A 285,133-nucleotide genomic window follows, 5' to 3' on the forward strand; every position below is an offset into this window, starting at 1 on the left:
TGCCTCACTCTCTGAATCACCTGAATCATATTCAGCTATTTCTCTATTTCCCCTCTGTGGTCTTGCTATCTTGCTGTGAGTCTGCTATCTTGCTGTGAGTCTGGCTATAGATCCTATGCTTCCATTTGGCATATAGAGAGCTAATCATTGGAGCATCACGGGAAGGGGAGGTTCAGATACTGCTCCGTACCTAATGCCACTGGCACTGCTTCATTCGAAGAAGAACCTGTTTGATTATCGAAGATTTCTCCTCTCACCTTCCTTTACAATCCCACTCAGAACTGAAACGCTTTTTTTTTTTAAAAAAAAAGTTATTAAAAGGGGATGCCCTCATTTTCTTTACTTTCTTCTCTGATGAGACACCTGCATTTGAAGCTGGCTTCAGACGCAGACCCGCTTCTTTGCTGGACCTCTTTTCCGTGTCGTTGTCACAAGTTTAGCTGCTCCAGCCTTGGCATTTGCATCAGGTTATGCTGGTTCTTTCTTTGCCCCCCATAATGTTCCAGCAGGTATTGCTACTTCTAGCAAAAATTCTTCATCAGTATCGTCAATGGTCTTTCCTTTCTCATACCCTTAACGTCACCCGATATCTCTGTGAGGGTCTTCATTTGTGCAGCTGTCCGCTTTCTTCCTTCATTCTTTTTAGCTTTTACTATGTCTGATTTGGGTTCCATTGGTACAAAACGAGGAGAAGACTTAGTGTTAACTCGATTGAAATGCAATGAAGTGGAGAAAGAATGAAAGATCACATTAAGATCTGCAATATGTTAAAACTAGGGGATCGATAATGTGGAGTGAGAGTGGAGGGTTGTTTGTAGAGATTAAAATCATACATCGAGTTCCCTTTGAGGGCAGTAAGATATTTCAACCATAAGGATTTTCTATCATTTGATTCCTACTAAGGTCTGGACTCTGGAATAAATATACTTATTGTAAGAGGCAGTTTCTAAAAATAAGAGGCAGTTTCTAAAAATTGAAGAGGAGGTTTAAGAGGCAGCAATAGGCAGTTTCCAAATTGGGATGGTTTCCAATTTTTTGGCTTATAATATATATAAATAGGGGTTGAGTGCTTTGTAATCAACACACCAACACAAGCAACAACAACTCTTCTTTAGAGAGAGCTAAAGAGAGAGAGCAAGAGTGAGAGAAATTTTTCATAGTTTTTGAGCGGTGTTAAATTTCTCGGTCGTCGAAGATTTAGTATAGAAGGTTATTACTATACGGTACCATCTTGGGACGAACTTGCGGGTTGTGTTAGTCGTCTTCATCTATCCTTCAATAAAGATTTCTTGTTCGCCCGAGGACGTAGGCTTTAAAGCCGAACCTCGTTAAATTCTGTTCGCATATTTGATTTTGACTTAGCTTCTCGATTAATCTTCATAATCGGATCAATTTCTAGGATAGGTTCGATAGCTTCCGCGACTTTTTAGGTATAACACTTATGTATCTAACCTTGATGAGAGTTATTCTCGTCTAATGCCTACTTCACTGCCTTCATAAAAAGAAAAAGCAAAGAGGGATAAAAAAGTCATGGCCGCCCCAAACATGAAACCAAGTCAACGATTAACATTTTGAAACCAAATGTAGGTAAGTCGATCAGCTCCCATTTCGACTCTCTACTTCATTCTCGTAATTATCAAACTTATCTTTCAAAAATATTGATAAATGAATAGTGAGCTCATCGAATTTGATCAAACAAGGGTCAAAGTGGAGGTTGATCTAGCAAAATTGATACAATTTTCACCTAAAAAGAGATCATTTCTTAATAGACTTCCCATATGTTTACACCACTTTTACACTCCTCAGTTCAATAACAAAAAAAAAGAAAAAAAATTCAAACAAATGGTTTTCCTGTCAACCCAAATCAGATACTAAGATTCAATCTCAAACATGAACAAGAAATCCAACATTTCTTAGCTTTATTCCTCTTCAATTTTAACTCTACTGGCCACCAAAGCAGCAACAGAAAATCTTCCAGAGTCTTTCCCATCCAACTGCTTCTACTAGTTGTTGTTGTTGTTGTACTTCTACTATTTCATGTTGCTGTTGTTCAATTGGACCCGAATGTTCTCGATTTTCTGCTAGGTCATGTTCAGGGTCTTCTGCTAGTCGTACATTATCAACAATCCGAGCTCCGTTTAATGGAGTCAGAGGAAGAGTAGTGGACCCAAATGCACCTTTTTCCTTGCATCTGATCATCAATTACACATAAAATTAACTTGAAGAAACTTTATGGGTTTGTATGAAAATTGAATCTTTATGTTCAGAAATCAAATGACTTTTACCTTTCAATAAGATCCATATTCTCATATGGGTGATACAAGATAATAACATAAGTGTGCTTTAGATATTGATTTCTCTGCAAAATTGTCAATTTATCAGAGATTTAAATCAGAGATCTAGTTTTGAGATTTTAGTGAATGAGAAGAACAGAGAAATGGTGGAGATTTTTTTATACCTTAATTCTTTTGATAAATTTGTAGTTTGAATTGATAGCCATATCTAAATCAACAAATAGAATGCAAGTTTCCTTTTCCTATATAAAGTAAGTAAGAAGAATTAATGATTGAAAAACAAGAAAACCCATGTTTTGAAATTGTAATTTTGATCAAGAAAAGCAAACCACAAGATCAAGAGGACCTTCTTCAATTGCTCTTTTTCCTCTAACCTCCCATTCTTTAAGATGTTGATCAGATTCTTCTACAGATTCCGCACTTCCAACTGCAATTATCAAAAACCCATATAAGATAAAGATAAGATTAGAGAGAGAGAGAGAGAGAGAGAGAGAGAGAGAGAGAGAGAGAGAGAGAGAGAGAGAGAGAGAGAGAGAGAGAGAGAGAGAGAGAGAGAGAGAGTCTGAAGTCTGAATTTCTCATAGAAGAAGACGTCAGTAGCCATATTGGTTCTATTCCAAGTCTTACTAATAATGAGTCCATGAAGATAGGGAGGTGGAGCCATTCCAGTTTTAGAGAGAGAGAAACAAGATGTTAATCTCTGTATTCAAAACAGGGGAAACAGAGGAGAAAGAAGAGAGAGAGAGTTTGATGAGAAGTGAGTTGTGATTCTGTTTTGGGAGATTAGTTCTTTCTGCCTAAATATCAAGAAACCAATCACACTCTTAAATACTTGATTTTTTTTCTGTTATAAACAGAAATTGTGATTTTCAGTTGATTTGGCCGTTTTCTGTTATTCTAGTTAGTTAGAGGGGGAGAGAGAGAGAGAGAGAGGTGTGCTATTTGTGTTAAGTACTGTTTGGTTAGAGTTTCATGTATTAATTTGGCTCATTTACTTATCTCACACTTTTTTACATTAGATCTAAGTAACTTGAAATAATATTGACATATCATCAACCAGAGTTCTAATCATGGATTCATAGCTCATCTACTAGATAATGTTTGGTCACATTATATATCTCCACCAGAGAAACCAGTATTTTTAACGATGTAAAAAGAGTCTCATTGAGATTCAAAGGTATAATACACATTGAATGTTGAAAACGTATTATAATGTTGGACACGTTTTTCTCTATAAAGCGATCACTATCAATATTATTTAACTCGTTCGCTACTCTTAGTTTTACTGCCAGCACGAAAACTTTGAGCAACAATTACTTTAAAATTCATCGGTGGACTAGCAAGCACCTTCAACATCGTCTTGCAACTTAAGAGAACCATCTCTTTACGATATTTTATAATAACCACCCAGGAAAGAGAGTAACCCCATTATCAAGAATGTGTTCATCGACAATAACTAATGCTTGAATTGACACTATAAATTGTAGTGCAGTTGATATATAATCTTTAATTATAAAAAGAATTCGACTTTAATTCTTACACACTGTACAACTTAACTTAATTTTTCTGGTCAGTATTTACACCCAAGTATATATTTAGAGGTAGGTAATCCAAATAATCGATGGTGACCTATACAGTGACAAAAAGTCACCGTGGTAGTTTTTCGCGGAGTTTCTTCTTTGCAGAGAAAGGGAAGAAATCTTCTTATTCTTTTCTCTCTCTCTCTCTCTCTAACCGTCTCTCTCTCTTACCGTCAGATCTGCGTTTTTCCACCGGCGAAGGGTCCTCCCTTCGCCGGAACACTATTTCCTTTCCATTGTAGTTTTTTTTCCCACCATTAATAATCTCTCGGATCCTTCATATTGTAGTTTTTTGCAGAGTTTCTTCTTTGCAGAGAAAGGGAAGAAATCTTCTTATTCTTTTCTCTCTCTCTTTATCTTTCTATCTCTAAAGTTTTACTGCATTGGGGGTTAGATCATTGGTGGTAAAATCTTTGGAGGAAGTGAAAGAAGATTATTATTAAGACCATCATTTCAAATCAATCACTAAACAACGTTATTGGACAAAAGGTGGAGTTCTTCGAAATGTTCCGATAAGTGGTGGTTGTAGAAAATCAAAGAAATCGAAACAAAAAGTGAATCATGATCTTGTTGATGAAAGGGTAATTTTGAAGATGGGTTATTTCTAGAATCTGAAAGTTTTAGTAGTTTGATGAAGATGAATGGTTAAGAAATTCCAAACAGAATTAATTCAGATTATCAAGGATTATGTGATTTCCAAGGATCAGTAATTGATTCTGATGTTGCCGATTTTGTTATTATTGATTAATTGATCTTCAGAAGAACTCTGATGTTGGTGGTATTATGATATGCTGCTTTACCAAGGATGATTAATCTACTACAACAATGACAGTTGAGAGGAAATGTAAATTAGTATTTTCTTTATTATTTGTATTTTGTTGACTTTTAGGTTCCTTTCATCCGTGATCTTTAGGATCCTTTCATCTTTCGACCTTTAGGGTCATTTTATCGAGTCGGTGTCTAGTCCCATTTCTTTCTCTTCATGAGGCACTTGGCATTTAAAGGTATGTAACTCTCATGAAGTTTTCAGAAGAGAGAAATAATTATGATCATCCATGTAACAATGCGATTTAATCGCTTATGAATGAAATTTGTTTCGCTTGGTTTCAAAAAAAAAAAGACAAAAAGTCACCGTCATAAACAAAAAAATTTGTATCACTAATTCAACATGTGTCCGATATGTTAATAATAAAAATTTGGAAAATTCTAAAACTTTGATATTGCCTCATGTTAGCTTTATGGAAAACTCAAAAACTTGATTTTGTCTCGCTCAGTTTGAAATGCACAGTTCCAACCTCAATGCCTAAGAGTTTCGCAAGCTAACATTAATTTCTATTACAAGTGCTCAAAACGGGAAGGCATGTGTTTTTATTGATCTAAATGAACACAAGATTACAATTCAATCTAAACCATTAACCATCATCTCTCGTTCATTTCTTTTTGCTACATACTCTCTTTCTAAGAAAAGTCCCACATGGGAGAACTTGATCTAGTGACCAAGAATATAATGTCTTGGCCTCTCCGAAAATTTAACGCACACTCTCTCACTTTCTCTTAACCCGTCACTCATCATTAACTAACTATTATTATAGCTAACATGAAAAAAAACATATAAGAACTCAAATGTGAGAATACAAAATATAAGTGCAGCTTGGTCTTGTATAGTTCTCATCATCTCATGGCCTTTTTTCTTCTTCTTGTTCTTCTTTTGTTAGTTGTACTTTCTGTTTTTCACCTTCAACCAAGTATTTTTTGAGCTTTTCAACATCAGATAATTGAACAGGTTTCTTTATGAAATCTAGTGCACCTTCTTCTAGGCAACTGCTTAAGAATCAATCAAATTTATCCATATCAAAAAATGATTAAAATTAAAACTCAAATTGATTAAATGGGTAATCTTAATATATGATTTTGATTATTACCTGGTAATCCTTGAATTTTTAGCTTCAGATGACATGATTACAACTGGTATGTGTTTCAGAGATGGAGATTCCTGTATTCATTTTAATCAGAAATCAAACAAAACCCCAAGAAGACGATGAAGAAAATTATCGAAACAGAATAATTTACTAATAATCTTTTGTACCTTAATCTTTTTAAGAAGATCAAAACCTGTAACTCCAGGCATGGAATAATCTGTAATTATCAAATGAACTTCCTCTTTCTGTCAAAGAAAAATAAGAATTTTAATCAAGAAAAACAAAACCCAGAATCTGAATTTTAATGAATTTTCAAGATTGAAAAATTAAGGGTAAGAGAAAATTAAACCTGATTAGTATTTGATTTAATCGAAGATGAGTTCGAGATCGATGTTTGTTCATTCTGTAACAAACCCAGATATTCAAGAGCCTTAGTTCCAGATTCAAGAACAGTAACTAGAAAAAGAGAGGAGATTGATTAATTGAGGATTAAATGAACAAGATATCAAAGAAAATTTCTTTTTTCTTGGGATCAAGATTATACCTTTATGAAATGAGTATCTGATTAGAAGCTTATGAACAAGAATTCTGTTAATAGGGCAATCATCTACTAGTAAGACATGGTATTTAATTTCTGTAGCCATTTCAGTTTTAGAGAGAGAGAAACGAGATGTTTAATCTCTTCACTCAAGAACAGGGGAAGATGAAATTCAGAAGAAGAAGAAGAAGAGGGGAAGCTTTGGTTTCTGTTGTCTTTACTTTTACAGAGAGAGAGAGAAAATAACCAATTAAGCAATAACTAGATTTTATACTAATAAAAGTTTTGTTTGGCGGTTAATTCGGTTATAGTTCTGGGAAAGACAAATGAAATTTGGGTGGTTCTATAAGCGCCACTAATTGTTACTGGTGGCGCTTCTTCACAGGCAAAATTAAATATCCCGGGAACCTTTAATCTTTATGTGGAACTGGGGCGCCAAAAGCAATTACACAGGGCGTCTTTATAACTTGTTGCTTCCAAATTCCAATGATGAGTTTTTGTCTCATGAATATGTATGGATTTTGGTGGATTAGAATCTAACTTATATGTTGGTCTAATTTTAGCTCCATTGGGCACAAACTTAACAAGTATTTGAAGTTTATTTTCCTCACCAGCTATATCTGTCTGTTCATGAAAACAATCATGTGTTAGAAAAGGGTAACTTAATGACTTTTTTGTTCAATAGTAATGGTAAGAGATGGAGTTTCCCTCAATGAGAATGGTGATCCCATGGGTCGTCATTGTCTCAGATGATAGTGATGATTGCACTTCATTCTCCATGGATAGCTCACCTTTCCTTTTTCAAAGTCTCTGGCACGAGTTGGGAGCTTGGTTGTTGAGGGCCTAACGCCTGAATGAATGAGCCTTGTTGCCTCTTAGCATTTATCTTTTTCTCTTGTTGGGGAGGTCAGAGTTCCATTTTGTGACTTGGCGGTTTACCAATCAACCCTCTCTTCTTTCCCAGTTCGAGATAGATGTTTTCTATTGTTAGTTTTTTTTTCTCTTAGCAATTTTTTCTGTAATAGTATTATTATCAATAAAATTACTTTGGTTTTCGCCTTGTTACATTTTTGTCTATTAGACTCTTCTAGCCCTTGTTACTTTGGTTTTTTTTTTCTCAAACTTTTACTCTCCTGCGAAGGGGATGCCCTTTCGCCGGAACCTCTTCTAACCCTTGTTAGTTTGGTTTTCCAGACGAAGGTTCCGGCGAAGGAACCATTCCCTTCGCCAGAATTTAGAGAGAGAAGAGATCGAGAGAGAGGCAGAAGAGTGAGAGAGAGAGAGAGAGAGAGAGAGAGAGAGAAAATAGAGAGAGAAAGGGGAGAGAGAAGATGATGAAGTGGGCGGCCGGCGACTTCCTGCCGACGACTTATAAGGTCCATTTGATTTGGGTTTTATTTGTTTTCCACCGTATTCTCAGAAATTTTTTTTGCATTTCCTAAAACAGTGGCCTTGGTAAAAGATAGACATGTTCCTTGTTTCTTGTTTGAGGTTTAGACATGCTAGAGAGTAGGCAAAAAGTATTCAAGTCTCCTAAACAGATATCGTGCTAGTGAGTGGATATTCTTCGGCATCACGAGGAGGCTAAGGTTGTGTAGAATTGTTTAAAAAGACTAATATTTTTGTTGTGTAGAAAAATTGACTTATCTTTGAGCTATTGGTCAAACAATTGAGAACTTGCTAGATGGCTTATAAAGAGGTAAGAGGGGACAGGGAACACCTACGACACACTGAATCAAGAAGACTAGAAGAGTCTGTTATTATAACTAACTTCCAGTCTTATGTGATAGAATTTATTCTCTCATAGACAAGTGACTTCTTTCACAGCAATTCCTTTTTGATCCCCTGTTTTATGACTCCTAACCATTTTAATCCCCTATTTTTTGTGTCAATCTCGGGTAACGTGTTCGGGCAAGATTTAAAAAAGGTAAAAAACTTTAGGTGAGAGATTTTGTGAATAGTTAAAATCGAAGTTGGGTGCCATTGTTCATCCTTAGATGAAAAAGTGATATATATGTTTTGTATATTAACCCTAAAATCATGCTAAATTGATCCCAGAAAATATACTTTTTCCAAATCTGAAAGTTAAGTGTGAGAAAATTGATCTAAATCGAAAAAAAAATTACATAGTAAGAAAGAGAAAATTGATTTGGTTTCCAAATCTGTAAATAAGAAAGAGAAAATTGATTTGAAAATATCTGTTATTTTCTATTGAATCCCCCCAATCACGCAACAAAAATTTCGTTTCTATTTTGGTCTGACCCCAATTAAAAAAAACGTGAAATCTGTACGGGGATATGGACGGGATTTGATTTTATATTGTGAGAAGATTGGACCCTAAACCCTTTTTGAACATTACTTTGGCCCTTATACCCATGGATCCATTTAAGTTTAATAGAGTCCATGTTCAATGGAAGTAGTATACAATAGTAAGGATGAAATAATGTGATAAAAAACACTGCAACGCCCAGTAGTCAGTAGTGTACCTCGTTCCTCTAATTATGTTTTCATGCTACTTATTCTTGAGTTTGTTTTCATGCTACTTTTTCTTGAGTTTAATGTCTTGTTACTCTCACAGAACAACTAACTCCTATACACGTTCAAGTTGAACGTGTCTTCTTATTTTAAAGCATAATAATTACTAGAGTTATCCATTAGTAGTTGCTAATTCTATAGTATTACTCGATATTTCATTTTGTTCAGAACACAATATTCGGATTCAACTCACCGATGAAATATTATTTTTATGAATAGATCATTTACATTTTACGTTTATTATTTTTGTGTAAAAAAAATATTTAACATGTAAAAGGCCCCGTTAATATTTTGGCACCGGACCCCCAATTACCTAGCCACGCCACTGATCAACACATCTCAAAATCAACGTCATTTGTTCTTGGTGACTGATATCAGGAGTACAATCAAGTATAACAGAAAAATACTTAGCTTCTTTCACTTTTTTAATGATTGCACCTCTAACTTCAGAAGATAACATTTGTATCAATTCATTTTGAATGATATTACTAAGATAATGATGTCGGATTTCATTGTTTTGGATCCGTAAATGTTCTTTCATCAAAGGGTCATGTTCTGCTAACATCTCAACCAGACCAGCAAAATTACCATTTCCTTCTTGACCAATCTTATGGTTTCTTCCACGAAACGCAAGAGTATACTTGGCAAGATATTTTACAATTGAAATCAACCTTCTTAGCAACAATCTCCAGTGTTCTTTCTCTTTTTGAATACTATCTTGCACAGCTTGATCAATTGTTTGACTTTTTTGTAATCTACGTTGTAATTCCATCCAGTTGGCCATGTTAGCTATGTGGTCACTGCTAAGTTCATGCTCTTTAAGCCTCGCACTAGGATGTCTCCAATCTCCATAACCATCATTTACTAGTTGATTTTTTTACGGCCCTTTCTTGAACAATTTACAACAAAATCAGAACACTTTGTCAGCATTTTTAGAGTACACAAGCCAAACTCTATCATGTTTCTCACCATTCGATAAGTATCTTGTGTAAAATTCTGAAGAAAAACGCCTATTGTATCGATCTTTCGGACCCTTCTTTATAGATAGATCTCTAACTGGACCTTTTTCAGCTAATAGATCTTTCCATTTTCCATCTAAACTATCCTAAGTACTGGGATCGTAGATATTATCAGGAATTGGATCACTCGATTTTTCAATACAGACACGAAGATCATCATTAGGATTATCTTCATCCAACTCTTTGTCAATAGAAGCATTTTCAGAATTCTCACCATTGTCTACGTCACGATGATGATCATTGTTATCAGCTTGTGTATGAAGTTCGAGTGATTCTGCATTCACTTGTTCATGTACCAAATTTTCAATCGATGAATTGGTTGCTCTCTAGTGATGAATCTATCAAGAGCTCCTCTTTGCGATTCAATAAATTGTTCTTCTGTTCTTTTCTTCTGTCTCTTGAAATTTCCAGATTTATATTTTCTTAGTGCCATAAACTGTAACGACGAAAAATTTACAAGAGCAAAAATAATTGTTGAATCTAATTACACTTAATAAAAATATAATATCAAAAGAAAAATTAGACCATGAAGATTAAATTCTAAATACAATAAAAATTTGAAACTAAAAACAAAGAACAATGCGTTATTTCCATATTAAAAAATTGATGAACAATAAACAGTCAAGACCTAATAATAAATTTAGAAATTGACCAATTTTAACAAAAAAAAACTAACAAGTTGTAGTTAAATAATACTTACATTAGCTCCACCACGGTAAGTGAGATTCCTTCCTAGAACAAGATAAGTGGAATTCCTTCCTGATTATTGGCTAGAGAGAAGTCAGGGAAAAACTAATTAAATAAGGGAGAAAATAACCTAAAAAGAGAGAGGGGAGATTTCCGAAAGTAGGGTAATGCAATTTCCGAATTCTCTAACCTTTAACCCTAATTATATTGGAAGTAATGAATCGGTCAATAGTACCTTTATTATATTGGAAGTAATGAGTCGGTCAAACTATTGAGAAAGGGTAAAAGTGGGCCCCTAGCCTATAAGGCTATAACTCTAATTATATTGGGAAGTAATGGCTAATGAGTGAAGGAAGTAGGACCAATTGTAATTGCCGTTATTTGTTAGCATTTTTCTGTCCAAGAAAAATGAAAAAAACTATTAAGGAAGTAGGGTAACAGTGGGCCATCAACCTATAAACCTAATTATATACCTATCAAAGAAGTTTTGCTTGGGGACCCCATGTGGTGGGGGGCCCTGTTGTGACGCCCCGTGTTCCGAATCACGGTTTGCCCGGCAGTTTATAAAAGAAACTCGGTCTAATACTAACTCAAACCAGTTTCAAATATAAACCCAAGCCAAAACTCTCATCACGGGTTACAAATCAAGAACAAACACAGCGGAAAATCAAATATAGTTTAAACCTTTTGAAAATATGCTCGGAAAATATGTAACCCAAAATAGTTTTCATAAAGAGAAAAAAACAACTTGAATTCATGTTTATGAATAGTTCACAGAAGAGACTGAATTTGGACAGAGTCTCCTCTATAAATTAAACATATCAAACCTGAAAAACCTGTCAAACATTCTTACATATCTCACAAACTTCTAAATAACAATAGCATCAAATAAAAAGTGATAATGTGCATACTATTTACATGTGTACAATCGCAAACAAGTGAGAGAACGATCCTAACTATTCTAGATGATACATATATAATATTAACGTTGTGATTATGTTGAAAATATAATAGAAATTATAATCTTACATAATGTGAGCCGTCGAAGTAAACTATGTCACTCCGGGTCACCAATACCTGCAACTGAACAACAACAAATAGGAATGAGATAACCCGAAGATCAGCTCAGTAGGATACCTAGACATCCTACCCGCACCACACACATCAACATTTTAATACATTAATAGTTATAAGAGTTACATATATACAGATATATATACAGAGATATCAATATGCACATGAAGCAAAGCAATATAGCAAGATAATTCTTCTAGCTTACCAAGATCACGACTGAATACGCCCTCAGTCGGGGTCACCTACTATTCGGCTAGGAAGAACCGTTCGGCCTTTGTTAGTGCGTAGGCAGGCGGCGCCTTATCGAACGTTTGACTACTGCAGTGTACACATGGATCCACGTAATACCCCGGTAAGAGCTTCCGTAACTCTCCCTTCGTCATCATCGCCCATCGGGCTGGCTTGTGATCTCAATACGCATCGAATAGTAAATCTCACCCAAACAATGATACGCTTAGAATATGTCATGACTTACCCAGACGACTATAAGAGCATCCTCGTGTAGCAGAACCATATACCCACGGCGATACAATTATCTCATCTTGAGGCGCGTCCTATCTCCGGCCAGATCTGACGCTTCCTCGCAAGGTAACTCATTGACCATTCGAAGAATACCCAAACATATGCATGAACCTATAATAGTATTAAATGATCTGATAGGCTCCCAAAGCTACAAGAACAGAGCCCTCCTAAAGGTCCCATCAACCAAAAGGAGAAGAGCGTTCTCATGTCTCAAGGTAGGGTAAACCCTGTTTAAAGCCAAGCTTTTACAAGTGTCCACTTTCAGGGAATTAGTATTTTCTTATTAAGAAAACTCGGGTAAACACCCTCTTTCATTTCGGTGAAAACATTGTAAGTATCATTCACAACAGAATTCAAACCACACACACCAGTGGTTTAGCAGAATAAATAAACAAGCATGGCATTGGGTCAGTCCCCTAATCACTCCAAGGGTCGGAATACCCCAACTCCCATCCTCTCCGGACCCCATTCCGGGTAAACTAGAATGGTCGTTACCAAACGGCTGGCCACGCACCGAGTGTAACCCTTGACATAATTCATGGCTAATCCATAACATAAAATAAACAAGGGGACCAACCAATGTCCGTGGTAAAACAACCAATACACGTAACACAGATCAAGTGATTCCGCCTCCATGTTATACACGCAGCTCAAGCGATTCCGCCACCACGTGTTTATAATTCACACAAAACGATCACACAGATCAAGCGATTCCGCCTCCATGTGATTATTTTTCAGAAAAAAACCAATTTGTTTTGAAAAGAGAAACATCCATAACATAGAGTACACCACATACAAACATATCATACCATCTCATATCATAAATTGAACTAGAGAATTATAAAAAGAAGAAAAATGACTAACTATATATATATATATAATGGTGAAACGGGGAATACCCGTGCTTCAAGTAAGATTCGTGGGATCCTACCTCTTCTTGCGCTTCCAATGATGCTCCTGACTAAGCTTCACTTCTCCTCGAGCTCCCTATTGCAGTTCATTAGTCCTACTGAAATATGAAAGGACAAAACGGTCATTTGACAGTTACATAACTGTCAAGAGTCCTCTTGCAGAGCAAGAATGCATAAAATGGATGAAACTATGCTAGGAATGCCCTATTGGCGCTATACAATTCACTGAGACGTCTCATCAAATAACTGAAATGAACATAAACCAACCAACCTCCCACAAACTCTATTTTAAATTTCCGAGTCTTTATAAGCTGACAATATATATAATGAACCAAATGCTATGAATCTAGAACCGTCAAATCATAAAATGAACTCAATATTACGAATCCATAACTCAAATTTCATTTATGTGAAATACGACAAAGTTCGGGTAACCATCTCTATTCCAATTCATTCCCAAAATTAACCCAAATACGAAATTCGAACCGTAAAATAATTCGGCAGCAACCCGTCTATATGTAGACACCCCAAAATAGTCCATAATATTCTAGACATGATCCTGAACATAAATCATTCGAAGAAACTAAAGAATAACTGCTCCAAATCATGAACCCAAAAGAAATTAGACCCAACTATACAGCTATCGTAATAACTATCATAAAACCACCAAACACGGACGAAGTTGAAAATTCTAAACGGATAAATATGTAGAACTAATCGAATAGAATTACCTGAAACAAATTTCGTCGAATTCCGATAACCGGGCGCAAAGAAATCAACACAAAGAAATCAACAACTTTTTTTTTTTTTTGTTAAGGTGATTAGATTAAATTAAAAAGACAAAGTGTTATTACAGTACATGGAATTAAGAAAATAAGGAATTCTATGCCAAGATTCTGCTTTATTCTTCTTCCTTGCATGCTTCGCTAGCTTGTCAGCTGGCTTATTAAATTTCCGATTAATGTAATTAAATTTCACGTTGTTGAAATACTTTTTCCTGTCATGAATTCTCTGGAGGTGAACTCTGGATTGCCAGTTAACTTCGTGTTTGGGATTCTGGATGTGGCTAATAAGATTAATGTTGTCACTCTCGATGATGATGTCTTTGTACTCATGTTCCTCTGCCCAGAGAAGACCATTAAGGAGGGCAACAGCTTCCCCCTCCTCGCTATTTCTGCATCTGGCTATAGATGTTTGAGCTGCAATGAATTTTGCTCTCTCATCGTGCATAATTAAGCTGATACCTGTCATTTCGTTCACACTGATAAAAGAAGCGTCTACATTAATTTTCATCCAAGAGTTTTCTGGGGGATTCCATTTATTTTGAACGGGTTTTCTGTTCTTAATAGTGGGTATAGTTTTCTTGGGGAAATTGTTAATTAACTTAATAATTTGAGTGAGATCATTTATTTCATATTGAAAACAATGGTCGCATCTAGTTTTCCATATAATCCACAAGATTGTGGAAAGGAGATTCTGGTAGGATGCATCTTTAAGTTGAGGGGTGTGTTCCCAAGAAAAAATCCATTCTTTAATATTTGAAATATTTTCCGATATAATGTTAAAATGGAACCATATGTTCTTTGCCAAAGGGCAGTGTAAGAGCGCATGCTCTATAGTTTCAATTGCATTACAGTTAGGACAAATAAGGTTATTGTTAATGAACTTGCCAATTCTCTCCCTAACTGGGAGAGCGTTATTACATATTTTCCAAATGAATAATTGGACTCTAGGTACGTTGGGGAGATTCCATATAAATTTCCAATTGGGGATAAAATTTGTGGGGGAATTTATACTCGTACATAAGTAATTATACATAGATTTCACAGTGAATTTGCCCGAATTCGTTAATTTCCATATCCTCTGATCTTCGCCTTCCGTATTGATCGGAATAGCTTTAATACGGTTTTGAATGTGTTGGTCAAAGATATTATTGAGTGTGGTGTCATCCCAGCGATTATTGTTTATCAGTTGTGCCACTTTCGTAATATGAGTATTATTAGTGATATTAACCGGGATAATATTATCAGGAATCCAAAAGTCTGACCAGATGTTAATGTGGTTACCGTTATGCACTTCCCAAGTAGTTAACTCGTCAATAAGGTGCATATGTTTATTAATGGTCTTCCAGAGCCAGGAGTGATGTCCTTTGATGGGACCAGGAGAATCTGTTCTGGTGAAATATTTGGCTTTCAGAAATCTGACCCACATAGCATTAGGCTCAGATTTAAGTCTCCAGGCTAGTTTGCTAAGCATAGCTGTGTTGTCGAGCTCTGTGCGATGAATTCCTAGGCCTCCCATGGCTTTAGGAAGACATATGGACGACCATGATTTCGTACATATGCCTCTAGACTTACCCCACCAAAACGACTTCTGCATCGTCATAATGCCTGTGCTGATGCCTTTCGGTAAGGCAAAGCATTGCATTTGGTATCGGGGTACAGCGGCAGCTATTGTTGAAATAACAATAGTGCGCCCAGCTTGAGAAAGGAATGAATAATTCCATTTCTCCAGTTTATTCTTAATTTGTTGGAGGAGTTCCTGGAAAGCAGCCCGCTTGTTGGCTCCAATGAAAAGGTGAGCTCCCAAGTATTTCTCCGAAGTAGAGGCGTATTTGACTTTCATAGACCGCATAATCATTCGCTTAAACTTCGGGTGGGAGTTTTTAGAGTAGAATATGTTAGACTTTTTGTAGTTAATCATTTGACCAGAAGACTCGCAAAAAGTTTTCAAGATACTCTTGAGAATGTGAATATTGTCTAGGGAGTTCTGACCAAAGATGATGCAGTCGTCTGCAAACAGGAGGTGGGAGATGGATAAGTCTGTATTGTTGGTAGGGAAACCTATAAAAGTACCTGTATCCTGATTTTCTGCCAATAATCTACTCAGACCCTCCATCGCTAGGATAAACAGGAAAGGAGACAAAGGGTCTCCTTGCCGAATACCTCTTGTCGGGTAGAAGGTGCGACCGGGATGGCCATTAATAAGTGCTGCCATAGAAGAGGTTGAGATACAAGTAGAGATCATATTGATCCATTTTTCGGAGTATCCTAGCTTCCTCATAATGTCATATAAGAAAGTCCATTCGATTCTATCGAAAGCATTGGACATATCTAACTTCAATCCAAAGTATCCTGCCTTTCCTTTCAACTTTTTCATGGAATGTATAATTTCCTGTCCTATAATTATATTATCTGAAATTTGCCTACCCGGAAGATACGCTGCTTGAACTGGAGATACAATATCAGTCAGAGTTTCTTTGAACCTATCTGCTAGAATTTTGGTGATAATCTTATACGTAGTGTTCAGGAGACTGATGGGCCTAAAGTCCGCCGGTGTTTGAGGGGTTGATGTTTTAGGAATTAAGCAAATATGTGTGTGGTTGGCTTCTACCGGGAGGGTATCAGAAAGAAAGAAATTCTGAACCAGCTGATGAATGTCTGGGCTGACGGTGTCCCAATTAGATTGGAAGAAGAAAGGTGGGTAGCCATCGGGACCCGGCGCCGCTTCTCTTTTAAGACCCCTTATAGCTTTATTAATCTCATCTTCATCTGGAATGGCCGTAAGCCAATTATTCTGGAGACTGGATATACTTGGGTGGAAGAGGTCTAGAATGGTGGAGGCAGTAACAGTGTGTTCAGATGTATTAATCTCTAAGAGGTGATCAGTAAAAATGTCTTGAATAAGTTCTGTGTTATCCTGCCATTCTCCATTTCTGTCTTTAATGGCTCTAATTCTATTGTGACGATTACGCTGGATAGCTTGGGAATGAAAGAATTTTGTATTTTTATCACCTACCGTTATGAAATTATTTCTAGATTTTTCTTTCCAGATGTTTTCTTGGTAGAGGAACAGTTGCTCAAGCTGTGCATTTAACCTAGTAAGCTCCTCTTTATTGCTACAGTTACTAATTCTATTGGTGAGGTCCTTAATGTTGCGATCTATGTTACCAAATACTGTGCGATTCCAAATAGTTAAGTGCTTGCTGAGTTTTTTAAGCTTAACTTGGATATCCTGATTGGCAATCCATTTCTCCGCTATGAAATCATGACATTCAGGGTGATCCATCCAGGTGCGAATGAACTTAAAAGGTTTCGTTTTACTATAGTGGTTCCTGTTGTCTGCTAAAAGGATAGGGAGATGGTCCGAACCCACTGCATCAAGATGATTAATGCTGGCCAGGGCGTAGGTCTGGAGCCAACTAAAGTTGGAAATAGCTCTATCCAGTCTCTCTTGAATCAATTTGTCTCCAAATTGTTTGTTACTCCATGTATATGGGTTTCCTTTAAAACCCATGTCTAAAAGTTCCAGCTGACTAATAATAGAAAGGATTCTATTGAGATATGAGTTTGTGGCCGGGGAGCCACCAGTTTTCTCCTCTTTGTCTAAGACACTATTAAAGTCCCCTATTACCGTCCAAGGCATATTTTGTTCCACCTGAAGAGTGCTAAGAGTTTTCCACGGCTTCAATTTATTCTTATGGTAAGGACAACCGTAGAAGCCCGTGACAAAGGTATGTAAGCTATTATTCGCATTATTAATCTTGGCGTGTATCATGTTCTGATCCGAGTACATAATAGTAGTGTTTAAATTATGTTTCCAAAACAACACTAGGCCGCCCGCTTTCCTATTTGGCTCTACAAAATGCCCACTATAATATTTTTGAAGCTTTAAGTGTTTATTTATGATGTGTGATCTATTCTTAGTTTCCGCTAGAAAGATGATATCAGGGTTGTATTTGTTGATGAGGTTCAAAAGGTGTTTTTTAGTAAGAAGTTGGGCCAGGCCCCTGACATTCCAGCTAAGGATGGTAGGACAATGATTAGGTGGGTTCTGCATTGTGCCCCAAGCCCACCTATCTAAATTACTAGCGACCCCACCAAAGTCCTACTCGGTTTCTGTCTAGCAAACAAAAGAAGAGGCTGGAGAAGGACAGCCCAGAAAAGCCCAACCAACTACCACCACCCAACTTAATACGTCTATCTAACTATCAATGCCTTAGCAGAAAGAAAATAACCAAAGCCAGCTAGTTACAGGCACTCCTAACACAAACGTGATACAAGCACTGAAAATGAACTAATAAGTAATATAAGCATGTAATTGATAATTAAACCAGCAAGAGTAATCTACTAACCTTAATCAAGAAAAACTAAGGTTACAACCGAGAATGCTAATCAAAATATGTAGTTAACTACCAAATAAAACTATTAAGTAACTGTTAATACACCACCAAGAGCATCTATCTTATATTAGATGCTAAGCCAAAATTCAAAAACTAACAACCAACTAATAAACAAGTAACAAAATCAACACAGAACACAGAACAACTTGATGAAATTTCCAACCGAGTAAACTAGTCTTTCTCCCCTTCTTCTCTGTTATCATTAGCCGGAACAGGAGATGCCATGAGTGTATCAGTAAAGAGATGACGTCGTCTTTCCTCTGGACTTTCTATTGACTCCATGGGAGGAGAGAACCAGCTAGGAGGGATAGAAGTGGAGTGAATAGAGGATGAGGAAGATTGACCGGAATACCACCCTCCTTGATTCTCTCTCAAGTAAACATCATTCATCTTCTCAAACTCAAAAGCTTGTCTAATATTAGACTTCCTCCTGACATCCTCTTCAATTTTTACCTCCATTATCATGTCTAGGTCTTTTCTCTTACCTCTACCCTGAAAGATCTCATGAGGAGGGATGGGCATGCTCATCATTTCATTAACAACATTAGGAGTGACCACTGAGAGGGCCCAAGAGTCATTGGAGAGGGGAACAGAAGGTTGAGTCTTACGAAAAGTACCAAAAGCTTGAGGTTGAGTTGACATACAGGGGGTAATCGAGTGCTCTACTATACGACACTTATGACATATAGCTTTAGGAAATTTATAGTAGCTAAAGTTCACTGGCTTACCTCTGTCGGTGAAGATGGAATTGAGAGTGGATAGTAATGGAGTTCTCACATCGTACATGAATTGTATTCTGATGGTAGAATTAGATCCTGAACTGAAGTTTCTAGGTAATATTTGGATTATGTAGCCCATGCATGAGAAGATAAGGTCGAGATCTTGCCTGTTTTGGATAGCTGATGGTAGTCCTGAAAAGCTACACCACATGGGCTCTAACATAAGTTCTGGGATGATCTCTTTAAGAGGAAACTCCACTTCCTGCATGATGACCAAGTAACCCCTTATGATCCAAGGTCTACCTTGATGAATTTCGTTCAAGACCGTGAGATTACGAGGTTTTATAAGGAAGTGGTTCGGACCAGTGGCTGAAGGTGTAATCTTACATTCCCTAAAGAATCTTGACTGTCCTGAAAGGTGTTTCCTTATGAACCCTATACCATAGTCGTATCTGCAACACAACCTAGCTAAGAAGCCCGATGAGATCTCCATGAGGTCTTTGTTTTCAGAGGGTTTGGGATAGCAAATAGTGAGGTTACCACCCTCTGAAATGCTAAGCTGAACCGCCATCTTTCTAGTCAAGTCTTCTATGTTCGAATCAGAAGAGTGAATCGACATGAACGTGGTTACTAAGAAGAGGAATGAGAGGGTGGAGAATGTTTTCTTTTTACCCAGAACAGACATGCAGAGGTTAGAAGACAAAGAAGAGCTTTAAAGAATATGATGGGTCTCTTCTGTCTTCTCCTTTATGACACCTTTCTATCTTCTTAGACCACGTGTAAGTCCGTGGGTTACACTCGTCTCGATTAGATGCAGATCTTCTAGAGATCTTCACCACTTGTGAAGAAGAACTGATACACTCGTCCTGTTAATGACCTTGGCAGTCATTTAAGTGCGGCGCGTGCGAAGGGTAGTCGAAGAGTTTACTCGGTTGAAGCACTTAATTATTCATGTTATTAAACCTAGCAAAATGACAGATGTTTATTAAGGAGATGGTAATTGAGACATTTTCACGGCCAATACTAATCGCTTCTCACTGCTCACGGTTGAAATTGAATTTGTTTCTCAAACCAGAGAATTGGATTTAAAGGGTTAATAGGAAGTGGGGTCCACACTTAAATTCAAGTAAATCCTACACTTAACACCTTATCCCATACATGCACGGTTCAAAGGAAGGAAGTGGGCGTAAATTCAATTCTTGAAGCAAATGGGGTGCCACTTGTCGCCTTATGAAGTGGCCATTATATTTAATCTATTTTATAAGTCCTCCATTTATACATACTTCACAAGAAAGTTCCACCACACTTATAGCCAACTAATTTAGCACCATTTGTTTCTTTATGACCCCAACTTAGCTTTTTTTTCTTCTTTTCTTTTTCATCCCACAACTAACCATGAAGAAACTACATGACCCAAATTAATTGGGTTACGAAGAAAATTATCGGAAATAGGAGATTGCAAAACTATGTCCGATCTTTACGTGTGACTAGCCAAAATTCATTATTTTTCGAGAACTATCGGATGAGCTGCCCGAATCGACTAAAATAAGTATCCAAAACAAAATCCAACATAAACCACTACCCTGCTTGACGCTCTAACTCGTCCGATTCTCCGACTCAAGGTCAGGGCACTACACCTGTGCAGAGGCACACCCTACACCCCCCACCACACGCTGCTGACGGAGCCGACAATGGACCCCATACATTTTGAAAAGGAGAGAAGAAACTGAGGTACTAGTTGGAAATGGTTAACGACTGTGTTTAGATTGAGGACAAACAACACACGAAATTTCAAGATAATAGAACTGTAGTTCATACAAGGAAACTTATAAATAAATAGTCAAAACAGGAAATAGAATGGTAGCCTAAGCGCCAATCCTATGCATCAAAAGAACTAGTACTTATACTTGAAAAAGAAAAAGACTGAATCCTAAGTTTTGTGTGAAGAAAATAAATTCCTCATGAAAATCACCAAGTCTAATCGTCCTTGCCTTCACTTGGTCGTTGGTCCTGAAGGATACAAAAAGAATATTCAAAAGTTACTTCACATCCGAATGATTTAGAAATTCAGAAATATAGATTAGGTTAAACTTACAAAAAGGAATTTGTATAACATTATTTTGATAGGAGGTTTAAGAAAAAAAATGGATCTGATGTGGAAAACTTTTACACGATTTACATAGGGTAATCTAACAAAATAGTTAGAAGGGGACATACAGTACCTTTTTTTTTTTTTGTTGAACTGGGACATACCGTACCTAGTGAAAAAACAAAGGGTGAGACGGTAACTCACCAATTTTTCATGATTTATACTACAGTAGATAAAACATATATAGGGCAAATAAAAAGTATATAGGGTTAATAAAGGAAAGATATACTGATAAACATTTTTTTTAGTAACAAACCGTCAAACCCACATATAAAAAATAGAAAAAATAGGGCAATCCCATATTTTTAGCAACCCAAACAACAGTGATCAAGTAATGACGTCATGAATGACGTAAGTCAAATTTAGTACCAGTAGAAAACGGGAAGTCGGCGGTGGGTTTCCTGTTAATCTAATCCGAGTAGAAAACGGTTTGAGAATTCCTCGGAAAATAAAAGTATAAAACACCCCCATTCAAGTTCTCCAATTCCCAGATATTGCAGCCTGAATTTGATTACTTTTTCATACAAGTAGTGATTCTCTCTTTCTCTCTCTATCAAACATTATCTCTCTAAAACTCTCTGGAGGGATGAGAGCTGGCGGTGTTTTTGTTGTTTCTAATCCCCCAATCTTCAAAAAAAAGAAATCTACCAACAAGACTTCCATAGGACTAGGTAATACTACTACTACTACTTGTGTAACATCACCACAACACTATCCTCCTTGTGATATTGGTATTACTAATACTAGTACTACTTGTGTAACATCACCACCACCACAATATCTAATTGATAGTATTAATCACTATGATGATGATTGGTTAGAATTTAAGATACTAAACAGACTTCCGGTTAAGTCCCTTGCCCGTTTTAAGAGTGTTTGTAAAAGATGGTGTTACTTAATCCATAAAGATCAACAATTCATCGATTTACACCTCACCCGTTTTAAAACACGCCTTTCCCCTCGTCTCTTTATTGTTGTTCCTCAACCACCCCCACCGGACAAGTCATTAGAAGATGCCAGATACTTCCACTTTTGGCCATATAAGGAGTTCCACATTACAGCTGACGTCTTGTTTGAAGAAGACAGTACACAACTGAAACTAGTTGTTGACACAGTAAGGGAGGTTGACTCGTCATCTTACGATGCCATTTCAAAACCTGTGAACGGCTTAATCTGCCTCATTGACTCATACAGCGAACATCTTGCTCGTATATGCAGTATCAGTACTGGACAAGTATCTCCTTGGTTTCAAGCATCCTCGATAGCCGCGGGAGAAGAACACGTCGGTCTCCCAAACCATTATGCATTTGGTTTTGATCCTGCCACTAATGAACACAAATTAATATGTGTCTTGACTATACGGTCAGATGATCGCATCTTCAAATATTTTCTCTGTGGGATTTTGACCATTGGGCGCCAATCTAATAATAGATGGAGAAGGATCAAAGAGGTCCCACCAATTTCATTGAATGATGATTATGTTTATGTGAATGGTGTTATTTACTGGTCTAATCATTCTCTTGATCTTTGGACGGCGAGAAGTGGTTATCGTCATGTATACTTGGTGGCATTTGATGTAGGAAATGAGAAGTTTAGAACAATCACAATTCCTGATTTCATCCTTGATCAACGGGTTCTCGGAAACCATTTACTTTTCGAAGAGATCTCTCAGTTATTTGAAGTGGATGGGAATTTAGCTATGATAGTTAAACTGGACAATTGTATGTTCAACATGTATATATACGAAGATGGTGATTACAAGGACAAGAACGAGAAGATCAATGGAACGCCTACTAGTTCTTCTTTTCAGAAAGGAAAATGGAAAGAAGTAAGTTGTATCGCCTTGCCTTTTGATATGAGGAACAATCGTACCGTCAAGTTTCATACTTTCATAGGGTCAGATGATAAGATTCTCGTAACATCATCTATTTGGGGTCCGAATAGTCAGAATTGGGAGAAGAATGAACGTTTGTCTATTTATTGTTACAATTGGAAGAAGGATACTTGGACAGAGGTTGATGTAAGTGGAATCCCATCCTTAGTTCCAAAACTATGCCCTAGTAGCTTTTCTACTACTTTCTCTGAGAGTCTTTTGTCCCTTAACAATCATAGGGCTCTTTGACTGCCACCCTGTTAGAAGAATCAACTTCACTATTATCTTTATTTGTTTTCTTTTTAATTTCTGTCTGCATTCCTTCTCATATAACTTAGGTACTTATAAGAAAAGAATTTGAATAAATGGGATATGTTTTTATACTCGTGCAGTAGGTTTACCACATTGTTAGTAAGTATGGTCTTCAGTGTTCATCAAAATGATGTGGAAGTTGATTTAGCACCATAGATGTCAAAATTCTCTAAGTTTATGTTAAGATTATATAATAATTCGTTTGCAAAATAAAACATGTTTGTAGCCAACTTTTATAGTCATTCTGCAATATACTACGTTAGAGAAAGCAATTCATGACATGTGAATGGTGTGATTTACTGTTCCAATAGTTCTCTTGATATTTGGGCGTGGAGAAGTGGTTACCGTCCTGTATACTTGGTGGCATTTGATGTAGGAAATGAGAAGTTTAGAAAAATCACAATTCCTGATTTCATCCTTGATCACCCTCGGGTTCTCCGCGCCCATTAAACTTTCAAAGATATTGCTCAGTTAGTTGATGTAGATGGAAATTTAGCTATGATAGTTAAACTGAACAATTGTATGTTCAACATGTATAATATACGAAGATGGTGATTACAAGGACATAGATGAGAAAATCAATGGAACGCCTACTAGTTCTTCTCTTCAGAAAGGAAGATGGAATAAAGTAAGTTGTATCACCTTGCCTTTCTATATGAGGAATAGTCATACGGTCAAGTTTCGTACTTTCATAGAGTCTAAAGACAAGATTCTTGTAACGTCATCTATTTGGGATCTAGAAAGCACACCATTTGTTTGGGATCTGGAGAGTTTGGAGAGTCGGGAGAAGAAGAAATGGTTATCTATTTATTGTTATAATTGGAAGAAGGGTACTTGGACTGAGGTTGATGTAAGTGGAATCCCGTCCTTTGTTCCACAACTATGCCCCAGTAGCTTTTCTACTACTTTCTCAAAAAGCCTTTTGTCCCTTAACAATCTCAGGGCTCTCTAACGCCACTCTGGCAGAGGAGTCAACTTCACTTTACTTAGAAACTTTATTTGTTTGCATATAGTTTCCTGTAACTTGGTACTTTATTTGCCTTATTTTTTAACTTATGTTTGCATTCCTTCTCATGTAACTTTTTTTTTGATGAAAGACCTTCTCATGTAACTTGGTTCTTATAATTGAATAAATGGGATCTGTTTTCATACTCTTGGAAGTGGTCTTTTGCTTTATTGACTTAATTTCGTACTCATGTCAGGCAGTCATGCTATTAAGCTATACCATGATGTTTTATTGACTAAATTTGAGAATCAAAACAAGGATTACGCAATATTTTGGTCAGTTGTCTCTTCATCTTTATAGCGGAAGCTAAAAGTTGTAAGAATCAAATTTTCCACCTTGCACAATCAAGCAACAAATAGTTACGACAAATCAACCGGAGAAAAACTGCTTGATCCTAAAAGAAATCAAGTATTTGAAGTTTATTTTCCTCACCAGCTATATCTGTCTGTTCATGAAAACAATCATGTGTTAGGAAAGGGTAACTTAATGACTTTTTCGTTCAATAGTAATGGTAAAAGGAGTTTCCCTCAATGAGAATGGTGATCCCCTGGGCCTTCATTGTCTGAGATGATAGTGATGATTGCACTTCATTCTCCACGGATGGGTCACCGTTCCTTTTCCAAAGTCTCTCGCAGGAGTTGGGAGCTTGGTTGTTGACGGCCTAACGCCTGAATGAATGAGCCCTGTAGCCTCCTAGCATTTATCTTTTTCTCTTGTTGGGGAGGTCGGAGTTCCATTTTGTGACTTGGCGGTTTACCAATCAACCCTCTCTTGTTTCCCGGTTCGAGATAGATGTTTTCTATTGTTAGTTTTTTTTCTCTTAGCAATTTTTTCTGTAATAGATATATTTATCAATAAAATTACTTTGGTTCTTCGCCTTGTTACATTTTTGTCTATTAGACTCTTCTAGCCCTTACCCTCTTCGCACTTTGCCTCGAACCGGGCCATTGATAGCTGACCTTCTATCTTTTACGCCCCGTGTCGGTGTTTCACACAATCACGCCTTTTCGCGAATCTCATGTCCCTGCGAATGAGGAATACCAATCCACAGATAAGTAAATAATTGGAGGACAAAATACCAAAATTTACGGTAGTAACTCAAAAGGGGTGCTAAATTAGTGAGGTGAAGCACCCAACATACATATAGAGTCTTTCAGAGACGTGGAGGTTTTAGTGCACTGCTTATGACGAGGTTTAGACATGCTTGAGAAATCTAGATTGGTATTTGGTAAAGGCCGGTGTTTCAGGGAAATAAGAAAGGTTTCCGAGGCAATAAGTTTTGGGTGGAACAAATTTTTCTTGTTTCCTCCAAACATCACCCTTTTTGTTCTTTATCTTCTACAATTCCGGCGACCATCACCGAATCCCACCGACATACACCATTAGTTCCGGCGACCTCCAACTATTCTGGTCGACTCCCTCCCTCTCTCTCTCTCTCCCTCTCCCCCTCTCTCTCTCAAATTTTTATGCTCCGACGAATGGGATGCCCCTTCGCCAGAACCTCATCTGAAAACCAGACGAGGTTGTCTGCTTCTACCAGACGAATCTGGTAGAACCAGACACAACTTTGCCCGGATCAGATTTGAAAAAAGTAAAAAACTTTAGGTGAGAGATTTTGTGAATAGTTAAAATGAACCGAAGTTGGATGCCATTATTTATCCTTAAATGGAAAAGTGTTAAAGCCGCCTTCCTGAAGACAAATTTTGGGGGGTGTATGGAAAAGAAACCTTGTTTGACAAAAACAAAGGTTGGGTTAAATGTCCTTAGCAGGGGGCTCGAATATTACTTTCCTTAACAATTTTGAGTGGTAAGGGGATTTCTTCCTATGGGGCCCCCATCATTTGGCCATTGCTTACTACCTTTTCCTTCTTTCTTTTTGTTGAAACATGGCTTACAACATTTGATTCTCAAATTCTACAATTGCCTCTTTGTTTTGGTATTTCTTCACCAAATCCTTAAATTTTACAAAAAGATAGATGAGTCTTGGTCGGGTCACACTTGTGGTACAGTTTTATGGTGATGTTCTTTTTTCTTTATTAGAGAATTGGGGATATGGGACCAATCAAGCTTGGTCGAACTACAATGTTATGGTACCACAATTTGTAGGTTTTTGTATAGAGCATAGGCAGGTATAGTCTTTTTTTGAATGTTTGTCTACTGATGAATATCAACATAAGAACAATGTTCTTTCTTACTCTCTCTTTGTTGTCAATGTCCGTTGGGGTAACGTGTGTCTTGAGTAAAAGATGAGATTCGTGTCAGACTCACGTATAAACTTACTAGTATCCGCAACTAATTTGTGTAGTGTTTGATACAGAACGAACAAGAACCAAGTTAGCTCAATGGTTCGGTTTCCTCTTTGTGCTATCTTGGTGGTGGGAATGAAATTCTTTGAGCGCACTATTTGTGAGACAAATGTAATACGAGAAATTTTAAAGGCGCTCCCAATAAGTGTTAATTAAAAGTGCTTCCTTCCTCCACAAACTTACCTTCAAATTTCTTTGGCCCTTTCTTGCTGTAACTTACAAGTATGAGGGTTTCTCCTCGCACGGTTCCAGAAAGAATAATTCGAATTTTGTTTCTCACCCCAAAAACTAGCTCAACAATGAGGTTTTTCTGTCACAAGTGCCCAAACCCCTTTCCCACAACCAATGTGAAATAACTCCAATGATCTTTGTGCTCATACATTGCTACCTTGAAGACTATCTAGCCCTAAACCACCTGAGCTTCAGTACCATTTGTGACTATCTTGGGCCTTATTTTCCTTCAAGTTAGACTTGGGTCTTTCTTACTCCAAGTGTGGCCACGAGTACCACCCTATACAACCAACGTGGAATAACTCCGAATAACTCCGATCCCACTACTCGATCCATTAAAATTTTGGTGATAAATATATCACTTGTGGAAAGACTTATAAGTAACTTTTCTACTGAAGTAGAAAAAACAATCAAAAATTGAATTTACTTTGAATTTTGTTTTTATGATTTTAATGTGAATTCACTCTAAGTTCTACACTTAATATAAACAATTATAACCATTTTAATGTGAATTTTTTAACTTGAGGCTAAAATTGATGGTTTATTAGAAAAACATCAACTAAAGAAAGATTTTACAACTTTTGATATGAAAAAAGGGGAAAAACAATAGGAAACAAAAACAGAAACAATGGAGCCACATTATGTGAGCTTCTGATACAAAAAAAAAATGATCAAACAAAGAGAAAAGAAATCATTGGTACTGCAGGTTGATCGATACTGGTTTTTAAGACAAAGGAACGATGGAAGATCATAACGTAGATCTAAGAAATGAACAAATCATTATTTAAATCTTTACATTAACATCTTAATTGTTTTATCAGTTTTAAATAAGTAAATGTCATTTTGTACGATACTATTTTATTAATTGTAATAATAATGAATGACATTATTTAATAACTATAATACTAATTAATAATAATTATAATTACTAAATAAAAATAGTAATTATTAATATTATTAATTAAATATAATACAAGATGGATAGGAAACAAATATAAATCTATAACATATATCAAGAATCTAAATATTATGGTAATAAATAATACTTTTTTATTAGTCTTTTAATTTGTAAATAATATTATTTATTACTATGGTAGTTAATAAATAATATTAATAATTGATATTTTAATTCGTAACATAAAATGTTTAAATTAATACTTTAATTAATATATACAATATTAAATGTTATTTAACTAAATATTATTAATTATTTATTTATTATAATAGTTAATAATAAATAATTATTTATTATAATAATTAATTAATCTAAATATTAATTATTATAATAAATATTAATTAATTAATTAATTATTATAATAATTAATCTAAATACTATTTTAATCATAATAATTATTTATTATAATAGTAATCTAAATATTATTAATTATTTATTATAATAATTAATATTATTTATTATTTATTATAACAATTAATAATAATATTTAAATATTTTATTTACGAATTAGAATATCAATTATTAATATTATTTATTAACTACCATAGTAATAAATAATATTATTTATTTTGCTAAATTTTATAAATGGCATTTACTTTTTATTTGTTTAATTTGGTTCTTCCAGATAGTTGCAGAACTCTCACAAGTACATTTAAAAACTGCATGAACAGGATAAACCCTTTTTATATTTAACTCATACAAAAAGGAAGAAGATTAAATTGAGAGATTGAGAGACCATTAGGGAATATATCCTGGACTAATATGGAAGTAATGGGCACAACTCCATCTTGGCATCCAGTATTATGACATGGAATCTAGGTTCGATTAAAGCCATTCCAGTATTAAGAGAGAGAGAAACAAGATGTTTAATCTCTGTACGTGACTTAAAAACAGGGGAACAAGATGAACAAGAGAGAGAAGGAAAGTCTAGTTAGGAGAAACAAGATGTTTAATCTCTGTACGTGACTTAAAACTGGGAAAATGGTACACCTACCGCACTGAATCAAGATAAGTCTGTTAATATTATAACCAACTTCCAGTCTAATGTGATGGAATTTTGTTCTCACAGGCAAGTGCCCTCTTTCACTGTAATTCTTTTTTGATCCCTTACTTTATGACTCATCGAAACTATTTTAATACCCTACTTTTTTTTGTGGCTTTGGACCCCCTCCATAAGAAAAATGACTCTATGTCTAGCTAGTATATTGGTTGAATCTCGTTCAGGTGACGTGGTAGGACAAAATTTGGAGAGAGAAAATAAAAACTTTATGGCCGAGATTAAATTTACGGATATTTAAAATGAATTGGATGGTATTGTTTATCGTTAGATGAAAGGTGGTGCCTGCAAGTGTTAAAAGGCGCCTCCCTGAACCAAATTTTAGGGAGGGGGTGTATGGAACAAAAAAAACCTTGTTTTACAAAAACAAAGGCAGAGTTAAATTTGGGCGAGGTGTCCTTAGCAGGGGCTCCAATATAACTTTCCCCCAAATTTTGAGTGGTAAGGGAATTTCTTTCTAAAGGCGCCCCATCATTAGGCCATTGCTTGCCACCTTTGATTCTTAAATTCTATAATTGCTTCTTTGTTTTGGCCATTTTCTCCACCACATCCTTAAAATAGATAGATGAGGATGGTACACTTTTGTACTGATGTTCCTTTTTCTTTATTAGAGAATTAAAGATTGGGAATATTAGACCAATCAAGCTTGGTCGAACTACAATGTTATGGTACCACAGTTTGTACGTTTTCGTCCAGAGCATAGGCAGGTATCGTCTTTTTTCTCTTAATGTTTTACTACTGATGAATACCAACATAAGAACAATGTATGTTCTTACTCTCCCTTCGTCGTCAATGTCCATTGGGGTAACGTGTGTGTCTCTAGTAAGATGGGATTAGGGGCAGACCCATGTATAAACTAGTATCCGCAACTAATTTGTGTAGTGTTTGATAGAGAATGAACAAGAACCAAATTAGCTCAATGGTTCGATTTCCTCCCTCTGCTATCTTGGTGGTGGGATTGAAATTTGTCAACGTATTTAGTCTCCAATAGATAGTATGCATAATCCATCCACCAAGATTGATGGTAAAACTCTTACAAAGAAAGAACGTCTACAAAGTTCAAAAAGTAATAGTAAGATCTAAGAGAAAAAATAACTTGCAACTATTTTTCTGCACCAATTCAAACGTGTACACATAAGTTTGTCCAAATGAAATAAATGGAAGATAAAAAAAAATTTACAACTGAAATTTCTAATTTTCCAACATCAGTCTTTAACGGGTCGAAAAACAGACCACATTTTTCAATGGTCATCGGTATAGGAAGAACAATGTGTAGTAAAGGCAATGTATTAGATAAGGAGAGCAAGCCTTTTAGGTTAGGGAGAGAAAAACACTATTCTCTAAAATATCCCAAAATTAAACATTAGTCTCTCCCTAAAATTTTGTCCAATCAAAACTCAAAATAGAAACCCTTGAAACTTGTTCGACCAAAAGAATAGAAACTCTTGAAACCTGTTCAATCAAAAGAGATAGAAACCCCCGAATTTGTTCGTTTGGGTCAAATAGAGATATAGAGATGGAAACTCTAACCCTAGATGACTAACACAACACTCACCTCCATAGAAGGATTAGTAACTCTTGTTATCGTTTGATTTCTTCATAGATTTTTAGGGTTTTAACATTGACTACAATAACTTTAGAAGATTTCAAGAATCAATATTGCATTGAAGAATACAAACTAGGAAAGGTAAGATTTCCTCCTCATCTTCTGAACTGATTAATATGTTTTAGTATGATGAGTTGATTTTGCAATGAAGAATGCAAACAAGAAAACGTAAGCGACATTTACATAAAAGAAGTTTCGCTTAGCATAAACAAAAATTCGTGAATGAAAATAGTGAAAATTTTCATCCAGACCCACTAAAAAGTTCAACAAATTTCGTCCAAAGCGGTTGAAAAAACAGACAAATTTCAGTCGAGTCGGTCGAAATTTGTTGTCCTTTTCATTCGACCCAACTGAAAATCCTTTACTGGAACAAAAACTACCTAAAACCCTAAAAATGTTTGTTCAACCATAGAAGAAGACAAGAAAAAAAAATTTCTTTACCTCAGACGTATTATCTTCTTTAATATATTTCTTCTTCGTTTAAGTCAAAGGACTCTTCGTTCTTGATGTAGGTTGCCTCCTTCATTAATGGTGGTTCCTCATCCGTTGGATCTTGAGGCATCATTAAAAGCTTGTAAACGAAGACAATAAACTTATGTCTTTGCAGGTTTTTTAATACTAATGGTGATGTTGATAGTAGCGACTGATATTAAGGTTGAGTTGTTTATGTGAGACAAAACTATAAGTGAATAGAATATTAGATTTGTTTTTAATTTTTATTCAAGTCCTTATATTTTAACATTATTTATTAAATGATCCTTATAACGCTGTCTTATAACTAATTTAGTAAAAGAAAAACAAATACATAAATTGACCTTTCTAACGCACTGCTTATACAAAGTATCGCTCCATACCAAAGATCTTTTGGCCTTGGTATCACATTATCTAATAATGTAAATCACGAGGTGATGAAATTCAAACTGTACCCGTTGGATATTGAAAGACGAATTATAAAGCTACTTTGACTCTGTGAGACAGGTATGGAGGTCTTTGTCTCTCGAATCCAACGGTTATGAGACGGAAAAAAAAAAAAACACCGAACTAAAGACTTTGGATGAAGAGGACAGAAAGGCACGCTTTCGCGGAGACCGAGATAAAAGAGCAATAACAGTATCGAGACAGGCGCACGTGGTCCACATCAGAATCTTTCACCCTCTCCTTAGATTTGTTTTGAATTTTTGATGATGATGTCTTGCGAGAAAAAGAAGAGGAGGTAGTGGGGCTCGTTTGGAACACCTACAAATATGTAAAACAATTTATATTTACCACACGTGTGCACAGTTTGCATTGTGCAAACTCATTCAAATCTGTATTAACGGTAGGAATAGTCTAAATCAGATAAAGGTTCCTACAACATAAATTACATATCATCATATATTTCGAACCCTAAAACATCCTTCGTCCCAGTTATCGAATTAAGTCATTAACTAGTGTTTAAGGGACATTCACTAAACTTTGTTCCCGAAATATGACATATTTTGAGTTTATCTGGTGTAATTCAAAATTTGACGTTATCTCTCTATTTTGTCACCTTTTCTCTATCTCTTCATTGTATCCTTCATTGCTTTTCCTTATCTTCGCATGGTCAGTTTGAGATGAGCAATAATTTAGTGTCTTCTTTGCGTTTGTGTCAAACGTGTTTTGCTTGTCTTCTCTTTTCTGTTTGTGATAAACAATAATTTGTTAATATCTATTGTTTGTGCACCATAAACTCATTGTAACTCTAGTTACACTCTCTTGTCTCTTATTTTTGTATCGAAACATTGTTGTAGGGGTTGGTAGTGCAATTTTTCTATTTATCCAAAATTTGAATTTTCAAAAACCGCATACTTATATTGTAACAAATTTGAAAACCTTTATCCCGAATAAAAATAAAATGTAAACTCTAACCCTGAATGAAAACAATATGAAATTCATAACGGGCGCTTTTGAAATCTATAACCGAAATTGAAAACCTTAATCACAAATTAAAAGCCATGACCTCCTCCTGATTTAAGTTCTCTGACAAGTCACAGCAAAACACCAACCTCTGATTTTCCAATGTAGAAAAGATTGGTTCTTTTTGTGCGAGAAAAGTGATTTTCACATCTCCAGGCGGACGAAACCAGATAATTAATTTTAATTTAGCTTTGATTTTTGATCAATTGGAATTTTTAGCTTCTATATTTATCCAGCCTTCCACGATAAATCTTTATGACTATCTGCGTAGGATCCGTGATTTTGGAAGTTGCGCCTTCATTTTAGTCTTGGGGCGATTTACAACCGACTACTTAGATTAGCTGCTCTCGCCATTGTTTGACACTTGTTCCTCCCGACGAACACTTTAGTTAGTCAAGCACAACATGTGTTTGATTGGCCCATTTGACTACCTTCTTATATACATCAACTATCTCTGCTATGGTAGGAGGAAAAAGTTCGTTGACAGGGAAGTGGTTGGATTTTGCAAGTTGTATCAAACCACTGCGACTCTGATTTCAAAAGTCGAACCAGATTGAACAGTACAAACAAAGAGTATATGGAGAACTAAAGAAAAAATATATAACATGGAAAGTACATTTTGAAAGTTCAACCAAAAAATAAAAAAAAAGTACATTTTGAAAACAACAAACACTGGGAAGATGTCAATTGATAAAATAGAGAAACCACATAAATCCCAAACCACGGCGCTAATTGAACTGCAAACTGCAGTAGTTGTCATTAACAATAATAGTAATGCCAATAACAAAAAAAGAATAACAATAACAATAGTCGAACCTCTTGAACTAGTAGTATTTATTTATTATAATCATCTCATTTAATGAAAGAAGCTTCCTATTCTGGTTCCTTAAATTAGAAACTTTGAACACATTGCCAACCCTCCAGAAGACTAAGGGAATTGAACACTTCCAGATAAGTCACAAATTGTAAAATATCAACTGAATCTGACATTGTGATGCAAGACTTATAAGAAAAATATTGATTAGAAGATGACAAGAAAAAACAGAAATTTATTTATTAATTAGCATCATTTGGTTTGAATTGAAATTTTGAAATATAGGAGGGAGCAAATCACGGATAAAACCATGTGAATGTGGAACCCATATTACATTATTTATGTATGGGCCATGGGGCTAAAGGAAGAAAGAAGAAACTGACTATCGAGATTTCGGTCGTGGAGTCAGAAAATGACATTATCTGTGATCACATAATTCATGGCTCTTTCAATTTCGTAACTTGATTATTGTTTTCTTTTTTTGGTGTTTGTCTTGTATCATCAGTGTCACCCAATTCCTTATATTAGTGACATATCTAGGCTCAAATCAGGCGTCGTTTATTATAAGTTTTAGTAGAACATTGAGTTTATTATCTCGTGGCAGGTTCTCTTGCGAGAGAAAACTAATTAAACTAGATGTCTTCTTCAAGTAGAAACCTTACGAGTCGACAATACAATTGAGCATGTTAATCGATACTTTTGTCAACAAAAAGTAACAGATGGACTTTGCAACAAAAAAGAAATAGATGGACATGACTTATGGAAAATATGTGAAAAATAGACCCATTTTCTAACCTAACATTCTCAAAGTTTGAGATGAAATCAACAAAATCTAATTATCCATTTATGGAAGTGAATTTTATCTGGACCAATTGTTGAAAACCAAGAAGCATTACTTTTTCGGAACAAGGCTACACTAGTCATTACACGACATTAACGCATCATCAATAAATTGTCTAAATGAAACTTTTACAGGCTAACCAAAAAAAACCTAAAGTCCAACTAATATATATATCTAAGACATCAATAATTTATTTTTATTTATACGTTGAATAATTTAAATTCAATAATTATGAAGAATTGATCTCCAAACCTATAAAATTTTGGATTACGTGGTTTATTGCTGAATTGGAAAGCATCTTATTTTATTACTTGCAGATTAATGAAATGTTAAAAGAGCTACTACTATTATTCTCTAAATTATTGTTTAATTACAAACTTACAAGCCTCCTTCCTGTAAGAGTTTCATTTCCCATTCGTTAAACTGAAATTGTAATCAAGATTTAAAAATGTTGACTCATCATCTCTCAATGAACCGACAAACCTTGAATTAATTAGGTTTAAACAACGGTATAATTGAGCAAATTCTCCACCGTCAGATTAATCAGAAACGATTAATTAGTGGGTTCCCATTCTCCATGATTAATCAACGCAAAGCAAAAATAAATTCCTCGATGTCCACAACGAGCACATTCTTTGTTGCCCCATCTGAAGACATGTTTATGCTGGCTACATTGATTAGCCGTTGAGGTCAAAATAACTTAACACGTGTCAGAATTATGTGGGTGTGTAGCGTTATCCAGTTCCTGGAGTACAAGAATTGCGAGAGAAATTGGTGTTCATTACAAAATTCTACTTAACCCGAGATTTAAGCCGGAATACTGCACGACCGATTACCAAGAAGACAATAAGTATGCCACGTCATTTCTCAGCCAAATAGGTAAGAACAGCATTTGAGATCGTTTCCTGAAGGGTTTGGAATCTGGACTATAGGTGTTCGCTTGTAGCATTTGGGTCAAGAAAAAAGGTTCATATGGGCCTCGATGTCTAAAGTGTAGATAATTTCGATAACTGCTGACAATAGAAATATCACAATTCCATATAATTTTTGTATAAGAGATCTAGCATCAAGGAGTGTCATGAACAAAATAGAAATGAACATACCACATCGTCACTTGGCCTTAAGCCAGACAAAAAGTTCGAGTCACGTAGCATTTTCTATTTCAAAATCATGAGCAAACGACCCGTTTTCTTTTTTGAGAAATCGACTACGATCTACATTAGCCGTTACAAGACATTGATGCATTATTAAGATGTGATAAGCAACATAAACCGTATAAGTTAAACTAATAATTAAGGATTTTTGAGTGAGAGGCCCAAAAAATGGAGGGTAAATAAGTATTACCCCCAGCCTAAAACAAAAATGAGAACCCAGTCCAAATTGTCAGGACAGCTCACACTTTTCTGGTTTTTATTTTATTTATCCCCCTTTTACCCCTTTACGGGAAATTTCCGTGTTTTCTGACAATCTGACGGATGACAGCGAAGCAATTAATTCTCCGTACATGACGTAATGTCAGAGAAACATTCAGATTTTTTGAAAATTCAAAAATGGCGCCATTTTTTGACGAAATTTCAGGCAATTTTTTTGGATCCCGGCCACTGTATTTTCTGTTCTTACTCTCATTATTTTTGAAAACATTCACATTTTATCTTCTTCATCTCTTTCAATCTCCAAGAACATAAATTTTCTGTTCTTTCTCTCTCTAAAAGTTTTATGTTCTTATTTTTGGATGTTCATCATTCTTATTTTGCTTCACATTTTATCTTCTTCATCTCTTTCAATCTCTAAAAACATCAAAGTTTCCTGTGTTTCTCTCTCTAAAAGTTTTATGTTCTTATTTTTCTTCTTCATCATTCTTATTTGTTTCACATTTTATCTTCTTCATCATTCTTATTTGTTTCACATTTTATCTTCTTCATCATTCTTATTTGTTTCACATTTTATCTTCTTCATCTCTAAAAACATCCAAGTACATAACCAAATGGTCAGTGCACAGAACTATTCCCGGTACAGAAGAAAATTCCCAGTTCAAAAGTGTCCAGTATTCAACCAAATGGCCAGTACACGGAACAATTTCCGGTGCACAAGAAAATTTCCAGTACAAAAATGTCTAGTACATAGCCGAATGGCGAGTACACAGAACAATTCCCGGTAGACAAGAAAATTCTCACTACAAAAATGTCTAGTACATAACTAAATGGCCAGCACACAGAACAATTCCCGGTACACAAGAAAATTCCCAGTACAAAAACGTATAGTACATATCCAAAAAATGGCCAGTACACTAAATAATTCTCGGTACACAAGAAAATTTCCTTGTACAAATTCAAGAAAAACTACCAAAAACGAAGAAATTTGTTGAGATTAGAAAGAGATAAGAAATAAATCTAGAAAAAAGAACGAAATTTGTTGAGATTGGAGAGAGAAATTTAAAAAGATTGGAGAGATAAATATGTGCGGGAGAAAATAAAAAAGAAATAAGAAATAAATCTGGGAAAAAAAACGAAAATTGCAAGTTGGTAAATTTTGTAATGGCAATTCTGTAAATTCGTGGACAGTACAAGGTTTAATGTCAGGTGCGTCTGACTATTTTTCAAAAAATTTCGCATTTCCCGGGAATTTTACGGTGGCAATTTTGTAAATTTATGGAAAGTACACTGTATGATGGGAGGCGTGTCAGATTATTTCTCAGAAATTTGAGAGTTTCCCGGAAATTTTTCGATGGTCGTTTCGTAAATTTCGAAAAGAAGAAGGGTGTTTCGGAAATTCCACCCCCACCTCCTGACCATTGGACCTGCCTCTTATTCTTTTCCTGCAGTGGACCTGCTTCTTGTTTTGGGTGAAGGATTGGGCCTTTTGCCCAACCCCTCAATAATTAAAGATCTCTCAAACCCGACAATAAAGAGCCTAAAACTCCACAACAAAGAGTCTAAAGGCCGATAACATCTATTTTATCTAGTGCCCTAAATTGCATGGAAAAATCTTGGTAATAAACTGCTTCTATCGAGACTCGATGTCAGGACCTCATGGGCATAAAAAGACGTCCTACCACTACCCTCAGAATGTGGGACAGCAAACACACCGTTTAATACTTAATAGAATAGGGTTGACTTGCCAGTAGGCAGTGCACACGTGGGGCAAGGAGGGTAAGTGGGTGTAGGGATGGGTGTCCCTAAATGCACCGTTTTCTTTACCCTTACCATACCAAACCTCATCTTCATCATCTTCCCCTGCACCTGCACCTGCACAATATATAAATGTGAGCTCAGAAGTTCATTCTCTCATCTCAAACTCAGTTATTAGGCTCTATCTGATCAACTTTGTGTATCTAAAATGGCAGTTCCACTACTTCTTCTTTTCCTTACTGTCTCCTCCTCTCTCTTAACTTCTCCAGCATTTTCAGCTCAGTATCTTGATGGTATCCATCTCTCTCTCTCTAAATCTAATATTTTTTTCTTCTTCTTATGTTGTCTTTTACTTTGAGATTTAGGTACCTGTTTTTTCCCATTCTTATTGTGTTTGGTTTGTGAAAAATATTGCTTTTTGTTTTGTTTCATTCTACACTTCTTCCTATAAATAGGTTTCATTCATTTAATTTTTGTGTGTTAGAGTAGCTTAGATCTGATAAAATCCCAAGTTCATTACTTTGATCTTCACGCATTTAAACTAATTTACTCATTTTATGGTTTGAATTTCTACAGAGTTTCTCCCAAATGGGAACTTTGAAGAAAGCCCTGACCCAGCAAACCTTAAGAAAACAGTACTATTAGGTTCAAACTCACTACCCAAATGGACAATCAATGGGACAGTGGAGTACATCCATGGTGGACCTCAACCAGGAGGAATGTATTTCGCCGTAGCTCACGGTGTTCACGCCGTTAGGCTCGGAAATGAAGCTTCAATCTCTCAAGTAGTACCTGTTAAAAATGGGTCTCTGTATTCCCTCACATTCGGCGCTTCAAGAACTTGTGCTCAAGATGAGGTTTTAAGAGTATTAGTTCCTCCTGCTCAAGGAGATTTACCTCTTCAAACACTTTATAGTAGTAATGGTGGTGATACTTATGCTTGGGGTTTTAGGGCTACTTCAAATTTTGCCAAGGTAGTTTTCCATAATCCTGGTGTTCAAGAAGATCCTGCTTGTGGTCCTCTTATTGATGCTGTTGCAATTAAGGAGCTATTCCCACCCATGCCACCAAGAGGTATATTATCTATCTACATATATACATGTAGTGTATTTTGATTTAGGCATTTGAGATATTTCTTTAACCTATACATTAGGTTAAAATAGTGAATTTCGAGCCACTTGACGAGCCACTAAAGTAGTTTTTGAGACCCTTTATAGAACAATATGGAAATCCTATATGTTTCATTGTCTTTGGAACAACCACAAACATAGACTTTTGATTAGGTGACATTGATCTTGTAGAGATCTAATGAAAGATTAGACATATATTGAGTTTTTTTGTAAAAGTATTTCTCTTGTGAACTCTATAGATATCCTCTAGCATAGTCTCATGTAACACCACTCTATGAAATCAATACTTGTCCCACTTTATAAAATTTTCATGGTTTTTGGTCTTAGAGTTTTCCGCTTGACTGACTATTTTTCCATAAATTTTTTAGTTCACGTTTCAATGATTTAGCTAACAATCATCTCTACTTTTTAGTTGTGGATGGTGAAGATTCAAAAGAACGGAAACGACAAGATATATATTGAGTCATTTAAGTGTGTACACTAGAGGATATTTATACAGTTTACAAGAGAGATAGTATCACGAAATACTCAATGTGGGACTAATATTTCTTTATATTCATTACATTGCTCTGATGATATACTTAAGCATATTGGATAAGCATACATTGATTTTGTTACATTGCTTTGCCTTAATGAGATAATTAAATGATTGATTTTATTATGACGTTGTCCTCACCATGTAGATCACCTTTACCAAAAATCATTTATATTCAACTTCTAACTTAACATATGGTCTTGAAATCAACAACCAATGTTGATTCCAACCAATGTACAGTAACGAAGTTGTAGTGAGATGGTTTTTTGTGAAGATGATCTACATGGTGAGAAAAACATCATTGCGAATAAGAAAAATATGCATTTTGGGAGTAAAATGTGAGAAATAATGTACTAAAAGTTAGAAATCGTCTTATATTTGGGAGTAAAATGTAAGAAATAATGTAATAAATGTTAGAAATTGCGTCTTTTCCTAATTCGTGGTTATGGCTATAGGTTTATGTTATACAAGGGATGGGTTTAATAACTTGTATATTTATCATTTTATATAGATTCATTAGTGTTCCTTGACTATTGATCGAGAACACACACTAGATTGTCAACCAAACTGTCCAGTGTAAGTTTGGGCCCATTCGTGTTAGGCCAAAATCCCAAATTATTTATGTACAAAGCCCATCTGATGTCCCCCTCAATCAGACCATAAAATATCAAGCTCAAATCTATGCATGAACCCAATAGGTGAGATGGGGAAGGACACCAATCTAACTAGTTACAACTTCAATTCGTCATGAAAGTTCGTCTAGCCTACAATCTGCAAATTGTGCTCACACTAGTTAAATTGTTGTGTAGCTCACTACCCAACACTTATCACTTATGGTTTGATTCTAGAGGACATAGAGAGATGGGATCTAGACATCTAGTACATGCTCAATTTTGAACTTGGGCCTCACATTTACAAGCCCAAACTTACATTAAGGGCAAGCAACTCCTAACTAGGGAGAAACTTTTATTGGAAAGACAACATATCCCATGTGATCCAAGTATTTTGCTTTTGGAGCATGACACTGAATGAGTTGTTAAGAAAACATGGACATTTTGGTTTGATTTACAATTACTGCAAGTAATTTCCTGTTTAAACAGATAATTTTCTAGTACTTTAATTTGTGTTTTAACCTAGTTCTTGAACTCCACGTGATCTTGAAAAGTAACAGAGAGTTAAAACCATATAATGCAGGTAACTTGGTTAAAAATGGAGGTTTCGAAGAAGGTCCCCATCTATTCAAGAATGGTACTAATGGAGTTCTTCTCCCACCCAAACAAGAAGACACCACATCTCCTCTCCCCGGATGGTTGATTGAATCACTAAAAGCTGTAAAATACATTGACTCTGACCACTTTGGAGTTCCTTTCGGTCGTGCTGCAGTTGAGCTAGTTGCTGGTAGAGAAAGTGCCATTGCTCAAATTCTTCGCACAGTTCCTAACAAAATTTACGTACTTAAATTCACAATCGGAGATGCGAAAAATGGGTGCAACGGAGATATGTTGATCGAAGCATTTGCAGGGAAAAGAAAATTGAAAGTTCCTTTCAAGTCTTCTGCAAAGGGTGAATTCAAGACTGTCCGATTTAAATTCCAAGCGACCGATGCAAGAACGAGGATTACATTCTATAGTTCATTTTACCACACTAGTATTACTGATTTTGGATCTCTCTGTGGTCCTATCTTGGATCAAGTTCAGGTTTATCCCTTCCAAAGTCACAAAAATTAGATGTCTAAATGTATTATGAAAACCTAAATATTAAGTCTGGGAGAGCATAAGTTGGATATTGTTCTGAGTTTTCACTAGGGATATTTGATTGTTGCTCAAGAAGACTTTTTTCTAGTTAGCTACATATTTGTATTACTTTACCAGTACTATATGTTTGAGTATAATCTGTGTCACATTTAGGAAGCTTGAAATGAAAATGAATGTTTATTGCCTAATATATATTTATAATATTGTTTTCTTTTTTTTAGTAAAAGATTATTTTTTGATCAACAACTAGACTACTCCAGCTAACCATTGGTTAAATCGCATTAGTGGGTTCAAAGTTCAAACTATGGTACTGAATGTTGATATATTTTTATTTAAATTACAACGTACGCGGTTTACGTCTGAGACACATTTTGGCGTAAATATGTCTGGGCGAGTCCGGTCATGATCTACAGAGAGAAAAGAATAGTGAATTAGACACATATTTCGCTCTGAGTCCAAAGGAATAAGCATCACCCCAGGATGACAATTAAGAGTTAAAGAATGTCTCTGTCTACCAAGTACCAATTAGTGGTGAGTATGAAATGGGATGGCTGATAATAAAGCTCAGTCAAAGTTGGAGAAACTTTTTTTTTTGATGAAGAAAGTTGGAGAAACTTGGCGGCTTCCTTATCTAATGGATGGGTCACGTGCTGGCTTTCACTTTCTGGCAACGCACGTGCTCACGTTCTAGTCGGGCCGAGAACATGTGAGAACACTGTGGCCATGGCCCGCCAAAATTATCTTTGCCAAGATCTAGATATTTATACATGGAGATGAAGTAGATCCATATCCTCCTATATATTTAGAGAGTGATGTTTTACTGGTCCCCTATGTTAACAGCGCCCCTCTTGTTCATTCGTTTGTGTGTGTGTGATTAGCTTAAACCACCACATTTTATTACCCTCCTCTTTCTCTAGTTGAATCGGCCAATCTATTCTGTATTTAAAATCAGTCTGTTTCTATTGATTTCGACTTAGTAAGTTAGAGAAGTTTTTGGAGTTAAAATCAGTGTACCCAAACCTATTTCAGTTAAAAAAATCCAAATCAATTTTGCGCGTGCCTTTAATAGTAGCAACTAGCAAGTAGGATTGAACCAATTTTATGAACTAAAATTAGTTTGAATCCACTGATTTTATTACTAAAAAATTGTCTGATCTAAACTCCAATCTCCCATTCTACAAACACTTCTTTGTAATCATTCAAATAGAACACATACATTATAAGTTCACCATAGATCTTCATTTTTTTTTCGTAAATGCAATTAGAGTACAACTGATATCACACATCAAATGGTTGAATACATCATGGTAACGAAATATGACTATAATAGCAGCGAAACTCTGGTAAATAGAGATTATAAAGGTCATTTTGGGTACATCTACTTTTGTTTTTACCATTTTGCACACATATTACTCGATAATATAAAATAGAAATAAAAATAATCTCTATTCAATCATGTTGTTCACATACTCCCTCCAGGCTTAAGTCAGAAACGAGTGCCTGTCCACATACACCCTCCAGGCTTAAGTAGAAAATGGGCGTCGTTCACGTACACCCTCCGACCTCTAGGCTTAAGTCGGAAATGGGTTCGCCACATACACTCTCCTGCCTTAGGCGAAAATGGGTCAGGTAGAGTATCAGGTTGTAGTAGGGTGGGATTTTGGCCCGAAAACTCGGAACCCGCCCATGACCGTCCGATGTCAGAATTGGTCCGTACCCGCCCGACCAAAAGAGCTTAAGTGGAGTAGTGGACGGACGTAGGTATAGGTCCTTACCCGGTGATCCGACCGAGTTCTCCCGCTTATATAGTCCGCCCGACCTAACCCGTCCATACCCGTTCGTTTATCCAACCCGTTATACCCGCACGCCTATATGATTGATTTTAAGCCTTTACATCTGTAGGGTTAGCTACAACCGTCAGATTTCAAGAGTAAAAATATAGGGAAATGCTAAATGTACAAAGAATCTTTGACAAGATTCTTGACAAAATGCTAAGTGAACGGTCCCGATCAAAGTCAAACTTTGAAAAACTTTGATCAACTTTTGTCTTTTAGTGAAAATGAGTCATTAAGTCAAGAGTTTTGTCAAGGACTTTGTACATGTAGCACTCCCGAAAAATATATAACCTTAGAAATCACTTTTCTTAATTTTGTCTTCGCCTCTCTACTTCTCTAGTCTATCTCTTCTCCAAAATCTCAATATCTCATCAGTAAACTTAGAATCCACAATACACCGATCGTAATCCATGAGAAGAAGAATAAAACCAATCGCAATCGATGAGAAACCTCAATAATTACCTTTTAATTTTGTATTCTTTTACTTTTTGTAATTGTAAAGTAGAAGTTTATAAAGTTGTATTTAACTACTAAATAGTTTTCATTTCGAATAAAAATTTCTTTATTTGTTCATTAGTGACCGGCGCCCGACTGTTCAATACCTGGTTTTTCTAACTGTCAAATGGTCACGGACGGACACTTTGTTGGAGAAAAATCCAAAATGTCAGTCCGTTTTGTCCGGATGTCCGAGTGGACACTTAGGACTTGTGCCCGTTCCGCCAGGACCCGTTAAGTTAGTGCCCGTTTCTCGCCGGTTTCGATCCATTCCCATCCCTAACTCCGTTCAGTCCGTTGTAGTGTTGTACTAACAAATCCCAACCACTTGACCCTGAATTCTCCAATTGGGCTGGGTTATCAAGTACTTAAGAATTTAAAACCGAGATATAGTTCCCACTAATCTTTCCCCCTCGGCGATAATTCCCAGGTTCTCCTGTTTAGGATGTAAGCTCCATTCTTCTTTCTCTCTCTAACTTTTCTGTTCTTGTTTTTGTTTAATTCTCGTAATGACTTCTCTCTGAATCTCTGATTTCAATTTTGATTTCGATCTCGTAAACAGATTTGTATTGCATTTGTGTTGAGAGAGAGAGAAGAAAAAGAGAGATTTTACTGTTGAAATTGAAATGAAGAGATTAAATTAAACATTTTGAAGTGATTTTCAGATCTTTGGTTTTGAAATTGAAAAGATCGAAAGATGTCGAAAGGAGGAGCATTGGATCTAGCATCTGGTGTTGGTGGAAAGATCGAGAAAAAGGAAGTTCTTTCTGCTGTTGATAAGTATACATTTATTCTCTTTCTTTATCTCACTTTTCACTTACTCTTTTTGTTTGCATTTATTGTTTTCTTTACTATTTGCATGTATGTTTTTCGATTTGATTAGGGTTTAAATTCTGTTCTTAGATGAATCAAGCATCTGAATTTTGTTATTCAGGAATCAGGATCAATAAGATCACAGAAATTGATGAAAAATGAGTAATGATAACACAAAATATGAATCTTGATTAGATAGATATGAAAATTTTGGTTCATCATTAGTATAACTCGATTGATTAGACCGACCTTGTCTCGTTGGTGTTTGAAGTAATTTAACTTGATTAGATTCTCGACATTTTGGATTTTGGTAGACCTCAATTGCCCAAGGTAAAGTCTTTTTAGACCAAACTTCCATATTGCTCACGCCTGGGGGGAGCTTTGTGTTCATTCGCCGAATGACCCAAATACTCTCTTCCCCTAAAAAGTGAATTTACTCTTAGTACAAGTACCAATCTCTACCTCGACCAGATTATGAGCATTTCCATATGCGGTAGGAGCTTGGTCTAGGTAGCTGTGTTGTTCACTTGTTTGTGTATTTAGCTATCGATTTTATTCATTTTAGAGGAATTTCTCTTATGGCATTAGTTGTTTTCTAATTATCTTAGGTATGAGAAGTATCATGTCAGCTATGGAGGGGAGGAGTCGGAAAGAAAAGCAAACTACACTGACATGGTGAGAGCCTCTCTATCTCCTTGTCATTTTTAAAAAACACACCTTTTCTTTTTTCTTCTTGCTGTGACAAAGAAACTTCATGACATTTAGAATCAAATATTAAGGAGACGGTCTGACATCCTGGGACGAGTTCCTTTAGAGAATAACTATTCTACTCTTATTGACAACGCCAACTTTCACCTAAATCATGTACAAAGTTCAATATGTAGGCTACAATATAAACCAAAAGTATTTGTGAAATTCAGGTTAACAAGTACTATGATCTTGTAACCAGCTTCTACGAATATGGGTGGGGAGAGTCTTTCCATTTCGCACACAGGTTAGAACTCAGCAGCTTGTAATTGTAAGAATTCAATCTTATATGTGGTCTACTTGCACTGTTGGAATGATCTAAACATGAGCATAATTTTCAATTTCAGATGGAAAGGCGAGTCCCTTAGGGAGAGCATCAAGCGACATGAGCACTTTCTCGCGTTAAATCTAGAATTGAAACCTGGACAGAAGGTTTGTTTTAGTAGCTATACCGTTTATTTATAACATTAAGTTACTAAATCTTTGTTATTGAACTTTTACAATAGGTGTTGGACGTCGGATGTGGAATTGGTGGACCACTTAGAGAAATTGCTAGATTTAGGTAATTATATTTTTGGCTCATGACTTTTCGTTCTTTTTTCTCAGTTACTTTCACCTCTACTCTAAGATCTGATCCAACCTTAGCATTAGCCATCAGATCAGAATCTTCCTTCTGCTCAAAAGTGTTTTCAATGTCTTTCCCTTGTTTTTGAAGATGGATATGAAATTCTTTTAGTTAGGGCTGTAACTTGTGTTACCAGCGATTAGGCCAGGCTCATCGCAGAACCAAGCGGACCTAAGAATAGATGGCCACTGGATCAAAATTGATAAACCCCAACTATCTATATGCTACAATGAAATTGCTCAATGCTGATACTTCTTGGTGATTCGTTTCAGCTCCGCCTCTGTTACAGGGTTGAATAACAATGAATACCAGATAACAAGAGGCAAAGTATGTATTTATTCTTTGATTTATGATTACTTAATTCTTTTAAAACATTTCTTTGGAAGCATGGGTTTAACTATTCATAACGACATGATATCAGTTCAAATTCAACTCGATTCATGAAACCTGAATGGACAGCTTTTTTTGTCCATGTGCTTACAATCACGGGTTTATTGTTTGACAGGAACTTAACCGAATTGCTGGAGTTGACAAGACCTGTGATTTTGTGAAGGTAATTTCTCATTCATTCATGTTTATATAGTTAAGGCCTTCTTATTTTTTCAATGCTTTATGTAATCTAGCTGTTAACAATTTGTTTTTCTTTTTATGTTATATTTGCTAAAAAACAAGTTGTTGTAGTTATTGTTTTTTTCTTTAACTTTTTAATCATCGATGATAGAGTACGTAATGATATTTACCTAATGATGCAGGCTGACTTCATGAAGATGCCATTTTCTGACAACACATTTGACGCAGTATATGCAGTAGAAGCAACTTGTCATGCACCCGACGCTGTACGTGCTCTTAATATACTTACTCTTTTGCAACTTCTTGATATGTTTCGTCGTTTTTTAGGATGAAATTGTCTTCTACTTCTTACATTACGTTTGAGTTTCTTCGGTTTTTATTGAGCAGCTAGGGTGTTACAAAGAGATCTATAGAGTGTTAAAGCCTGGCCAGTGTTTTGCTGCATATGAATGGTGCATGACTGATTCTTTCGACCCCAATAACCAAGATCACCAGAAAATCAAGGTTATGATTTATGCAAACTTATACATACTTTTCCACTTCTTGTTACCTGTGCTTGTGTGTTGAAATATGTCATGGATCTGATACAGGCAGCAATCGAGCTCGGTGATGGTCTTCCAGACATAAGACTCACTACACAATGCCTTGAAGCTCTGAAACAAGCAGGATTTGAAGTAAGCGTTCTTGATTGTTGGGGAATCTCTTGACTTCTTTTTTGTATGTCAAAGTTTCTGTGTTTAATCAACTTGTATATTAAGGGTAAGACAACTTGCTAAAGATTGATATATTTGTTGAACCAGGTAATATGGGAGAAGGATCTTGCTACAGATTCACCTGTACCTTGGTATTTGCCTCTCGATAAAAATCAGATATCACTTACTAGCTTCCGCTTAACCGCTCTGGGACGATTCTTCACTCGAAACTTGGTTAGAATCTCTAAAATAAGCACGTCATACATTTATCAAGCTTCTTTTTCTCGTTATATTTGGTTTTCGATAATAAACTCATTACTGGGTAGTTTTTCAATTAGCTAATCAATTTTTTTATATTTGTAGGTGAAGGGCTTGGAATATGTTGGTCTTGCTCCAGCAGGAAGTCTAAGAGTTCAAATGTTTCTTGAGGAAGCTGCTGAAGGGCTTGTTGGTGGTGGAAAGTAAGAGTCTTATCGAGCAAACCCACACATATGCCTCTACATCTACATCTACTTATATATATAACTATATATGTATACGTAGTTATTTACGCGTTTCTGATGCGTGGGTTATCGCCTTTTACAGGAAAGAGATATTCACGCCAATGTACTTCTTCTTGGCGCGAAAACCAGTTGCTGGCTGAAAAAAGTTTTGCAAGTTTGGCAGTCTAGAGGAGTGGTGAGACGACTTTGGTAGATTCGATTTTTAGCAAGTTTGTGGTTCTTTTCAGTAAAGTTACCAGTGAAAACAGATGTGGTAGAGGACTAGATAGATTAGTTTGAACTTGCATTTTAACATTTACTTATCTGCTTGAATCGTTTTTGGAATTGTCAGAGTTCTTATGACTTTTCTGTTCAATGGTGTCAATGTATTTGAAATTTACAGTTTTTGGTTTAGGGTTAGGATTTAGGGTTGATCCTTAACAACTCATACCTCCAAGACCACATTAGAGCAGAGACGATGTCAAAGAGTTCTGGTTGCTCAGCTTTCAGCTGCTGCTATATGAACAAGGACTTCTTCATCAAAAAAAAAACAAGGACTGTTATACATGGGTTTAACTCGCCTGCCACGACAAATCTGTCTGAGGCCAGCGCTTTGGGAAAAGCTAAATAGTTTCCGGGGTGTGAAATTTTAAAGGGAATATCTAGAATTTTAGAAATTTTCCAGGGAAATAAATTTTAATGGGAAATAAAAAAAAAAACACTCCACCTAGGGGTGGGAATCGGGCGGGCTCGGTCGGGCTCGGTCGGGCTCGGGTTACCAAGTGCCGGGCTCGGGCGGATCGGGCTCGGATAAGCCGAGCCCGAGGTAGTGAGCCGGGCGGATCGGGCCGGGCGTATCAAAGACTTGAAGTGCCCGTAGCCCGTCCGAGCCCGACTACCCGAACGGGTTTCAACGGGCTCGGGTCGGGCGGGCTCGGGTTTTTGAGATTTTTTTTTTTTTTCCTTTCTTTTTTTTTTGGGAAGATTTTTTTTATTAATTAACCTAACTATTTCTGAAACCCTAGATTCCCACCCCTAGAAAAATGTATTATATTATTACCACTATCAAGCCATTTTTGAATACTAGATTGATCATAAGCAACTCCATTACATAGACTAACCGAAGATATCATCAGGTTCAACAAAAAAAAAAAAAACAGAAGATATCATCACGCCTAAAGAGATCAGACATTTCAAGATACTCGGAAAGGTGATGAATAAGTCATTCCCCATCAATATCATCATCAGCTTCATCATCATCATCATCAGACCCATCCCCATCAAGAAGAAAATGAAGAAGAAGAAGATCTAACTCATCAACACCCACATCTTCACCTTCATCAACAAGAACAAGGGTTTCATGGATTTTATCAACTTCATCAACCAACATCACTAAATGGTGTTGAATAGATGAAAAGGGGAGAGAGAGTAGAGAGAGGAGGCGGCTAAGAGAGAGAGGCAGAGAGAGAAAGTTAGGTTGATATTAGGGTTTCTTTGTTGAAGAGAGGAGGGTTTTTATAATAGATTTGGGCGGGTTGACGCGGGCGGGTTGACGCGGGCGGGTTGACGCGGGCGGGTTCTCGCGGGCGGGTTGACGCGGGCGGGTTGATGCGGGCGGGTGGCGGACGGACCTAACGGGCCGGGACTCGGAATTGAGGGTATGTCCGAGTCCCGGCCCAATAAGCCCGAGCCATCGGGCCGGGTATACCCGGCTCAAGTAGGACTCGGGCTGCGGGTCAAAACGGTCCGGGCCGAACGGGCCGGACCCCGGGTTCCCGGACCGTTTTCCCAGCCCTACTCCACCTCACCTCACTCTCTCTCCACCTCTTTGTCTTCTCCGATTAGGTCGCCGACCGGATATTTTTTTTTCACTCTCTCTCTCTAGAAACTCCAACGAAGGAGTTTCCCTTCGCCAGAGTTCCAGTCTGTTCTTCAACAGACCGGATCTGGCCTGTTGATGAACAGACCGGATCGAACACACCGGAACTGGTCTGTTCTTCGACAGGCTAGACCGGTCAGTTGAAGAACAGACCAGTTCCGGTCTGTTGAAGAACAGGCCAGTTCTGGTCTGTTGAGGCTAGATCGGTCTGTTGAAGAACAGACCGGAACTCCGGCGAAGGGAAACCCCTTCGCCGGAGTTTCTAGAGAGAGTGAGAGTGAGTGAATTTTTTTTATTCCATGGTTGACGGCCGGAAAAAAATTGATCAATTTTTGACCAAGTCTTCACACCCCGGAAACTATTTAGCTTTCCTAAAGCGCTAGCCTATATAAAAGGGTTGGGTTGATCTGACAGTCCTTGTAACTGGGCTGGAATGGGTTTAGCTCTTTCTTGGGCGACCCAGTCCATTACTAATCACCATTTTTGGGTGAACCAAAAATATTTTCAAATCTTCACCAGCAAGTCCATCAATGGGAAGCTCTTGAAATGGAAGAGTTCTTCGATAGAGATCCCTGCAAGAGGAAGCTTAAAAAGGATATTACAAGAGTCCAATTGACCGGAAAATGTTAAGACAAAATGTCATCACCTCATACAACATACTTGCAAAAGTTACGTATGTGAGTTGAGAATCCTCGATTACTAGACAAAATTTTTAGTGTCATTTCAAGTTCATTTTTCTCTGGAGAGATACGAAAACTTCTTGATTAACGAGATAACGAAAGCAAAAAATATTACTATCACTTTCAACATACCCCGTCTACATTCGTGCATTCATGATTTCTTATTTTCAGTGCAATGAGAAGAGCCTCCACGGGATATACACGATGCTTTGTTAACTTTATTATGTATTATGATTTTTGACTTTAAAGGAAAATGAAGTTTATTTGTAATTTCTAAGTGGTTGGTAGGATGAAAGTGATGGATGAAAGTGATGGATGAAAGTGATGGATGGAATAAAAGATAGGGAGTATTTAGTTTCTCACTTGGGCACTTGGCCCAGAAGACCTCCTCAATGTTTTGGAGAAATGAGTATACTTTTTATTTTTCTTCAAATTTTATAACAATGACGATAGGGGGACTCCCAGGTGTACACCCCCTCACAATCACAAGATTACTTTGGGCTTTTCACAGTTTTGTCAGACTGAAAAGACCAAAATGACCTTGGTTTGTAAGGGGAGTACACTTGGGAGTATACTTGTGGGAGTCCCCATTCATTTTCGGGCCCGTTATTCTAAGGCCCAAAATATGAGGAATAACAAGAAAGAGGCCCAATCTTAAATATTAATGAGAAAAAAACCCACTATGTACAAGTACCACTATACCCTTTATTACACAAAATCATGCCCATAAAATCCCACCCACTTTCCCATCCAAATTAATTTGGTCAGTCTTCTTATTACAAAAACCAAGATTTTTTACTTTTTATTTCTTCATTCTTTTTTACTTTCCCAGAAGCTAAAGACCATAATCGTTTTCTCTCTACCTTCACCGGAATTGGGTGATCGGACATGAAATTAGTTTCTTCGGAAACGAAGTCCGACCATTGAACTACCGGTATGATTTCATCTTCATCTTCTTTAATGTTTCATCTTCTTCTTCTTCTTTAATCTTCATCATCATACAATCATAAGTTTTATTTAATGATGTTCAATCTTCTTATAAGATTTTTGAGTTTTACTTCTACATTCTCTAATTTCTTTAACAAGGTAAAATCCATTATACATATTTTTGTTCTAAGAAACTAAAAAGTACAAAGTTAGATCTATTTTTCGGTTTCTCTCTCTAGAAATTACGTTTAAGCAGATGTTGATGTTTAACAGACAAATTGTCAGGTGTTTTAAGCATGTTAGAATATGTTGTTCGTTAAGGGGGTCTGTTTCCAACATTGTAGTTGACATTCTTTAAAATGTCCGGAACAAAATCGCAAATGTTTAGATTAGAACCCAACATGTTTGCAACATAACTTTAAATGTTTCAAAAAACCCCCAAAATGTTAAACGAATAAAAAAAGGTTTTTTTTACCAAGTAAAATCCTAAACAATCATCAACATTCCCGTGAATGGCTGAAACATAACCCAAAATGTCTTCAACATATTTGAAAATGTTTCCAAAAACCCCCCAAAATGCTAAACCAAGAACAAATACTTATTTACTCAGTAAAACACTCGAAATTCATCAACAAACCCATGAATGTCTGGGACAAAACCCAAAAAGTACAAAGTTAGATCTATTTTCAGGTGTTTTAAGCATTTTAGAATATGTTGTTCGTTAAGGGGTTTTGTTTCAAACATTTAGGAGTTTGTTGATGATTTTTTGGGGTTTTACTTGGTAAAAAGCTATTGTTCTTCGCTAAGCATTTTAGGAGTTTTTTTGGAGACATTTACAGTTATGTTGAAGACATTTGGGATTCTGTTTCAAACATTTAGGGTTTTGTTGTTGATTTTTGGGTGTTTTACTTGGTAAAAAAGCTTTTGTTCTTCGTTAAGCATTTTAGGGATTTTGGGAAAAATTTAAAGTTAAGTTGAAGACATTTTGGGTTATGTTTCAAACATTTAGGGGTTTGTTGATGATATTTTTTTTTACTTGGTACAAAAGTGATTGTTCTTCGTTAAGCATTTTTTGTTGTTCAAAATACCGACACTTCTTCAATAATGAGAACACTTTCTCTTTTGTTAAAAGCATACTTATCAATTGTTTAATCTATATTTTTGCTCTTCATATTCGGGATTCATTCTGAATGAGAATGTCTTTGACATTTTTCGCTAATGCTAAACATTTTTATAAATGTTGATAACGTTCGTTTTAATGTCTCGAGCATTTTCCAATATTCCTACTGCATATAATCATTTGTTCATTCCGCTTGCAGAATTTTCATCTATGGAACCGGATAGAGTACCTGTTACTTCTCAAAATAATGATAAGAAAAGCTAGTTTGTGAATCATGTCGAACCCAATTGTAATTGTCATTCTTCCGTATGTCTCCAACATGAATTAGATATTTGCAAATATGTTGCTTATTTGTCTTAGAAACTCTTCTTTTTGTCTATGAATTTTATATATTGTTCCAAACATTCTAACTCATGTTGTATAGTGAATGGATCCTTACATGGCTAACTCTTATTTTGTAAATTTCTTATTCATCCAAAAGAGTGTCAAACAATGTAAAAAACGCACCTGAAGAATGTCCATAACATTATTGATTGTTTCTTCATATTTTGTTTAATTCTTGAGACAAACTGTTTATTGTCTCTGCATCTCATATATTTTGAAGAACAAATTTTTTGTTAACTTAATCATAAAATGTTATGAACATGTCCAACATTGTAGGTGACATTCTTGAAAATGTCAAGAATAAAACCGCAAATGTTTAAATCATAACCCAATATGTTTTCAACATAACTTTAAATGTTTCAAAAAAAACCCCAAAATGTTAAACGAATGACAAAAGTTTTTTTACCAAGTAAAACCCTAAACAATCATCAACATTCCCCTGAATGTCTGAAACAAAACCAAAAATGTCTTCAACATATTTTTAAATATTTTCAAAAACTCTCCAAAATGCTAAACTAAGAACAAAGACTTTAAAACACCCAAAATTCATCAACAAATCAATGAATGTCTGGGACAAAACCCAAAATAACTACAACAAACCCGTAAATATTTGAAACAGAACCCAAAATGTCTTTAACATAACTATAAATGTTTTCAAAACCACCCAAAATGCTAAACGAAGACAAAAGTTTTTTTTACCAAGTAAAGCACTTAAAAATCATCAACATTTGCCTGAATGTCTGAAACTGAACACAAAATGTCGTCAACAAAACCATAAATGTTTGAAAAAGAACCCCAAATGTCTTCAACATAACTTGATTGATGTTACCACCAAAATCCAGATTTTGTGCCTTAAAAAAAATTAATAAATGTTTTAAACATTTTAAATTTGTTTTAGAAAAAATGTTCATGCAACGAGCAAACTCGAAAATGTTTGATTTATTTAGTCAGTTTTATCTACATTTCCGATTTTGTTCGAAGATAACATCCATTTTTTTGCAAACAAAAAAAAGAAAATAAAACAGAACACTATTATCGAACAAATCATATTGACAAATACAACACGTCAAAATACTTCTGACACATCTCAGTTTGTTCAAAGCGAAAACAAATTTGCTCTTGTTTTTTCGGTTTTGCAATAAACAAAAGAAGCTTATTGCAAAAGCATCTGCAAATTTCCTCACAACAAAATCCAACCTATATAAACATGTAGTTACAGCGGAAATCTCACTCTAAGAATCCAAAACATTTTGAGTTTTGTTGACACGAAAATAATTATTTTCATTAATTTTCCAATCTTCGTTAAAGTTGTCAATTCTGCCCGTTTTCTTTGTGCAAGTTTCTTCTAGCCCGACTTTAAGGTACATTTAATCTGGACAACTTTTTTATCCCAAGGATGTTTTTCCTCTCTCCTTCAACCACCTCTATTTCCTTCTCATTTCTCCCTTTTCTTTCCGCTTTATGGCAGCAAATGGTTCCTTGCATAGGACAATTATAACATTGTTATCAGCTTCAGAAATTTTCCAAAAACATATAGCATGCAAACTTGGACACAAACATAAATGTTGTCAACATTTCACAATTTGATTATTATTCTGAAAATGTACAGTAACATTTTAAAATATGTCTCAAACAAATAAAAACTATCAGAGAGCAACTTAATAAAAGAAACCAAACCCTTGGTATAACTAAAACATATTTGAAATTGTTTGGAACATTAATGTACTTGCAGAGAGAAGGATGACAAATGAAGTAATTAAATCTTTATTGCTAATAATAGTTTCGTGCTCAAAGCATTATTGCAAAAACATAAACATCTAAGAAGATGTTGATAGCAAGTTAGGAATTGCAAACATCAACCAAGGAACTGCAACCAAAAAATCATCATTGCCGAAAATATTATTAAGTTAAAAAACACAATCACTAAGTGAATATTTGGAGCAAGCATTTTCGAGTTTGGCCCCTGAATCAACATTGTTTCTACAACAAATTTAAAATGCTTAAAACACCAATCAATTTTTGTAAGAAACAAAATCTGGATTTTGATGGTAACAACTATAACAATACAGAAAACATTTTTCAGTTTGCTCGTTATATTAACATTGTGCTAACAACATATTCTAAAATGCTTACAATACTTGTCAATTTGTCTGTTAAACATCAATATCTACTAAAACGTAATTTCTAGAGAGAGAAACCGAAAAATAGATCTAAGTTTGTACTTTTTCAGTTCTTAAAAATGACGAAATATATAAAATATTTTCCAGTTTGCTAGTTGCATCAACATTGTTTCTACAACAAATTTAAATTGCTTAAAACACCAATCAATTTGTGGAAGGGACAAATCTGAGTTCTGGTGGTAACATCTATAAAAATGAATAAAACATTTGTAAATTTGCTCGATGTATTAAAATCGAACTAAAAACATATTTTAAAATGCTTAAATCAACAACCAATTTGGTTGTTAAAAATCAAAATATGTTAAAAACGTAATATCTAGAGAGAGAAACTTAAAAACAGATCTAAAATTGTACTTTTATTTTCTTAGAACAAAAATATCATATTAAAGTTAAAAGAATAGATCTAAAAAGATATCAAACATTGAAGAACAAATCATATGCTTAAGTTTGAAGAACAAATCATATGCTTAAATGAAGATGAACAAAACATGGTGTTGATGATAAAGATGAACAGAAATAGATAGAGATTGTTAGCATGAAATGAAGGTGCAATGAAGATGCTTAAATGAAGATGAACAAAACATGGTGTTGGTGATAAAGATGAACAGAAATAGATAAAAATGGTTAGTATGAAAATAAAGTGAAATGAAGATGAATCTAGAGAGAGAAAAGATGGAAGAAAGATGAAGATCAAGAAATACTTTTCTGTGAAGATGAAGTACCTGTAGATGGAAGGGGAGAGATTTAAGGAGAGAGATTGCCGGCGAAATGATCGGAATGCTCAGTCCGGTTATGATTTGTGTGTGATATTTCGCTGCCAAATATGAGAGAGAGAGAGAGAGGATGGAAGGAAAATAGTTTTGTAGAGAGGGAAACTAAATATATACAGGAAGTTTGAGAGGGAAAAAAATCCTTAATATATAAAGGGCAAAAGAGGTATTATCTGAAAATATGACTACTTAGAGATGAGTAAACGAGCATTGGGATCAGGAAAAGGGTTTGATCTTTGTTTATTTTTAAAAAAAATGGGTTTTTCAACTAATATTAATACATAGTGGGCCTGGTTTTGTATTTGAGCCCATTTTTTGGGTTTTTCAATAAAAAATCCTTCATTTTCCATTTTATAATCCTTTAAAACCTTAAAAATTTGTGGTGTACCTATCTTTTCTTGTATATGTCCTTTTAAAAGAAAATATAAAATTTCTTATGGTTTACCAAAAAATTGATAATAAAAAGATTAGAAAGTCTATGTTATAATTTCTTTTCCTTTTCAAGTTTGTACTATTTCAATAAAAAACGGGTTGATGATTTTCTTGAAATGGTCCAATAAGTTTGGATGTTTGATTGAAGGAGTCATCATGACTTGTCTACATGAGTAGGGCTAGTGTGCCAATTCAAAATGTATCACTACACCAAGAACCCTCAAAATTTATTTATATAAAATTCTTAACATGCTAAGAATGAATCATAAACAATAAAGATGAATATTTCTTACTACTGCCTTATCTAGTTGCAAAGATCTCCAAAATGATACTTTGAATTAATCTAATGAAGTTTACTATAAAAAAAACAATAAAGATGAATTATCAATGATTTCTTACTTAAACAAACCTTTAATATAGCCCAAGTTAAACTAGAAGTAGTTAAATCAGGATCCATATGATAAGTTGAACAAACTGACCAGTTAGAACAAAGATGCAATTTGAGACAAATATATAAGGGTTATTTCCTTAATGGCCCCCAACTTTGTGACCAGCTTCCCGCTTGGCCCCCTACTTTACGAGAAATACCCATATGACCCCCTTCCGTTATAACACGTCACTCTCTCTCCTCTATCATGTTTTCTCTCTCTGCCAAGTCAAGCCACATCATCACCTTCTCCGGCAGAGGTCGCCGGCTGGCCAAATTTCCGGCCGACGACCTTCAAACTTTTTTTTTTTCTCTCTCTCTAAAAAAAAAAAAAAAATTTTAGATTCTCTCCTCTCTCTCTAAACTCCGGCGAAGGGGGTTTCCCTTCGCCAGAGTAGGTCGAAGTCGACCTTGAACAGATCCGTTCAAGGTCTCGAACAGACCTTGAACAGAGCCGTTCAAGGTCACGAAATGACCTTGAACATATCTGTTCAAGGTCGACTTCGACCTACTCCGGCGAAGGGAAACCCCCTTCGCCGGAGTTTAGAGAGAGAGAGGAGAGAATCTAAAAAAAAGTTTTTTTTAGAGAGAGAGAAGAGAGAGAAAAAAAGAAGTTTGAAGGTCGCCGGCCGGAAATTTGGCCGACCGGCGACCTCTGCCGGAGAAGGTGATGAGGTGGCGTAACAGATGATGTGGCGTGACTTGGCAGAAAGAGAAAACATGATGGAGGAGAAAGAGTGACGGTGTTATAACGGAAGGGGGCCATATGGGTATTTCTCGTAAAATAGGGGGCCAGTCGGGAAGCTGGTCACAAAGTTGGGGGCCATTAGGGAAATAACCCAATATATAAGAGTTCTTTCCCCCATATATTAAGACTTATGTACTTCCACAAACTTTTTCAAAGACCTCTACAATTTAAAATCATATGTAAAAATTATTGTGCTCACGCTTAAGTTAAGCTATTGCAGTATCAATCCCCTGTAACGTCTAACGTATATCGTAGTTGATTTTCAAAAAAGAAAACAAAAAAAACTATGCAATTGCAATTGTGGATGGTGACTACTTCTTAAAAAGAAAACGTCCCAATTTTTGAACATCTAAAAAAGGTTCTAAAGAATAAATACTTTTAGTAATTAGATTTGACACGAAACAACTTTGTCTTGAGTAAAAAAATTGCTTTGTTTGTCTTTTACTCTTTAATCTTCATCTTTTATTTTACCTTTGACCACCAACATCGCCGCTTCTTACTACTACCACCATTTCCGATAACCAACACTACTACAACTTTCGATCACTAGCACCAGTACCTTCCACTTCTCCCTCTCTCGCTTTCCTTTTTCCCTCTTTCTCTCTCTGTATCATCCTCTCCTTTGTTTTCTCTCAATTCCGACGAAGTAGAGCCTTCACCGAAACCGATCTAACTTTGGAGATTCCCCCAGACCAAGCATCATATCTGGTATGGGGCTTCTGTCAAAGAGGAGAGGGACACAGAGAGAAAAGTGAGAGATGAGTAGCGGTCCGAATTGGCAGTGGTCGAAGTTGGTGGCGATGGAAGGCCGATGTCCTAGACGATAATATGGAAGCCCACGACCCAAAAGAGCAAAAAGTACGTGCCTCTAAATATTCAACCAGACCACCAAAGTGCGAACGAATTACTATCCACCACTTATTGACGTTGACTCCCAGTCCCTTTCTTCTTTTTCTTTTTTTCTGTTGATAGTCTCTTTCTTCTTCGGGTGTTATAAAAGGTCGTCGTCTTTGGTCGACTTAAAGAGAGAGAAAACAACCAGAAAGAAAAAAAGGAGAAAGAAAGAAAGAAAACAACAATGGTAGTCGAAGTTACAGAAGCAGAGATAATAAAACCTAGAAATGATAAGAGAGAGTACAGAAGAATAGTTCTCAGTAACTCTCTTGAAGTTCTTCTTGTTAGCGATCCTGAAACAGACAAGGTTAAGCTAATTTCACTCTTAATTCATTTCAGTTCAGATGAACTCCTTATTCACTTAGATGTGTTCTTAATTTCTTCTTCTTCTTACGTTTTTGCTTAACTATTTTAGAACTGAACTTGGTTTTGATTGTTGGAATAGTTGAATCTGAGCTGAATTTGTCTTTGATTGGTTCAGGCTGCTGCATCAATGGCTGTTGATGTAGGTTCTTTTAGCGATCCAATAGGTCTTGAAGGACTAGCTCACTTTCTAGGTAAGGACTTGGCTTAACAAATAAGTACTTTAAACTTTGGTAATTTAAATCACTTAAATTCTTCAATTTTGGTTATTGAGTCATGGATGAAGTTTTCCACTGGTTTGAATTGAACGAGAGTCTAATTAGGTTTTATCAGTGGCAGATAAGCTATTCAAACAATTTTGTATATACTAGAGAACTTTGATACTTTTACATAAGATCTTATATGTAAATATTTAGATAGCTATCTACAAATGAGAAAACAAAAACAGGACACAAATCGAGTCATGCCTTTGACCTTTCATAGTATTGAAATCATTATTTGGGATGTTATGACCAACATCTATTTGTGAGAATAGTCGCACATTGGGAATGGGTGCGTACTCTAGTAACCATGAATATATTGTCTATGTCATCTCCACTCATTTCCAATTGGTTTTGAGTTGGATGACCACAAACTTAACACTATTTAGGAGGCATTTGGGCTTGTAGTATAATGATTCTGCACCTCCCTCCTTATCGTAGGAGATCTTGTTCAAACCTCTCATTCTGTTTAGATCAGGATGGGCGTAGCCATTGGGTTAGTGCTTATTAGAAAACATAATTAAGAGCTTTAAGATGGGGAGCGCAAAAGCCTTAAATTTTTGAAATGCTAATGGTGGTAAAAGTAGACCTTGAGAAACTTATGATAGAGTCAGTTGGGACTTCTTGTATCAAACATGGAAAGAATGAGATTTGGTTGGAGATCATGTGTTTATGGCTGATTATCTTCAGCTTCCTTCTCAATATTGGTTAATGGAATCCCTACCAGACCCTTCAGAGCTCAAGGGGAATCAGACAAGGATACCTTATCCCCACCCTTATATTTAATGGTGGCAGAAACCCTAACTCACTGCTTGAGAAAGGCAGAAAGAAGGAATGGATACTAGGCTTCAAAGCTAAAGAACATCACCATGGAAACCTAGTGGATCACCTCCAGTTTGTTGATGAGACCCTCTTTTTCGTAGATGATGATATTAGACAATTCAGGAAACTAAAAGACACTCTGATATGGTTTGAGTCGGCATCGGGGCTAAAGGTAAACTACTCTAAATAAAAAAACAAACCCAGATATAAGTAATTTGGGGTGCAAGATGGAATTTCTTCCAACCACCTACCTGGGGATTCCTTTGGGACAAAGGGTATATATGCAAGTCGTTATGGGATCCAGTGCTAGAGAAAATTAACAGTAAGCTGTCGGCCTAGAAGGCTAAAACACTCTCTCACGGGGGTAAGCTAACACTGATCGAGGCAATTTTATCAACACTATCTCGACACTACCTTTCATTGTATGCTATCCCTATCTTCATCCTAAAGTAGATTCATAAAAAGATGTGTGCTTCCTATGGGATGATAAAAAGAGTTCACTGAGTCGCATGGAATCTGAGCTGTCACGAGATTAAGGCAGGAGGCTTGGGGGTCAAGAATCTGAGGGAAATGAATGATGCTTGGTATCCAAATGGATTTGGAGATTTGCGACAGAAAAACTATGCTTTGGAGAAACATAATAGCTGAAAAGTATGGAGACGAAAAGGGTGGATGGGAGCATAAGATTACTAAATCACCCTACGCATGCGGGGTCTGGAAAGGAATTCAGTGTAGATTGAGAAGCTGCAAGCCTTCAACACAATCACAAGATGGAGCCTCGGAAATGGAAAGACAATTAATTTCTGGCAAAATATTGGTGCTATACCATATGTTGAAAGATAGATTCAAACCATCTTTCATTTATTTACTGTGGAGGAAGCAATGGTACATCAACTGTTCAATTGGATCCATGGGACCTGGGACATCCATTTGAGAAGGAACCTAAATGGTTGGGAAATCCCAATCTTGACACAGCTTCTGGAAACAAATAAAAACTGCCAACCTAAGGAGGGAGAAGACGAAAGAAAAGTTCGGAGATCAGGAGAGAAGAAAGATCTTTCAGTCAAACACTGCTACACAAGAATGGTGGTGATAGACCAGAATGCCTATATTGAAGCCCAAAGGCTTGTATGGACCTCACAGATCCCCTCAAGGAGAAGTTTTATCGTCTGGTCAGCTACAAAGAATAAGGCTCCAACAGTGGACATGCTTAAAGGTCGTGGGGGTGCCTATGCCAAATAGATGTGTAAGGTGTAAGAGATAGGAAGAGACAGCTGAGCATCTATTGCTACATTGTGACAGGGCAAGAATTCTATGGTACTTCTTTACAATTAAATGTTGTTCCCCTAAATCTATAGTACAAACAATTTCCCAATGGAAACACCTCAGAGTTAGGAAGAAAAAAAGGGAGCTATGGACCCTTGTTCCAATAGCAATCATGTGGGCGATCTAGAAGGATAAACACTGCAAAATCTTTAAGGATTCAAATCCTCACAGTGTTCTGGAAATAGAGGATATTCTCGCACTGTTATTCTATTGAAGGAGGAAGATCAATTGGGCAAAAGATAAAACATATTTCGGTTTTGTTTTTAAGTGGGACGAAATGATGATGTAACACAGACTTCTCTGTACATTCTTTTTATCAATATTAATTTGAAGTTTAAAAAAGAAAAAACAATTTCCTCGAGTGGATAAGAATTTTATCGGAGGTGTTAATACCAATTTTGCCTTACCCATGTACACTCTTATTATTTTGCAGAGCATATGCTGTTTTATGCAAGTGAAAAATATCCCGTGGAGGACAGCTACTCCAAATATATTTCAGAGGTATGTATTCCCTTAGATGCGAAACTCTGAGTCGGTATATCAGATGCTTTTGGGAGATATACTGACACCACAGGCGTTGTGGGATAAGTTCTGTCACTGGTTTGTTCTCTAATGATGGGTTCTCTGTAAAGTCCTCTCACGATGCCCAAGTATTCTGTTATTTCAAGTAGGAATCTGCGGAGCTTTCTGTATTAGTTTCGAATATTTTCTGGTAGTTATTTGGTTATGGAACTTCTGTGCACTGCAGTTCAGAGTTCAAACAGGTTATAAAGCTTAAATAATGAATAGAAAACATTTGATGCACTGTTTATGAAAATACTGTGTATCGTGATATATGTACTGATGTGAACATTCTGAGTAAACATTACAAGTGACGCTGTCATGCTAAAGTAGGTTTAATGAACAGAAATATGTGTGAGAAGAAATTATTTCTGCTTCGCATCGCATTTCAGGTTCATAATGCTTTTACAAGACAGATCATCTACATGACCTAATCTTTGTTAGTGTGATCTTTCTCTGATTCTCAGCGTGGAGGCTCTACGAATGCATTTACTGGTTCTGAGCAAACAAACTATTATTTTGATGTTAATACTGACTCTTTTGAAGAAGCTTTGGATAGGTACTTGACTTAATAATCCTGTAAAATATTTGCTATCTTGCATTTCTTTGACTCTTATCAGGCCTTTATAGGGGTTTGTGTGATTCAGGTTTTCTCAGTTCTTCATTAAACCCTTGATGTCTCCTGATGCTACTACGAGGGAAATAAAAGCGGTTGATTCTGGTAAGTTTCCTGTATGTGAATTTGTAAATACCACCATGAATTTCTGCATATTAGAGACTACCATTTTTTCCTATTTTCCTTTTCTCCAGAGAATCAAAATAATCTATTGTCAGATGGTTGGAGAATGGCCCAGGTATAAGTTAATGTAATTTTGATTATTTCAAACCTAAGAGGTTCAGATTCGCTTTCAAGTATCTTGAGTTTTACTCAATATCTGGCAATAGGAGTTGGAGTCTATGGGCTCCATTTCTGATTAGACTATTTATTCTCAACAAAGCACTTGTTTGTGTTAATGGCCAAGTGAAATATGTTATAAAACTAAGCTACATGCTTTTATAGCTATTGGATGTTCAAGTACATTAAATCTTCACTGCTTAAATGGGTGCGATTCTTAATTCTAATGAATGCTTGAATGAGATTACACTTAAAATACTAGGATATATCTGTTATACAAAAACACTTGTTATCACAGGTAAAGCTTCCATAGTGGTCATGAGTCATGACTAAAGAATAATCACGCTTTGTTGCTCACTGCACAAGACTATAGTTAATCTTTTACCCTTTTTCTGTTTTGCCTTTTGTTATCAATTGCTTTATTTATTTATTTGTTATAGTGCTAATGTCACTTCAAACATTCTCTGTTAGTGTTTCTTATAAAGTTGGTCACTGTTTTCAGCTTCAGAAGCATCTATCTGTCGAGGAACACCCATATCATAAGTTTAGTACAGGTAATTAAATGTGACACAATTGCTTAAAAGGCTCTATTTTGTATCTTGAGGCTCCGAAGCTACAATATAATGCCTTCTTGAACAACTATACTAAACTTAGGTGTATGGTCTTTCAGATAAGTGTATTGTATATTAAACTCAATTTTGTAGCATGACCATAGAATGTGGGTTCCCACCTGCAGAACCTCGCCATGAACTACTAATTTAAACTTCTCTAGTTCAACCTGCTTTTCACCCTTGACAACCTGGCCGAACATGCATGCATTAGCATTCATTGGTGGAAACATTTCACATTCTGCTAGAATCTAGATATCTAACTTAGAGATTAGATATCATAAAAATCTTCTCCTCACTGTGCACCTTCTGAAAGCTTTTCTTACACATTCATTGTTGTCATGCTTCCTTCGAAATTCTAACTTCTTAGTGCTAAGAGTCGAAGTTGAATTGGTATTATCTCGATATCATCTCACCTACAGAGTAAACTATTAAAAGAATGAGACCCTTGTTAAGGCGCACAATTTTGTGTAGCAATTATTTTCAATTTTTACTCCCAACAGGTTGGTTATGAATGCTTGACGTTTGTCTTCTTAACACGTAGATCCATGGCATTTTGCTGTATTTTTAGAATAATCTTCATATTATTGTACACCAAAATACATGTTACAATTTTAGGAAATTGGGATACTTTGGAGGTTCGTCCAAAACAAAAAGGGCTGGATACAAGAAATGAACTCGTCAAATTCTACGACAAACACTATTCTGCTAATCTCATGCATTTGGTTATATATGGGAAAAGTAGGTCCTTCCTTTCCACTATCCTTTTGAATCGTTTCGTTATGATTTCCACAAATATCATTTTTTTCGAGGCTCATTGGTTATGGATAACAGGAGGTCTTGATGAACTTCAAAGCCTGGTGGAGGACAAATTCCAGCAAATACGGGATAATCATATAAGTCCTTTCATTTATCCGGGTCTGCCGTGCTCAGATGAACATCTTCAGGTAGTTATGGATGTTAGTGTACTATTCTAGTACAGAAGAAGAGTCGATGCAGCTGTTGCTATTTTGAACACGCTTCTTCTAAATTGCTCCGAATTTGGATGTCCTTTATCTTTGGAAAGAAAGTAGAAACTTATCAAGTACATATAAATTTGTTGTGTGCTGTTGGCTTTCTCTTCAATATAATCTTTTGTTCAGGTTCTCGTAAAAGCTGTCCCAATAAAAGAAGGTCACAAATTGAAAATAATATGGCCAAGCACTCCCAGCATTAGCCATTATAAGGAAGCACCGTCTATGTATCTTAGTCATCTCATTGGCCATGAAGGAGAAGGCTCTTTGTTCTACATCTTGAAAATGTTAGGTGAGTTCTGCATCATACTCTAATTAGCATTTTTTTTGTGGACATCAAATTTCATAATGAATTTTCTAGAGAATATATAGATGATACTGGGTAGGTCACTTTCATATCATTACATAGTTTACTTTTTTTATTAGGTTACTAATTTCCCTTACTCAATATGGTACTCATAGCAAGATATATTTATTAAAATGTGCAGGGTGGGCTACAAGTTTGTGGGCAGGTGAAGATTATTGGAGTAAGGAGTTTGCTTTCTTTCAAGTGGTTATTGCTCTTACTGATGCCGGCCATGGTTAGTTCCTTCTCTACCCTTCAGTTTTTTATGCAGTAACTCCTAATGTAAATGAACGGTGAACCCAGTCCCAAACCAGTGGACCCTTAATCTTTTCATTTTTAATTGATTCCTATTTTATTTATTCCTGTTTAAGGCATGTTTCTACGGATTTACATTATATATACTCTTAGAAATATTAGAGTTTCCTATATTGGGTCGAAGTAATCAATTCAGAAATCAGAAAGGAAATCCTACCATGTCTAAGTAAACTTTATTTTCATTTTGAAGATAGTGTTTTAGTGGAGAGTTTTATAGAGAACTTTTGAACATTATGAATGAAGTATTAATGTTAGTCGAGTATTTCTTTGATTCTAGTCGAAAAATAGAGATATCATCATGTTTAAACTTCACTAAAGCTTCCACCAACGCATTTATATTACCTATGATCTTGTATAGCTGGTCTGCTCAATGTCTCCGTCTATAAGCATTTCCTTAGTTTTGTAAACAACAAAGCCTTTTCAGTTTATTCTTTAATCATGTTTTAGAGTCTAAGGTTTGCTTTTATAAAACTAATGACAGAGCACATGGAAGATATTGTTGGACTACTTTTCAAATACATTCATCTCTTACAACAATCTGGTGTTAATGAATGGATATTTGACGAGGTATGTGACTTTGTATCTTTAGGCGTCTGCCTTTTCTAGCACTCCAAAGTGGGAAACTAACATATTTGTATTAGTTTGTGTTCTTTGATCTAAAATCATGACTACTGATATATCTTTTTAGGTAACATGTCGGTCCATGTATTGATGCTCTACACTGATTGATGTAAACCCATATGCTAAAGCTTCTATAGAGGTCTTCCACTTTGTTAAAACAGTGGATCTTCAAGTACTATAAGCTTATACAGATTTATGCTTTGGTAAATCTGTAGAACTTCAACTAGCGTATTTTACCAAAACTGATAACCTCTACTAAACTAAGTAAAATTCATAAATTTGAAATAAATTTTGAAGCATAATTCCTAGGACTGCCGACTGCCTATACCATTTGGCAAGCCCTCCATATAATTCATTCTTCGGCCTTTTGGCTCTTGCAGTGATATTTTTGCTTTCTCTCAAAAAGCTTCTCTCTTTACTTTCTACTCCTTAACTATAATAGGAAAACCTAAGCATACAAGCAAAAAAAGAAAGAACACTTTTAGTTGTTATACTAAAGCAACATGTAGATAGAAACTAATAAAGTGGACTCTAAACACTAAAGGTGAAAGTATACACAATTAAGGAAGAAATTAGAAACTATCTGCACAATAGCCAACCCAAAGGAAAGCATCTGTAAGGTCTCACATCTCGATTCCAGGAAATGATTTCCTATGCAAGTACTGATTTTCGATATAGCTCTCGCAAACGGAAACCATATCCTAGAATCTTACAAACTACTCTTTACATCACTCTCTGTTGTTTCAGTTTCTGATGAAAAACGATATGGCTCTTATGTAACAGGATTTGGATACTAATGATTTCCATGAAGATTGTATGTTATTTAATTTTGGCAAGTCAGCCTTTTTGTAACATTGTATATCTGTGGTTGCGGCCTCCCTAGTTGTTGCTTTTAAGACTTTTTAAAATGATTTATTTTATTTGCCAAGCTTTCGGCTATTAGTGAAACGGGGTTCCATTTTCAAGACAAAGTTCCTCCTATCAGTTATGTGGTTGGACTTGCATCAAGCATGGAGGTAAAGTCTTGATCTTTTAAATTCTTCAATTGATGAATATGTTCAACTTAGGTTCATAGCTTAGAAGATCTAGCATTTCCTTTGTTTGCTTTCTGGCTTCAGAGTAATTTTTTCTTGACAATGCTCCACGTCCTTCTATCTTGATTCTTGATTATGTCTCTGAGCATACAAATACAATGTGAATTTGCAAAGTTCGTATCAACCCATTGACTCTTTGGAAAACGTTTTTGTTTGTTATCTCCACATTCACATGGCTTATTCTTCTTGCCTTGCCAGCAAATTTTCTTTCCTGATTGTTTGTATTAAAAGTACATGTAAACTTACCAAATTAACTAATTGTTCTGTTTGGTAACATTTTGAAAAATGTATTATCAGATGTATCCCCCAAAAGATTGGCTAGTAGGGTCTTCCTTGCCTTCGAACTTCAACCCAGTTCTTATTCAAGCAGTACTCAATGAGCTCACTCCAGAATATGTTAGGTAAGATAAACTGCTGATGATCTCTGCAACCATCTTTCACTTGTAGCTGAAATTTTGGGGTGAACAAAGGGATCTCTGGATATCTAGTTTGATATAAATTCTATTTTCCTTGTCATCTTTGTGACGTAAGTTTAAGTTGACCTAGACTAGCATGCCCTGCCCAAGTAATTTCGTAATTATCATGTACGTTAGTGGCAGTTTTATTGGCCTAGTGGTGGTTTCATTGATGTTATCCACTTATCCTGAGCTTACTACATCCTGTTGATGTAATCCATGCTTTAGTTGATATGTATAATCGTTCAACATAAATCAAAACAGAGGCGAACATGCTGTGTTTTCATAATTCATATCCGTACGGGTTTATTGATAGGTAGTAATGTACCTCAAAGCTTGATTTTATCTATGTAGCAGTACAACCTGAGTTGCTTGTAGTGTACTACTCTAACTTGACTTCCTATTAAAATCTTGCTCATCATTTAACTCGATAAAGCACCTGGTATCTCACACACTTACGGTAATTAGATCTGAGTCCCAACTATACATTCTCTTGGTCGTAGGCCAGAGCAAGAAGACCAAAAGAGGTACTAGTGGTAGCTTTGAAAACTAGAAATAGTATTGGAATGTAATGGCACACAAGTACAAAAAGAAACCTGTGGTGTAAAAATTATACAATCTACTAAAAGATCCTCGCTCCATTTTATGTCTACATTCTGTAACTTCTAAATCACTACTGAGAAACGAGACACACACAATGACACAAGTATAGATATAGTCTAGTGACTCAATACCTGATACAATTCTTTGTTACTTATGTAATGACCCAAGCCCCAACAATTATTGATATTGTTTCCGCTTTTGCCACCCAGACTCTAGCCCGTCGGGTACAGGGCTTTGTTCATGGTAAAGGCTCCACTAACCCACCCAAACGGCTTCAACACTTGCCAAGCTTGAAGTAGCACCTATAACCCAGGCTCTGACACTACTCTAAGCGATGTGTGTCTATCACATCTTCCCACCCACAGAGACAACCTTGACCCAAGCCCAACGAGTACATAAATTTGATCATTGCAAATGCTCCTCCATGATGGCATGATCCCACCCCAAAGGTCATGTCACTTACTATGCTTGGCTTTGGACCTGTAGCCTAGACTCTGCACGCCCCTCTAAGCGGTTTGAATTATTACAACCAAAATGCAAAAGAACCTGTTGCTCATAATTACTTTTGAGCAAAAGGTGATGGGCTAACACAAACTTATTAAGTTAGGATTTGATATAAATCTCGATCTTCCTCTAAAGAGAAATACTTTGTGGTATTTCCAGCTGAAGGATTAACTTCTAAGGTGCATTGTTCATTCAAACTTCCTTCAAATTTTTTACATAAGAACCTTTTACTGCTTGACAGAATCTTTTGGGAATCAAAGAAATTTGAAGGACAGACGGACATGGTTGAGCCTTGGTACGGAACTGCATACTCCCTACAGAAAATTAATAGTTCTATTATACAGGTTTGTAGTTGGATGTTAGATGGTATACGGTATACCATATGTTACACAGTTACATTATACAATTATTTATATATTTGCTTCTGACTTATTTATGGTTCTGCGACATTTGCATTTATTTTGATTTTCCGAGCTAAGTTGGTCCAGCTTTTGTCTTTCGAATTATACTGGAACTTCATCCAGTAATATTTCTATCTTTGCAGCAATGGACTGAAGCATCTCCTAATGAAAATCTACATTTACCGTCACCAAACATTTTTGTCCCATCTGATTTATCTCTTAAGGATGTTCCAGACAAGGTAAAATAATTGTCAGAACATACCATTTTGTTGTGTTTGCCTTTCTCCTAAAAATGTTGGATTACGTGTACTGAGTTGACTGGGTCATTATTCAGGCTAAGTTTCCATCTATCTTAAGGAAGTCACCATACTCAAGATTATGGTTCAAGCCTGATACATTGTTTTCCAGTCCTAAGGCTTACGTTACGATAGATTTCAACTGTCCACATGCGAGCTACACCCCTGAAGCAGGAGTTCTTACCGATATTTTCACGCGATTGTTAATGGATTACTTGAACGAATATGGTGAGAGCACAAAATTTGTAGTTTCAATAATGAATTTTTCTTGTTTTTGGTCTTTAAAAGAGCTAAAAATATTAGTATTATCAAAATTAAATAAAAGTAAACATAAAATGAAATAAGAGAATAGTAAGTAACCAAGTAAATTAACAGTAATTAGTAGTTACCACTTTGATGCTTCAGATGCAACTTCTAAGTGACTAAGGTTCAAATTTTCTTCTTTGATTTATAACTTATAACCAAATGTTTGAGTTGGTTGATTTTTTTTTGTAGATTGGTCAGGCTATGAGGATATTCTAACTAGACGGTCTGAAATAATAGTAATGACTAATGAATAGTAATATATATTAGTAATGATATAAACCTAGATTGTTTCTTTACAGTACCACCTAATGAGAAATGAAATCCCCTACATAACATGGGGGTTGGACATCTTGTGCTAAATGACCTTTTTTAATTTGCTAATTGATAATATTCTAAAAAAACAAAATGTACGTTATAAAGATGTGAATTATAGTTTTGTTGCTCATTTGAGACATGAGAGAATTATAACAATCAATTTGGTAGTTTAAAGAATATTGTTATTTACTTCTGTTGGTAGTTTAATTAAGAATATTGTCTGAGAAGCATTATTTTCTCTTGTTTTGTCAGTCCATCGATCTTCTGACAATTCCTATCTCATTGATACTTAATGATGCATCATGCATGTATTCTCTGTCACACAATAAAGTATTATGTTTACTGATGTCTAGGTAGCAGGAGCAGAGCACATTGAACCCCATAAAATAATGTGTTAAAAGAAAATATATCCCAGTTCTAAGACTTTCTAACACTGAAGCAATTTCCCCCCTTTCTTTCGTTTAACGAGCCAAAATAGGAAGGGATGATAAACTATTATTGTGCTGTAGCTATTTTACAGACATTAGCAGATTTGGTCCCTAACATTTCTTTTAAGGGAAATGCTACCTCTACTACTCACCCACCATGCCCTGATTATGTCAAAAGGCACGATGCTCTAAGCTGGACTTTATTTTCTCATCTTCTATAATTTACAGCTTACGATGCTCAGATTGCTGGTCTGTATTACGGGATAAGCAATACTGCTACTGGGTTTCGGGTAATTTCTTGTAATTTCTGAATCTTGGTTACGATCTTATACCTACACATACTTTTTGATTTATTTTAGGGGTTGACTTAAATGCAAGTTAGTTCTCTATCATAGTCTTATTTTGAAATGTTTCGGTTGAAGTGACCAAATATTTCAGCTTTAATGTACACATGATTGAAATTCAACACATGGGATTGCTGTGTCACTTGTGATGTCACAGCGGAAACAACTGTTCAGTTTACATTATAATTGGTTTCGGCCGATATCGTAGAAAACAATGAGAACGTAACGTTTCGTTGGAAATCAATGTTCATTTTGCTGAAAAATTTCGCTGTTCAGAAAGGAATTGCTTTGCCTACTTGAATTGATTTTGATTTTCGCCATCACAAACCTCTTACATTCTTATACGAGTGTATAGCAAAGCAACATACCTTTATATCATTCCTACGCATCGAGAATGTTGTTAGACATGTTTGTTGCTTTTTATGCTTTTTCGATTGTTTGCTAACTTTCTAGTTAAACTTCCATAGAACTTCCATCATTTCCAGGAGTTTGTAGTTATTTCTATGTCCACAATACTTGCACGAGATATTTTGGAATCCGAGCTGGCCGAGTTTCCTACACAATAACAGAAATCGAACACCGTGTCATGTGGGGTACAGTTATAAGTTTATATACAAGACATATGTTTATCATAAATCTGACATCTGCATCTTCATCTCATTCCATAAACCAATGGTTCAAAGACAAAATGAGAACTAACTAATCAGTAACTCTCCTCGATCGTCTCCCACTTGATTTGTTTTTCAAATCCAACTCCATCCCACCTCCATAATTATCTCCACCAGAACCTAACAGAGAACTTATGCTTTTGTGAAGCGACGACTTATAAATGTAAAATGTACCAGTCATAACTGATGCCTTAAACCCTTCTATATAGTTTGTGCTCTAATTCTTCACATCTTTTTGTTTGAAAGCCACTTTAGTTTGATATCCACTACTCTGTTCATTTTCATTGTCAGGTGACAGTTACTGGTTATAATCACAAAATGAGGATCTTAGTAGACAAAGTATTTGAGGAGATTCGAGAGTTCAGAGTAAAAGAAGACAGGTTTTCTGTGATTAAGGTAAATTACATATCATGCTTGCATCGAAACTTCTGTTATCATAGTATTACTGTAACTTAGATTCCTTGTTCCGTCACTTACCCTAGACTATAATCAGTTAGGGTAATTCTAATAATATGAAAGATGCAACCTAAACTTTATATAAATTGACTCCAGAACTTATACTAACTCAATATACTTTGTTTATACAGATTTTGCTCAAGAACTTATACTAACTCAATAAACTTCTTGCTCGGTTATTTCCTATATGTCTTCGAAAGTAAACTTCGTGTGACGGATCTTTGCAGTTAGACTAGCCTACTAATGTTCTTGAGACCACCATAGACACCTTTTAGGCAATCGACTATTATCTGTCTAATTATTAATCTCTACAAATTTGTGATAACTCATACCCAGTCATCATTTTGCATGAAGTAATAAGATTTGTTAGCTACAGCCTATCAAGTAATTGAAGTATGTTTTGCAGGAACCACCAGTTCTTGCATTAATCAACATGATCCATGTCTAATAAGCTTGCTTCTTATAGGAAATATGATTTGATTCTTTTTGCTGGAGTTTTTGTTATTTTTACAAGTTTGACTACTTAGAAATCTAGGGTTTGACTACTTAGAAATCGTAGGGTTTGACTACTTAGAAGTCAAAGGGTTCGACTAAGATAGGATTTTTTTAGCCAACTTGATGACTATACATATGGAGATGACTTTTATGCATTGTTGACGTTCTCCTTTCTCTATTTGTTAATCAGGAAAATGCACTAAAGGGATACGAAAATGTCAAATTTCAGCAACCATATCAGCAGGCTATGTACTACAGCTCCTTAATTCTTGAGGATCTTGCTTGGCCTTGGACTGAAGAGCTGGAAGTTCTAACTCATCTTGAAGCTGCTGATCTTACAAACTTTATACCTCGTCTGCTCTCAAAAGCCTTTTTGGAGTGTTACATAGCAGGTTAGCATGCTACGGATCACTTTATAGAATAGTTATTACAAATCTGTTTTCATGTCCTTACTAGTTTTTATTATAACTTGATGATTTAATAATAGGAAACATTGAGCCTAAGGAAGCAGAGTCATTGATCGAGCATGTTGAAGATATTTTCTTCAAGGGTCTCAAACCCATATCAAGACCTCTTTTTCCTTCTGAGTACGTGACAGACAGAATCGTCAATCTTGCAAAGGGGATTAATCACTTTTATCCTATCGAAGCCTTAAATCAGACTGACAAGAATTCTGCCCTAGTCCACTATATTCAGGTACTTCTTAAGACTCACTTTTCTATGTATATCTCTATATGTTGCACGCATATAACTCCATCTGAAATTGTCTAATTGACCATTTATTGGGTATCCTCCAATGACTTGCTCTATATGTGGAATTTCTATAGATTCCTATTATATTCAAGGGCATATATGTTAAAGCATATTCAACAATTTTTATCCCAGATTGCGTCCTTTTGGGCTGATCTAAGGAGGTTTCTTTGGTTTTTTTTGTACTTCCCGTTCTCCTTTTGCACATATACCCTGTTTCTTTATCTTTAGCCAAGCACCCAAATCCCGATTCTGATTTTAAATTTCTTATTCTACATTTATGTGATTCATTATGTACGTGGGGATTCTTATGGGACTCAACCACAATATTCAAGAGTTTCTTTTTCTTGTTTATTTTTCACTTTAATTTGTTTATTTATTGCTTTATTAGATTAGTATTAGTTTCTATTCTTATGAAATTCATAGTTGCTGTTAGGAATGTACTTAGGAGGTCATAAGTCATAACTTGCTCTTTAACCTCATGTCTAGAAAGAGTTCTAAGGCTAATAGATATCCTGGATATCAAGTTAATGATACATTAATTAAGGTTTGAAACAACTCCATTGTTGCATTTGAACTCCAGTTCTCGTCCTCTCGCTGTCCAATGATTTCTACGGTACTTTTCGTAGTTCCCTTGTTTATAATGACTGTAGATGATGCCTAATCTTTTGGTTGTATTTTAGGTTCACCAGTATGAGTTGATGTTAAATGTGAAACTTCAGCTCTTCGCTCTCATTGCAAAGCAACCAGCTTTCCACCAGCTTCGCACAGTTGAGCAACTTGGATACATAACTTGGCTTTCGCGGAGGTATACAAAAATGGTTTTATCTTTTTTACTTCTCCTTCTGCAATACCATCTTTATCTTTGTTTAAGATTTCCATGTTTCTCCACATGTAGGGATGATTATGGGATTCGAGGCTTACAATTTGTCGTCCAATCTACTGCGAAGGTACCTAGAATATTTCTCCAGGGGGCTATTGTTAGGTTTCACTTAACTAACAAGTTGTATGTGTTGATCTTGCCAGGATCCAGGTCACGTTTATTTGAGAGTAGAAGCATTTCTCACGGAGTTTGAGAATAAACTTCGTGAGATGTCACTGGATGAATTCAAGGTAAGACAATCTTGCTTTGTTTGTTCTGTTCAAGGAAAACCCATATTTAGCATGTAGGAAAAGTAATTTTTTTTTTTTTTTTTTTTTTTTTTTTTTGAGAACTAGGAAAAGTAATTGTATCACACTCTTAGACCCTTCAAAGTGTGATCTTGCTCACCCATATTTCTGTGGGTCATGACCACACGATCTTGAGACTGCTGGGTGGGTGGGGGCTTGAAGAGTAAACCCCACCGTTGTTGCAGACAATATAAGATAATTGTAATTCCCTTACAATCAGAATATGGGGCTTTTCAAACAACGTAAAATGGTGGTCAACGAAATTAAACTCAAATACATTAACTTACTATGTATAGCTCTAGAGCTCCAAATGTCTTTTAATACTGGTTATTGTGGAGTTGGTGATTAATACGTGGAGCTTTGTTAAGTTGATATTGTAGACATTTCCGCAAATGTTTTTTGCGATTTTGTTAGCTTACTTTCTCATGAAGGGGGTTTGAAAAGCATACATCTTAAAATGCAAAGAATATAACTATTGTTAATGAATTTTGTAATTTGCCATTGTATTAGACGTGAACTCTTTGCCTAAATTATGTGAATTCAGACATTTTTGTGATTCTTTACAGAGCAATGTAAATGCGCTGGTTGATATGAAGCTTGAGAAGTTCAAAAATTTAATGGAAGAAACTTCATTTTACTGGCAAGAAATTGTTGATGGTACTTTCAAGTTCGATCGAATAGATTCAGAGGTAAGAGCATTCTTTTCTTTTATCTGTTAATACTGTAATCAAGAAACTACGTAGTGTTGGAGGAACTTCCCATCTCTGTGACCACGACCACTATCATCCGTCCATCACCTGCCAGTGAGCCACCGTGCGCTACCACTATATTTTTCACCACCTTTACCACTTAGCTAGAGCTAGAGTGCTAGACTGCTAGAGTAAATTAATACATTTATGATAATTGCGACGATTCTTTGTTAGTTTTATACTTTCGTTGTTAGGCTATTTAGAGGAGCTATTGAAGTGATTGATTTGTTTCTTGCACATTAAGCAGGATGATTCATTATGACCACAAAATGTCATCACCATCACCACCACAGCCACAATTATATGTTATATATATTTTGGATACCCTACCTCATGTAACACCTAGTTGAGTGACCATAATAAAGTTTAGTTTTCGGACACTCAAATAACTATTTTCTGCCATACTATAATATATCATTTATATACTATAGTTTAGTTTCTGACTAGTTTATTACTTTATTATGTATAAAAGTAAATGACCTATTCTATAATATGAGACGTAATATAAACACATGTCCATATAAAATCTGGGTGCTCCTCGTCCTCGTTGTTCATCATCATATAGGAACCACCCGCTTTTCACCCCACATTTACCACCCCCACATGATCCTCGGTCTCCTCCTTACCCTCACTCCCACAACTCATCCATTATCTAAACTCTCTCAATTCTTACTATCAGTAATGCCTTCATTTATATGTACGGTAGAGTACTTGTTTCCCTCTTAACCCGCAAAAATGTTTTGTGAAATTGCTTCTGACCTCTATCCTTTGGATGAAGTAGTTCTGCTTCCAAACTCTCCCTTTATGTTTGTTTATGTATGTCTTGGAAGTCTTTTAGTAGCATCACATGCGTACCGAGTGACTTGTGAAATCAAATAGTTTCATTTCTGCTAATGTAGTTAGTCCATGAAAACTCCATTTTCGAAAATTTTCTAACATTATCTGGATTTAATGTGAACAGATTGAAGCGTTGAAGAATCTAACACAACAAGAACTAATAAATTTCTTCACGGAATATATCAAAGTCGGTGCACCTTCTAAAAGGACGCTAACAGTACAAGTATATGGAGGACTTCATTCTGCTGAATATAATGCGGCTATAAATGAACACCGCCCACCCCAATCTGTTAGAATCCATGACATTTTCGCCTTCAGGAGGTCACAACCTCTATATGGTTCCACCAAGGGAATCATCGCTCAAACCAAACTATAAAACAAGTTGTTGCTGTTGTAGAGCTGCCGATGCTAAGCAGACAAACATGTAACCACGTTTGAGAAAGCAGGTTGCATCTTATTCCTAACGAACTATTTAACAGCTGTTGTGTGTTTGTGATCCCTGCGATCCTATTATACGGTCTGAAGGTGTTGTGTGTATGTGGAATCGAAGAAGAATTTAGGTGCATCTCATATTCGGATGCATCAAAAGTCATTTCGTTCTTTTCGTCGAGTGATCTTTTTATTTTATAAATTGGTGGCTATTTGTGTTCGAAAGAAAAGATTATGTTTCTTATATTGTATGGCTTAATCATTTGTGTTATGTAATTAACATTGTCACGCTTGTGTAATTAACATACACTCTTGAGTGTTATAATCATTAGCCTTGTTTTTTAACACTCTTCTTAAACTTGTTTAACATGTAGAAAGTTTTAAAGGCACCACTAGAATGGCAGCGCCTCGCCATTAAAGGCTCCCTAACTTTATACAACCCTGAAAGGTTGTCTACAAAGGTAGAAGATGAAGATAAAAACTCAGAAGTGGTTTACAGATAACAAAATTCACTTGGCAAGAATGTGACTCAGACCCTAACCTAACTCCTTCAACCCTACCCACTTAAGCGAACCCGCTGGCACAATCGATCTTAACCTGATTAATATATAATAAAATACAGTAAGTTGTGGGTGTGGGCTGTCTGATGGATGAAATAAAAGAATAAAAACTTCTGAATTACTCACATGTTATTCATGTAATAATCAAAATATTCTTTGCCAAAACAAATATAAAATGGTAAAAGGACACGCTTTAGGAGCAAGTGGGTTATTAATTTATTAATCAAATGAACTTTTTGGTTCATGCTATAAATTGAGAATACTTCATGAAGGATTTATCATCCACCCAAGTACCAAAATCAAAGATATCAAAAGAGAAACACAAATACTTGAGTGATAATGGCTAAGAGTTCATCCATCTTCGTTGTTGCTCTTCTTCTGCTGTTGATTATTGGAGCTGCTTCTTCTCGTAAGAATACATTACATATTTCTTCGTTTAGCTAAGGTTAAAGTTTATTTATTTTTCCGACTTTTTACTACGTAATACTTATATTTTGACTTATGAACCATATAGAGAAAACGGGAGGGAGTTCAGATGCATGTCCAAAGAGAGATGGAACTGGATACGGAATAGGCAAGAAGGGTAGAGGAAACAGCTGCACAGATTGTATACTCAAATGCTTCAAGCAACAATGTAAGAGGGGAAACCCTATTAACGATCTTCGATGCGCTCAAGTCACTCAAACTGAATGGATTTGCGGTTGTTGTTGCGATGCTTAGTCATATATTGTCGAACATTCTGAAAGCTGAAATTTCTCGTGTCTTTAAGTAATAAGGTCGTTCAACATTTGGTCATATTTGTCACCGTTTTGGTTAGTGCAACTTATGTTTTTAGGTTGAACAAATTATGTGTACTTCCTATATGTTTGATGTGATTTTGGTTGTATCAAACTGATGAATTGCAGCTCTGGTTCTTTTTCTTCTTCCTTCATCTTTGATTTACTACGGTACTGTTAATTTTTTCTTAAGTCTGAATCTGAAATTTTGACCAATTTAGTTGTACATTACATGTATAATTTGAGTATTTGTATGTGTTCACTTATCTAATAAATTAATATGTTCAAATAACTTTTTTTTAATCAAATTTAAACTTGTTTTATAAGCTGAAAATATATGCATATTGTACAAATATTTGGTTCAAGATCTAAAGATAAAAAATATGCAAACCAACTAAAATTATACATAAAACTAATTCAGATTGGAAAAAAACAAATGACACTTAAGTCCCATATTGTTGATTTGATTCGTATACATATATATGAAATACACATATCGAAATGAGGAATTTCAAACGCGCCTTATGTAATTGTTATAGGCACCTCCCTCAAGGCTAACTTGTGAGATAGTTTGTGAGTGAAGGAGAGGCCTCCAACACTGACAAGATGCGTTTTAAAATTTCCCTACTGACATCTACACCGGGAAATGTTATATACACTTATTGTTTCTAACTGATACGCTCATGGTGATTCACACTTAAACCTATATTTACCCTAATACACTTTTTCGGATACACACATGTTGGTCAAATGTCTTGATCAGTTTCCGTTGTTAAGGTAAAACCAATTCTATACTCAAACAATTGTAAAGATGAACCCCATGCGTAACATAAGCCATCGTTGCAGACTTGCAGTCATACCGACAGATAACAAAGAGGAACATTCGTAGAGAATTTTGATAAATTTTCGTCGAAAAGATGAAACCGTTACTATAGTCAAACTGTCAGAAAGATGAGACAGATGTGTAACATAAGCGACCGGTATAGTCCTACTGCTAAATAACGGAGAACAACAGTTAAAGAGAATTTTGATGAGTTTTACGTCGGTAAGATAAAATCGATATGGTCCATTACATATCAGTAGCTCGTGCGACTTATGGTACCTCCGGTAGATCACCTTTATGAAATTGTTAATTTTCAATAATAATACAACTTTTATTGAAAGAACAATTTAAAACGAAGTTTCATGAGATGTTACTATACTTCTTTTAGTGGATGATTCTCCAGTCTTTATATTTTTATTTGGATCAAAATAAGAAAGTGAAGTTCCTTATTTTTCTATGATTTTCACCACTAAAACATCAATAAAAAGACGTCAATAATTTGAACATGATCTTAGAGAAGAACATTATATGATTTCGGGATGCTGTCACCAATATTAATTTAGTGGTGAATGAAATTTATCTCAATCAAAAAAATTGACCAAGTCAACCCCGAATGTATGTATAGATAAAATATCCCTAATTTTGATCACTGTCAAACTAGGACTTCTAATACATTCAACAAAGTAAATTCCAAATGGTATCTCCCAATATTTTTTTGTCCAATTAATGGATCTGTTTTAGATGGTCAAACTTGTTATATAGGTAAATAGTAGAGAGATTGAAGAAGGTTTATTGATAACGGTTAAGTGTGTTGTCATCCAATTCAAAACCAATAAGCTATTCGATTCAATTGACGGATATGAGACCCTAACCGCCTAACCTAACTCTTTTGATGAGGTAATTACTAGAAAGGTCAAAATAATATTGAAAATGAGTAGAAAAGCACTAAACATTTGAAAATTATTATTCAGGTCAAAAAGTGTGCAAATACTAAAATACCCCTTTTTGTCATTTTGTGTAACTAAATTCTTTTATTTTTCTTTAAACTTTAAATCGATATAATTTTTGTTTGAGATGTCGGATTTCTATAAAAATTATATATTTAGAAATGATTTATCATTAGCTTTCTAACAAGATCCACTTTCAATACTTTTTTTTCAAAAAAAAAAAACCCAGAAAAATGACGTTTTTTTCTTCACGTTTTTCTGCAAACGTGTTTGCAACAATCTGTTATGCAAACGTGTTTGCAACAATCTGTTATGCAAACGTGTTTGCAAAAATCTGTTATGCAAACGTGTTTGCAACAATCTGATCTGCAAATATGTGTTTGCATAATGTAAACTGCAAACTGTGCTTGCAAAATATAAATTGCAAACATGATTTGCAAGCTTTGCAGAATATAATCTTGAGTTGCATATCTTGCAAACTCGATTTGCGAATCGAGAACATAAACTAAGAGTACGTGTCTATAAAATCTTGAGTTTGGAATTGATTTCATCATTCATCGTATAAAACTCATAAAGAAATTGTGTGGTCGACTTTGCTTGAAATACTTCACTCATCTCATGCAAATTCTCACCTTTAAGTCTTTCATTCCGTAGATGTGAATTCAGAAATAAAGATCTAATCTCACCAAGACTAGCAAGGAAAAGAGGTCGAGGAACACCAACCCTAATATAATGCTGGGAAGACATGTTATACACGGAAACTTTCTCTTGGTTCACAACAAGTAAATATCCCTTAATTGCATGAATCTCTAAAGGCCCGTCCATTTCGAATTTCCTTTTAGATCGAACTCTACAATTGAAATTCATCATATCCCCTAGTAGTACTACAAGAACTAGATCACCTTATGCTGTAAATCCATAATCTTTTGATCTTTCTGTCGAGTCAATCACATAATTCTTTACAAGTGATTTGTTAATTCCTTCACATTTAGATTCCCTAATTGTCATGCCCCTTAAATCTAATGATCCTGCACCAGTTTCGGTAAAAAAACAGAAGTGTTTGCTTCATAAATGCAAGGGGTCAGCTTTTTGACGTGGCAGAACCATACACCGTTTCATTTTCACGAAGAACCCGTATTCTCCCACTAACATCAGAAGAAAGAATATACTTCATTCTTCCAACTTGATGAACTTCCAAGATTGTAATTGTTGAACTTTCTTTCCCCTCGTCGATCTTAGGAAATGGACGTAAATGTGCCATTGAAAGTGAATGCCAATCTTCTGCATTTGAAATTTCCCAAACTCGATGAACTAAAACGACTCCATCTTCATGACCAGTAACTAAAATACTCTCATTCTTATGAATTGACATATAAGAAAGCATAGATGTAATGGGTGATTCCGAATACGTATGAAATTCAACTAACACATCTCCATTCAACAATAAACACTTCCAAAATTGGTGAGATTAGATCTTCAAACTATTTGACGCAAAACCATAAGAGCTTTTCTTGGATACCCACAATTAATATAACAACCCAAAATTGAAGTCCATGAAATCACATCTCTGATAGGAAATTCATCAAACACCTTCTGTGCACCTTCAATAAACTCACATTTTCCATACATATTGATGAATGCATTCCCAATGATCATCCACTGAACAGTAGCATAGAACGAATTTGGGGTTTTCATGTCAAAAAGTACATACCATTCATCTAATAGTTTGAGGTGAAAAATTCAAGATGAAGAATTGAAGAATACAAAGGTTAGGATCTGACTAATAAGTCTCATTTCAGCTATCTTGGATAAGTCAAGTGCCCCATTAATTCTGAATCTTATTATTCCAATATTTTCCTTCATCAAAGAAGACAAAGATTAATAACCCATGAAGATCATCAAATAAACACAAGGGGTGAAATAAGCTGCAAGGATCTCTAGAAATAACATGAAGAAATATAGATAAGAAACCAACCTCTTTCTCTCTCTAGATCGCTCAATCATATAGTTTTCTACAGAAAACCCCCATCAACCAAATCGTTCTCTACCGAAAAGCCCACAAACACTCAGAAGATTTACAACGAAAACAGAAGAAAAAAGATAGATTAAAATGGGAGATCACTTAGAAGATATGTGAAGAGTTCCAGTAAATTCTGGAATTCGGGCACCGAGAACAATTGCACTGGGTTGGAGATATTAATTTTCTTGTGAGAAAATATATTTAAATTGGTAAGGGTATTTAGGGAATGAAAAAAAGTTGAAAATGACCTTAATAATAGTTATCCATATTATTTTAAACTTTATGTATCAATATCCATATTATTTTGACAACTTTTAATTAATACAAAATGCTACGTGTCTTTTTAGTTATTATTAATAATATATTGACCTAAACAACCATTTCCTCTTTCAACATTACCCAGTTAAGCTGACCCGCCAATTCGGCATGGTCGACCTAAACCTGATAATAAAAGTCCACTAAAATGTGGGTGTGGGCTTACCTAAAAATGGCTTGCCTTACCTGAAAATGAAGGAGGGCTTGGCTTGCGATATCAAAACCATAAATATTGCTATGAATCTAAGACATGTATGGAAAATCATCAGCGAGAAGAGCACACTTTGGGTGCGATGGGTTAAGAAGTATCTTATCAGGGGAGAAAATAAATTTCTGGGCGATGAATACGCTGACTTAGCAAAGGGCGCTTCTAAAGGCACCAAACCAAAATGCTGTTAACATCCGGAAATATTATTGACTCAGCTCATTGGCCATTGACCCGAATTCTCTATAAGCACCGGTTTTCCCCTCCATTGATGAGTGGCTTTCCATAAAGTGAAAGCTTCGGGTTGATCAGGAGGTACTCTTACCAATTTGTATTTGAAAACACCAACACCTACTTAGTGTTTCTCTGTCCATGACTCTTGTATTTTAATTTTATACAAACCGTCATAGATATATATTTTCCCACTTAGCTCAAAACATCCTTCCCTAACCTCGAATAACTCTAACCTCGTTGCCAGGATGCAAACTTTTCTCTAATGCAAGATTTCCCCTTTCGAGCTTCTGATCAGGTGCTTCTTTGCCATTATCTTTCTTCTTAGATAGGTTACCACCTTGACCACTATAAATCAAAACATCTCCTGCATCTGCATCATCTTCATACCCACCAAAAGAAACAATACTCACAGCCACAAGCTCACCAACTAGGCTAAAGTTTATAACCATATAATCAATTCCGGGCATTATCTGACAATGTAATCCAACCAAGCATAATTGAATCTTGAAAAAGAAAATATCTCCAACCTCAATCCCAAGAACATTCCCAATCCTCTTCCTCAATTTTCAGATTTTGTGAGAGATGGATGCAGGAATTAGGGTTAACTCTCCACTTTGACCGGTGCCTACATAGTTGGACGGTGCTAACAGAGAAAGGAGCAGTTGGGCCTGGTGCTAATAGAGTTGGATACTAACAGCCTTTTGGCGCGGTGCCTTTAGAAGCACCCCTTAGCAAAAGGTATGGTTCAATATCTTATAAAGGATGATGCATATATTCTTTTGGAGTGATCCTTGGAATCCCATGGGGTCCATGATTGACTCTTTCAACTCTAACCGAACTCTTGATTCAAGTATGAGGGAGGATGCACGGGTTTTAGATTTTCTTTTAAATGGACAGTGGTTTTTTTCTCAGAACAGAATAGGTATGCATTCGGTGAAGTATTTAATAACCTAAATTGGATTGAAGTAGAGGGTTTGGATGAGGATACGGTGGTTTGGAAGATTACTACCTCAGGCGACTACACGGTGAAGGATACTTGTAATTTTATTCGGAGGAAAGGGAGGCAAGTAGAGTGGTGGAAACTTATTTAGTGCCTGGAGGGGATTCCCAAACACTCTTTTATTGTCTGGATCGCGCTGAAACGGGGTTTAAAGACAAAAATTAAGCTGAGGGGTTGGGGTCTTAACATCGATGAAATCTGTCCATTATGTCACAGAGAACCGAAAACGGATGAACATATCTTTTCCCAGTGCTCGTATTCATTAAAAATCTAGTCAGATTTGCTAGCCCTACTCGGTATTAGCAGGAATCACACAGGTCGTTGGTTGTGAAACAAATTGGTGTATCACCCCATTTCACGGTAATTCAATACTAGGCAGACTCGGAGGTCTAGTTTTTTGCGGGTTCATATATCATATATGATCTGAGCGAAATAACCGAGTGTTTCGAGGGAAGGTCAGGCCAGTCCAAGAACTGTTCAGGTGGATTGTTAGCGAAATCAAAATCAAATTGCTGACATAGAACCAGAAGCCCAATGGGCTGAATGGGTCTCAACAAATCATGGACCGGTGGAATTTGTCTATCCCACTTCGGTTATAGGCAGCCAAAACGTGTAGATGGTCTGGCTCATTGATAAATCAGGTCCTAATTAATACCGATGGGGCCTATGATGCTGATTCAGGAGGTTTTGGAGCAATCTTAAGAGACCATTGGAGAGATACAATTGTAGCTGCAACATCCAAAACGTCGAGGAAGTCGGTGTTGTTTCATGAAATGCAAGGGATTAAACTAGGTCTACAGTTAGCAACTACTTCGGGTCAGACGAGGGTGAGGATTGCAACTGATTCCTTACTAGCAGTCTCTATATTGACAACGGAGGGTAAGAGTCCATCGTGGCAGATAGTCAGAACTGTTCGTGAAATTCAGGAATTAATGTCGCAATTGGAAAAATGTTTTTTTCTCATGTCTATCGCGAAATAAACCAGACAACAGATTTTCTATCAAAGATGAAACCAATATCAGGCTATAGAGAAATGAGATTGAGCACATTATTAGCTGAGTTAGAGAAGATTGTGCAGGATGATAAAAGTGGTGTCCTTAGAGTGCGACATTCTTAATTTCTTGATTGTTAGAGTTTCTCTTTTATTCTAGTTTCTTAGTTGGGAGAGTTATTTGTTTGATTTAATATTCTTTGTTCGGGTCAGGCCCTTTGCCCTTTCACAAATTCAAATAAAGAAAAAAGTACGCATAGATGTAATATCCCTAATTTTGATCACTGTCAAACTAGGACTTCTAATACATTCAACAAAGTAATTCCAAATGGTATCTACCAATTTCTTTTGTCTAATTAATGGATCTGTTTTAGGTGGTAAAATTTGTTATATAGGAATAGTAGAGAGAATGAAAAAAGTTTATAAATAACAGTTAAGTGTGTGGTCATCTAATTCAGAATTAATAGACTATTCTCACAATAACACGCTTCAATTGACAGATATGCGACCTTAAACGTCGGTGTGGGCTGTCAGATCGGTGGAATAAAATAAATAAAAACCTTTTTTGTTTCTCACATGTTATTCATGTAATAATCAAAATATTCTGCACCGAAACAAATACTATAAAAACTGAAATTACACGCTTTAGGAGAAAGTGGGTTATTAATTTATTAATCAAATGATCTTAGTTTCATGCTATAAATTCAGAATACTCCATGAAGGATTCATCATCCACCCAAGTACTAAACTCAAAGAAATCAAAAGAGAAACATAAATTTTCAGTGATAATGGCTAAAAGTTCATCCATCTTCGTTGTTGCTCTTCTCGTGTTGTTGATTATTGGATCTGCTTCTTCGCGTAAGTGCAAATTACTCAATTTAGCTAGGTTAATATTCATCTAATTTTTCCTATTTTTTCACTAATACTCATTTTATTATATGAAATATGTAGAGAAATCGAAAGTAAGTTCAGATGCATGTCCAAAGAGAGATGGGACTGGATATGGAATAGGCAAGATAGGTAGGGGAAACAGCTGCACAGATTGTATACTCAAATGCTTTAAGCAACAATGTAAGAGGGGAAACCCCGTTAACGATCTCCGATGCACTCAAGTCACTCAAACTGAATGGATGTGCGGTTGTTGTTGTGATGCTTAATAATATATATTGTACAAATTCCTCGTGTCTTTAAATAATAAGGTCGCTCGACATTTCGTCATTTTTGTCATCCGTTTGATCGGGGCAAAATATGTTTTTAATTGAATTGAATAAGACCACGTGTACTTCCTAAATGTTTGATGTAATTGTGGTCGTACCAAATGGATTAAAGTGCGACTTTGGCCCTCAATTTGTTACCAACTCATAGTTTTGGCTTTCATAAATGTCTGTCAGTTCGTTTTGGTCCAGAAGGACAAAAAACTTCATCTCTTTCCGGAATTATCTTTAGGGGCCAAAAAAGAAATTAATTCCTAAAAAATAAAAAATTAAATCCACCTCATTTCTCCCTCTCTCCTCCATTTCATCATCTTTTTCCTCACTTCATCTCTCTCGCCACTTCATTATCTTCTTCGACGAAGGTCACGGACGGGCTAATTTTCTGGCGACCTTCAATCTTTTAAAAAAAAAATAATTCCTTCTTCTTTCTCTATTTTCTTCCTTCTTCCTCTTTCTTTTATCTCCTCAAACCACTACACTAGGTAGTAACTAGTAGGAGTATACTAAAACTCTTATTATTGGAAACAATCCTAGATGAGGTGTTCCTGACACGAGAACACAGATTACATTTTTCATTAAATATGAAAGCTATATAAAACAAATTTATATCTATCGTCCTAAACAACAACAAGAAAATAAGCCCAATAATCTTTTGGATTTTGGTGATGTCCTTTTAATCGGTGTAATTTTAGAGAGATCAGGTTCAGATCAGAATTTAGAGAAAGAAAAAAAATACTTTTTCCATCATTTTTTTAGAAATGATGCACAATTACTGGTCCGCAAAGTTCATACCTTCGTAGTTGTTGCTAATGGGATGAGCTAACATGGTTCACTAAGCAAAAAATGTAACCCTAACCTAAACTCTTTCAACCCTACCCTAATTAAGTTGACCCGCCAATTTCACATGGACTAACGTAACTAACATAGTTAATTCTATTTTAACCCCCTAAAAATAACCAGCTCACCGAAATGACCACCAAAAAAAGACCAACTTCCAAAATAGCCCCCTAAATCATTTTTCTCTCTAATCGTTAGAAACTAATTTTTTTCTTTTTCATTACCAATTTTACCCTTCCGACATATTTCCAATATTTATGGTTTCATGATAATTAATCATAAATCATGTCATTCATTATTAAGTTCCTATTTTCTCTCAACAATTTAATTTTTTTTCTCCCTAATTAATTTTTTCATCTATTCCATTATCTTCAACATCTTCTCACCACCTTCATCATCTTGAACATTTCTTTTTTATTTTCATCATCATCATCATTGTCTCTAGAGATGAACCCATTTGCTTCTCTATACTTTCTCTGAATTAGTTTTTTCTTTTTGCTTCTCTGTACTTTCTCTCTCTACCTTCATCACCATCATCATCTTCAACATTTACTTGTATCTTCATCGTCATTATCATCATTATCATCATCATCATCACACCATCATCATCTCTAAAGATGAACCCATTTGTTTCTCGGCACTTTCTCTTTAGATTAGTTTTTTTGCTTCGTTGTAATCTATCTCTCTACCTTCATGACCATCATCATCTTCTTCATCTTCAACATGTATTTTTATCTTCATCATCATCATCTCTAGAGATGAACCCATTTGCTTCTCTATAGTCTCTCTTGAGTTATTTTTTTTGCTTCTTTGTAATTTCTCTATAGAGATGAACCCATTTGCTTCTCTATACTTTCTCTCTAGATTAATTTTTTTTTTCTTTTGATTCTCTGTACTTTTTTTTTTATAGATTAGAGTTTTGAAGCAATAAATCTTTACCTTTTCTTCACCCAAATCTGATCCATCTTAAAGTAGTGGTTATTTATGAGAAATAAAATAATTTAGAAAAAATGATTTAGTAAAAAAAAACTAAAAAAAATGTCGAAGATGATGATGATAAAGATGAGGTAAATATTGAAGATGTAGTAAGAGATGTTGAAGACTTGATATTGAAGATTTGGAGAAACAAGAAATGAAAGACTTGATAATTGAAAATTTGGAAAATAATTCGTTAGAAATAAAGAAAATTAAGTTAAGAGAAACAACAAAGTTAGTAATAAATTGATAAAATTAATCATTGATGTTTTTGGAACAAAAATATTGGACGTCAGAAGGGTAAAAAAACGAAAAAAGAAACGTTAATATTTGACAGTTAAATGGACGGAAAAATGATTCAGGGGGCTATTTTAGAAGCTGGTCATCTTTTAGGGGCTATTTTGGTGAATTGGTCACCTTTAGGGGGCCAAAATAAAATTAACAGTAGGTTATGGTGTGGGCGTGGGTTGTCAGGTCCATGAAGTTAAAAAAACAAAAAACTCTGAATTTATCACATGTTATTCATGTATCAATCTTTTTTTTTTTGTTAAGGATTCATGTATCAATCTGTTTAAACAAATATAAAAAAGTTAAAATAACACCTATTATGAGAAACAAGTGGGCTATTTATTTATTAATATTATGATCTTTGTTCATGCTATAAATTGAGAATAGTTCTCGAAGAAATCTTCATCCACCAAACTACCAAAGTACCACTCTCAAAGAAATCAAAAGAGATACATAATATTTAGGCGATAATGGCTAAGAGTTCATCAATCTTCGTTGTTGTTCTTCTCTTGGTGTTGATTATTGGATCTGCTTCTTCTCGTAAGTATATATTTCTCAATTTAGCTAGATTTTTTATTTATTTATATTTCCGAATAGTTAATAATACTTATTTTTAACATATGAAACATGTATAGAGAAACCGAAAGTGAGTTCAGATGCGTGTCCAAAGAGAGATGGGACTGGATATGGAATCGGCAAGAAAGGTAGAGGAAACAGCTGCACAGATTGTATACTCAAATGCTTCAAACAACAATGTAAGAGGGGAAACCCTATTAACGATCTTCGATGCGCTCAAGTCACTCAAACTGAATGGATTTGCGGTTGTTGTTGCGATGCTTGATAACATATTGTGGCGAAGATTCCCGAAAGTTGAAGTTACTCGTGTCTTTCATTAATAAGATGGTTAGATATTTGGTCAATTTTGTCCTGCTTTTGGTGTTGAACAAGATGTACTTCCTAAATGTATGATGTAACTGTGGTTGTATCAAATTGATTAAATGAAGCTTTGGTTATTTTCTCTACCTTTATCTTTGATTCACTAAGTTTCCATCACTAATTTTGATTCATACATATATATATATTGAAATCTACACATCAAACACAATCTAAGTAGCTAGAAAGCAATTTTTTGCCAAAAAATTGTCTTCCCCTTCTAATTACTAATCTTAAAATAGTATGAAATGTATAGTCACTATTAAGTTTTATAGAGTAGAATAAATGCATCACTTTCCAACTGATATTTTCTTTCTAGCTCATTAACACTAGCTAGTGACAAAATTATAAACAACAAATAGCTCAAAGAAAAAAATCAAATGAATTGTCTTCAAATGAATACTTGGTTGTCTTTGCATTCTTTATTCACTGAACCGCCTATTTTGACTCAACCAAATGAACTAAATTTGTGCTATAAATTGAGAATAGTTTTTAAAGATATCTTCATACACCAAAGTACCAAACTCAAAGAAATCAAAAGAGAAACATAAATATTTAGGAGATAATGGCTAAGAGTTCATCCATCTTCGTTGTTGTTTTTCTCCTCGCGTTGATTATTGGATCTGCTTCTTCCCGTAAGTATATATTTTCAGTTTAGCTAGGTTTTTATTTATTTATATTTTCTGAATTTTTATTGATATCTTTTTTTTATCATACGAAACATATAGAGAACCCGAAAGAGAGTTCAGATGCATGTCCAAAGAGGGACGGGACTGGATATGGAATAGCCAAGAAAGGCAGAGGAAACAGCTGCACAGACTGTATACAAAAATGCTTTAAGCAACAATGTAAGAGGGGAAATCTCGTTAACGATCTTCGATGTGCTCAAGTCACTCAAACTGAATGGATTTGTGGTTGTTGTTGTGATGCTTGATAATATATTATCGAAGATTCTGGATGTTGGAGTTTCTCGTGTCTTTACATAATAAGATCGTTCGACATTAGGTTATTTTTGTCAATAGTTATTTTCATTGGGGCAACTTATATTTTACTGTTGAACACGATCATGTCTACTTCCTAAAAATGTTTGATGTAATCGTGGTTGTATCAAACTGATTAAAATGTAACTTTGGTTCTTGGTTTTTTTCTTTGCCCAATCAACTAAGCTAGCAAATTTTCTACCTTTGTCTTTGATTAAGTTTTCACTATTAGTTTTGATTCATATACATATATATATATATATATTCTATTATATAAAACAGAAGGGAAAACGATGACTGGGACAAACATCCTTATTTAATTATGCATATTGTCTAGAAGCCCTTCTCAAAATTTAAAATATAGTCCTTCGTAGAAATAAAGTTACCTATTTAAAAAACAATAATCCTTTCCTTTTTAGAAATAAAATAACTTATTTAAGAAAAAAAGAAACAAAATAAATTTCAAGGGTTAAAAAAGGAAATTAAAATCTCTCTCTCTCAATAAAATAATAACTAATTTAAGAGAAAAGAAACAAAAAAGTATTACAAAAAAATAATAACTAATAAAAATCTCTCAATAAAATATAATAATAAATTTCGTAACATTTGATTGATACAAGTGTCGTCCGTGCCTTAGGGCACGGGATATACCCTAGTATATATATATATATATATATATATATATATATATATATCACATTATCACCTATACATTTTGAAATCTACACCAATAACACTATAATTTCGATCATGTTACTAAGGGCGTCTAATACGTCCCACGAAGGAATTCCAATTTGGAGCTCCCATATTTTTAATGATTTTGTTTTAGGCTTCTCTATACACATGGGAGATTAAACATATCCTATTGCAGCAATTAAGTTTTACCACTTTAATTTTTGAGACTCAAAGGAAAGTAAATAGAGCATCTCCAATGCAAGACTCAAATTTGAAAACCTTGAGACCATGATATCGATAATGGGCTCTTATACCGCCACTCCAAGACTAAATTAATTATTTACAACATATGTCCATCACAAATTCAAACTATCAAGCTACCTAAAATCTTCGGCAGAGGCCAATATAGATATACTGGTATACACACTACTACACCAGGGCATTTACAAATTACATATAAAAACTCTGATTATCGTAAACAATCCTAGATGATGAGGTGTTTGTGACACAAGTCTCTTAAATTACTTTCTTCATTAAATATATAAATTACATGAAACAAATTTGAATGTATCATCCCAACAAGAGACAAAAGCCTAATAATCTTTTGGATTTTGGTGAAGGCCTTTTCGTCGGTGTAATATTAGAGACGATGTTCAAATCAGACTTTTCTGAAAAAGATGAAAAATTATTTTAGTCAGCATTAAGCTTTTTAGAGTGATATAAATACATAAGTTTTCAAATGATATTTCTTTCTAACTCAGTTAAAACTTAGAACTAACGAGAAGCTTATAAAAGTGAAAAGACAAAAAGCTCAAAGAAAAAAACATATGTAATGTCATACTACAATTAATACTATTATTTAAAGGGGTTGTCTTTGCATTCTTTATTTAGTAAACCGCCTATTTTGACCAAACTATATAGTATAGTATCATACCCTATCCTCATAATAATGTTTGTTTGTTACATTGGAATGAATACTTCACGTGGTACACACCATATGTATGACAAACAAACAAGTGGGATGTGGTCATATGGAACTATTGAGATAGGCTTCCATTGTGGATGCTATAAATTGAGAACACTTCCTTGAAGAAAAAATACATCAAACTAAGTAGCAAGAAAGAGTATTTTTGTAGTGAGAAATCTAAAGAGAAATGGCAAAGAATTCATCACTTCTCATTGTTGCTTTTCTTTTGGTATTGATTTTCGGATCTGCTTTTTCTCGTGAGTATATATTATTCTTGGTTATTTGAATATTAAGCGTGATAAGATATTTTTCTTTTCTTTTAGTTTGGTACAATCAGTGAAGAATCTTTCAACAAAAAAAATGATCAGTTAAGAAAACTCAATTAGTTAGAGTTTAACAAATTACTTCTAATAGTCTTGTTAAATTGAACACGGAATTACCAGAAGCACCCAAATACTAGCTATTTTAAAACTCATCCCCTTTGTTTACGTCTTCTTCGTTGAGCTACTCATCCCATTTATACCATAACTCAACAAAAATATATATATATATAATATTTTTTTCTTTACTCTGGCATGCTATAAAATTAATTGCGCTTAATATTGATCTTGAACGTATGAAACATGTAGAGAAAGATGCTTGCCCAAAGAGGGATGGGACAGGAAATGGGATAACTAAAACGGATAGAGGCTCAAGCTGTAGAGATTGTTTACTGAAATGCTTCAAGAAATGTAAGAAATACAATGTGGAAAATGACCTTCGATGCAACCAAGCAACTCGAACTGGATGGATGTGTGGTTGTTGTTGCGATGCTTAATGAAATATTACTATTATGTGGAAGATCGTAGATGTCAAAACTCTTGCTAGTAATAAATAAATCTCCTTTTGTTGTACCTTCATGTTATAAGTATCTTATGTGGTCATTGTGTCTGCATGTATATTATGCGGTCTAAAACTATAGTGACAATATAAGTAGGAAATTAATTTAAAATTTACCAATTCATGTTGGGCTATTATGAAATAATCTCAGTTCTTGTACTTGAACCTCAAAAGAAAATAGGATATGAATCATAAATTTGGAGATAACAAACTGACTAGCAATTGGGTCCGACAAAGAAAAGGATCATGCCTATAGGACAAAAAGTTATTGGTTAGTTTATATTTGGACCCAAACGTGACCGATTCGCTTTTTGACTCCTCTCTACCTCTCCTTCTAGTCTTACCAGTACATCGTGTATTCGTGTGGCCCACTCTTTAGTAACTAAAGCAAAAGGCCAAAAACAGTCAATTTTATTTTCCTTCTTTTCATATTTACCCTTCTCTTATCTAGTTATGAGTTTTCTCTATTATCCTTTTTCTCTTTTTTTTTTCCTCCCAATCTCTCATCCGTTAAGGAAAAAGGAAGAAATAAACTAGTCATTCTATTAACGTTGTGCTTAAGAAAAGTCGCATGCCTCCAATAATGGAGAATAAAAAAAGAAACAAAATAGTCATTAATCGATGTTAACAGAATGATAATTATTATTCTTTTCAAAATTGTGGCATCCTGGCAGGCTTAAAATTAAAGAGGAAAAATAAACGAGTTATACCATCTATTAGTCACGGGAGTCAAATAGATGAGTTGGCCAGATGTAGGGACTAAATAGCCATGAATCCAAAATGATATTATCTAAAAGAATTTTTGTACGTGGATTTAGTCTTATAGAAGTGACAAAAATAAATAGGCAATGTATATGGCTTTTCAGTAAGACAAACACCACTAATCTCATCAAAAAAAAAAAAGTAAGACAAACACCACTAATCTATAAAATGTACTCACCCTATTGGTTTTGGTGCTTAATTGTGCTCTTTTTTCAAAAGAAAATGATTTGTCTAATCAAAAACGTGTTTAAGGGATGGATAAGTTATATAATGGATAAAGCAAAAGCTCACACTTTGGGCTATTTAATATTATTGTTAGTGATTGCCAATGAGGTATTATATAGTAACACCCAAGCGCTTATGGTGACCCGATACCCACATGTGTGTCTGCTAATAGAATAATAACATACTCTAAATTTTCACATGCCACAGATAATGATTGTACCAAAATATTCTCCACTAAAATAAAACTTTAAACTATGGAACACGAATGGACATCCACGAGGAGAAACAAGTGGTGTGTCTTTTAACAGAAAAAAACAAGTGGCGTATCAAGGTTAAATCGGCTAACAGGACTACTAGCTCATCGATCTTGTTACTATCGTTCCGTTGTTAATTATCTTTGGCGCTTCTTTGTTTCTCCACGTAAATATTTTTTTTCAAGTTTTCAATTTTTCATATTTTACTATAATGACATTTGACTAGTATAACATGTAGAGAAGCCAAGAGTGAGGGATGCTTCATGTCCAAAGAGGGATGGGACCGACTGATAAATATAGAAGAGATTAAGCTGCACTGATTGTATACTCTGATGTCCGAATGCTTCAAGCAATGTAAGTAGGGTAATCTGGTTAATGACCTTTGTCGCGCCCTGAAACGGAATGGGTCTGTTGATGTTGTTCGTGACGTTTAATATAACTATTCTATTCTTTTTCCACGGAAGGTCTTCGGGTAATATTTTGTAAAAATTCGGTCAAATTTTCCTATCAAATTTCACTCAATTTTTTCTTGTCGTTAACTCCTTTGGTATTTTTCATATTTACAACTAATTGCAAGGAATTTGTAGAAAAATTTGTAATTGATTGCAAGAAATTTGCAACTCTTTGCGAAGAAGAATGCAAAAGTATTACAAAAAATATTAAACTTTTAAACAAAGAGAATACAAATATTTAAGTTTTAAACCAATTAAAATACAAATGTGAGATTTTTAGCCGAACAATATATAACTTGAACTTGTTTTTTTTCACTTACTAAAATTTAAAAGTAGACCATTTGGGACTGTCCTATTTCCTAAAATTTGTGGGTAGTACACATTAGTAAAAACGTATTTTCTAGGACAACAATGTCATTTAATCATCCATTGAACATGAATTCGCAAATTTATCATCTACCTTCACATCTAGTATGATATAGGGATTATAAAATTCAAAATTTAGGAGATAATAGGAAATTAGGCTCAAACCTGAATAATATTGTAAAAAAACTTATTTTGTAAAAATACAATTTACTCCTGAAATAAAATTTCCCTTCCAAATCAACATGAAAAACCTTTTTGAAAATCTCTAAACAAATCTCAATTTGCTCTCAACAATTTTGTAAATTTCTGAACAAATTCGTTTATACTCAAAAATTATTTTGCAAAAATGTTTCGAATTTTGTCTTTTGCATTTGACAGACACAAACAGACACAAACATTTTGGCTAAAACATTTTTCGATTTGTCTTGTGAAGAAAGAAATGGTTTTCGCATTTTTTGTTTTGTTTTTGGCAAAAACATTTAGACTAAAACATTTTTTTTATTTGTCTTTTGCAAAAATTAAAATATTATGCATATTATCCTTCGTATTTGACAACCCCATTAACAGACAAATAAAATTTTGACTAATGCATTATATATGTTGGAGTTAATTCTTATTTGGCCCCGTACTTTGTCACCAGCTTCCTTTACGGCCCCCTATTTTTCATAAATTCGAAATATGACCTTTTTTTTTGTGTAAATGTCATAAGTACCCTTCCTATATATGTTTTTTCAAAATAAAATTATTTCCAAAAAAGAAATTCCACCTCACTTACACCTCACATATCTCTCCACCTCACCTCTCTCTCGCTCTCTCTCTCTCTCTCTCTCGCTCTCTCTCTCTCTCGCTCTCTCTCTCTCGCTCTCTCTCTCTCTCCAACTCACTTTTATCTTCTCCGACGAAGGTCGTCGGTCGAAAATTTTTCCGACTGGCGACCTAAACACTAAAAAAAACCTCTCATCTCTCTCTCTCTAAACACTTCCGTTCGTCGGAGTCGGTCTGTTTTTTAACACACCGATCTGGTCTGTTCATGACTCCGGCGAATGAAAAACCCTTCGTCGGGGTGTTTAGAGAGAGAGAGATGAGATGGTTTTTTTAAGTGTTTAGGTCGCCGGTCGGCGACCTTCGTCGGAGAAGAAAAAATGAGTTGGGGAAAAAGAGGAGTGAGTTGGAGAGAGTGAGTTGGAGAGAGAGAGGTGAAGTGGAGAGATATGTGAGGTGGAATTTCTTTTTTGGGAAATAATTTTATTTTGAAAAAAAAAATGTATATATATATATATATATATGAAGCATACTTATGATATTTACACAAAAAAAATGGGTCATATTTGAATTTATAAAAATTAGGGGGCCATAAAAGAAGCGGGTCACAAAGTAGGGGGAAATATGAATTAACTCTATACGTTGTTAACAACATAATTACATATGTTGTCAACATTTTATAACAAATCAGGGCAACTCTATTGTCAACATTTTATAATAAGTCGGGACATTATTAAACATGTTGTCAACATTTTACAACAACACAATTATATATGTTGTCAACAATTTGTAACAACATATTTATATATGTGGTCGATATATAAGGTAAAAATAGAATTATGAAAAAAATGTACTTGCCTTGTTTGTCATCATTTTGAAAAGTGTTCAAAACATGAGAGTTTCTTTTGCATTATTTTTTTGGGTGGATTTTTTTTTCAATTAGACCTTAGATTTTGGGTTTTTCATGCATTCTTTCTATGATATTTCCATGATAGAAACAAAGCAAAAAGTGCACCTATTTTACAATTTTGGGCTGCCATCAAAATTTGTACTACTTCAAATCAAGGGACCAAATGGAAAATATAAGACATCAAGCAACATCAAAATGAGAAGAGTGAGAAATATTATGATGATTAACAAACAAAGGTATTGCTTCATTTCAATGAAATAGTACTTGAATCTCTTAACAAAATACCCCCAATTAGGAAAAAATCCCTATTAGGAAACAAAATGAACTAAAATTGAGTTAAGAGATGAGACTAAAAATTCAAAATATTAGGAGAGGAATACCTGATGACTAGGGCCTTCAATCAAAATCTCCTTTGATTCTGCACCTAGTGTTTTAGGTTTTTCTCTTTCTCCTTCCCTTTACTTTCTGCCTTTCTAAACAGTAAAAATTTGATGAAAATGAATTCCCTTTTCTGTACCCACCCCCTTCCACCTTCTTCTTCTCTTACCTAATCTCTCTTCCTTTCTCTGATTCATCTTTACCTCCAACTTCCTTACCAAAAAATACATTCTATATGCTCTAAACTTATTATTATTATCACTACCTTCTTCTTCTTCTTCTTCTTCTTGTTTTCGAAACTAATCTAGGTCAGAAAAAAATTGCATCATCAATTAGGAAAGAAATGATTGAGTTGCATCTGTTCAAGCCGAGCTCCCAAAGCAGAGTGATCACTGGATTCAGCTTCAACCAACTTGTCTTTGATTTCAGGTGGAGATTCCTTGACAAGCGACTTAACCCATGATACATCAGGCTCCTCCCCACCATTGTTCCCCGGTTCGATTCTTCTGCTAAACCCACCTCCTAATAGTTCATCACCTTGTAGTCCCCAATCTAATTTACCATTAGGAGATCCCCATTTTGTCCAAGAGTTCATTGGAGATTCTACCAGTTCAGATGTATTAAAACCGATATCAAGTGAGCTGCGACTGTGTAGTTGTTGGTACTTCTCGCGCTGAGACAAAACAGGGAATCGAGCACTTCCTGGTGAGATAGGCTCCATTTTTGGAGACATCCTCCCCGGTGAAGGGATAGCATATGAATTCTGTAACATTGGGTGTTCAATATTATTGGGAGAGAAAGGATTCGTTTTTACTGCGGATAACATGCTCTGTTGCTGCTGGAATTGATTACGAATAGCCAATTTGTGCGATGGAGAAAAAATAGCTTGATCAGCATAATGAGGAGAACGAGTGATTTCGGCACTGAAGAGATCTTCAAGGTTCGATGGTGTTAGGGTTTTCAGGTTCACAGGGGGAGAGTTAAGATGTTGCTGGGACAAAAGCTCATTCATTTCATGATGATTTTGCATTTCCTGAAGCATATTATAATCTTCTGAAGTGATATCTCTGGCGTTACAAGACGATCTCAACCGACTAGCATGAGGTAGATGCAAAGTCGGCACATTAGGCTGAGGCCATGCCATGGATGAGTGAGAAACACCGTTCACTGATGGAGACATGGGTGAAGCAAATGGTGAAGGTGACATGACAGAGACTGAAGAAGGTGAAGGAGGATAGAGATTCATTGCAACAGACATATCCATGACCGAAGCAGCAGTGGATCTTGGAGAAGGGACGGCTGATCCAGTGGACATGTAAAGTGGGCGAAGCTCTTCAGGTGTATGAGCAAAGAAGCAAACACGCCGCATGCAACTTTCGCCATCTTTGCAGAGCCGAGTCCTATACTGTGCAGGATGTAGCCAACACTCAAATACTCCATGAGCATATTCACAAAGATCTCCTCTCCTGCAACCACCCTTTCGAAAATCTGGACAGGGTACACAGCTATAATGGAACTTCCTCGGATCTCTTCTACGGGCATTCTCACCTGGGTGAACAAAAGGGCATTCGGTCCAGTCATGAGAATAAGCTCTAGAACAGGGACGGACCTTAAGTGAGAACATCCTAAACTCATCAGTTGAGTAGATGCCATTTTTAATGTCCGGAAGAGATGGGTCAATTGGATACTCTTTCTTCTCTGAAGTCACAGATAATGAATGATCATTGGGTTTCATTGTAGGAGAGGGAATTGAATCCATTATTGAAGAGGGTGAACCATTTTTTGGAGATGGAGAATCAGAAACCAAACAAGAAGTCGAGATCCGAAGATTTTGTTTGCTACCACTAACAAATGAAAAATCGTTGGCTAGTAATACCTCCAAAGAAGCTTTTAGCTTTGAGAGTTTTGGAGCGACGACAATAACATCAGCAGGACGGCAGCCATTAACATCTAAGGAATTAGGATCAGCACCAGAAAACAAAAGCAATTTCACGACTTCATCAGCATTTACAGATCCACCTGAAGCAGCACAGTGGAGGGCAGTGCTCTTATCCGGGCCACAGGAGCGATTTACATCAGCCTCAGACAATGAGAGAATGAACTTAAGTACATCGACACTACCATAAGTTGCTGCGACCATTAAAGCTGTCCTGTGCTCAAGAACCATCTGTCGGGAACCCCTTTGACGGCCATACCAGAGACCAATTTCATCAACAGCAGATGGATCACGTTCCGTCAACTGTTTAAAGCCACTGATATCGTTATTGGCAGCAAGCTCAAGTAAGATAGACATAGAGTCCTCAGTTTCAACAGTTAGGTTATTCATATCTTTGATATGAGGTTTGTGGTCTTCAGAGGAGGCAGTTGTAGATGATGATGCTGAATTTACTAGGTCTGGAACAGCACACATGCTTTGATCAACTCCAAATCTACCTGATAAGAAAGCAAAAGATCATATTATGCCCCGATCAAACCCCTAAAACAAAACAACGAACCCATATTTACATAACAATCAACAAATTCAGGGCAAAATGCACTCATGTCTGAAAATCTACCGGAACAAATGGAAAATCTATCGGAACAAATGGACAATCTACCGGAACAAATGGAAAATCATCAACATAACCATATCTAGAAACCCTATAATCAAATATACAGAATTACGACTCAATTCAATAATAAAGATAGGAAATTTGCAGAAAAATTCATATGATATTCTTCTCTTTAATCAAAACCATAAAACCAAACAAAGAACCCATACTTACAGAACAATCAAGCAATTCAGGCGAAAATGCACTCGCGTCGCGTCTGAAAAAAACGAGAACGAAAATGGAGAATCGTTGACATAACCATATCGAGAAATCCTAGAATCAAATTTATAAGAATTAAGAATCAACTCAATAACAAAGATACGAAATTGACAAAAAGAAATCCATATGATATTCTTCTCTTTAATAACTATTAATTTTCCAATCTTTTCAGAAATCAGAGAGATGGAGAGTCAATTAATGGAACCTCAAAGATTCTGATAAGTAGCTAGAACAATCTAAAGAAAGTTGGAAGAATAAAGAATGGCTGATTTTGGATACAAAAATCAAGAAGGGAAGGGTGAAGCACTATCCTTTCGGACAAAACTCTAAAAATAAACAAATTTAGGACGAGTGAGCTAGATCTCAGTGAAAAGTAGATTAGGAGAATGAGAGATCATCGGAGAAATTCTTGGAGAAGATAATAAATTTACGAAATGGAGCTTTAAAAACCCTAGATCTTTCGTCTACTCTACAAGACAAACAAGTAATAAAAAAACTAAACGACAGATAACACGAGATAGCAGAATAAGTTCATACAAAACTAATCAAATCAAACAAACAAACAAGAAAGATCAAGAAACCTAAAATAATAAACACTTCAAATCCAAGAAATTTTCTAGAATAGTCATCAAAAAAATTCACAATACGTGCGCTTCTTGCATGTTTAGTTTCTGATTAAAAAAAAGCTAATAACAGAGAAATCTAAACAAAAAAAAGAGAAAATTAAACCAAAATTTCTGAAAATAACCAGATCAACTTCATTAGTCTCAGAAGAACTGATTAGATCGTCGATTTCAAATCACAACTTTCTCGAAACGAATAGAAAATGATCTAACACGGTTTACAGATAAAGCATCAAGTTTTCAAAAGAGGCGAATCAGAATCGTATGAATCAATAATTGAAGATTTAAGTTTGAAGGCGAACTTACCGATGAAGAGAAGAAAAGTAGTAGTAGTAGTACTACTAAGATTGAACTAAAAGAGACGCCATTTAAGGTCCAGAAGAGATCTGTATAGAAGCAAAACCCTCGAATTCTTCTGATTTTAGCTATCTATAATCGAAAGAGATAATAAGTATCTCGAAAAGAAGGCGAGCGTATCGAGATAATCGTGATGAGTCCATAGCCACCGGTTTCAACTTGAAAATTTCACCCAATAGATGATGACTTCGTAAAGAAACTTTGCAGATCCAATAGAGACTAGAGAGAGAGAGAGTATTAGCGCACTTTCTCTCTCTAAACGTTTTGAAATTGAAACGTCCCCAATTCCGGATAAAAATTGCAGTAATTAAATTCTGTCTCGTGCGCTTTTTCTCTATAAATATCCCATCTTTACTCTACGGTCTTTTCTAAACTATTTTCTCATTTTGGGAGGGAGGAGCACAGTCTTTTATTAAATTCACTCTAAATTACTACAAAATGCCACTAACTAAATTTCATTTCAAACCTTCCAAGGCTTCCAAGTCCAACAAAGCTTTTGTGATGAACAAATCTCGATCAAGAAGCTCTTTATGTGTTCATCCAAGGGTTTTTTTTTTTTTTATCAAAAGGAAACATATCCATTCATAAGTGATAAAATCACGATTTACATGGACGATAATTATTATTTCTCTTCTCTGAAAACTTTATGAGAGTTGCATACCTTTAAATACACAAGTGCCTCATGAAGGGAATAGAATGGTTGTTGTTTTGGAGCATCCACTTTTAGTTCGGAATGACATTGACATTGACATTGTAAGTTGGAGTTGAACTTCTTGGACTTAAATTCACTCTGAAAATTAACTTCACACGTTCGTCGTAATTTCCATTTTTTCACTACCACCATGGCACCATCACTTCTTCCGGACTTAAATTCACTCTGAAAATTAACTTCGTCGTAATTTCCAGAAAGCCCTGGAGGTCTCAGGTTCGAATCCCAGAGAAGGTGGAATCTTTGGTTATTTGAATTGGGATTATTAGGGTGTAAATAATGTTGTTGGGCTTTAGGCCATGTTTTGTTGGGCTATAGGCTCGGTTCTGTTAGTGTTTGAGTTGGGCGGTTATCGAGCTTATCACATCTATGATGTATCAAGTGCCAAATGTAACGACATACGTAGATCGTAGTCGACTTCCAAAAAAAAAAAAAATCTAGCAGTACAGTCCAAGTATTTGTAACCATTTTTAATTGAACATATTTTGTTATAGCACGGGTCATAACATTTCGTGAACGACTGAGATACGAATCTCCAACAAATATTATAAACTTCAGTTACTACATTCTTACTCGTCCGGTGCACCATAGGGAGTATGAATTTTGTCGGTGCTACTTCAAAGCTACAACTAATTGCAAGTCACCTTCGAAAAGTGATCACCTAATTCAATGCTAGACGACACATCGGTGGCTTAACTTTAGTGCCAGTAAATTATCTTCTTCGTCTTGTGTCTTAGCTTATTGCGGAATGTCTAACGAAATGATGTTTACCACAATCTTTTTTTAGATTAACACCATCACGAAATCCAAACTAGTAAAACAAACATCAAATTTGTTTGTTTTTTATTCTTTTTTTTTTTTTTTTGTTAAGGTTTGTTTTTTATTCACTTTGAGTGAAAGAGTAAGTTAAAATGTGCCAAGTATAATATGAATTTTTAGTGATTAGCAAACACAAGAAAGAGAGGAAGACACTCCCAACATTAGTTTTTGGGTGATCCACTAGTTAACTATTTTATTACATGCGTGTCTAAAATGCTGTCACCCCCATAAAATAGAGTAATAAATGTACAAAGAGATTATTGAATGATTGATTATCATAAACGACTCATATAATTTGATGTATCCTATAAGAGTAAAAGATTAAATAAGTCTTTAGTTAGAACATTTATTTATCTAAGGTTTTAAAAAAAATCCATGAGATGACACATGACCGAATTAATCGTTTAAAGTTTTTCCTATTTTAACTTGGAAACATTTGATTTACACATTTTTTTGCAAAATTTATATCTTAATTTGTGATTCAAAAATTGAAGTTAGGACAACCTAAAGTAGTATATATTATGATTCCCTACAAAAAAAATTCCCACATATTTTGTCGTGACCCGTACTTTTTTTTTTTTTTTTTTTTTTTTTTTTTTTTTTTTGGAAACCGATTACATTGTCGTACAATTGGCATTGAATACATCAAAGATGTGATAAGCTTGCTACCCGCCCACTCAAACACTAACATGACCTGGCCTATAGCCCACTCAAGCTCTTAAGGCCTATAGCCCAACTAGATAAAGGCCTAAAGCCCAACTACACTACATTATTTGCTCCCCGTACTTTTATCAAGAGATATTATGACATTACATACTCGTCTTTTTTTTTTGTTGAAACACATAGTCGTCTTGATAGCAAGTCCAATTTTCTTTACACACACCCTACTACCGAATCTTAGATTTATAAGAGAATATACTCTTCAAGAAAAAAATTTAATTGTAGTCTCTAGTGAAAGTGTTATAGTATCATGAAGTTTTTTTTGTCACAAATAGTATCATGAAGTTTTTTTTTAAAGAGAGTATCATGAAGTTTAACTACAAAGAAAGAGGGAGAGAAATTGTCTCCTATGTTTTGGCACCCCTTCCATAGGCTAAGCTCCAAAGCCCAAAAGGGGTTTGAGATCTAAGACTCGGGAGTAATGTTTTACCATTGTTTTTTTATCTTTTTGGAAATTGACTACGATGAATGATAGTCACTTCATTGATACATCAAAGATGTGATAAGTTCGATTACCACCTATTCAAACTTTAACAAAACCGGACTTATAACCCAACTAAATTATTTATACCCTAATAATCCAAATTCAAAACTGGACCTCCATGAATTTTTAGAGTTTATGTCAACACGTTGGACCACTTGGGTTACCATGTGTTAGACAATATTTTTACCATCTTAACCATAGCTTAAAAGTTCTTAACCATATACTGTTGTTATCCCATACAAATATTTACTTTTATTATTTATTTTTTTTGTTGAGCAATTTACTTTTATTATTTGAGATAATATTGTTAGATGTAAATGAGGGATTGGGCTGGACGTCCAAAAGGAGGCCCAAAATGGGCTGGGCGTCCACGGTTGCCCATAAATAAACGAGAGGTCCAAAATGTCAGGCCTGGACTTAAAATGACGGAAACAACCCTAAAGTTCGTCGAATTTACGCCCCGTGCCATTGAAAATCAACCGGGATTTGGCCAATTTTTTGGCGCGATTTCTGACTTCTTCGAGGGACGGAAGTGACGTTTCTGCAAACGGTCACTTCCACATTTACTTCTGCCCACGCCGAGTCCCTCTTCCCAGGTAAGTTTGCTCCTTCTCAAGAAAACTCTCTCTCCAAATTTTTCTTCATTCGTCATCTTCTTCCTGCATCTTCCTCCTGCATCTTCCTCTTTCAACTTTTACTTCTAAAGTGATTGAAGTTATTTTGAAGAAAAGGAAGGGATTCAAGTCTGTTTGGAGAAATAATCTACAAGTTTGTGAAGGGATTCAAGTAGGTTTTACTTCTATCTCATCCACCTAAACTTGTTTAATAAAAGTTTCTTTCATAAAAGATTTTTAAAACCCTAAAATTTGTGAAAAACTTTACTTTCTGACACAGAAGGGACGCAATATTTTAGAAACCTTTAAAGTTTATACAAATGATCTCTTATGGTTTGTTTGAAACCCTAGAAGATTTTAGAAACCCTAGAAGTTTTTAGAAACCATAAAATTTGTGTATAATCTTACATTTCTTTGACGCAGATATGGGGAAAAGTAAAGATACGAACAAGAAATCAAAGGGTCTGACTATCATAGAACCAAGTTCCAATAGACAGATATCAGTAAAGGAAAGACCGATAGCAGAAATTCTGGCTAGAAGAACTAGTCCTAGAAAGAAGAAGGTATGAAACTGAACAAAAAATCATTTGTGATAGAAAATGTTTCTGGTAAATGTTTTTTATTCTGGTAAATTTTTTTTTTCTTGAAAATATTTTGTTTTACTGTGATTTAGATTTGTCTAGTTTTCATGGGAATAATATTTTGCACCGTAAGTTGTTTTATTCCTGGTAAATAATTTTGTTTACTGTAAAATGTTTTGTTCCTTGAAAATATTTGATTGTACTGGAATTATGTTGTTCCAAGTGATATGGATTTCTTCATGAGAATAAAAATATGTTCAGTAATATGTTCAGTAAATTGTTTTATTGTAAAGATGAGCATGCATTTCAAGTGTTTGTTGTAATGTGTGACACAACATTCTTTCATGGTTACATTTTTTACAGGTAGAAAGTACTGAGAGCATTGAAGTAAAAGACAATGCAGAGAGAGAAAGGAAAGGCAAGAAAAAAGCTGCACCAGAGAGAGAAGACAATGCAGAGAGAGAAAGGAAAGGCAAGAGAAAAGTTGCACCAGAGAGAGAAGACAATGCAGAGAAAGAAAGGAAAGGCAAGAGAAAAGCTGCACCAGAGAGAGAAGAAAGCAGCCAAAAAAAGAAAGGAAAGAAAACAAAAACAGAAGGTGGAAACTCAACGGGTGAAGGGAAAAATAGACCACCCAACCTGGCAGCACTGGTGCCGAAGGCTTACAAGTATGCCCTTCGAAATACGTGGAGACAATTGAAGAACACATATCCAAAGATGTCGACTACACAGAAAGAGTTGTTAGCCGAGACTCCATTTAAAAATCTGGTGATGGCTTTTGTTGAGGACAAAATAGATTGGGATAACATAAAGAAACCCAACAAGGCTATCTTTGAAATTCTCTGCCTCTATTCTAGTTCGACAGAAAGGTTTACGTTGGCGGGGAAAGAAATGGAACTGAAACCTGAAGATGTGGCCCTAATTCTAGGTATGCCATTGTCAAGAGAGGCGAGAGAAGTCTTCCCTAAAAATCGATCAGTAAAGGAGCCTGAAGTAGATTTTTGTATGAAGTACTTTGGTGAAATCCCTGGAATGATATCATGCATACAAATATCCAAGGCACTGAGAGATGCTGTCAACGGAGAGGTAGATGACATGGATGTCATCAGGCTGATCATCATGTATATTTGTGCGAGTGTTTTATTTGCTCCCCTAACAGGTTACAAGGTTCCAATGCGTATTCTCTTCAACTTGCATACAATGGAATCAATTAAAACTTTGTGTTGGCCAACAGCGGTGCACTCATACCTAATTGATCACATAATTAAGTACCCCAACGACCCACTGAAAGCTTCAGGGTGCCTTGTATTACTTCCTGTGAGTATGTTTTTTATCATTTAAATTCAAACTTAACTTCATGTGTCTCATACTCTATGTTTTTTATAGGTGTGGTTTTGCGAGCATACTACATGTTTTGATCGAGAAGAGAGGTTTAGGGATGAGGTGCCAAGGATCGTGAGGTGGTCTTTGACCAATATAGATGATACATTTGACCAGAAGCTTGCAAATCTTACTGCAGAACAGGTATACATTTGATCAGTGTTAATGTGAAACTGTTTTGTTCTGGTAAATAGAAAAGGAACCATTAAATTGTTTTGTTCTTGGTAAATAAAATTATTTCCTAGTAAATGTTTAGTTCCTGGTAAATAATTTGGTTTATTGTACATTAAACCAGGTCAGTGAATCATTTGTGTACCCCCCAACTGATCAAGAAAAAGAGTTGCTGTCAGCCCCAAAGAACACAGAACTGGTAGATGAATTGCTTCTAAGGATTGAACAGCTACAAAAGGAAAACGCTGAACTTAAAGAAAAACTGCGAGAAGCGTGCGAGGATAGGGATGATTCTTACAAAGCATATGAGGCACTCCTTCAAACCTTTTTAGTTCCTGTAGAAGAACAGGTTAGAGGAGAAGATGGCCTAATCCAGGTTACGGATAGTGTGGAGGAGCTACGCGCACGTTATTGTAAGGGAAAAAGTAAGATGGAAGATCCAAAAGATGGAGAGAAAGAGAAAGAAGAGAAACAGAAGAAACAGGAGAAAGGGAAGACAGAGGAGAAAGAGAAAGACAAGAAAGATGAGGGGGGAAAGGGTGTAGAAAAAGATGATGAAGAGGGAGAAGAAGATGATGAAGGAGAAGAAAGTGAGGATGAGGGTAGAGAAAAAGAGGATGAGGAAGATGATGAGAAAGATGATAATGAGGAAGATGATGATAAAGATGATAATGAGGAAGATGATGAGAAAGATGATAATGAGGAACAAGATGATGACAGTGACGAAGATGAAAAGGAGAAAGATGGAAGCGAGGATGGAAGTGACAAAGATGAGAAAGAGGAGAAAGATGAAAGGAAGGACAAGAAAAATGATCGGAGTAATAAGTATCAACTTAAAGACAGTGACGAAGATGATAGCGATGGCAATGAAGATGGTAATGAAATAGTTTCTATTTTATTTTATATTCTCAGTAAATATTATTGTTTTTCAGTTTTATTCTTTTTATGAGAAAGTATAATAAGCATGCTAAATGATGAAGGCAATGAGGGAGAGGAAAAAAAGAAAGCCAAGCTGGATGAAGAAGGAAATGATGAGATGGATGATGAAGATGAGGTTCATATCAATTTGTCTAGTGAGCATGCAGGGTGGGTGGATGATACTTATCAAAAAGAGATGCCTCCCAAGAGAGGTAATGTTGCCAAATTATGTGGTGAAATAATTAAAGTTTCCTAGTTTGTTAAAAACATTATTTTTCTGAATACATATTATTTGACAGATATTATGAAGGATGACAGCAATGATTTCCCAAGTTTTGATCTTAACTTGGGGACGCAAATTATTGTGTGGACTCCACCACCACAGCAGGGAGATGATGTTTGTCAAACAGCTGAAGAGAATTTCGCCGATATTGCAGAAATGGGGAGAGCATCGGTGGAAGAAGTATCCAAAAAATTGGATCATGTTGGAACAAGTAGAAAAATTAAATCACCACACGTGAGCCCCCCAAAACGAGTAGTATCGAAGACACAGAAAGGGTCAATTGCTAAACCAACATCTCTTATCAAAAGAGTCAAGGATAATCCCAGAACAAGAAAACAAACATCCAGAGCAGCAGCTGCCATTAAATTCCCTCTGATTGATATAGAGTCGATCACAATAAAGAAACAAGTGAAAGAACCAATAAGTAACTGGAGACAGGGAGGGTTATGGCCCTACGTCCAGGAGAAAGAAAAATCACTAATGCTAGAATTCATGACATACGGGTGGACAAGGTAAATAACTCAGTAACTGGTAAATAAATAAATGTCTGGTAAAAAAAAAATGTATGGTAAACAATTTGTATAGTAAATGTATATCTTTCTGGAAAATAATTGTGTGCCTGGATTGGATTCTATGTACAGCCTCGAAGTCTGGAACAAGGATAAAGAACATTGCCTGAAAGCAAAAGATTTGGATGAACTTATGATGGTTCGGGGATGTGACTCGCAAATCATAGACTGGTTTGAGGACCACCTTGCACAGGACGCCCGAGACGTGAACAAAGAAGTTATTTTCCTATCTTCATTGCTTTTTGTAAGTTTCCTTGTCAAACATATAATTCATTTTTAAATGGTGTTGAGTAAATAGTAGTCACTGAATTTAAATCAGCGCAGTATTGAGGCCAATACTGAATTTAAATCAGCGGAGTGTTGAGTAAATAGTAGTCACTGAATTTAAATGGTTTGCAGACCTTGATAAAGCAAGAGCGGAGTCAGGCAAGTATTGAGGCCAATTTAAATCAACAGCTGGAAGCGCAATACATCAAAGATCATACTACAACGTTGTGTGCGCCACTGAATACGCCGTACACTGATGACTCATTCGAGGGTCATCATTGGACTCTGCTGGTCTATGAATTTGAAGAAAATGAATGGAAGCACTACAACTCTTTGCAGCGTGACACTAACCTGGCTAAGCAATGCAACAATAATGCAAAGAAATTTGCATCGCAGCTGGCAGAGACATTGATAAAGATGAAGTGCACGCGCAAACGAAGTGGGCAATACGCTAAAGAAAGGATGACGAAAAAGATATCCTATGTAAAGGAGGTTGACTGCCCTCAGCAAGGGGATAGGTGAGTCTAAATTTTGCTTCCATACTTTAGTAGTTATTGAGTTTCTTTAAACTCACATTTTATTTTTGAATCATATAGTCCAGACTGTGGACTCTACGTAATGCTCCAGTTGGAGGATATCTTCAACATAAGCAACCAGTCCAATTTCCCGAGGTCCTGCACGCAGGTGGAAACTTATGCAGACAAAGCAAGAAGAAAGAGGGTAGAAGTAACTTTCAAAATTTTGGACGAATCAAAGGAGGTATGGAGAAGGGTGATAAATGAAGGGTCATAAATAGTTTATGTGAAAATTATGTTTGTGTTTGTTAACTGTTACTAAGTACTGGAAAAAACTTGGAAGGTTTTGTTATTGTGAAAATTTGTAAGTTTTGTATTGGAAAAAAATATGTTTTCACTCGGAAAAACTTGATAATTTTCCATAAAATATGCCGGGAAAACAAAAAATTTCCGGTAAACAAAATTATGTACTTGACATAACTTAGGAAAAAATATCCAAAAATCCGGGAAAAATTTAACTTCCCGGTAAATAAAAATATGTACTCGACCAAACTTAGAAATTTTTCGGAACAAAATCCCGGGAAAACAAATTATTTCTGGTAAATAAAAAAATTTACTAAACACAACTTCGAACAAATTGTACTGAATATATTTTTGAGTAAAATCCACATGTTCTAGACAAAACTCTATTATTGTACTAGACACAACAACTTAGAAATTTCTCCCAAAAAAGCTTAGAAATTTTACTGAAAATCCACATGTACTGGACAAAACTTAGAAATTTTGTCCCAAAAAAAACCCGGGAAAAAAAATAATTTCCGGTAAATAAAAAAATGTTCTAGACAAAACTTAGAAAAGATCCCTTCGAGAAAATATATTCTCAAAACATAAAAAAATTTCCGGTAAATAAAAATATGTACTCGACTTGACTTAGAAAAAATACATTCTGAACACTGGGAAAAACTTAAACTTTCCGGTAAATAAAAAAATTTACTGGACAAAACTTAAACTTTCTGGTAAATAGAAAAATGTACTGAATAAAACTAAAAGTTTCATATCATGCATTATGTTCAGGCACAATACACACTAACAAAATATAAGATAATACATTGACTTTAAACACAAATACATTAAGTTCGACAAAATATACAAAAAAAAATCAAAGCAGCACAAGGCTAAAATGTGACTCTCTTCAAAAATTTGAAAAGCTCCCAACACTGTAAATGCTTTTCAAAGTTGTAGAGTGCCCCTAGTTTTTGCTGCTGATATAAAAACCATTTCAATCACTAAATCGCTTCGTTGCACGAAGCACGGTTGTGATAAGAGAGCTTCTTACACCTACCGCATATCCGCTGCCTCTTTCTAAAGTTCCCAGAACTTTCAATTCTTACAGAACGTGGTCTGCCCGGACGTTTCTTGGTTAAAGGAGGAAGTATCTTGCTGGCTTCCTCAAACGTTGTTGGTTGATCGAAAGATGGGACAGGATTTATGGAATGACTATAAGTCTTACAGTATGCATCCGTTGTAACAGCGGGATCAAAAAAGGATGATGAATCACCTCCATGCACTTTAATACACAATATGGCATGCTCACAAGGGATACCTTGGACTTGCCACTTACGACATGTGCATGTAAGAGCCCCAAGGTCCACAGAGTGACTCGGCATGGACATTACTTCATACACAAATTTACCTGATTGTATTACCTTCCAGCTACAGGCAACGTTGAATCTAGACTGCATTTTTTCGTTGACCTTAGGGCACAAGAAAGAGTCCCAAGTTGCCGACTCAGTTCTTCTGGCATTCATCATGTTCATAATTTTGATCCTCAACATATCTAGCATTACGGTTATTGGAAGAACTCTCTCATCCCTTATCCACGAATTGAAGGATTCCGAGAGCGAAGAACATATTAAACCGTACCTTCTTCCTGGGAAGAAAACATCAGCCCAATGTTCCGGATTTACAGAGTGAAGAAATGCATCCACAGCATTGCCACCCATGACTACAAGTTCAGAAGTGTACTTCTGAAAATCCGATATAGTAAGGGCTCTAGCCGCCTTAAACATGAGGGATTGGAAATAGTCCGACTTCTTCGCACCATTCTTTACACGTACATTCAAATTGTTTCTTAGATGCCAAACGCAGAATGAATGGTGCGCGGTTGGGAAAATGTTTGAAACTGCATTTATAATACCATTGTGCCTGTCCGACATAAAAGTCAAAGACTCACTATTATCAACCATTTTCGCCAAGTTACAAAAAAACCAGGTCCAGTTTAGATCATTTTCTACGTCAACGACAGCATAGGCGATAACAAAAAAACCTGCAAAGTACATATGGCAGTAGTTAGAACAGGAAATAAAAAAAAAGCCAGTAAATAAAATTGTGTACCGGACGGAAAATATTGGTAAAATACTTACCATCATTGCCATTCTTCGCTACAGCTGCAAGAATGCACCCATTGTATTTCGTTTTCGCAAAAGTACCATCAACAAATATCAATGGGCGACAGTGCTTGAAACCTTGGATGCATGCTCCAAGAGCAATAAATATTCGAACAAAACGGTGGGAATCTTTATCAACTTCAAGATCAATTAAACTATTAGGGTTAGAACGTGATAGGGCATCAACATACCAATTGAGTTTGGCATAAGAATCAGCTTCCTCCCCATAGGCCAAAGAAATACTCCTGTTTCGAGCCTTATATGAATAGTAGTAGCTGAGTTGAATTCCATAGTCTTTCTTGAAAGATCTGACAATGTCTTTAGTACTTTTGGTCGGATTCTCCCTAATGTCATCGACTATTAATAAGCTAACACTTTCGGTTGATAATCTTGGCTTATTATCTGACATTATAAAATCTTGGCATGTGTGCACAGGGTTGTAAGCTTTTAGAACAAACATTGACCTTGACTTCAGAGGAGCCACAGCGTGAATGGTCCAAGAACATTTTGGGGATTTGCATACGCAAGTAATACGATCAAGATCATTCTTCAAATAATTAAAATTGTACCCGTGCTTTATTGAATATCGTCCAAGTGCATTTCGAAAGGCGTTGGCGCCTCCAGGGAATTCCTGCCCCAAATGTGTAAACACCTCAGGCCAGCTAGCAGACCTTAGAGGTTCAGCCCTGACAATGGCAGTACATGCATCCTCAACCAATAGAGAGGAATTTCTTGAAAAATCCAGTGGGAGACTGCACAAAACAAACATATCATTGACATCTGAATTTAATTTAGGTAAGGAAACATTTTTGTTTTCGGTAAACATAAATATTTACTGAACATATTCTTGTTCACGGTAAACATAAATATGTACTAACTAAAATTTGAAGTATTCATGTATACTGAACCATAAAACTATTGGATTTACCGTAAAGTAAGAGCTGGTTATAAGTACACAACAATCAACAATATGTAATGACTTCCACACATACTTATTAGACATTTGTTACTGGTTCATATAAATGGCACGGGTAAATTATTATTAGGTAAGGAAACAGTTTTGTTTCTGGTAAATGAAAATATGTACTGAGCAGAGTTTGGATTTCAGTAAATTAAAATGTGTACTCACCAATTTATTATTTTAAGTAAAACAATAACGAAACAGTAAAGTTCAAGTTAGTTCCAAACTTACTAATTAGATGCTTGATTGTGGTTCATCAATTCTGATGATGTTGCAGCAGAAGTAGATGAAGCATAGCCGAAAAAATCACGATCCAACCTGGATAGAGAGAGAAAATAAAGAAGGTATGAAACGATAATTTAAAGAAAAGAAAAAACAAAATTTAATATCCATTGTATACTGTTAAAACTAAGTTGAAGTTTGTTTCACCAGAGAGGACGTCGTGCAACAATGTCCCCAGAAAGCATTCCTTCAATATCCATTGTATACTGGAGGGAAAAGAAAAATGAAGAAGGTTTGAAGAATAAAGAAGGTATGAAAAATGAAGATGATAATGCCTTTTAAGGTATGAAAATATAATGTACAGAATAGAAAAATATTCCTTTCACTTTGTCTGTCATTTTAGAATGTCAAAGTTTCATTTACAAAAGGCATTATCCTCTTCCTTAAAAGGCATTATCATCTTCCTTAAAAGAACAAATGGAATATTCAGCTTCCTTAAAGTCTATCATTGAAGACAAGAGGAATTACCTGAAAAGGTTGGAAGATAAGAGCAGATTCTGGTTGGAAGATATTAAGACAGTGGATGGTATAAATAGGTTGGAAGATGAAATTTGAAAACTTTTCAAAGATTTTGAAACTGATCAATAGAGAAAGAGCGGGATCCCAAAAATTTCGACCAAAAAATTGACAAAATGGGGGGAAACTCAGGATTAATGGCTTGATAATTTAGAGAGAGAAAGAAAAGGAAAGAAGGGAGAAGCTGTTGGCGCGAAATGAGGGAGGAAGGATGTGATATCCTGTGAGATAGGGACGGGTATTTAATGATCCCTCAAAAAACGTGGGAGAGAGAAGGGCTGGGTCAAGTCGAGGGGCAATAAAGGAAGAAAAAAAAAAAAAAAAAGGTAAACAAATATTTTCCCAGACATTAGGACCTGCACCTCATTTTTAGGCAACTTAGGATTTTTTTTCATTTAGACCCCTCCTTTTTGGACCCCTGACTGAAAAATCCGATGTAAATATCTCTAAAGTTATATAGCCAGAAATGTGGACAAATATGAGTCAGTGGCATGGCAGGTAGGAAGATCAATCAAGTAATTTTCTGAATTTACTGAGTGACCCATATTTAAAGTTGATATAAATTGGGAAAACAGAACATCAGTGAGTAGGTCCCATATTACCATGTCCTCTTCTTCCTCCATTGTTGATTGGTTGGTTGGGCACCTGTAACAATCCCTCTCTCTCTATCTCTTTCTAAAGGACAGAATGCTAATGTTTTAGCTCCCAATCTTGGCAGCCAAAAATGCTGTCTCCTCTTATATAAATCTTTCTTTCCTTTTCTCTCTACAAGGTTCTACTTCCCTCTCATTGGTCCACTAGTTAGGCCATATTCTACTAATCCTGGTAGTGAGGTTCAATCTCAAGTACTCTCATATTCTCAAGTACTCTCATATTCTACTAATCCTGGACACTTTATTGTGGCTACAAAAATGATTATTTTTTGCGACGATTTGTGTTGTGTTGATAAATATCCTTAATATACATCGACAATAAGTTTCCTAGCAATCGAACTCAAATTTTCTGTTGAAAGAACCTTTTCTATGCTTGTATCAAGGATGATACTAACTCATGTCATAAAATTTGAATTGTAGGTGATAGTCATAGACCACGAGTATCCTTATATGTGATGCATTAAGTTGTTTGTGTGTATAAGATAGATTAGAGATACAATTCAACAAAAAAAAGGGAGATGCTAGAGTGCCCAATTTTTTGGGCATTTTAATGCTCAGCTGATGTGGAATCACTAAAAGACAAGGTTTTTTCAAAGTTTGACTACGGTGGAGACCGCTTTTGTTTCTGAATGAGGAAATATGTCACCCTCTAAGTACCAATTTCTAAGTCACTCTATCATTTCTCAAAAAAAAAAAGAAGATTGGAGATACATACTAGATGGGTAACTCACTTTTCAACAAAAAGAAAGAAGGAAAATGAATTGGGGAGTCCCCTATCATCATTATAAAAAGAATGGTAACTCACTAATGGCCATAAGTGGTGGTATTGGAGACACACTATGAATGAGTAAAATGTATAACAAGAAGAACTGAAATTTGTCTTGGGCAAATGAAACTTCAACTCAAATTTCAAATATATTTCATTACAAATTCAAACCCGATCTAGTTGCGATATGATATCTTGGAGCATAGAACTAATACATATACAACTTTGTCTAATGAGACGCCAATAGTTGATGTGGTATCTCATAACAAAACCCTAAATAATGTAGATGCCCACCAATCTTTATTTGTCCTCTATTGTCAATTGTTGTAAAGGAATAATGTCATTGATCACTTTCGGCTAGAAAGTTTTTGGTCTTTTCTATCATAGCTTAGACTTAGATTAGTAAGATGTATGGACTATATGCTGAGTCACAATATGAGTGAGAAAGCTATGAGGTCTTGTCCAAAAATAGTGTTTTCCTCTAATCAAAGAGGGTTGGTACACCTTCAACAAAAAAAAAAAAAGAGGGTTGGTACAAATTATTCTGGTCACATATGGAAGAGAAAACTTATCAATATTGTTGCAAGCTGTTTTATGAATTCTTTACCTTTTTTTTCAAATGAAATTCTTGTTAAGAAGATTGAACTTGACGGTGTCCAATTATTTTGCTTCTTTTTACGATTATATATTGTTTTAGTGAGTTTTGTCTGGTTATCATGAAGAAAATATCAAGATGACATTTTCTTCAATAAAAATCGTCAAAACAAAGAGGAACTGCTCTAAATTAATGAGAAATTTAATCAAAATATAATTTTCAAGTATTAATAATTAGCTTCATAACTACTAGAAAAATTTCGAGCTTTTCTATGGCACCAAGAACGGCCAGGGTATGCGACAAATAAGAACAACCCAAACAAACTTAATATATGTGAAATACACGATACGAAGAAAGTGTTGATCCCTCATATCCTATTTTATTTTTTTACTGGAATCGTCTTGACTTCACAGTCCCTTTTATTATTTTCTTTTCCTTCATTGAATAACAATTTGAAATTTATTAAATAATGCCTAATAAAATAGACATGTGGGAAGAATACATTTGTACCTAGATTTAAAAGACAAACAGTATCTTCCATGGAAAGAATATTTTTCCAATCTATTTCCTCCAACTTAATCATATAATAATATTCCTAAATTATTTATTATATTTTATTGTTAAACTATTATTTTATATATAGTACTGACAAAAAACATTTCTAATGGAACGCCCCATGGAGTCATATTTTGTCTAAATGTTCAAAATATTGATAAAATTGATTATTAAATACCCATCATCCCATTATTTATTATTTAGTTTATCCTAAACAATTAGAATACGATTCTTAATTAATATTGTTTTTTTGATTCTGAATCGATTATGTGTGTGCATGAACACCATTTGCAATCGACTTTAACTTTTTAATTCTCTCACTCAATATTCCTCAAAATTTTTATAAATTCTTAAATAGTTATTTAGTAGAAGTATGACGAGAAAACACATTTGTTATGAAGTGCCACTAATTAATAATTATTATATAGCTAATGCTGCCATTATTGATCTAGAAGGATACGAATAAAATTTCTTCTGGTCGGATCAAGTTTTATTCTTGATTATATGTCTCTATCCAATTGTAGGTTATGTGAATATTAATAGGTAGAGGTGATCGATGATAGATAGTGCCATAGTGGTGTCCTTTTGTATTATAATTTGGATTCATACAATCATACTCATCTCTTGATTAATAATATGAACATAAAAAGATCTATATATCAACCATTGTGTTTTTCTTTTTTTCATTTTTATCTCTTTTTCTAATGGTAAGAGGTAAGAAGTTGCAATATTTAGTCATTCCACATTTATACCCTTACACAAATAGGTCTAAAAGCCTAAGCACTCGCATGGAATCAAATCTGGGACTTGCTTATTGCGGAGTAGATGCACCACCAACAATGCTGCCAGTTGTTGGCATTTTGATCCTATAGATATAACTCGTGTTTTTGTAGTTTTTTGTCAACAAACGCTTCAGAGTGTCCATATCAAATCAGAAGTGTCTGTATAACCACCAGAATGTTATATACACTTACCAATTCTACCTGTGAGTCTGTGACTCTCACATCTCCTTTGATCGTAACAAAAAATAACTCTGATGTGAGTGAGTATAATAAAAATGGTGAGTGCATTTCAAATTTCCCCCAAAGCAATACGTTCGAGTAAATTTAAAGGCGCCTCCTTTAGGCTATTGGCTCAGTAGGTTATATTTTCACCCATTCAAGGCAAAGAGATTTTTTAAATGTACTCACTGTTTTTGTTATATACACTCACATCTAAGGTATTTTTGTCCAAGTCAAGGAGATGTCAGCGTGGGAGTTACAAATGAGTAATGGATGTCAAATTTCCATCTCAAGGCAACTGAGATAGAAAACAAAGAAATTATGGCAACCTCCTCCTGTACTCAAATTTCAATGTTGACCAAACCTCGGAACAAACTTCCGTAGCATATCTTGCTAATAGCTTGCATAAAACTTCGTTCGAGCTGCTTTAACGACCTCGTAAACTTCTTCAACATCTAAATTTAGAACCCAACTTTTCATCTTCATATAGCAATCACAATGGAGTTCCATAATTGCATTGTGACTAGATATGATTCAAACAAACTTTTCGATATTTCAAATGACCTTCGATGCTATAGATCAACGACACTTCACTCATTTAATGATTGATGATATTTTATTGTCTACATTCTTTTGACAATTGATTTGAATGAAAATATGCTTCCCTTCATGGAAAATACCTCGAAATAATTACGTATTTGAATTTTCTATTACCACCTAATTGTATGTTTCTACTTCAATAGGTTGGAAAATTTAGGTATTGCGACTATGACTTTGACCTAAAGAGTGTCTTTTAAGTTTGGCATTGTTGGCACATATCTAGAGGGCCAGATCCACACTCTTCAAATTATGTTTTTCAATTTTGTTCCAACAATTTTGGACCTCAGAAATTTCGTTTGGTGACAACTATTTATTGTACACCCTCCCTCAAGAATATAAACCTACACTTTTTTCTTTCTTTCATTTATACATAGTGATTCCATCTTCTTCAACTTCTGATTCCAAATCTTAATAATCTTCAATTCTGTCAAGTACCCACAATTTCTTTTGTGATTTTGCATCTTGGGTAGTCGGTACTTTTTGAATTAGTGGAAGAAAAAAAAAGATTGGTTACTGATTTTGAAGAATTTCAGGTTTGAGTTTTGAGTGAGTAAAGAGAGGATGGCAGGAGCTTTATTAGTTATGGGTGGAATAATGGACTCACAATCTCGTCCATGTCTCTGTTTTCATACTCTTTCTTCAACTAATATGAACTTTACAGGAGATTTAGGTTTTGATAGAAATTTGTTAGGTAGGAGACAATTAAAGGGTTTAGGGCAGTCTGAATTAAGAAGTTCATTTGTTGATGCTTGGGATGAATGGCGTCTCTCTACTAAAGTTTTTTCAGGATTTTTGAATCAGAATTGTTGGAAGAAGCAAGGCAAGGTTCATAAAGGTGGTCTTGTTATTGTTAATGAATTGGCTGGACAATATGAAGATAGCTTTGAAGATGTTAAGAGGGTAAGTTTTACTGTTTTCAGTTTCCTTTATATTTGTATACATATGTAATATATATACGGATCCCTTGAGAAGCGTCCAGAGTCTGGGCTATATAGATGCAAACTCAAACATGATTAGTGTCAAAGTCAGCTCTCTGATACCTCTACCTGAAACAACCCTAGGGCTTGTATCTGGGTAGAAGAATCGGAGAGAATATCGGCAACTAGTGGAACTTGGGTCGTTATATATAAGGATATATGTCACTGTGAATCGTTGTGTGCGTGTTTTTCTGCTAAAAGTTTCTTACTTTGCAGCAAGTACTAAACTACATTACGTATAAAGCTGTAAGAACAGTTCTTAACCAGCTTTACGAGATGAATCCAACACAATATAGGTGGTTTTACGAGTAAGTATATCCTTTTCTTGCTTATTCCCTTATTGCCGATCTTCATATGTATTGATTTTTAATTTGTCTCATTCTTTTTTTCCTTTCACTCTTTTCACAGTTTTGTAGTAGCTAACAAACCTGGAGACGGGAAGCGGTTTCTTCGTATTCTTGCAAAGGTAGTTCGTAAAAGCTTCTAGCTTCTTAAGGTTACCTTTTTAATACTAAACAACTTTTTCTTTTCACAGGAGAAACAAGAACTCGCCGAAAGAGTGATGGTTACTCGGCTTCACCTTTACGGAAAATGGGTTAAGGTACTTATTTTCAGCTTTTCATGAAAAAGGTCATGTGAATTTCGATTAAAAGTTAAAGTCATAAAGTTTATTTGGTTACGGTTATAATGCTTCAGAAATGTGATCACACGGCAATATATCAAGAGATCTCTGGTGAAAACTTGGAGCTGATGCGCGAAAGGCTAATGGAGACCGTGATATGGCCATCAGACGACACAAACACAGAGAAGATTGGATGAAGATGGTTCACACCTAATAGTTGTGCTCTTATTATTTTTCGGGAAAATATAATTAGTCATAGCTTAAAAGATTCTTGTATATGTATATATATATACTCACATCCAATTTTAGCTATTGTAAAGATGAAATACTATTTTGTTAAATCTTTGGTATTGTGTTCTAAACCTTGAGCCCTCAGTCGACCTTCCGCCTTCGTTAGATTTTAGTATTATTTGGGTCAAGGTATCTAACTCGAGAGAGATACATATTGAAGTTGTCTAAATTAGTCACGACGATTTAAACATCACTTAATAAAACACAATCCGACTGAGTGTCAGTTATCATATCATCAAATCATGACATATCCGAACTCTGAGAGACTGATTTGAAGTTGAAGATTTGGATTATATCTGTATATATGTTCTTATAATGCTGAAATCATTTCTATGAGGAATTGATACCTAAGGGTCAAAGCATTTTAAGCATAACTTGAACAGAAGCCTTAAGGACTATGGTTTCTCTTCTAAATAAATTTATGCCATTTACAACATTAGTACATAAATTAGAAGATTCGGGGATAAAAATTACCCGATTATAAGAGTGAATTTCAACACTGAAATCATATATTAGGATAAATCTGTTTGTCCATTACCCATAAAGGAAAACAAGCTCTCCTCAGTGAGAAATTAAATAGCTCTTTACCTGCACAACCAAAGAATTTTAAACTAATGCATACAATTTTCATTTCTTATACGGGGTTTACAAAAACGGGAAGGAATCGTGGAACAATGGAACAACAATAGGAGCCGACGGCTAGTTTTAGAGTTCAACTGGAGGTCTATTTCCATGTCTATTGACGTAAATGGGCTCGGGTAGACAACCATTTAACATTCTCTTGTTGGTTCGATAACCAGATTTCCTTATGATTCATTTCTCGTTAAGTAGTGTTTTAGAATCATACCATGTTCTTCGGGCTCCATTAAGACTAAGGCGAAACCGAACTGAAGAGTCACCCATATCACAAATGTCTTCAAGTTTCCACCGTCATGGTTCACAAAATAAAATAGAGAAAAATTATCATGCGGAGTTGTTGCCATAAGTCATACATTGTTCTAGAGCTGTTCTTACTCGAAACTGCAAGAAAATAGGTCAACCGTAAGCCAGAAACACTTAAAATCGATTAAGGAAAACGGTATAGAAGGTGAAAGTTAGCCAATAACCTTGGCATCTAAGCAGGGATCGTTAATCATAGTCTTGATTTGAGCAATTACTCCAGCACTGCGTAATCTTGCATACCGATCTGATGCACCCGAACTACCTGGATAAGTGAGATTCACTACGCACCAGATTGAAGCAGTCCGTAGCTGACTATCACTATCCTGCAAGAACTTTATTATAATAGACTGTGTACAACCACCTGATTGAGGTGGAAGAAGAAGTTCCATGACTGCTTCTTTCTGTAATTCATTCCCAGCCGCAACATTGCTGAGCACATACATTCCCTAAACAAGAAGACATTCATATAAGATAAGAAGCAAATATCAGTTCCTACAAAAATATTTTATCTCAGTTACTCATGTAAGAGACTTGAACTTCATCAGGATAACTAGTCAGACATTTGGGGGAATTATTTTGACTTAAGTTCTAACCTGAACACAGACTTCTGATTTCAAAGCACTCCACATTTGTCTTCCGATAGAATTTATAATCGAACCATCTTCTGAGAACACATGCTCAATGGAGTCGACGGAACCATCAACCAGATTACGGACAAGGGCCAAAGCTTGCTCTTGAGTAGAAGTCTCTGAATCTGCAGTATAAATACGATGATAGTAGAATTTTGTTGAATATATTCAGGTATCAGAAGAATTGGACTTTCATCAATAATTGGATTTGATGATTACCGCATATCAGGCTTGCCAATGTGGATACTGTCAACTCTTTAAGAATGTCTTCTTTGCCAGTTCTGTCCAGAAGAAACATTAAGTTCCTTAATGCCCATACAGCATTTAATCTCAGACTTGAATCCATTGATTTTGATAGCCGAACTAGATGTTTGACACCTCCACACTGGATAAAAATTGACTTCCGAACTTTAAAATCGACCACTACATTACTAATAGCACCAAGAGCTGCAACCTGAAAATATAGCATCAAGATAAGACACAAGTTGGTCTTTTTGAGTCATGAGCCTATGTTTCAATTCCTTAAAAGAGTGTGAGTTATATGTGATTTCAATGAAAAGTTTAAATGGTGTGTTTTATAGACACTAAAGAGTCGAGAGGAAATTCATTCTAAACCATTGTCCTCGGTATCATGAAAACCAATACCCATTCAGGAGATGGTGTTGGCCTTAATTATCATTGTCCACCTAAACATATGAATTATTATACACAAAATTTTGTCGCATTTGAGACTCTTTTTACTACGACTACATTTCCATGAACGATAAATAGCTTGGGTTCATATGTTGACGTAGCCATCAAAAGAAAACTGAGAGTTCACAAAAGATAAATCATGGTAGAAATACTTTCAGTAATTTCCACATCTTAGCTTAAGATATTTGGTCTCTGATTCCTTTGAATTGAGATTGTCCAACAGATAACTATATCAATGTTTATGGCTGGAAAATCATGAGATTCAAGACTATCATATGACACAAGGGAACAAGTAACAGCCAAGATATGTTAAATTCATACCTGGACAGAAGTAGACTGGTCATTTAGGAGCTGAACCAGGGGAACCACCGTCATTTCATTAATAGAATGACCTGCACTCAGATTCTGAATAACAACCGATTAGAAAAAGCCCTGTGGCACCAAATCAAATCCTTTAAACGTGCAATTTAGAATGCTTATCCGAACCTTAACCGACCGAGTAACACTTCTTATGCAGATGCAAGCCGCTGTACGCACTTCAGTTAAATCATGCTTTAAGGCATCTGTTACCAAGTTCATCACCTACCGCATTCATAGAAACAAATTGGTTGTATAAGAAGAAATGTAAACCCATTAAAAACACATAATTCTAGTTAAGGGGGGTTCTGGTTACAAGTTATCTTAATCCGGAACCAAGGGAGTCAATTTTGATTTGGATTGGATTTATTGGTACTCTACTTGCTACTGATCACCCAAAAGTTAATATCTTGTGAGGGAGGAGGCAGGGGACATTTGTATGTTTGTTAAGTAAGGGGCTAACCTGCAAAGACAAGAACTGAAACCTGCAGTTTTCCAACTTTGAGCACAGTTCAGATAATGCCAGTAGTATTCCTTCTAAACGCTTTGCCTGTATTGAACCTTTAGACAAGAACTTGCAAAGTTTAATGACACCGTCAACTTCAAATGCAACTTTTTGAAAGTCTTCCTTGTCCGCAATCAAATTTGCCAATACAAATGGGGCTTCGTCCCCAACTCGATCTGGCTCTTCAAGAAGCTCAACTAATATTGATATCAATTTTGTTCTTATTCCTATGTCAAGAAGGTAGCAAGGAGAAGTCTGGCCTATGGCAATAAAAAATATGCAGGCGAGCAGCCTCGTGCGAGGATACCTATCCATCAGTAACTCAGTTATGCCACTCAAAGCTCTTCCATTATCAAGATTTACGAACTTAGAGATTACTTCAGAGTTGTTCTTGACGGTTGCTGCTAGAGACTCTAAACTACCATCTCTTTGGTTCAGAGAACCATCCAGAAGAGTAAAAAGTCTATCTAAAACCCCAGCATCACACAACAACTTCTGCTCTGAACTTGTCTCACAAGAATGAGTTATGATACTTGCACCTAACTCCGTAACGTTCTCATTCTCACTGTTCAGAAGTGAAAGAAGAAACTCCAGTTTCTTCTCTTCAAGAAAATCATATTTTGGAGCCAATTTAGATTGAAAAATCATCCTCAGGGAGCGCGCTCCAGCATCCACAACCTGGAAGATCAAATTAGTCAACGAAAATAGCATTTGAACTTACTTTATACAAATTAGAGGTATATTGATCATACCTAATCATATTAATGTGTAAATAAAATAAGTAGTTAAATCCCAGAGCACTGTGACTTTAACTTAACAAACTTATGTGCAGAAGTTAGCGACCTAGAGATGAGTCCACATGAAAAGGAAAGAAATGCAAAGAAAACTATGAAACACCAACCCAGTGAATGATGCCCCAAATAGATGGAACCTCAGAGCAATCAAAAGGAATAAATCAAAGAAATCTTAACCAAATAGTGCATGGACCACCCTCTCCAAGATTGGAATGAGAATAGACCGTAAACAATGGTCGCACTTGCACATGAAATTCCCCCATCATGTTCACGTTTAGCAACTAAAATCTCGAAGGATATGAAAGATAAGAAATTTTATCGGGTAGGAGCAACTAGAATCGTGAGGGTCGAAGGATATGAAAGATAAGAAAATGTGGACCTTTAACTGATTCAAAGTGTTCTGCATCGAAGCTTCTTTACTTATCCTCCTCAACAGTTTGCATTAACATCCCTTCTAAACAGAGCTTCTTTGATTTTGATACCTCGTCTGACATTAGCCTTGTGACATATACGAGAGGATGTCCCATCATGAACAGGAAAAACTTCCAGCAAGTAATTAACATACAATACCTTCTTCTACACTGTGAAGTCGCATCAAACTTACCGAATTTAACCTCGCCGTTGTTTAAGCTTCAATATTTCATTGGCTAAGGCGAATTAACTTCCTTTTTTCATGGAGCGCTTCCATCTTCTCTTACAAAAGGGTAAAACTTTGGGAAGCTATATATAATAATATAACACACTAAGCACTCTCAAACTCGTAATAGTGCAAACATTGTTCCTCAACAGAATAATTAGGTTAAATTACTATCAATTAGGGATTTTTGTTTAATTGAGAGCTGAAATTTATTCACCATGAACTGTTCTCTTTTGCCCCAGACGTCTCTCTTATAAGGCTAGACCTTAATGTCCCTAACTACTGACTTACAAGATTGATGCACAATTTGTTTATGATAAGCTGAACGAGGGATCATAAACCACATATTTAGAATGCGAAATAAGGAGTATTCAGCAAAAACAATAACAAAAAAAAATTTTTTTTTTTTTTTTTTTTTTGCCATTCACCATTTTCTGTCAACCCTCGAAGATTCATCGCTATTATTTCATCACCAAATCAGATTCATTTCCATCCAATTCAAATCACAAACAGAATTATGAAAGGGCTAAATTTGCTTGTTAAAGAAAAAACTTTAGGGAAACATAATTTGGGACCTAAATTCAGCTTTGAATGTGAAATCCATCCTTTACAATACGCCCAATTGTTTACAGAACGAACAAGGAATGAATTTTGAAGATTAAATGTTCAAGGAACTAGGTCATTTTTGTTCATAAACCCTACATCAAGCAAGAGAAAGAGAATTCCAATTTATGTTACCTTGTCATCAGGATTGGAAAGGATGCGAAATAGATGAGGAAGGACTCCACTATCAAGCACAGCCTTAACGCCGGCATCAACACCACATGCGAAACTACCAATAGCAGCGGCGGATTGAACGAGAAGCGAGGAATCAGAATCACCGGCGGTGACAAGTATATTGGTGATAGTTGGAACAGCGCCGAGCTTGACGTAAGAGAGTTTCTTAGTTTTGTTACCTATGATCTGATTCTTAACTTCTCTCAGAGCTTTGAGCTTCGTTGCGTAATCACTGGAATTCAGACGATCAATCAGGTCGGGATTCCGATTAGTAGAGGATGCTGATGAAGGCATTCTCGCCGGAAAATATGACACGCCCCTGATAAGAGAGAGAGAAAGAGAGAGACGAGCGTCGTTTGGGAGGGATATTGTTTTGGGGGGTTAGGCTTGGACTAGAGGGCTTTTCTGTTTATTTGGTAAATCTTGAGGCCTGCCCCTTTTGGGAAACTTCAAAAAAAAAAAAGTGGATTTGGGGTGGAAAGTTACGTTGTTTCCGTATTTCTACCACCACTTCTTCTCTTCACGCCATCAAACTCCTACCTTCAACGACCCTTCAAACTACCACCTCCTCTCAAGTTTCACCACCATCATTTCTCTCTCCCCTCTCCTCTCTCTCGTGAAGGATAAGGTCTCTTTTGCAGGAACGTCGATCTGATTTGCAGGATTTTCCCCAAAGCAGTGTGTACATGTTCGATGGATTTCTCCCTAACCAGATCGACATTACGGGAAGAGGACTCCCCTCTTTGTCGGAACAGATAAAGAGAGAGAGAAGAAAAAAAGATAAATGAAGGTGATGGTGTTGGGAGGAGAGAATGAAGAAGATTGTCTAAATTTTTATAAAGGGTTGTCGGCATTAGATCGGCACGCCTTGCCAATCTGAACGGAAGTGAGAGTTTGGGGAAAATAAAAGACAAAGTATTTCCATCCAAAATTTTGAAAGCTCCGAAAAACATTTTTTTGCCAAAACAACGACTATCTAAAACTATTATCTTGGTAATTTCAAATGATACAGTCTTTTGATTTTTGTAGTTTACCTCAAAACAATGCCTTTGGTGCAAATCAATAATGTTACTATGTCTGATTGCCATGAATTGGCCGATCAGAATGAACTGAGTAACTTTTCCTCTTTAGATACTCAGACCCATTCTGGCCAGCCAACTCGACATGTTGGCTTGAGTAGGCTTGTGGGATAGCATATCGTAGTGGATTTTGAATTGAAAAGCTATATAATCTAACTGAAGGTCCAAAGTGTGATATTTGAGAGGATGTTATATCATCCTAACATCATTGAGGTTCGACTGTTTTGCTTCATATTTGGACTAGTAGACCTTTTGGTTCGCAATGACCGTAACTAGCATGCAATTTAGTCAGAAATCAGATAGGTGTGGTTCAGACTTAGCTCGACCAAAATCGAAAGCAAAAATCATTTGTCATCTATTCTCTAGATCAAGTCTGAGTGTACTCTACATTCACACCTTCTTATTGAATCTTTATAAAGATGGTCCCATTGCTTATTTGGGTAAGGATGATCTTAACATAAAGATGTCTTAACAAGATTTATAGATTAAAAGTATTTAATCATATGGGAAAAGGAATTATATCATATGCCTTCGTTATTTCATAAAAAATGAAATATGTAAATATCTGTAACGACATCGATATAAATTAATATGATAACCAGAGAGAACCCTAAGATGGGGGTATCAAAAGCCCCTAAACAGGCTAACAAGGTAAAAATTACTCTCAATTATAATAATACATACCCTACAATTATGTCAAAAGTTTAAATCATATATGAGAAGATACTAAGAGAGACAGCTCAATCTTAATCACAATCATCCCATGATAGAGACTAAACCTACCACACAAAAGTAGGTGAGCTTTACCAATTATAAAATTCATTCCGTTTCAAGTATAATTAGTTTATTCTAACCTTGCTTATTAATTAATTAAACTCCCATTACTGTAGAACCCTATCTAATCTCCTATTTCTAATGTCAACTTCATACCAAATCACCAATCAATACAATTTGTAGAATGCATGTTAATGCCTTCTACCAAAGATACTATATTAAGAACAAATTTACTAATGGTTAGTCAATGTTAATTTTTTTTAATTAAGCTAATTCAAGTTAGTGCATTCGAAAAATAATAACCACTCCTGTCCATATCATTTAACCAACAAAATAGAGAAATAAAAAAATCGCAATCGATATAGAATAATTATTGTGCAAACAAACTGTCGTGAACTACATAGACTAGTTAAAATGCACACAAACTGACTTATATTATTACGAAAATGTAGTTTCACCAATTAGTTATTTCCTTTTAATAGAAGTTGTTCTACATTTGCTATTGTAGATTTGTGTTCGATGTATTTTATCATAAGGGCGATGCACTATTAGCATACACTCAAATTGATGGCTAAACTTAGGCTTAATGAGATTTGATATGACATTGAAGTTGGAAGTCAAGCTCATTCTTATGATCAATGGCAATCCTTTCCTCGATTCAAGCAAATCTTGCATGCTTCTTCCTGCTCCATACATCGCTTTGTTCTTTGTTCCAGCATACAATTCAAATCTCGTGGATTTAGTGCTCTCTATCTTTGTTTCTGAACCCTAATATTTATCAACAAGTGGATAGATTAATGACATGAAATCTTATAGAGGAAGAGTGATTGCGACTACTTTTAATCAAATATATGTCAAAAATAGGGTAAAAAATTACTTGAGAAGTAGCAAATATTAGAGGACCAAAGAACATTTGAGTAGTAGAAGGATGAATGTGAAGGGGAAAGAGCTTTGACTTATTGATGACTTGTAAAGCAATGGAAGTGTTGCATGTCAGAATCTTAGTAGTAACACCTGACTCATCCACACCTTCTCCTAGCCCAAACTGTCCAATCCTAGCTATCTGCATTTGATTTACATATTATATCTAATACAATTCATTTAGTTAAAATTAAATAAGAAAAGAAATCAAATATTATGGAATTTAATAAATGCTGGTTTAATCTTAAGATATTGAAACAATATAGATTTATATTCAACTCAATACCATAACTTAAACCGGTTACTGTAATGACGGAATTTGTAAAAGAACACTCAATGTGCTCAATGTCAGGTTCAATATGTTGAAATTGGAGTTGATTTTGGCTTGGTCCGATTTGTCAATTTCAAAAATGTCACTGCGTTCCTCTCGTAAAGCTCTTCAATTTAGAGCTAAGAATCTCACAATTCCGCTCCGGATGAATGAGACAATCAACTTTACATTTGGACAACGTTCGGTTAATTTAGGGACTAAACAACAATGAAAAGTTAATCTGGGGGGTCATTTAGGCAAAACGAGAGTGTCTAGATCCGACGACGTTTGTTCTACCCGCGCCAACCGACAAGATCTGACGATCACACTATGCATCCTTTGGGATCTCGTTGGGATGCCAGCGGGAGTGTCGATCCTAGTAGGAGCGCTGGATCGCGAAGATCTAATATGACTCGCGTTTTTCTTGTGTCAGGTATTCGGATAACGTCAAGTCTTCATCCAACGACCGATTTTCTTACTTTTTCGGGCAAATTCAGGATAGATCCGAGGGACCACGTTTTGTTTGAGTTTTTAAGCTAGATTTGTCGCTCTAGATCGCGACCAACCAAATGTTAAGTGAAAAGCCACATTTTTCAAGGATGTGTCCCTAAGATGTGTCACTAATGCATGTGACTGTTCCATTCTTATAAGTATGACCCAAATCCAACTCCAAAATTCTTTCATTTTCTTTTCTCATCTGAATTCACTAATAATTCCAAGTGAGTCTGACATACAATTCTGATTTTGAAATAGATTTCAGTTTGTCTCGAATTTAGAGAAAGAAGTATCATATCGTGTTTAAAACTTGAAGTCAGAAGCATTGTAGTGTCACGAAGATCAAGTTAAAGCATCCAAGGGGTTTTCAAAACTGTGAAGTACCATCACAACTCCGAAAAGAATAACCTTTGTAACGTGTGTGCATAGACCCCAACTATTGGTATTGTAATGTCTTTAGAAAAGAAGATTAATTTATTCTTACATCGACTCTAAACTCTTTTCTAACTAACTTAGTTAAACCGAAAAAAATAGATTACTCATACTTAATATTCACTTCTTGATTGTGTTGCCAGTGACAAGTAATTTTGTTGTTTTTATATGCATGACAAAAGAAATTGGTTTTGCATCTTGTTTAAGTTGTAAAATTTATGCTAATAATCAGTATCGGATTAATGGTATAGGTGAAAACAAAAAAGAAAAACTATAGTAGATCGAAAAAAAATTGTTTACTATTTTTCCCTTTTGTGAAGTCATGTAATCTATCGAAAGTGAATATAAAACATGTTAGTCCACATATTGATAACGTTTAAAAGTTTAAAATTGTATTGTGTTTTCTATTGGCAATGAATTTAAGATTTATTTTCCCCTTATTTAACATTCTACGTTACACCCAGTTCAGAAGCATATGAGTATAGTGGTATTAATGATAGTGTTATTAGAAAAGTTTGATGTGCATATAGGTAGCTTTACTTTACTTTTACTGCTTTCTACTGCTGATCATAAAGCCAATCAGAACATTTTTTTATATCATAAAGCCAATCACAATATATTTTCTTACTAATTACTTTTTTTTTTTTCTTTTTTTTTTTTGAGCCAAGGGAAAACATATTCCATTAATAAGTGACAAAGTCACAATGATACATGGATGATAATTCTTATTTCTCTCCTCTGAAAACTTCATGAGAGTTACATACCTTTAAATGCAAAGTGCCTCATGAAGGGAAAGAAATTGGACAAGACACAGACACAATGATCCTAAAGATCGAGAATAAAAAGACCCTAAAGGTCGACAAGAAGATCCTATAGATCGTGAAAGGAGACCCTAAAGGTCTGACAAAAAACTGGAAAATTGTTTTCAACAAAAAAAAAGAAAAGGAAAATTGTTTTCAACAAAAAAAAAAGAAAAGGAAAATTATGATGAATTTTTCTTTTTTGAAATTTGAATTATATGACCATTGGACTATATAATGTCTAACATAGTGTATGTTTTATCTTAGTGGTATATCAATTTGATAGGAGGCCGCCTCATTGACTTGGGTCTGATTTCAGAATATTTGTTTTTTATCTAGTTAGTGTTCCATTTAGGTTGATTTTCGTCAAACAATTATGATTGAAAAATTAATGTGATAGGATAAATAAACATACCTTGATAGATATAATTGGTGTGGGAGGTTTAGTGGCTAAATAGAAAACTAGCAATGCAGCTCCAAAACTAACTAAAAGTCTCCAAAATATTTGGATTGAAACCCACAAACAAGAAGAAGATGTATCAAAAGAAAAGAATCTCTCCCACCCTTTTCTAGACATATCCTCATTATAATCATCCTCATAATCTTCATCATCTTCTTCATTTTCTTGTTTTTGTTTCTTCTTGCATAGAACTAAAGATGGATCTTCATCAACTTCTTCCAAGAAATTTTGATCTTGACCACAATTATCATCATCGTTATCGTGAACATCGTAAGTAATCGTTTTTACATCTAGGAAAGAACTATTAGATTCTCGAGAAGACGGATAACGAGAATGAACGAAACGAGAAGGATAATGGGTTGTGTTCGTTCGAATATTGTTCGATATAACAAAGCTCTCAGAAGATGAAGCACGAAAAGGAGAAACGGTAGTCGATGATGGTAATTCGTTGTTTCGAAAATCACTATTTGTATGAGATAATGTTGATGGACTATGAACATAGTAAATCGCACAAGGATCATGATATGTAAGAAGCAAAACTTCTTGATGATCTCCATCAACATTGTTGCTATGATCAGCCATTTTTGAGTTCAAACAAGCTTAGAAAGGTTTCTTTTGAACTTGTTTGAATGATCTGTTTGTGTAAGAGATTAGGTTTTTAAACTCCAAAAAAGCAAAAAAATAAAAAGTAAAATAAAATAGACGTTACTTTTACTCAGGGTGGTGGGCCTTAGGGTTTAGCAGGCTCATTGACTTAATAATAGCTAAAAACCCTTCATCAAGTGCTTAGGTTTGTGGGAATTTTCTTTACTTTTTTCTAGTTAGTGAGTGTAATTGTGCTTATTACATCAATTTTGTTGGCCTATTTTCAAATTGATTCATAAATTGAGGGAAAGTGCTATTTCGTTTTTTTAAGAGGTGGGAAGTGGAGAAAGGCTCTTCTCTAAAAGCATGTTTTTAGACTTGTATAAAAGCAATGGTAAAATGACTAGCAGGATTACTTCTAAGTTGGTATTTGTTGTTAAATAAGAAAAATGTATTACATGGTTACATTTAGGTAACATTAGTATTATATTTGGGAAACTAAGTTGTGTACTCATATTTTGTTCTTTTCTATGCACATCAATGCAAAAATTAACAAAAATCACGTCACGTATATATGACACGAGAATATATCTACTGAAATTAAGACAAAATCACGTGCTGGAAATTATATCGGCTCTACTCTTCTAAGTAAAAATACTACAGAGTGAAGTGGGTGGTAATGGATGAGAATGTACAAAAACCTTCCTTGGTGAAGTGGGTGTAAATAGTAATAGTCTTAAGTTTGCCCCCTCTATTTTCTTGTTGGTACAGGCAAGGTAATATTTTAAGTAGCTAAGTAATAGAGTATGCTTTCAACAAAAAAAAAAAGTAATAGAGTCTGCTTTTCAAAAAAAAAGAACAAGTAACATAGTTTGGTACACTGAAAAAACTATTATGTGGTATAAAATCAAGTGAATGATTGGCTCAAGGTTGGTGGCATGGGGTCATTCATAATCTTGCTCAACAAGGGAATTCTATGTAGTGTTTTACTCTTGCTAATTGAAAAGGTAAACAAAATAGTTTTTGGTTTGTGAGCGCACAAAAAGATGAGGGGATATATTAACGAGTTAGATGATTTTGGAGGAGTATTTTATGATCCATTTTGAATCTAACTTTTCACCTAGTGGAGCCATCTTAATTTTTAATTTTGTTTCAATGATGATGCTACCTTGGTAATTATTTTGCCCTAGTTTGATGACATGAATTGTGTCTAAAGCTAATGAGACTTTAGCAACAAGCTACTTTATAATTTAAATTAATATAAATGTTATTTAAGGATGCAACATTACAATACTCATACAAAAATCTATACTTATAAACATAATTACGATGAGTTTCTTCTTTTGCGACCAGAATTATCGTTATCGTCGTTTTTACATACAGACGTTAGTAGATGTTGAATCCGCTATTATTTGTTTTGTTGTAAACAATTACAAATAACTATTGTGTTTTACAAAAAATTAGTGACCAAATAAATGCCATTAAACAAATAGCTAGCCTAAAGGCTATGAGAAAAAGCCTTAAAAGAGACTATGAACATAAACCCTCAAGGACAATCAAGAACCACCTTCATTAGATACATATACACTAATAAATGCACTAGACAAATCTAGATGGTTACAGTCTTACCTAGGACTTTTATGTCTCTCTGTTTTAAGGTGGATGTTACGGGAAATACGAGTTTGGTCGTGGGAAATACAGAATTCAAATGCAAAAATGTAAATGGTGGGGAAATTTTGTTTAAGTCGGACAATTTAAAGTTGCTTCTAACCCCTCTTCTCCACCAGCACCAGTCCCTTCGACCACCACCACCATCATTGTCACCATCTCTCTCTTTCTCTCAAAAGCTCCTACTTTTCGCTCTCTCTTTTTTTTCTTCTTTTAATACCTTTCATTGAAGCATCAAATCAAAGCATCAGGTGTGAAGCTTCCATCGAAGCTAGAGAGAGGGAGTCTTAGAAAGACAGAAAAATGATGATGATGGTGATAATGGTGGGCGGGGGTGGTGGTAGTGGTGCCCAGAGTGGTTAGAAGCAACCCTTTCAATTTTTGATTCGAACAAAAAAATTCTTAAAAAATTTTCCACTCAAATTCCAATATTCCCTGCAACTAAACGCGCATACCACTCAATTTTACCTATCTATTAGAGACAAATCAATTAAATAAGCAAGCAAGGTCGCACCTTTGAGCATCGTGAATAGAATCTCCGGAATAAAAACTTTTGTCAGTTAGATTGGACCTAGGAGAAAATTTTGTTTTGAGCCCAACCATCGGCTGGTTTATGTTTTACCCCTTCATTTTCATCTCCCACATCTTACCACCACCAACTCCGACCACCACCAACCAACACCGCCATTTTCTATCTCTCCCTTTGTCCCTCTCTCTCTCTATTCATATGAAGGGTAGAGTTCTGTCTCTTTGTCGGGGTTTTGATAGAAAGAAAGGTAGGGAGAGGGAGAGAACGAGAGAAGAAGAGAGAGAGAGAGACATGGGGAGAGAGAGAGAAAAATATGGCGGTGAGTGGTGCCCGAAAATGGTAATAGTGAAGCAGGGCCAATCCTGGGCCTAGACGAACCAGGCGGTCGCCTAAGGCCTCTAAATTTAGATAGCCTCCAATTTATTTAACATTCATATATAGAAAATATTAATATATGTATTGTTTTTATGCACATAAATATTAAATTTAGTTGGGTAGCAGGTCAGCAGAGTAGGTGGTCAGAGAATTTAAGGTCTAAAGTTCGACTCCTTTGAGATACATTATTTTTTTCTTTTTAATTAAAACGGACACCGTACTAATGTGTAGTAGTTGCTTAGTGAAACCAATTAAAGTTAAAGGATTAAACACACCCCAATTCATAAAAGTGTAAAGGACAAAATCATAACAAAGGCGAACCACAATTAAAGACAGAGCTGGTATTGTAGTGAAGTTGAGGTGAAGATGAAAGTTAAAGGGGCAAAATTCAATTAAGAAAATTTTTGGTCTAAAAATCAGGGACACTAAAATTAGGATGCCCCAAAGCCATGGGCTTAAGGCAAACAAACACACTGGGCTATTGTGAAAGATCCGTCACCCAACGCGGATGAGGCAGCAAAACCCGATATCACGCCTCTGAATTAACCCTTCCTTCCTGCCTGTTCGGGGTCGGAGATAACACACATATTTCCGACGACGCAAACGCAGTGAGAACTGAGAAGACGACCAAAACCCTTCTTACCCCTACAAAATTTCACTTCTCTCTGCCGGAGTATAGAAGCAGTAGCAGCAAATCTTTAATCATGGAGAGAGGCAAGAGTAGTATCAGCAAAACCCCTGCAATTTCTCTGCAACAATTTGTTTCTATCATGGCTCCCTTAATCGACATCGAAAAGGTCATCTCACTTTCTGTTTCTTCAGAAGTTAATTTATATAGGCGAGTAGATTATTATCTTTTCTAATCACTTAATTAAGAACAAAATTCTTGGAAATTGAATGCTTTAATCAAATATTGATTAATGTTGCTCAAATGAATGAAATTTTTGATGAAATTCTTAATAGGAAGCTGAGATAGCTGCATCTATAAGTTCAAGCTCTTCACGAAACCTTGAAACTTCTCAAAAGAGAGGATCAGTTCTTCTTAATCTCAAGTGTGTTGATGTTCAGGTCTCTTTCTTTCTCTCTACTTAAGTTTTGTTTCTTATTCTTTTACTCTTAACATTTTGTTTAAATCAATCAAATAACTATATGTTTTTTTTTAATGTTCTGATAGTTTGCTACCTTTTCCCCAATCTTAAATTAGACAGGACTAATGGGGAAGACCCTTATCGAGTTTCAGTCTACTAAAGGAGATGTTCTTCCTGCTCACAAGGTATCTTATCATACCCTTATTGCCTTTGTAATGCTTACCAATTAGTTTTATTAGATAAACTGAACTCTGTATGTTAGTTGAATTAAAAGTGTATATTGCTATGTCCAGTGCATTGCGGCACCACAGTTTCCAATTATATCTATCTTAACGGGCCAACGATTTTGTGTTTTTTCATTAACCCGCTTACTGTGCATATGTTTTTTCCTTAATTTGTTTTGAACCTCGAACAGTGAATGTAGTATTCTCACTATTGCTTTGTTTATTTACTTTGGTTCGTGTAATTTTTCGGATTCACTTTTCTTTCTTCTTGCCTTTTGAGTCCCATTATGTTTCGTAACTGATATCAAATTGGTTCTTGTTTCGCGTTGTTGTAGTTCGGAAATCATGATGTGGTTGTTCTAAAACCTAACAAGGCTGACATAGGGGCCCCCAATCTTGGACAGGGTGTTGTTTACCGTCTAAAGGTAGGAAAACAAGGACAGATTATTGAATCACATTGTTTTTCGTTTGTTTTCAGCATTGAAGAACTTCTCTCATTACTCTCACTCCCCTTTCGACTTTGAACAGGATTCTTCAATTACTGTTGCTTTTGACGACATCCCAGAAGAGGGTTTGAACACTCCTCTTCGTCTGGAAAAAGTTGCAAATGAGGTGCAGTTTTTGTGATCATTTTTTTAATATTTTCGAGTTCCTTACTACCCTGTCATTCTGGCCCCAGGAATGCACTTTAGATTCTAGAATAATGATAATGCTAGTGTCCACCTTTTTTTTTTGAATTGTTAAGCGTGTCTAGAACCCTTGACCTCTAGGATGGAAGACTATACCTCTTACCACTCCAACCAAGAGTTGTTGACAGTGTTCACTTTTTACTTTCCACCATTATCTATTGCTGATGATAATTTGAATTGTCTTCCAACTAATTCAAATAAAGATGGTACCGTTTGTGAATCTTGGGTGGCTGCCGCAAGTTCCTAAATTTGGATATGTATTTGAACCTGTTCCTCGTATACCTAAGTAATTCCTTAATTTGATCTCGAGATACTGCATAGAAGTTAATTAACCTATTATTTGATTTTCTGTTGACTTAAGAGCTCCTAAGGTATCAATTGCTTATGCAGGTAACTTACCGTAGGATGAAGGATGCTTTAATACAACTGAGCAAAGGTGTGTACAAGGGACCTGCTGCTGACCTAGTTCCTGTATTATTTGGAGAGAAACCACCGACAATGTCGAAGAAGGATATTTCATTTACCCCATTTAACTCCAATCTCGACCACTCTCAGGTTTCTAAGAAGTTTACCTTTTTCAGCTGTCTTTATACAGTGGATTTCCTATCTGCTATTTACAGAAAAATTAAGATAATTTTGTATTTCGCTCAAAGTAAATGCAAAATACTCGTGATATTCTATACTTTTCCTTGCTTGTGCTACTGTCCAAGAGTCCGAGTTTGCATTCCCCGAGATCATAATGGTAGATTCTTGACACGGTCTAAGACACTAAGCGTGTGTATTAGCTGCATTAACATCCTAAGGTTATGCTGCCGGGTGTATGTAAGCCGTGTTGTATTAAGCATGGAAAAAAAGAAGAGTGGCCGAGTGGGTAATATGCTACTTCCTTTCTATTATCTAATGTTGCCATCGGATTGGTCTTCTAGTCATTCTAAATGTCCTTACCATACCCAGCATCAGAAGAGGTGATTAGTCGCACAATTTATTTATCCTAGTACAAATAATATACGAATTCGTAGGTAATTTCAATTATTCAACGGCTTTTTCTTTATTTTTTTTCTCTACGGTAATTATTATTTTTTTGTTGTCTAGAAAGATGCCATTTCGAAGGCCCTTTCTTCCAAAAATGTATTTTTGCTTCATGGACCTCCCGGAACCGGAAAAACGACAACTGTGGTGGAAATCATTTTACAAGAAGTGAAGCGTGGATCAAAGATCCTTGCATGTGCTGCTTCTAATATTGCCGTTGACAACATTGTTGAGCGACTTGTTCCTCATAGGTATGGTGGCCTTAATTATTCATAAGTCTATATTGTTTCTTGTTAACTAGTCACAGTTTAACTTAAAAGCTGAGACTTTCATTTTCTTTTGGATAATATTTTTATTTCTCGTTAGTTAGATTATTTTGGTGTTTTTCTTTCTCTTTCATTCTATTAACCTCCATAATAACAAAAATGCGAAATCATATTAGCTATTTTTTTTTTTGAAACTTAGATTGAATATATTAAAGAATAAAACTATTTACAAAGTGGAAAGGGGCTGTGTAAGTGATGTTTCAAGACATCCAAGCCTCCCAATTGACTACTACTTCTAAGTAGGATACATTTTTGAATTTGTCAATTCTCCTAATCCAAGAGTAGATTACACCCTTTATATCCTCAATATCCACATCCGAATTTAGATTCTTGTCCTTGAAGATTTTGTTATTCCTATCATACCATAAGCTCCATATAAAAAATCATATTAGCTATCGAAAATGGAAGCTGGTCTGTTTCTGTCAAAAGAAAGCACACTTACCAAAACTATCCACACGGGGTTCAACCTGCTTCACACATCACCAATTTAGTTGTTTATTGCTTTCTATGTCAGCTGTAGCTAGTTAATCCCTTGGCTTTGGTCTTACGTTCCTGGATAATTTCCATTTTGTGATTAGACCCAGCTACATTCATAGAATTCAAGTACTAGTTTAGTCTTTCTCCATATTATTTTAGTACATATTTATTTGCTTCCAGCCTCTTTATTCAGTTCTAACTTCTGATACAATACCATCAAGGTGTAGGTCTGATATTTTTGTACTTTTGTGTCATTATTTTAGAGTGAAATTGGTGAGAGTTGGCCATCCTGCACGTTTGCTACCCCAAGTATTGGAGAGTGCACTGGACGCGCAGGTACAAGTACCTTCTTCCTTTTTCCATGAATGAGAACATATTTGTAGGAAGGAACGATCTTTTGGAATAAATCATATTACTGTGCTAGAGATATTTGTAGTTGATTTTCTCCCATATGTCTCTCATTTACATGTAATCATGGCTAAAGACATAAAAAGACCAGCTTGCATGATTCTGAGTATGCAGTTTTACTTAAAAAAACATGAGGTTTGCTTTTTTTTTCTTTTTTTTTTCTTTTTCTCTGCATGCTTGAGTAGCAAATTGATACAATCAGTCTCTTTAATCTATTTTTTTTCTTCTTTTTCTGTTCGCGCAACTCGACTTTTGACAGTTTAACTGTGTACATCAGTACATGGTATGACCACTCCGAATTAGTTCTCTCCCAAGAAAATGGATTAAGATGCCTCTTGAATTAGAGGGAAATTGTTTTACTTATTCATTTCCTGTAAGGACTTTCAGGGGCGCTCTCCGTTTCTATCTTGAGTTGTTTCAATAATTCCTGTCTTCTCATTTCCCACATCTAAGCTTTGTTTTTGGATGGTGAATGCTCCTATCGTATTAATTTGGCTCATCCCTTTGGTATGCCTACTTTTAGCTTTCGATCTTCTGTTTATAGTTCTTTTGGTTTCTAATTAGGTTTTGCGGGGAGATAATAGTGGCCTTGCAAATGACATTCGCAAAGAAATGAAGGTAAGGACATGAAAGAACATCCGTAATTGGTTATGCGTGGTATGATCTTCTGAAGCCAAATATTTTGTGCACAAGGAGGCTGATCTGAAAATGTACTTTTCTACGGGTGCAGTATTTGCAGTCACTCAGTCTCATTTAATATTAAAATCTTTCAGTTTGTTGATACTTCTTCCCCTCGTAGAAATGACGCGGAAGAAGTAGTAAGCAGTGAGCCTAGGAAATGTACGTTGACTGGCTCGAGATATAATTGCAAATTGAAATAAATCTGTTGCTGAGTTGATATAGCTTAAGTGATGGTTAATATGATCGATAGTAATTTACGATCAGGTCTTATTCTGAGCGTTAGTTTAATCTAGGTACAATGTGATTTTCAGTAGCGCTTGGTTGTTAGACCATACACAGTTTGATGTAAATTTGTAAACCTAGGAAAGCTTTGAATGGGTAACTAAGAAGAACTAGAATATCTATCTAAAAAGCGACATAGAAAAGTGAAAGGAACTGGTTTTGTAGCTTCTGAAGTCTGAACTACCCTAGACAATCGTAAAGAAGCTGATCTTTGCGGGTTTCATTATCTTTCAGATACAAGGGTCTCTGCCTTTTTCAGTAAGCAGATGTCGTTGTACTGCCTCTCTCGATTAAGTGATGAAATCTGGAATCCCAGAGTTGATAGCTGGTACTTGATTTGAGGAGGCAACTCTCCTACATGATTAATCTTGCTTATCAGCTTACCTATTGTACACAGCCTTCCCGAACTCGTTAAGAATTTCTCTGTGAAAATGCTACGAATTAGAGTGCGATAAACAAAATAATTTTTAGCCTAAGTTAAAAAAATAATCAATAGAGATTTTTTTAGAGTTATCCAAAATAGAGATGTTTCTAGAGTCTGGACAATAGTAAGTCCTAATAAACTCAATCTTTCAGTGTAGCCTACGACACCGAAGTGCAAATTTGAGGGGACATGTGTTCCCCCGAAGACAACAATAATAAGTCAACTTACCAATTGCCATTTTAGCCTTGTAAAGCAGAATGAGGCTAACATGGCTCTGTTATAGGATTTATAGCTCTATAAGTGCTTAGAGCTCATCGAGGGTGTTGCTGGTCTACTTTGCAATAATCAATTTAGTATGTAATAACAATGGAAATGATATCCAATGCCTGGAAAGATAAATATTAATAGGTAAGAGAAGCAAAAGCTGTTAAGACTAAAGAGGACAGGAGCAACTCTGTACATGTTATAGGATGAGGTTAACTGGAAACAAAAATCATGTGAATCTAATCCCCTTTTTCCTTCTCATTTATGTTATTGACACATTTTACAGGTTCTAAATGGAAAGCTATTAAAAACAAAAGATAGAAATACAAGGAGGGACATCAGGAAAGAGCTCAAGACTCTTTCCAAGGAGGAACGTAAACGGCAGCAATTAGCTGTCACGGATGTAATAAAAAATGCCGATGTGGTACTGACAACTTTGACTGGTGCAGTCACTCGCAAGCTTGAGAGCACATCATTTGATTTGGTGATAATTGACGAGGCTGCTCAGGCACTCGAGATAGCGTGCTGGATAGCTTTGCTAAAGGTAAGATCTATCTCTTCTATTGCTCTCGGAAATATGTATTTTGTAAACGGAAAGATAGCCCACCCACTTTTTCCTTTCGAAAGTTTTTTGTTTTCCATTCAGCTTTATGTGAACATTGGAAATGGATAATTCAGACTCATAACTGTAATGAGTCACATTCACGCTATGCATGTCTGAACATTTCAGGGTACAAGATGTTTACTTGCAGGGGACCATCTTCAACTTCCCCCAACCATACAAAGTGTTGAAGCTGAGAGGAAAGGCCTAGGAAGAACTCTTTTTGAACGCCTCGCAAGCCTGTATGGAGATGATGCGATGTCCATGCTCACTGTTCAGTACCGTATGCACCAACTTATCATGGACTGGTCATCAAAAGAATTGTATGAGAGTAAGGCAAGTTCAGCCGCTTACTGACTCATATTTTTTGAAAAGTTTTCTGTTAGAAAGTCTATGGATAGTTGCTGTACTCCGTTTTCTGCTTTATGAGGTAGACCTGTTCCTTACAGATCAAAGCTCATTCCAGTGTTGCTGGACATACACTTTATGATCTCGAAGATGTTAAGAAATCATCTTCAACAGAATCAAGCCTTCTTCTCGTCGACACCGCTGGGTATGTAGTTTGCTTATTGCTATTCAAACATCAATGTCGTAGTGGCCAAGTATTTGAAATTGCATTGTAAGTTGTTGCATTACAATAGTGCTTTTTGTATCACTAGCAGAGATGTGTATTAAAGGGTCAGGAAATAGTTATCGACTTAAATGCTAGATTACTACTTTAATAAATTTATTACACTTTTAGAAGTGTCTGCCTGCTATTTTGCATACAAAACTCTGATCTTCTTTCCTACCTCTGTTGTCACATGACTAACTTTTGATATAATGCGGTATCAACTCACCATGGAGATATACATTTATATGATTGGGGACTACACATTCTTGAATCTAATTAAATCTGAAATCAATTTGAAGGAAATAAGCTATAAGTTCTAATTGTACTCTTGACCCACTTCCAGAAACATCAAATATAGGTGATTTAAATCCCTGGTCGTTAACCCTCCACTCTTTTATGTGGACTTGTAATCCATTATTTAAATCATGTTCCGAACATGAGCTGGAATCGTTCCAATTTATGTACGTCTAAATGGGAAGTTTTATATGATCTCTACCTGAACGACTTCAGGTGTGACATGGAAGAAAAAAAGGATGAAGAAGATAGCACAATGAATGAGGGCGAGGCGGATGTTGCTATAGCCCATGCAAAGAGACTTATCGAGAGTGGGGTCCGCTCATCTGATATTGGAATTATTACCCCTTATGCTGCACAGGTTAATGCCATATCCTTGATTACCAGAATATTAGTAATTGTTCTCCCAGTCATATGAAGAATACTTATTAGGTAATGCAACATGGTGTTTTTAGGTTGTCTTGCTGAAGATGAATAGAAGCAAAGATGATAAACTAAAGGAGTTGGAGATATCTACAGTTGATGGCTTCCAAGGTCGAGAAAAAGAAGCCATTATTATTTCCATGGTCCGATCAAACACAAAGCAAGAGGTACTTTCTCATCAGGATTTTTTTTATCAAATTATTAATTTCTTCACTCTAGAGGCAATTAGGTATTCCTTTATCAGCATAACACAACATAATCATATTCTGTTTCAACTTGAACTTTTAGGTGGGATTTTTGAGTGATAGGAGGAGAATGAATGTGGCCGTGACACGTGCAAGACGACAATGTTGTCTTATCTGTGATACAGAAACTGTTAGTAGTGACAGTTTCTTGAAGAGATTGGTGGAGTATTTTGAGGAGCATGGTGAATATTTGAGTGCTTCCGAGTATGGAGGATAACCAGCCGTGGTCAATAGGCCAAACCCAAATCAAAATTATACTATCAAGAAGGCTAGACGCTTCTCCATTATCCTGTTGTTCGACTGCTTGGCTCCTTGCGGTGTCTCGTTCATCACAGAAGTCGCTTATGTTTGACAGTCAACAATTTGTAAAGGCCTTCCATATGGATCTTTGGTCGATCTCGAAATTTGTAATGGACTAGTAATGTCGGCATTGTTATGAATAGACAAAATACATTAGTAGATTATCTCCTTAGATATGGAGGATGAAGAATTCAGGAAATTGAATTGTGACAATCATTTTGATTCGTGGTATTTATATATCATTAGTTTGACATTGACATTTTCTTGAGAAGATATAATTTGGTGCTCGTTACTTTTCTTTTGTTAATTGTACTCCTGAACTTTTGTGGTAGGTAATAATTTTCATGTTGTTTAATACCAAGTTTAAGACTTTAAGTTTCAATAATTTCTCATTCGTTTGATGACTAATGCGTTGATTTTGTTTTGAGCATCTATATGTAGGTTCTTGATCGAGTGGTTAGGGTTGGCCGTTCAACAGCAAGCCAACAGGTACTCCTTACTCTCGTACTGCCAAAAGTAACTTAACTTAGAACAACTAAACCTCAATAAAAACTACATCTATAACTCATTCTTTCTTGTAACTAAAGCAGAACATATATTTCCTACAAATCTAAACTACCCTCTTACATGATACCTAAAGCTTAATCGACTCACTTTTTCTAAGTTGCAGCTAATCTCTACTCAACTAAAGTAACTTATAAGTAGCTTCTGTTTTTTCCCCCAATCCTACAGAACTCAAGCGGATTCCTGTGATATACCAAAATTAGCCGAAATTTAGAAATCCCATATGTCTGGGAAGGTAAAATTATCATATGTATCATCAACCTGAAAATGAGTTGCTTCTGGTATGTGGTTATACTCGAGTTTTTGCAAATCAATTAGTGTATCCCAGTCAAAATGCTCATGAGAAGTCACTAATTCGTCTTCTATAGAAGGTTTTGAAACTGGAGAACTTTCAAATGTATCATTACAGTTTGATGGATTCTCTTTTAGTATACCCAGTTGCTGAAGAAATTCATGCAGATCAATCTGAGGCTTCTCTTCATAATTCTCTGACATTGTTTTGGTCGTTAACTCCATATCTTCCTCGTTAATTACTGAATTTTTTATTGGAGTTTTATCATCTAATACTGTCAGGGTTTCAGATTTTGGAACATGAGATGATGAAGATGAAGATCGTTTTAGGGTGTTATTTTTCTTGAGTTCCTGAAGTCTTTGATGAATGACATGAACATTAGGTTGAGCATTTAAATTGAGTAAACTGCAAGACGGAAACATCGACATAAAGTTCTTGGACGGAAACCATTTGAACTTTTGAGGTTTATTCAAAATATTGAAGCTTGATTGAAGATGTGGTAAATTAAGATAAGCTTCAGGACCGTATAATCTTTTAGCAGCTTCGTCATAAGCCATTGCAGCTTCTTCAGCAGTAGAGAAAGAACCTAACCAAAGCCTAGTTCTCTTTTTTGGCTCTCTAATTTCAGCAACCCATTTACCCCAAGTTCTTTGTCTAACTCCTCGATATTTGCAGGAAGCATTCAGAGGACCACCTTTTCCTCTGGTTGAACCTTTCTTCCATGGCTTCAATGGAGGTATTCTACAATTATCCATCTTGGGTTTTGCTGGGATAAGAAACTGAAGAATCTTAGGAAGGGATAGTTAGTGAGAGAGTAGAGTTGAGAGATGGTATGGGGAATTTGTAGTGAAAGAGTTACAGCTTGGTTTAAATGAAGTCACGTTTGGAGGAAGTTTTGAAGCTCATGTGACCGTTGGTAAAATTGATGGTTTAATTTTTCAAAGTAGGGATGTAAGTAGTAGTTATTATGGTCTTTCTTGCTTGAAGTCTATTGAGCTCAAATCTAACTTGCCCACAACCCTAAGTTGATGCTGACGTGTGTCATATCTTAACCAATACTTGAGCTTTTTTCACAGAGAGGATTTGATTAGTTAGTGCACAAGAGGCTTCCATTATGGATTCAAGACAATCACTTAGAACTCTACTATGCCTCAGTCACAATGTGGGTTCAATGTCAAACTCTAAATAAGATTCTTGTAAGTCAATTTATGTGTGTAATACTTTATGTTACCTCTATATTGGAACCCGATCATAAAACAACTTACCTCATCATCTTTAGACTTTTCTAAACTAGAAATTTGTAAATTCGAAGAGAAGAATCTAACTGAAAAAAAAAATGTGAAGCAACTAAAATATACATGAATTTCATATTTAAGTTTACTAAGGGGGAAATTTAGCGGAAAGTAGGTTTGTCATTTTTCTAGTAAACTAGGATTTATTGGGATTTAGGTTTGCAAAACTTCATGTATACTACGTAACTCAGTAAGTTGGCTCTGGGTCAACTTGCATGAATTGACATAGTTTTGCATAGAGAACAAAGCCTAAAATGAATATTGTCGTGTCCGTTTTGGGAGAATGGAGAGCCTTTCTTTCCAAAAATAGGAAGTCAAATAAAAGACCTTTGAAAGAACACTCATATTCTTTAATATTGACTCAATCAAGTATGTACCCTTAAATCTGCCTAGTTAAAGAGAGTGTAAAAAAAAAGTTAAAATGGAAACCAACTACTTGGAATGATCTCTATCTCCATCCTCGGATTCTCTACTTTTTGTCCAATTCACATGTGTTTATGTAGAGAGAGAGAGAGAGAGAGAGAAAGATGTAGTAGTAGAAGAGAGTGGAATTCAAAGTGTGTAATAAATTGAGAAAGATGACGAGTACACTACCACCTCACTAACATTTTTAGTTTTCACGAGCTCTTTTTATTCACATGTTATCTTCCCCCATTCACAAGAACTTGTTTAATCTCTATCTATGCTTCTACTTTGTCCCATATCCCAAATTCTCTCCCTCTCTCTCTCTCTCTCTCTCTCTCTCTCTCTCTCTCTCTCTAGATATCTCTTGACATAACTATGTGAATCTTTCACATGATTTTTGACATTAGACAAATACAGTTTTAGAATAATAAAATTCTATGTGAATCCTAAGAAAAAACCGAACAATGCAACCTCAAATAGCCATATGCTATGATACGACATCAAATTTAATCCTATCACTATATAATGTTGGCGTGCCCTGACCCTCTCTTTTGCCCTGATCCGCTTTTGGCCCCAGACAACCTCTATACTACGAAGATCGGATAACAATTTTACAACAAGGAAATAGATCAAACCTAATATTTTCTCATTTACTTAACATGTTTTTGTACATAATGGCACAATTACAACTCAAAATTCACCCTTTAAGAGGTAAGTTAACTACTGATAGTAACGACTTACTCGCACCTGTATTACATTTATGAAAACAATTAACAACTTTCTCTTCTTTTACTCATTGCTTTTGATCATCAAAACTTCCACACTGTTAGCTCATCGGTCTACGCCATCTTGGTTTCAGAACAACCCATAAATTTTCTCTCAGAATGGAAGTTCTTTGTACCTCGTAGACCATGAATGAAGATCATTTGATTTTTTTAACGTCCACCCTAGGTACTCGAGATTGTAGCTTTTCCGTTAATTTCTGTTGCTATCGCCAATTTTCTATCTCGCTGCAATTGAGGTACTAGGTTGTTTGTTACAGCAGCCCTCCCTGGAAATGAAACACGTTTGGTTGTCAAAAGTAGCAAAATAAATCCACCTTCTACTTTTGTTTACAAAATAGTCGCGTAAATACACCCCTAGAACTACTTTGAAGCTCGGGTTCATTTATGATTTCTTGAGAGACAGATGTGTCTAACAAGGCAATATCTGACCACTAAGAATCAGGAGAGTCGACCCTATTCTTCTAATCATGTACTCTTGGTATATTATAGACGAATTATTGTTTAGTTATTTACTTGTTTTTAAGACGACTTCTTTTCCGTTTTGCCTCACCAATAAAGAGAAGTGAAAAGTGTATACTTATGTTATAAGGGGGTTGTGTTGACTGACCTTCTTTTTCCATTTTTCTTCTACTACGCCATAAAAGCCGGATTGGTGTTCCAGAGAACCCTGCATCTGATCGCAGTTGTTTTTCCATGTAACGTCGATACGTCTCTGGGAAAAGCTTTGCATCATTAACAAAGAAAACAAAAGTCGGGGGTCGAATAGCTGCCTGCACGGAGAAATCGTTACTCTCACCATTAAACAGCGAAAGTAAGAAAGATGTGTAGCTCTAGTCCAGCATGAAAAAATGTAATATAGATCTTTTTCCTTTTTCTTAAAATATATAAAAAGTTGCTGATTTCATATATCTATATATATATAAAATTATGTATTTTAGAAGGAAAAAAATAAATAATCTCTACATAGTCATAACCCGCGTTGAGATATTGTATAGTGTTATTTACTGGCCATACCTGAGTAGTGTAGTAAATGCGTCCTCTTTTGCCACCTCTGGTCCTTGGAGGTGATTTAAAAGCTAGAGCTTCTTGAACAACTTGATTCAGAATAGAAGTACCTAGTCTTCTTGACCTCTCTTTCTCCACTGCGCTAGCAGCTACAATGACCCTATATCCAATTTAATAATATGAGCTACAAAATACTGCTGTTTTATCATCCTGTAATGGAGTGTTAGCAAGGCTTAGTTACACCAGATCATTTCAGTGAGAAGTATATTTTACACTTACAAAATTTTAACTATCATATCGAATATCGTAAAACATTTTTCATCGTGCATTGTGCAAACACTAGTTCGCATGCAAACCTTAGCTTATTCTTTTTTCCCATTTCTTCGACAATCTCTTTACCAGTTTTCTCCATAGTATGAGAAATTGCAATATATATGAACATGAGAACTATAATTGGTCAAGTATCTGAAGTTGCGAATTCAGAGAGTGAATAAGTAGTAATTAACATCGAGTAGAACAAATGCAACATATTTACGGGAACAAATAACAATTTCAGCATAAAGCCTTGACGGCATCCTCGTCGTATAGGTAGGAAAAGATACTACTGATAAGAAAACTATTTCTCACCCAAGCAAAAGGAGATAAAAGTTCAATTCAATAAGTACTGCAATTTGAGTGGCTTGCCTATGAGGAACAGTTCAGCTATAGAGTTCTTATAATAATAAGGATTCTCGTGAAGAGATACTCACTAAAACCGTAAACCTTTGTGATGGGACAAAGAAAAGAAAGAATAAGTTTGAACATACTTTTCAACACTATGAGAAATCATTGCAGTTGAATAGACAATTGGTGCCCAATCCAGAATTCGAAGCTTTTCTCTGACATCTTGCTCATAGTATGTTGCTGTCTTCTGATCTTTGTTTGGTATGGTGTCCCATTTGTTTACAACAATTACACATCCTTTTCCTTCCCTCTCAACTCTTTCAGCAATCTTGGCATCCTAAGAAGATGAAGAAAGATAGTATAACATATATTAGAACAAACTTCATAAGAGACAACAAGATAAGTCCTGGTACAACAAAAGTTGAAGACAACCAAAGATTCAAGTTGACTTCTGTGATGATGCATCTTCGACAATAAAGGATACGGGACCACTTAAACTATTGGTCTTCTGAAGGATTTTCAGAGAAAATCTCTAGATTCATTAATCGCTGCATAGCAATAACCAAGGACATACATTGTGGAATAATAAGCGGTATATATCATTCTTGGAAATTTTAGTTTGGGAAGGGTACATGTAAGTTTGGTAGCTTATCAGAGGCTATCTCTCCATGAAAACAACATATAATTCATTTGTGGATAAGTCATGCTTCTACAAAATCTTATAATACATAAAAAATTTCATGTGCACTTTAAGCTTTAGGCATGAAATTTTAGGTTCTCAAGAGTCAAGAGTCAGTATGTATGTTTACCTAAAAACCATAATGACATGCCTAGCATATAAATGGTGTTATGCTACACTTCTATCAGTGAAAATGCAATCTGGACGAGACTTAAGAAATCAATAATACATGAAATAATCGAAGTTCCTGGAAACTAATAAACTTAATTACAAATTACAGAATCATAGAACCTAAGAAATAAACATTGGGAGCATTAAGGACTACTGTATTAAACAATTCATAAGAAACACTCTAGCACTTGAACACTTTAACCTAACTTTTTGGATCCTACTCAAATTATGTTCAGCACTTCTGTCTAAGCAGTAATGATATCATTTGTTCATGCATTCCACTCCAATGGTGTCTCATAACCTCCACCTATATCCCTCTTCGCCACTCCATCCTCTTTTTGAATGATTTCACCAATACAATTTGCACCTGGTCATTGTTTCTTACGAGTAGCCTATGAATGTTCAAAGAATTTCAGTTCAACTTTTCTTTTAGTATTACAAGCTATACGTGGATCCTTAAGATGTTGACTACTGATTTTGAATTGCTAACTCTTGCCAATCATCCCACATTCTATTCATGCACATATTGTTTCTTGGCTATCAACGTTTGACATGGCCAGTCCACTATCACCATTTGACTCATCACTTCTTACGAGTTAGGATGGTAACTAATACCAAAAATGGTCTCCATTTAATTGCCACTACATGCTGATTTATTGTATTATTGGTCTTGTTCTCTACACATATTTCCTTAAACATGACAATCTGCAAGAAAAATAGATTGGAATTTGTGAAAGTACCTGCTCTGTAATACATGCAAGAGCCTCAACAACAAGAGCTACAACATCTGAACGACGAACAGCACGGAACGCCCGATTAACCGACAATGCCTCGGTTGTGCTACCAGTTGAAGCTACCACTGCCCTTCTTCTAATTCCAGCAGTATCAATAAGCCGGAACTCCTGCAAAAACAGCAATTTGAATAAAGATTCTTAACTACAAAAGACAATGAACATCCAAAATTTACCAGTGTGAAGTGTTGTGACAGTCTCCTTTTATTTATTGCACAGCAATTGGAACTGTATTCCTGAACTAATTTAAACGTTTTATTGTTTTACCTGATCCTAACTCTTGATTATAATGTCCTTGAGCATTAATTTAACCACTCATGTCATTTATTTATCTGGCCCATGGTAAGAGCAAACCATTTTGGTTTCCAAAAATATTGCTCATTTATTGTTTCAAATCAACACAGACGTCTTCGTAGTTGTACTACTACTGACTAAAGAGTTGGTAAAAATGAGATCTAACCTTAATTATAATGTCCCTAGGATATTTATTGCATTCCTCTACATCCTTACCATAAATGTATAATTTGTTCAACTCATACATTTCTTAAGCCTTGGCAGGTTAGGTAGCATCTAGTGATCAACGTTTAGCAAATAAAGCACGAGTCACATATACAAATTTTGGAAACACTCGAGATCTTTCACCCCGAGTGTCTTAGCCTCTAACTCTCATGATTGAAGGCTCTTGTGAATGTGCTATACCTACTTTTTTCCTCACAATCTAATCATTAGTACCCGTTAAATCATAAAAATTAAAAGAAATAAAAACAGCAGTGAATATTTTGGATTAAGAGGAGGCAATAGTTTGAAATATGCAAACCTGCCCATCTGGTCCAGTAAATGAAGTATCAATTGCATCACGAGTAGTTCCACTGATGGGGCTCACAACTGTTCTGTCCTCTCCAACTAGTGCATTCAGAATGCTACTTTTACCAACATTTGGTCTACCAACTATAGCAATAGCAGGAACATACTTTTCTGGTACCGTGGTATTCTCTGAACCCTGCACATGAACATATTAAGAGAAATGCTCAACGTGACCAAGAGTCAGTAGTATACTTTGTAGAAACGTCTGAGGAGATTAACCTTGGATTTCATTGCCAAAAAGTGAGAAACTGAGGGAGTAAAGTTCGGTAAAAACTAAAATCATATAATACCAAGAATCTAGTACCTCAACTGTTTTCAGCTCTGAACAAACAAGATCAAGAAGCTCTCCAGTCCCAGTGCCAGTAACAGCAGATATGGGCAGAGGAGAAAATCTGATTGATTTATCAAAGAGGATATCAAGATCACAAATAATGGGGAAACTGAAAAAGTAACAGACAGCTTCTCTGTTTAACCTTAAATCAGATTAACCCGTAGCATTTTATCATTTTCTTCCATGATCAACCTATGAAACTTGTGAAGCAACATCCTCCAATTTTCAGTTACAAGGACTACGTTTAGGAAGTGTTTCAGATTCATTTACTTTACCTCAAGTACTATATTAGGTTTACTATACCTTACAGCTTCGAATTTAAAGTAGTTCTGCTATTCGTTTTTTTTTTTTTGAAAATTTGAATGAATATATTGAAGAAAGAACCAAACTATACACAGAAAAAGAAGAGGCTGAAAACTTGGGGAACTTGTTACACCATCCAACCATCCCAGTTAACAACCGTATCAAGAAAAGAAACATCCTAGATCAGGCGAAAACAGTTTCTGCTATTCATTTGTATATCTGGGACACATAAAGTTGCCAACAAAGTAGACACTGGTTTTAGTCTAACTTAGCAAGGATATGATATGGCTTTGTATGTTACCTTTTTCCAAATTTTAATCAAGTAATGATTCAATATTTCTTTAAATATGAACTTTAAAATAGAAAACTATCACCCCATAAATATTACTAATCTTAATCTGCGACCATATTCATCTTATATGAAAACAAATACGATGCAACTCTAAGTAAATGCTCGTCTGGGAAATATCATTCAGATAGTATATTGAAGCAGTTTGTAAGTAATATCTTACCCGAGGGACCAAAACTCTGATGCTTGCATAACTCCTTTCTTCGGAGACTCACACTTGTTGACAGCGAGAACAATAGTCTTGTTCGAATAGTGTTTACGTAGCCAGTCTGCTATTTCCACATCTGCTGCCGTTAGTCCTGCCTGTTCAGTATTCATCGTATCACTGTACTGGTCAATAATCTTTCAGTAACCATAATAAGAAATGGACCTCGGTAGCCCTACTTAAGCATAAAAGCTTGTAAGACGTGGTTACGACACAATTTTGATACCCATAAGCTCATAAAAGGCAACTAGTTGTTAGCTAAAAAATAAAATAAATAATAGAAACCCGTGCGCACAACTTAATCAGTCAACCAGTACCTGGCCATCAACAAGGAATATCAAAACGGAAGCTTCTTCTACAGCAACAGTAGCTTGCTTCTCTATCATTGAAGGCATCCTAGCAACAGCAGCCTCCCTGGAAGCAAGGGGAATACCATCCATCCCGACAGTTGTTGTAATAGCTAAATCTTCCATAACACTTGCCTGTGATTTGGAAACAGTGATAACACCTCCAGTGTCTACCACCATGAACTCACAATCTCCCCAAAAGGATCGACCATACAAACGGTCTCTAGTAACACCAGGTTCGTCTACCACTATTGCTCTATTTCCCTGCAAATTTAATCATTGTTAGACTACCTATCTGTCGCTGGACAATTTATATTAGAAAAGAAGTTCAACCAGAAGAAAGGGATAAATAAATCTGAAAAGATAAACTATAACTATGATAAAACAACTAAAGAGTACAGAAAATACCCCCACGAGGCGATTGAATAATGCGGATTTACCAACATTTGGCCTTCCAACAATTGTAACTCTTGGGAGAAGACGATCGGGGATCTGCAAAATGGAATACGAAGATGCATTCATTCACTGTCAAACGTCAACCATATTTGTTCAGATTCCTAGGTGAAGTTACAAGAGGACACCATGTTGCATCTCGTAAAGAAATATTTATTTTCGGTGCAGTTTAATATTGTTACAAACTATTCATGGTACATTTAGCAGACACGAAATATATTTCGACCTTATACTATCATCCATCACCACATCAACAGTTGTAATTTCAGATACCCCTTTTTCAAATATATTGTCGAACTTACTGACTAAATATCAGAACAAAAAACATGGATTATGCAATATTTTGGACCAAAAATAGATTCTTACTAGCTCTCTACTTGAAGTTCTTTGCCTCTTCTGCTTTCGACCTATTTTCCTTCGATCAATTGTCTCATCATCTGAAAGCATCAAGAGAGTAAATTCAGCTTAGGAACAGGAACCAGAGGTATGCTATTTTATAGAAGAACTTAAGAAGACGTACCAATGGTTAATTCACGAGTTAAGGAAAAAGAATACTCTCTGGCAGCATCTCTTGCTTCTCTCTCTAGCTCTTCGATATCAAATGAATCGTCACTATCTTCTTCTTCAGTTTCCTCACCGTCGGTGTAAACAGATTCTACTACTTCATCATCATCATCATCAATAAGTGGTTCATCTTCTAGGTCAGAAGTCTCACCATTTAGCGAACGAGAAGCAAATTGGAACCGTAAGTTATGGCGAAAGTTCAAGCTTGATTTTTCGATAGAGAGAAGACGATTAGAGGAAGATTTGGAGGAGGAGAAGAGGTTCTCAGGAGATGGAATTTTGTGGAAGATTGGAAGTGGAAGGAAACATGCGGATGAGTTGACATTAGAAACCCTAGATGAGATGATTGAAGAGAGAGGAGGAAATTTGTGGTAAGAGAATAACTCTAGAGATGATGACATTTTTGTGAGAGGGAAAAAAAAAGAAAAGGAGAGAAGAAATTTGGCCGTTGGCGCTCTTCTTCCTCTTCCTTATTTCGTTATCTTCTTTCAGACTGAAAACAAGACTAATGCTATTTTGCGCCACACGCGTATTGGACACATGTCATTTTTTAGGGGCCATTAGTTTTTAATCTCAGCCGTTAGAAAATGGAGGGTTTAGATTTAAAAATCCCTGAAAATTTGGCCAAAACTCCCTAAAAACTTTGGCCTTTGGTTAAAAAAGATTGGACAATTTTTTATGGGCTTCAGCTCCCTGTGGCATTTTTGTAAATTATCTAATATAGGGAAAAGACAAAACTGACCTTATTGCAAACTAGTTTGCAAACCAGTTTGCAAACCAATTTGCAAAGCAGTGCAAACTAGTTTGCAAGGCAAACCAGATTGCAAACTAGTGCAAACCAGTTTGCAAATCAGTTTGCAAAGCTTTGCAAGGCAAACCAGATTGCAAACCAGATTGCAAACCAGTTTGCAAATCAGTTTGCAAATCAGTTTGCAAAGCTCTGCAAGGCAAACCAGATTGCAAACCAATTTGCAAAGTAGTGCAAACCAGTTTGCAAATCAGTTTGCAAACTAGTTTGCAAAGCTTCGCAAAATCAAACCCTAACAAAATAAGTAACTAAGAAGTAAGATTATATAAAATGTGAGGGTTTTTGGAAAATCTGAGGGTGTTTCTAAAATTTTCCTTTATACAAAGGTCAATTCAGGTATACAAAATTAAGGGATTTTTAGAATTGTCCTTCAAGCCTATTTCCAAACTTTTCATGGTGCCTAGAAGGAAAAAAAGATAACTTGTCTTTTTGACAAAAAAAAACAAAAAATTGGGTCTCCAGCCCAATTTCCTGGCTAGTAAAACCCCTAAATATAGGCTCTCTAAAGTTGTGGTCTTCGGTGGGCAACTCCGGTGGTTGGTTCTAGAAGATGAGTGACTGATGATGATTATGCTATTCCCCTAATTAATCAAATCTAGGGTTTTATAGTTTTACTAAATTTTCTCTCAATACTTATTTAACGTATATATATAATTGAATCAGGTGGTGGTGGTGGTGGTGGTGGTGATGGTGGGGATGATTTCTAGAAGATGGTTCATTACTAGGATGAGAGCTGGTGGTGTTGCTTTTTGTAACGTCCCGTGCTTTCGATTCAGAAAATATAAGACTAAGGTTAGACGAGGGGCCATTTGAAGTTTAGAGAAAGTTAGGACAAGGACTAAATAAACAACTGGTGCAGAATTTAGGATGTTTTCTGCGACCAGGAAATATTTAGGGGCTGCTTTGCAAGTTTATAGAAATTGAGGGACTAAACTGTAAATTCGATTGGATAAGAGAGAAACCAAAAAATCAGATTTTCTTTCTCTCTTTCAAACCGACTGAAATTAGGGCTTAAGCTCAAGGGAAGAAATTGATTAAGATTGAGAGTTTGGGTGAATTTTAAAGAGAAATTTTGAGTTCAATCAAGAAGTAAGTGTTGTTCTTCAGCTTTTTTTGTTTAGGTTTTTGATGGAAACTTAATTTTCTCTCTCTATGATTGATTAATTGAGTTCTAATGGAAGTTTTCTTTACTACTTGAAGAACTTGGTGAATTGAGGAGGAATTGGAAGAGAATAATCAAGAGAAAGCTATTGAAATCGATTTTATTGGAATCAAGGTAAGGAATTTTGATCTCTATGGTTTTATAATGACTCTTTAAGGGTTGTTGTACCTTTATGTGTGATTCTATGATGTTAGTTAACTTAAAGAGTTATGAAGTTATGTATGAAGAATCAAGTGGATGAATAGGTCAAGACTTGATGAAAAACAGTAGGTTTAAGAACAAAACTGCTACTGTTTTTGGGTGTTTAGACAGTCCTAAAGGCTTCGGAAGAATTTCGAGTCTTCATAGATATTATAGCTCGTCTCGTTCCGATTCCAGAAACATATTATAATGATTATTCGGAGTTCGGATGAGGATGATATGATGGTTAGAGTATGCAGCATACGAGCAGTAAAACTGATGCACTGCTGCGTATCTTTTACGTTTTTCCGGTATGTTTTAGTCGTAATTAGGAGAAGACACCTGAGAATGAAACGCTAGGAGTGAAGTTAAATTTCCGAAAACTTAAGAATCAGTTGAATCGGATTAAGGACTAAAGAGTATTGTTTGTTTGAGTGCGCAGTGCGCAATTAAGACTACTTTGTGTGTTTATGCATTTTGGATACGGTTCATTCGGATTTTAGCAAAGAGAACCGATAGAACATGTTAAGGGCATAAATATACTTTAAGCGATATATGATTCAACTTAATTGAGTATGACAACGAAAGTTTTTAAATGGTCGAAAGTACTCGGTATAGTCGATTTCGTTACAAGGAACAACTTCGGAATAGTTTGGTTTATAACGGAACCTAATATAGGTTGGATTTGTATATTAAGGGTGTGAATAAGATATTCGTGTTGTCAGAGTGAAGGTGACTCTTGTGACCTCGGAATCACATAATAGACTTTATGGAATCGTCCAATGGTTTAGGACGCAAGCTAAGTAATGAATGTTATATCGTTTATGGGTTCTTCAGATATATTGTCTTCTTAGTTTGCAAGATCTCCTCAGACAGTTTTCTGACTGTCAATTGACCGTCTTGTTCCTTGTACTTTCAGCAGGAAGCGAATACTACGTAGAAGAGAGACCCGAGGAGTCCGAATCTCAGGTGGACGACAACGAACCGGATGTGTACTACATCTGAGGTAGGATCCTATGAATCTTACTTGGAGCACGGGTATTCCCCGTTTCACCATTATATATATAGTCATTTTCTTCTCTTTATGGTTCTCTAGTTCAATTTATGATATGATATGGTATGATATGAATGTGGTGGTGTGCTACATGTTATGGATGTATTTCTTTTCAAAACAAATTGGTTTTTCTGAAAAATAATCACATGGAGGCGGAATCGCTTGATCTGTGTGATCGTTTTGTGTGAATTGTAAACACGTGGTGGCGGAATCGCTTGAGCTGCGTGTATAACATGGTGGCGGAATCGCCTGGACTGTGTTACGTGTAATGATTGTTTGACGCCGGGCATTGGTTGGTCCCCTTGTTTATTTTTCTGTTATGGATTAGCCATGAATTCATGTCAAGGGTTACACTCGGTGCATGCGCAGCCGTTTGGTAACGACCATTCCAGTTTACCCAGAATGGGGTCCGAGAGAGATTGGGAGTTGGGGTATTCCGACCCTTGGAGTGATTAGGGGACTGACCAGTGCCATGTTTGTTTATTTATTCTGCTAAGCCACTGGTGTTTGTGGTTTGAATTATGTATGATATGTGATTGATACTTACAACATTTTCATCGAAATGAAATAGGGTGCTTACCCGAGTTTTCGTAATAAGAAAATACTTAATCCCTAAAAGTGGAAACTTGTAAAAGCTTGACTTTAAACAGGGTTTACCCTACCTTGAGATGCGAGAACGCTCTTCTCCTTTGGTGGATGTTACCTGTTAGGAGAGCTCTGTTCTTGTAGCTTTGGGAGTCACTCAGATCATTTAATATTATTAAATGTTCATGCATATGTTTGGGTATTCTTCGAATGGTTAATGAGTTACCTTGCGAGGGAGCGTCAGATCTGGCCGGAGGTAGGACGCGCCTCAAGACGAGATAATTGTATCGCCGTGGGTATATGGCTCTACTTCACGACGATACTCTTATAGTCGTCTGGGTAAGTCATGACATATTCTAAGCGTATCATTGTTTGGGTGAGATTTACTATTCGATGCGTATTGAGATCACAAGCCAGCCCGATGGGCGATGATGACGAAGGGAGAGTTACGGAAGCTCTTACCGGGGTATTACGTGGATCCATGTGTACACTGCAGTAGTCAACTGTTCGATAAGGCGCCGCCTGCCTACGTACTAACAAAGGCCTAACGGTTCTTCCTAGCCGAATAGTAGGTGACCCCGACTGAGGGCGTATTCAGTCATGATCTTGGTAAGCTAGAAGAATTATCTTGCTGTATTGCCTTGCTTGATGTGCATAATATCTATTTGTACTATTGTATCACCTAAACTATTGTTTTATTAAAAGGTTGATGTGTGGTGCGGGTAGGATGTCTAGGTATCCTACTGAGCTAACTTTCGAGTTATCTCACTCCTTCATTTGTTTTTGTTCAGGTACTATAGTTCCAGATCGATCTAATCTTGCTTGTGAGCAACTGGTGATGTGAGATCGATTTGTTTTTGTATATTTTGAAGTTATGTATATTATCAGAACAAAGAATATATATGTATCACTGTAGTATATAGTAGGTGCGAGATGTTTGGGGTTTGTAGTTTGTTTTGTCGTGATATGAGTTTATGTGCATGTATATATGTATGGTTTGGCAGGTTTTACAGGTTTTATAGACTCAATTTACAGAGGAAACTCTGCCGAAATTTAGTCTCGTCTTTTTGACTTTTAGTTCGTTTTCAAAAACTATGATTTCTTATTAGATTTCCGCTGCTTCATTTTATTTGTTTGATAACAGAGATAAGTGTGTTGGCTTTGGTTTATTTTAGAAACTCTGTTTAAGCGAGACTGAGACTTAGTTTCTTTTATAAACTGCCGGGCAAACCGTGTCTCGGAACACGGGGCGTCACACTTTTAATCTCCCCATCATTAAAAGAAAGAAATCTAAACATGGGAAGCGGCCAAACAAGAAGACTAAGAAGAAGGTTAGTACTAGTAGTTATAATGGGGATGACGGCCTAAAGAATACTAACAGAGGACAAGGTATTACTACTACTAATACTATAACATCACCACCAAATTATCCTCCTTTTAGTAGTTGTAATGATGATGATGATTGGTTAGTGTTTGAGATACTAAATAGACTTCCAGTGAAGTCCCTTACTCGTTTCAAGAGTGTGTGTAAAAGATGGTGTTACTTAATCCAAAAAGATCAACAATTCATTGATTTGCATCTCACCCGTTCCAGAACACGCCTCCCCTCTCGTCTATTAATCGTCGTTCCTCTACCACGCACACAGGCACAAGAACAAGCCCGAAAAAGGGTACGAGGTACCTTATTCTTCGAGAATTGGCCATTTAAGGAGTTCCACATTACAGCTGACCTCTTGTTTGAAGAAGACAATACAAAACTGAAACTAGTGGTTGACACAGTTTGGGAGGTTGACTCGTCATCTTACAATGTCATTTCAAAACCTGTAAACGGCTTAATCTGCCTCATTCAGTCATACAGAAATAATGTTGTTCGTATACGCAATATCAGTACTGGAGAAGTATCACCTTGGTTTCAATTATCCTCGATACTCGTGGGAGAAGAACGTGTCACTTTTCCAAACCTTTATGCATTTGGTTTTGATCCTGCAACTAATGAACACAAATTGGTATGTGTCTTGACCATATCGTCAAATTGGGTTGATTCTGATTCTTCTCCTGTCTCTTCTCCTGTCTGTGGCGTTTTGACCACTGGGCGCCAGTGTGATAATAGATGGAGAAGGATCAAAGAGGTTCCACCAAATCGATTGAATGATGATTATGTTTATGTGAATGGTGTTATTTACTGGTCCAATCTTTCTCTTGATCTTTGGGCGTCGAGAAGTGGTTACCGTCCTGTATACTTGGTGGCATTTGATGTAGGAAATGAGAAGTTTAGAACAATCACAATTCCTGATTTCATCCTTAATCACCCTCGGGTTCTCGAAAAATATTTGAACTTCAAAGATATTGCTCAGTTATTTGATGTGGATGGGAACTTAGCTATGGTAGTTAAAGTGAACAATTGTATGTTCAACATGTATATATACGAAAATGATGATTACAAGGACAAGGATGATAAGATCAATGGAACGTCTACTACTTCTTCTCTTAAGAGCGGAGGATGGAATGAAGTAAGTTGTTTCAAATTGCCTTTCTATAACGGGAAGTGTCCTAGTGTCAAGTTTCATACTTTCATAGGATCAGAAGACAAGATTCTCGTAACATCATCTATATGGGGTCTGGAGACGGAGAAATGTTTGTCTATTTATTGTTACAATTGGAAGAAGGATACTTGGACAGAGGTTGATGTAGGTGGAATCCCATCCTCAGTTCCACAACTATGCCCTCGTAGCTTTGCTACTACTTTCTCCGAAAGTCTTTCGTCCATTAACAATCTGAGTGCTCTTTGAGGCCGCTATAGCAGAGAAATCAACTTCACTAGGAACTTTTTTTTGCCCTTCCTTTTTAACTTATGTTTGCATTTCGTTTCATGTAATTTGGTACTTTATTTGCCTTCCTTTTTAACTTATGTTTGCGTTCCTTCTCGTGCAACGTAATACTTGTAAGAAAAGAATTTGAATAAAAGTGATCTGTTTTCATAAATTCATACTCCTGGAATAGCTTTACCACATTGTTAGTAAGTAAATTGTTCATTTCTATCAAAATTGATGAGGGAGCCGAAAGTCAAAGCGGACGACAGTCCTAAATAATTTTCTTTATTGACTTAATTTAGTACTCGTGTCAGGTAGTCATGCTACTAAAATTTACAATGATGTCCTATTGACAGAATAAAAACAAAGATTATACAATATTTGGATCAATTGTCCCTTCATCTGAAAGCATCAAGAGTACGCTCAGCTTCGTAGCGGAAGCAAAGGTACGAAAATTGTATTCCACATCATAGGATGTCTTTCTTCGTAGACAATGTCTACGCTCCATATCGTACATTTCAATCATCTCGGGAGCCTATACTCATCTGAAATTTGATCGTGTATCAAAAGTGATTGTATAAGCAGAGCAAGCAAAGATGCAAATCACTTATCCAGCTCAAAGAACAGATAAAATCCATCTCTAACTTGCTGAAGTATCCACCTTACAGAACCAACCTTACCGTAATCCCAAGCTCTTGGATATAATCTGGAGTGAGGCTATCTTGCACCGCATGCGTATTGTATGCTCGTGAATTTAGGGGGCATAAATAGAGTACATATACGATTCGGTACTGTAGGATGATCCAAGAACTTGGGACCTGGTAAGGCCCATGGGTACCCGAGCCCCCAGGATGGGCATATCCATGCGACCCATTGTAAATTATCTAATATAGGGAAAAGACAAAACTGACCTTATTGCAAACTAGTTTGCAAACCAGTTTGCAAACCAATTTGCAAAGCAGTTTGCAAACCAATTTGCAAAGCAGTGCAAACTAGTTTGCAAGGCAAACCAGATTGCAAACTAGTGCAAACCAGTTTTCAAATCAGTTTGCAAAGCTTTGCAAGGCAAACCAGATTGCAAACCAGTTTGCAAATCAGTTTGCAAATCAGTTTGCAAATCAGTTTGCAAAGCTCTGCAAGGCAAACCAGATTGCAAACCAATTTGCAAAGTAGTGCAAACCAGTTTGCAAATCAGTTTGCAAACTAGTTTGCAAAGCTTCGCAAAATCAAACCCTAACAAAATAAGTAACTAAGAAGTAAGATTATATAAAATGTGAGGGTTTTTGGAAAATCTGAGGGTGTTTCTAAAATTTTCCTTTATACAAAGGTCAATTCAGGTATACAAAATTAAGGGATTTTTAGAATTGTCCTTCAAGCCTATTTCCAAACTTTTCATGGTGCCTAGAAGGAAAAAAAGATAACTTGTCTTTTTGACAAAAAAAAAACAAAAAATTGGGTCTCCAGCCCAATTTCCTGGCTAGTAAAACCCCTAAATATAGGCTCTCTAAAGTTGTTGGTCTTCGGTGGGCAACTTCGGTGGTTGGTTCTAGAAGATGAGTGACTGATGATGATTATGCTATTCCCCTAATTAATCAAATCTAGGGTTTTATAGTTTTACTAAATTTTCTCTCAATACTTATTTAACGTATATATATAATTGAATCAGGTGGTGGTGGTGGTGGTGGTGGTGGTGGTGATGGTGGGGATGATTTCTAGAAGATGGTTCATTACTAGGATGAGAGCTGGTGGTGTTGCTTTTAATCTCCCCATCATTAAAAGAAAGAAATCTAAACATGGGAGGCGGCCAAACAAGAAGAAGAAGGTTAGTAGTAGTAGATATAATGGGAATGGCAGCCTAAAGAATACTTCCAGAGGACAAGGTATTACTACTACTACTTCCAGAGGACAAGGTATTACTACTACTACTCATATTAGTAATCCTATTAGTAGTAGATATAATGATGATGATTGGTTAGTATTTGAGATATTAAACAAACTTCCAGTGAAGTCCCTTACTCGTTTCAAGAGTGTGTGTAAAAGATGGTGTTACTTAATCCAAAAAGATCAACAATTCATTGATTTACATCTCACCCGTTCCAGAACACGCCTCCCCTCTCGTCTATTAATCGTCGTTCCTCTACCACGCACACAGGCACAAGAACAAACCCTAGAAAGGTTACGAGGTACCTTATACTTCGAGAATTGGCCATTTAAGGAGTTCCACATTACAGCTGACCTCTTGTTTGAAGAAGACAATACAAAACTGAAACTAGTGGTTGACACAGTAAGGGAGGTTGACTCGTCATCTTACAATGTCATTTCAAAACCTGTAAAAGGCTTAATCTGTCTCATTCAGTCCGACGGAGAAAATGTTGTTCGTATACGCAATATCAGTACTGGAGAAGTATCACCTTGGTTTCAATTATCCTCGATACTCGTGGGAGAAGAATGTGTCACTTTTCCAAACCTTTATGCATTTGGTTTTGATCCTGCAACTAATGAACACAAATTGGTATGTGTCTTGACCATATCGTCAAATTTTCACAACTCGGATTCTTTTCCTGTCTGTGGGGTTTTGACCATTGGGCACCAATGTAATAATAGATGGAGAAGGATCAAAGAGGTTCCACCAAAACGATTGAATTATGATTATGTTTATGTGAATGGTGTTATTTACTGGTCCAATAGTTCTCTTGATATTTGGGCGTCGAGAAGTGGTTACCGTCCTGTATACTTGGTGGCATTTGATGTAGGAAATGAGAAGTTTAGAACAATCACAATTCCTGATTTCATCCTTGATCACCCTCGGATTCTCGACAAACGTTATTTCAAAGATATTGCTTCGTTATTTGAAGTGGATGGGAATTTAGCTATGATAGTTAAACTGAACAATTGTATGTTCAACATGTATGTATACGAAAATGATGATTACAAGGACAAGGATGATAAGATCAATGAAACGTCTTCTAGTTCTTGTCTTAAGAGCGGAAGATGGAATGAAGTAAGTTGTATCAAATTGCCTTTCTGCAACGGGCAGGGTCATAGTGTCAAGTTTCATACTTTCATAGGATCAGAAGACAAGATTCTCGTAACATCATCTATATGGGGTCTGGAGACGGAGAAATGTCTGTTTATTTATTGTTACAATTGGAAGAAGGATACCTGGACAGAGGTTGATGCAAGTGATATCCCCTCCTCAGTTCCACAACTATGCCCTCGTAGCTTTGCTACTACTTTCTCCGAAAGTCTTTATTCCCTTAACAATCTGAATGCTCTTTGACGCCACCCTAGCAGAGAAATCAACTTCACTCTATCTAGAAACTTTTTTTGCCTTCCTTTTTAACTTATGTTTGCATTTCGTTTCATGTAACTCGGTACTTTATTTGCCTTCCCTTTTAACTTATGTTTGAGTTCCTTCTCATGTAACTTAATAATAGTAAGTAAAGATTTTGAATAAAAGTGATCTGTTTTCATACTCCTGGAATAGCTTTACCACATTGTTAGTAAGTAAATTCTTCATTTTTATCAAAATTGATGAGGGAGCCGAAAGTCAAAGCCAACGACGGTCCTAAATAATTTGGTAATTATTTGCCCTAGTTTGATGACATGAATTGTGTCTAAAGCTAATGAAACTTCACCTAAAAGGCTACAAGCCACTTGACAATTTAAATGAAGAGAATTGGGCCAAAGGTGCAAAGGTTTTTCCATTATGTGAATTAGCCCCCGTAGACAAGAAATAAGAAGCACGTGCACAAGTCAGTGTTGTGGCAGAAAGGGTTTAGAAATTACAAATCTCAAGTGCGTAGATGTTCAGGTCTCTTTCTTTCTCTACTTAGTTTTGTTTCTTATTCTTTTACTATTTACATTTTGATTAAATCAATCAAAATAACCATTTTATTTATTTTATCTTCTAATAGTTTGTTACCTTTTCTCCAATCTTAAAATTAGATAGTGCTAATGGGGAAGACCCTTATCGAGTTTCAGCCTATTAAAGAAGATGTTCTTCTTGCTCCAAGGTATCTTATTAAACACTCATCACCTTTATAATGCTTACCAAGTAGTTTTATTAGATATACTGAACTATGTATGTTAGCAGAGTTGGAAGTATATATAGCTATTGTCAGTGCATTGAGGCATCACAAATAGTAATTCCAACTATGTATATCTTAACGGGCCAACGAATTTGTGTCTTCTTAACCCCCTTACAGTATATGTTGTTTCCTTAATTTGTTTTGAATCTCGAACGAATGACTATAGTATTCTCACCATTGCTTTGTTTAATTGGTTCACTATTTTATTTACTTTACTTTTTTATAATTTTTTTTTTAGTAGATTCACTTTTCTTCTCGAGGTCTTGCATTTAGAGTTCCATTCTTTTTCTTAAGTGATATCGAGTGGTTTATGCTATCTCGTTTTTGTAGTTGCGGAATCGTGATTTGGTGGTTTGTAACGTAAAACTTGACATGGCTGGAACAAGGTCCCTTAATCTTGGGCAGGGTGTTGTTTACCGTCTAAAGGTAGGAAAACGGGACAGATTATCAAAGTACATTGTTTTTTTTTCAGCATTGACGAACTTCTCTCATTGCTCTCACTTCACCTTTCCACTTTGAGCAGGATTCTTCAATTACTGTTGCTTTTGTCGACATCCCTGAAGAGGGTTTGCACACTCCTCGTCGTCTGGAAATAGTTGCAAATGAGGTGCATTCTTTGTAATCAAATTTTAATATATTCAAGTTCCTTTTTCTGGCCTCAGGAATTTACTTCAGATTCTAGAAGTTAATTACCTTAGGATGAAGAATGCTTTAAAACAATGGTGCAAAGGTGTGGCACAAGGGACCTGCTGCTGACCTAGTTCCTGCATTATTTGGAATGAAGCCACCAACAATGTCGAAGAAGGATGTCTCGTTCACCCCATTTATCTCCAATCTTGACCACTCTCCGGTTTCTAAAAAGTTCACCTTTCTCATCTTTCTTTATACTGTAGATTTTCTATATGCTTTTAGAGAAAAATTAAGATAGTTCTCTATTTCACTCAAAACAAATGCAGAAGATTATCTATACTTTGCCTAGCTTACTGCGCTACTTCTTGAAGAGTCCGATCTCCCCAGGGTCATAACTCATAACGGTAGATTTTTGACATAGTCTAAGACACTAAGCATGGAAAAAAAAAGAAGAGTGGGTGATATCCTACTTCCTTTCTATTATTTAATGTTTCTATCTCAATGGTCTTCTAGTCATTCTAAATGTCTTACATACCCAGGATCATAAGAGGTGATTAGTCCTACAATTTACTATCCTGGTACAAATTATTTACGTATGCATAGATAATCTCAAGTATTCAAGGGTATGTGCTGCTTCTAATATTGCCGTTGACAACATTGTTGAGCGACTTGTTGCTAATAAGCATGATGGCCTTAATAATTCATGAGTCTATATACCTTAAAGTTAGCTAGTCAGACATTTTAACTTAAAAGCTGTAAATTTTCATTGTCGTTTGGATAGTAGTTTTGATTAGTTTTATTTCTTCATAATAACAAAAATGAGAAATCATACTGTATTACTTATAGAAAAGGGAAGCTGCTCTGCTTTTTGTCAAAAGAAAGTGCACTTGCCAAAACTATCCACACAGGGGCCGAGCCTACTCGATGCATCACCAATTTATGGGTTTAGTTCTTTCTGTATCGACTTAACTACACTCATAGAATTCAATTACATGTTTAGTCTTTCTCGATGTCATTCTTAAGACATATCCACTGGATTCCAGCCTCTTTATTCAGTTCTAACTTCTGATACACTACCGTCAAGGTGTAGGTCTGAAATTGTTTTCTGTGTCGTTATTTTAGAATGATATTGGTGAGAGCAGGCCATCCTGCACGCGTGTCACCTCAAGTATTCGAGAGTGCACCGGACGATCTAGTACAAATACCTTCTTCCTTTTTCCATCAATGAGAACGTATTCGTAGCCTAATATCGGTAAATAGCTTGGGGTCAGTGTCTAAAGAACCCTAGATATATTTGTAGTAATTTTCTCCCATATGTCTTACATTGCATATAATCATGGCTAAGAATGTATAAAGCTAGCTTGCGCGATTCTGTGTTTGTAGCTTTAACTAAAAAAATAAATGAGGTTTTGCTTCTTTTCTTTTTCTCCGCATGCTTGAGTAGCATAATGGTACGACCGGTCTCTTTAATCTATTTTTTGTTACAGTTTTCTTTTTGAATAATTTAACCAATACAATGAGAACAGAAGATACCCCCACGAGCCAATTGAACAATGCTGATTTACCAACATTGGCCTTCCACAATTGTAATTCTTGTAAGAAGTTGATATCTGCGAAATGGAAAATCAAGATGCATTTATTCACTGTCAGCTTAACATTCTTGCAAGAGTGCATCATGTTGCATCTCTTGAGTGATTTATTTTCTAGGTGCAGCTTAATATTCTTGCAAATTATTAATGGTACATTTAGCAAAGACAAAATATATTTCAATCTTATAGACTTATACTATTACCCACCGCTACATCATCAGTTGTAATGTCGGATGACCCTTTTCCGAAAATACTGTTGTACGGTGTCCAATAGTTGGATAATTGTATGTACTAGCATCCAATTCAATAGGTGCATTAGATTTTGTATATTACACGTATAGGCCCATAATGGTTAATTTCATCTTCGCATAATTTATCAATGGTCTATCTACAAAAACGGTAAGTAAAACTAAAGACATGATAACCAGAAGAAGAAAAGATAATTTAGTACCAATGGTTAATTCACGATTTAAGGAAAAAGAATACTCTCTACCAGCATCTCTAGCTTCTCTCTCTAGCTCTTGGATATCAAATGAATCATGGGAAATTTGACCAAAACTCCCACATTTTTGTGAGGGAAAAAGGAGAGAAGAAAGTTGGCAGTTTGGTTGGCGCTCTTCTTTTCCTCTTCCTTATTTCGTCATCCGCTTCAGACTGAAAGCAAGGCATAATGCTAGTTTGCGCCACGCGCCTATTATACACAAGTCATTTTTAGGGGCCATTAGTTTTTAATCTCAGCCGTTAGAAAATATCTCTCTCTAAAGACTAAAGTTGTCGTCTTCGGTGGGCAACTCCGGTGGTTGGTTGGTTCATAGAAGGTGAGTGACTGAATGATGATGATTATGGTATTCTCCTAATTAATTAAAATCAAGGGTTTTATAGTATTACTAAATTTTCTCTTAATACTTACTTAGTGTATATATATATATAATTGAATCAGGTAGTGGTGGTGTGGTGGTGGTGGTGGTGATGGTGGGGATGATTCTCTTGATCTTTGGGCGTCGAGAAGTGGTTACCGTTCTGTATACTTGGTGGCATTTGATGTAGGAAATGAGAAGTTTAGAACAATCACAATTCCTGATTTCATCTTTGATCACCTCGGATTCTCGACAAACATTTAAATTTCAAAAATATTGCTTCGTTATTTGAAGTGGATGGGAATTTAGCTATGATAGTTAAACTGAACAATTGTATGTTCAATATGTATATATACGAAAATGATGATTACAAAGACAAGGATGATAAGATCAATGGAACGTCTTCTAGTTCTTGTAAGTTGTATCAAATTGCCTTTCTGTAACGGGAAGGGTCATAGTGTCAAGTTTCATCCTTTCATAGGATCAGAAGACAAGATTCTCGTAACATCATCTATATGGGGTCTGGAGACGGAGAAATGTCTGTCTATTTATTGTTACAACTGGAAGAAGGATACTTGGACAGAGGTTGATGTAAGTGGAATCCCCTCCTCAGTTCCACAACTATGCCCTCGTAACTTTGCTACTACTTTCTCCGAAAGTCTTTCTTCCCTTAACAATCTAAATGCTCTTTGACGCCACCCTAGTAGAGAAATCTACTTCACTCTATCTACGAACTTTTTTTTGCCCTTCCCTTTTAACTTATGTTTGCATTTCGTTTCATGTAATTTGGTACTTTATTTGCCTTGCTTTTTAACTTATGTTTGCGTTCCTTCTCATGTAACGTAATACTTGTAAGAAAAGAATTTGAATAAAAGTGATGTGTTTTCATAAATTCATACTCCTGGAATAGCTTTACCACATTGTTAGTAAGTAACTTTTTATCAAAATTAATGAGGTAGCCGAAAGTCAAAGTCGACGACAGTCCTAAATAATGTTCTTTAGTGACTTAATTTCGTACTCCTGTCAGGTAATCATGCTACCAAGATTTACAATGATGTCCTATTGACTAAATTTCAGAATAAAAACAAAGATTATACCATATTTGGATCAATTGTCCCTTCATTTGAAAGCATGAAGAGTATGTTCAGCTTCGTAGCGGAAGCAAAGGTACGAAAATTGTATTCCACATTATAGGATGTTTTTCTTCGTTAACAATGTCTACGAGCCATATGGTACATTTCAACATCCCGGGAGCCTATACTCCTCTGAAATTTGATCGTGTATCAACAGTGATTGTATAAGCAAAGATGCAAATCATTTATCCAGTTCAAAGAACAGACAAAATCCATCTCTAACTTGCTGAAGTATCCACCTTACAGAACCAACCTTACCGTAATCCCAAGCTCTTGGATATAATCTGGAGTGAGGCTATCTTGCACCGCATGCGTATTGTATGCTCGTGAATTTAGGGGGCATAAATAGAGTACATATACGATTCGGTACTGTAGGATGATCCAAGAACTTGGGACCTGGTAAGGCCCATGGGTACCCGAGCCCCCAGGATGGGCATATCCGTGCGACCCGTTCTGCTAGGCTAGTGTAATTGTGCATATTATATAAATTTCTTATTTCAAATTGGTTCATAAGTTGAGGGAAAGTAGTGTTACCCTTTTTTTAGAGGTAGGAGGTCGAGAAAGGCTCTCTTCTAAAAGCATCTTTCTGGACTCGTATACAAGCATATCAAACCTAAATACATGGTGTTAACTAGCACGACTACTTCTAAGTTGGTATATGTCCTAGAAAAAATTGTACTACACAAAAGTAGTGTTTCCCCAATCTTAAATTAGATAGTGCTATGGGGAAGACCCTTATCGAATTTTAGTCTACTAAAGGAGACGTTCTTCGTGCTCACAAGGTAACTTATTAAACACTCATCACCTTCATAATGCTTACCTAGTAGTTTCATTAGATATACTGAACTATATATGTTAGCAGAATTGTAAGTATATATTGCTATTGTCAGTGCATTGAGGCATCACAAATAATAATTCCAACTACGAATATCTTAACGGGCCAACGAATTTGTGTCTTCTTAACCCCCCTTACTGTGCATATGTTGTTTCCTTAAGTTGTTTTGAATCTCGAACGAATGACTGTAGTACTCTCAGCATTGCTTTGTTTAATTGGTTCACTATTCTATTTACTTTACTTTTTTATAAAATTTTTTTAGTAGATTCACTTTTCTTCTTGAGGTCTTGCATTTAGAGTTCCATTCTTTTTCTTAAGTGATATCGAATGGTTTATGCTTTCTCGTATTTGCAGTTCTAGGATCATGATTTGGTGGTTGTAAAGTAAAACTTGACAAGGCTGGAACTGTAAAGATTGAAACTCAAGATGCCCTAACTTCTAAGGCAAGGATATATTTATAGAGAATGAAGAGAAATACAACGTACACTAGTACCCTCAAGAAATGAAAACAAATACAAATAAATCAAGTATACATAAATACACTAACATGAACAAGGTCCCTTAATCTTGGGCAGGGTGTTGTTTACCGTCTAAAGGTAGGAAAACAGGACAGATTATCGAAGTACATTGTTTTTTTTTTTCAGCATTGACGAACTTCTCTCATTGCTCTCACTTCACCTTTCCACTTTGAGCAGGATTCTTCAATTACTGTTGCTTTTGTCGACATCCCTGAAGAGGGTTTCAACACTCCTCTTCGTCTGGAAATAGTTGCAAATGAGGTGCATTCTTTGTAATCAAATTTTAATATTTTCAAGTTCCTTGTCACCCTTTTTCTGGCCTCAGGAATTTACTTTAGATTCTAGAATGATGATAATGCTAGTGTTCACTTGTTTTACTTTTCACCATTACCTAATATTGATGCTCAAATGAGGTGGTATTGTTTGTGTATCTTGGCGGCTGCCACAAGCTCCTAAATTTGGGTACCTATTTGAATCTGTTCCTTGGATACCTAAGCAATTTCTTAATTTGATGACGAGATGCTGCATAGAAGTTAATTAACCTATTATTTGATCTTCTCTTGACTTAAGATCTCTTAAGGTATCAATTGCTTATGCAGGTAACTTACCTTAGGATGAAGAATAAATGGAGCAAAGGTGTGGCACAAGGGACCTGCTGCTAACCTAGTTCCTGTATTATTTGAGCCACCAACAATGTCGAAGAAGGATGTCTTGTTCACCCCATTTATCTCCAATCATGACCACTCTAAAGTTTCTAAGAAGTTCCCCTTTCTCATCTTTCTTTATACTGTGGATTTTCTATCTGCTTTTAGAGAAAAATTAAGATAATTTTTTATCTCACTAAAAAAAATGCAGAACATTATCTATACTTTGCCTAGCTTACTGCTATATTTTTTTTTTTTTTTGGAAATTGACTACGATCAACGATAGTCATTACATTTGGCATTGATACATCAAAGATGTGATGAGCTTGATAACCGCCCTTCAAACACTAACAAGACCGAGCCTATAGCCCAACTAAATTATGGCCTAAAGCCTGACTACGTTATTTATACCCTAATAATCCCAATTCAAATAACCAAAGATTCCACCTTCTCTAGGATTCGAACCTGGGACCTCCAGGGCTTTCTGTAGTTTATGTCAACACCTTGGAACCACTTGGGCTACCAACTGTTGACTACTGCTCTGCTTCTTGAAGAGTCTGAGTTTTCATTCCCTCGAGGTCATAACGGTTGATATTTGACATAGTTTAACACCCTAAGCATGTCTAATAAGCATGGAAAAAAAAGTGGGGGTGATTGTTGGAAATTTTCAAACTTTTAAATGTGAATGGGTATAACTGTAAATGAGACTAATATCTGTCATTGGATCATGAAGACATCAACAACATGTGTCGTTAGATGATGAAGACTTAACATGATATTATCTTTCAAATATATTATTTTGTATTGTATTTATGAAAGATATATTGTGATATTGAGAGGATATTTTAATTAGTCTTCTTACCTAATAGAGTGACTGTGAGACTCTATATATAGTTCGGTTGTAACTAACAATAATAATGGAATACGAATTATCTCTTCTCTCTAATTCTATCATAGTATCCAGAGCCTAAAAACTCCAACGAGTATTGAATTAGATCCTAGTGAGCTTCCGCAAAACCGGCGGCGGTAGCCAATATCAATGACTACCGTCCGCCGGAGTATTGTCTATTAATTTATTTTTTTACTGATTTCTAAATTTATGTTCCCTTTTAATCATTTAGTTTAGAAAAAGAATAATAAACTTCTTGATCTAGAATTGTTCCTACTTTTCCATAGTAGAAGAATGTTTAAGATCTAAAAAAGACAAAGAGAGAACGAGTTCTGGATGTCTTACATTACAACATTACTTCTTCCTTGCAAGTATCAACAATTTGATCTCATGTGTCACCTAAGTTCATCAAGATTTATGAACATCAAAACCTTGATTACTCCTAGCTACCTTAATTTTTCCTTTCTTAAATCTCAATCTCTACTTTACCTTCCTACTATCTAGAGGATGCATGAATCCAATTCAAAGATTGATCTTAATCGAGGTAAATTGATTCAAATTCTTCCAAATTTTCCTTTCTCTTCAATCTCATTATAGTAACTGGCTTCTTTTCTACAGTTACAATTTTCTTGGATCTTTATAGTCTCTCTTTTATTAATCCATATAACTCTATCTCTCTCATGGGGTTTTCAATGACCCCACTGCTTTCTAGCTAAAATTCTCTCTCTCATTTTCTCAAAACAAAAAAAAAGAATTTAATTAAGATTTTCTGAACTCAAGGCCTAGCTCTGATTATCTATTTCTTTTCTTCTAATTCTTCTATTTTCTTTCTAACAATGAAGGGTGTAATTGTGCTAAAAAAAAGGGAAGTCGATCTAGCTCTGGTTTTTCACTTCTTTTGTAAGGGGTATATAAAAAAAAATCGCATCCATTGTTACAAAAAAAACAAGACGAAAAAAAAAGGTTTAAAGACAAGAAGAAAGTTTGAAGAAGACTTGACAAATTGGAAGAAGTACAATTTATATGGCAAGCTAAACAAGTCTAACGACCATCTTAGCTTGAGGGGGGATGTAAATGAGACTAATATCTGCCATTGGATCATGAAGACATCAACAACATGTGTCGTTAGATGATGAAGACTTAACATGATATTATCTTTCAAATATATTATTTTGTATTGTATTTATGAAAGATATATTGTGATATTGAGAGGATATTTTAATTAGTCTTCTTACCTAATAGAGTGACTGTGAGACTCTATATATAGTTCAGTTGTAACTAACAATAATAATGGAATAAGAATTATCTCTTCTCTCTAATTCTATCAATAACCCTTTCACCAACAGTAGCATGCATTTGATTTAATCAATGGGCACATCCCATTGTATGGATGAATACATTCAAATGCATCTATTGAATGTTTATAAATAAACAATACCCTCCCCATTTGAAATAGAGAACAACACACGCACCAAATTCCCCATCTCTCTATTTCCTTTTGATTCATAAATGAAGGTGTGTTCTTGGCAAGGAATGAAAAACCGAAATATTTCGGTTTTTCAAACCAGTGCAACGAAACATCACTTACAGAAGTTTCGTTGGTTAGTATTTGAGATACTAAACAGACTTCCAGTGAAGTCCCTTACCCGTTTCAAGACTGTCTGTAAAAGATGGTGTTACTTAATCCAAAAAGATCAACAATTCATTGATTTACATCTCACTCGTTCCAGAACATGCCTCCCCTCTCGTCTATTTATCGTTATTCCTCTACCACGTACACATATACAAGAACAAGCCCGAAAAAGAAGGTTACGAGGTACCTTATTCTTCGAGAATTGGCCATTTAAGGAGTTCCACATTACAACCGACCTCTTGTTTGAAGAAGACAATACAAAACTGAAACTAGTCGTTGACACAGTAAGGGAGATAGACTCGTCATCTTACAATGTCATTTCAAAACCTGTGAACGACTTAATCTGCCTCATTCAGTCATACAGAAATAATGTTGTTCGTATACGCAATATCAGTACTGGAGAAGTATAGCCTTGCTTTCAATTATCCTCCATACTCGTGGGTGAAGAATGTATCCGTTTTCGAAAGTTTTACGCATTTGGTTTTGATCCGGCAACTAATGAACACAAATTGGTATGTGTCTTGGCCGTATCGTCAAATTGGTCTGCTTATGTGAATGATGTTATTTACTGGTCCAATGATTCTCTTGATTTTTGGGCGTCGAGAAGTGGTTACCGTCCTGTATACTTGGTGACATTTGATGTAGGAAACGAGAAGTTTAGAACAATCACAATTCCTGATTTCATCCTTGATCACCCTCGGGTTCTCGAAAAATATTTGAACTTCAAAGATATTGCTCAGTTATTTGAAGTGGATGGGAATTTAGCTGTGGTAGTTAAAGTGAACAATTGTATGTTCAACATGTATATATACGAAAATGATGATTACAAGGACAAGGATGATAAGATCAATGGAACGTCTACTAGTTCTTCTCCTAAGAGCGGAAGATGGAATGAAGTAAGTTGTTTCAAATTGCCTTTCTATAACGGGAAGGGTCCTAGTGTCAAGTTTCATACTTTCATAGGATCAGAAGACAAGATTCTCGTAACATCATCTATACGGGGTCTAGAGACGGAGAAATGCTTGTCTATTTATTGTTACAATTGGAAGAAGGATTCTTGGACAGAGGTTGATGTAGGTGGAATCCCATCCTCAGTTCCACAACTATGCCCTCGTAGCTTTGCTACTACTTTCTCTGAAAGTCTTTCGTCCATTAACAATCTGAATGCTCTTTGAGGCCACCATAGTAGAGAAATCAACTTCACTCTATCTAGGAACTTTTTTTGCCCTTCCTTTTTAACTTATGTTTGCGTTCCTTCTCATGTAACGTAATACTTGTAAGAAAAGTTTTTGAATAAAAGTGATATGTTTTCATAAATTCATACTCCTGGAATAGCTTTACCACATTGTTAGTAAGTAAATTCTTCATTTTTATCAAAATTGATGAGGGATCCGAAAGTCAAAGTCGACGACAGTCCTAAATAATCTTCTTTATTGACTTAATTTCGTACTCCTGTCAGGTAGTCATGCTATTAAGATTTACAATGATGTCCTATTGACTAAATTTCAGAATAAAAACAAAGATTATACAATATTTGGATTTGTCCCTTTATCTGAAAGCATCAAGAGTACGTTCAGCTTCGTAGCGGAAGCAAAGGTACGAAAATTGTATTTTACATTATAGGATGTCTTTCTTAGTTGACAATGTCTACCAGCCATATAGTACATTTCAATCATCTCGGGAGCCTATACTCATCTGAAATTTGACCATGTATCAAAAGTGATTGTATAAGCAAAGCAAGCAAAGATGCAAATCATTTCAATCCTCTAAAAGCATCTTGCTTTTTTTTTTTGCTCGATTTAGACTGATTTCAGTCTGAAATCTTCTCATTTCGTCGCTCTCTAGGGGCTTTTATTGTCGAGATTTAGTCTCCATTCTGTTCGTTACTGCTATTCTTCTCCTCCTTTGTCCAATGGATACTACAAACAGTCAATTCTTACGCCAATTTGAGGCGTTAACTACTGATGAACGTCCTCCATTAACGGTGGATGGTGGCGATGTTGATCACTCGGAAACAGATCTAATTAAGCAAGGCATTGTATGGTTCCAGAGTCCTAAGAAGATCGATTTAGGTCAAGCCATGTATCGTCTCACAAGGGTTATACACGGCCCTAACAAATTTACTATTTCGGAGATTAAGGACAACTTATTTATGATCAAATTCGTCATGGCTACTGAAATGGAAATCGCGATGGAGAGTACACCTTGGGTTATGCAAGATGAATTAATAGTACTTCAAGAATGCAACGCAGATATCCCTCCGGAAGAACAGATAGTGGATCATGTTTGGTTCTGGGTCCAACTTCATGGGATCCCTCCTAGTCATCTGAACTGTACTATAGTTAACCGTTTAGCCAGTACTATGGGAACTATTATTCCGACGACTAAAGAAGATGCTAACAAATGGTGTCTTTTTGGTCGTATTAGGGTCAAACTGTGTATTACTCAGGCTTTCCATCCGAGAGTTAATCTTAAACTCTCGAACAACAAACTTGTTTCTATAGAAATTAGGGTTGAGAAACTCCCAAGATTTTGCATTTATTGTGGATTCATTGGCCATACTATGAAATTTTGTCCCACTATTCTGGCTTTTGGAGACTTGCTTAAACAAAACCTTTCAGAAAATGATAGAAACAGAGTCTTAAAGATCATGACCCCTAAATTCCCAGAAACCTTTAAGGTTCCTTTTTCTAATAAACACCCAATTAAAGAATTGGGATCCTCGGGATCTGACCTTATACCCAAGTTTAATGATCTTAATATCGATAATAGTGAGGATAATCATATTGAAACAGTATGTGCTAATAATCCCCGGATAAGAACTAACTATGGTAATTTATTATCGAGTTTATGTCAGGTTAAACGAAGCAAGGTACAGACGGAACACGGTGTTTCTGCAGTTTACTCTAATGATCTATACAATCATAATCGAGAGACACAGATCCAGGATCACGGTCTTGGTCAAAGTGCTGGAGATCAGATTGATGAAGACATGACTCTTTCCGAAGTTCGGATCAAAAAACAGTACCGCAAGACAACTCGTCAACCAGCAAAGGAAAATAACGATGAATGGGTAACGGCAACCCAAATGCCGTCCCAACGATGAATATCTTGGCGTGGAATTGTCGGGGTCTGGGGAACAACCCGACAAAAGTAACATTGCAGCAGTTCCTTTCTTCCACTAATCCCTCTATTGTTTTTCTCTCGGAAACGAGAATTTCTAACTATATACCTCTGTCTTGTTTTAATAATTATAATCTTACTAATTTCCACACGGTTCCATCTGTCGGCAGAAGTGGAGGTTTGATCTTACATTGGTCTAACGATATAAAGTTAGATATTCATTTCTCCTCGTCCAATCTTATACATGCTACTATTACGAATGTAACTCTTAATAATGTTTCTTGGGATATTTTTTGCATTTATGGTCCCCCTTGTGTCCAAAATAGACTCCCCTTTTGGCGTAATTTGTTACATAGAATTGAGAGTATCAATAACCCCTTTGTGTGTATTGGGGATCTAAATGCCTTGGCTAATAGAGATGATAAATGGGGGGGGGGGGGGGAGTTCTAACATACCGTTTATGAATCATTTTCAGAAATTTATCCAGGATGCGCAACTTCTGGATTTGGGTTTTAATGGACCGGCCTACACTTGGACCAATTCCAAGGCGATGCATCATCTTACGAAGGAAAGACTGAACAGAGTTCTTAGCAACGCTAGTTGGCTCATGCAATTTCCGGAGGCAGGAGTATTTCACTTGCCTAGATACAATAGTGATCACGCTCCCATCCTGTTAAAGTTAATCACGCAAGGAATCCCCACCACAACTCTATCCAAGTTCGAAGTTTATTGGACGCATCACACTGACTACATAAGTGTTTTTCAGGAAAAATGGGCCACAACAAATGGATCGTTTACAAGTAAGACCAACGACATAAAAGACTCCATCAAACACTACAAAACAATCGGGCTTTAGTTACGCCTTTTTTGTAACGGACTACAAATACCGTAGCTATTAGTCAACATTTGCTATGGACATTTTTAAGTCGTAGTAAATGCTAACAAATAGCTACAAACCCTGTGTTAACTTGCTACACATGTGTCCATATCAAGTGCATCACGCACATAAATTTTTGAAAATTAAGAAAATGCCTTTTTGCTACAATACGTTAAGCGTAGCAACTGGTGAGCATTTGCTATGAGCTTTCCGTAGTTAGTGGGTCTAAATGATAGCAAATGGTGATGAAATTACGAGGGAAAAGTTTTGGCTGAAAATAAAAGGTTAAAGCGAAAAAGGGCGCCAAAAATTTTAGGAAGCACGCATTAAAAAGAGCCAATATTTTATACTTTTAGAGTGCCCGCTCTAAAATTGGCCAAAATTTAGGGTTTCCCAATTCAGTCGACTAGGGTAAAAACGAGTTCAAGCAGAATGAGAGAAAGAGAGACAAACAAAGCTAGTTCATCTCCAAATCATTAGCTTGATTCTCACATTAAATCTCTCCAATTCTCGTAGGTTTTTCTCTAAAAAATTGGTCTCCAATATTTTTTTCTTTTTGATTTGTTTCTTTTCCATTTGATATGTTTGAAGATCTTCTTTGCAGTCGAGGAGAAGTCTTTCTTCGGCTATTTCTTGTGTCGGTAAGGTAACTCAGTCTATACCTCAAATCTATTATGTTTGTTCTTTCTGGAAATACCTTTATTTCACTTATTCTGTTAAAAAACCCTAGAATTGATTGATAGATCTTTCAGTTTGGGCTAAGGGTTTGATGATTTTGGTTATTTCGGCTTTGATATTAGATATTATCTTTTCATCTTAATTCATGTAAATTTTTATGTGGTTTAAGTTATGGTTTGATTATTTTTACCCAGTATGATTAGAACAAGAGACAAATAGAAGATTCCTTGAATAGCTGCTCCACCAAGACGAGGAACGGGTGTAGTGATATTTCATCCCATTCTAATTGAGGTGCAAGTGTATCATTATTAGTTGCAGAAAGAACTCTTTCTGAATCTCTACTAGTAGAAATTCTGCCACCAGTTTTCTTCTATTAAAGCATTTGATTAATAAGAAATTCAAGCAAAATCTCATCCTAGAATATGTTTTTTATCTGCATTTAACCTTTTTAATTTTTGGTACTACACATCTATTGATTTATCAAATGCCAATTAGATGCGATTGATTGATATGTAGAAGATAGAGATGAAGATGAAACCCATAAGAAATCTATGATCAAAGAAACTCCTAGAAGACCTGTGTTTATGCCTTCCCATTTCATTGAGAAACCTAATTCTAGACGGAGCGTGATAGATCAAGGAGAATGAAAGCTCTGATGATGATGTAGGAAAAGGGTAGAACTGAAAAGAGAAAAAAGGCGGGCATTAATGGTATTCTTCGTTGATTATTCTGTTTGGTGTCCATTTTCGCGATTGCAATTTGTTATACTAAATTAGGACTACCTGATCTTGGCTTTTGTGGAATCTATTTACTTGGATTTAGGCTATGTCTGTTATTTTAGTAGTGTTCTGAGTAATAGTACCGTGGTACAAATGCTCCTCTTACTGTTGCCCAAATGCTAGGGAAAGTGAGCAAGTTTAGATTCATCACCTGAATAGATGAATAGTAATTAGTAATTGTTTAGGATTTTCAATGAACAATTTCCCTCAAGATTCTCAAAAATATTCTCGTTTTCACTTTCTATTTTCTTTCATTTTCTTTTTGAGACAGAGTTTGTGTTGAAGGATTCAGAGTCTCACTATATTTATGTCTGCGAGAGGATGAAAGAACCAATAGATATCGGCATAACAACGTCTTGGCGAGACAGCACGTGTTGAATTTCAATGACATGATGGGTTCTCTCTTCATACTTCAAATGCATCATGACTTCATGAGTATTATATAACCACTAAATTTATTTTTGTTGTAGTTATAAGACTATTGTTGCAGGATTCCGAGAATGAAGATGTCATTGCACCAGAAATATCGAACCACGGAGCCAGCTGGAATGGTTGCGATTTTGGCACTCTCTCTGGGTAGTATTTTTATGGATTATTTCTATATTTAGTGCTCAAATCTTGTTGAATATTTGGTTGAAGCATAATTTGATTCTAAGATCATACATGACGACGTCGGTTGAATTGAAGTAGTGTGAGTTTGATGAATAACATTACCTTGGCTGAGATCAAAGTTGTTTCATTTGGAATTGACAACCTGCCTCTTATTTCTATGGACCGAAGTCAGATAGTAATGGCACACTATCTAATTTATGATTCTTGTTCACTGTTTCATTTTACATATTGATCTATCCTTGCTATATCGAATAAAGGGCTGAATTTAGATATTAACTATTGAAAAACAGAATATGAACCGATGTTTGCAATTGCAGAAAACAAGATTCAGCTATAGTTTCTTACATTTGGATGATGATTCTTGAACACTAAGGTGGAGTTGATTAATGTGTTGTTAGTTTTTCTTCAAACTCATGATTTTTTTCTTCACTAACACAGGAACCATGTTGAACAACATATGTCAAATTACACAAGCGACAGGAGAGGCTCGGCTTAAGCTATATATGTCAAGTTCTATAAAGATGGTAATTTATACTCTAATGTTAGAGGAGTTCAAGTTGTAAGATCACAAGGATAATTTTTCTAATACTCCATTATATGGATATATGCGATGTAAAGCAATAAAAGTGTTACAATTAATTCAATAAGAAAGTTCTTTTTGTTAGTATTGTGTGTAAATATACATAGATATAGTGATTATTAAGAACAATAGGATTATATATGAATGAATTAACAAATGCTTTATAAATGTAATTGATCTTTTGTTACAACTAATCATGCCTTATATTTGCTACGACCAAAGTCATAATAACTAACTTTCAACGGTCATTTTCTATAAAAATATAATCACATTTTGTTATGGATTGTCTCGTAGCGAAAAGCCAACTTTTTGCTATGGACTAGGGGTCGTAACAAAAAGTTCGTAGCTAATGGTATTTGTGACGGCAATATCTATTACGGTACGTCGTCCATAACAAATGCTCAATTGCTACGAATTTTGAATTATCTGTTACGGTTTTTGTCCATAACAAAAGGACGTTTATTTTGTAGTGAAAGGTTGGAGTAAGAAGGCTTTCGGAACTATAAAGAATCGATTAAATATTCTAAGAAAGAGACTTCTGGATATTCAGGTTCTTAACCCTTCCACAGAAAACCTGGAAATTGAAAGTAAAATTCAGGAAGACATTTTGCATTTGGAAAATCTCCAATGTACAAAGGCTGAACAGAGAGCCAAGTCGAGGTGGGTACATAATGGGGATCGTAATACCAGAGCTTTTCATTTAGCTATGTCGGTGCGTCGGCAGAAAAACAAGGTTCATCAATTAATTTCAGAAGATGGTCAGACTATTAGGGATTTTGATAATATTTCAAATGAGTTCATCAATCATTTTCAGAATTTATTTTCAGCTGAACCAGTGGATCAACCGCCAACCGAATTAATGCATGATTATAAGGTCTTTTCGCCTGATCAGCTGGCCAACATCTCAAGGGTCCCTAATTCGGAAGAAATCAAATCAGTCGTCATGAATATGGGGTCGATAAAGAGTCCTGGTCCTGATGGACTTCCTTGCTTTTTTAATCAACATAACTGGGACACAATAGGGACGAAATTGATCCAATATATTCAAGAGGCTTTCATTTCGGGTTTTATCGACCCTTCTATCAACCAGACGACAATTGCATTAATTCCAAAGTTGAAGAACCCGAGTATGGCCTTGCATTTCAGACCCATAGCCCTTTGCAATACGGTTTATAAATTCATCACTAAATTGATACCAAATCGGATTAGACCATACTTAAATGAATGTATTGCCTGGCCTCAAAATGCCTTTGTCCCCAATAGACAGATTTTGGATAATGTCATCATCACTAAAGAGTTAATGCACTCCATGAAAAAATGTACAGATAAGGAGGGCACTTTCTCTTTAAAGATGGACATGGCTAAAGCGTATGACAGAGTCAATTGGGACTTCCTGTCTCAAGTCCTCAAAGCTACTGGTCTGGAGGGACCTATTTTAAATCTTATTATGTCATGCATCACAACAGCTACCTTCAATATTCAGGTCAATGGGCAAAGAGTGGGTAACTTCTCGGCCTCTAGGGGCCTCAGGCAGGGATGCCCTCTTTCTCCCTACCTGTTTATTCTATCCTCACAATCACTCTCTCTCTTATTTCATTACTATGAATTACAAGGTTTGTTTACAGGGTACAGAATCACTCCGGCCAGTCCAAGCATAACACATTTGCTTTTTGCGGACGACCTAATTGTCTTTGGTAAAGCAAATGAACATAATCTCAATACTATAGTACAGCTCATGAATCAATATTCAGCCTTCTCAGGACAAAAGGTAAACTTCTCTAAGTCTTCTCTTCTATTTAGCAAGAATGTATCTCAGGACATCCAAGATCGGTTTGTTCATCTACTCGAAGCTCCTGTTATGCTTGACCATGAGAAATACCTAGGAGCTTTAATTCTCAAAAAAGGAAACCGTATTCAGAGTTATACTTGGCTTATAGATAAATTCAATAATGCTCTTTCGAATTGGAAAAACAAGTATATTACTCAAGCAGGTAAAACTACACTAATCAAATCTATATTATCAGCTTTTTGTACATATCCTTGCAGTTTTCAGGTATTGCCAAAGAAAGTAGTTGCAGATCTTGAAAAGATTGAGAGAGATTTTTGGTGGGATCATTCACAACAGAGAACTAAGATGCACTTCATTAGATGGGATATCCTTACAAGTCCTAAACACAAGGGTGGTCTAGGTATTAGATCTATTGAAGAGATCAATTTGTCACTAATAGCAAAAATGACATGGAGGTTTGTGACAAACCCTAATTCTATTTGGGTAAAAATCCTAAAGGCCAAGTATCTCAGAGAAGATGATTTTTGGAATGAAAACAATACAACAAGTTCTTCTCATTTTTGGCAAGCTATGGCCAAAACAAAAAATGTCATCAGAAACAATGTTCTCTGGATAATTGGAGATGGTTCAAGTGTCAAGATAAGATCTGATCCATGGATCCCTAGTATTCAACACAATACTCCAACCATTACTGTCACTCTACCTTCTAATATTTATTGGGTTTCGGATTTGATAGATCGACATCAAAATAGATGGAAAGAAGAACTCATTACTAATCACTTTGATGTGGCTACTGTAGGGATTTACACCCTTCTACTAGTGTTTATAGCGGAAATAAGACATCTAATGTCTACACTAGTATTCCCAGGATCACATGCAAAACTAGTAATTAAACTAATGGAGATAGTAGATTACCTTAATCGCTTTTCCCTCGAACTAGTTGAATTGATTGAAGAAGACCAAGAGCTTCAAGTGTAGCTCCTCTACTTGGGACACGAGCAATCAATTTGATCTCCCACCTTGTTGTATAGCTAGCACACCAATGGTGGTTGGATAATAAGAAGACCTTCTTCTTGCTTGACTAGATAGATAGTTAATGGGAATTAGCTCACTTTCTCCTCTCTACTTGATGTGGTAGAGTAAGAAAGCTTAGAGAGAAATTCCACACCTTATTCTCTGCCCTAAGAGTGTTTATATAGAACCCTAATAAGAATCCACCTCCTTTTAGGTTTCCTAAAACACCCTTTAGAATAAGATTTAGGGAAATAGTCGAAAATAGCAACTATTGGTATTTTCTCAATTACCTAAGGAGATGACGTCCAAACCCAGCCAAAATTGGCAGATTTAATGTTCATAATATAAGGAAACGTCCCTCCAAAAATCAGCCCAATCCGAGCCCTAGAAGTGCCCGAATCGGCTAAGGCCCAAAAACCCTGTTTTTGGCCTTTTTGTACTATCTTTGCCTAATTCCTTTTTAGGCCTATGAGATATGTTTATGGGACACTCCCATGATTATATCTCACTCCCACTAGTCATATCCTAGATCAATTTGACACTCTTATGTGTAACCCGTTGTAGGATCCGATCGAAGTTAGCCGCGAATTACTTCGTAATTCGAAGATCGTAGTTGGTCTCTAGCTACAACTCTACGATCCCTAAATCAATCGGACTTGATGATCTTCCACATCAATTGTCCTATCCGACAAATTGTTCGCATTGTCACCTTGGTCAAAGGACATCTCCTTCAACTCCTTCAGCTACAGCAACAGCTATCTTAAATATTCAACTCCCCACATATAATCAGAGAGACAAACTAATCTGGTGTCCGGTGGATAATGGCAAATTCACAACAAAGTCATTTTATACTCAAATAAAGAACTTACCCACTATTTCAGAACAGGCAATCGATTTCCCATGGAAGCTTTTTTGGAAACAGAAAGAAATGGAACCAAAAGTACAGTTATTTATTTGGAAAATGGTGCATGATGGGTTACCCTCTTTAGCTAATATAGGAAAACGAATCAATCATCTGGATCAAACATGCAAGATGTGTAACACTAATCAGACAGAGACACAACATCACCTGTTTGGAGAATGTCCGACTTTCATTGAACTCGCAACAAGGGCTGGAATTAATCGGCACCTACAACCAGATCTAAATCCAATAACTATGTTGTCTAAAATACTAATAGACAAGGAAGTTGATGGAAATGAATGGCTTAAAGTATCTTACCTGTTGTGGGAATGGTGGAAAATGAGAATGAGCTTCGTTTCCAGGCTAAACCTCCTGATACAACAAGATGTGTATGGAAATCGATGGATCAAGTCAGGTATATCACTGAACTTAATATAAATGATAACTCTAACTCGATCTTGCAGGTTAATAAATGGATACCCCCTCCGATTGGGAAGATAAAAATCAACTTCGATGGGTCGTACAGAGACGACCAAGCTTCATGCGCGGCCATTGCAAAAAATTCTAAAGGAGAGATCATTGGATCGAAAGCTAAAATGATAATACCAAAATCGCCAATTTTCAGTGAGTTAGAAGGATTTAGGTGTGGGATGGAACTGGCGACAGATTTAGGGTTGGAGGATTTTATTCTGGAAGGAGATGCTAGGGTTTTAATTGACGCAATCCTGACCGTCGAAGAGGACGTACCGTGGCGCTTGATAAGGGACATAGAAGGGGCGCGTGTACAGGTGGTTGATAAACGCGTGGAACTGAGCTATTGCAATAGAATCTATAATAAGGACGCCCACACTTTAGCTGCTTCTCTGTTAACCCCCTGATGTTAGTTTGTTGTGTTTTAGTCCGTTTTATTAACTAATTGTAATTTGTATGGATTCGGTTAGTTAATAGTATTTGCTTTTACCCTCAAAAAAAAAAAAAAAAAAGCATCTTGCTTGACTCGTATACAAGCATATCAAACCTAAATACATGGTGTTGACTAGCACGACTGCTTCTAAGTTGGTATATGTTCTAGAAAAAATTGTGCTACATAAAGTAGTGTTTCCCCAATCTTAAATTAGATAGTGCTATGGGGAAGACCCTCATGGAGTTTCAGTCTACTAAAGGAGACATTCTTCGTGCTCACAAGGTATCTTATTAAACACTGATCACCTTATAATGCTCACCTAGTAGTTTCATTAGATATACTGAACTATGTACGATAGCAGAATTGTAAGTATATACTGCTATTTTCAGTGCATCGAGGCATCACAAATAATAATATTAATTACGTATATCTTAACGGGCAAACGAGTGTGTCTTCTTAACCCCCTTACTTAGCATATGTTGTTTCCTTAATGAATCTCGAAGGAATGACTAGTATTCTCACCATTGCTTTGTTTAATTGCTTCGCCATTCTATTTACTTTACTTTTTTATAAAAAAAACTTTTCTTCTTGAGGTCTTGCATTTAGAGTTCCATTCTTTTTCTTAAGTTATTTCGAATGGCTTTTGCTTTCTCGTTTTTGCAGTAACAGAATCATGATTTGGTGGTTGCAAAGTAAAACTTGATAAGGCTGGAACAGGGTTCCTTAATGTTGGACAGGGTGTAGTTCTTTACGTCTAAACGTAGGAAAACAAGGACAGATTATCATCGCTCTTTTTTTCAGCATTTAATAACTTCTCTCATTACTCTCACTTCACCTTTCCACTTTGAGCAAGATTCTTCTATTACTGTTGCTTTTGTCAACGCTCCTGAAGAGGGACGTCGACAAAAGTTACGAAAATTTGGGCTCTGGTTAAAAAAAGATACTCCTACGAAAATTTGGATCAATTGTCCCTTTCATCTGAAAGCATCAAGAGTAGGTTCAGATGCAAAGGTCCGAAAATTGTATTCCACATTATATAATGTCTTTCTTCTTTGACGCTTCTTTGACAATGTCGACAAGCCATTAAGTGCAATCCTCGTCTGAAATTTGCTCGTGTGTCGAAAGTGATCGAATAAGCAAAGCAAGCAAAGATGCAAATCATTTATCCAGCTGAAAGAACAGATAAAATCCATCTCTAACTTGTTAAAGCATCACTTTACAAAACCAACTTTACCATAATCCCAAGCTCTTGGATATAATCTAGAGTGATGCTATCTTGCACTGCATGCGTATTGTACGCTCGTGGATAGGAGGCATATATAGACTAAAAGCATCTTTCTGGACTCGTACACAAGCATATCAAACCTAAATACGTTGTTTTGACTAGCACGATGGTGCATGTTGTCCGTACCACATAGTTACATACAGGTAACACGGGCATTACGTGTTCGAGATGATATACTAGTCCACTTGTTCTTTTACATGCAATTTCATGCGAAAGTAAACATAAATAATGCCGCATATATGTAGCATGTAATTTATGATATATCTACTAAAATTAAGACTGTAGAATGTAATTTATGTATATCTACTGAAATTAAGACAATAGGTTAACCTTCATTTGTAGTGGATGTAAATAGTAATATTCGTGAATCTTTTCCCCTTTCTTTTCTGGCTTTCTAACAAGTAACAAGCACGTTAATATTTTAGGTAGTCAAGTACAGAGTTTAGTACATATAAACAAATAGTATGTAGTTTTAAACTTAAAAGTTTTAATATTAAAAGTTTTAATTTTAAAGGTTTTAAGATTAAAAGTTTTAATATTTAAAGTTTTAATTTTAAAAGTTTTAAGATTAAAAGTTTTAATATTTAAAGTTTTACACGATGTAGTTGATCTTCTATCCCTACCTTTGATGTCACAAGGCTAATTTATACGAAGACAGATTACAGATTAAAACAGAAACTTAATGAATATAAAAGTGTATCTGCTCTTGCTTTAAACAAAAACATACTGATTTCAACAATTTTAGAGTACCAGCAGTTGTAATTATCTTTAGACACAAAATATCTAACTCATACTATCAGCAATTGTACTCAACAAAAACATACTGATTGAACCTAATATCAACTAACAAATTCTGTACCGAGGGTTATAACTTTACCTCCGCTCTGCTTCTTCCTCTCAACCCTTGTTTCCAGACGCTGTTTTTTCCTCTCTTCCACATTTCTCAACCCTTCATCTCTTCCTCTTTTCTACATCCAGTCCCCTTGTCTTTTTTGTACAAAGTTTTGCAAGTCCTATAGCATTAACAAATTTTTTTTGTTCACATAAAAAAATCATTACTTTCAAATAGTATACCCGGTTGCTCATCGTTGTCTGAAGCAACAACCAATGCCTTCTTCAGCTTATGGATGTACTCCTTAGATTCGGTTAAAGGATTTGGTTTAAACTTCACTAGTACACCATAGGTAAAGTCCATTCCGGTTCCAAGACATTTGAATAATTTTATCATTATGTGCTTCAATCAAGCCTCCTCCAAGGTTAAAACTTTAAACATTAAAACCTTTAAGATTAAAACTTTAAATATTAAATCTTTTAAGATTAAAACTTTAAATATTAAAACTTTAATGATTAAAACTTTTAAGATTAAAACTTTAAATAATTAAAATGAAAATTTATATTTACTTAAAAACTTTAAATATCAAAAAAAAAAATTATATTACTTTTAAGATTAAAACTGTAAAATTTAAAACTCTTAAGTTTAAAACTTTAAATAATTAAAATGAAAGTTTATATTTACTTAAAAACTTTAAATATCAAAAAGAAAATTATATTACTTTAAGATTAAAATTTTAAATAATTGTGGAGGTAGAGAATACGTAAGTTGTTACTTGTTAGGAAGAAAGAAATGACCCCTTGTGGTGGAGACTAAGTACGAGCGCGTGTGTACACGCAGAGTAAGAATTTCAAAGATCCACCTAAATAGTTGGATCTTTGAATTTGACTAATTTATGAATAAATTTGTCTCGAAAAGTTTCTGGGCAGATCTTTCATTAAAAATTCTTAATTTTCCATAAAAAACGAAATAAAGCGCTCTTTCAAAGTTCTTAAAAAAAGTTGGAAACCAATAACACTAAACTTTGAAGTTCTTAAAAAAGATCTAACGAATAACGCAAAATTTTAAAGTTCTTAAATAAAGGTCTGAACCAATAAAAAAAACTTCGAAGTTATTAAAAAAATGTCGAAACCAATAACGCTAAACTTCAAAGGTCTTAAGAACTTCAAAGATATGATAAAAGTTTTGAGTTAAAAACCCCCACCTCGCATCCCAAAGTTGACCGCCCATTGGTTATCCGAGGCAGACAATTAAGGGCCACAATCTCTTCGCCTACTTTCACTTTTTTCTTCTTCTTTTTTTGTTAAAAGCACATACTCTGTACTAAATCCCAACCACCATGTCTCTCTATTTTTTTTTTAAGTGACACATCTCTCTAATTTACATTTTACAACTTTATACATTTACATTTTACAACTTAACGGTCAAGTTTCATACTTTCATAGGGTCAGATGATAAGATTCTCGTAACATCATCTATTTGGTATCCGTAGAGTCCGAGTTGGGAGAAAAATGAACGTCTGTCTATTTATTGTTACAATTGGAAGAAGGCTACTTGGACAGAGGTTGATGTAAGTGGATTCCCATCCTGAGTTCCAAAACTATGCCCTAGTAGCTTTTCTACTACTTTCTTGGAGAGTCTTTTGTCCCTTAACAATCATAGTGCTCTTGGACTGCCACCCCAGCAGAAGAATCAACTTCACTCTATCTTTATTTGTTTTCTTTTTAATTTATGTTTGCATTCTTTCTCATATAACTTAGGTACTTATAAGAAAAGAATTTGAATAAATGGGATATGTTTTTATACTCCTGCAGTAGGTTTACCACATTGTTAGTAAGTATTGTTCATCAAGAATGATGTGGAAGTTGATTTAGCACCATTGATGTCAAAATTCTCTAAGTTTATGTTAAGATTATATAATAATTTGTTTGCAAAATAAAACATGTCTGTAGCCAACTTTGGTAGTCGTTGTGCAATATAATACTTTTAGAGAAAGCAATTCATGACATGGAATGAATGTGATCCCTTTATATGTCTCACATACCGACGGGTTACTTGCATATATCTCTTCCCTATGGAAGGATATAATCTCAATTACTGAAACACCTGTAGCAAGATTAATCAGGACAAAAGATGTAATAACTGCTAACCTTTAATAGGGCTAATGCTGTTTGGTTAATAACCTTATTGTACTAACTACTAACCTTTAATAGGCCTAATGCTGTCTGGTTACTCAAAAAGTAAAAAATGTAATCTGGTTACCGTAAATTATGTTTTTTTTTCTCGCTGAAACGTCAATTATATATTATATCGTTCTACTAATTAAGAAGTCTTGTTGATCTGGGGTGCCTAGCTGTATTGTTATGATCCCTCGCCAGGCCCGTGGATGGGCTAGTGCGGGCAGGGCGCCCGCACTGGCCCCCCAACCACAGAAGGGCCTACTTTAAATTTGAAAGTTTAGTTCTATATATGTGCGGCTGTTCCAAACTATTACATGTAAGGATCAGCAGTTGATTGGTGTTTGGGTTGGACGATGTGCGGGTTATTAATTCGTTCATTGGCAATGGTTCGAGACCCACTTCCAGTAATTTCAATTTTTTTTATTATATGAGATTTCAAAGTTTAGTTCTACATAACCTCTTTTCTATCTATTTGATTTCAAAATGGTTATTGTTCTTGTTGAAGTTTAAATCAAATCATTATTGTGTTAATCTTGTTTCTTGAACTTGGCACATCTCTAAATAAATTTAGATTTAGCCAACACTAGTTTGTTAATAAAATTTAATTTATAAAGTTTTTTGGATTATATAACCTCTTAAATTCTACTTCTTGATATTATTTTTTGGCCATTGTGTCTAATTTTCATTATGTTTTGTTTCGTAGTTTAAAAGTTTAATAACTTGTTCCGGAAGTAATTTATAAATCTCTGAATTTCGATTTGTTCACGATTCTTTTATATATAATTGAATCAATTAAATTTTTTGTTTATTGACGTAAAAAATATTAACTTTATACTTTAGCATATGGGGCCTCACCTAAAGTTTGACACGGGGTCTCTCAATCCTCAGCCACGACCTTGTCCCTTGGAGCAATTGGTTCATCGAATTGTTTAGACGAAAAGTACTTCGCACCCAGTTTAACATAACGGTGTCTGGGAATGGTATATTTGATTACATTGTCTTGTTTCTCGAAAAACTTAAAGACTGGACGATATATTTTCAATCGATGTGCCAAAGAAGTAGACTTTTATGATTACTTTTCTGTCCTGTTTTTCGGTCACATAGACATCCATTTAGAGAGAGAGAGAGAGAGATAGAAGTAGACTCGGATTCTTTGTCTGTCCTGTTTTTCGGTTGTATCCACATCAATTGAGAGAGAGAGAGTGAGAGTTACTTGTAATCTGGTTTATTTTTACTGTCCTGTTTTGGAGAACTTGTCATATTTTAGTTTTAAATTTGGAGCATGTAATTTTACTTGTCACATTTCAGTGTTCTTTGAAACTTCAATCTGTCTGTATTTGTTCGATCAGGTATATATCTGACTGAATTATCCTTTGCCATGCTCCGATCCCTGGACTAAGTCATTACCCGAAAATCATTGTAATTATTTGTCAAGGAAAAGTTTCAAACTTTATCGGTATGGGGTATGTTTCATAACCCCAAGAACATCACAAAAGCTTATTTGGTTCATCACAATGTCCACCGAAAACATTTCTGAAGTATATACACTACCAATTTCTAAGCCATAAATCGATTTAAATAAGTTGAGTGAAACTGAAGTCCCAACGCATTGTCACTTCAAAAAAATTCAAACATTACCAGTTTAGATATTGTAGCTTCTTTCTTCATTGGATTATATAAAATTAAAATTCTCGAAACCATTCTTTTATCAATATGTCACCGTTATTGAACACATTATTGGACTCATGTGAGTAATGGATTTAATAACATTGTTATCCTCGTTAATTCTGTATGCATTTCATGAACCATAAAAATCAGGTTAATTCTGCTTTCTATTGCTATTTCTTTTTATGACATTTAGAGGACCCAATTCAAATCCTATAGATTGAAGTCAAGAATACAAGGCTTGGAGGCTTTAATCCTTCACGGGTTAATAACATGGTTAGAACTTAACAGGTCATCATGTGATCCATATCCCCTTCTCAAATTAATATATAAAACAAAAATGACATTAGAGTTTTTCGTTTATTAGACGCTAATGAATCATTATCAATGGAGCTTAATCTATTACAATGACCGAGAATGAGATTAAATGTATTTTGTCAAATAGCATGATCATGGTTAATTTTAATGAAAATACGGTTTGAGAATAGTGCGCTCCATGTTTTGGATACTGACCTAAACCGACAGATAGATTTCACTGGTAACAATAGCAAGGATGCTAGTGACAATATGATCACGGAGTGTAGCGCCCCAAATCCCAAATCTCAAGCCGCCTTGAAATCGAAGATTTGAGACCTTCAAACTGGATCCACGAGCGACGCCTACCATGAGTGCACAATCAATACCTGAAAAATGAAATAGCTGGGTTAAAACCCAACTGCAGTAGATTTCCTCAAACCTAAGTCTCGGGTAGGCAAGCTCAATCCCCAATGAAGGAAGTATTTCATTCATATTCATTATTGGCGTTATCTGAAATTTAACGTGACAACTAACATAATACAACGAGATTTACCACACACATGTAGAAATTAGTAATTTATGTTCTTGATTATTAGGCTTTCAACGTCCTTGTATTCTAATCCAATATTAACTCTCGTGATAGTAATCTTTCTCTTTTTCAATAGATATAAAAAAATCACACTATTCACCAAGATAGACCATTACACAACCCTAACTTAACAATTAAGTCGACAAAACATTATGTCAAAACACACAATCATCCAACTCTCGTCGAATGATATGACAAGTTGGTGTCCACGTTGTATGAGAGTGTGGTCCACAAGGTCATCCATTGTGTTAGCGCCGACCCCATACGCTCCATACCTAGATCACATCCGGTAGAGAGGGCCGAACCAACCACATAAAACTCATACAACCTTCCATCAACTCCATCATCACACACATAATAGCATCATACAACAAACATAAGTTGAATGAGAATGTGGTCCACAAGGTCATCCATTGTGTTAGCGCCGACCCCATACGCTCCATACCTACATCGCCTCCGGTAGAGAGGGTCGAACCAACCACATAAACTCATACAACCCTCCATCACATCACACACATAATAGCATCACACAACAAACATAAGTCGAATGAGAGTGTGGTCCACAAGGTCATCCATTGTGTTAGCGCCGACCCCATACGCTCCATACCTACATCACCTCCGGACTCCGGTAGAGAGGGTCGAACCAACCACATAAACTCATTCAACCCTCCATCACATCCATCGCATCACACACATAATAGCATCATACAATCATATTAGCATCACACCACAAACATTGGCTCTAATAAAGAATTACAAACAAGTTCACCAAACCATTCAAGCCAACAACACATGGCAAGTCAAAATGGATGATGCTCATAATAAGATCCTCATAATAAGATCCTCACGTGGATCACAACATCAAACAAACAAATAACAATAATAGTTAACAAATATAGACTCACCAATATAAGGTATCATATACCTAGGAAATACATTGCTTAAAGAATAGAAACCATGTGAATTATCTCAATCAATTCGCTCATTGGAGATTGTATCGACACCTAGTACAAAAACTATTATAACTCCTCACTCGGAACTCCAATTAACTCACTGTTTGAACCACTAGAAAGTAGACAAACATACCATTCCAACCATATAAGATACACACCGAGATTCATTACCAATCAACACCAGATCTAATTTTAATCTACACCGAAATACAGTAGGGACTGCTGTGACACCTCGTACGAAAACTATTATAACTCCTCGCTCGGAACTCCAATTAACTAACAGTTTGAACCACTAGAAAGTAGACAAACAGAACTTTCCAACTATATAAGATACACACCAAGATTCATTACCAATCAATTCTAGATCTAATTTTAATCTAAACCGAAATAAAATAAGGACTGTTGTGACACCTCGTACGAAAACTATTATAACTCCTTGCTCGGAACTCCAATTAACTAACCGTTTGAACCACTAGAAAGTTGACAAACAGACCTTTCCAAACATATAATATACACACCAAGATTCATTACCAATCAATCCAGATCTAATTTTAATCTAAACCGAAATACAATAGGGACTGCTGTGACACCTCGTACGAAAACTATTATATCTCCTTGCTCGGAACTCCAATTAACTAACCGTTTGAACCACTAGAAAGTAGACAAACAGACCTTTCCAACCATATAAGATAGACGCCTAGATTCGTTACCAATAAATCCAGATCTAATTTTGAAGATAGATCAAAACATTGTCCTATATAGATATTTTATGGAATTCAAGATAGAACTAATATCTAAATCATTCAATCATTCTTTATAGAACTTTATGTGATTAACAATACTAAACCTATCATGGAATTAATTAAAAAAACCTACAAAAGAATTAGGAGATAAGAAATCTACCTCTTTTGCCTTAGATGACATCAAGACCACCATCATGCCTCTTTCTCTCTCTAGAGAACTCCATCTCTACCTCTTTTCCTCTTTATCCATTCTTCATTCACTAAGGTTGTGTTTGTTTTTTTGTGGGTGTCTGAATCTGAATTGACTGAATCTGAATTAGCTGAACTGAATTAGTTGAATCTGAATTGGTTGAATTAGTTTGGAAGTAAGATGTTTGTTTTCCAAATTTGAATAGTTAAATCTTAATTAAAAAATTTACATTTATACCCCTATTTATATTATAATGAGAAACTAAAACCCTATCTTCACTTTTTCTTTTTCACTTTCTCCTTCTCTCTCCTGTCCTCTTTCCCAACCGGCTAATCTCAAAACCCTACATCATCCAAAACCTTGTTCATCCAAAACCCTAGTTCGTCCAAAACCCTATTTCGTCCAAAACCCTAGGTCACCCAAAACGGCTGATACCCCCTATTGATTTTTTTTAGGTTTCTACTTTAGATGATGGTGCCATTGATAATGGAGTGGTATTGTTGTTGTTGCTGTTGCTTTCTCTCCCTCTCCCTCTCTTTAGTCGAAGATCAGCGAAAGCTTGATATCGTCGGATCTCACAAGGTTTCGAACAAGAAAACCCTCATCAAACCCAGCCATTTTGGTGGTGATTAAAGCTTCATAAAGCCCATAATCTGGTTGTGATGGTGTGTTGTGGTGGTGGTTAAAGCTTCATAAAGCCCATAATCTGGTTGTGATGGTGTGTTGTTGTGGTGGTTAGGGTTGTTTGAGACTCATCTTGTTTTTTTGTTGTTCACTGTGGTGGTGGTGGTGATGGCGTGGTGGCAGTGTTAGTGGTGTGGTGGTGGTGGTCTAGTGGTGTGGCGATGGTGGTCTAGTGGTGTGGTGGTGGCGACAGTGGTGGTGGTAAAATGAAGAAGATGAAGATAGAGTAATTTTCGATTTTTGTGAGGGTATATACGTCATTTGTTACTTTTCAGCAACTGGGTTTATTTTTCAGACTTGTTTTAAAGTCTGAAATAACTGTGTCTTAATTCAGTCAATTCAGATGTCAAGTTCAGTCAGCCAATATTTCAGATGTTGTCAAATAAAAAAAACAAACATCTGACATCTGAATTGAGATCCAATTCATATTTCAGATCTGAATTTTTTTAAAAACAAACAGCACCTAAGAGTGGCTTGTTGAAGATTAAGAAGATATACTAACCATAACATAAACAATACATAGATTTCTTCAACTTATTCATCACAATCTTCTCCAAAGAATACCATTTCTCTTCTCTCTCCAAGTTTTGTTCTAGATCTACAAAAGGAGCTCTAGACCCCTTTTTATATAATTAACTCAAGCAGCCCTAGTTTTCCTTCTAACTCACTTCTATTTTATGATGCTCAAGCCCACACTAACTTGCTCTTCATATTAGGCCCAACCCCAAATTGACCTTAGAGTTTTGTTATTTCCACCTAATTTGATATATATAGAAAATAGGGGTGTTACACGGAGGCTCTTAGGTTTCAGTGAACATAGGAAGTTGGTGAGGATACGATCATGAAGGCTCTTCGGTTTCAGTGATCACTGCATGTTGGTGACGGTACGAAAACAGAGGCTCTTAGGTGCCAGGGAACTTAGGACGTTGATGATGGTATGACCGGGGAGGCTCTTGCTCTTTGGTCTCAGTGAACACCGTCCTTGTCTTTTAAACATCTTCATCGTGCTGCTGCACACAATATCACAGAGAAAAAAAAAGTATGAGAGAGTTTCACAATAGGACTCTTTTTAGGAAAGCATTTACTAAGCAGAGGTTCAACTCCAAGGTACAAGCCCCAAATTACTCCACACACTAATTTACTCTGTTTAAGCTAACTGTTTGACTTCATGATAATATATATCCAGTCTTAAGTACCACATCCTCTCAATCAACAGTAAACCCCAAACAAAATTTCTGCTTCATTTCTTCTTTCGAATCAAACCAAAACTTCATATTCGACCTCATCATACTTTCTCTTACTTTCTCAGAATAAATTGAAATTAAGGAAAGAGACTTTCTATAAAATTGGATACCATAAGAGACTGTTTATATCAAACAAAAAATGGTAGAACGCCGGAAATGGTCCGGAATCCGTCGTAGCTGGCTCAACGCATAAATAAGATCCCTAAAGATCTCTGAGAGAAAATTCTTACATAAGTCCAAGTCTCATATGAAATATTCACCCCCCAATACATTCCTTGAGAAGTGAATTTTAGAAAAATGGCAAGTAAACAACTCTTTTCAACTAGGGTGTTCTTCATTGTCATTTTGTTTCTTTGTATAGGTATGTATTCTTCTTTACTTTTATGTTCTTTAGGTGTCTGATTGGATTGATTCGAGTAAAAATGAATATCGTAATTCCCTTTTTGATCAAAATTAGTCAGACTAAGACGACTTATATGTTCGTGTGAATGCAGGTGAGACGATGATCAGCAATGTGGAAAGTTGCGAGACTGCTTGGCCGGGGGATTGCCTTCTAGATGATACAGCTTGCAAGAACAATTGCTTTACCAAGTATGGTGTTGCTGCATATTGCCACTACTGTGTTTGTATCTATAAATGTTGACACTGCTTCTGCTTGTCTATGCATTCTCTGTCTCTCTCTCTCTTATCATCTCTTGACTCCATTCCTCTTTTGTCTTAATAAGTGAAAGTTATCGTTTTGGTTTTACTTACATCTCATTATAAATGCTACCTTCTCAAAAAACTTAAAATTGTTGGGTGGAATGCATGTTTGCTCCCATTTGATGTTTGGGCCCACTATTGAAATTAATTGAGTGTGAGCCTCACCCACTTACTATTAGTCAAGATTATCTTGTCTTGTAATTAGCACATGGGAGGGGCCCACCTCACGAGAGAAGATGGCATGCAAAGCTTTCTTTCTCTAGACAATTATCCCACATCTTCCAACTAGTGAAACTAAAGATGCATTATAATGAGTTGCTTGACAACTCATCGTAAAGCACATGGTGGAGTAAAGAAGGTTCCCACACGCGTGCTCACACATGCGAGGCAATTGGGCTTTGGGCACTTTGTGGCTACTTGGGCCTTTGAGCACTTGGGGTACTTGGCCCGTGTGCTCGGGAGCTTAAAGTGAAATTACTCTTTTGCCACGGAGAACAGTTTTACTTTGACTCAAACTCGGATTATGACTGAGTCGGTGGGGTTAACCTAATCAGTCTTTGAGTTAATCTCAAACTGATTTCGTGGGGTTAATCTAATTGGTTTTCGAGTTTATCTTTTTACTTCTTTACCACATTTCCTAGGCGGTTAGGATTTTCTCTAAGGCTATATATACTGGCCGAAACTGAAAGAGCCAACACACAACTCAATTTCGGCTATCTTCCTCTCTCTGTCTGCTTAAGCTTCGAGTTCTGCAATCTCCATTACAATCTCTGTCGGTGTAGTCAGAGGCAATAAGCTGTGGTTAATCCCTGGGGAGTGAACGGAAACAGTAATTTGCACCAAGGTTACTCTGAAATCTCTTTCAAGGCAGTTGCCTCCATACCACGACACAACGAATAAAGTTATTACTCGTTCGACAAATCCATTGATTTACCCTATATTTCCAACAAAAATGAGCTAAATTTGGACACATCTTCATAATACGATGTTCATATTATTGTAACTAACCTTGTTGATAGATCGATACGTAACTGTTTCTTGAGCAGCCTTTTTCAAACTTTTTCGTGTCATTAACAGCCCAAGTCGCTAATATTCATAGTCCAAAATGGTGCAAGGCCCAAACTTTATAATTCTAACATTTTAAGTATAGGCAATGCCTAAACATGTTAAAGACAATGCATTTTGTAATATTTACTTGGTCAATTTCTTATGTCCAAGTTTGGTCAACCAAAAAAAAGTTTAGTCAAAGGCAGCGCCTTCAAAGTTGGTATAAAAACCAAGTTCGAGGATTATTTTCACCCGCTTCTTCTCTTTCTCTCCCACAAAAAGTCGTTGGTCGGAAACTTAACTAAAAAAGAATCTTCTTCTCCTCTCTCTAACCTTGCCGATAATAAGGGAAACCCCTCTTCGTAAGGCGGTTTGGATCTAGGGGTCTTCTGCTTCGCTGACAAGAGTAGATAGAGAAAGAAGAGAAGAGAAGAGGAAGAAACAAAAAAATTAGTTAAGATTCTCGGCGAGAAAAGACCTTAAAACATTAATGGGCAAACATAACTGAGGCCTTGCCCTCGGTAGATCACGTTGTCTATAACTATTTGTGGGCGCACCTGCAGCGAGATTGCTTAATGCTTATGACAATATTCAATGCGAGGTTGTGACATAAGACCGTGAAGTTTCGTCCTAGCTACACTAAAAAATCAATTGGGTTGGTGGACACTGCCTGTCGCGGACAATGAGTGCCCATGGTGCCTTGTGACCTCAGGTTCCTGCATGCAGGTCCGGGCTTGTGGATCTTTTCCCCACCTCTATGTAAGAGCAGGACATGGTTGAATTTATGGGATTGGGTTTGCCAAATATAGAACTAAGAAACAAAATTTCTAAAGAAAAGCACAACCAACCTTTTCTATCAATAGATTTTTTAATGTATAAAGGTGTTGGTAAACTAATAAAACTAATCCTCCATGATCTAGAGGATTGTGAACAAATACTAGTGCCATTAACAAACACTCTAAAAATAAAAAATAAATGTATGAGATCTAATATGCTTTTCTAAGATCCTCTCAAATTTTACCAGCTCCAGCTATAAAATTCCAAATCAGAGATGCAACATTCACCTCACTACATTCCTCCACAAGTCCAGTAAGAAAATGGGTAAAGAGCGACTCCCTCCTCCTACCCTATTCTTCTTTTGTCTTAATGATTTTCGTTATCGATATGTGTGCATATATCATTACAATTTCATGTTTCACTTTTTTGTTTTAGCGATGAGAATTTTTTTATAATTTTTGGGCTTAAGGTCCAAAAATTTACCCTTAAACACACTTTTAATCCTTTCTAATCCTAATATGGGTTTATAAACCAAAATATCAACATAAATGGAAATCTAGTCCATTTGGAACCATCTCTAGAGAAAACACATATCCCTAGATTTCATATTAATTCTTAATACCTAAAATAACCATCTATATAAACAAAACCACATTTTCAATCAAAATCTCCAAATATCTGATTTTCATTTTTATCTCCCATGTTCTCTCTCCAATCTCTATTCTATTAACAAAAATCATTATCCTCTTTCTTCTTCAAAACAGAAACCATTAGTTTTCTCTCTCTAAAATCGAAACCTCTATTCAATCTCCATTTTTGAAGCTCGAAATCTCCTTCCAATCTATTAGGCCAGCTGAAGCCTCCATCGATTATTTCAATTTTCATCATCAAAGATTCAGGTTCGTTTTAGTGTTATCAACAACAATTGCTTCTAAAATTGAAGTAGCAAGTTTTATCTTCTATTTAATGTTTTTCATCATCATCTTAAACTTTATCTATGATTTTCATTATAATCGGTTTCATCTCTGTATCATCTTTTTAAATCTTCAGTGGACTTTCAAGTTTTTCTCTCTCTAAGATTCATTACCGATTTATGATATTAATTTAAATCCGTGTTTACAATTCATTTTCTTTGATTATGTTATGTTTGTCTCCTTGTATTATGTTACTTGTTAGTAGTTTTAGGTTACAGGTTTTGATTCTTAGAACATCTATTGTAATCAAATCAAGGTATCCGTACCATTTTGAAGAATAAATACGTTGACAAATTTTGTCACTGTTTTTCTTGTGAGTTTTTTTTTCTTTATATATGATTACAGCGTAAGTTGAGTTGGATCTTTTCATAGAGAGAGTTGGGGTGGGGGGGGGGGGGGGGGGGGGGGGGGTCGAACTTGTGACCTAGTAAGCGCACATCCAGATAGAGGACCAACTGACCCAAACAACTTTCATTAACAAACACATCCTTCTAACATAGATGTACTAAAAGGAAACCCTGGCTGCAAAATTGTAGTTGCACTTTGTGGACAAAGTAAACTTGGAACTGCAAAATCTAGAGGTAGAAGAGAATTCATAACGCGCCTCTATACGTGTTAAAGGCGCTCACCTCAAAACAAATTTGAAGGTAAGTTTGTGAAGGAAGGAAGCACCTTTAAAACTTATCGTATTACATTTGTCTCACAAATAGTGCGCTCAAAGAATTTCAATCCCACCACCAAGATAGCAAGGGGAGGAAATCGAACCATTGAGCTAACTTGGTTGTTGTTCATTCTCTATCAAACACTACACAAATTAGTTACACATACTAGTTTATACATGAGTCTGCCCTTAATTCCATCTTACTAGAGACACACACGTTACCCAAATGGACTTTGACGACGAAGAGAGAGTAAGAACGGACATTGTTCTTATGTTGGTGTTCATCAGTAGTAAAACATTAAAAAAAAAAAAAAACGATACCTGCCTATGCTCTGGACAAAAACAAACAAATTGTGTTACCATAACATTGTAGTTCGACCAAGCTTGATTGGTCTAATATTCCCAATCTCTAATAAAGAAAAAGGAACCTCAGTACAAAACTGTACCATAAGTGTGGCCCGATAAAGCCTCATCTATCTTTTTTAAGGATGTCGTGGAGAATAATGGCCAAAACAAAGAGGCAATTATAGAATTTAAGAATCAAATGTGACAAGCAATGGCCAAATGATGGGGCGCCTCTAGAAAAAAATTCCCTTACCACTCAAAATTGTGGGGGAAAGTTGTATCGGAGCCCCTGCTAAGGACACATCGCCCAAATTTAACTCTGCCTTTGTTTTTTGTAAAACAAGGTTTCTTTTTCCATACACCCCCCTCCCTAAAATTTGTCTTTAGGGAGGCGCCTTTAACACTTGTTCGGAAACACATTTCATCTAACAATAAACAATACCATCCAACTTCAGTTAGGGTTCATGTTAAATATCCGCAAAATCTCAGTCTTAAAGTTTTTATTTTCTCTTTCCAAATCTTGTCTGACCACGTCACCTGAACGAGAATCAACCAAGATTATAGATAAAGATAGAGTCATTTTTCTTATGGAGGGGGCCCAAAGTCACACAAAAAAAAAAGTAGGGGATTAAAATGGTTCTCATAAAACAGGGGATCAAAAAAGAATTACAGTGAAAGAGGGCACTTGCCTGTGAGAGAAAAATTCCATCACATAAGACTAGAAGTTGGTTATAATATTAACAGACTTATCTTGATTCAGTGCGGTAGGTGTACCGTTTTCCCTGCTCCTCTTACCTCTTTATTGGCCATCTAGCAAGTTCTCAATTGTTTGATCAAAAAAAGGTCAAAGATAAGTCAAATATCTTTGCGTTGACCAACTCAGATGGATTCTAAAGTTGAATCTTAACGGTTTTTGGGTATCACCGATGGGATCAAATAACTAACAGCTACCTTAACTGAATTTCATCACCATTTCTGTTTTAATAACAGACAAAAAAAAACTGCTGGTTCAATTCTATATATTCTATATAAATGTAGTTCAATAGCTTCTCATTTATCTCTCTAAACTAGTTCCAATATAATTTCACATTCTCCTCACTAGACTTTCTCTCTCTCTTTCTTGTTCATCTTTTTCCCCTGTTTCTAAGTCACTTACAGAGATTAAACATCTTGTTTCTCTCTCTCTGGAATGGCTTTAATGGAACCCAGATTCCATGTCATAATACTGGATCCCTATGGGGACTTGATGCCCATTACTTACACATTAGTCCGTCATATATTCCCTAATGGTATCTCTCTCTCTCTCTCTTAATCTCTCTCTCACTCTTAATCTTCTTCTTCTTCTTCTTTTTTGTATGAGTTAAATATAAAAATTATTGTTCATGCAGTTGTTCAGTGTACTTGGGAGAGTTCTGCAACTATGGTTCTTGATAATCTGGAACGCTGGGCTCCTCTACCAGAATTCCCTACCCCCATGGTTCCATATAATAAATCTTGATTTCTTACTTAATTAAATTCAGAATCTGGGTTTTGTTTTTCTTGAATCAGTACAATTCCTCTCTGTTTTACAGGACGAAACTTTTTTGGTGATTACACATTATCAATTGACTGGTGGTATGACTGGTTATGATTTCCTCAGAAGGATCAAGGTAAATTATTATTATTATTACACAAAAGATTTTATCCCAAATCTTGTATTATATTATCATCTTCTTGATTCCCATATAATGATTATGTATAAAAACTTCATGCAGGATAACCCAAATCTGAAACACGTACATGTAGCAGTCGCCGATTCTGTTTTTAATGACTTACTATCTAGAAGGTATAACAAAGATTACCCATTTAATTTAACTCATGAAATATGAAAGAAAACATATGATTTTGTTTTTAATTTGATTTCTAATTAGTACTATAACAAGTTATTTTGTTTAATTTGGTATTGATTAGTATATTTTACGATCAGATGCCTAGACGTAGGAGCAGTAGCATACTTTGAGAAGCCTGTGACAGAATATAAAATGCAACGTCTTAAGCATGACGTACTTCAAGCCGAAGCAGCAGTACAATATGAGAGACACACGAGGTTGATCAGTTCATTTCTTTAGATCTACGTTTCTTTGTCTTACAAACATCTGAAGGAAATCAGTATTCGTTGTTATTCTTTAATTTTTTTTTTTTTTTTGTTGTTAATTAGATGTCATGATAAAAGGGTTCTTTACCTCAGGAAACCTATGGATTCTAGAGGTAATTTCTAGGAAGGTCAATCAAAATAATATTGAAAATGAGTAGAAAAGCACAAAACATTTGAAAATTATTATTCAGGTCAAAAAGTGTGCAAATACTAAAATACCCCCTTTTGTCTTTTTGTGTAACTAAATTCTTTTATTTTTCTTTAAACTTTAAATCGATATAACTTTTGTTTGAGATGTCGGATTTCAATAAAAATTATATATTTAGAAATGATTTTTCATTAGCTTTCTAACAAGATCCACTTTCAATATTTTTTTCAAAAAAAAAAAAACTCAGAAAAAAACGGCGTTTTTTTCCTTTACGTTTTTATGCAAACATGTTTGCAACAATCTGTTGTGCAAACGTGTTTGCAACATTCTGTTGTGCAAACGTGTTTGCAACATTCTGTTGTGCAAACGTGTCTGTTGTGCAAACGTGTTTGCAACAATCTGTTGTGCAAACGTGTTTGCAGTAATCTGTTCTGCAAACGTGTTTGCAGCAATCTGTTCTGCAAACATATGTTTGCATAATGTATACGTTTTCCTGCAAACGTGTTTGCAGTAATCTGTTCTGCAAACGTGTTTGCAACAATCTGTTCTGCAAACATATGTTTGCATAATGTATACGGCAAATTGTGTTTGAACAAGTTTATATCTGCAAATTGGATTTGCAAAATTTGATCTTCGCTTTCTTTTTTTACTTTCTCTTTCAAACTTCGAATCTGTTGAGAAATCATAAAATCAAATATAAAGTTTTTGAAATTGAACAAGGAAGCATCTGGATATATCATTTGAATCTAAATCTTGATAGAGAATCATTTTCGTAACTTTATATCACAAGCTACCACTTATCATTTCCACCTATAACCCCATTGTCACTATAGTCGAATACATCATCTAAATCTATACCTCGGGAAGTGATAAGAACCCGTAAACTTGACCATTATCAGCAAAACTCACGTTTGGCTTTGATCTAAAAATATTCGTTTTTTTCACCCATTCCTCATTTCTAGTTCGATAAAACCCACTTTGATTTGTAAGTCTTCTTTCTTCATAGTGTTAATCATCACAATCCTCACTTCATTGTTATGGACACAGAAAGGTCCTTCTCCCAACTCACCAAGTGGACAGGGCAGGAGAATTCATCAACTCCTTTCCTTTTCATACCTACATCATAAATTCTGATCTTTGGATCAGGGACACCACGACAGTACCACGGTTTTGGGTACGGCTTGTTCTTAATCTGCCTATAACACCTTGCAGGTCCTGTAATTGCAAAAACATCAAAATCAAATAATACCCAACAAGTTACTCCTTGAAAAACATAATAATTTTTACAACTCAAAGCCCATGGATATTCTAGATATTCAGACAAAAATGTCATCTCAAACACCACTTTCAAAAGCTTATAATGTGATGTCTTTGCTAATAGAATAATGTGACTGAATAATGTGATGTATCATATCAGAATAATGTGATGAATGAATAATGTGATGACTTGAAATTCGCCAAGAAGTAACTTCCTTAACTAATAGAATACTTACGCTTGCAATCATAATCAAGCATAACCAAAGAAGAGAGAACACATGATGTATCATATCAGAATTTTATTATTTCACACATAAATCATGATTCCCAAATAAATCTCAAGATCCAACATATATATCATACTGTAATTTCAAGCAGGATGAAAGAAAAATCATAAACTGTACCGTAAAACACTCAAGTATAACAAAATAGAAGGGTAAAGTTTGCAATGAAAGCCTAGAGTATAAACCCTATCATGCCTAAAGACACATCAACCTTTTTACATCTTCAGACTAAACCAACAAAACTATCAAAACCTCATAGGTCAAATACTTGTCAAAGAGGATCAAACAATTTGTTAGTCAACTCCTAAAGGTTTCCAAGGGTTTGAAGATGTTTGCACAGGTTTGCACGATTGAATTCTGCATAATTTTGCAGAAGTTCACAGGGAGCCCAACCCAGAAAAATACATATTTAACATGGATTACAAGCTTAAAACGTATACACGTTTCTTTGTCACCAAGACAAACGCTATATTGGTCTTTTGCAGCTGTTGTTTTTTCAGCTTCACTCTTTATCATCGCTTCTTCTGCTTGTTTCATACATATAGGTTTGACAACAATAGTAGAAGAAGAAGCAATAGTGGTAATAGCACGATCTGCCGTGAATACTAACAAATAGAAGACTATAACTTCAATCTGTAATAAATGTCCTACCTTTACACAACAAAATATATAAAACCCTAAGTATCCATTAAACATCAACAAATTTGCAATCAATGTCCCAAACCAGATGAAAACCCTAAAACACACCAATACCAAAATCGAAACTAAACAATTAATAAGATATTAGAATAGGAACTAAAGGAAACCCTACATTAGATAGGGTTTCTTCTAAAAAAGTATTTCTAGGGTATTTTTATTAGAGAGAGTAGAAACGAACCTTGTATGGTTAGAGAGACACAAAGCCATCAACTTGTTTGGGAGATGACACTTGATCTCCCAAAACCAAACCTTAGATTCAGTCATAGCTGATTGAAACCCCAAAAACGGCTCTTGATCTTTTAGCGACGATATACATTTTTTCAGGTGATGAATAAGAATCTAGGGTTTGTAAAAACCTTAGTTATGAAGAAAAGAAAAGGAAGGAAAGAAACGATTTTCAGTCGACTAAGGGAGAGAGAGCTACAAATAGAACGAAGGGTATTATCGGAATAATTCTAAATTAGTTTTAAAATTTTGACCTGATTGATAATTAACTAAATTATTTTAAACTAAAACTTTAATTAGCCTTAATATTTTGATAGAAAATAACTAATAGTAAAACTTTGAGGCTTTTTTAGTTAGGGCGCCTCTATAGGCGCCTCCCAAAATTGCTGTAGGCACCTCCCTAAAGGGTTTGACCGTGGTCAAACCCCGACAACTGTAGGCGCCCCCAGTTCGGACCGATCAGTCCGAGCCCAAAAGGATGGTCTTCGTTGGTTTTTGATTTCATCCTCATAATCTCATAGAATTCTAGGGTTTCTTCTTCGTTGGTTCCTCCATCTGGGACTATTTCATCTCCAAAATCCAAATCTAAGGTTGGTTTTTTCATCCCCTATTATAAAGTTTCTTCATCCTCTCGAGAAAACCTAAAGATGTTTAAAGTTGAAGATTAAATAACTTTTTATTTCCTAAGCTTGAAAACTTTAAGTTGATCTAGGTTTTTGATTTCCTTCATGATGTTTAATGATGATATTTGTTGATAGATCAGTGGTTTTTGTTGGTTTGATGTTTGATTAATATTGAGATTGGAAAATTGAAAGAGAAAGTAGAGAGAGAGAACAGTAATGAAGAAGAGAAGAAGAAGATGGGGGGTGCTTGGAGGCGCCTAAAGTAATTTTGGGGAGGCGCCTAAGGAAGAGAGGCGCCTAAGCAATTTGGGGAGGCCCCTATAGACGCACCCTTTTAGTTATTATGAAATGTTTTTCTACCTAAATAGTCATTTGGAATACGTTCGTAATGAAGACGAACAGAGAGAGTTGGCTCTATTTATCGAAGAAGAACATAGACATCAAGCTCAAAGACAAGAGGCTCTAAGACATCTAACTCAAAGTCAAGAGGCTATTCCTGAAACACAAACAGGCCAAGAACAAAACCATGTTTCAACTCCAGAAATAAACATCCTAATCATCACGAGGCCTGAAGATCAAATTAAGCCTGAAATGGCAGAGTTTATAAATACGAAATATCTCCGAAGGGATCCTTCTCTCACTCTCTCTCTCTCTCTCTCTCTCTCTCTATATATATATATATATATATATATATATATTCTGCGTAAAATTCTTTCAATCCCCTCTTAATTTTTTTTGGTTTGTAGTACATACCGCTTTTACCGAGGCACGGGCGGGTGAAGTGTTAAGAAGTTGGAGACATGAGAGAAACAACATTCTAAATAGAGGAGAACTGTAACACCCCTATTTTCTTGATATACCAAATTGGGTGGAAATAATAAAAGTCTAGGTCAGTTTTGTTTAGATGAAATACTGGTTGGTTTAAAAACCCTATTTCTCTTCACTTTTGAGGAAACCCTATAGAAAAGAAAGAGGGTGCAGCCGCTCCTTAGTGATGGGAGGAGGAATAAAGAAGAAAAGTGATGGAAATAGAGTTCTCTAGTGAGAGAACAAGCCATGGTTGTGGTCTTAAAGTCATCTAACGCGAAAAGAGGTAGATTTCCTATCTCCTAATTTTTTTGTAGGCTCTTTCAATTTATTCCATGAAAGGTATAGTATTGTTAATCACATGAAAGAACGATTAAATGGCTTAGAGACTAGTTTTATCTAGAATTTCCTAAAACATATAGAGAGGACAGTATTTTAGTCTAAATTCAACTTACATCTGGTATTGATATATGAAGGTCTCAAATCTTGGATTTCAAGGCGGTTAGCTTGAGATTTGGGATTTGGGGCGCTACAAAGTGGTATCAGAGCTCTAGGTTTAGTGGTCCTAGGGTTGTATTGTGGGTTTGATTGTCGTCGTTAGACACGTCATTGTTATGAACACTTTAATTAGTGTCTTGCAGAACTGGTTGAATCTAGAATGTGCTTTTGGAATTGCTTTCTTGTGAAAACTTGAAAGAAGTTGTCTTTATATTTTGGGAATCTAAATTGTGATTGCAAATTTTCCATGGGAAGGATAATGGCTATTGATGTGATGTACTTTTTGTTTGTGATGCGTGCGAGTAAATGTCTTATTTGACCGTGATGTCAAACCTAAGGTATGTGATTGTGATTGTAGCAATACATATATTTATGATATACATGAGGGTACTGAAAATCCCTACTTTTATGGGGTTTTGGGTTGTTTGAATGTGTGTTGTGTGATAGTGTATCAGTTGATTATGAATCAACTTAAAAATTTGTTTCGATGAGAAAATGTTAACTGAGAATGGTTGGCTCGACATGTGGGTCGATGCAAACACGAATTTGTTGTCGTGATAGTGGACAACCTCGTGGACCATGATTTTAAGTTCTACTTATTGGATTGAACCAAGAATGGTTGGCTCGACATGTGGGTCGATTGCAAACACTAGTTACTAATGCGATATTGGATAACTTGGTGGACCATGATCTTGAGTTTCGTTAATGGATTGAACTAAGACTGGTTGGCTCGACATGTGGGTCGATTGCAAACACGGGTTTGTCAATTTGATATTGGACAACCCAGTGGACCAGGGGCTTGAGTTCTAATATGGATTGACGATTATAATCCATAAGTGATCGGTGGTTGGCTCGACAGGATGATCGATGCAAACACAAGTTCATTATTGTGGACCACATACTTCTAGTTTGAGAAGTAATAAATTGAACTAAGACTGGTTGGCTCGACATGTTGGTCGATTGCAAACACGGGTTTGTCAATGTGATATTGGACAACCTAGTGGACCAGGGGCTTGGGTTCTAATATGGATTGACGGTTGTAATCCATAGGTGGTTGGCTCGACAGGATGATCGATGCAAACACAAGTTCATTCTTGTGGACCACATACTTCTAGTTTGAGAAGTAATTTACCAACTAGAGGTTGGCTCGCCTCCTGCTCATATGTAAAGTGCTCGTGTTGCACGGATCCCCTCTTTGGGAGGTATCAATGGTTTATTGAGAGGTTTAAGTCGATGCAAACACGGATGCTAAGTGAAGCTATCTTGTGGACCTCAAAAATTGGATATGCCCCTCCAAAAGGGAAGTTGTATTGTATGAATCTTTTCAACCGTGTAACAGGTTGACTTCAGTTGTGTTGTATTTCTTGTGCTTGTATAACATTTATGTTCTAGCATTTGCTACACTTGATTACATATTGTTTGTGATTGTGGTATGTTTGATTTCGAGGACGAAATCCTCTTTTTAGGGTGGAAGATTGTAACACCCCTATTTTCTTGATATACCAAATTGGGTGGAAATAATAAAAGTCTAGGTCAGTTTTGTTTAGATGAAATACTGGTTGGTTTAAAAACCCTATTTCTCTTCACTTTTGAGGAAACCCTATAGAAAAGAAAGAGGGTGCAGCCGCTCCTTAGTGATGGGAGGAGGAATAAAGAAGAAAAGTGATGGAAATAGAGTTCTCTAGTGAGAGAACAAGCCATGGTTGTGGTCTTAAAGTCATCTAACGCGAAAAGAGGTAGATTTCCTATCTCCTAATTTTTTTGTAGGCTCTTTCAATTTATTCCATGAAAGGTATAGTATTGTTAATCACATGAAAGAACGATTAAATGGCTTAGAGACTAGTTTTATCTAGAATTTCCTAAAACATATAGAGAGGACAGTATTTTAGTCTAAATTCAACTTACATCTGGTATTGATATATGAAGGTCTCAAATCTTGGATTTCAAGGCGGTTAGCTTGAGATTTGGGATTTGGGGCGCTACAAGAACTACCTAAAGTAAATATGTTTAAAGTATGCTCTGTTTTTTTTTTTTCGAAGTTTTTTTTAACCAAAGCTTTTTAAATTTTCCGCAGGCCATTTACGTTTGTTTTTGTCAACTGGATATGCCAATTGTCACTGGACTTGAGTGGCTGAACAGGATCAAACAGGATAGTGTTCTAAACCACACGTACGTGGTATTTTTCTCCAACCTCAAAGACACATGGGTAATGGAAGGGTGCAAACTAAATGGTGTTTTCAACATCTTAAGCTTACCATTGACCATTTCAGAATTTATGAAGATTATGGACCGCATCATCAGAGTCAACCAACCAAGGCAGCAATGCTTTTTGTTGTATAAAAAGTTCAAGATGGAGCATGACCAGAGAAGAGGAGAAGATATAGACTTCGATTCTGTTTAGATTTTCTCATAACACAAGGTTTCCCAATAGAGAGATGATGGATCAGACTTACACAACTATTGTTTTTTCTTATTTTTGTTTTGTAATAGACCCACATTCTACTAGGGATGAGAATCAAATGAAAAGGTGAGAAGTAAAAGCAAACAAAAATCTCCAAGAACCACAAATTAATGATAGTAACTACATCTAAGTTTGATAAGCAAAGTATAATTCCATCTACTCTCAAGTTTCTTCCAAAAGAAGGATAATTGTAGAAACATTACATGTAAATTCAAACAGGTAAAATGCTACCAAACGTTGAGATTTTGAAACTTGAGAAACATCCTTCCTTTCTTGGATCTGTCGTATGATATCGTACCCAATCGATGAATCGCTTAACCCCTGGTTTTGATATGCTCTCTAGATTTGTGTTTCGACCCTCATCCTCCCTTGACTTTCTACGTAAAGAGTTCTGAAACAAACAAAAAAAAAAAGTTGTAAGAGAAACACTTGAGTAGGGAGAAACAAAACACAAATATTAGTCTTTCTAAACAATTCTGCACAACCTTAGCCTCCTCGTGACGCCGAAGAATATCCACTCACTGGCACAATATCTGCTTATGAGACTTGAATACTTTTTTCCTACTCTCTAGCATGTCTAAACCTCAAATAAGAAACAAGGAACATGTCTATCTTTTACCAAATACCAACCAAGATTTCTCAAGCATGTCTAAACCTCGTCATAAGCAGTGCCCTGAAACCTCCACGTCTCTAAAAGACTCTATATGTATGTTGGGTGCTTCACCTCACTAATTTAGCACCCCTTTTGAGTTACTACCGTAAATTTTGGTATTTCTTCCTCCAATTATTTACTTATCTGTGGATTGGTATTCCTCATTTGCAGGGACATGAGATTCGCGAAAAGACGTGATTGTGTGAAACACCGCTACGGGGCGTAAAGACAGAAGGTCAGCTATCAATGGCCCGGGTCGAGGCAAAGTGCGAAGAGGGTAAGGGCTAGAAGAGTCTAATAGACAAAAAATGTAACAAGGCGAAGAACCAAAGTAATTTTATTGAAAAAATTGATAAGAGAAAAAAAATAACAATAGAAACATCTATCTCGAACCGGGAAAGAAGAGAGGGTTGATTGGTAAACCGCCAAGTCACAAAATGGAACTCTGACCTCCCCAACAAGAGAAAATGATAGAGGCTACAAGGCTCATTCATTCAGGCGTTAGGCCGTCAACAACCAAGCTCCCAACTCCTGCCAGAGACATTGGAAAAGGAAAGGTGACCCATCCGTGGAGAATGAAGTGCAATCATCACCATCATCTCAGACAATGAAGACCCATGGGATCACCATTCTCATTGAGGGAAACTCCATGTTTTACCATTACTATTGAACGAAAAAGTCATTAAGTTAACCTTTTCTAACACATGATTGTTTTCATGAATAGACAGATATAGCTGGTGAGGAAAATAAGCTTCAAATACTTGATTTCTTTCAAGATCGAGCAGTTTTTCTCCAGTTGATTTGTCGTTACTAATTGTTGCTTGATTGTGCAAGGTGGAAAAATATTTGATTCTTACAACTTTTAGCTTCCGCTATAAAGCTGAAGAGACAACTGATCAAAACATTTTATAATCCTTGTTTTGATTATAAAATTTAGTCAATAAAACATCATGGTATAACTTAACAACATGACTATCTGACATGAGTACGAAATTAAGTCAATAAAGCAGAAGACCAATTCCGACTGTTGTCGGCTCTGATATTCGGCTCCCGCATCATTTCCGATAAACAATGAAGAATGTACTCACTGAAAATGTGGTAAAACTATTCCAAGAGTATGAAAACAGGTCCCATTTATTCAATTATAAGAACCAAGTTACATGAGAGGGAATGCAAACACAAGTTAAAAAATAAGGCAAATAAAGTACCAAGTTACAGAAAACCATATGCAAACATAATACGAAAAGGAAGACAAATAAAGTTTCTAGGTAAAGTGAAGTTGATTCCTCTGCCAGAGTGGCGTCAGAGAGCCCTATGATTGTTAAGGGACAAAAGACTTTCTGAGAAAGTAGTAGAAACGCTACTGGGGCATAGTTGTGGAACTGAGGATGGGATTCCACTTACATCAACCTCAGTCCAAGTACCCTTCTTCCAATTATAACAATAAATAGATAGCCATTTCTTCTTCTCCCGACTTTCCAAACTCTTCAAACTCTCCTGATCCCAAATAAATGGTGTGCTTTCCAGATCCCAAATAGATGACGTTACGAGAATCTTGTCTTTAGACCCTATGAAAGTACGAAACTTGACCGTATGACTGTTCCTCATATAGAAAGGCAAGGTGATACAACTTACTTTTTTCCATATTCCTTTCTGAAGAGAAGAACTAGTAGGCGTTCCATTGATCTTCTCATCTTTGTCCTTGTAATCACCGTCTTCGTATACATACATGTTGAACATACAATTATTCAGTTTAACTATCATAGCCAAATTCCCATCCACTTCAACTAACTGAGCAATGTTTTTGAATGATAAAGGGCCGCCGAGAACCCGAGGGTGTTCAAGGATGAAATCAGGAATTGTGATTGTTCTAAACTTCTCATTTCCTACATCAAATGCCACCAAGTATACAGGACGGTAACCACTTCTCGACGCCCAAAGATCAAGAGAACTATTGGACCAGTAAATCACACCATTCACATAAACATAATCATCATTCAATGGATTTGGTGGAACCTCTTTGATCCTTCTCCATCTATTATTAGATTGGCGCCCAATGGTCAAAACCCCACAGAGAAAATATTTGAACTTGCGATTATATGACCGTATAGTCAAGACACATACCAATTTGTGTTCATTAGTAGCAGGATCAAAACCAATTGCGAAATAGTTTGGGAAACCGACGTATTCTTCTCCCACGACTATCGAGGATGGTTGAAACCAAGGGGACACTTGTTCAGTACTAATACTGCGTATACAAGCAACATCTTTCCAGTATGAGTCAATGAGGCAGATTAAGCCATTTACGGGGTTTGAAATGGCATTGTAAGATGACGAGTCTACCTCCTTTACCGTGTCAACCACTAGTTTTAGTTTTGTATTGTCTTCTTCAAACAAGAAGTCAGCTGTAATGTGGAACTCCTTATATGGCCAAAAGTTGAAGTAATGGCCATCTTGTAATGACTTGTCCGGTGGGGGTGGTTGAGGAACAACCATAAACAGACGAGGGGAAATGCATGTTTTAAAACGGGTGAGATGTAAATCAATGAATTGTTGATCTTTTTGGATTAAGTAGCACCATCTTTTACAAACACTCTTAAAACGGGAAAGGGACTTAAGTGGAAGTCTGTTTAGTATCTCAAATTCTAAACAATCAACATCAATACTACTACTACTACCAATTTCATAATGTGGTGGTGATATTACAGAAGCACTCCTAGTAGTAGTAATACCAATACGACAAGGAGGATAGTGAGGTGGTGATGTTACACAAGTAGTACTAGTATTAGTAATACCAATACCACAAGGAGGATAGTGTTGTGGTGATGTTACACAAGTAGTACTAGTAATACCAATACCAGAAGGAGGATAGTGTGGTGGTGATGGTACACAAGTAGTAGTAGTAGTAGTAGTAGTAGTAGTAGTAATACTTTGTGCTGTGGAAGTCTTGTTGGTAGATTTCTTTTTTTTGAAGATTGGGGGATTAGAAACAACAAAAACACCACCAGCTCTCTTCCTAGTATTCATCCCTCCACAGAGTTTTAGAGAGAAAGAAAGAGAGAATCACTAGTACTTGTATGAACAAGTAATCAAATTCAGGCTTCATGGTCTGGGTATTGGAGGACTTGGGTGGGGGTCTTATACTTTTATTTGCCGACGAATTTTCAATCTTAAATCTCTGTTTTAGTAACTCGGATTAGGTTTTAGTAACTCGGATTAGGTTTTAGGAAGTCGGATTGTATGATCAAGTAATCAAATTCAGGCTGCAATGTCTGGGAATTGGAGGAGGACTTTGGTGAGGGTTTTATACTTTTATTTGCCCTATATACTTTCAATCCGTTTTCTAGTGGGATTAAAATAGACTTTCTAAAACAGAGATTTAAGATTAGAAACCCATTGCCTACTTGCATCATTACTCTCTAGCTTTGCGCTTTCCTTGGCTAAAAATATGGGATTGTGTTATTTTTTCTACTTTTTTTGCTTGTGGGTCTGTTACTCAAAAAAATGTGCATCTTTGGTGTATTAACACTTTTTATTTGCCCTATATACTTTATCTAGTATAACTCATGAAAAATTGGTGAGTTACTGTTTAACTTTACTGAATTTTTGTTCTTGTTTTAGCCGTGTGCTAGCCCATATATTTAGATGTATCTTGAATACCTTGATATGTTAATGATCTTTGAGGTTTAATATGTTAACATTATGAGACAATTATCAGAATGTTTAATTTACTTCAACTAGTATACTTCACATCACTTTCAACAACAACAACAACAACAAAAAAAAAGTATATTTCACATCATATAATATATGTATAGATGAGAAGTAGCAACATCAAGAGGGCTCCAAGGAATATCACCAATTTAATAGTGTAGTGTTGTATAAAAGTGTTGTATAAAAGTGTTGTAAAGGACAGTGTCACATATAACCCATTGGTTGGTTGTTAGTTAGTTAAAGGTTGTTAGGAGTTTGTTAATTGGTTGTTATGGAGTTAGTTTCTTTTCTAACTTCTATATAAACTCATTTGTAATTCTATATGACGAAACATTCTAAAAGATTCAAGAACATGTTCGAAGGCTCGGAAAGACTCTAGAGTAAACCCCAAAGTTATAGAGAACTCTAGGCATATCTAGTGTGTGGAACGATCTAGAATGTCTTTGTATTCGTAAGTGCCTTCTAAAAGGTGTCCCAAGGTTTATATAAAGAGGAAGGTATAAGTTTATATGACATAAATATATTTCATTTATTTGTTAAAGGGTAGTTTAGTCCTTTGACTTGTAATATCTTGTCTATATAATAGAAGTTGTTGCCCTTCTTTAGGGCATCTTGGCCTTTCCAATTACATGGTATCAAGAGCTACCTAGAATCATTCTAATTATTCTTGTTTTCAGTGTCTTCTCTATTATTTTCTTCCTTTTTTTTTTTTTTTTTTTTCGTTTTTCAATGGCTAAACCTCAGATGCAGTCCCCTCCCGCCACTGTTCAACAAACTTCCTCCTCTCTTTCTTTTCCTTCTCTTACCAACATTTTAAATCTCATTTCTATCAAACTTGATAGAACTAACTACCTTTTCTGGCGTAGCCAAAAGCTACCTATTCTCTACAGTCAAGATCTGTTCAAGTTCGTCAATGGCTCCTGTCTCCCCCCTCCTGAGTTTCTTCCCTCTTCTTCGCCCTCTTCTACTCCTATTCCCAACCTTGATTTCTGTTTTTAGTATCGTATTGATCAAATGTTATTGTCTTGGATCAATGCCACTCTCACAAAACCTGTTCTTTCTCAAGTTCTTGGTCTCACTACCTCTCAAGTTGTTTGGGAAGCTCTTGAGAGAAATTTTTCTTCTGTCAACTCAGCTAGGTTGATGAACCTCAAACTTCAGCTTCAAACCTGCAAGAAAGGTTCACAACCCATCTCTGATTATCTCTTACAAATCAAAAAAAATTCTGATTCTCTAGCCTCTGTTGGTCACTCTGTTTCAGACCAAGAACTGGTTTTCATTGTTCTATCAGGTTTAGGCCCTGATTTTGAAGCATTTGTCACTTCTATCACAACCAGACTCACTCCTCCAACTTATGATGAGTTACACTCTCTCCTTCTAACCCAAGAGTTTCGAATTGAGCTTCTTCACACTCAATCACCACCACCTACTACCTTACATACTCAATCCCCACCTGTCTCTCAACCACTACTAACTTCTTCTCACTCTTACAGAGGTCGTTCAACCAATAGGAGAGGTGGTAGAGGAACTTACAGAAATGGTAGTAGAGGTGGTTCCACTCAAGGTTTTGGCTATGTTTTAGGCCATCCTCCAAACAGATACTCTGTTGTTTGTCAATATTGTGGTCGTCCTGGTTATTTTTTTAACCCTTACAATATATTTTGTTTCTTTTTTTCTTAAATTATTAATTTATTTTTAAGGACATGGTTATTTTATTTTAGTTATTTTATTTCTGAAAAGGATTATATTTGAAATTTTAAGGACTTCTAAACAATATCCTTTATTAAAAAAGGATGTTTGTCCCAGTCAGTGTTTTCCTTTCTGTTTTATATAAGAGCGGTGATTAGATGAGCTTGAGCTCATACACGGAGGTATGAGCTTTAGCCATCTACGGTTGGGATTACCCAAAGAATTCGTGAGATGTTGAAAGTTTAAGAGGGATACAACTCACACCCCTTATGTTTCTCCATATATTTAGGCTAGTAACTATTGTCCTTGAAAATCCAATTATTTACTAAGTTGCCACTAGTGCCCTAATTTTCACACTCACTTACTCAATTCGTGCCCTTTTTTTTATGATGTTTCTAATTAAATGCCATCCACTATAGTCACATTATTGAATGACTAGGGTATATCTCGTGCCTTAGGGCACAGACACTTGTATAAATTACATGTTACGAAATTTATTGTTAAATTTCAAGTATAATTTATTGTTAAATTACACTTGAAATTTATTTTGTTTCTTTTTTGTTAAATTAGAATTTTTATTTCTAAGAAGGAAAGGATTATTGTTTTTTAAATCGGTTTTAACCTTTGAAATTTATTTTGTTTCTTTTTTTTTCTTAAATTAGAGATTTTTTTTCTAAGAAGGAAAAGATTATTGTTTTTTTAATAGGTAACTTTATTTCTACGAAGGACTATATTTGAAACTTTGAGAAGGGCTTCTAGACAATATCCTTTATTAATAAAGGGTGTTTGTCCCAGCCATCGTTTTCTATTCTGTTTTATTATATAAATATTTTATTGAGAGAGAGAGAGTTTTTTATTAGTTATTATTTTTTTGTATTATTCTTTTGTTTATTCTCTCTTAAATTAGTTATTATTTTATTGAGTGAGAGAGATTTTGATTTCTTTTTTGAACCCTTGAAATTTATTTTGTCTCTCTTTTTCTTAAATTAGTTAGTATTTTTAAACAATTATTGTTTTTTAAATAGGTAACTTTATTTCTACGAAGGACTATATTATAAATTTTAAGAAGGGCTTCTAGACAATATCTTTTATTAAAATTTATTAAAAAAGGATGTTTGTCCCAGTCATCGTTTTCCCTTTTGTTACAACTAGGTATCTCCCGCGCCTTACGGGCTTACGCCAGTCGTGGTCGAAAACTTTCATAATACAAGCACGGTGGGTTCAAGCATTCGCTCGGATGCACATACTACGTTGTCTATGTATATCGTCGTCTGATGTCACACGGACCGAGCGAAAACCTAGACGTGCTAGCATTTTTTTGCATATTTTAATGTGGTGCTAGCACGTCTAGGTTTCCGCCCCGTCCGTGTGACATCAGACGACGATATACATAGACAACGTAGTACGTGCATCCGAGCGAATGCTTGAACCGACCGTGCTTGTATTATGAAAGTTTTCGACCACGACTGGCGTAAGCCCGACGGGATTGACCGCGTCCGTAGGGCGCGGGAGATACCTTGTCTAAGATTAATCAATTGTTTAGGATATGATTATGTAAAATTCTTTTTTTACTTAACCAAAACACCAATTTTCTTTTATAGATAATAGATTATAATAACTCATAATTTTTCCATTAATGTGTTCGAGACAGTATTGACTCAAAACAAATACCATAAAATACATTATATAAAATACATTTTTGCCGCCCAATTGACTTGTTCCTGATTGAGGCTGCGGTATACACAGCTCAAACATGGGGAGTGGGGAAAACAGTGACCAGGATTGGCTCTGAACGGACAAATGAATTTGTCAAACGAAAATGAAATTAGTTTAAATACATGCTACAATTATTGTTCTACTGAGAAAAATTACAAATGAAGTTTAATCATATGATCATATGCTCCATTTTTCTCTAGATTCAATTTCTCTCTTGTTGGAGATGACATTAATAATGAAATAATGATAAAATCTTACCTCTAGCAGACAAACCGAAACGTTGAAAGCTTGTCAAACAAAAATGAAAAAAAAATATTTTATTTTGATGCACTAGTCGCAACTTGAATCTGCTCATAATGACATAATGTATCACATGCAATTATATTTTGTTGTGCTTGTTCATAAAATTTTATTTATGGTCATAACGTACTATGACGAGATTAGGTTAGGACAAAAACAATTTTGTTTTCGAGTTGAAGAGCAAAACAGGGTTTTGTCATACTGGATTATGATCGTTTATAATACATATTGAACAATCATAATGCATTATTGGAATTAACCAGATTTCACCACACTTCACAAATATAGCAGTAGTTTGGTCAGAAAAATGTTGATTTTGAACCTCCCATCAATTATTGTTTTTTCACCAATTAGTAATTTTGCCTAGAGCTAAAATTAGTTTAAAAGAATTTGGATAATAGCCTATTTTTGGTCGAGTAACTAATTGTTTGTTTGGTGGCACATAATGAATTTTATGACCATTTATCACTATAATTACATCATACTCATTGATTACAGAGGCGAGAGAAAGAAAAAAAACAGAGCAAAATATTGAATACCGAAAATGATAATAGTTGTGGATGGAGTGGGATTTTATTAGGCCTCCACTATGGGAACAAGAATATCTTCCGGCGTACAAAATTTTGAAGGGAAGTTATGGATTTTGTGAAATCTTACTGTGGAATTCGTCGATTTTCCCGAGGCAACACAACTTATTTCTTCTTCCTCATATCCCATTGATCTGAGATTATGCAGAGCTTCAAGGGTGTTGGAGCTTAAAGGTTGAATATAGTCGTTTGAGATGATCGATTAGAATATAGTAAGTGCGAGAGAGGATATTAGATCAGTAGAGTGGTTGAGAGGATATTCGAGTAGTCAACTTCTAGTTGACATTCGATGTTGTTATAACTGAAAGTCGCGGAAGCTATCGAACCTATCCTAGAAATTGATCCGATTATGAAGATTAATCGAAAAGCTAAGTCAAAATCAAATATGCGAACAGAATTTAACGAGGTTCGGCTTTAAAGCCTACGTCCTCGGGCGAACAAGAAATCTTTATTGAAGGATAGATGAAGACGACTAACACAATCCGCAAGTTCGTCCCAAGATGGTACCGTATAGTAATAACCTTCTATACTAAATCTTCGACGACCGAGAAATTTAACACCGCTCAAAACTATGAAAAATTTCTCTCACTCTTGCTCTCTCTCTCTAGCTCTCTAAAGAAGAGTTGTTGTTTGTGTTGATGGTGATTAGAAGCACTCTAAGACCCCCTATTTATATAAAATATAAGCCGACTAGTTTAGTGCCAATTTTGAGCAACTTCCAAAATTGGAAATCCAATTTGGTTAAGGATTCACCAAACCGACTCCAATTGGATGCATCACCACCGACTCAAATTGGATGCATCACCACCGACCTCCAATTTGTATTTGAAAAACTGCCTCTCACAATTCTCCACCTCGTACACAATTTGATATACTTCAAATTTTGGACGAACACCAGGATACTCCTTGTAAGATATATCTGCTTCTTGTAGCTTCATCCGACTGCACCATATGACCATGGCTGCCTACGTACCCTTTTATTGGATCAAGCCTATCGTAGTTCTACCAACCCTTCACATAAAGATTACCTTGTCGCCATTACACCCTTTCGGGCAACTTAACACGAGCCGATTTGTAGCAATTTCAGACAATGCTGAAACTTGCTACACGTCACCACTTTAGTCAACATGTCCGCGGGATTCTCATCTGTGTGTACCTTCATGAGAGAAACATCACCTTCCTCTATGACATCTCGTACAAAGTGATACCTGACATCGATATGCTTAGTGCGAGCATGGTGTACCTGATTCTTCGCCAAGTGGATCGCACTTTGACTATCACACCATACATCCACGCACTCCTGCTTAATCCCTAGATCATCCAGAAGACCCCACAACCACAATGCTTCCTTCACACCCTCGGCCATAGCCATATACTCGGCCTCCGTAGTAGATAACGCAACTGTAGATTGTAACATCGATCGCCAACTAACTGGAGCACCATGTACCCTAAATACATAACCAGTAGTAGATCGTTTTCTATCTAGATCGCCAGCATAATCCGAGTCAACATAACCGCTTACCTGACATGTGTCTCCACCAAAGCACAAACCCGTATCAACGGTACCCTTCAAGTACCTCAAGACCCACTTCACAGCTTCCCAATGTGTCTTCCCCGGGTTTGCCATAAACCTACTAACCACACTGACCGCCTGTGAAATGTCCGGACGAGTACACACCATAGCGTACATCAAACTGCCAACTGCACTAGCATACGGTATACGATCCATATGATCCTTCTCCACCGTAGTAGTGGGAGATTGTTTTCCCGAGAGCCTGAAGTGTGGTGCCAAAGGTGTTGACACCGCCTTCGCATTCTGCATCCCGAACCGAGAAACTACTCGTTCGATGTAACCTTTTTGATTCAAGTACAGTTTCTTACTTGACCGCTCTCTCTTAATCTCCATTCCCAGTATCTTCTTTGCAGCGCCCATGTCTTTCATCTCAAACTCTTGACTGAGTTGAGATTTCAACTTATCTATCTCCACCATGCTTCGAGAAGCAATAAGCATGTCATCCACATACAAAAGGAGATAAATAAAGTCACCTTCGCGAAGTTTTTTGATGTATACACAACAATCATAGTCACTTCTGCGAAAACCATGCTTTAGCATGAAAAAATCAAATCGTTTGTACCATTGGCGAGGGGATTGTTTCAATCCGTAAAGAGATTTCCTCAAACGACATACTTGATTTTCTTTGCCCTCAACCTTGTATCCCTCAGGTTGAGCCATATAAATTTCTTCTTCCAAATGTCCGTGCAAGAAGGCGGTTTTAACATCGAGTTGTTCCAGCTCAAGATCCCTGTGAGCAACAATACTCAATAGCACCCGAATAGAAGTATGTTTCACGACCGGTGAGAAAATCTCATTGTAGTCGACCCCTTCTTTTTGTGCATAACCCTTGGCCACTAGTCTTGCCTTATACCTTGTACCCTTGATTTCGGAAGAATCCTCTTTCTTCTTGTACACCCATTTACAACCAATAACAGACTTACCTTCGGGCAATGGGACAACCTCCCATGTCTGGTTCTTGTGAAGAGACTCCATCTCTTCTTGCATAGCAACCAACCAACTCTCTCTTTCCTCCGCGGTAATAGCTTGTTTGAAGGTGACCGGCTCGTCGTCTTCCACCGAGAGTGCATATTCAACCACATTTGCCTGCCCGTAATGCCTAAGAGGTTTGTCTGACCCTAACCTCTGTACCGGCTTATATAACCGTTTCGGCCTAGTGTGTACCGAAACATCCTGCTGTTGTTGTTGTAAAATTTGTGTACCTTCCCCTTGAACCTCCTCATGATCGGGTTCATCAATTTCCTCATCCTGAGTATTATCCTGATGCTCCACCTAATCATGATTCCTAGAAACCCGTTGGTCTTCGGCTTCTACTTCCACTACTTGAGCTTTAGTAGACCCAACATCACCACAACTAGGCACCGTAGTACCATAGATGACTCATCAAACACCACATCTCTGCTGATTACAAACTTCTTGTCTTCCGTACACCATAGCCGATAACCCTTGACTCCTGTAGCATATCCTAAGAAAATTGTCTTCTTTGCTCTATTGTCAAGTTTGTTACCTTTAACATGGTAATAGGCCGTACAACCGAAAACCTTAAGTCTCCCGTAATCTGCATGTTCACCTGACCATACCTCGTAAGGTATGCCGCCATCTAAAGAAGAATGTGGAGACCTGTTCACAATATAACAAGCTGTAGCAACAGATTCTGCCCACCATTCTACGCCTAATCCCGAATTGGAGCGCATACATCTAGCCTTCTCAAGTAGTGTACGGTTCAATCTCTCTGCGACTCCATTCTGCTGAGGTGTGTTTACTACTGTCCAGTGCCTCACAATGCCTTCCTGATTACAAAACTCCTTGAATGCCCCATCCGTGTACTCGGTCCCATTATCCGATCTTAACGTCTTCAGCTTTCGACCAGTTTTGTTCTCAACCATTGCTTTCCACACCAGGAATGTGTTGAATACCTCATTCTTATGCTTCAGAAAATAAAGCCAGACAAATCTCGAATGATCATCAACGAATGTAACAAAATACCTGGAACCACCCTTGGAAGGTAACTTTGCCGGTCCCCAGACATCGGTGTGTACGTAGTCTAACACCTCTTTGCTCCTGTGCTTGCTTGTAGAGAACGTCACCCTGTGTGCCTTCCCGAACACACAATGCTCACAAAACTCCATGCAAGGCTTCTTCATGTCCTTCAACAAGCTTTTCCCGCACATCAGAGATAGACCCTTTTCTGACATATGCCCAAGGCGCATATGCCAAAGCCTCGTACTAGCCGTTGGATCTCTTCCACTGATTCCTACTGCTACATCTCCAGTAATTGTTGTCCCCAAAAGTTTGTATAAATTACCGTAACGAGTACCTCTCATTACCACCAAAGAACCCTTAACGACTTTTATGGAGCCATTCTCTATAATTATCTTACAGCCGTTCCGCTCCAACACACCAAGGGAAATTAGATTTTTCCGCAAATCGGGTATGTGTCTTACGTCCGTCAATGTTCTCACCACTCCATCGTGCATCTTGATACGTATTGTTCCGAGTCCCACAGTTTTACATATACTATCATCACCCAGTATAACTGTACCACCATCTATACTCCTATAGGTAGTAAACAACTCCCTATTTGGACACATATGGTGTGACGCCCCTGAATCAAGCATCCACTTATCGAAGATCTTCTCAGACACCTCTGTCACTGAGAAACATTCGTCCGCCTCTTCTGACACATATCCCGCCTCTTGCATCTCTTGTTTCTCCTTGTAGCCTTCGTTCTTTTGCTTCAACTTTCTCTTTGGACAAGCCGCTTTAAAGTGGCCAAGCTCACCACAACTAAAGCACGTTTTCTTGAAAGAGCCTCTAGATTTGGATCTAGATTTCCCGCCCTTTCCCTTTCCCCTTTCATTACTCCTCCCCCTCGTTACAAACAACCCTTGTGCTTGTTCCTTGTCTACTCCACCCGACGCCATACTGCTAGTAGCAACCTTTCGAAGGTCATCCGCTAATAGCGAATTTCTCGTCTCTTCCATGCTTAGACTATCACCAACAAGCATCAAAGTTTGAACAAGGTTCTCATAGGATTTAGGCAATGAAAGTAACAATATGAGGGCTTGGTCCTCATCCTCAACCTTAACATCAATATCCTTCAAATCTGAGATAATCCTGTCAAACCTATTCACATATTCCTGAATAGAAGAACCCTCTTCCATTCTACATGTGAATAATTTAGATTTTAAGTAGACCCGATTCGTTAAAGTTTTCGTCATGAAACTGCTTTCTAGTTTTAACCACACACCTGCCGCCGTTGTTTCTTCGTCTACTAGGAACGCCACGTCCCTCTCAAGACACAACATAATGGTAGCCCGTGCTTCGAGATCTAACTCTTCCCAATCCTCATCTGACATATCTCCTGGTTTCTTTCCCGTCAACGTCTTGTGTAATTTCTGCGAGATTAACAGATTCTTCATCTGCATCCGCCAATAAGAAAAATCGTTTTTTCCATTGAACTTCTCTATCTCATATTTCCCTGATTTGACCGTACCACTTCTCGATCCCATCTTCTCTTCGTTCAATCTCAACAAGGCTCTGGTACCAATTGTTATAACTGAAAGTCGCGGAAGCTATCGAACCTATCCTAGAAATTGATCCGATTATGAAGATTAATCGAAAAGCTAAGTCAAAATCAAATATGCGAACAGAATTTAACGAGGTTCGGCTTTAAAGCCTACGTCCTCGGGCGAACAAGAAATCTTTATTGAAGGATAGATGAAGACGACTAACACAATCCGCAAGTTCGTCCCAAGATGGTACCGTATAGTAATAACCTTCTATACTAAATCTTCGACGACCGAGAAATTTAACACCGCTCAAAACTATGAAAAATTTCTCTCACTCTTGCTCTCTCTCTAGCTCTCTAAAGAAGAGTTGTTGTTTGTGTTGATGGTGATTAGAAGCACTCTAAGACCCCCTATTTATATAAAATATAAGCCGACTAGTTTAGTGCCAATTTTGAGCAACTTCCAAAATTGGAAATCCAATTTGGTTAAGGATTCACCAAACCGACTCCAATTGGATGCATCACCACCGACTCAAATTGGATGCATCACCACCGACCTCCAATTTGTATTTGAAAAACTGCCTCTCACAGATGTCATCTCGAGTCCGACTCCCCTTCTATTTATAGGTGATTGATAGACTCTTAGAGACTACTAGATCCGAAATATTTGTGGTTAAATTTGACCCGGAACCTTAAGAGAAATTCATTCGAGTCGTTGATCCGTCGTCTAGAGTAGGTTGATCTTGGGATTGCGCCGCCTCGACTCTTGACTCTTCGTAGTTAGAGATGCCTTCAAGATATTTTAGGTGACGTGGGGTCTTCGATTGACCTAGTCAAGATATATATGGCGAGATTTTCGGAGTTGAGGTTGAATCGACAACCTGTAGACTCGGTTGAGGGAGACCAAGGGGCGCTTGGAGTATTATCACTTTTGACGGATAAGTGTCTGCCTAGATGGTCGTTTACATGGATTCGAAGCCATTAGACCTTTAGTGGATCAGACTCCTCATTGCAGAGTGTCCCGTAAGCGAGTGGGCTAGGTCCAAGTGACATCTGTACACAACACATTTTTAATAGTTCGGAAAAAGAAAAAAAATTGTAACCTATTAACCCGAACCAACTACTAAGAGATTCAACACATCTATTTGCACTGAACAATGTTGAAATGTATTTAGTTGATGAAAGATAATTAGAACAGAGAAAAATTCAAGAGAAAAAGTTAACAATTTGGTTAGGATTTTTTTTTTTCAAATAAGTTACTAGCATAACTTAGATATGTATTTGGTCGATGAAATAGATATAGTGATGGAGGAAACAATAATCTATAACATCAGGGGGTTTGAAAATTAAAATCAAAAAATTATAGAATCTTCAAATGTAAGACAGAACAAGAACTAATTATAACAAATAATCAATAAAATCGGGGAAGAGATGAAAGAATATAAAACATAATCAAGGTGTCTGATGAATGATGATGAAACATATCAGAAATTGAAAGATTAATCAAATTAAGATAAAGTAATAACACATATCTCATCTAATCGAAATAGACGAGCACTGTCCGTTTCGGTCAGCATTTGGGATGTGAAAAGTTATGGAGGGTCGAGCGGGAAATTCATCAATTGCCATATTTCACAGGGTTGCCTTTAGGGTCCGGTCCGTTTGGGTCCGGTCCGTTTGATAGGTGTAAAAATATTTGATGCGAAGGAGCATTTTTATGGGAAAGAAATCTCACATTTTACATGTGAAATCAGATTTTAGGGTGTTGACATAAACTCCAGAAAGCCTTGGAGGTCTCAGGTTCAAATCCCAGAGAAGGTGGAATCTTTGGTTATTTGATTTGGGATTATTAGGGTATAAATAATGTAGTTGGCCTTTAGGCCATTGTCTTGTTAGGCTATAGGTCCGGTCTTGTTTCAGTTTGAGTTGGCAGTTATTGAGTTTATCACATCTTTGATGTATCAATGTCATGTAACGACTAACGTTGATCGTAGGCGACTTCCAAAAAAAAAAAAAGGAGGGCCTTTAGAGAATAATGCACTGATTGGGCTTTGGGCTTTTATGCAATCCATTAAGAATTTTCATCTGGCCCATTCACCCTAACTAACTTCAACTAACTCTTTCTTGATTCTGTGCTTTAAGGTGTACAATATTTTCTTTGATCCTGCCTTTCATCCGTTTGATCAAAACTGATGTTGACCAAGATTTGTAGTTGTTGACTATCATTAACTACCAAATCCCAACTGAAATTCATCATTTCTGTTTCAAAGTAACAGAAAATTTACCAGTTCTTGACTTCCAATTCTTGGGGTTTTAGAGTATTATAAATAGGTTCATTAATATCCACCCAAACCATCTCCCAAATCAGACTTTCTCTCTCTTCTTCTTCATTTGTTTCAATTACTCTTGAGATTAACATCTTGTTTCTCTCTCTAAAAACTCAAAATGGTAGATTCTCATGTCTGCGTAGTAAGTCCCACTGGTGATGAAGACCTGAGATTCACAACTAACCAACTAGTCGGACAACTTACCAATGGTAATTTATCTCTCTCTCTCTCTCTCTCTCTCTCTCTCTCTCTCTCTCTCTCTCTCTCTCTCTCTCTCTCTCTCTCTCTCTCTTCTATCTCATGTTCTTATCACTTTTGCAGTAAGATCCAGTATCACTTATCCTAGTCCAAATAATGCTCTCAGAGATCTCCGAAATTGGGCTATGAATCAATTAGCACTCCAAAATTCTTTGAATCGAATATCCCTAAACCCAGATCCACAAGTAGGATTTTCTTGATAAATTTTTGTAAATTTCAAGAGTTTGGTTTCATTTATTTACTTTATTCTTAATAACTGGTTTCTCTTTCTCATTTCCAGAGACATGAAGTCTATTTTCTGATTACGGAATTTGATTTTCCTATTAATGATATGTCTTGTTATGAATTTCTTCAAAGGATTAGGGTAAACCCATTTTTCCTCATATCAATCTTTTTCTCTGTTTTCGAATTGAATTGTCTTTGAAATGTATTGATTATAATGGAATGAACAAACTGCAGAGCATTCCTAATTCCAGATACATACATGTTATGGTCATGGATTCCGCTTATGATGCAATAAGACATCGAAGGTACAACGATTTTGTTTATAGATCAACGATTTGCTTTATTTTTCTTTAATTTTGTTTTTTTGTTGTTGATTAGTTGTCTAGACAGAGGAGCTCATTACTCTACGAAACCAATGGATGCCCCGAAAATGGAAAGCCTTAAACATGAATTCATAAATCGACAAATTCTTCGTATTCACGAAGACCAAAGACAAAGGGCTATTCATATTGAACAAGTACGAAGACATATAGCTCAAAGGCAAGAAGCTCAAAGGCAAGAAGCTCAAAGACAAGAAGCTCAAAGGCAAGAAGCTCAAAGACAAGAAGCTCAAAGACAAGAAGCTCAAAGGCAAGAAGCTCAAAGGCAAGAAGCTCAAAGGCAAGAGGCTCAAAGGCAAGAAGCTCAAAGACAACTTGATCCACCAAGTAATAGGGGAGGATGTAGACTTTGATCCTGTCTTCATAACACAAGGTTTCCCAATAAAGATATGATCAATCTACTTACACTACTACTACTACTACTACTACTACTACTATTTTTTTTTTTTTTGTAACACAAGGTATAATTCCTTTTGTCATCTTGACACCAATGTAGAGAGAGAGAGAGAGTTGTTATCCTGTATGCATTTCATGAACCATAAAAACCAGGTTAATTCTGCTTTCTATTGCTATTTCTTTTTATGACATTCAGAGGACTCAAATTAGTGCCCCAATTTAAAATCCTATAGGTTAAAGTTAAGAATACAAGGCTTGGAGGCTGGGGCAATTGTTTCCTCCAAATGTTTGGATTGACAGTTATGTACCCAATAATTTTGGGGACAGTTGATAGGAGCCAAGTAGGAGGAAGAGGCCTTTGGATGAGCAATGAATTAGTCGGGATGGACGCATAGAGAAAACCCATCTTAAAATGTACATACTTTTCGTTTGCTAGAGTTTTCCGTTTTTGACATTAGAGTTAACGGCCTTAAGACTTCACGGCTTAATAACGTGGTTAGAACTTACTCTGGCCCGTTGATCAACTTTTGTAAACCCAGAAAAACCCACCAGGAAGCTCACTTACTTCTTCGACTTTGCTTGCTGTCTTCTTCCTCTAGACCCTCGCAAAATGTAGATGTATTAGTTTGAATGGCAAATGAAGATTGTAAAGAAACTTGGACCTCATTCTAGGAATTAAGAAGTCTTGTGGTTGTCATGTTAGTCCTTAAAGGTCGTCTCATTCCTCGTCTTCCATACACGAAATGAGGACACGAGGGCTGAGGGATAAGCTTGCTCAGATGCTTGCCTCTTCTAGGAATTTGGTTGCTGCACATTGAGTGAGTAGGTCTTGGATACTCTTAAGGAATGCACCAAAAACACCTCAAATTCACCAGGAAATGGGAGCCGCCCATATGATGAAGTTTGTTCTCGGTGGTTTCGAAACTACCAGACAGACCCATCCCGGAACCCAAATGTATCTGTCTTGCCCAGTCCCAGAGAAAAACCTCTCTAGGATCACTGAGAAGGTTGCCATTATCTTGAATCCCAACCGTTGAAGCTTCCATGATAACTTGCCTTTAGACATGGAAGAGCAATCGATAACTGATTTGTCCTTCGACAAAGACAAGTTATACAAAATCGGGAATTCAACCTCCAAGGCTATTCGTACACCAAACACTTCCCCAAAAGAGGATGCTATTTTCATCGCCCAAGCGAAGAGAGCACAGTCTTCTAAAGATGTCTATCTTGTTATAGATATTCCTCCAAACCGAGGAGACATAATTGAGTTTAGGAACAATCCTCAAAAACGCCTCTATCTCGATACTAACATTCTGCTATTTCTTTTGTAGCTGCTGTAAATTAGTGGGTATTAGCGATGCTAGAAAAAGCTAAAAGTCAAAATATACCCTGGCGTAAACGAAATCACTCTCGACGGATAGTCCTGCTTATGTTATATCTTCTTGGCAACTAACCATTGTGAGGGTTATTCTCATCTAATGCCTACTTTACTGCCTTCACAAAAAGAACAAGAAAAGTTTGAAACGAAGTCAAGACTGATATTTTGAAATCAAGTGTAAGTAGGCCGATCAGGTCCCATTTCGACTCTCTACTTGTCAAACTTATCTTTCAAAAATGTAGCACCGTTGATACAATTTGATCAAACAAGATTAAAATTGGAGGTTGATCTAGCACCATTGACACAATGTTCACCTAAAAAGAGATCATTTCTTAATGGAGTTCCCATATGTTTACACCAGTTTTACACTCCTCTGTTCAATAACAGAAAAAGAAAGAAAAAAAAAATCAAACAAAGGTTTTTCCCTGACAACCCAAATCAGATACTAAGATTCAATCTCAAATATGAACAAGAAATCCAACATTTCTTAGCTTTATTCCTCTTCAATTTTTAACTTTACGGGCCACGAAAGCAGCAACAGAAAATATTCCACAGTCTTCACGTTGTTGTAGTTCATCGTCATCATAATCATCATAATTATGATCATGATGATCATCTTCATCATCATCATCATCATCATCACCATCGTTTCCCTCGTCATCGTCATGTACTTCTACTATTTCATGTTGCTGTACAACTACTATTTCATTTATCAGTTGATGTGGTTGTGGTAAGTCTTGTATTTCTGGTGGTATTTCTACAGTTTCTCGAGTCAGAAGATCAGTAATAGACTCAAGCTCACCTTTATCATTGCATCTGATCATCAAATTACACATAAAATTAACTTAAAAGAATCATGGGTTTGTTTGAAAATTGAATCTTATCTTCTGAAATAAAAGATCAAATGACTTTTACCTTTGAATAGGAACCAAATTCTGACATGGGTAGTAATACAAGATAATAACATATGTTTGATCTAGATATTGATTTCTCTGCAAAATTTTCAATTTATCAAAATTAGAGATCTAATTTTGAGATTTTAAAGAATGGGAAGAACAGAGAAATGGTGAAGATTTTAATTATACCTTAATTTTTTCATTAAATTTGAAGTTTGAATTGATAGACATGCCTAAATCAACAAATAGAATGCAAGTTTCCTTTTCCTATATAAAGTAAGCAGAATTAATGATTGAAAAGCAACAGAACCCATGTTTTGAAATTGTAATTTTGATCAAGAAATTCAAACCTCAAGATCAAGAGGACTTTCTTTGATTGCTCTTTTTCCTCTAATCTCCCATTCTTTAAGATATTGATCAGATTCTGCAATTAACAAGAACCCATATAAGATAAGATTAAAGAGAGAGAGAGAGAGAGAGAGAGAGAGAGAGAGAGAGAGAGAGAGAGAGAGAGTGAATTACTTGAAATGAATCTATCAGAGGAGAAGATTTTAGTAGCCATATGAGTTATATTCCAAGCCTTACTAGTAATAATGAATCCATGAAGATAGGGAGGTGGAGCCATTTCAGTTTCAGAGAGAGAAACAAGATGTTAATCTCTGTATTTCAAAACAGGGGAAACAGAGGAGAAAGAAGAGAGAGAGAAAGTTTAAGGAGAAGTGAGAAGATCAGTTTGGGTGTGAGAAAGGCAAATATATAGCTTTAAATATCAAGAAAGTAAGAATCACAATCTTAAATCCATTGATATTTTTTCTTCTGTTATAAACAGAATTTGTGAATTTCAGTTGATTTGGCGGTTTTCTGTTATTCAAGTTTGTTAGAGGGAGAGAGAGAGAGGTGTGCTATTTGTGTTAAGTACTGTTTGTTTAGAGTTTCATGTCTTTATTGGAATGATTACCACACCAATTACCAATTTGTAAATTAAGACACATAACAAACCATATGTCAAAATAATCAAGTGGATTTTTGTGTACAAATTGCATCCCCCGATGAAACTCACTTTGGTTGATTGGCCATATTTGATATCTTCACTAGGGGAACCTATGCTCGAATTTTACATATAAATAGTTTGATTACGATCACGAAAACTATGAGCCACAAATACTTCAAAATTCCTTGGTGGACTAGCAAGCATCTTTAACATCCTCTTGCAACTTAGGGTATGGCTACTAATTTTTTTTTTGTAAACTTTTCCTTGACTATATTGTTGAACCATTGGGAGAATATCGTTTTTGTTACGTAGTTCTCATATGTTCCTACATTATGTATTGTTTCTCTTTACGCCTTCGTAGCACAAAGTTAGTATATAATCTTTCATCTAAAAAAAGAGAATTGGACTACAATTCTTAAACATTTAGATGGTTTACAAAAGTTAACTGATGCAGGGACACCCGGCGTGGAGACTTTTTCCATGACCAAACCGGGGGTCATGGGCCAACCGGCCATGGAGAGTAGTTTTAGGAAGTCCCAATTTTTAGTATGATTATTAGAGAATTTAAGTTTAGGAAATTATGTTATTTTAGTATTTCCAATAATTGGAAAGGTCCAGATTTGAGTCTAGTTATTTAGGCAGTTGCAGTATTTTAATTATTTAGGAAAGTCTAATTCAAGTCTATCTAGGAAAGTCCAGAATCCTATAAAAGGATATCTACTTTGTCCATTATTCTCAGATTGAGAGAAAAACCTCTTTGAAGTTTTAATAAAGTTGAGTATTTAGAGTTATTTAATCTTTATTTTAGCATTCTTATTTAGTTTATTCATCTCCTTTAATTTCGTTGCGTTTCTACATCATTAACTTAATTTTTGTAGTCATTATTTACACCCAGGTATTTATTTGTAGGTAGATAATAAATTAATCGATTGATAGCGACATATACAATGATAAGAACATCACCATAGACAAATTTCTTTGTAATCACTAGTACCTGTCCTTATAAACATGTGTAAAGAAATTGTTCTAACTAAAATTTGGAAAACTAGAAAACTTTGTCCGGTCTCATTTTAAGTTACCACAATTTTATTTTTACGGTCGAAAAGTGCGGTTATGTCTCGCTGGTTGAAATGCACAATCCCGAAGTTAATGCCTAAGAATTCCGCAACCTATCATTAATCTTCTATTACAAGCGCTCAAAGTCATATGTTTTTACCAAAATGATAGAAACCCCCCTATGTGTTCGTGTTGCTTACGCGGTGAATTAGACAAGGGACAATTTAGTCTTTTCTCACGTGCAAGAAGACTAAAATACTCCATGTCTTATTAAGGACGCTCACCAAGAGACTCATCGAGGAGGTGCTTGTATCAGCTTTGGTGTTTTTATTGATCTTTTTGCGCACAAGGTTACAACTCAATCTAAGCCATTGCCCACCATTTCATTCATTTTGTTCTCCTACCATAAAAAACTGAAACAATACTTTTTCTCTGTAGGAAAAGTTCTACATGGGAGAAAAGTGATCTAGCAAAGAAAAATATAATGTCTACGCCCTCTTCACTTATTGCCAATTTGTTATGACTTCGATGGACACAAATTTGACATGAAATAACGGAGGATTAGATAAAAACTTTAAGTAATATTAAACATACTTGAAATTTATACCTTTTTTTATCACAGACAGTTCAAAGAGAGAGAGAGAGAGAGAGAGAGAGATTGAAATGTTAAAACTCTGGGTGAGTTCGTGAAGAATTGCTGCTGAAATATTTGGTGAAAAAGTTGAAAGATAGAAGAAACAGTTTAGTAAGAGAAAATATGGTAAATAGAGAAAAATGATTATTGAGAAAGAGATTCCTTAGGGGAGGTGTGTAACAACTTTCCTTTAAAGAAAAATTGGAAAATTTGTTCACGAGAGTGAAAGTTTATGGGAAACCGTTTCTCTTTTCCCCCTACCTAGGGGTGGGAATCGGGCGGGTTCGGTCGGGCTCGGACAATTGTGTCTCGGACTCGGGCGGATCGGGCTCGAGAGTACCATGACCGATCGGGCTATCGGGCATTTCGGGCCGGACAAATATTCACATATTTGTGCCCGCGGCCCGGTTCTACCCGCGAGCCCGCTCGGGCTCTAGCGGGCACGGGCGGACGGGTCGCGGGTTATGTCAAAAAAACTATTAATTAAAAGTGTAAACTCTAAAACCCTAAATCGTCTAATTTCTGAGAAAAACCCTAAATGGTGGGGATCCAACTTTCTCCCTTTTGAAATCAATCATTCAAACCTACATCAGGTTTCCATTTCACTTTCAATCATTATTGAGATTCCATCTCTTCAAGAAATTTCAAGGACCTCCCATTCGATTTCATCACTCATTTCTTTTCTTGAGAAGAGATTTCTTTTCTTTTCATTTCATTTCAAACATTCATCTTCAAAGTAGATCAAACCTAAAGGACTCATCTTCAAAACGTCAGTGGTTAAATTTCACCTTAAAGATTCATGATCTACAAACCCTTTCACACATCTATAGAGACTAAACTTCACTTTCATATAACCAGATGATCTATTGAGCACCAAGATTTAATATGGCAAGTAGTTTCAAGTCAACAAATCCTTTCATATCACCTTAAAGATTCATGATCATTCATATCCTTTCAAGGGTTTGGGCTTATACAACACAGCTATCATCCATAGTTTCAGATGGAATTTTAGAGAGAGAAAGGGAGAGATGGATATCTAGGTTCTTGAGATGGTAGCAGACTTACAGTGATAGACCTCTAGGGTTTGAGGGAGGAAAGATTTGAGAATAGGGAAGTTACCAGAAGTTAAGTAGAGCATAAAAACGATTTCTCGGGTTATCCGGCGGACAGGTAGCGGGTAGTAACGGTCGGACGGGTAACGGGCGGGTATAACGGGCCGGGACTCGGGTAGGAGAACTTACCCGAGGCCCGCCCACTATAACCCGATTTAACGGGCCGGGTAAGCCCGGCTCGGGCTTACTTCGGGCATCGGATCCCAACGGTCCGGGCGGATAGGGCCGGGTCTCGGGTTCCCGGACCGTTTTCCCAGCCCTACCCCTACCCAATCAAACACACCCTAGAAGTCACTTAAGTTCTGTTTAGCGGTTAATTCGGTTACAATGAGGGGAAACAAAATTCTGAGCGCCTTTATGTGTAAGTGGGGCGCCAAAAGCAACTATTAGGGGGTAAATTGAAAATCCTCTTTAATCTAATCCGAGTAGAACAAGGGTAAGTGGGCAATGGAATTTAATCTAATCCGAGTAGAACAAGGGTCTCTTTAATCTAATCCGAGTTTCAGATTTAAGATTGAAAATTCCTCGGAAAATAAGAGTATAAAACCCCCCACCCAAGTCCTCCAATACCCAGAGCTTGGAGCCTGAAAATTTCTCTCTCTCTCTCTCTGTCAAAAATCATCTCTCTAAAACTCTCTAGGGTTGATTACTAGGATGAGAGCTGGTGGTGCTGTTTTTAATCCCCCTATGTTCAAAAAAAAGAAATCTAAACAAGGTATTACTACTACTAGTAGTAGTACTTCTGTAACATCACCACCACATTATCCAATTGGTAGTAGTAACCAAGATGATGATGATTGTTTAGAATTTGAGATACTAAACAGACTTCCGGTTAAGTCCCTTGCCCGTTTCAAGACTGTTTGTAAAAGATGGTATTACTTAATCCAAAAAGATCAACAATTCATTGATTTACATCTCGCCCGTTTTAAAACACGCCTCCCCTCTCGTCTATTTATTGTTGTTCCTCAACCACCCCCACCGAGGAAGTTGATAGAAGATTCTGATTACGTCGAGTTTTGGCCATATAAGGAGTTTCACATTACAGCTGACATCTTGTTTGAAGAAGAAAATACAAAACTGAAGTTAGTTGTTGACACAATAAGGGAGGTAGACTCGTCATCTTACAACGTCATTTCAAAACCTGTAAACGGCCTAATAAGCCTCATTGAGTCATACGACGAACATGTTGCTCGTATATACAGTATCAGTACTGGACAAGTATCTCCTTGGTTTCAAGCATCCTCAATAGCCGTGGGAAAAGAACATGTCGCTCTCCCAAACCGTTACGCATTTGGTTTTGATCCTGCCACTAATGAACACAAATTGGTATGTGTCTTGACTATACGGTCAGATGATCGCGTCTTCAAATATTTTCTCGGTGGGGTTTTGACCATTGGGCGCCAATGTAATAATAATATATGGAGAAGGATCAAAGAGTTCGTCCCATATTCATTAAATGATGATTATGTTTATGTGAATGGTGTTATTTACTGGTCCAATAGTTCTCTTGATATTTGGGCATCGAGAAGTGGTTACCGTCCTGTATACTTGGTGGCATTTGATGTAGGAAATGAGAAGTTTAGAACAATCACAATCCCTGATTACATCCTTGATCACCCTCGAGTTTCCGGCCGCTTCAAAAAAATTGCTCAGTTATTTGAAGTAGATGGGAATTTAGCTATGGTAGTGAAACTTAACGATTGTATGTTCAATATGTATATATACGAAGATGCTGATTACAAGGACAAAGATGAGAAGATCAATGGAACGTCTACTAGTGCTTCTCCTAAGAACGGAAGATGGAGTAAAGCAATTCGTATCACCTTGCCTTTCTATATGAGGTACAGTCGTACGGTCAAGTTTCATACTTTCATAGGGTCGGATGATAAGATTCTCGTAACATCATCTATTTGGGATCTGGAGAGGCGGGGTTGGGAGAAGAAGGAATGTTTGTCTATTTCTTGTTACAATTGGAAGAAGGATACTTGGACAAAGGTTGATGTAAGTGGAGTTCCATCCTCAGTTCCACAACTATGCCCTAGTAGCTTTTCTACTACTTTATCCGAAAGTCTTTTGTCCCTTAACAATCACAATGCTCTTTGACGCCACCCTAGCAGAGCAGAGGAATCAACTTCACTCTACCTAGAAACCTTTTTTTAGATTATGTTTGCAGTTCGTTTCATGTAACTTAGGTACTTTATTTGCCTCCTTTTTACGTTATGTTTGCAGTCCCTCTCATTTAACTTGGTTCTTATAATTTGAATAAATGGGATCTGTGTTCATACTCTTGGAATAGCTTTAGCACATTGCTAGTGAGTCTTAATTGTTAACCGAAAATGATGCGGGAGCCGAATGTCAGAGTCGACAACAATCCAAATTGGTCTTCTCCTTTATTGACTTAATTTTCGTTCTTCTGTTAGGCAGTAATGCTATTAAGCTATACCATGATGTTTTATTAACTAAGTTTTAGAATAAAAACATAGATTACACGATATTTTAATCAGTTATCTCTTCATCTTTGTAGGGGGCGCAAAGGTTGTATTCCACATTATGGGATGTGTCTATAACAATTGAATCATCAGGGGAGCCTATCGTCATCTGATATTTGCTGAGTATTTACTGTTATACCATAAGCAAAGACGCAAATCTATTGGCCAACTCAAAGAACTGGATGAAATCCAACTCTAACTTGCTACCCAATCTTTTGGATAACAACATTGGAGATCGATGCTATTTTCATCACGAGTATTGTACCCTCATGGTTCAGAATTCAGATACGACTCTGAATAATGAAGGCCAGTCGAAGAACTCTGAATCTAGATGAGTACCCCTCATTCGATGGCCTATTTTTGTGGTGCGAGCAAAGACGTTGTGAATTCATTGAGCTTGTATTTGGAAGTACCTTGGTTAGCCTTAAAAACCATAGGGCAGCATCTAGTCTGAGAGGCAGGTCCAGCAAGCACTACTCACTCAAAATATTCCAGGCTTAAGCGGTGCATTACGACAGGCCCGGCTGGACCCACCCGAACTAAAATACCGATTTCATCAGGCGGTCAAACACAATTCACCTCTAGGCTTAGAATGCCCATGGGTCACAGCGGCCTTTATTCGCACTGGTGTAAACAACACCTACCTGAAGGGAAACGAAAACAAAAACATAGAACTAAACACAAATCCGAATGACAATTTACTCGGATATAATATAATTCCATTAAAAAAAACACAATGAGATTGCAGTAAGAAGTCCCTGTAAGTAATTTATTTCTCTCGATGACTAAACTCCCAGCCATATTACTCCCACAAAAACGAAGTAAAGAAAATGAACAAGAAAAATAACATATACCACATTCAAAACAAACATTATTCATTTCTTTCTGAGACATCTTTGACCGATGTATAAGAAGAACATTTGTGCCTGAACTCTGTCTCCGATCTTCTTCTTTTAAATGCTATCAAAGTTGATGGGGTCTCGCAGGAACCTCTCCATCTGTCTTGCCCTTGTTCTAATTGACATATCAAATACCTTTTGACTGAATTCCACCACTAATCCACCAAGAATACTTGGATCAATCTGAACATTATTTCAAAGAGTTGCCGCTAGTTATTTACAAATACAAAGGGTGTTGAATTCAATAAACCAAAGCCTTAAGAATACAAAATGTACCTTCTGTTCAAGCTTAACCTTCTTCCCATGTCCGATGATTTCCTGCAGTGTCTCCTTCAGTTGCTTCTCCTCATCTGGTGGGAGGGGCTGGCAGAAAGAGGAATATGACATAAGAAATTTATGGCTTAAACTATTTAGGTGTCAGACATAATGGGCCGTCCCCCAATATAAAAGAAAACTGGTGATGGTTAAATGCAGTAACACAGATTATAGTTTGGTTACTTCAATCCTCTACCCACAAGAACAAAAAGTACCATCTTTAAGCAAATAATAAAAAGGTGATATTAACCAGCCAAAACAATATGAAGAAATGAACTTTGGGTTGATACTACTTGATAGGAAGATGGACGATATAAATGAGAAAAATTCTTACGATGACAGTTGTTACAGTAGCTTTGACCTCCCCCTTGTGTGCCATGGTCAGTTCCACGAATCTCTTACTGATAGTATCGATGTGTCGCAACCTCCCATTGTCAGCCAAAACAGCTTACAGATTAAAGGAAAAAAGATAAGAAAGCCATGATAATAAGCAAGAAATGAATGCAACTTTAAAATTAAATGAACAGAAACAAGTAAAAGCAATGTTGTGGCAATATTAATACACTAATTCTTAGCAAAATGACAAATGGTATGTAGCAGTTGTGGGATCTAAAAACGTGTAAATATCTGGAAGTTTAGGTAAAATGTACTCATTACGTGTTGAAGTAATCAGTGGTTCTGTAGCACCTCAGTTATCCATCATTTATTTATCCACCAATGCTCTAAGGTTAGAAAGGTACAGTCTCCGGAGTCCGGAGTATTAACCAAGATAAAAAATATATCCAGCAGTAATCATGCAGAAGCGACCCTTACAACTACCAGTAAAACCTATACCACAAAAAGCTCAAGGTTAACAAGCTTAGGTATAGCTAGGAATGGTTAATAAGTTGGATCCCTGTTGCTTCCACTATGCCTCTTGTAACATTACTTCTCACATGTACTCCACTACTACTCCTGCTTCTTACATCTTCCTTTATGATAAACCACAGAGTTGTCTAAGATGGTTGTTGTTTGCAATACTCGATCTTCATGTGTAACAACTATTTTAGCAAGTTAAAGATAATTTTAGCACTTGGCCATACCCAAGAAATTCTTCGTGATATTAGAAAATTTGGCTTCATCGCTGATTGCATTAATAGCCTTCACTCTGGTATCCCCAGGCACTGACAAATCCTTTATGAACTGAGAAAACAATGGACTTTTCTTCGAAGCCTCAACTAGGTCAAGCATTTCAGACTCAACTTTCTCGATTAGATTGGCCTTAGTAGCTGAGATGTACAACGCAGAGGCATAGTTTCCAGAACCACCAAACAAAGCCAAAGGCACCTGAAATTTTAATTTAAAATTTAGACCAATAGGGTCAAATATTACCTCAAATTTACTAGTATTAATAATGAGAAACATGAAAACTGAACGAATCCGTTATTATTTGCATAAGAAATAGGAAAATACTCCATTTTAGATTGCCCAGGATTAACCAAAAGGCATATATTTCGGACAATGTTTGTGAGAATCCAGCGGAAAGGAGAGCTTCCTCCGATTTCCGTACTGGCTCAGTGAATGCAGTTCGTCCCAAACGCCAGGCTTCGAGACTGAGTGCAGCGAGGCTTGTTCTTCCACGATTTGAGAAAAAGTCAGAAAAATAGAAAACCACAACATCCCAGACCATTGTTACTTGGAAAGGAAAATTTTTAACGAAGCAATTTGAGTACTGGTACATTGGGTCACTAGTTAGTCACTAAAAGGTCAACTAGTATGTAACAATTTCCAAAGTCCAGTAGCAACACTATACTATACGACTGGAATTGTAAGCTATGTTTTTTCGAGGATGAACAGAAAGCTACTCATGACATTTGTGTGTTCTATGGTTCGAATGGAACCACAATAAGCAAGAGAAATTGAAGAAAAGAAAAATATTTTGTACCTGAACTTTGGCTTCCTTTGTCGCCGTGGCACTTGCATAATTCCTCGAAAACTGAACGAAGAACACAAGCAATCATATTACAGGGGCATACCAAGAGAAAGAATTACCCAAATCAACAACACAAAAGATAAACATTCATCAGATTATAATAACAAATTAACAACAACGAGTCAATATCCAAGGAAATGGAAATTTCAAGCTTCCTCAATCATCACATTATTCAAATTTTAATCTCCAAAAACTTAATACCAGAGTGAAAGTATTTGAGAAACAAACAAAAAATGAGGAAATTTTCAAAAATGAAATCGATATTTATATATATAATTGAACGAGAAATTATCTAATAAATCCAGATAATTAAGTTGATTTTAATGAGTGAATTCGACTCTATAAGTAGATCAGAGAAGAGTGAGGAAAATATCTATGAAAATGAATGACATAAGGAGAAGAATCTGATTTACCTCGGAGTTTCGTTGAATACCTGATCTCTGAGATAGAACTGATTCAGCTCGCATAGCCTTCTGGAGAAGGGAGAGACGCCCGGAAAACGCCATTAGAAACCCTAGAGAGAGAAATTGTAGCGATATAGAGATGGTAGTATTCGGCTTTTTGGGAGATGGAATGGAAGAGATGGTGTTATACGTTTGGGAAATTTTACGGGCTCGGGCTCAAAACCCCGGCCCCAGACCATTTGATTTTGACCCAAAATAACAATGGAGAAAGCCCAAGTATATAAGGTAATGGGGGAGTACACCCAAAATAAAAAATAAAATAAAACAAAAAACATAATGTTTTTTTTTTTTTTTGAAAATTAGCTACCATTTACTATAGTCATTACAAAGGCATTCTTACATCAAAGATGCAATGAGTACGATAACCACCTCATTCAAACTCTTATTAGAATGGGCCTATAGCCTAAAAAAAAGAAATCGAAAAAACTAAATTATGACTTTATTAGAATTGGCCTATAACCTAACTAAACTATGACCCAAAGTTCAACTACATTATTTATACTTTAATAGTTATGTGGCATATTTATTATTTTTTTCTTTCTCTCGCTTTCCCTCCCTCTCACTCTCTTACTCATGATCTCTCTGTCGGGTCATAAATAGTTATGCGGCATACATCTTTCTTCCCCCTTTTTCTTTCTCACACACATGATCCACGCGAAGGGAAGTGTTCCCTTCGTTGGAACCAGACTTTTAGGAGGTTTCGTCGTTGGGCGGCCACGAAATGTTTCGTGGATGACCAGCGATGGATGTCTCGTGGTCGGCAGGCCACAACCCATTTCGTGGACGATCAACCACGAAATCTGAAACCCTCCTCGAGGTCAGAGATTCCTGAAATGCGTGAGAGAGAGGCAACGAGAGAGAGACACACATTTACAAATTATAGAGACACAAAGAGATATTTATACAGAGCGAGAGAGGGATTTACAGTGAGAGAAAGATTGATTTATAGTGAGAAAGAGATAAATCTACAGTGAGAGAAAGATAGATCTACAGTGAGTAAATCTACAACGACAAAAAGATAGATGTAGAGAGAGCAATAAGGAAATGAAAAAACTTTGAGAAAGAACGAGAGAGGGATAGTGAGAGAGAGTGTGTTGTGAGGTGGTCGGTCGTCGAAAAGGTGGTGGTGGTCGGAAGGTGTGGAGGTGGAGAGAGAAGATGAAGATTAGGAGGCAATTGTCAATCAAATAAAATTTTGGACTAAAGAATACTTATGTCCCCTAAGTCAATGTTGATTGACTAAGCTCATATAAAATTTTGGACTAAAAGAATACATATGCCCCCTAAGTTAATGTTGATTGACTAAGCTTTATGCTCCGTAGACTTTTCTTTATGCCCTAAACACGCGGCAAAAATAAATATATAATGAGTGTTTAAGATCAACACTAAATAAAAAACAGGTAATAAAGCTATATTTTTTAATCTCTGTGGGTTTCCTCATGTAGATAAACGAAAACCATTATGTTTATTGTTTACTGAAGGTGTAGATATGTGTGGGAACATGTTTGTTTTTTACGAAACACAAATTACTTTACATTAAAATACAAAGCAAAAGCGTAATATTATTTCTATTGTTCAATTAGTACGATAACGGTGTCATGCAAAAAACAAATCGTTTGATGAATTCCAGAATACGGTGTAATGCAAAAATGATTTGTTTTTTTTTAAGAGAATCAAAAATGATTTGTTGGTAAAGTTTTTTTTGTGGATTTTGTTTTAATATTGGACTTATGGGTACTAGTAAGGCCCAATTTCGGGTCTTAAAGTACCAGAATTCAAAACTATGAACTCTATAACCACTGATATAACACCTTGGAGGGTAGGTTTTGTACTTTCGTTAACCCTAAAAAACTTTCAGAAGAATCGAACCAAAAGTTCTTGATGATTATCCAACCCCAAGAACATGAATGTTGGGGTTGATCCACAACCCTAAAGAACTTACGTGGGAGTGGAATCAGAAAATTTTGACAGTTGAACCAACATTGCTCGCAGTCTGACAAAGCCTCAAGAAGATTCCTTTCGCCTCACTAAAAGTTAAAGAGGTTTGTCTGATCAACACAGGTCAAAGAAACTCTCAAACTCCAATAATTAAAACCCTGGAGATCAGATAGAAGTTAGAGTGAGAAAGATCGAAGTTCGAGAGAAAGTAAAAGATAGAGAAAGAGTAGGAGAGAGAACTAGAGAAGTTAGAGCGAAACAGAGAAGTTGGAACGATGAAGAAGTCATGAAGTTGACCTAGTTAAGGTGAGAACCGGGCGGGAAAAAAAAAACAGGCACATCTGGAAATACCCTTGCATTTGATGAAATCCTTTGGAACCAACGTCGCATTTGATAAAATCCTTTGATATAGACCTGAAGAACGGTTGGTAAGCCTTTGACATAGAAAGTTTAAAGAATAATGCCATCGACATAGATGGTTCGTCCCTCTCAACCACTAACTCCTTATAGCTTAATATGACTAAGGTCCCCAAACCAAATGACAAAAACCAATAGTTCAATATTTCCTTTTCTTTCTCTACTTCATAGTCTTTCACTTTTACCTATCATTCATTCATGAACATAGGCAACCTTCGACCACTAATTGTAGATCTGGCGGATTAACTACTAATTTCTTAAAATTTCCATACTTGTTGACATAAAAATAGTGTAAACACTACGTAATACAAACTTGTAAAACACATTATTCACATGGTTTCCGTTGCTGAAATTCACATGTTTATTTTAACCCTTCATTCTACATTGGTACAAAACTACAATTTAGGTAGGGTTTCGATTTTTTTAGATGATCTGACCTCAATTAGACCAAAGGATATGTGAATTGCAATTTTTTCATCTCTATATTTTGTCACCCATTTCCAATTATCACAGTTTCTTGTGCATATATAAAAGCATGTACTATTACAAAAGTAGAAAGCAATGCCATTTTTGCTACTCTTTTTGGTATACCCTTAAATCTCACTACTACTCAAAAACGTCAAATCTACAAGAAAAAAAAAAAAAGTGAAAGTCTAACTAAGACCTTTTTTTTTAGGTAGGACTCATCAACCTGGTTGTTGGGTACATTTGAGTCATTAATAAATGATGATCCACTCAATTCAGTGCCTAAATATATTTGATAAAACCCTAATTATTGAGGATAAGGAGGAAATGCTTAAAAAAGACAAACAAGATTTGATCTTTAGTGACCAAAAAATTAAAATTGAGTAAAGTTCAATTTAGAATTATAACTTCATAATAGAAAGGCTCAATCAATTCAATCTACTGATACCCATATTAGATCAAATTTAAAATTTGACCTAGAATTTGTGAAATTTGAACTTGATAACAAACAAGATATTTGATGAACAATTATAATCAAACAATAAAATTATGAAAAGAGAAGAAATCCCATCAGTATAATTCCCAAATTAAATCAGAAGAAAGAAAAGGGTAGTAGTGATTCAATTGACATGACGCCCAAATCTGCCCTAATTGATAAAAATAAAAATCGTCAAACTCAAATCAAATTATCATCTCACAAATTCCTGAAACATCCGATTATTAATTCATATGATTTCAACAAAGAAAATCCATTTATTTACATAATCAATTCGTTTATATATATTTAGTAAGAAAACCCTAAAAAGCAGCAGCAGGAGCAGCAGCAAGAAGAACACCAATAACCACAATCAACAAACAAGAAGAAGAAAGAAGAACTACCCATGTCTCCAAACAAGTGAAGAAAAGATTTGTCAACAAAATTACAGAGAATTTAATGATCTATCTACCTAGTGGTGCGAGGACGACGTAGTAGAGAAGATAAAATCCGAGCACAAGCTTGATGAAATCGAGGATAAACTCTATTAGCATATAAAGTTGTTTGGCGTAGAACTGATTCCATTGTTTCAACGAACAGATTTAAGCTTCTTACTGGTGGTACGTATAGGGTTAGTGGGACGGCTGAGAAAGCCACCGCGAAGAAAAACTGCAACATTTTCAGTAGGAGGAAGAAGATGAAGAGAGAGAGAGAGAGACTTGTCTTTTTTCTAGTAGACTTTTGTTTTGGATTTCTAGTTTGTTCTCTCATGTTCTATAGTAGTAAATTTTGTAAGCCCAAGCCTACTAAAACCGAGTTCAATTTTAAAAGCCCAAATAGAACCACGTAGATGCATCATTATCTACCCGATTTAAAATATAAATAGGCATTTCGATTTTGACTTCTCTAACGACATGAAGTAAAGGGACTGGTCAGTCTTGTCTCCCGTGTAGGGGTGGGATTTTGGCCCGGAAACTCGGAACCTGCCCACGAGTCTGAAAGGTCCGTGACCGGCCGATGTCTGAATAGATCTGTACCCACCCGACCGAAATAGCTTAAGCGATTCGCCCGAGTCCGCCTGATCGAGTCCGTCTACACCCATCTGTTTATCTTACTCGTTATACTCGCCCACCTATATGATTGATTTTAAGCCTTTAGATTTGTAGGATTAGCTACAACCATTAGATTTCGAGAACAAAAATATATAAACCTAGAAATCACTTTTTTTTAATGTTGTCTTTGCCTCTCTACTTATCTAGTCTCTCTGACTCTTTCCTTCAAAATCTCAATATCTCATTAGTAATCCAAGAATCCACAATACACCAACCGTAATCCATGAGAAGAAGAATATAACCGATCGTAATCTATGAGAAATCTCAATGATTATCTTCTAATTTTGTATTTCATTTACTTTTTGAAATTGTAAAGTGAGAGTTTAGAAAGTTGTATTTAGTTATTAAATAGTTTTGGTTTCGAATAAAAATTTCTATATTTGTTCATTAGCGACTAGTGTCCGATAGACCGATACCCGATTTGCCCGACTTTCAAAACGGTCACGGACGTTCACTTTTTTGGAAAAAAATCTAAAATGTCCACCTTTTTGTCCAGATGTTCGAGTGGACACTTAGGACGAGTCCACTTAGGACGTGTGCCCATTCCGCGGGGTTGGTTGAGTTAGTGTCTATTTCCCGATCGTTCGGAGATTCCCACCCCTACTCCGACGTATTGGGACTCAATTAGTAGAGGTGTAGGGGGACTCAATTAGTAGAAAAAAAGAGAGAATTTGGCGGTACCTTTAATGTCCAATTAGTAATATCCTCTTTTTCAATTGGATGCTAGTGGCATTTTAATTGGATGTTAGTGGCATTCTATTTTTTGTTCTTAAAAGTACGAAAATAACTCTATACTTGTTATATTTCTTTTCTTCTCTGTCATATCACTATGGTCAGCATAACATTTATTTTGTAATTAATTGGTTAGTCCTTGTATCGAGAAAGAATATAAAATTAGAATAAGGGTTCGCGCTTAATGAAGAAATAAAAATATATATTGTTTTCCGATCTCTCGGTCTACCCATGTATTTTTCTATCTAATATGTAAGTTCACAGCTGACATATCACTCTAACTTCGGTCTTTCCATTAATTTTTCTCTCTCTTTCTTCTCGCTCTCTCATCTCTCTCTAATTCCGGCGAAGGGGAGAAACCCCTTCGCCAGATTTTTGGTTTTCGGACGAAATCGATCAAGTTTCGTCTGGAAACTAGATGACCAGACGAAACCAGATCTCCGACGAAGGGGAAAAGCCCCTTCACCGGAGATACAGAGAGAAAGAGAGAAGATGATATTTGCCGGAAATGATGAAAATGTGTTCGGGATTTGTTGTGGAGGTCGCCGGAAATTATGGTTGAAGTTGTCGATGTTCATGGTGGAAGTGGGAGATGAAGAAGTTGAAAATATAAGGGTTTAAGTGTTTGGAGGAAACATAAAATTTCAAAAAATAATTGTTTCCACCCAAAACTTTGTACCCTGAAAAATTTCTTTATTTTTCTAAAAGACCCACCAAGAATTATTAGGAAAGTGTCAGTGACGAAACGACTTTTCTCACGAGCACGCACTAGTAGATGAAAAGTCACCGGAGAGAGAGAGAGAGAGAGAGAGAGGGGGGGGGGGGGGGACATGGAGGGAGATTTTACGAGGAAAAAGTGGAGCCGAGGTTGGTCGACCGGTGAGATTTTGGGAAGAAAGGTGAAGTGTGTGCAAGTAATTTATATTTATTACTCTCTCCCTCTCGAATTAAGAGTCCCATATTAGGAATCCAACTTATTTTCATATTTTCTCTACTTCCATATTCGTCTTTATTTATTGGATAAATTTTCTTGAAGTAATTCAAAGATTACAATTTTCGTTCTAGAAATACATGTAACTATATTAATTTCTCACTTGATTAATCCGAAATTGGGAAAAAAAAAATTTGTATTGGAAATAATCAAATGTCTTAATTAGCTTAATAAATGCACCTTATATTGGAAACATGTAAAAAAGGGTATTTATGGAAAAGTAAGGAATTTTATGTGATATATAAGGAATGAGACTCTTAATTTGAGACGTTTAAAAAATGAATAGTGGCCTCTTAATTTGGGACGGAGGGAGTATAATAAAACAAGTCAGTCGGTTATCCAGAGAATAAGTTTGACCGTCCATTTTCATTGGGAGTTTGATAGAGATTAAATCCTACGACTGATATAAAATTCTCTTTTTGCAATTCGACTCAAAATAAAGGGATAGTAGTGTCAACAATTAAATCAGTTAAACTCTCCGTAATATATCTCTCCGCACGAGTTCTTCTTTCTTGCCCTCTCTCCTGTTTCTCTCCCTTTAGTAACTTCTAAATAACTTCACACACTCTCTTTTAAATCTTAATATATATTAGCTTTCTTCTTCTTTTCCAGGAAATTTTTTAAACCATCTTTATCTTCTTTCTTTAGATAAAATGTGATTTATCAGCGTAGCCAATAAGGATTTGTCGCGTCCGCAATGACAGGCGGGGGCATTTCTTTACCATAATAGATAGCAGAAAAAGAAAACCAAGTATTGTAACTAATGATGGATTTAGGGATCAATGCACACTAAAATAATTTACTTATTGTGTTATACTGAATCGTCTAAAACTGCAAGTGTCTCGATCAAACTAGTGACCACTATATATATTATGGTGACAATCTCAACCAACTTGACTACCGTTAACTTATGACTCGACATTAATCCCATATAAATAATTAGTCTTAAATTTACATTTGAATTATATAAAGAATAATGTTAATTCTTTATAGAAAATATTAAGAAACTAGTCTCTTTTGAAAATTCTGAACACCATTTATGTTTGTTAAAGAAGTTTTTTTTTGTAAGATGCTTGTTAAAGAAGTTAGTGAAAGAAAGATACTGGAACACAATAGCACAATTTTAGAAAAAATGTGGGGTTAAGACAGAAAAAAAAGGGTTCAAAAAGAAAGATTGGGAGCCAAAAGAGAGTTTTTAGAAATAGGGGACAAAACGGATGTGTTGTCTGCGGTGTTTAACGATGGTGGTGATTTAAGTGGTGTGTTCCATGGCGGTGGTGCGGAGCAAAGTAGAAGAGAGAGTTTTTAGTTTTTCAATATATTTAGTACAATAAAATTGACAGTTCTTCAGTGACGGCGGCGACTTCCTGGTAATGGAGACGGTGGCTCAATCGGCTGGAGTAGTTTAGTCTTAGTTTTTTTTGGTGATCTTTAGGGTCTTTTCATCTTTGATCTTTAGGATCATTTCATCTTTCATCTTTCTTCTTTTCGTCAGTGTCTAGTCAATTTTTCTCACTTCATGAGGTACTTTACATTCGAAGTTCTGAGAATTTACTTATGTAACTCTCATGTCGCTGATGAGAGGAATAATCAATTTATCCATGTAAATCTGTGATTGTATCACTTATGAATGAAATATGGTTTTGCGTGGTTTCAAAAAAAAACAAACAAATGAAAATGTCAATGACGGCAAACATATTTGAACCTTGGTCTCTTGGGTGGACGATGGACATACATGAGTGAGACCAACACGCTACACAATAACTGATGTTTATCCATTTTTCTACTGTATATGCATAATACATAATATAAACTAGAGCAGTCCACACGATACCCCTTTTCTAACTCGGGCATGTGGGGCACGCGCCCCCATAGGTCCCAGTGTGGATCCTCCCCTGCGAGTCCGCAAGATGTCCCCACAGGTCCCAGTGTGGGTCCTCCCCTGCGCCTCCATAGGATGTGGCGGGAACCCAGTCTTTATAAAAATCTTCACCAATTTTTGAAGATATAGTCTCCAGTAAAATCTATGCAAACTAAGTCAGCAAAATGTGTGAATTTGTGCAAACCTCTGTACAACTATGTCCAACCCTTACATATAAATTTGAAGTCTAGAAAGAGTTGGTTCCTTTTTGACAAAAATAAAGGTTCAACTTCAAAAGTATTGACCAATTTTCCAAAGTTAAAAGGGGGCCTAAATATGTTTACACACAAGATGTTTGAATAGAGCTTCCAATTTATTCACGATGACGATATCATTTCTTAAGATCAACGTAGATGCTTTTGTTACGAAACTCACGGAACCAGCTGGAATAGGTTGCATTATTCACGATGACGAAGCACAATTTATCATAGCGGTAGCAGACACAGTTAGAGGATAAAATGCAGAAGAATGCGAATGTCTAGCGATATACTACGACATCTTATGGGCTATCCAACTTCAAATACAACATGTTCAAATCGAAAGCGACAATCAAAACATCATCAAACACATCGATAGGCAAGACGAGGGAATTCACTGGCAGTCTAAACAATATATCTCTGAGATTCTCAAACTCAAGCAACAATTCATAGATATCAAATTCTCTTTTGCTCCCAGGGAATGCAACTCTAAAGCGGATGCGCTAGCTAAATGGGGTAGGAAACATCTTTAGAAGAAAATATGGAATGTAATCCCAACTTTTATTTCTGCTTTAAATTAAGGCTTTCCTCCATGTAAAAACTTCGTTTTAAGTTTAATAATCTCATCAAAAAAAATTTTGAAATTAAATCCTACTCAGAAGTCCTTAGAAGGAGAGAATAATCAGCTTTTGAGGAAGTGCCAAGGTCCAGTTCCAGTTCCTATTCTGAAATGTAAAAAAAAATCAAAAAGTTAGAATCCTGCTTCATACCAACCTATTTAGCACTAAAACTCAATTTATAGCTTCGAAATATTCTGAATTTTAACTCCAGAACTGGATACAACAATTTCACAGAAAATGACTCAATAGGTTATTCATGTAGATGGAGGACTTGCTCCTTTGCGCAGACGCCTTCGTATCGAATAAAGTGAATATCAGAAGGACATTTTCGAGGGAAATTAGTAATTACCTCCACAAGCCAGCAAACATGCGCAGACTCATATAGATTGTTAGAGCAATCCAGATTCCGACAAAACCGTGACTTGAAGAGAGAAGAAACAAGCATATGATACTCAATATAGCCACCAGAACCTGCGTAAGTAAAATATATGTATGTCAGAGAAACATTACTAAACCAGATACAAGATACAGTAGAGATCAATCTCGTAATTGTCTTAATGAATAGAAAACTTGCCATTGAGGAAGCAGAATATTTAAAATCAGATGCTCCAAAATTTATGCCATCAAAAACAAAGGCTAAGGAATTGATTGGTTGGGTTGCTGCTACAAACTGAAACATAAAATTAAATCAGCTAAGAATAATCAGGAATTAGCTCGTAAAAGAGTTATATGAATTTCTATACACGAGACTAGGTCTACAATACCGGGATTCCGATACTTATGAGGTGCAAAACCTCAACGTCGTTTGTGAATAATCTTGCCCCAAAATGCAATCCGACCCCAAGGATGACAGAGAGTACCAAACCAAGAACTAAACCCAACTGTGGAGCAGATACGATCATTAATACTTACAAATTATGACACGTTAAGATATAATTTCGCTCAAAAGTATTTTACCTGCAACACACGAGATGCTGTGGATGTTGCCTTATTGTAATCCTTTTCGGCAAATGCACATGCTAGTATTGCCTGATGAAGTTCAAAAACACCTTCACACTTATTAATATAGTAGACAAATTACAGAATCGATATATATTTGTAAAACTAATTCTCATATAGAAAGTCAATCAATTATATTATGCCATATAACATACAGAGCCAGTAATCAATAAGATACAGAGCCAGTCAATCAATTATATTATGTTAAACTTAATAATATGAACTTGCTGTTGTTGCTTACCCATACATTCTGTGCCTTAGTTTTTGGTTATGAGAAACTATGCAAACCTACTTATAATATTAATGCATACACCAAATCTACTTAAACTGCGATAATCATATTTACTTATAACAAAACACATATTAGTACCTGTCCAGCAACAGCCAAACCATCAGCAAGAAGTGATGTTGCTAGCCAAATCTGTAAGCAGATCTGAAATGCAGCCATGGATGTCGCCCCAAGACGTGCAGCCATTGATGCTGACAGAGTCACGCAAAACGTTACGGCTATGACCCTTGCTAGTAATAGAATCCCTGAAATCAAGAGACATAGAGTTCTTTAGGCGGACATGAAGTGAAACTAACACTTTATTAGATAATACCACAACTGTCCTACAATATATATCACAAAGAGAAACTGTAGGTGCACCCATTTTTAAAACATACTTCGGTTTGATATTATGTAATTAATAAATATACAATCTCAATAAACCTTCATCTCTGATCATTTGTCATTGCAGACATTGGATTCACAAGATAACAAGGCGATATCTCATCGACTGTAAACAGTTCAAGTATCTACTCTCGAATCGCTCCTGATGTTGTACCAAAAGCCTTACCATTTCTAAGAAATCGACTAAATTGCAGATCGCTGATGCTCGAAGGTAAGATATAAATTCTCTCCGCTAACTTCCATAACATAATTGTTGAGATTAGGTACCTACGATAAGCACATGTTTTGTTAGGAACACTAAAGATGGAAGCATGAAGTTATAATTAAAGAAAAAATCTGTAGGTAATCAAAATGTAACAGAAAAAGCAGTGATAATATAAACCAGATTTTAACTTACTGCGAAATTATATGTGCAATCGCAGCGCCAGCGACACCAAAACGGAAGGAGAACATAAAAATCGGGTCCAAAACGATGTTTGTAATATCTCCTGCCACTAAAATGGTTTGATAGAAGATGAGCAAGGCAAAAAAGCTATTGGAATCAAGGATTCTCTGACCATAAATTGTATCATGACAGGTCAGGCTCGGTACGGATATAAAAAGTCAGTGTTGTTTAACACATTATTCGTTATAAACACAATAACTAAAGAAAAAAAGAAGAAGTGAAAATAGCATATGTTTCTGCTTACCAATAGCATAGAAAGGAGTTGTAGTATCCTTGAATCCTCGGAAGATTCCTTGCATAGCTAAAGAGAGAAGTATTGCAGGAGCACCAAGCGACCTCAATTTCAGGTACTGCCGTGCTGGGCTTAGCATAGGAGAATCCTATTTTAAAAAGTATAATTGACATAATTTTATGCTAGTTTACTTACTCTTGTTACATGTTGAATTTATAACTCATAGCAAAAATACTTATGAAGAACTGTTTATTTAAATTTAACTCATTTAAACGACCCAGCTTCTGGAACAGCCCAAATGAATTGAAGGGATGAAGTAACAAAGTTGATATATCACAGTATCTACTTCAGTGTCTTTAAACTTGACGCTAACACTATGTATCCTCGGCAAGTCTAACACTAATCACCATGTAATATGGATTGTCTTAATTTCTTGTTCATCTTCTTGTTAAGAAGAATATTGAGGATACTATGCTTTGCTAAGTAGGACTAAAGAAAGTTCGCCTCCACATTTTAAAGTCACTTACAGATTTCACGCCCATGAACTCCAAGAGAGGGGTTGCTGCCCAAATGAGGAAAATGGCCTGAAGAAGCCCAAGTATTCCACCAATAACCAACGCTGATGATGCTGATGAAAGGTGCCTCTTTTCGTGCTCCACAGCAGGTGGCCACTTGTGTACACTCTTTTCTGAATCTGTTGAGAAAAGTAGTGTCTTATGACCAAATGCTTGAACTAGACAATATACCAACTCAAAGGAACCACACAAACTATACTAGGAAGAACAAAAGCACTTAGAAGAATTTAACTTTGTCAACCAGAAAAAGTTTATTGAGCATACCAACTTCTGTAATCAACTCTTTCATTTCACTGTCCCCAGTACATGCCTTTTCCAGGTTGTCGCCCTCTTGTTCTTCAGTGCTCACTTTGTTAAGGGCGTCTTCTTCCGCAACAAAGGAGGTCGTCACGCTGACAAGAGGGAATATGGCAATCCTTGAAACTTGATTAAACACGGCAATGGCAACTCCAACAGCAGCAAGCTCAATTGGACCTGAGTTATCCACAGGTAGATTGATAAAGTATAAGTAAATACTTTAGACACTCAGCTTAAGAATCTGAAATATTACTCATCTGACTCAGCATAGAATAGATAAAATACCAAAATCATGCACGTTATGTGATAATTTTTTCTCAATCAGTGAGTTATCCGGTTCGGGTACAGAAGATATGTTATATTGTACTCTCAAAAAATTCCTACTTCGTTTATCGATTCTGTTTCTGATACTGTGGCTGTGAAAGTTATGGTAGCACATATGGAAGTTACCATCCGTAAACTATGACCTCAAGTACTCAAAATCTGATTTTTAGAGTGGTTAGCAAAATGTTTCGAATGGAAATCAGTGAAGGAAAACTTCATTAAGACCAACTTGATCAAAGATAGTCTGGTCAAGACTCGAGAACAGAGAACTCAAATTTTAAATTCTTTCTGCAACGGCTACTTGCTGGTTTTCTCTACAGGAAAAAGTAACTTAGAACATTGCTTTTCTGTAATTGTTCCATCCTTATACATAATTCCTGCTAGGATATTTCACAAACATCAACGATATTTGAAAAAGTAATCAAACCCCAATATTAAGCAATAAAACGATATGAAATCTTAAGAGATGCATCATTTGTATCTTTCCTGGCAACAGCATGGTCCAGAAAGAAAAGGTCCTCCCCTGTACCATGTCTATCGCTCTAATTTAAATAAGATGATACAGTGGCAAACCTATATGGCCGATGAATGCTGTATCAACAAGAGAAGCTATTGGATCAGCTGTTAATGCCAATGCAGCAGGAAATGCTATACGTAATATCTCCACGCCGAGCTCGTCCTTCTTAAAAACAAGCCTGATCACATAATCATGGAAACAATTGTCAGCTCCAAATATATGCTCAGAGAAACTGTTGAAAGAAAAGGTAGCTAGCTTGATGAAATAACATAAATAATTTCGACAAGAATAAGCTAGACATTTCTTTAGATATCCTAGGTTCATGTGAAATATGGAGTTAGATGCCTAACAAAACAAACACCACCTATATTTAGAACACATAAACACCAGAAAACCCGATCTTGCCAAAGAACCACATAGAACTTTGTGACTGCAGAAGCTATATCAAATTAGACGAAGTCTTCCCACGTGTTTCTACTACATATCTCCACCAGATCAATTGACACTCATATCAAACAGCCCCATTGACTTAAAAAATGTAGCACCATGATGAAAAAAAAAAATATATTGTACCTTGCATCCTTGAATAGAATACGAAGCGGCAGATTCCATTTCTTTTCACCAGAATCATCAGCCATAACTCAATCAGTGAAGTCAACTTACGTTAAATTATAATCTCATACAAAGAGTACCCCACTCTAATCAGATAAACCCAAACTCAAATTACCCAGAGGGCAACTAAAAGTTTTAAGAATCAAACTTTCAACCCTGCACAATTAAGCAAACATTTAGTTATGATAAATCAACTGGAGAAATACTGTTTGATCCTGAAAGAAATCAAGTATTTGAAGCTAATTTTCCTCACCGGCAATATCTAGCTTTTCATGAAAACAATCATGTGTTAGAAAAGGGTAACTCAATGAACTTATAGATAAGTCTAAATTCACTTTCTAAACCAAAAAAGTTAACAAAATCAGAAAGATACAGAGAGAGATTTGCATCAGGCTTTAAAGATCCTTTATTAATGAATTTTCATTTGGTTCATTAAATTCAATACCTCATTTTCTTAATTTAAGCAAGAAACTCAAAACCCACAAAGAAAACAGAAGTAGAGTGAAAGAACAAGAACAATTGAAGATTAATGAAAAAATAAACTTTAACCCAACATAAAATCTATCAGATTCATCCCCAAATAATAGTGTACTAGAAAACTTTAATTTCCATATCTTCGATATTTATACAAATTCAGAAGATATGACACGTTTCTTGGAGTACTCCTAGTAAAACAAAAATGATAGTATTATGTCATTTTTGCAGATAATAAAGCTGAAATAAATGCTTACCTAAAATCAAAAACCAAAAACGGTTTCCAAAACGCCAAAAAAAATACAAACTTGAATCTCCTTCCAAATTTCTAACTCAATTATTAGGTCTTCTTTTGCTCAAAATCATCATCTTCTTTTCTAATCGGTTTGATTTTATAAAGTTGTATCAAAAGAATCGAATTAAATTTATTCCAAAATGACATTGGGGAAAAAAAATAAATTGGATTCCAAAACTTGCTGATTTTAAATTGATAAAAACAGTTCATTTCTGGAAAAGAAAAGCAAGTGATTTCCTTTAGTAGAAGGATGAGTTTCAAAAACTGAAACCACTGGACCAGTGAAGAAAAAATCTGAAATTTTGTATCGTTTATTGAGGGATCCATGAACTCAATGTAAATACAAAAACCCTAGCTAATAGAGAAAGGGAAATTGGAGAATAACATATGAATAATTTGAAGAACTAAAATTTTGGCGGATAGATAACTCGATTACTGTAGTGAGGATATCTAGGGTTATTAACTATGTTGGTGTATCCAGAAAAAGAAAACTATCTTGAGGCGGAAGCATTTACGAGTCGACTCACTTGGCGGGAACCGATTTCTTAGTTACAATTTTTAGTTAGTTACCATCGAAAATTTTCTTCGTTCCTAAAGAAAACCTTGGCACCTATACAAAATCAACCGTATCTATTTTCAATTCGAGTATTTTTTTTTATATGCATTTTTCACTCTTTGTACACAGTGGATTCCTATTTAGGCTTGAAGGTAGTTCTATTTTTTGAGAATCTTCTGTAGGTTTTCCTAAAACAAATGAAAATGAAATTTTTTATTTTTGAAATGTTTAGCGTGCTTCAAATCCTTGACCTTTAAGATGGAAGACTATTACTCTTACCACTTCAATTAAGGGTTGTTGACAATAAACATTTGGGTTATTTCCCTAATGGCCCCCTACTTTATGACCAGCTTCCCGCCTGGCCCCCTACTTTACGAGAAATACCCATATGGCCCCCTAATTCCGTTAACTTTAACTTTCCGTCATTCTCTCTCCTCCATCTCTTTTTCTCTCTCTGCCATGTCACGCCACATCATCTGTACGCCACTTCATCACCTTATCCGGCAAGGTCGCCGGCCGGCCAAATTTCCGGCCGGCGACCTTCAAACTAAAAAAAAAAATTTTTTTTTTCTTTCTTTCCTCTCTCTCTCTCTAAGAACTCCGGCGAAGGGTTCCTTCGCCGGAATTCGTCAGTTCGTGAGAACAGATCTGTTCTCACGAACAGTCTCACGAACAGACCTCTGTTCGTGAGAACAGACGAACTCCGGCGAAGGGTTCCTTCGCCGGAGTTCTTAGAGAGAGAGAGAGGAGAGAAAGAAAAAAAAAATTTTTTTTTTTAGTTTGAAGGTCGCCGGCCGGAAATTTGGCCGGCCGGCGACCTTGCCGGAGAAGGTGATGAAGTGGCGTACAGATGATGTGGCGTGACATGGCAGAGAGAGAAAAAGAGATGGAGGAGAGAGAATGACGGAAAGTTAAAGTTAACGGAATTAGGGGGCCATATGGGTATTTCTCGTAAAGTAGGGGGCCAGGCGGGAAGCTGGTCACAAAGTAGGGGGCCATTAGGGAAATAACCCTAAACATTTTTTTTAACTTAGTAAATGGGGAGTTATTTCGGATAACCCATATTTATTTTGTCCTAGTACCTCAAACTCCACGGTGTTGTTGATGTCCAATTGATAGACAAAAAGAAAATGAAACCATTTTATGGTCCATTGACATTTAGGAAGTCTTTTTTTTTTTGTTTATGAAATAGGAAGTCTTGTTGTGACAAAAGAAAATTACCTAGTCTTTTTTTTTTATGACAAAATTACCTTGTCTTTAGAAAGTGGATATTGGGGAAATTCTGTATTTTTTTTTGTATTTGACTAAAGGCACCCCCTTTCCAAATGCATCCCCCCAAATTTTGGCTATTCATAATTCAATTCATTGAGCACAAACAACAAATGGAGGAGACTCTGTACTCGAACAGGGCATCTTGAACTTTTGCCTTGGGTTTTCGTTTGTTGATCGTGTAATAAAGAACTAAAGAAGTTGATGCCCAAGCCAAGAACTCTTCAAATCTTGTTTCAAAATAAATGGAACTAATTCCATTGTTTTAGACAAATAGTTCAACCTCTTTAAATACACATGCAGGTGTTATTCCTACTACTAAGAAATGAAAGTTCAATTTTAAAATGATGCAAGTAAGTTTATATTGTAGTTTCTTTTAGGAAAAAAGAAGGCGAGAATCCAAAAGACAAAAAAAAAAGTAGACTAGAAATACGAAGCCATTATAAAACCTTCTAATAATTTATTTGTCCTGAATTCACATCATACCAACTAGAATCGTCGTACTTCCTATCATTAAGCTAAAAAACATTATCTAAGGTAAACAAGAGAACAAAAAGACTATGGAAACAAGAATCAAACTTTGAAATGGGTTGGAAGGGATAAATGAAATAAAATTTTAGAAAACATACCTATTTTATAAGAAGGGAAGAAGTTTCATACTTATGTGAATTATGGAACCCATATACTTTTTTCCTTCTACGACCTCCTTTTTTGCACTCATGAAACCCCATTCATTCCCTATTGCTATTTTGTGCTTATTAGCTCTCACTCTTTATCTCTCTCTTCCCCACTCCTCCAACCACAAAAACAGAGAAAGTAAAATCAATGAAAGAAGACAGAGAAAAGAAAAGAGAGAGAAATACGTGTCCATCAATCACTTCTTGAAGTCCACTAAACCCCTCGAACCACAAACTTTGAATCTTTGGTTACTTTTTCACTCAAATAAGACCTACCTTTGGCATTTTTTGGGTTTTGGTACAATCTATAAAATAATTCAAAAATGGTCCTACTAGATTTCAACTTACTATTGAGTATTCACTAATCAGACGTATCATTCACTTCTCTACTTGCTATTAAATTGATTATATTCTTAATTAAAAGGTTTGCATTGATAATATTTCATATTTTGTAGTGTTAATGGCTTAATGCCCAGCTATCCAATTGAATTATTTTATTCAAACTCTAAATCCCACATCTAAACATTCTAATTAGATTGTATTCTCTAATTGTATTATTGATGTGACTAAGAAATCATTATAGAAGAACTTAAGCTTCGTAAAGTATTAGGATAATAGATAACTTTAGAAAGGACTAGAAAATTGTTAGATATTTCATACTTTTTTTTTGTTAAAGAGATATTTCATACTTATCATCAACAATAAAACAAAGGTCCTTGACTGGAGTATCTATAACGAACGAGAGTGAGTTGGTCTTTTGTTCGAAAAAGAGGTTAATGGGCTCTAGATCTGACAAATTTTCTAGTTCTTTCGTTCAATAAGAGGCTAATGACCTTGTACATTAATTCTTGGTCGATCTCTTAAACCTCACGTATTGTATTAGTTTGCGCTCAGCTTCTGATAAATTATGTCTATCGCCCGCTAGTTGACCTAATGTACATTCCCATTACACTAGCCAAGTGTACCGGGTCAGCGATGGAACCTCATGATAGAGTATTTAGTAACACCCTCCATCTAATAGTAGAGATACCCGAATTTCGTGATTACCTTTTTTTATATATCCTGGAAAATAGTAGGAACCACCCAAATAACTAGACAAGGTTACTGTTATGGGTCAAACTCAGATAATAATAGCCACAACTTTACAAACTTCCAAGACTTTTCAGTTCATATTCTGTATAATCTTCTAAGGCTATAATAGCTTTGAGTATTTGACATCTTTCGGAAGTTATGCTTTATTAGGGTTCGGTGTGTATGCGGGCCTTCTCAGAACCGAGCATCTCGATTAGGTCTCTGCAAGTTCTTGAAAGCATCTACTTCTGGGGACCTAATCGAGAAGCTCGGTCCTGAGAAGGCCCATACACACACTGAACCCTAATAAAGCATACCTTACAAGCCTTAGGTTTCGAGTGGATCGGACTAGGATCATCAATTCAGACCAAACTTGACCCAGCACCGGCATATTTACTAGGCAGCAGCCGTGAATGTAAGCATATATGTATGCACATTTTGCTTAGATGGCGTAAAAATAATTTACCCACAAGAAAAGAATCACAACAAGAAGATAAACAGTTTCCTGTAATCTTTACCCGAACGAACAAAAATTGTTTTTTTACTGCATTGCTGAAAACAGAAGAAAAAAAATGCTAAATAATGTGAATTTACCACAAGCCGATGAACTTCCACCAGACACCTCCAACCCCAAGCCAGATAATTATGTTGACAACGGAGATTATAAACCCGTATCCCCACCATTTAGCTAGAGGCACGTAATTGGCACCATAGAAAACGGGGGCAGAACCAATTCCGTAGTGCGTTAAACCACCCATTAGATTGGAGAGGAAAGCGAGAACCATTGCTGCAAAAAGTGGTGGAGTTCCCAGAGCACTTGATACTGATAAGAAGGCTGTGAACATGGCTCCGATGTGAGCTGCTCCACTGGCAAAGAAGTAGTGGGAGTAAAAGTAGAGGAGAACCAGAATGCCGAATGATGCTTGCCAAGCTAGACCAAGCCCGCCAACAAACTGCACATTACAAGATGATCATTTGATCTAATTAAGGCGATCTTTTTCTAAGAGTTTATTATTTGTTGAATTTGGAAAAAGCAGGCTAAAATTAAATTCAAGTTTTGGCATCGACCGAACCAGAAATGAGAACGAGCGTAGATGTATCGACCAAACCACAAATGAGAAACAAGAAAGATAGTCAAGTGTGAAGGAAACTGACCTTAACAACAGTTTCACTGAACCAGGCGATGAGACCATATTTGTTGAGATAACCAGCCATGGCGATAAGAGCTGCAAACCACGTGAGGGTGTCCCAGGCAACTCCCTCAGCCAAGCATTCTTTCCATGTCACTACACCAGTTATGAGAAGAACTGATAATCCAAGAATAGCTGCAGTGACAGCATCAACGTTCAACATTCCTCCGAAAATCCAGAGACCCACCTAAAAGCAAGGACAATGGAAATTTTAAGAACTGCAAGGAAGAACCGTTCATGACTAGGAAACTAAACAAAATGTTCGCATGCTTAACATATCCTTGGTGAAGCAGTTTGAGTTTTTGGCAGGCATTTCTAAGCAAATAGATCACTTCATTGTACAAAAAATGTAGTTAGATTAGCTAAACAAGATCTCTACTATCACTAACAAAGGTTGAGCTAGGAACATGCAGAAGTGTATTCGATGCATACCTATGAATTAAAATCCAACACAAGATTTTCATAACAAGAGTGTCCTTGTTACATGGTCAGAGTCTTCCGAAGTTCTCATTCCAATCACTACTAACCCATCATTAAATTATGAAAGAGATTGAGGAAGAAAAAGGAGAGAAGAAAATATGAAACTTAATGACCATTAACTATGTCTTTGTCAGCAATAAACTCAAAATTATTTCTCACAGATTCAGCTTTCTTGGTATGTACTCATTAGAGAGAACAATGCCTAGACACAAGGGTCACTTGAGGAAATCTTTGATTTTTAAACTTCACTAGGCAGTAGATACCACGTAAATCCATGTTATTCTACATACCCTTCATGTGAAACACCATGTAGTTCAACTGTTCAAGAAGAAATTCAAAGGTAGGAAAAGAAATATATTTCATTGTGTATGGATGATCATTGCAGCAGCACACAGATTCAAAACATGTCCTTCCAATAAACCACGGTTTTAGCAGTAAAATCAAATAAAATGTTAGGCAGACGGAAAAAGTCAATTTTGAAACAAGTCGTCAGTCAACTCAGTTAAATATCTCTTGCTAGGAAGTCTAGCTTGATTTTTATGCAACCAAGTTCACCTTCTAACACATCTCTGTCTCAAGTTCTCAACCCCCAATAATTTGAGAGTATTGCAAGGAAAATGGAAGGCCTCTAATGTATTGGCTAAAGCAGACATCTCTAGGTCACTCTACCTCCTTCAATCCCATAGTTAATTGCATGGAACAGAATATGCATGAGAAGAGAACACCACCAACTCTTTTCCCAAGAAAAACTTTTCACCTCTATAAGTTGGCCCAGTTACCAAATAATTCTATAAAATATATGAATAGCTGCCAAGGCTCTTAATTGTACAATGCACAGGGTCTTAATGAAGCATGACCACTCAATGAATGACACATGCTTGATGCATGTGTTATAACGGAGACCTAGTTTACGACCACTAGTGTAAACAGCTACCAGCCCTTGAGTGATCTTTATTTTTGTGCAAGAATTGCTCAATTATACTAGCGAACCTTAGGTTAGTGTAGGGAAAAAATATTTTTAGAAACTTTCTCTTCATCTCCTTTGATAAACAATTATATGAAATTCTCAACTGCCAAATTTACCTAGCTGATTTACTCCATGATCCATTCCAGGTCTTAAATTTTATTATGAATAAAAATTACCAGCATATCTTGTTTTCAGAAAACCAAAAAAAGTTGTAGGCTTATCGCAGAAATAATAAGTAATCGAGACATTGGGTGAGAAGTAAACCACATGAAAAATGAAAGCTATGTATTAGCACCAAATCCGGAGTTCCTTACAAGTTCAAATTTAGAAGTTCTAGCAGAATATAGTCATGTATTAGTGTGACATTAACATGATTGGAACAATAAGGACTGGATTAGATATAGGATATGGGTACCGAATGTCCTTCAAAACCAATTAACAGTGGGACTTAGCCTACGTAACATGGACATGTTTGGTAATTCGATATCGAATACTGGTACAAGGTGTAGGTTAGAGTGAGTGAGAAAAGGTCAAAAGAGAAGCAAGATTCTACACCCATTCACATGCACACACTGTATGTATATATAATATTTCTCTTAACAAGATACTGTGCCAGTACGCTCGAGATGTACTTTAAACGTCTCATCGTACCAAATGAAGTAATTGTGAGTGTCGAACAAGACTACATAAGTATCTGACACAAATATCTAACACGGCAAGAGATTCCTGAACGGTATCAAAGAAAATTGTTTTTTTTTTCTCATCTAATCATTCAAGAGCAAAACAAACCACATTGAAATCCTACATATATCAGTGGCGAAAACTTAAAGAGCATGAAAATGACAAACGAATAAGTATAACAAGAACACTGAGTTCAGAAATATACCGTGAGGAATAGAGTGACAGCCATAATAATCTCATTTTTCGACATGGGACCCATACTTGCCAACTTCTCTTTTGCAAGTTTGGGTGCATCAGGACTGCTCTTCACTGTTGGTGGATAAATTAAATACAAGAGGAACGGAACAACAATCAAAGAAACCAAACCGGGTACGATTGCTGCCACAGCCCAATCTGTCCACCCGATTGTTTGCTGAATAGTATTGAAAGTCAAATTCGCGCTTAACGGGTTAGCAGCCATGGCAGTAAGAAACATCGCCGACGAAATAACAGAAGTTTGAAAACAAGTGAGCATTAACCAAGACCCAAGTCGTTCTTCGGTCCCATCACCAACATTACTACCACAAGCAACACAAAGAGATTTTACAAGTGGGAGAAAAATTCCACCAGCTCTAGCAGACACAGAAGGAATTGCAGGTGCTAAAAGTGCTTCACTGAAAACTAAACTATACCCTAACCCTAATGATGAACTACCAAAAAGGGAAACAAATTGGTAAGCAATTCGATTACCAAGTCCAGTTTTAATAAACCCACGTGCAAAAAAGAAAGCAAGAGCAATTAACCATGGAATTGGATCACCAAAAGCAGAAAATGCAGCAGCAAAAGTTAGGGTTTTAGTAAGAACACAAGCACCTAATCCCATTAAAGCAACAGCACCAAGAGGTAAAGGTTGAGTTATAATACCAACAATCGTAGCAAGGAAAATCGAAAGCAATTGCCAAGCATTTTTTGTAACACCAGTTGGTGTCGGTAAAAACCAAATTATAACACCTGTAGCAATTGAAGCAATTAAGGGTTTCAAAGAAGCTCCTTGCCATGGCTGAGAAGGTACAGCAACACTACTGGAAGAACTACTACTAGGCTTAGCTTCAGATCGAACAGAGAAACTTCGATTTGACAGAGAATTCAAATTCGGGAGCTTCAAAGAGAAATTCTTAGGAACCCCACCGAGAAACGGTTTGTTCATTTGATTTGAACCCAATAAAGAATGGGTTTGATTGAAAGAAGAATTGGATCTGGTTTTGATGTTGGATTTCACATTGAAGGAAGATTTAGACTTGAGTGAACGAGATCTAAGAGTTGGAACAGAGTTAAGTCCCAGATTAGAGGAAGAAGTAAGCAAGATGGACGCCATTAATGGCGGAAAAGAGGGGTTTTCTCTCTCTGACTGAGTATTGAAGCCAGTTCAGACTTTCAGAGAAGCTTTGGAAGTAACGAACTGACGACGAAGAAGAAGAGAATGAAAATGGTGATTCAGTTCTAGTTATATAAAAACAAAGACGAATTTTTGTCGGGGCACACAGATTTTGGATTTAGGCAACCATAGCCAATCAAAATGATCTTTGTTACTTGGACACCATAGCTCTTATGTCACTTTCGACACCCCATATATGGCCCTTCATAGGTTAAGAGTCATACACATACACTCATACTAACATAGGGAAATTACAAGCTATTTTTTGTAAATTAATTTACTCAAAGAGACCCAAAATGTTTAAAAGATGTCCGATTTTTATTTAAATTTCATGAGAAACTAATTCTGCATTACAAGAACATATTCGGAATTTCATCAAAAAAAAAAAAAAAACATATTAAGAGAATATGACTTATATTATTAGTCACCAATCAAGACCATTGCAACTTTTTTGAGACGTAGAGCGAAAGCTATTGACAACCTTAAATAATTTTGTGATCAAGATTTTTTAAAGAACAGTGATGGTTAAAGCTTGGACCAGTAACCAACGCAAAATCCGCGAGACTCTAACAGTAATCGAAGAGACCCATAACTTATTTATGCAGTTTGGTCGGTTAATGAGGCACAATTATCTTGTGATGAAAATAGCGACCCTTGGCTTATTGTCGAAATAATGTTCTCATGAAATAGTTACCCTCTCATGTAATAATAATGTCAAAATAGGTCCATGTAAGTGTTTGTCAAAACAGACAAGAAAGAAAGTGGTGTCAATTGGGCAAAGTCATACAAGAAAGACACTTTACAATTCACATCATTTTTTGTGTGGTTGCTCACTTGCTTGGGCTATAAAAACCAAAAAGGGGAGAAACTCCCAAATAGCCCCATACTCTCACTTATCCTCCTCTACTCTTACTCTCTCCTCTCATCGATCTCTCTCTCCTCTGACATTGCCAATGCTGGCCCAATAAATTTGAGGCTGTAAGGCAAAGTGGGGTAGTTAGCTCTGTTCTAAAAAGATAACATCTTCCTAATGGAGTAGTTTCACTTAACAAATTTTGTTGACAAATACATGTGGCAATTGTGTATTTGTTACTTCAGATGTCTTAGTCCTACATGTGAGTATTGAGGGCATTGGGCCTCTCACAACCCCAAAGTTAACTCAAGGGGATACTTTAACATAACCATTGTGCAATTGTTCTAACAATGGCCCATCACACATCATTTTTAACTCTAATAAATTATGATACAAGTGTAGTGGGAGTTAGATATCTCTCACCCAAAAAAATTAACTTAGGATGTGAATTTTTTCTCTTTTCAAATTTATAAGCGGATTACGCAGTCTTTCCTTATTTGATTCAGAGTTATTCTAATAATAAAGTAACGCTAATATAGGCATGTAGCGTTCTACATTATTCATTTAGAAATATTTGGAACAGTTTTTTTTATTGCAAGCATATTTGAATCACTTGATACTCAATCATTTGTCGTAACAAAAACAACTTAGATGTTAAAAATTCAAACGAGCAAATACAAATAAAATTTCTAAACAATGAGAAAATGCTAAATGTGATTACCTGAAACAAAATTCGAGTTCTTTCTCTAGATAAAATCGTGGATGGTTTCTCTTGATATACAACATACATCTCTGCCTTACAAAAAAAAAAAATTGGAATATAATCATGCAAGCATAAATTTACCAGGTCTGTCAGGTCAGGGTGCAAGTTTGAATGATACAAGGGTTTCATACGCAAAACAATTAAAGATAGGGGTATAAATATGAATATAATATTATCCAGGGGGGTCTTGTAATTGAATTCATCCTGCCGTCAGAGAGAAACTCCAAAAAAGTCCCAAAACAAAAGAAGGAGAAGAAGGGGTCCGGAGAGGTTGAGCAGAAATGTTCTACAGAGGGTAAGAAAGGTTTCAACTTTCATCTTCCATCTTCAATTTTAACCTAGAAATTACTTTTTGGTTAACTGTTTAGATTATTTTTCATAGTTATTTTGTTTGTATATGTTCTTTAGATTGTGGGTCATTTTTTATATTTCTTGCTCAATCAAATTTCCATATGTTTATCTCCCCAGATTTAGATTCTGTGAGTTAATATTAGGGTTAAGATATATCTGACTTTGGAAATAAAAGTTTAGCTTTGATTACTTCTGTGGATTCTTCTGTCTGTGTTTTTCTTTTTCTAGGGTTTTGTTAAAAATAATTGTCATATTGTTTTTTGGAAGATGAAATTTTTTCAGTATCATGTTCTCCCTTGGTGCTCTATGTTTTATGGTATCATTTGAAGTTTGGTGTGAGAAGATGTTGAAGAATGATTTTGAATAATTCAATCTCAAATTTCCTTCATAATCACCATTTATATTTTGTGATTTTGACCATATTTCATTATTTTGTACTGGATTGCTTTGAAGTATATTCATGAAGTACCCTCTTGTGTTATTTTATTCATGGATATTTGGGTTTGTGTAGCATCAATTGACATGTGGGTTTGTTGTTTTTTATGGGTGTTCGGGAATGAAGGAAATATGTCGATGGTGGTGATGGACATGAATTGGGCCAAAAAAGGCAGCGACTAGTTGATCCGACCCCATCATTTTATGGGGAACCAACAGGTTCCACTTACATGTATGGTGGTGCTTCTTCTTATGCATATACCGGTCAACCTTCACCATTCCCGGTTGTTCGACTCCGAGGTCTTCCTTTTGATTGCACAGAAACTGACATTGTTGAGTTCTTCCAAGGTCTTGACATTGTGGATATTCTCTTTGTCACTAAGGGCGGAAGGTTCAGTGGGGAGGCATTTTGTCTGCTAGGATATCCACTTCAAGTGGATTATGCACTTCAAAGGAATAGGCAGGTTATGGGTAGGCGATATATCGAGGTGTTTAGGAGTAAGAGGCAAGAGTACTATAAGGCTATAGCAAATGAAGGTTCAGACGTTCGTGGTGGTTCGCCTCGTAGACGTGCCAGAAGGGCAAGATCTTCTGATCCTGGTAAGGATTTGGCTGAACATACTGGGGTTCTGAGGTTAAGGGGGTTACCGTTTTCAGCGGGAAAGGAAGATATTGTGGATTTCTTTAAAGAATTTATGCTTTCAGAAGACTCTGTTTATATAGTGATGAATTTTGATGGAAGACCGACTGGAGAAGCATTTGTGGAGTTCAGAAGTTCTGAGGATTCAAAGGCAGCAATGGTTATGGACAGAATGACACTTGGTAGCCGTTATATTGAATTATTTCCTTCATCGATCGAAGAATTGGAGGAGGCTGTTGCAAGGGGATGAAGAGGTAATTTTTAAATCCAGTCCTTTTCTACCATGATATGATCTACAAAACTCGTATATGTCATCTGACTATTCATATAATCTAGTCATTAAAATCCATAGATTAGTAAAATATTTGAATGACCAAACACCACACTTTACCGTAGTAACTCAAAAGGGGCGGTAAGGTGAAGCACCCAACACAGATGGAGCCGTGGTGGTGTCAGGGCACTGCCTTTGACAGCATTCTTGAGAAATCTTGATTTGTAGGAGTCGAGGAGATAGTATTTGGTCAAGATAGACACGGTCCTTGTTTCATATCTGAGGTTTAAACATGCTAGAGAGTAGGAAGGAAATATTCAAGTCTTATAAAAAGATATAGAGTGAGTGAGTGGATATTTTTTGGGCGTCATGCGGAGGCTAAAGTTGTGCAGAACTGTTTAGAAAGATAAAAGACTATTAAGGCTTTGCTTGGGTCCTACCTTGACTATACTTTCGCATTTAGCCTTGAATCTTCTACTTCACTTTCGCGTTTAGCCTTGAGTTGATCGGTTTCTATAGCAATCTCGTTTAATATTTTTATTTTGTTTCTCTACTCGGTTGTTTTCTCTTACAGTTTTTTTGTTTCAGAATTCTTTACGTAGAAGTCAAGGGAGGGTGAGGGTCGAAACATAAATCCAGAGAGCATATCAACCCCATGGTTACATGATTCATCGACCGAGGCAGATATCATACAGCACTAGATATAAGAAAGCCCCGAAGTTTCAAAAATTCCAGGTCTGGGTAGCCTTTTAGGTGTTTGAACTTACATGTAATGTTTCTAGAATTATCCTTCTTTTGGAAGAAACTTGATATTAGATGGAATTGTACTTTGCTTATCCAACTTAGATATAGTTACTATCATTAAATTGTGATTCTTGGAGATTTTTGTTTGCTCTTATTTCTCTTTCTTGTGTCTTCCTTGCCCATAGTAACACTTCCTAAACTTGTACCTATTCTCAACCCTAACCTATTAGGTTCACCTCTCTGCATGAGCTTCTTTACGACCTATTTGTCCGAAAAGCCATTCCACTCAGAGGGTTGAGGCTTACTCATTCGTTTTATACAATAATGTGCTGCTCTTCTCTTGTGCATTTCATCAACACCAATCAAACTATATGGGTTTTCTTCAACTACTATAACATAAGAACCCATTTGAATACATTTAGAAACTTGTCTTAACAATAATTTGCCGATAAAAGAATGAAAGCATAGTGTTATCATTGTTCATTGCTGTAAATGCAAAAAGATTACTAGTATCTCTAGATCCAGAAAAAGTTAAAAAAAAAGAAACAGAGAAGAGAGGAAAGAATAGACACAATTGAACCATGCTATATCAACCACTATTACAAACCTTGATCTAAAAATAATGTACTCATCAAAGCTTACTTTTTTCCGGGCATCGTTGGGTTTAATCGGAGTTGTGCTTGACCTTCTTTACAAGTATTTCAATTTATAAGAAGAATTTTACCAAGCTACAATGTGGCTTTATTACAAAACAAGAATAAGAAAAAACAGTAGTCGTGTAAGTAGATCGATCATCTCTCTCTCTTTATTGGGAAACCTTGTGTTATGAGAAAATTAAGAGGGAATCAAAGTCTCCATCTTCTCATCTTCCTTGGTTATGACTCATCTTGTCTTTGAGCTTCTTCAATACCAAGAGCTTCTTGTCTTTGTGCTTCAATACGAAGAGTTTCTTGTCTTTATGCTTCTCGTTCTTTGCGAAGGATTTCAATTTTAAACAATTCTATTTGAAATGCATTCATAGGCTTCAAGTAGTACTCTGCTCCTTCATTGCATCTCGATAATCAATAATCAAGAATCTTTAAGAATGAAGAATTGGGTATCGTTGATGCATACCTTGAAGACCTTGTTACTTGATAACCAGGATCGGCAATAGCAACATGTATGTATCCAGGAGATCAAAGAGAATTTAATGATTGTAGTTATTACCTTAACCCTTTCAAGAAAATCATAACAAGTCGTATCGCCTATACTATTGGGGTTTGGTAGTTAATGATAGTCGACAACTACATATTTGTGTCAACATGAATTTTGATCAAACGGATGAAAGGCAGGATCAGAGAAAATATTGTAGACCTTAGAGTACAGAATCAAGAAAGAGTTGGTTGAAGTTAGTTAGGATGAATCGGCTATACTATTTTCATCAATCTAAATAGCTTGATAATTACCCAAGTGCCCATTCAAATAGTATTTTGCAATTCAAAAGTTAATTATTATCTGTAAATAGAGGAGTTAAAGGAAAACAAAGCCTCCGAACAAAAAGTTAACGAAACAAAATCTCTGATAGATCCTCTGAATGGTAGAAGAAAGTAAGTTATACTCAACTTAATTGTCGCTTAATATTTTTGACAGTGTCTTGAATACGAGTCGATGTTTAACCTAACCTGTTTACTTATGTTTGCCACAGTCTGATGAGGGGTTGTTATTAATGTTAAGGGTGTATTCTGAAGTCATTTTGGGGGAGAGTTAGAGGCGGTTGATTTTAGCCAACTACAAATACCAAAACCCTTGAGAAATCTCTGTAATCTTGTTCCTTATTCATAGTGAAAACTATCGTACCATTGTTCATTGTGGAGTAAGTGTCACCAACCAAACCACATAAATCTACTGTGTTTGTGTGATTGTTTACTTCTATTATTGTTTTGCATGGCTTGTTCTTCGTCACAAACGTAAGCGTAATCCAACATCTTACTATTCAACACACTAATAAGCCTAAATTTTACTTGAGATTGATAGAGAAAATTACCCAAAACTCACCAGACCAAAATTTATTTAGTGAAAAAGGTCCTCAACTTTTTTATGATTCAGTCCGACGAGTTTGAACATGTCTGCACAAATTAGGATTACATATTTACTCATATTTTGGGCATAGTCTTTTTAAATATCAAAACAAATCTCACCACTCAAACATAGAAAAACATGAGCAATTCTACAAATTTCATTCGAAGTGAATGTTGGAATTCTCGGAGGATTGTTTAAGTAGACATTGACATGCTTCAAAATCGGATTTCAGAACTCTGAAGTCAAAAACTGAAAACCCAGACAAACAAAGAAATTGCAATAGAAAGCAGGAAACCCTGGTTTTTATGGTTCATGATAACAACTCATAGTCACATCGTAAGCAAATTATATCAACCCGAAGAAAGGATCAATGTCAACGTCAGATACTTAATCCGTTTATAAATTTGAGTTTACATAATTTTAACAAATCTTACTTATAATTGATAGGGAAACTTGACCAAAACTCACTAGACCAAAATTTATTTAGTCGAAAAGGGTCCATCAACTATTTTTATGATTCAATCGGCCGAGTTTGGACATGTTTGCACTAATGAGAATTACAAATTCACTCATATTTTGGGCATACCTTTTACACATTCAACACAATTTGCACGGTTGCGGAAACAATAAAAAAAATGTCTGAAATCAAAGTGAATGTTGGGATTCTTGGAGGATTGTTTAAGTAGACAGTAAGAGAGAAAGAATAAGTGAGAAATTACATGAAGTCATAACTCATAAGGCCATCAAATAATGTGTACATCTAGAAGGACATTTCTGCATGGGGCCTTCCCAGCTGGTTGGTTACTCATCCAAAGGCCTCTTCCTCCTGCTTGACTCCTATCAACTTTCAATCCAAACATAAAAAGAAATAGCAACACAAAGGAGGAAAGTCTGGTTTTTGTGGTTCATGAGATGCATACAGGATAACAACTCTCTCTCTCTCTCTCTCTCTCTCTCTACATTGGTGTCAAGATGACAAAAAAGAAAAAAAAAAAGAGGAATTATACCTTGTGTTACAATGACACAATGTGCCTCTATTACAAAACAAGAAAATGAAAAAAAGATAGTAGTAGTAAGATTGACCCTCTCTTTATTGGGAAACCTTGTGTTATGAGAAAATCAAGACAGAATCAAAGTCTACATCCTCTCCTATTACTTGGTCGATCAAGTTGTCTTTGAGCTTCTTGCCTTTGTGCCTCTTGTCTTTGAGCTTCTTGCCTTTGTGCCTCTTGTCGTTGAGCTTCTTGCCTCTGAGCTTCTTGCCTTTGTGCCTCTTGTCTTTGAGCTTCTTGCCTTTGAGCCTCTTGTCTTTGAGCTTCAATACGAAGAGCATCTTGCCTTACAAATTCGAAACCAATAACTTCTCGTATAACGCTTTCCATTATACGTGAATTCATGGGTTCCGCGAAGTATTGAGCTCCTCTATCCTGACATCTAATTAACAACAAAAATTAAAATTTAAGAACAATAAAGAAATGGGGAATCTTTATCTAATAAACCAACTCGTTGTACCTTCGACGTTTTACGTCATCATAAACCACATCCATGACCACAATATGTATGAAATCTGAATAAGGATGTTCCTGCAGTTTGATTATTCCATTATAATCCAAATACATTTCAAAGACAATTTAATTCAAAAACATAGAAAGAAATTGATAGGAAAAAATGGGTATACCCTAATCCTTCGGAGAAATTCATAACAAGTCATATCGGGTAAATCGAATTCGGTAACCACAAAAATCATTTCATGTATCTACAAATGAGAAAGAAAAAACCAGTTATTAAGAAAGAAAAAGATTTCACAAAAATGATTTCATGTATCTTGAATTTTACGAAAATTTATCAAGAAATTTGTACTTGTGGCGCTGTGGGTGGGGCTTGTACTCGGTGCCTTCGATGTGGGGCTTGTAGTTGTGCCCCTGGGGGTTGAGGTAATCGATTCGTAGTCCAATAATGGAAGTCTCTAAGAGCATTAGTTGGAGTAGGATCCCAATAAGTAAGTCCTACTGCAAAAGTGATAAGAACATGAGAGAGACAGAGAACATGAGAGAGACAGAGAACATGAGAGAAAGAGAGAGAGAGAGAGAGTAAATTACCAGGGATATATTCTTCAGCTAGTCTCTTAGTTGTCTGTGCCAAGTTTAAATCACGAGTGGGACTAACGACATAGAGATGAGCAAGATATTCAGAAACCATTTTGAGTTTTAGAGAGAGAAACAAGGTGTTAATCTCTATAAGAGTAATTGAAACAGGGGAACAAATGAAGAAGAAGAAGAAGAAGAGAGAGAAAGTGATCTGATTTGGGAGATGGTTTAGGTGGTTATTGATGAGAAATAGTAACCCATTTATAATACCCCAAATTCCAAGAATTGGAATTCAAGAACTGGAGAAGATAAAATTTCTGTTACTGAAAACAGAATCAGTGAATTTCAGTTAGGGTTTGGTAGTTAATGAGCAACCCAAAACAGTTAGTATTTGAGATATGGTCAATAGTCAACGGATGCAAATTTTGGTCAAGATGACAAAAAGGGGAATTCATGAATGAAGAAGTGAGAGAAAGTCCGGCGAGTTCTTTTAAAGAGATAGGTTAAGACCTAACTAACCTTGACTTTGAGTGACCATTTGACTCACATAAATCTAAAGCTTTAAGAAAAAAAAGATGACAGAAAACTAAGAGACAAGACCATAGAAAGATGGTGGATCAATGAGGCCGTGGAAGCGTCTAGAGCCTAGGTTATATGCGTATGCTCAAGTGTAGTAAATACCTAACCCTTTTGAGTGGAGTCGTGGAGTCTTCACCAAGAACAATACTCCTGTATCGACCCCTATCCAAGGGTAAGGGATTATGATAGTACATCGCTTGAGGAAGCGCCTTGAGGAAGCGCTAAGGCCCAAAACAAGAGTTTAGCCAAAACTAACTTTTTAGTCCAACCTATTGTGATAATGCACTTATTTAACTTTCCGTCACTAGGCCTGGACTGGCCAAGTACCCTGGCCAGGATGCGTCATTTTTCTTGTGATAATTACATTCAATATATGTCTTAAAGATCCGTGGTGTGTGTACTTGGAAACTCTTCTAGACAGTTATGATAATCAAAATAGTCTTTCGATTATATGTTTTAAGACAGAAGAGTAATGGGACCTTTTAGGTAAAAAAATACTTCCTAGTTATCATCGAGGACAATGTTGTAAAAATCTTCGACTACTCCAAGAACAATACTCCTGGATCGACCCCTATCCAAGGGCTTCCTCAAGCGTCTAGAGCCTAAATTATATGTGTCTGCTCAAGTGTAGATACCTAACCCTTTTGAGTGGAGTCGTGGAGTCTTCGCCAAGAACAATACTCTTGGATCGACCCCTATCCAAGGGCAAGGATTATGATAGTACATCGCTTGAGGAGCACTAAGGCCCAAACAAGAGTTTAGCCAAAACTAACTTTTTCCAACCTATTGTGATAATGCACTTATTCAACTTTCCATCAGTAGGCCTGGACTGGCGAAGTACCGTGGCCAGGATGCGTCATTTTTCTTGTGATAATTACATTCCATATATGTCTTAAAGATCCATGGTGTGTGTACTTGGAAACTCTTCTAGACAGTTATGATAATCAAAATAGTCTTTCGATTATATGTTTTAAGACAAAAGAGTAATGGGACTTTTTAGGTAAGAAAATAGTTCCTAGTTATCATTGAGGACAATGTTGTAAAAATCTTCGACTACTCCCGACTGTTCTCTTTGTATCCCAATTTTTGACTGAATCGGCAGCTTGTCCTCAACATCCTAGGTTCTCATACCAACCTAATTGGACAAATTTCTATTTATCCGGTTAGATGTCTAAATTGATTGATCCCCGCTTAAGTACATAAAAAATTATTAAGATTTTAAATTTCTCCAAATAAAAATTATTAATCATTCTTTCATCTTTACTCTTTAAGCAATAAATGTATTATTGGTTATAACAATTGCACATAACTAGATATATATGAAGTGGACATGAATCCAAAAGATATAGTACATGAAAAGTAACTACACACCCAAGATACTGGCAAAATGTAGGTGACTCAAAAACCTAAAACCAACAATTGCTACAAGTTTGATTTTTTTTTTTTCGGCTATAGGAGTTCAAATCTCTAGCTAATGATGGGTATAGAAAAGTTCCCCAATGTCCTTCGACTACATAATCGAATTGTTAAACTAAAATATGACTAGTGGTGTAAGTCGATCAATCATCTCTCTATCGGGAAATCTTGTGTTATGAGAAAATCAAAGGTTACTACATCTTTTCCTCTTCCTTTTATTTGAATCAAGTTGTCTTTGAGCTTCAATACGATGAGCTTCTCGTCTTTGAACATCAACACGAAGAGATGGTTGTCTTTGAGCTCCAATACTAAGAGCTACTTGTCTTTCCAATTCAACACGAGATACTTCTTCTATAAAGCTTTCCATTTTAGATGAATCCATGGGTTTCCTATTGTAATGAGCTCCTTCTTCTTCACATCTAATTTACAACAAAAATCAAAATTTAAGAAGAACAGACAACTTGGGTAATCTTGAACTCAAAATCAAAATTGTTGTACCTTCTAAGTTTTTCTTCAACATAAACAGAATCCATTACGATAACATGTATGTATTTTGAACAAGGATTTTCCTGCAATTTGAACATGGACTTCAAAGACAAATCAATTCGAAAACAGAGAAACAAATTGATAGGAAAAATTGGGTTTACCCTAATCTTTTGGAGAAATTCATAACAAGTCATATCGTATAAGTCGAATTCCGTAATCAGCAGAAGGATTTCCTGTCCCTGTTAATGAGAAAGAAGAACTGGTTATCAAGAATGAAGCAAAGAATTTTACAAGAATTAATGAAGAAAATCATACTTGTGGCGCCCCTGGGTATGGGGATAGTTGTCTGTGAGCCCAAATTTCTAGATGTCTAAGAGCACTAGTTTCATACTGATACCAATGAGCACAAATTACTGCGAAAATGATTGGAACATTAGAGATAGAGAGACAAGAAGGGGGAGAGAGAAAAAGAAAGAGAGAGAGAGAGAGACGATACCGGTGAATTGATCTGCGATGATTTTATAAGTTGTGGATGCCAATTCCTCATCAAAAGTGGGAGTTACAACAATGATATTGGCAAGAGTTTCAGAAGCCATTTTGAGTTTTAGAGAGAAAAACAAGGTGTTAATCTCAAGAACAATGGAAACAAAGGAAGAACAAAGAGAAAGTCTGATCTGAGAGATGGTTTAGCCTTTGGGTGGATATAAATGAGATTAGTGAACCTATTTATACTACTCAAAAACCCCAAGAATTGGAATTCAAGAACTTGAGAAGATAAATTTTCTGTTACTTAAAACAGAATCAGTGAATTTCAGTTAGGGTTTGGTAGTTAATGGTCAACCTAAAACCGTTATTTGAGATATGGACAATAGTCAAAGGGTACGAATTTGGGTCAACACTAGTTTTGAAGTGATGACCCATCTTTGATCAAAAGACATGAGCATAGAAAGCAAAGTAGGCCTCACTGTATAGGATCAAGAAAGTGTTAGTTAAAGTCTGTTTGGGGTGAATCAAGAATTACTTAAACTAGTGTCTTTTCAATCTTCTTGGTTGACATATTTAGGGAAAAGTTACTCGAATGTTGTTTTACAACCAACTACTGGTGTTACGCCTGTAATTGAAGTCAATTGCCCGAAGATAGATAGTTAAGGACACGAAGACCTTCATTAGCCAAGTCGTCATCTTGAATCCTTTTGCATGGAGAGGAATAATTGCAGCTTAAGAGATACTATATCAACCCAAAGAAAGGATCATCATTATGTTCAAATACCAAACCCCATCGTGGAAATCTCAAAAAAAAAAAAATACTTCAATGGGTTAATCCCACAAGGAAAATTAAAGCGAAAATCTCTGGTACGCGAAATTTATAGTATTGGATCGCGAACCCACCCTAAAACAATACAAGAGATCTAGTGAGGTAGAGTATTTGGTAACATTGGGCTTAATCGCTGAAGCTTTAAACAATTTGAGGCATTACTAGGCATAGGATACTTCAAAACTTTCGACTTTCTTGTTTGTACTTTCTATTGGTTATTCTTGCAACAATTTTCTGCCTTCTCTCTGTTTGATAAACAAAGACTGAGTAGGCGAATCTTCGGATAACACTATGATGGTTGAGCCAAAGTTTGATCCCCGAGCCAATGAGAACCACATAAATACTCCAATTAAAACATAAAAAGTGCTTATAGTAATATTCTAACTCCTAGTTCCTGGCTTGTCGAAAAATTATTACAATAAATAGAAAAGCTTAAATTTTTCACAGCTGCGGCCAAACTAAAATATGACAAATCTTCCAAAAGAAAAAACGAATATTACAAGTACAAACTCATCTTCGAAAAAGAAAAAAGCACGAGAGGCTGGTTTTTTTTTTTTGAAGTCAAGGGAACCATTTCCATTAATAAGTGACAAAATCACATTGTTTACATGGATGATACATCATTCTTATTTCTCTCCTATGAAAACTTCATGAGAGTTACATACCTTTAAACGCAGAGTGCCTCATGAAGAGAAAGAAATGGGACTAGACACAAACTCAATAAAATGACCCTAAAGGTCGAGAATGAGAAGACCCTAAAGGTCGTGAATGAGAAGACCTTAAAGGTCGACAAAAAGTAATACTAATACAAAAACAAATACTAAAATAACCACTGTAGTCTTCACCGGAAAGTCGTCGCCGTCACCGGAAAAACCGTTTTCATCATCGGAAAACCATCTTCATCGTCGGAGAACCGCCCCCATCACCGGAGAACCACCACCACAGGGGAACTGAACTTGGCCTCGTTTTCTCTTCTAATGCATCAGTTTGATCCAATTGTACACCCAAATTGGATTTTCCAAAACAAAGATAGTAGTCATCCATATAGTTATACAAATCAAACAAAGTTAGGTCTAGAATTTCTAAAAGAGTCATCAACCCCATCTTTCATCTTTCTTCATTGTTCTTCTTCTTCCAATTAGACACATTCTAGATGGCTTCATCGCTGGATTTCTCCAATTGAGGGAGAAAATTTCTGCTTAATATGTCAAACTGTTCCTGGGTAGTACTATCTTTTTTCTTTCTCTCCCATGTTTCTGCCTATCAAATCCAACTGTTGAAGCCTCCTTAGTTCATAAAATTGGGCTGTGAATTCTTCGGCTTTCGCATCATCACCACCATAAAAATATTCATCTCCTTCAATCACAAAATCACAATTATTGTGTTTATCTTCGCTTCGATCTAGTTCTTGAAGGTTTTGAGCGACATTCCAATTATTAGGGTTTACCAAATCCTAGAAAAAATCGGAGGGGAATGGTGGACGTAATGCAATATTTTCCCGATTCTCTTATTATAGATCTAATAAGATAATGCAATCTAACAAAGAGGAAGATCCGGAAGAGGAATCCCTCCTCCGGAAAACAACAAGATCTAATCAAGTTTTTATGGTTCATGAAATGTGCCTCTACTACAAAACAAGAAAAAGAAAAAACAGTAGCAGTACTGTAGTAGTGTAAGTCAATTGATCATCTCTTTATTGGGAAACCTTTGTATTATGAGAAAAACTAAACATAATCAAAGTTTACTAGTACATCTTTTCCTCTTCCTTTTGTTTGACTCCAAATTGTTAGTATTTTTGATACTAATGACTAATGTGGACTAATATATGTATTAATTACATAATACATGTTATTTCACTTAAGGGTCCCAAAATGTGATCTAATTAATTTATACATTATGGACCATAAAATATCAGTTTGAAGTGTGGGGAGCGTATTGGCAATATGTCATGTGTAGAGCCCTTAAAAGTAATTATCAAAGAATAATGGGCTCTTTAATAATTACTTGGGTAACTGCTAGTAACTACCTAGGCAGTTCCCATATTATTCAGGGCAAATCCCTAAACCAGAAAAAAGAGACGTGATTTTCCCAACTCCCATTTTTGAGAAATCAGAAACAACGTCCATTCTCAAGGTTTAGAAGATTTTGTCCAAATCTTAGGGGTAACAAGGAAATCTAATGTATCTTCAAGCTATGGATTCGGGTAAGTACCTGAATTTTTTTTACATCTCTTTAATTCATCAAATAGAGATCTTGGTTTAATTTCATTACTTGTGTTTTGTTATTTATATGCATAAGTATTGAATTTTCCATCAAGTGGTATCAGAGCCACTATTTGTATGAATTTTGAGATGGTTTTATGTGTTCAGTTCACCATGTTTGTGATGTTTAAGATATTTCGTGAGAAACTTTTTTGCTTTTAGATTATCCCTAAATCTGTTTATTTCTGCAAATATTTGGGAGATTTAAAGAATATCAGTAACTACCTTTATTTTATAATAATAAAGATCTTGAATGCTATCTTCTGTGATTCGGTTGGTTATGGAGGAATAATAGAGATCGTAGTTATTTCCCCCTATTCCTCTCCCCTAATCTCTCTGTTTGAATATTTGGGTAGTTGAGAGATATTTGGGTAGATGATATTCTTATGAATTCTCTGTTGGATTATCTTCTTCGGTTTCTGTTGGGAGAGATAAAATATAAGTAGTTATTATTTCCTTAATTTCATCTCCCATCATTTATGCGTTGAATGTTTCATTAGTTAACAGATATTTTTGGCAGATTACACCATAACCAATTTTAAGTTTTATTTCTCTGATTAGGTTATTTACAGAGAAAATATTGGTTAGTATAATTTTATTTTTTGTAAGATTCTGTCAACTATTTTGGGTTCAACTATTTTGGGTCAGAGAAATATTGATTAGATTTTAATTTCTCCATTCTATAATCTCTCTTATTCGGTTGTTTAGAGAGATAATTGGGTATCAATTAATTCCTCCTAACATGGTTATTTTTTCACTAAATCAAATTTGTTTAGAGAAATTTTGATACCATTACAATTGCTTTAGATACTGGAGGTATTAAACGTTATCATATATATATATATATCGGACAATAAATAAAGTAGTTTCCAGTGTGGGCGCCCATAACAATTACCGAGGATGCCTAGAGGAACTAGTTGGGTGACTATAGCATTTGTAGGGTGCCTATAGCAGTAGGGTGTGACAGGCTGATTCCACTGGTTGGGTGCCTATAGCAATTGTAGGGTGCCTATAGTTTTGGGCGCCTGTAGCACTTGGTGTTAATCGTTTTTGGTGCCTTTAGTAGTTAGTTTGGGTGCTCATAACAGAAATTTTGGATGCATACAACATCATATTTGGGCACTTGTAGACCTCTAATTACTCATTTTGGAGTAATGTATGTATCTCACGTCAATGCACTTATTTTATTTGTAATATATGAATTGTGAGTTATTGTTGAGTGCCTTAATTGGGTGTTTGAAGGCACCACAACATGTTTCTACTACTAAATAATGCACATATGATTTTTGGTTTAGCGTTAATTATGGTAATTTGACGATGATTTCATGCATATGTGTACTTTGAATTATCAACCTTTAGTGGATTTAATATCTATGTTGATATATGCTTAATAAGTAATAAGAAACATGATTAAGTGATTATATGTCAATAATCATTAAACATAAGGTTAGGCTATTGATTAATCTTGCACAAAATATTATGATTTTAATTTTTGTCAAGAACTTAGATGGTTATTGCATTAATTATGGGATTGAACTGACATGTCGCCAAAGTGACCTCTGTCGGGTAAAATACCATAGTTGGTGTAGATAAACATGTCTTAGTCCATGTGAAGTGATCGGCCCAAAGGAAGGTTACTTTGACAGGTCTAAGGGAAGCCTTAAATTGCCTTATGACTAAGATATGTGATATATTTAGGTGTCATGCGAGTATTGTGTCGGTCCAAAGAAAGGCACAACACTTGGCAGATCTTGTATCAATATCAGAGAGTATCACTAGTAAGTTATTATCTCTGTCCAAAGACTAGATAGTAATGTTACACTTGATATCTTGAAATGGGCCCACAAATTGCAATATTTGGTTAATTGCTAATTTTTATGCATGATTTTATTGAACTCTAATATGAGCATGTGTGTTTTATTGTCTTTTGTATTTAGTATCATATATATCTGCCAACATAAACAACATTCCGGTGCTTAACGGCATTAACTTTAAGAAATGGAAGAAGCACGTGATGACTGTGCTTGGTTGCATGGATCTTGACATTGCTCTTAGGATGGATCGCCCAATGCCTCTGTCCAGCTTAAGTACTACAGAACAGAAGGTTGTTATGGAAAAATGGGAGAGATCTGATCGGATGAGCCTGATGATCATGCAAAACTCAATTCCAAACTCGATAAGCAGTGGACTGACTAAGGCGAGTGCTAAGGAGTTCCTCAAGCAACTCTCTTATCGCTTTTCAGCGAGTGGGAAAGTGGAGACAAGCACTACATTATCTAAGCTTGTCACCATGCGGTATAACGTTAAGGGGAACATACGGGAGTACATTATGAATATGTCTAACCTGGTGACCAAACTCAGGGAACTAAGACTTGTATTGTCTGAAGACATACTTGTTCATTTGGTCCTCATATCTCTTCCTGTTCAGTATAACACACTTAAGATCTCCTATAATTCTCAAAAGGAGAAGTGGAGCTTGAATGAGCTCATTGCACATTGTGTTCAGGAAGAAGATAAGATTAACCAGGAAAAGACAGAAAGTGCTCACCTAGCATCAACTTCAGGAGTAAAAAGGCTGGATAAGCAAAAGAAGGATAAAGGTATAGCAAACACAATAACTTCACAAGTCAAAGGCAAAAGAAATTTAGATTCAAGGCATTCCTGTTTCTTTTGCAAAAGGACTGGTATCGTGAAGAAAATGTGTTATGAATACGCCGCTTGGCGTGCTAAGAAAGGTTTGCCTCCACTATTGAAAGCCGATTGATGGCGAAAGATACATCTTTGTGGGCTGTAGAACAACCTTGCAGTGGAAGCAATCGGTGTTTGTTTTATTTGTTGTTCAATTATGTACTGATTGTTATTTGAATTTAGAAGAAACTTTTCATGTACCGTCATTCAGACGGAACTAATTTCTATTTCCTTTTGGACAAATTTGGTTTTAATTGTTCGATTGAAATAGATCATTTAGTGTTTCTCTAAATTCTAATATTGTGGATTATAGTACTTAAATTGATTAAAGATATATAATCAAACACCATAAAGGCGAATGTGGAGTCAGGCAAAGATATTTGGGGTTCATTCCCTTAGGTATCGTGGAATGACAAACATTGTCTTGTCTGCTTCAATAATGACTCATGGCATTAGGAATACCTTTACTGGAAGCAGTTTGATCGCTCAAACAACCCTTCTTTTAATCAAGAAACTCATGTTCGTCGAGGATGTTAATTACAGTGGGAGTAATCAAAATAAAGAGATTGTGTTTGAAGATGAGTATGCAAATATTCGTCTTAAAGTCACGACTGACAATAACTAAATTTTTTTTTTGATACAATTATTGTTCAGCCTGTGAATTAAAGTATTTAATCAGATACAACCATGTTGGTTAATCCCACATTTAGTGAACAACCTTTTCTCGTACTAGTTAATAAAGAACCTCTAAAAGAAACAGAGGAATAGCTAGAGAGATTATGGTTGACATTAACGACCTTGAATTAAGGAAACACTTAGAAGATCCACTATGACTTTGTTGTCTATCTTAATGAGCACAATTATGACTTAAGGTTTGAAGTATTTAACTTCTCCTAGTGAAGTCAAAATGAGCTCAAAAATTTGATGACTGGATTGAGGTCATGAAAGGAGAGTTGAAGTCTATGGACGACATTAACATTAGGATCTTGTCGAGTTACCTCTAGGGTGAGATCAATTGGTAGTAAATGAATTTACGAAACCAAAAAAGACTCAAAAGGTAACATCGAAAGATATAAAGCACGTCTAGTCGTCAATGACTTTACTCATAAGGGAGGATTAAACTTCGAAGAGGTATTCTCGCCTGGCTTTACGAAGTATTCTTTAAGTCAAATAAATTGTACCAAAATTTTGATGAGGTCATTCCTCTTTCGGTTCTATGAGGAAAATATCATCGATCAGTGCATATATCTCAAGATCAGTGGGAGTGGATTTATGATCCTAGAACTATATGTAGGTGTGGTTCTACTAGCGAACACTGATATAGGATTGTAGCATTAGACCAAGGGCTTTCTCTCAAGCGAATTTAAAATGAAAGACCTTGGAAATGCTTCTTATGTTTTGGGTATCCAGATAGACCAAGATCACCCTAAGGACACTCTTGGTCTTTCCCAAAAGGCCTATATCGTAAATTTCTCTATGGCATCCAAAAATATTCGCTAGGAGATACGTCAGTGAATAATGACGGCAAGTTTAGTTTGCTCCAACTTGTGAAGTTCAATCTTGAGAAGGAAACTGAGACAATCCCAAACTCGTTTGTGGTTGGAAGTCTCATGCATGCACAAGTTTGTACATGTTCGGATTTGACACTTGTTGAAGGAATGTTGGGTAGATATCCAAGTAACCCAAGCCTAGACCGTTGAAAGGTCATCCAACGGGTTATGTGATAACTGCAAAAGAGCGAAAGATTACATGCTCACTTTTGAGGAGAACCGATCATAGAGAGATCATAGGTTGCTCCGATACGGATTTGCTGGATATCTTTGTCATAAGAAATCCAGATCAGGTTACATTTTTGTGGTGGTTGAAAGGCTTAATTACTGGAAAGTGTAAAACAATCCCTATGACCTTCTCGACCATGAAAGCAGAGTTCTTAACATGCTTTCAAGCATCAATCATGCAATTTGGCTTTGAAATTTTGTCTTTAAGTTAGAATGTGGTCGGATACGCAAAACGACCAATGAGGATCTAACATGACGATTAGGCAGCTGAGTTGTACTTAAATAACAACAAAAGCTTTTCAAAGTCCAAATACATTGGTATGTAGTACCTTGCGGTAAAAGGTAACGTTCAGAGTCTTTTGGTATCCATTGAGCACATTGACACAAACTCCAATATGGTGAACCACTCACTAAAGATTTACCGCCTAAAGTTTTTCAGCAAGTATGTGGTTTATATCGGGATTCTAGGATCCCATTGATTAGTGGGAGTTTGTTGTCTTAATTTTTTGGATCCAATTGGTTGTGCTCATTGGAAATGTTTGGTTTCTTGTATTGACCTTACGTAGTTTCAAAAATTATGTATTATATTTGGTACTCTGAACATAAGGATATCAACTTTCTATTGAGGACATCATTGGGAGAAAGTTGGACTCTGTGGAGTCACTGGATTAGTTGGAAATAGACATGTTTTAGATCACAATTGCATGCAATTTCCATGCTACACATCCACACTTGATCTATGTTGTTAATCATGTTAGTAATGTGACCATTAAAGGTTTAGTCATGAACTAATGCGACGAACGCCGTTTTGATCCCTTGCTAATGTGGTTAATGAACCAGATTGTACGTGATATTTGAAGTCGTGAAATAACAATTTTTGTGCACACTAAGGTTCTTGTATTATGAAATTCGGGAAACATATAAAGTCCAAGTGGGAGATTGTTAGTATTTTTGATACTAATGACTAATGTGGACTAATATATGTATTAATTACATAATACATGTTATTTCACTTAAGGGTCCCAAAATGTGATCTAATTAATTTATACATTATGGACCATAAAATATCAGTTTGAAGTGTGGGGAGCGTATTGGCAATATGTCATGTGTAGAGCCCTTAAAAGTAATTATCAAAGAATAATGGGCTCTTTAATAATTACTTGGGTAACTGCTAGTAACTACCTAGGCAGTTCCCATATTATTCAGGGCAAATCCCTAAACCAGAAAAAAGAGACGTGATTTTCCCAACTCCCATTTTTGAGAAATCAGAAACAACGTCCATTCTCAAGGTTTAGAAGATTTTGTCCAAATCTTAGGGGTAACAAGGAAATCTAATGTATCTTCAAGCTATGGATTCGGGTAAGTACCTGAAATTTTTACATCTCTTTAATTCATCAAATAGAGATCTTGGTTTAATTTCATTACTTGTGTTTTGTTATTTATATGCATAAGTATTGAATTTTCCATCACAAATGTCTTTGAGCTTCTTGTCTTTGAGCTTTTTGTCTTCGAGCTTCTTCAATAGCTTCTTGCCTTTCAAATTCGACACGAAGAAATTCTTGTTTAAGGAATTCCATTTTATATATATCCAAGGGTTTCAGGAAGTAATGAGCTCCTCTTTCTAGACATCTAATCAACACCAACAAAAAACAAAAAGTTTAAGAAGAATAAAGAAATGAGAAATCTTAATCTATAAACCAAATAGTTTTGTACCCTCGATGTGTTTCTTCATCATGTATGTATTTTGAATTACGATTTTCCTGCAGTTTGATTATTCCATTATAATCTATACATTTCAAAGACAATTCAATTCGAACACAGAGAAAGAAATTGATTTGGAAAAATGGGTTCACCCTAATCCTTTCGAGAAATCATAACAACTCATTACGTGCAAATCGAATGTTACAAGTACATAACTAAGCTTTGAAAAAAGAAAAAAGTAGGAGAGGCTGGTTTTTATAGTGTTAATCACAAAAAATCTTGATGTTGATTGAATCAATTACAATCACTCTTAATAAGGAGAATATACGGACTTGAAATATTCTTTATTCTCTATTACAGTATTTGCTATAATCTAGATATGGAGAATATACTAATTTAAATAGTTACCGTTATACTACATATATTTTCTTTGTATATTATTTTATCTTTGTAAAGTTTCTATATTGTACTACCAAGAATTGTCTATAAATTGAAATCAGATTCTTCTGGGTTTCTCATCGAGAAAACCCCTCAGTTGTATTCTTAACATGGTATCCTCAAAGCCAACTGATTCCAATGTTGGAACCAATAATCAATCTACTTTTTCACATACAACCAATTCAAATCTCCAAATTAGTTTGCCTACTTCTAATGTTACGGTTAAACTCGATCGTTCAAATTTTTTTTTATGGCGTGCCCAATTCATGCTTTTTTTTCAAGGACACAATCTTGAAGTTTTTATCACTAATAATAACACTCCTACTGAATTTCTAATGGATGGATCTGTAAATCCATCTTCTATTTCGTGGAATCGACAAGATAAGCTTCTTTTAAGCATGCTTTTGGCATCACTCTCCGATCCGATTTTATCACAAGTTGTTCATTGTCAATCTTCAGCTGAAGTTTGGAAGACACTTGATCAACTTTTTGCATCCAAATCACACGCCAATCTGTTTCACATCAAACGTGAACTTCAAGGTATCAAAAAGGGATCTCGCCCTGTGAGGGAGTATCTCACCCATGCAAAACAATTGGCTGACACTCTAACAGCATCTGATAATGCAATTTCAAATGTTGAACTTCAACATTGTATACCTGATGGTTTAGATACTGCTTATGATCCTATTGTTGATTCTCTAACAACTACTATGCAGGCTTACTCTTTGGCAGATTTTGAATCATTTTTGCTAACTTTTGAGTTGCGTATAGAAGCACATAATAGTGTACTTTCTCATCCACAGGGTAATGTAGCACGATATGGGAAAACAAATCAACCATCCAATGGTCGGTCTACTCATCTGAAAAATGGTAACTTCCATTCATTATCTCTTCAACAAAACGATGACACTCCTATTGTTTGTCAACTTTGTGACAAACCATATCACAAAGCTCAAGATTGTTGGAATCGCTTTGATCGCAAATTTAAGCCTCCAAAATCACAACCATCTCGCAATCAACAACTAACAACTTATGTTGCTAGACCTGATCCATCGGTATACACTTATGACTGGCTTCCTGACGCGAGAGCATCCAACCATATGACTAATAATATCTCTAATCTCACCCATAAATCTGATTACCATGGACAGGAACAAGTTTCTGTAGGAAATGGTGAAAACCTCCAAATTTTTCATGTTGGTACGTCATACTTACCTACCCCTTTTCGCAAGTTCCTTCAAAACAAAGTTCTTTGTGTTCCCGAAACCTCTACTATCTTCTATCTCTATCTCGATTTTTTTGTGATAATAAGGTATTTTTTGGATTTCATTCTGATTTTTGCCTTGTGAAGGACAAAGCAACGAGGGAGGTAGTTCTTCGAGGAAAGACTGAAGGAGATCTTTACTATCTTTACTCTAGTCAAAATAAACCTGTATTTGCAATACTAGGTGAACGCACATCCATCCAGACTTGCCACAATCGTCTTAGGCATCCAATAGTGCAAACTGTCAAAACAGTCATTTCCAATCATAATTAACCTATTTCTACTGGTACTTTTTCTTTTTGCTCTTCTTGTCATGAGAATAAAAGTCATAAGTTATCATTTACTTCAAGTACGTCAGTTTATTCGAGCCATTTAGATTTATTTGTTTCAGATGTTTGGGAACCATCACCCGTCATTTCTAATGAAGGTTATCGTTATCATATCTTATTTATTGATGTTTTTAGTTGGTTTACGTGGATTTATCCCATGCATGCAAAATCTGATGCTCTTGCTATATTTTTGGTATTTTCAAAATAGGTGGAAAACTTATTTAATACAAAGATTAAAGTTTTTCAGTCTGATAATGGAGGTGAATACAAAAAGATCACATCAGTTTTACAAAACGATGGTACAGTGCATCACTTTTCGTGCCCACATACATCTGAACAAAATGGTCAAATAGAACGCCGACATAGGCATATTGTTGAAGCCGGTTTAACTCTAATGTCTACTGCCTCAATCCCCCCTACTTTTTGGTATGACCCGTTCTCAACTGCATGTTTTTTAATGAATCGTGTTCCTTCTTCTCCAACAGGTTTCAAATTGCCATATGAAATTCTTTTTAATCGAATTCCTGATTACCTTTCTTTAAAAACATTTAGTTGTTTATGTTTTCCGCATCTTCGAGCTTATCGATCTCATAAACTTGAACCTCGATCATCACCTTGTGTTTTTCTTGGCTATTGTTCATCCCATAAAGGTATAAGTGTTTTCATATACCTAATGGCAGGCTTTATATCTCTCGACATGAGGTATTTGACGAAAGCTCTTTCCCATTTCAATCCTCCATCAGATCTACTCCTCCGTTGCATTCTTCACAGGTAAGCACCACTTTCATACCTATCACTTCTAACCCTATCACTCACCTCCCTTTAGACCATACCGCTGCCCCTACCCAACCTATTGAACCACACTAAAACTTCACCACCCCACTCTCAACTGTAACTAGTCAGCCCACTACCCATGCCCAACCCATATTAGACTTACGTACCCAACTTCCTCCTGTTCCCACTGGTCCACGTTCTCATGGAACTCACCCACAACCTCCATCTTTACAACCACCCAATCCTATTATCCCTTTACCCGATAAACCTGTTGCCAGGAATGACCATTCTATGGTTAGTCGTGGTAAGTCTGGTATTTGTAAACCTAAGGTTCTTATGGCCTCAAAACATGCTTTAGTCACTGATGATTTGTTTGAGCCCACATGTTTTACACAGGCTAATTTAGATCCAGTGTGGAGATGTGTGATGGAAGAACAAATTAATGCACTTATGAGAAATGGTACTTGATCTTTGGTTCCCCCTCCATTGAATATTAATTTGGTAGGTTGTAAATGGGTTTATCGGATCAAACAAAAGGTAGATAGGTCTATTGAGCGCCATAAAGCTCGTTTAGTTGCAAAGGGCTTCAACCAACAAGAAGGTATCGATTACGGTGAGGTTTTCAGCCCTGTTGTTAAACCATGCACAATTCGCATTACTCTTACTTTGACGCTCACTTACAAATGGCATATTCATCAACTTGATGTCCAAAATGCGTTCTTACATGGATTTTTAGAAGAGGAGGTCTTTATGAAGCAACCACCGGGATATGTTGACTGACGTTATCCCAACCATGTGTGCAGACTCCATCGCTCACTTTATGGCCTTAAACAGGCACCTCGGGCTTGGTATCACCATAAGTGTTTTTCTTCAAAATATTGGATTTCTTATTTCCAAATCAGACACATCACTTTTCATTCGACGATCTTCTGAAGGATTATTTATCTTTTAGTTTATCTTGATGATATTATTTTGACAGCCTCAACTTCTATTTGTATTTCAAATATTGTTTCTCTTCTTCAGAAAGAGTTTGCCATAAAAGATCTCGATGATCTGTCGTTCTTTTTGGGTATTGAAGTTACTCGTGTTCCTAATGGTCTTTTTCTTTCTCAAAAGCGATACATAGAAGATTTACTAATAAGGGCAAATATGGAAGGAGCCAAACTTGTTGGGACATCTATCAACACTAATGCTCTCACTGAATCAACAAGGAGTCCAAGACTAACTGGTCCCACTATCTATCGCAGTTTGGTTAGGGGCTTACAATATCTTACATTCAGTCGACCCGAATTAGCTTACGCCGTTAATAAGGTTTGTCAATTTATGCATGAACCAACTGAGGCTCATTTTGCTATGGTCAAGCGTATTCTTCGTTATCTCCATCAAACCTCTACATTTGGTATTCTTCTCCAACTAACACCATCATTGCAGTTATCTTTTTCAACATATACTGATGCTGATTGGGCAGGTGACCCCCCCGATCGTCGATCGACTAGTGGCTATTGTGTTTTCTTAGCTAATAACATCATCTCTTGGAGTGCTAAGAAGCAAAACACTGTCTCTAAATCTAGCACCAAAGCTGAATATCGAGGGCTAGCTATTGCTACCGCTGAACTTATGTGGATTGAATATCTTCTAAAGGAACTTCGAGCACCTATTATCACCCCATCTGTCTTATGGTGTGATAATATTGGAGCAACCTATCTTGCTATGAATCCGGTCTTCCATGGTCGAACGAAGCATATTGAAATCGATTATCATTTCGTTCGAGAAAGAGTCGCCGAAAAATTACTTGATGTTCGATTTGTCCCTTCTAAAGATCAAATTGCTGACATCTTCACTAAACCACTTAGCAAGGATAGATTTTCTCTCTTGCGCTCCAAGCTAACTGTGTGCCCATGCCTGCTTGGATCGAGGGGGCGTGTTAATAGGAAAGATTTGATTGATTCAATCACAGAAAATCTTGATGTTGATTGAATCAATTACAATCACTCTTAATAAGGAGAATATACAGACTTGAAATATTCTCTATTATAGTATTTGCTATAATCTAGATATGAAGAATATACTAATTTGAATAGTTACCATTATACTACATATATTTTCCTTGTTTATTATTTTATCTTTGTAAAGTTTCTATATTGTACTACCAAGAATTGTCAGAAAATTGAAATCAGTTTCTTCTGGGTTTCTCATCAAGAAAACCCGTCAATTGTATTCTTAACATATGGTTCATGAATGTGCCTCTCCAAGCGAGATAGTTGTCACTTTGAAGCTTGATTGGGATAACATTTCCCATAGAATTGATGGACAGAGAAGTGATTTTTGGATGATACATTGTTGGATTTCAAGTTGAGAGACAGGAATTAGAAGAAAGGAAGATCAAGATTCAAAAATGAAAAAGATTGAGAAAGATGAAGAAGATGAAGATTGAAAATTTTAGGGAGAAAAAGTAGAAACAAGAATTTCAGAGATGAGCGCAAATGGCTCCGATACCATAGTGAAACTGATTCTGATTAGTTTGAATTTGAGATGATTACAAATATATATAGACAATCTCTGTTAGAGATGAAAGTCCTTAAACTTTGGGAGTTTGTTAATAAGTTACCTATTCTCTAGGATAGTCCTATTCTCTAGAGTAGTGTAGTTAGTATTTGAATTCTTATCAGTTAGATTATCAAGTCAGTAGCTACCTACGTGGCCTGCGAGTTTTTCTCTTTTTCTGTTTTGTAATGGTTGTTAAATAACCGAAGTAGTTCACTAATAAAGTAAGTCATTCAAGTCCAGTTTTGTTGTGTTCTTACTCACATTCTTGTGTTCAAAGTTCTTAACATTCTGGTATCAGAGCTACATTCAACCAAGGCCTGAGAAAGGAGAGTTGTCGTCTTCTTGAGTGACTTGAAAAAGGAAAGAGATGAGTGAAGAGAAAGATTCGACGCAGCCTGCCATACCACACTTCAATGGGCACTATGACCATTGGGCAATGCTCATGGAAAATCTGTTGAGGTCTAAGGGATTTTGGAAGCTGGTTCAGACAGGTTATGCTGAACCACAAGCAGGAGTAGAGCTGTCAGAGGCACAACAAAAACAATTGGAAGAAGTGGAGCAGAAAGACCAGAAAATAAAGAATTACCTGTTTCGAGCCATTGACAGGACAATTTTGGAGCAGATTATGGAGAAGCGTGCCTTGAAGGATATATGGGACTCAAGGAAAAAGAAGTATACGGGCAACGCTAGGGTGAAGCGAGCAGCCCTTCAATCATTGAGAAGAGATTGGGAGATCATGGAGATGAAGGTGGGTGAAACCATCACTGAGTATTTTGCTCGAGTTATGATATGTCAAATAAGATGAGAAGCAATGGGGAGGACATGAAGGATGTCACTGCTGTGGAAAAGATTCTCAGGACTCTTACTGAGAAATACAACTATATGGTCGTTTCAATTAAAGAATCCAAGGATATCGACTCACTCACAATCGCTGAACTACAAAGTTCATTGGTTGTGCATGAGCAAAAGTTCAACAGAAATAGCGGTGGGAATAGTGGAGAAGAGCATGCTCTAAAGGTGACTATTGATGAGAGAAACGAAGGAGATCGAGGTAGAGGTAGTTTCAGAGGTAGAGGTAGAGGAAGAGGAAGAGGACAGCAAGGATTCAACAAGGCTATTGTGGAGTGTTACCGTTATCACAAACTCGGTCACTTTCAATATGAATGTCTCAGCTGGGATAAACAAGCAAATTATATTGAACTAGATGAGCAAGAAGAGATGTTGTTAATGGCCTATGTTGAAGACATTGGAGCAAGCAGAGAAGAAATCTGGTTCTTGGACTCGGGGTGCAGCAACCACATGTGTGGTAACAAGGTACTATTCGCTGAGCTAAATGAATCCTTTCAACATACTGTGAAATTAGGCAACAAAACAAGAATGAAGGTTTCAGGAAAAAAGGGAATGTCAAGTTGGAGGTAAACGGAGTTAATTGTGTTATTGGTGATGTATTTTATGTACCGGAATTGAAGAACAACCTTTTGAGCATAGGACAACTACAGGTCTTCCAATTCTCATTCAATCCGGGAAGTGTAAGATATATCCCCCACAAAAAGGCCTTATCATTCAATCCGAGATGACAACCAATCGGATGTTTGTTTTGGTAGCAAGAATCCAGCCAATTTTGTCTGAGTCAAACCAAGAAATCTGCTTCAACACTACAACACACGACCTCACTCATCTCTGGCATTGCAGACTCAGTCACATCAATAACACAGGATTACAAACCTTGCAACGAAAGAAAATGGTTCATGGGTTACCTCAAATTCCAACTTCAGATGTTGTGTGTGTTGACTGTTTGAAAGGCAAGCAACAACGTGAACCTATTCCAAAAAGGAGCATGTGGAGAGCAACTCAAAGGTTAGAACTCAAAGGTTAGAACTCATTCATGCTGACTCATGTGGTCCAATTTCTCCAATTTCAAATAGTGGAAAGAAGTATATGATGTGCCTAATTGATGATTATAGTCGAAAAGCTTGGTCTTATTTTCTAAGTGAGAAGTCAGAGACATTCACTGTTTTCAAGTTGTTTGAGATACTTGTCGAGAAAGAAACTGGTCTTCCCATCAAATGTCTACGAACAGACCGAGGAGGGGAATTTACATCAGTTGAGTTCAAAAACTTTTGCAAAGAAAATGGAATTAGAAGGCAACTAACAGCTGCATATACTCCTCAGCAGAACGGAGTTGCAGAAAGAAAGAACCGTACGGTGATGAATTCAGTAAGATGCATACTATCAGAGAAGGGGATTCCAAAGTCTTTCTGGCCTGAAACAGTAAAGTGGACTGTTTATGTGCTGAATCGGTGTCCCACTGTGGCTTTGAAAGATACAACTCCAGAAGAAGTCTGGAGTGGTGTAAAGCCGTCAGTTGAACATCTAAGAGTCTTTGGATGTGTGTGTTACGTGCATGTACCTGATGCGAAGAGAACAAAATTAGAGAAAAAGAGTACCAGTGGTGTGTTTTTGGGGATAAGTGATGAGTCAAACGGTTACAGGATATATGATCCCATGACGAAGAAGATAATGATTAGTAGGGACGTTGTCTTTGAAGAGAAGAGAAAGTGGGATTGGGACAAGAGTTATGAACAAGTATTAGTTGACTTAGAATGGGGGGAAGTGAGAGGATCCTCCTGCTGGGAATTAGATCCTGCTCTTTGTCCCCCCTCTTCACAGAACAAGGTGATTGAGAATCCGATTGACAATGAAGATAGATGCAGTGATTGGTGAAGATGTAGGTGATGATGAAAATGCAGGGATATCTTCCTCAAGCTCAAGTTCAGATGAAGCAAGAAATAGGAGGCCACCAATTTGGATGGATGACTACGAGAGTGGAGAAGGACTTTCAGAAGGTTTAGTTGATGTGAACTGTTTAGACTTTGCTTTATTTACCAATGCAGATCCTGTGAGTTTTGAAGAGGCCGTCGGAAACACAGATTGGAGGAAAGCAATGGAGACCGAGATCAAATCCATAGAAAAAAATGAAACATGGGTTCTCACTGACCTACCTGAAGGAGCAAAGCGGATTGGAGTAAAATGGGTCTACAAGACAAAGTTGAATGAACATGGAGAGGTGGAGAAGTTCAAAGCTCGGTTGGTTGCCAAAGGTTATATTCAAGAGTATGGGGTCGACTATTCAGAAGTTTTTGCACCAGTGGCTCGAATGGATACGGTGAGAATCATTCTTGCTTTTGTTGCCCAAAAGAGTTGGAAAGTGTATCAACTTGATGTCAAATCAGCATTCTTGCATGGTGAATTAATGGAGGATGTATATGTTGAAAAACCAAAAGGTTTTGAAAAGAAAGATGAGCTCAACAAAGTTTATAAGCTAAGAAAAGCCTTATATGGTCTAAAACAAGCTCCTCGAGCTTGGTTTAGTCGCATTGAGGCTTATTTCTTAAGGGAGGGATTTGAGAAATGTCCTAGTGAGCAAACGCTTTTTGTCAAGACAAATGTCCGAGGTAAACTATTGATTGTGAG

At 36.0% G+C, this 285,133-nt stretch overlaps 27 protein-coding genes, 6 long non-coding RNA genes and 1 pseudogene across 46 annotated transcripts; 17 read left to right on the forward strand and 17 right to left on the reverse strand.

Annotated features, from left to right (window-relative positions):
• Positions 1-5,222: 5,222 nt before the first annotated feature.
• LOC147545567 (two-component response regulator ORR3-like) lies at positions 5,223-6,609 on the reverse strand. The gene is made up of 5 exons (XM_086636332.1): positions 6,338-6,609; positions 6,143-6,249; positions 5,961-6,038; positions 5,797-5,867; positions 5,223-5,695 (listed from the first exon to the last, which is right to left on the reverse strand). The coding sequence occupies exons 1-5, from the start codon at positions 6,435-6,437 to the stop codon at positions 5,551-5,553; spliced, it is 501 nt and encodes a 166-aa protein (XP_086492458.1). The 5' UTR covers positions 6,438-6,609; the 3' UTR covers positions 5,223-5,550.
• Positions 6,610-9,179: 2,570 nt separating this feature from the next.
• On the reverse strand, positions 9,180-9,650 carry LOC147545568 (uncharacterized). Its single transcript, XM_086635829.1, has one exon. It carries the CDS (start codon positions 9,648-9,650, stop codon positions 9,180-9,182), a length of 471 nt encoding a protein of 156 aa, XP_086491955.1.
• Positions 9,651-9,717: 67 nt separating this feature from the next.
• On the reverse strand, positions 9,718-13,224 carry LOC147545569 (uncharacterized). The gene is made up of 2 exons (XR_015223824.1): positions 13,100-13,224; positions 9,718-11,655 (listed from the first exon to the last, which is right to left on the reverse strand). It is a non-coding gene; the product is annotated as an uncharacterized LOC147545569 (long non-coding RNA).
• Positions 13,225-21,471: 8,247 nt separating this feature from the next.
• On the forward strand, positions 21,472-23,251 carry LOC147545570 (F-box protein At4g19940-like). Its single transcript, XM_086635830.1, has 2 exons — positions 21,472-21,480; positions 21,770-23,251. Exons 1-2 carry the CDS (start codon positions 21,472-21,474, stop codon positions 23,249-23,251), a joined length of 1,491 nt encoding a protein of 496 aa, XP_086491956.1.
• Positions 23,252-37,135: 13,884 nt separating this feature from the next.
• Positions 37,136-40,803, forward strand: LOC147545571 (DNA-directed RNA polymerase subunit beta (Protein of unknown function, DUF642)). Its single transcript, XM_086634954.1, has 3 exons — positions 37,136-37,489; positions 37,773-38,270; positions 40,056-40,803. Exons 1-3 carry the CDS (start codon positions 37,405-37,407, stop codon positions 40,586-40,588), a joined length of 1,116 nt encoding a protein of 371 aa, XP_086491080.1. The 5' UTR covers positions 37,136-37,404; the 3' UTR covers positions 40,589-40,803.
• A 2,354-nt stretch (positions 40,804-43,157) lies between these two features.
• LOC147545572 (cycloartenol-C-24-methyltransferase-like) lies at positions 43,158-47,250 on the forward strand. Of its 2 annotated transcripts, none has more exons than XM_086633945.1 (14): positions 43,158-43,392; positions 43,611-43,725; positions 44,367-44,433; positions 44,679-44,752; positions 44,853-44,937; positions 45,012-45,067; positions 45,403-45,457; positions 45,636-45,683; positions 45,883-45,966; positions 46,088-46,204; positions 46,291-46,374; positions 46,501-46,626; positions 46,756-46,853; positions 46,978-47,250. In XM_086633945.1, exons 2-14 carry the CDS (start codon positions 43,643-43,645, stop codon positions 47,033-47,035), a joined length of 1,035 nt encoding a protein of 344 aa, XP_086490071.1. In that variant the 5' UTR covers positions 43,158-43,392; positions 43,611-43,642; the 3' UTR covers positions 47,036-47,250. The 2 variants fall into 2 exon arrangements, with proteins under 2 accessions (XP_086490071.1, XP_086490072.1); XM_086633946.1 differs by having other exon boundaries at positions 43,310-43,392; positions 43,601-43,725.
• A 10,080-nt stretch (positions 47,251-57,330) lies between these two features.
• On the forward strand, positions 57,331-75,090 carry LOC147545573 (insulin-degrading enzyme-like 1, peroxisomal). Its single transcript, XM_086636093.1, has 26 exons — positions 57,331-57,622; positions 57,797-57,872; positions 60,520-60,587; positions 61,115-61,206; positions 61,295-61,368; positions 61,458-61,501; positions 62,045-62,096; positions 62,769-62,891; positions 62,985-63,097; positions 63,293-63,455; positions 63,652-63,744; positions 64,306-64,391; positions 65,375-65,461; positions 65,837-65,940; positions 67,343-67,445; positions 67,646-67,741; positions 67,837-68,026; positions 69,076-69,137; positions 70,151-70,255; positions 71,001-71,202; positions 71,298-71,506; positions 72,244-72,368; positions 72,459-72,510; positions 72,587-72,673; positions 73,297-73,419; positions 74,441-75,090. The coding sequence occupies exons 1-26, from the start codon at positions 57,500-57,502 to the stop codon at positions 74,690-74,692; spliced, it is 2,904 nt and encodes a 967-aa protein (XP_086492219.1). The 5' UTR covers positions 57,331-57,499; the 3' UTR covers positions 74,693-75,090.
• A 263-nt stretch (positions 75,091-75,353) lies between these two features.
• Positions 75,354-76,228, forward strand: LOC147545574 (uncharacterized). The gene is made up of 2 exons (XR_015223822.1): positions 75,354-75,714; positions 75,820-76,228. It is a non-coding gene; the product is annotated as an uncharacterized LOC147545574 (long non-coding RNA).
• Positions 76,229-83,341: 7,113 nt separating this feature from the next.
• Positions 83,342-83,961, forward strand: LOC147545575 (uncharacterized). The gene is made up of 2 exons (XR_015224123.1): positions 83,342-83,474; positions 83,568-83,961. It is a non-coding gene; the product is annotated as an uncharacterized LOC147545575 (long non-coding RNA).
• Positions 83,962-94,312: 10,351 nt separating this feature from the next.
• Positions 94,313-99,005, reverse strand: LOC147545576 (zinc finger CCCH domain-containing protein 30 pseudogene; annotated as a pseudogene). Of its 6 annotated transcripts, none has more exons than XR_015224051.1 (3): positions 98,213-99,005; positions 97,239-97,281; positions 94,313-96,906 (listed from the first exon to the last, which is right to left on the reverse strand). The product of XR_015224051.1 is annotated as a zinc finger CCCH domain-containing protein 30 pseudogene, transcript variant X2 (transcript). The 6 variants fall into 6 exon arrangements; XR_015224052.1 differs by having other exon boundaries at positions 97,239-97,337; XR_015224055.1 differs by having other exon boundaries at positions 94,313-96,902; positions 98,213-98,853.
• A 4,566-nt stretch (positions 99,006-103,571) lies between these two features.
• LOC147545577 (uncharacterized) lies at positions 103,572-105,318 on the forward strand. The gene is made up of 5 exons (XM_086635831.1): positions 103,572-103,714; positions 103,866-104,616; positions 104,722-104,871; positions 104,959-105,153; positions 105,251-105,318. Exons 2-5 carry the CDS (start codon positions 104,172-104,174, stop codon positions 105,316-105,318), a joined length of 858 nt encoding a protein of 285 aa, XP_086491957.1. The 5' UTR covers positions 103,572-103,714; positions 103,866-104,171.
• A 2,261-nt stretch (positions 105,319-107,579) lies between these two features.
• LOC147545578 (uncharacterized) lies at positions 107,580-108,362 on the reverse strand. The gene has a single exon (XM_086635832.1). It carries the CDS (start codon positions 108,360-108,362, stop codon positions 107,580-107,582), a length of 783 nt encoding a protein of 260 aa, XP_086491958.1.
• A 6,536-nt stretch (positions 108,363-114,898) lies between these two features.
• LOC147545579 (chaperonin-like RbcX protein 2, chloroplastic) lies at positions 114,899-116,609 on the forward strand. Its single transcript, XM_086632800.1, has 5 exons — positions 114,899-115,569; positions 115,863-115,954; positions 116,055-116,112; positions 116,182-116,247; positions 116,343-116,609. The coding sequence occupies exons 1-5, from the start codon at positions 115,231-115,233 to the stop codon at positions 116,463-116,465; spliced, it is 678 nt and encodes a 225-aa protein (XP_086488926.1). The 5' UTR covers positions 114,899-115,230; the 3' UTR covers positions 116,466-116,609.
• Positions 116,610-117,050: 441 nt separating this feature from the next.
• LOC147545580 (ARM repeat superfamily protein) lies at positions 117,051-122,479 on the reverse strand. 3 transcript variants are annotated; one of them, XR_015223139.1, is made up of 9 exons: positions 121,855-122,364; positions 119,644-120,363; positions 119,310-119,405; positions 119,145-119,228; positions 118,350-118,584; positions 118,095-118,255; positions 117,666-117,947; positions 117,407-117,579; positions 117,051-117,147 (listed from the first exon to the last, which is right to left on the reverse strand). XR_015223139.1 is itself a non-coding variant. In XM_086632798.1 (8 exons), exons 1-8 carry the CDS (start codon positions 122,185-122,187, stop codon positions 117,523-117,525), a joined length of 1,968 nt encoding a protein of 655 aa, XP_086488924.1. In that variant the 5' UTR covers positions 122,188-122,479; the 3' UTR covers positions 117,051-117,522. The 3 variants fall into 3 exon arrangements, 2 of the variants coding, with proteins under 2 accessions (XP_086488924.1, XP_086488925.1); XM_086632798.1 differs by having other exon boundaries at positions 117,051-117,579; positions 121,855-122,479; XM_086632799.1 differs by having other exon boundaries at positions 117,051-117,579; positions 119,644-120,437; positions 120,529-122,240.
• Positions 122,480-124,084: 1,605 nt separating this feature from the next.
• On the reverse strand, positions 124,085-127,795 carry LOC147545581 (delta-latroinsectotoxin-Lt1a protein). The gene is made up of 3 exons (XM_086634994.1): positions 127,120-127,795; positions 124,624-124,809; positions 124,085-124,514 (listed from the first exon to the last, which is right to left on the reverse strand). Exons 1-3 carry the CDS (start codon positions 127,744-127,746, stop codon positions 124,212-124,214), a joined length of 1,116 nt encoding a protein of 371 aa, XP_086491120.1. The 5' UTR covers positions 127,747-127,795; the 3' UTR covers positions 124,085-124,211.
• A 2,854-nt stretch (positions 127,796-130,649) lies between these two features.
• On the forward strand, positions 130,650-138,942 carry LOC147545582 (DNA-binding protein). The gene is made up of 15 exons (XM_086638378.1): positions 130,650-131,118; positions 131,285-131,389; positions 131,526-131,594; positions 131,969-132,058; positions 132,162-132,245; positions 132,713-132,877; positions 133,415-133,602; positions 134,418-134,490; positions 135,127-135,180; positions 136,500-136,757; positions 136,944-137,150; positions 137,264-137,367; positions 137,938-138,082; positions 138,177-138,311; positions 138,433-138,942. Exons 1-15 carry the CDS (start codon positions 131,026-131,028, stop codon positions 138,604-138,606), a joined length of 1,944 nt encoding a protein of 647 aa, XP_086494504.1. The 5' UTR covers positions 130,650-131,025; the 3' UTR covers positions 138,607-138,942.
• Positions 138,943-139,266: 324 nt separating this feature from the next.
• Positions 139,267-140,371, reverse strand: LOC147545583 (Integrase-type DNA-binding superfamily protein). The gene has a single exon (XM_086638379.1). The coding sequence runs from the start codon at positions 140,298-140,300 to the stop codon at positions 139,464-139,466; it is 837 nt and encodes a 278-aa protein (XP_086494505.1). The 5' UTR covers positions 140,301-140,371; the 3' UTR covers positions 139,267-139,463.
• A 1,496-nt stretch (positions 140,372-141,867) lies between these two features.
• EMB2738 (GTP-binding family protein) lies at positions 141,868-149,292 on the reverse strand. 2 transcript variants are annotated; one of them, XR_015224056.1, is made up of 12 exons: positions 148,709-149,275; positions 148,555-148,625; positions 148,144-148,227; positions 147,706-147,999; positions 147,347-147,486; positions 146,505-146,592; positions 146,154-146,336; positions 145,286-145,447; positions 143,839-144,032; positions 143,042-143,242; positions 142,635-142,797; positions 141,868-142,293 (listed from the first exon to the last, which is right to left on the reverse strand). XR_015224056.1 is itself a non-coding variant. In XM_086637735.1 (12 exons), exons 1-12 carry the CDS (start codon positions 149,151-149,153, stop codon positions 142,190-142,192), a joined length of 2,079 nt encoding a protein of 692 aa, XP_086493861.1. In that variant the 5' UTR covers positions 149,154-149,292; the 3' UTR covers positions 141,868-142,189. The 2 variants fall into 2 exon arrangements, 1 of the variants encoding a protein (XP_086493861.1); XM_086637735.1 differs by having other exon boundaries at positions 143,042-143,192; positions 148,709-149,292.
• A 1,250-nt stretch (positions 149,293-150,542) lies between these two features.
• Positions 150,543-153,593, forward strand: LOC147545585 (uncharacterized). Of its 2 annotated transcripts, none has more exons than XR_015223947.1 (4): positions 150,543-150,649; positions 150,761-150,836; positions 151,822-151,908; positions 153,333-153,593. It is a non-coding gene; the product is annotated as an uncharacterized LOC147545585 (long non-coding RNA). The 2 variants fall into 2 exon arrangements; XR_015223948.1 differs by having other exon boundaries at positions 150,547-150,649; positions 151,822-153,150.
• Positions 153,594-172,530: 18,937 nt separating this feature from the next.
• Positions 172,531-174,903, forward strand: LOC147545586 (uncharacterized). 2 transcript variants are annotated; one of them, XR_015223789.1, is made up of 3 exons: positions 172,531-172,682; positions 172,775-172,816; positions 173,899-174,903. It is a non-coding gene; the product is annotated as an uncharacterized LOC147545586 (long non-coding RNA). The 2 variants fall into 2 exon arrangements; XR_015223788.1 differs by having other exon boundaries at positions 172,563-172,682; positions 172,775-174,903.
• A 10,784-nt stretch (positions 174,904-185,687) lies between these two features.
• Positions 185,688-188,269, reverse strand: LOC147545587 (uncharacterized). The gene is made up of 2 exons (XR_015224057.1): positions 188,132-188,269; positions 185,688-186,072 (listed from the first exon to the last, which is right to left on the reverse strand). It is a non-coding gene; the product is annotated as an uncharacterized LOC147545587 (long non-coding RNA).
• Positions 188,270-205,685: 17,416 nt separating this feature from the next.
• Positions 205,686-206,879, reverse strand: LOC147545588 (F-box protein At4g19940-like). The gene has a single exon (XM_086635833.1). The coding sequence runs from the start codon at positions 206,877-206,879 to the stop codon at positions 205,686-205,688; it is 1,194 nt and encodes a 397-aa protein (XP_086491959.1).
• Positions 206,880-209,111: 2,232 nt separating this feature from the next.
• LOC147545589 (uncharacterized) lies at positions 209,112-211,609 on the forward strand. The gene is made up of 2 exons (XM_086635835.1): positions 209,112-209,730; positions 211,533-211,609. The coding sequence occupies exons 1-2, from the start codon at positions 209,112-209,114 to the stop codon at positions 211,607-211,609; spliced, it is 696 nt and encodes a 231-aa protein (XP_086491961.1).
• Positions 211,610-219,818: 8,209 nt separating this feature from the next.
• Positions 219,819-221,227, forward strand: LOC147545590 (uncharacterized). The gene is made up of 5 exons (XM_086637877.1): positions 219,819-220,009; positions 220,122-220,243; positions 220,339-220,422; positions 220,518-220,588; positions 220,662-221,227. Exons 1-5 carry the CDS (start codon positions 219,919-219,921, stop codon positions 221,014-221,016), a joined length of 723 nt encoding a protein of 240 aa, XP_086494003.1. The 5' UTR covers positions 219,819-219,918; the 3' UTR covers positions 221,017-221,227.
• A 1,417-nt stretch (positions 221,228-222,644) lies between these two features.
• Positions 222,645-224,127, reverse strand: LOC147545591 (uncharacterized). The gene is made up of 5 exons (XM_086673155.1): positions 223,856-224,127; positions 223,684-223,757; positions 223,523-223,600; positions 223,353-223,429; positions 222,645-223,253 (listed from the first exon to the last, which is right to left on the reverse strand). The coding sequence occupies exons 1-5, from the start codon at positions 223,956-223,958 to the stop codon at positions 222,941-222,943; spliced, it is 645 nt and encodes a 214-aa protein (XP_086529281.1). The 5' UTR covers positions 223,959-224,127; the 3' UTR covers positions 222,645-222,940.
• A 3,653-nt stretch (positions 224,128-227,780) lies between these two features.
• Positions 227,781-229,229, forward strand: LOC147545592 (putative F-box protein At1g32420). Its single transcript, XM_086635836.1, has 2 exons — positions 227,781-227,815; positions 227,951-229,229. The coding sequence occupies exons 1-2, from the start codon at positions 227,781-227,783 to the stop codon at positions 229,227-229,229; spliced, it is 1,314 nt and encodes a 437-aa protein (XP_086491962.1).
• Positions 229,230-230,312: 1,083 nt separating this feature from the next.
• Positions 230,313-233,457, reverse strand: LOC147545593 (ATP synthase subunit O, mitochondrial-like). Its single transcript, XM_086636202.1, has 6 exons — positions 233,215-233,457; positions 232,754-232,804; positions 231,912-232,155; positions 231,164-231,276; positions 230,791-230,877; positions 230,313-230,697 (listed from the first exon to the last, which is right to left on the reverse strand). Exons 1-6 carry the CDS (start codon positions 233,305-233,307, stop codon positions 230,569-230,571), a joined length of 717 nt encoding a protein of 238 aa, XP_086492328.1. The 5' UTR covers positions 233,308-233,457; the 3' UTR covers positions 230,313-230,568.
• A 3,329-nt stretch (positions 233,458-236,786) lies between these two features.
• On the reverse strand, positions 236,787-237,320 carry LOC147545594 (DIS3-exonuclease-like protein). Its single transcript, XM_086634860.1, has one exon. It carries the CDS (start codon positions 237,236-237,238, stop codon positions 237,029-237,031), a length of 210 nt encoding a protein of 69 aa, XP_086490986.1. The 5' UTR covers positions 237,239-237,320; the 3' UTR covers positions 236,787-237,028.
• A 4,571-nt stretch (positions 237,321-241,891) lies between these two features.
• LOC147545595 (protein DETOXIFICATION 42-like) lies at positions 241,892-250,311 on the reverse strand. 2 transcript variants are annotated; one of them, XM_086673327.1, is made up of 14 exons: positions 250,031-250,311; positions 246,769-246,963; positions 246,252-246,373; positions 245,322-245,531; positions 245,010-245,176; positions 244,495-244,630; positions 244,203-244,299; positions 243,972-244,072; positions 243,503-243,666; positions 243,091-243,162; positions 242,898-243,014; positions 242,708-242,803; positions 242,483-242,604; positions 241,892-242,238 (listed from the first exon to the last, which is right to left on the reverse strand). In XM_086673327.1, the coding sequence occupies exons 2-14, from the start codon at positions 246,831-246,833 to the stop codon at positions 242,196-242,198; spliced, it is 1,512 nt and encodes a 503-aa protein (XP_086529453.1). In that variant the 5' UTR covers positions 246,834-246,963; positions 250,031-250,311; the 3' UTR covers positions 241,892-242,195. The 2 variants fall into 2 exon arrangements, with proteins under 2 accessions (XP_086529453.1, XP_086529454.1); XM_086673328.1 differs by lacking the exon at positions 250,031-250,311 and adding an exon at positions 247,061-248,028.
• A 1,325-nt stretch (positions 250,312-251,636) lies between these two features.
• DIT1 (dicarboxylate transporter 1) lies at positions 251,637-256,516 on the reverse strand. Its single transcript, XM_086673329.1, has 3 exons — positions 254,673-256,516; positions 252,305-252,526; positions 251,637-252,102 (listed from the first exon to the last, which is right to left on the reverse strand). Exons 1-3 carry the CDS (start codon positions 255,819-255,821, stop codon positions 251,740-251,742), a joined length of 1,734 nt encoding a protein of 577 aa, XP_086529455.1. The 5' UTR covers positions 255,822-256,516; the 3' UTR covers positions 251,637-251,739.
• Positions 256,517-257,674: 1,158 nt separating this feature from the next.
• Positions 257,675-260,076, forward strand: LOC147545597 (RNA-binding (RRM/RBD/RNP motifs) family protein). The gene is made up of 3 exons (XM_086673331.1): positions 257,675-257,792; positions 258,411-259,177; positions 259,783-260,076. Exons 1-2 carry the CDS (start codon positions 257,779-257,781, stop codon positions 259,171-259,173), a joined length of 777 nt encoding a protein of 258 aa, XP_086529457.1. The 5' UTR covers positions 257,675-257,778; the 3' UTR covers positions 259,174-259,177; positions 259,783-260,076.
• Positions 260,077-262,875: 2,799 nt separating this feature from the next.
• On the reverse strand, positions 262,876-264,311 carry LOC147545598 (uncharacterized). The gene is made up of 5 exons (XM_086637896.1): positions 264,096-264,311; positions 263,857-264,005; positions 263,675-263,752; positions 263,509-263,579; positions 262,876-263,430 (listed from the first exon to the last, which is right to left on the reverse strand). The coding sequence occupies exons 1-5, from the start codon at positions 264,193-264,195 to the stop codon at positions 263,127-263,129; spliced, it is 702 nt and encodes a 233-aa protein (XP_086494022.1). The 5' UTR covers positions 264,196-264,311; the 3' UTR covers positions 262,876-263,126.
• A 7,843-nt stretch (positions 264,312-272,154) lies between these two features.
• Positions 272,155-272,904, forward strand: LOC147545599 (uncharacterized). The gene has a single exon (XM_086635837.1). It carries the CDS (start codon positions 272,155-272,157, stop codon positions 272,902-272,904), a length of 750 nt encoding a protein of 249 aa, XP_086491963.1.
• A 9,556-nt stretch (positions 272,905-282,460) lies between these two features.
• On the forward strand, positions 282,461-284,160 carry LOC147545600 (uncharacterized). Its single transcript, XM_086635838.1, has 4 exons — positions 282,461-283,074; positions 283,352-283,516; positions 283,624-284,065; positions 284,152-284,160. Exons 1-4 carry the CDS (start codon positions 282,461-282,463, stop codon positions 284,158-284,160), a joined length of 1,230 nt encoding a protein of 409 aa, XP_086491964.1.
• The last annotated feature ends 973 nt before the right edge of the window (positions 284,161-285,133 follow it).

The sequence above is a fragment of the Eschscholzia californica genome, unplaced genomic scaffold, assembly GCF_041429995.1.
Source record: "Eschscholzia californica isolate CP2 unplaced genomic scaffold, dmEscCali1.0.p SCAF_4, whole genome shotgun sequence".
Classification (NCBI taxonomy): domain Eukaryota; kingdom Viridiplantae; phylum Streptophyta; class Magnoliopsida; order Ranunculales; family Papaveraceae; genus Eschscholzia; species Eschscholzia californica.

Excerpts from the sequence above, each read along its gene's own strand:
- LOC147545594 (XM_086634860.1), bottom strand. The coding sequence starts at position 237,238 with ATGTTGCAGTTTTTCTTCGCGGTGGCTTTCTCAGCCGTCCCACTAACC.
- LOC147545590 (XM_086637877.1), top strand. The coding sequence starts at position 219,919 with ATGGTAGATTCTCATGTCTGCGTAGTAAGTCCCACTGGTGATGAAGAC. Across the intron at positions 220,010-220,121 it reads AGTCGGACAACTTACCAATG|TAAGATCCAGTATCACTTAT; the intron begins GTAATTTATCTC and ends TCACTTTTGCAG. Across the intron at positions 220,423-220,517 it reads AATTTCTTCAAAGGATTAGG|AGCATTCCTAATTCCAGATA; the intron begins GTAAACCCATTT and ends AACAAACTGCAG.
- LOC147545568 (XM_086635829.1), bottom strand. The coding sequence starts at position 9,650 with ATGGCCAACTGGATGGAATTACAACGTAGATTACAAAAAAGTCAAACA.
- LOC147545573 (XM_086636093.1), top strand. The coding sequence starts at position 57,500 with ATGGTAGTCGAAGTTACAGAAGCAGAGATAATAAAACCTAGAAATGAT. Across the intron at positions 71,507-72,243 it reads CCCTAGTCCACTATATTCAG|GTTCACCAGTATGAGTTGAT; the intron begins GTACTTCTTAAG and ends GTTGTATTTTAG. Across the intron at positions 73,420-74,440 it reads TCGATCGAATAGATTCAGAG|ATTGAAGCGTTGAAGAATCT; the intron begins GTAAGAGCATTC and ends TAATGTGAACAG.
- LOC147545599 (XM_086635837.1), top strand. The coding sequence starts at position 272,155 with ATGACTGTGCTTGGTTGCATGGATCTTGACATTGCTCTTAGGATGGAT.
- LOC147545580 (XM_086632798.1), bottom strand. The coding sequence starts at position 122,187 with ATGCCTTCATCAGCATCCTCTACTAATCGGAATCCCGACCTGATTGAT. Across the intron at positions 118,585-119,144 it reads ACCAGTCTACTTCTGTCCAG|GTTGCAGCTCTTGGTGCTAT; the intron begins GTATGAATTTAA and ends CTATATTTTCAG. Across the intron at positions 117,580-117,665 it reads ATCCCTGCTTAGATGCCAAG|TTTCGAGTAAGAACAGCTCT; the intron begins GTTATTGGCTAA and ends ATTTTCTTGCAG.
- LOC147545583 (XM_086638379.1), bottom strand. The coding sequence starts at position 140,300 with ATGGATAATTGTAGAATACCTCCATTGAAGCCATGGAAGAAAGGTTCA.
- LOC147545588 (XM_086635833.1), bottom strand. The coding sequence starts at position 206,879 with ATGGTTGTTCCTCAACCACCCCCACCGGACAAGTCATTACAAGATGGC.
- LOC147545571 (XM_086634954.1), top strand. The coding sequence starts at position 37,405 with ATGGCAGTTCCACTACTTCTTCTTTTCCTTACTGTCTCCTCCTCTCTC. Across the intron at positions 37,490-37,772 it reads TTCAGCTCAGTATCTTGATG|AGTTTCTCCCAAATGGGAAC; the intron begins GTATCCATCTCT and ends GAATTTCTACAG. Across the intron at positions 38,271-40,055 it reads CCCACCCATGCCACCAAGAG|GTAACTTGGTTAAAAATGGA; the intron begins GTATATTATCTA and ends CATATAATGCAG.
- LOC147545591 (XM_086673155.1), bottom strand. The coding sequence starts at position 223,958 with ATGGCTCCACCTCCCTATCTTCATGGATTCATTATTACTAGTAAGGCT. Across the intron at positions 223,601-223,683 it reads AAAGTCCTCTTGATCTTGAG|GAAAAGGAAACTTGCATTCT; the intron begins GTTTGAATTTCT and ends TACTTTATATAG. Across the intron at positions 223,430-223,522 it reads AATTTAATGAAAAAATTAAG|AGAAATCAATATCTAGATCA; the intron begins GTATAATTAAAA and ends AAAATTTTGCAG.
- LOC147545593 (XM_086636202.1), bottom strand. The coding sequence starts at position 233,307 with ATGGCGTTTTCCGGGCGTCTCTCCCTTCTCCAGAAGGCTATGCGAGCT. Across the intron at positions 230,878-231,163 it reads CTACTGTAACAACTGTCATC|CCCCTCCCACCAGATGAGGA; the intron begins GTAAGAATTTTT and ends TCTTTCTGCCAG. Across the intron at positions 230,698-230,790 it reads AGGTTAAGCTTGAACAGAAG|ATTGATCCAAGTATTCTTGG; the intron begins GTACATTTTGTA and ends AATAATGTTCAG.
- EMB2738 (XM_086637735.1), bottom strand. The coding sequence starts at position 149,153 with ATGTCATCATCTCTAGAGTTATTCTCTTACCACAAATTTCCTCCTCTC. Across the intron at positions 146,593-147,346 it reads TCAGAGTTTTGGTCCCTCGG|ATTTTCTCCTCTGCCCATAT; the intron begins GTAAGATATTAC and ends TAAATCAATCAG. Across the intron at positions 142,798-143,041 it reads GCATTTACTACACTACTCAG|GCAGCTATTCGACCCCCGAC; the intron begins GTATGGCCAGTA and ends TTCTCCGTGCAG.
- LOC147545598 (XM_086637896.1), bottom strand. The coding sequence starts at position 264,195 with ATGGTTTCTGAATATCTTGCTCATCTCTATGTCGTTAGTCCCACTCGT. Across the intron at positions 264,006-264,095 it reads AGCTGAAGAATATATCCCTG|TAGGACTTACTTATTGGGAT; the intron begins GTAATTTACTCT and ends TCACTTTTGCAG. Across the intron at positions 263,753-263,856 it reads CCCCACCCACAGCGCCACAA|ATACATGAAATGATTTTTGT; the intron begins GTACAAATTTCT and ends TCTCATTTGTAG.
- LOC147545567 (XM_086636332.1), bottom strand. The coding sequence starts at position 6,437 with ATGGCTACAGAAATTAAATACCATGTCTTACTAGTAGATGATTGCCCT. Across the intron at positions 6,250-6,337 it reads CAGATACTCATTTCATAAAG|TTACTGTTCTTGAATCTGGA; the intron begins GTATAATCTTGA and ends CTCTTTTTCTAG. Across the intron at positions 6,039-6,142 it reads TTAAATCAAATACTAATCAG|AAAGAGGAAGTTCATTTGAT; the intron begins GTTTAATTTTCT and ends TTTCTTTGACAG.
- LOC147545592 (XM_086635836.1), top strand. The coding sequence starts at position 227,781 with ATGAGAGCTGGTGGTGCTGTTTTTAATCCCCCTAT. Across the intron at positions 227,816-227,950 it reads GCTGTTTTTAATCCCCCTAT|ACTTCCGGTTAAGTCCCTTG; the intron begins GTTCAAAAAAAA and ends GATACTAAACAG.
- DIT1 (XM_086673329.1), bottom strand. The coding sequence starts at position 255,821 with ATGGCGTCCATCTTGCTTACTTCTTCCTCTAATCTGGGACTTAACTCT. Across the intron at positions 252,527-254,672 it reads CTGTCACTCTATTCCTCACG|GTGGGTCTCTGGATTTTCGG; the intron begins GTATATTTCTGA and ends CCTTGCTTTTAG. Across the intron at positions 252,103-252,304 it reads TCAGTGAAACTGTTGTTAAG|TTTGTTGGCGGGCTTGGTCT; the intron begins GTCAGTTTCCTT and ends TGTAATGTGCAG.
- LOC147545595 (XM_086673327.1), bottom strand. The coding sequence starts at position 246,833 with ATGGCTGATGATTCTGGTGAAAAGAAATGGAATCTGCCGCTTCGTATT. Across the intron at positions 246,374-246,768 it reads ATTCTATTCAAGGATGCAAG|GCTTGTTTTTAAGAAGGACG; the intron begins GTACAATATATT and ends TTATGTGATCAG. Across the intron at positions 242,605-242,707 it reads AATATTCTGCTTCCTCAATG|GTTCTGGTGGCTATATTGAG; the intron begins GCAAGTTTTCTA and ends TTACTTACGCAG.
- LOC147545589 (XM_086635835.1), top strand. The coding sequence starts at position 209,112 with ATGTTATTGTCTTGGATCAATGCCACTCTCACAAAACCTGTTCTTTCT. Across the intron at positions 209,731-211,532 it reads TCAATATTGTGGTCGTCCTG|CTCAAACATGGGGAGTGGGG; the intron begins GTTATTTTTTTA and ends CGGTATACACAG.
- LOC147545600 (XM_086635838.1), top strand. The coding sequence starts at position 282,461 with ATGAGAAGCAATGGGGAGGACATGAAGGATGTCACTGCTGTGGAAAAG. Across the intron at positions 283,075-283,351 it reads AAGGGAATGTCAAGTTGGAG|ACTCAGTCACATCAATAACA; the intron begins GTAAACGGAGTT and ends CTGGCATTGCAG. Across the intron at positions 283,517-283,623 it reads ATGTGGAGAGCAACTCAAAG|TCGAAAAGCTTGGTCTTATT; the intron begins GTTAGAACTCAA and ends TGATGATTATAG.
- LOC147545577 (XM_086635831.1), top strand. The coding sequence starts at position 104,172 with ATGGAAGATCCAAAAGATGGAGAGAAAGAGAAAGAAGAGAAACAGAAG. Across the intron at positions 104,872-104,958 it reads AGAGATGCCTCCCAAGAGAG|ATATTATGAAGGATGACAGC; the intron begins GTAATGTTGCCA and ends ATTATTTGACAG. Across the intron at positions 105,154-105,250 it reads ATTGGATCATGTTGGAACAA|AGTCAAGGATAATCCCAGAA; the intron begins GTAGAAAAATTA and ends TCTTATCAAAAG.
- LOC147545581 (XM_086634994.1), bottom strand. The coding sequence starts at position 127,746 with ATGGCTGATCATAGCAACAATGTTGATGGAGATCATCAAGAAGTTTTG. Across the intron at positions 124,810-127,119 it reads CACCAATTATATCTATCAAG|ATAGCTAGGATTGGACAGTT; the intron begins GTATGTTTATTT and ends AATCAAATGCAG. Across the intron at positions 124,515-124,623 it reads TAATATTTGCTACTTCTCAA|GGTTCAGAAACAAAGATAGA; the intron begins GTAATTTTTTAC and ends GATAAATATTAG.
- LOC147545579 (XM_086632800.1), top strand. The coding sequence starts at position 115,231 with ATGGCAGGAGCTTTATTAGTTATGGGTGGAATAATGGACTCACAATCT. Across the intron at positions 115,955-116,054 it reads CAATATAGGTGGTTTTACGA|TTTTGTAGTAGCTAACAAAC; the intron begins GTAAGTATATCC and ends CTCTTTTCACAG. Across the intron at positions 116,248-116,342 it reads TTTACGGAAAATGGGTTAAG|AAATGTGATCACACGGCAAT; the intron begins GTACTTATTTTC and ends ATAATGCTTCAG.
- LOC147545572 (XM_086633945.1), top strand. The coding sequence starts at position 43,643 with ATGTCGAAAGGAGGAGCATTGGATCTAGCATCTGGTGTTGGTGGAAAG. Across the intron at positions 45,967-46,087 it reads CTTGTCATGCACCCGACGCT|CTAGGGTGTTACAAAGAGAT; the intron begins GTACGTGCTCTT and ends TTTATTGAGCAG. Across the intron at positions 46,854-46,977 it reads GGGCTTGTTGGTGGTGGAAA|GAAAGAGATATTCACGCCAA; the intron begins GTAAGAGTCTTA and ends CGCCTTTTACAG.
- LOC147545578 (XM_086635832.1), bottom strand. The coding sequence starts at position 108,362 with ATGTTTAAGGCGGCTAGAGCCCTTACTATATCGGATTTTCAGAAGTAC.
- LOC147545582 (XM_086638378.1), top strand. The coding sequence starts at position 131,026 with ATGGAGAGAGGCAAGAGTAGTATCAGCAAAACCCCTGCAATTTCTCTG. Across the intron at positions 131,119-131,284 it reads CCTTAATCGACATCGAAAAG|GAAGCTGAGATAGCTGCATC; the intron begins GTCATCTCACTT and ends AATTCTTAATAG. Across the intron at positions 132,878-133,414 it reads CCAATCTCGACCACTCTCAG|AAAGATGCCATTTCGAAGGC; the intron begins GTTTCTAAGAAG and ends TTTGTTGTCTAG.